The sequence below is a fragment of the Pongo abelii genome, chromosome 11 (genome assembly GCF_028885655.2).
Source record: "Pongo abelii isolate AG06213 chromosome 11, NHGRI_mPonAbe1-v2.0_pri, whole genome shotgun sequence".
Classification (NCBI taxonomy): Eukaryota; Metazoa; Chordata; class Mammalia; order Primates; family Hominidae; genus Pongo; species Pongo abelii.
Genome location: NC_071996.2, coordinates 15,337,633 through 15,625,990, shown reverse-complemented (window position 1 = coordinate 15,625,990; position 288,358 = coordinate 15,337,633).

The window sequence follows — 288,358 nt, the reverse complement described above, 5'->3', positions numbered from 1 at the left end:
TTTTTAGGTGAAGATATTCCATATCCCAGCACAGGCCTCGAAGTGCTCCAAATAACCACTTGCAGATTTTACCAAAAGAGTGTTTCAAAACTGCTCTTTCTACAGGTAAGTTCAAGTCTGTGAGTTGAATGCACTCAACACAAAGAAGTTTCTGAGAATGCTTCTGTTCAGTTTTTATGTGAAGATATTTCCTTTTCCAGCATAGGCCTCAAACGGCTCCAAATATCCACTTGCAGATTCTACAAAAAGAGTGTTTCCAAACTTCTCTATCAATTGGTAGGTTCAACTCTGTGAGTTGAATGAACTCATCCCAAAGAAGTTTCTGAGAATCCTTCTCTCTAGTTTTTATGTGAAGATATTTCCTTTTCCAACATAGGCCTCAAGGTGCTCCGAATAAACACTTGCAGATTCTACAAACGTAGTGTTTCAAAACTGTTCTATCAAAAGAAACGTTCAAGTCTGTGAGTTGAATGCACTCATCACACAGAAGTTTCTGAGAATGCTTCTGTCTAGTTTTTAGGTGAAGATATTTCCTTTTCCAGCATAGGACTCAAAACGCTCCAAATATCCTCTTGCAGATTCTACAAAAAGAGTGTTTCAAAACTGTTCTATCAAAAGGAAGGTTCAACTCTGTGAGTTGAATGAATGCGTCGTGAAGAACTTTCTGAGAATGCTTCTCTATAGTTTTTAGGTGAAGATATTCCATATCCCAGCACAGGCCTCGAAGTGCTCCAAATAACCACTTGCAGATTTTACCAAAAGAGTGTTTCAAAACTGCTCTTTCTACAGGTAACTTCAAGTCTGTGAGTTGAATGCACTCAACACAAAGAAGTTTCTGAGAATGCTTCTGTTCAGTTTTTATGTGAAGATATTTCCTTTTCCAGCATAGGCCTCAAACGGCTCCAAATATCCACTTGCAGATTCTACAAAAAGAGTGTTTACAAACTTCTCTAACAATTGGTAGGTTCAACTCTGTGAGTTGAATGAACTCATCACAAAGAAGTTTCTGAGAATCCTTCTCTCTAGTTTTTATGTGAATATATTTCCTTTTCCAACATAGGCCTCAAGGTGCTCCGAATAAACACTTGCAGATTCTACAAACGTAATGTTTCAAAACTGTTCTATCAAAAGGAACGTTCAAGTCTGTGAGTTGAATGCACTCATCACACAGAAGTTTCTGAGAATGCTTCTGTCTAGTTTTTAGGTGAAGTTATTTCCTTTTCCAGCATAGGCCTCAAAACGCTCCAAATATCCTCTTGCAGATTCTACAAAAAGAGTGTTTCACAACTGTTCTATCAAAAGGAAGGTTCAACTCTGTGAGTTGAATGAATGCGTCGTGAAGAAATTTCTGAGAATGCTTCTCTGTAGTTTTTAGGTGAAGATATTCCATATCCCAGCACAGGCCTCGAAATGCTCCAAATAACCATTTGCAGATTTTACCAAAAGAGTGTTTCAAAACTGCTCTTTCTACAGGTAAGTTCAAGTCTGTGAGTTGAATGCACTCAACACAAAGAAGTTTCTGAGAATGCTTCTGTTCAGTTTTTATGTGAAGTTATTTCCTTTTCCAGCATAGGCCTCAAACGGCTCCAAATATACACTTGCAGATTGTACAAAAAGAGTGTTTCCAAACTTCTCTATCAATTGGTAGGTTCAACTCTGTGAGTTGAATGAACTCGTCACAAAGAAGTTTCTGAGAATCCTTCTCTCTAGTTTTTATGTGAAGATATTTCCTTTTCCAACATAGGCCTCAAGGTGCTCCGAATAAACACTTGCAGATTCTACAAACGTAATGTTTCAAAACTGTTCTATCAAAAGAAACGTTCAAGTCTGTGAGTTGAATGCACTCATCACACAGAAGTTTCTGAGAATGCTTCTGTCTAGTTTTTAGGTGAAGATATTTCCTTTTCCAGCATAGGCCTCAAAACGCTCCAAATATCCTCTTGCAGATTCTACAAAAAGAGTGTTTCAAAACTGTTCTATCAAAAGGAAGGTTCAACTCTGTGAGTTGAATGAATGCGTCGTGAAGAACTTTCTGAGAATGCTTCTCTGTAGTTTTTAGGTGAAGATATTCCATATCCCAGCACAGGCCTCGAAGTGCTCCAAATAACCACTTGCAGATTTTACCAAAAGAGTGTTTCAAAACTGCTCTTTCTACAGGTAAGTTCAAGTCTGTGAGTTGAATGCACTCAACACAAAGAAGTTTCTGAGAATGCTTCTGTTCAGTTTTTATGTGAAGATATTTCCTTTTCCAGCATAGGCCTCAAACGGCTCCAAATATCCACTTGCAGATTCTACAAAAAGAGTGTTTCCAAACTTCTCTATCAATTGGTAGGTTCCACTCTGTGAGTTGAATGAACTCGTCACAAAGAAGTTTCTGAGAATCCTTCTCTCTAGTTTTTATGTGAAGATATTTCCTTTTCCAACATAGGCCTCAAGGTGCTCCGAATAAACACTTGCAGATTCTACAAACGAAATGTTTCCAAACTGTTCTATCAAAAGAAACGTCCAAGTCTGTGAGTTGAATGCACTCATCACACAGAAGTTTCTGAGAATGCTTCTGTCTAGTTTTTAGGTGAAGATATTTCCTTTTCCAGCATAGGCCTCAAAACGCTCCAAATATCCTCTTGCAGATTCTACAAAAAGAGTGTTTCAAAACTGTTCTATCAAAAGGAAGGTTCAACTCTGTGAGTTGAATGAATGCGTCGTGAAGAACTTTCTGAGAATGCTTCTCTGTAGTTTTTAGGTGAAGATATTCCATATCCCAGCACAGGCCTCGAAGTGCTCCAAATAACCACTTGCAGATTTTACCAAAAGAGTGTTTCAAAACTGCTCTTTCTACAGGTAAGTTCAAGTCTGTGAGTTGAATGCACTCAACACAAAGAAGTTTCTGAGAATGCTTCTGTTCAGTTTTTATGTGAAGATATTTCCTTTTCCAGCATAGGCCTCAAACGGCTCCAAATATCCACTTGCAGATTCTACAAAAAGAGTGTTTCCAAACTTCTCTATCAATTGGTAGGTTCAACTCTGTGAGTTGAATGAACTTATCACAAAGAAGTTTCTGAGAATCCTTCTCTCTAGTTTTTATGTGAAGATATTTCCTTTTCCAACATAGGCCTCAAGGTGCTCCGAATAAACACTTGCAGATTCTACAAACGTAATGTTTCCAAACTGTTCTATCAAAAGAAACGTCCAAGTCTGTGAGTTGAATGCACTCATCACACAGAAGTTTCTGAGAATGCTTCTGTCTAGTTTTTAGGTGAAGATATTTCCTTTTCCAGCATAGGCCTCAAAACGCTCCAAATATCCTCTTGCAGATTCTACAAAAAGAGTGTTTCAAAACTGTTCTATCAAAAGGAAGGTTCAACTCTGTGAGTTGAATGAATGCATCGTGAAGAACTTTCTGAGAATGCTTCTCTATAGTTTTTAGGTGAAGATATTCCATATCCCAGCACAGGCCTCGAAGTGCTCCAAATAACCACTTGCAGATTTTACCAAAAGAGTGTTTCAAAACTGCTCTTTCTACAGGTAAGTTCAAGTCTGTTAGTTGAATGCACTCAACACAAAGACGTTTCTGAGAATGCTTCTGTTCAGTTTTTATGTGAAGATATTTCCTTTTCCAGCATAGGCCTCAAACGGCTCCAAATATCCACTTGCAGATTCTACAAAAAGAGTGTTTCCAAACTTCTCTATCAATTGGTAGGTTCAACTCTGTGAGTTGAATGAACTCATCACAAAGAAGTTTCTGAGAATCCTTCTCTCTAGTTTTTATGTGAAGATATTTCCTTTTCCAACATAGGCCTCAAGGTGCTCCGAATAAACACTTGCAGATTCTACAAACGTAATGTTTCCAAACTGTTCTATCAAAAGAAACGTCCAAGTCTGTGAGTTGAATGCACTCATCACACAGAAGTTTCTGAGAATGCTTCTGTCTAGTTTTTAGGTGAAGATATTTCCTTTTCCAGCATAGGCCTCAAAACGCTCCAAATATCCTCTTGCAGATTCTACAAAAAGAGTGTTTCAAAACTGTTCTATCAAAAGGAAGGTTCAACTCTGTGAGTTGAATGAATGCGTCGTGAAGAACTTTCTGAGAATGCTTCTCTATAGTTTTTAGGTGAAGATATTCCATATCCCAGCACAGGCCTCGAAGTGCTCCAAATAACCACTTGCAGATTTTACCAAAAGAGTGTTTCAAAACTGCTCTTTCTACAGGTAAGTTCAAGTCTGTGAGTTGAATGCACTCAACACAAAGAAGTTTCTGAGAATGCTTCTGTTCAGTTTTTATGTGAAGATATTTCCTTTTCCAGCATAGGCCTCAAACGGCTCCAAATATCCACTTGCAGATTCTACAAAAAGAGTGTTTCCAAACTTCTCTATCAATTGGTAGGTTCAACTCTGTGAGTTGAATGAACTCATCACAAAGAAGTTTCTGAGAATCCTTCTCTCTAGTTTTTATGTGAAGATATTTCCTTTTCCAACATAGGCCTCAAGGTGCTCCGAATAAACACTTGCAGATTCTACAAACGTAGTGTTTCAAAACCGTTCTATCAAAAGAAACATTCAAGTCTGTGAGTTGAATGCACTCATCACACAGAAGTTTCTGAGAATGCTTCTGTCTAGTTTTTAGGTGAAGATATTTCCTTTTCCAGCATAGGACTCAAAACGCTCCAAATATCCTCTTGCAGATTCTACAAAAAGAGTGTTTCAAAACTGTTCTATCAAAAGGAAGGTTCAACTCTGTGAGTTGAATGAATGCGTCGTGAAGAACTTTCTGAGAATGCTTCTCTATAGTTTTTAGGTGAAGATATTCCATATCCCAGCACAGGCCTCGAAGTGCTCCAAATAACCACTTGCAGATTTTACCAAAAGAGTGTTTCAAAACTGCTCTTTCTACAGGTAAGTTCAAGTCTGTGAGTTGAATGCACTCAACACAAAGAAGTTTCTGAGAATGCTTCTGTTCAGTTTTTATGTGAAGATATTCCCTTTTCCAGCATAGGCCTCAAACGGCTCCAAATATCCACTTGCAGATTCTACAAAAAGAGTGTTTCCAAACTTCTCTATCAATTGGTAGGTTCAACTCTGTGAGTTGAATGAACTCATCACAAAGAAGCTTCTGAGAATCCTTCTCTCTAGTTTTTACGTGAAGATATTTCCTTTTCCAACATAGGCCTCAAGGTGCTCCGAATAAACACTTGTAGATTCTACAAACGTAATGTTTCCAAACTGTTCTATCAAAAGAAACGTCCAAGTCTGTGAGTTGAATGCACTCATCACACAGAAGTTTCTGAGAATGCTTCTGTCTAGTTTTTAGGTGAAGATATTTCCTTTTCCAGCATAGGCCTCAAAACGCTCCAAATATCCTCTTGCAGATTCTACAAAAAGAGTGTTTCAAAACTGTTCTATCAAAAGGAAGGTTCAACTCTGTGAGTTGAATGAATGCGTCATGAAGAACTTTCTGAGAATGCTTCTCTATAGTTTTTAGGTGAAGATATTCCATATCCCAGCACAGGCCTCGAAGGGCTCCAAATAACCACTTGCAGATTTTACCAAAAGAGTGTTTCAAAACTGCTCTTTCTACAGGTAAGTTCAAGTCTGTGAGTTGAATGCACTCAACACAAAGAAGTTTCTGAGAATGCTTCTGTTCAGTTTTTATGTGAAGATATTTCCTTTTCCAGCATAGGCCTCAAACGGCTCCAAATATCCACTTGCAGATTCTACAAAAAGAGTGTTTCCAAACTTCTCTATCAATTGGTAGGTTCAACTCTGTGAGTTGAATGAACTCATCACAAAGAAGTTTCTGAGAATCCTTCTCTCTAGTTTTTATGTGAAGATATTTCCTTTTCCAACATAGGCCTCAAGGTGCTCCGAATAAACACTTGCAGATTCTACAAACGTAGTGTTTCAAAACCGTTCTATCAAAAGAAACATTCAAGTCTGTGAGTTGAATGCACTCATCACACAGAAGTTTCTGAGAATGCTTCTGTCTAGTTTTTAGGTGAAGATATTTCCTTTTCCAGCATAGGACTCAAAACGCTCCAAATATCCTCTTGCAGATTCTACAAAAAGAGTGTTTCAAAACTGTTCTATCAAAAGGAAGGTTCAACTCTGTGAGTTGAATGAATGCGTCGTGAAGAACTTTCTGAGAATGCTTCTCTATAGTTTTTAGGTGAAGATATTCCATATCCCAGCACAGGCCTCGAAGTGCTCCAAATAACCACTTGCAGATTTTACCAAAAGAGTGTTTCAAAACTGCTCTTTCTACAGGTAAGTTCAAGTCTGTGAGTTGAATGCACTCAACACAAAGAAGTTTCTGAGAATGCTTCTGTTCAGTTTTTATGTGAAGATATTTCCTTTTCCAGCATAGGCCTCAAACGGCTCCAAATATCCACTTGCAGATTCTACAAAAAGAGTGTTTCCAAACTTCTCTATCAATTGGTAGGTTCAACTCTGTGAGTTGAATGAACTCATCACAAAGAAGCTTCTGAGAATCCTTCTCTCTAGTTTTTACGTGAAGATATTTCCTTTTCCAACATAGGCCTCAAGGTGCTCCGAATAAACACTTGTAGATTCTACAAACGTAATGTTTCAAAACTGTTCTATCAAAAGAAACGTTCAAGTCTGTGAGTTGAATGCACTCATCACACAGAAGTTTCTGAGAAGGCTTCTGTCTAGTTTTTAGGTGAAGATATTTCCTTTTCCAGCATAGGCCTCAAAACGCTCCAAATATCCTCTTGCAGATTCTACAAAAAGAGTGTTTCAAAACTGTTCTATCAAAAGGAAGGTTCAACTCTGTGAGTTGAATGAATGCATCGTGAAGAACTTTCTGAGAATGCTTCTCTGTTGTTTTTAGGTGAAGATATTCCATATCCCAGCACAGGCCTCGAAGTGCTCCAAATAACCACTTGCAGATTTTACCAAAAGAGTGTTTCAAAACTGCTCTTTCTACAGGTAAGTTCAAGTCTGTGAGTTGAATGCACTCAACACAAAGAAGTTTCTGAGAATGCTTCTGTTCAGTTTTTATGTGAAGATATTTCCTTTTCCAGCATAGGCCTCAAACGGCTCCAAATATCCACTTGCAGATTCTACAAAAAGAGTGTTTCCAAACTTCTCTAACAATTGGTAGGTTCAACTCTGTGAGTTGAATGAACTCATCACAAAGAAGTTTCTGAGAATCCTTCTCTGTAGTTTTTATGTGAATATATTTCCTTTTCCAACATAGGCCTCAAGGTGCTCCGAATAAACACTTGCAGATTCTACAAACGTAATGTTTCCAAACTGTTCTATCAAAAGGAACGTTCAAGTCTGTGAGTTGAATGCACTCATCACACAGAAGTTTCTGAGAATGCTTCTGTCTAGTTTTTAGGTGAAGTTATTTCCTTTTCCAGCATAGGCCTCAAAACGCTCCAAATATCCTCTTGCAGATTCTACAAAAAGAGTGTTTCAAAACTGTTCTATCAAAAGGAAGGTTCAACTCTGAGAGTTGAATGAATGCGTCGTGAAGAAATTTCTGAGAATGCTTCTCTGTAGTTTTTAGGTGAAGATATTCCGTATCCCAGCACAGGCCTCGAAGTGCTCCAAATAACCATTTGCAGATTTTACCAAAAGAGTGTTTCAAAACTGCTCTTTCTACAGGTAAGTTCAAGTCTGTGAGTTGAATGCACTCAACACAAAGAAGTTTCTGAGAATGCTTCTGTTCAGTTTTTATGTGAAGTTATTTCCTTTTCCAGCATAGGCCTCAAACGGCTCCAAATATCCACTTGCAGATTGTACAAATAGAGTGTTTCCAAACTTCTCTATCAATTGGTAGGTTCAACTCTGTGAGTTGAATGAACTCGTCACAAAGAAGTTTCCGAGAATCCTTCTCTCTAGTTTTTATGTGAAGATATTTCCTTTTCCAACATAGGCCTCAAGGTGCTCCGAATAAACACTTGCAGATTCTACAAACGTAATGTTTCAAAACTGTTCTATCAAAAGAAACGTTCAAGTCTGTGAGTTGAATGCACTCATCACACAGAAGTTTCTGAGAATGCTTCTGTCTAGTTTTTAGGTGAAGATATTTCCTTTTCCAGCATAGGCCTCAAAACGCTCCAAATATCCTCTTGCAGATTCTACAAAAAGAGTGTTTCCAAACTTCTCTATCAATTGGTAGGTTCAACTCTGTGAGTTGTATGAACTCATCACAAAGAAGTTTCTGAGAATCCTTCTCTCTAGTTTTTATGTGAAGATATTTCCTTTTCCAACATAGGCCTCAAGGTGCTCCGAATAAACACTTGCAGATTCTACAAACGTAATGTTTCCAAACTGTTCTATCAAAAGAAACGTCCAAGTCTGTGAGTTGAATGCACTCATCACACAGAAGTTTCTGAGAATGCTTCTGTCTAGTTTTTAGGTGAAGATATTTCCTTTTCCAGCATAGGCCTCAAAACGCTCCAAATATCCTCTTGCAGATTCTACAAAAAGAGTGTTTCAAAACTGTTCTATCAAAAGGAAGGTTCAACTCTGTGAGTTGAATGAATGCGTCGTGAAGAACTTTCTGAGAATGCTTCTCTATAGTTTTTAGGTGAAGATATTCCATATCCCAGCACAGGCCTCGAAGTGCTCCAAATAACCACTTGCAGATTTTACCAAAAGAGTGTTTCAAAACTGCTCTTTCTACAGGTAAGTTCAAGTCTGTGAGTTGAATGCACTCAACACAAAGAAGTTTCTGAGAATGCTTCTGTTCAGTTTTTATGTGAAGATATTTCCTTTTCCAGCATAGGCCTCAAACGGCTCCAAATATCCACTTGCAGATTCTACAAAAAGAGTGTTTCCAAACTTCTCTATCAATTGGTAGGTTCAACTCTGTGAGTTGAATGAACTCATCACAAAGAAGTTTCTGAGAATCCTTCTCTCTAGTTTTTATGTGAAGATATTTCCTTTTCCAACATAGGCCTCAAGGTGCTCCGAATAAACACTTGCAGATTCTACAAACGTAATGTTTCCAAACTGTTCTATCAAAAGAAACGTCCAAGTCTGTGAGTTGAATGCACTCATCACACAGAAGTTTCTGAGAATGCTTCTGTCTAGTTTTTAGGTGAAGATATTTCCTTTTCCAGCATAGGCCTCAAAACGCTCCAAATATCCTCTTGCAGATTCTACAAAAAGAGTGTTTCAAAACTGTTCTATCAAAAGGAAGGTTCAACTCTGTGAGTTGAATGAATGCGTCATGAAGAACTTTCTGAGAATGCTTCTCTATAGTTTTTAGGTGAAGATATTCCATATCCCAGCACAGGCCTCGAAGTGCTCCAAATAACCACTTGCAGATTTTACCAAAAGAGTGTTTCAAAACTGCTCTTTCTACAGGTAAGTTCAAGTCTGTGAGTTGAATGCACTCAACACAAAGAAGTTTCTGAGAATGCTTCTGTTCAGTTTTTATGTGAAGATATTTCCTTTTCCAGCATAGGCCTCAAACGGCTCCAAATATCCACTTGCAGATTCTACAAAAAGAGTGTTTCCAAACTTCTCTATCAATTGGTAGGTTCAACTCTGTGAGTTGAATGAACTCATCCCAAAGAAGTTTCTGAGAATACTTCTCTCTAGTTTTTATGTGAAGATATTTCCTTTTCCAACATAGGCCTCAAGGTGCTCCGAATAAACACTTGCAGATTCTACAAACGTAGTGTTTCAAAACTGTTCTATCAAAAGAAACGTTCAAGTCTGTGAGTTGAATGCACTCATCACACAGATGTTTCTGAGAATGCTTCTGTCTAGTTTTTAGGTGAAGATATTTCCTTTTCCAGCATAGGACTCAAAACGCTCCAAATATCCTCTTGCAGATTCTACAAAAAGAGTGTTTCAAAACTGTTCTATCAAAAGGAAGGTTCAACTCTGTGAGTTGAATGAATGCGTCGTGAAGAACTTTCTGAGAATGCTTCTCTATAGTTTTTAGGTGAAGATATTCCATATCCCAGCACAGGCCTCGAAGTGCTCCAAATAACCACTTGCAGATTTTACCAAAAGAGTGTTTCAAAACTGCTCTTTCTACAGGTAAGTTCAAGTCTGTGAGTTGAATGCACTCAACACAAAGAAGTTTCTGAGAATGCTTCTGTTCAGTTTTTATGTGAAGATATTTCCTTTTCCAGCATAGGCCTCAAACGGCTCCAAATATCCACTTGCAGATTCTACAAAAAGAGTGTTTACAAACTTCTCTAACAATTGGTAGGTTCAACTCTGTGAGTTGAATGAACTCATCACAAAGAAGTTTCTGAGAATCCTTCTCTCTAGTTTTTATGTGAATATATTTCCTTTTCCAACATAGGCCTCAAGGTGCTCCGAATAAACACTTGCAGATTCTACAAACGTAATGTTTCAAAACTGTTCTATCAAAAGGAACGTTCAAGTCTGTGAGTTGAATGCACTCATCACACAGAAGTTTCTGAGAATGCTTCTGTCTAGTTTTTAGGTGAAGTTATTTCCTTTTCCAGCATAGGCCTCAAAACGCTCCAAATATCCTCTTGCAGATTCTACAAAAAGAGTGTTTCACAACTGTTCTATCAAAAGGAAGGTTCAACTCTGTGAGTTGAATGAATGCGTCGTGAAGAAATTTCTGAGAATGCTTCTCTGTAGTTTTTAGGTGAAGATATTCCATATCCCAGCACAGGCCTCGAAATGCTCCAAATAACCATTTGCAGATTTTACCAAAAGAGTGTTTCAAAACTGCTCTTTCTACAGGTAAGTTCAAGTCTGTGAGTTGAATGCACTCAACACAAAGAAGTTTCTGAGAATGCTTCTGTTCAGTTTTTATGTGAAGTTATTTCCTTTTCCAGCATAGGCCTCAAACGGCTCCAAATATCCACTTGCAGATTCTACAAAAAGAGTGTTTCCAAACTTCTCTATCAATTGGTAGGTTCAACTCTGTGAGTTGAATGAACTCGTCACAAAGAAGTTTCTGAGAATCCTTCTCTCTAGTTTTTATGTGAAGATATTTCCTTTTCCAACATAGGCCTCAAGGTGCTCCGAATAAACACTTGCAGATTCTACAAACGTAATGTTTCAAAACTGTTCTATCAAAAGAAACGTTCAAGTCTGTGAGTTGAATGCACTCATCACACAGAAGTTTCTGAGAATGCTTCTGTCTAGTTTTTAGGTGAAGATATTTCCTTTTCCAGCATAGGCCTCAAAACGCTCCAAATATCCTCTTGCAGATTCTACAAAAAGAGTGTTTCAAAACTGTTCTATCAAAAGGAAGGTTCAACTCTGTGAGTTGAATGAATGCGTCGTGAAGAACTTTCTGAGAATGCTTCTCTGTAGTTTTTAGGTGAAGATATTCCATATCCCAGCACAGGCCTCGAAGTGCTCCAAATAACCACTTGCAGATTTTACCAAAAGAGTGTTTCAAAACTGCTCTTTCTACAGGTAAGTTCAAGTCTGTGAGTTGAATGCACTCAACACAAAGAAGTTTCTGAGAATGCTTCTGTTCAGTTTTTATGTGAAGATATTTCCTTTTCCAGCATAGGCCTCAAACGGCTCCAAATATCCACTTGCAGATTCTACAAAAAGAGTGTTTCCAAACTTCTCTATCAATTGGTAGGTTCCACTCTGTGAGTTGAATGAACTCGTCACAAAGAAGTTTCTGAGAATCCTTCTCTCTAGTTTTTATGTGAAGATATTTCCTTTTCCAACATAGGCCTCAAGGTGCTCCGAATAAACACTTGCAGATTCTACAAACGAAATGTTTCCAAACTGTTCTATCAAAAGAAACGTCCAAGTCTGTGAGTTGAATGCACTCATCACACAGAAGTTTCTGAGAATGCTTCTGTCTAGTTTTTAGGTGAAGATATTTCCTTTTCCAGCATAGGCCTCAAAACGCTCCAAATATCCTCTTGCAGATTCTACAAAAAGAGTGTTTCAAAACTGTTCTATCAAAAGGAAGGTTCAACTCTGTGAGTTGAATGAATGCGTCGTGAAGAACTTTCTGAGAATGCTTCTCTGTAGTTTTTAGGTGAAGATATTCCATATCCCAGCACAGGCCTCGAAGTGCTCCAAATAACCACTTGCAGATTTTACCAAAAGAGTGTTTCAAAACTGCTCTTTCTACAGGTAAGTTCAAGTCTGTGAGTTGAATGCACTCAACACAAAGAAGTTTCTGAGAATGCTTCTGTTCAGTTTTTATGTGAAGATATTTCCTTTTCCAGCATAGGCCTCAAACGGCTCCAAATATCCACTTGCAGATTCTACAAAAAGAGTGTTTCCAAACTTCTCTATCAATTGGTAGGTTCAACTCTGTGAGTTGAATGAACTTATCACAAAGAAGTTTCTGAGAATCCTTCTCTCTAGTTTTTATGTGAAGATATTTCCTTTTCCAACATAGGCCTCAAGGTGCTCCGAATAAACACTTGCAGATTCTACAAACGTAATGTTTCCAAACTGTTCTATCAAAAGAAACGTCCAAGTCTGTGAGTTGAATGCACTCATCACACAGAAGTTTCTGAGAATGCTTCTGTCTAGTTTTTAGGTGAAGATATTTCCTTTTCCAGCATAGGCCTCAAAACGCTCCAAATATCCTCTTGCAGATTCTACAAAAAGAGTGTTTCAAAACTGTTCTATCAAAAGGAAGGTTCAACTCTGTGAGTTGAATGAATGCATCGTGAAGAACTTTCTGAGAATGCTTCTCTATAGTTTTTAGGTGAAGATATTCCATATCCCAGCACAGGCCTCGAAGTGCTCCAAATAACCACTTGCAGATTTTACCAAAAGAGTGTTTCAAAACTGCTCTTTCTACAGGTAAGTTCAAGTCTGTGAGTTGAATGCACTCAACACAAAGACGTTTCTGAGAATGCTTCTGTTCAGTTTTTATGTGAAGATATTTCCTTTTCCAGCATAGGCCTCAAACGGCTCCAAATATCCACTTGCAGATTCTACAAAAAGAGTGTTTCCAAACTTCTCTATCAATTGGTAGGTTCAACTCTGTGAGTTGAATGAACTCATCACAAAGAAGTTTCTGAGAATCCTTCTCTCTAGTTTTTATGTGAAGATATTTCCTTTTCCAACATAGGCCTCAAGGTGCTCCGAATAAACACTTGCAGATTCTACAAACGTAATGTTTCCAAACTGTTCTATCAAAAGAAACGTCCAAGTCTGTGAGTTGAATGCACTCATCACACAGAAGTTTCTGAGAATGCTTCTGTCTAGTTTTTAGGTGAAGATATTTCCTTTTCCAGCATAGGCCTCAAAACGCTCCAAATATCCTCTTGCAGATTCTACAAAAAGAGTGTTTCAAAACTGTTCTATCAAAAGGAAGGTTCAACTCTGTGAGTTGAATGAATGCGTCGTGAAGAACTTTCTGAGAATGCTTCTCTATAGTTTTTAGGTGAAGATATTCCATATCCCAGCACAGGCCTCGAAGTGCTCCAAATAACCACTTGCAGATTTTACCAAAAGAGTGTTTCAAAACTGCTCTTTCTACAGGTAAGTTCAAGTCTGTGAGTTGAATGCACTCAACACAAAGAAGTTTCTGAGAATGCTTCTGTTCAGTTTTTATGTGAAGATATTTCCTTTTCCAGCATAGGCCTCAAACGGCTCCAAATATCCACTTGCAGATTCTACAAAAAGAGTGTTTCCAAACTTCTCTATCAATTGGTAGGTTCAACTCTGTGAGTTGAATGAACTCATCACAAAGAAGTTTCTGAGAATCCTTCTCTCTAGTTTTTATGTGAAGATATTTCCTTTTCCAACATAGGCCTCAAGGTGCTCCGAATAAACACTTGCAGATTCTACAAACGTAGTGTTTCAAAACCGTTCTATCAAAAGAAACATTCAAGTCTGTGAGTTGAATGCACTCATCACACAGAAGTTTCTGAGAATGCTTCTGTCTAGTTTTTAGGTGAAGATATTTCCTTTTCCAGCATAGGACTCAAAACGCTCCAAATATCCTCTTGCAGATTCTACAAAAAGAGTGTTTCAAAACTGTTCTATCAAAAGGAAGGTTCAACTCTGTGAGTTGAATGAATGCGTCGTGAAGAACTTTCTGAGAATGCTTCTCTATAGTTTTTAGGTGAAGATATTCCATATCCCAGCACAGGCCTCGAAGTGCTCCAAATAACCACTTGCAGATTTTACCAAAAGAGTGTTTCAAAACTGCTCTTTCTACAGGTAAGTTCAAGTCTGTGAGTTGAATGCACTCAACACAAAGAAGTTTCTGAGAATGCTTCTGTTCAGTTTTTATGTGAAGATATTTCCTTTTCCAGCATAGGCCTCAAACGGCTCCAAATATCCACTTGCAGATTCTACAAAAAGAGTGTTTCCAAACTTCTCTATCAATTGGTAGGTTCAACTCTGTGAGTTGAATGAACTCATCACAAAGAAGCTTCTGAGAATCCTTCTCTCTAGTTTTTACGTGAAGATATTTCCTTTTCCAACATAGGCCTCAAGGTGCTCCGAATAAACACTTGTAGATTCTACAAACGTAATGTTTCCAAACTGTTCTATCAAAAGAAACGTCCAAGTCTGTGAGTTGAATGCACTCATCACACAGAAGTTTCTGAGAATGCTTCTGTCTAGTTTTTAGGTGAAGATATTTCCTTTTCCAGCATAGGCCTCAAAACGCTCCAAATATCCTCTTGCAGATTCTACAAAAAGAGTGTTTCAAAACTGTTCTATCAAAAGGAAGGTTCAACTCTGTGAGTTGAATGAATGCGTCATGAAGAACTTTCTGAGAATGCTTCTCTATAGTTTTTAGGTGAAGATATTCCATATCCCAGCACAGGCCTCGAAGGGCTCCAAATAACCACTTGCAGATTTTACCAAAAGAGTGTTTCAAAACTGCTCTTTCTACAGGTAAGTTCAAGTCTGTGAGTTGAATGCACTCAACACAAAGAAGTTTCTGAGAATGCTTCTGTTCAGTTTTTATGTGAAGATATTTCCTTTTCCAGCATAGGCCTCAAACGGCTCCAAATATCCACTTGCAGATTCTACAAAAAGAGTGTTTCCAAACTTCTCTATCAATTGGTAGGTTCAACTCTGTGAGTTGAATGAACTCATCACAAAGAAGTTTCTGAGAATCCTTCTCTCTAGTTTTTATGTGAAGATATTTCCTTTTCCAACATAGGCCTCAAGGTGCTCCGAATAAACACTTGCAGATTCTACAAACGTAATGTTTCAAAACTGTTCTATCAAAACAAACGTCCAAGTCTGTGAGTTGAATGCACTCATCACACAGAAGTTTCTGAGAATGCTTCTGTCTAGTTTTTAGGTGAAGATATTTCCTTTTCCAGCATAGGACTCAAAACGCTCCAAATATCCTCTTGCAGATTCTACAAAAAGAGTGTTTCAAAACTGTTCTATCAAAAGGAAGGTTCAACTCTGTGAGTTGAATGAATGCGTCGTGAAGAACTTTCTGAGAATGCTTCTCTATAGTTTTTAGGTGAAGATATTCCATATCCCAGCACAGGCCTCGAAGTGCTCCAAATAACCACTTGCAGATTTTACCGAAAGAGTGTTTCAAAACTGCTCTTTCTACAGGTAAGTTCAACTCTGTGAGTTGAATGCACTCAACACAAAGAAGTTTCTGAGAATGCTTCTGTTCAGTTTTTATGTGAAGATATTTCCTTTTCCAGCATAGGCCTCAAACGGCTCCAAATATCCAGTTGCAGATTCTACAAAAAGAGTGTTTCCAAAGTTCTCTATCAATTGGTAGGTTCAACTCTGTGAGTTGAATGAACTCATCACAAAGAAGCTTCTGAGAATCCTTCTCTCTAGTTTTTACGTGAAGATATTTCCTTTTCCAACATAGGCCTCAAGGTGCTCCGAATAAACACTTTCAGATTCTACAAACGTAATGTTTCAAAACTGTTCTATCAAAAGAAACGTTCAAGTCTGTGAGTTGAATGCACTCATCACACAGAAGTTTCTGAGAATGCTTCTGTCTAGTTTTTAGGTGAAGATATTTCCTTTTCCAGCATAGGCCTCAAAACGCTCCAAATATCCTCTTGCAGATTCTACAAAAAGAGTGTTTCAAAACTGTTCTATCAAAAGGAAGGTTCAACTCTGTGAGTTGAATGAATGCATCGTGAAGAACTTTCTGAGAATGCTTCTCTGTTGTTTTTAGGTGAAGATATTCCATATCCCAGCACAGGCCTCGAAGTGCTCCAAATAACCACTTGCAGATTTTACCAAAAGAGTGTTTCAAAACTGCTCTTTCTACAGGTAAGTTCAAGTCTGTGAGTTGAATGCACTCAACACAAAGAAGTTTCTGAGAATGCTTCTGTTCAGTTTTTATGTGAAGATATTTCCTTTTCCAGCATAGGCCTCAAACGGCTCCAAATATCCACTTGCAGATTCTACAAAAAGAGTGTTTCCAAACTTCTCTAACAATTGGTAGGTTCAACTCTGTGAGTTGAATGAACTCATCACAAAGAAGTTTCTGAGAATCCTTCTCTCTAGTTTTTATGTGAAGATATTTCCTTTTCCAACATAGGCCTCAAGGTGCTCCGAATAAACACTTGCAGATTCTACAAACGTAATGTTTCCAAACTGTTCTATCAAAAGAAACGTCCAAGTCTGTGAGTTGAATGCACTCATCACACAGAAGTTTCTGAGAATGCTTCTGTCTAGTTTTTAGGTGAAGATATTTCCTTTTCCAGCATAGGCCTCAAAACGCTCCAAATATCCTCTTGCAGATTCTACAAAAAGAGTGTTTCAAAACTGTTCTATCAAAAGGAAGGTTCAACTCTGTGAGTTGAATGAATGCGTCGTGAAGAACTTTCTGAGAATGCTTCTCTATAGTTTTTAGGTGAAGATATTCCATATCCCAGCACAGGCCTCGAAGTGCTCCAAATAACCACTTGCAGATTTTACCAAAAGAGTGTTTCAAAACTGCTCTTTCTACAGGTAAGTTCAAGTCTGTGAGTTGAATGCACTCAACACAAAGAAGTTTCTGAGAATGCTTCTGTTCAGTTTTTATGTGAAGATATTTCCTTTTCCAGCATAGGCCTCAAACGGCTCCAAATATCCACTTGCAGATTCTACAAAAAGAGTGTTTCCAAACTTCTCTATCAATTGGTAGGTTCAACTCTGTGAGTTGAATGAACTCATCACAAAGAAGTTTCTGAGAATCCTTCTCTCTAGTTTTTATGTGAAGATATTTCCTTTTCCAACATAGGCCTCAAGGTGCTCCGAATAAACACTTGCAGATTCTACAAACGTAGTGTTTCAAAACCGTTCTATCAAAAGAAACATTCAAGTCTGTGAGTTGAATGCACTCATCACACAGAAGTTTCTGAGAATGCTTCTGTCTAGTTTTTAGGTGAAGATATTTCCTTTTCCAGCATAGGACTCAAAACGCTCCAAATATCCTCTTGCAGATTCTACAAAAAGAGTGTTTCAAAACTGTTCTATCAAAAGGAAGGTTCAACTCTGTGAGTTGAATGAATGCGTCGTGAAGAACTTTCTGAGAATGCTTCTCTATAGTTTTTAGGTGAAGATATTCCATATCCCAGCACAGGCCTCGAAGTGCTCCAAATAACCACTTGCAGATTTTACCAAAAGAGTGTTTCAAAACTGCTCTTTCTACAGGTAAGTTCAAGTCTGTGAGTTGAATGCACTCAACACAAAGAAGTTTCTGAGAATGCTTCTGTTCAGTTTTTATGTGAAGATATTTCCTTTTCCAGCATAGGCCTCAAACGGCTCCAAATATCCACTTGCAGATTCTACAAAAAGAGTGTTTCCAAACTTCTCTATCAATTGGTAGGTTCAACTCTGTGAGTTGAATGAACTCATCACAAAGAAGCTTCTGAGAATCCTTCTCTCTAGTTTTTACGTGAAGATATTTCCTTTTCCAACATAGGCCTCAAGGTGCTCCGAATAAACACTTGTAGATTCTACAAACGTAATGTTTCAAAACTGTTCTATCAAAAGAAACGTTCAAGTCTGTGAGTTGAATGCACTCATCACACAGAAGTTTCTGAGAAGGCTTCTGTCTAGTTTTTAGGTGAAGATATTTCCTTTTCCAGCATAGGCCTCAAAACGCTCCAAATATCCTCTTGCAGATTCTACAAAAAGAGTGTTTCAAAACTGTTCTATCAAAAGGAAGGTTCAACTCTGTGAGTTGAATGAATGCATCGTGAAGAACTTTCTGAGAATGCTTCTCTGTTGTTTTTAGGTGAAGATATTCCATATCCCAGCACAGGCCTCGAAGTGCTCCAAATAACCACTTGCAGATTTTACCAAAAGAGTGTTTCAAAACTGCTCTTTCTACAGGTAAGTTCAAGTCTGTGAGTTGAATGCACTCAACACAAAGAAGTTTCTGAGAATGCTTCTGTTCAGTTTTTATGTGAAGATATTTCCTTTTCCAGCATAGGCCTCAAACGGCTCCAAATATCCACTTGCAGATTCTACAAAAAGAGTGTTTCCAAACTTCTCTAACAATTGGTAGGTTCAACTCTGTGAGTTGAATGAACTCATCACAAAGAAGTTTCTGAGAATCCTTCTCTCTAGTTTTTATGTGAATATATTTCCTTTTCCAACATAGGCCTCAAGGTGCTCCGAATAAACACTTGCAGATTCTACAAACGTAATGTTTCCAAACTGTTCTATCAAAAGGAACGTTCAAGTCTGTGAGTTGAATGCACTCATCACACAGAAGTTTCTGAGAATGCTTCTGTCTAGTTTTTAGGTGAAGTTATTTCCTTTTCCAGCATAGGCCTCAAAACGCTCCAAATATCCTCTTGCAGATTCTACAAAAAGAGTGTTTCAAAACTGTTCTATCAAAAGGAAGGTTCAACTCTGAGAGTTGAATGAATGCGTCGTGAAGAAATTTCTGAGAATGCTTCTCTGTAGTTTTTAGGTGAAGATATTCCGTATCCCAGCACAGGCCTCGAAGTGCTCCAAATAACCATTTGCAGATTTTACCAAAAGAGTGTTTCAAAACTGCTCTTTCTACAGGTAAGTTCAAGTCTGTGAGTTGAATGCACTCAACACAAAGAAGTTTCTGAGAATGCTTCTGTTCAGTTTTTATGTGAAGTTATTTCCTTTTCCAGCATAGGCCTCAAACGGCTCCAAATATCCACTTGCAGATTGTACAAAAAGAGTGTTTCCAAACTTCTCTATAAATTGGTAGGTTCAACTCTGTGAGTTGAATGAACTCGTCACAAAGAAGTTTCCGAGAATCCTTCTCTCTAGTTTTTATGTGAAGATATTTCCTTTTCCAACATAGGCCTCAAGGTGCTCCGAATAAACACTTGCAGATTCTACAAACGTAATGTTTCAAAACTGTTCTATCAAAAGAAACGTTCAAGTCTGTGAGTTGAATGCACTCATCACACAGAAGTTTCTGAGAATGCTTCTGTCTAGTTTTTAGGTGAAGATATTTCCTTTTCCAGCATAGGCCTCAAAACGCTCCAAATATCCTCTTGCAGATTCTACAAAAAGAGTGTTTCCAAACTTCTCTATCAATTGGTAGGTTCAACTCTGTGAGTTGTATGAACTCATCACAAAGAAGTTTCTGAGAATCCTTCTCTCTAGTTTTTATGTGAAGATATTTCCTTTTCCAACATAGGCCTCAAGGTGCTCCGAATAAACACTTGCAGATTCTACAAACGTAATGCTTCCAAACTGTTCTATCAAAAGAAACGTCCAAGTCTGTGAGTTGAATGCACTCATCACACAGAAGTTTCTGAGAATGCTTCTGTCTAGTTTTTAGGTGAAGATATTTCCTTTTCCAGCATAGGCCTCAAAACGCCCCAAATATCCTCTTGCAGATTCTACAAAAAGAGTGTTTCAAAACTGTTCTATCAAAAGGAAGGTTCAACTCTGTGAGTTGAATGAATGCGTCGTGAAGAACTTTCTGAGAATGCTTCTCTATAGTTTTTAGGTGAAGATATTCCATATCCCAGCACAGGCCTCGAAGTGCTCCAAATAACCACTTGCAGATTTTACCAAAAGAGTGTTTCAAAACTGCTCTTTCTACAGGTAAGTTCAAGTCTGTGAGTTGAATGCACTCAACACAAAGAAGTTTCTGAGAATGCTTCTGTTCAGTTTTTATGTGAAGATATTTCCTTTTCCAGCATAGGCCTCAAACGGCTCCAAATATCCACTTGCAGATTCTACAAAAAGAGTGTTTCCAAACTTCTCTATCAATTGGTAGGTTCAACTCTGTGAGTTGAATGAACTCATCACAAAGAAGTTTCTGAGAATCCTTCTCTCTAGTTTTTATGTGAAGATATTTCCTTTTCCAACATAGGCCTCAAGGTGCTCCGAATAAACACTTGCAGATTCTACAAACGTAATGTTTCCAAACTGTTCTATCAAAAGAAACGTCCAAGTCTGTGAGTTGAATGCACTCATCACACAGAAGTTTCTGAGAATGCTTCTGTCTAGTTTTTAGGTGAAGATATTTCCTTTTCCAGCATAGGCCTCAAAACGCTCCAAATATCCTCTTGCAGATTCTACAAAAAGAGTGTTTCAAAACTGTTCTATCAAAAGGAAGGTTCAACTCTGTGAGTTGAATGAATGCGTCATGAAGAACTTTCTGAGAATGCTTCTCTATAGTTTTTAGGTGAAGATATTCCATATCCCAGCACAGGCCTCGAAGTGCTCCAAATAACCACTTGCAGATTTTACCAAAAGAGTGTTTCAAAACTGCTCTTTCTACAGGTAAGTTCAAGTCTGTGAGTTGAATGCACTCAACACAAAGAAGTTTCTGAGAATGCTTCTGTTCAGTTTTTATGTGAAGATATTTCCTTTTCCAGCATAGGCCTCAAACGGCTCCAAATATCCACTTGCAGATTCTACAAAAAGAGTGTTTCCAAACTTCTCTATCAATTGGTAGGTTCAACTCTGTGAGTTGAATGAACTCATCCCAAAGAAGTTTCTGAGAATCCTTCTCTCTACTTTTTATGTGAAGATATTTCCTTTTCCAACATAGGCCTCAAGGTGCTCCGAATAAACACTTGCAGATTCTACAAACGTAGTGTTTCAAAACTGTTCTATCAAAAGAAACGTTCAAGTCTGTGAGTTGAATGCACTCATCACACAGAAGTTTCTGAGAATGCTTCTGTCTAGTTTTTAGGTGAAGATATTTCCTTTTCCAGCATAGGACTCAAAACGCTCCAAATATCCTCTTGCAGATTCTACAAAAAGAGTGTTTCAAAACTGTTCTATCAAAAGGAAGGTTCAACTCTGTGAGTTGAATGAATGCGTCGTGAAGAACTTTCTGAGAATGCTTCTCTATAGTTTTTAGGTGAAGATATTCCATATCCCAGCACAGGCCTCGAAGTGCTCCAAATAACCACTTGCAGATTTTACCAAAAGAGTGTTTCAAAACTGCTCTTTCTACAGGTAACTTCAAGTCTGTGAGTTGAATGCACTCAACACAAAGAAGTTTCTGAGAATGCTTCTGTTCAGTTTTTATGTGAAGATATTTCCTTTTCCAGCATAGGCCTCAAACGGCTCCAAATATCCACTTGCAGATTCTACAAAAAGAGTGTTTACAAACTTCTCTAACAATTGGTAGGTTCAACTCTGTGAGTTGAATGAACTCATCACAAAGAAGTTTCTGAGAATCCTTCTCTCTAGTTTTTATGTGAATATATTTCCTTTTCCAACATAGGCCTCAAGGTGCTCCGAATAAACACTTGCAGATTCTACAAACGTAATGTTTCAAAACTGTTCTATCAAAAGGAACGTTCAAGTCTGTGAGTTGAATGCACTCATCACACAGAAGTTTCTGAGAATGCTTCTGTCTAGTTTTTAGGTGAAGTTATTTCCTTTTCCAGCATAGGCCTCAAAACGCTCCAAATATCCTCTTGCAGATTCTACAAAAAGAGTGTTTCACAACTGTTCTATCAAAAGGAAGGTTCAACTCTGTGAGTTGAATGAATGCGTCGTGAAGAAATTTCTGAGAATGCTTCTCTGTAGTTTTTAGGTGAAGATATTCCATATCCCAGCACAGGCCTCGAAATGCTCCAAATAACCATTTGCAGATTTTACCAAAAGAGTGTTTCAAAACTGCTCTTTCTACAGGTAAGTTCAAGTCTGTGAGTTGAATGCACTCAACACAAAGAAGTTTCTGAGAATGCTTCTGTTCAGTTTTTATGTGAAGTTATTTCCTTTTCCAGCATAGGCCTCAAACGGCTCCAAATATCCACTTGCAGATTGTACAAAAAGAGTGTTTCCAAACTTCTCTATCAATTGGTAGGTTCAACTCTGTGAGTTGAATGAACTCGTCACAAAGAAGTTTCTGAGAATCCTTCTCTCTAGTTTTTATGTGAAGATATTTCCTTTTCCAACATAGGCCTCAAGGTGCTCCGAATAAACACTTGCAGATTCTACAAACGTAATGTTTCAAAACTGTTCTATCAAAAGAAACGTTCAAGTCTGTGAGTTGAATGCACTCATCACACAGAAGTTTCTGAGAATGCTTCTGTCTAGTTTTTAGGTGAAGATATTTCCTTTTCCAGCATAGGCCTCAAAACGCTCCAAATATCCTCTTGCAGATTCTACAAAAAGAGTGTTTCAAAACTGTTCTATCAAAAGGAAGGTTCAACTCTGTGAGTTGAATGAATGCGTCGTGAAGAACTTTCTGAGAATGCTTCTCTGTAGTTTTTAGGTGAAGATATTCCATATCCCAGCACAGGCCTCGAAGTGCTCCAAATAACCACTTGCAGATTTTACCAAAAGAGTGTTTCAAAACTGCTCTTTCTACAGGTAAGTTCAAGTCTGTGAGTTGAATGCACTCAACACAAAGAAGTTTCTGAGAATGTTTCTGTTCAGTTTTTATGTGAAGATATTTCCTTTTCCAGCATAGGCCTCAAACGGCTCCAAATATCCACTTGCAGATTCTACAAAAAGAGTGTTTCCAAACTTCTCTATCAATTGGTAGGTTCCACTCTGTGAGTTGAATGAACTCGTCACAAAGAAGTTTCTGAGAATCCTTCTCTCTAGTTTTTATGTGAAGATATTTCCTTTTCCAACATAGGCCTCAAGGTGCTCCGAATAAACACTTGCAGATTCTACAAACGAAATGTTTCCAAACTGTTCTATCAAAAGAAACGTCCAAGTCTGTGAGTTGAATGCACTCATCACACAGAAGTTTCTGAGAATGCTTCTGTCTAGTTTTTAGGTGAAGATATTTCCTTTTCCAGCATAGGCCTCAAAACGCTCCAAATATCCTCTTGCAGATTCTACAAAAAGAGTGTTTCAAAACTGTTCTATCAAAAGGAAGGTTCAATTCTGTGAGTTGAATGAATGCGTCGTGAAGAACTTTCTGAGAATGCTTCTCTGTAGTTTTTAGGTGAAGATATTCCATATCCCAGCACAGGCCTCGAAGTGCTCCAAATAACCACTTGCAGATTTTACCAAAAGAGTGTTTCAAAACTGCTCTTTCTACAGGTAAGTTCAAGTCTGTGAGTTGAATGCACTCAACACAAAGAAGTTTCTGAGAATGCTTCTGTTCAGTTTTTATGTGAAGATATTTCCTTTTCCAGCATAGGCCTCAAACGGCTCCAAATATCCACTTGCAGATTCTACAAAAAGAGTGTTTCCAAACTTCTCTATCAATTGGTAGGTTCAACTCTGTGAGTTGAATGAACTTATCACAAAGAAGTTTCTGAGAATCCTTCTCTCTAGTTTTTATGTGAAGATATTTCCTTTTCCAACATAGGCCTCAAGGTGCTCCGAATAAACACTTGCAGATTCTACAAACGTAATGTTTCCAAACTGTTCTATCAAAAGAAACGTCCAAGTCTGTGAGTTGAATGCACTCATCACACAGAAGTTTCTGAGAATGCTTCTGTCTAGTTTTTAGGTGAAGATATTTCCTTTTCCAGCATAGGCCTCAAAACGCTCCAAATATCCTCTTGCAGATTCTACAAAAAGAGTGTTTCAAAACTGTTCTATCAAAAGGAAGGTTCAACTCTGTGAGTTGAATGAATGCATCGTGAAGAACTTTCTGAGAATGCTTCTCTATAGTTTTTAGGTGAAGATATTCCATATCCCAGCACAGGCCTCGAAGTGCTCCAAATAACCACTTGCAGATTTTACCAAAAGAGTGTTTCAAAACTGCTCTTTCTACAGGTAAGTTCAAGTCTGTGAGTTGAATGCACTCAACACAAAGACGTTTCTGAGAATGCTTCTGTTCAGTTTTTATGTGAAGATATTTCCTTTTCCAGCATAGGCCTCAAACGGCTCCAAATATCCACTTGCAGATTCTACAAAAAGAGTGTTTCCAAACTTCTCTATCAATTGGTAGGTTCAACTCTGTGAGTTGAATGAACTCATCACAAAGAAGTTTCTGAGAATCCTTCTCTCTAGTTTTTATGTGAAGATATTTCCTTTTCCAACATAGGCCTCAAGGTGCTCCGAATAAACACTTGCAGATTCTACAAACGTAATGTTTCCAAACTGTTCTATCAAAAGAAACGTCCAAGTCTGTGAGGTGAATGCACTCATCACACAGAAGTTTCTGAGAATGCTTCTGTCTAGTTTTTAGGTGAAGATATTTCCTTTTCCAGCATAGGCCTCAAAACGCTCCAAATATCCTCTTGCAGATTCTACAAAAAGAGTGTTTCAAAACTGTTCTATCAAAAGGAAGGTTCAACTCTGTGAGTTGAATGAATGCGTCGTGAAGAACTTTCTGAGAATGCTTCTCTATAGTTTTTAGGTGAAGATATTCCATATCCCAGCACAGGCCTCGAAGTGCTCCAAATAACCACTTGCAGATTTTACCAAAAGAGTGTTTCAAAACTGCTCTTTCTACAGGTAAGTTCAAGTCTGTGAGTTGAATGCACTCAACACAAAGAAGTTTCTGAGAATGCTTCTGTTCAGTTTTTATGTGAAGATATTTCCTTTTCCAACATAGGCCTCAAACGGCTCCAAATATCCACTTGCAGATTCTACAAAAAGAGTGTTTCCAAACTTCTCTATCAATTGGTAGGTTCAACTCTGTGAGTTGAATGAACTCATCACAAAGAAGTTTCTGAGAATCCTTCTCTCTAGTTTTTATGTGAAGATATTTCCTTTTCCAACATAGGCCTCAAGGTGCTCCGAATAAACACTTGCAGATTCTACAAACGTAGTGTTTCAAAACTGTTCTATCAAAAGAAACGTTCAAGTCTGTGAGTTGAATGCACTCATCACACAGAAGTTTCTGAGAATGCTTCTGTCTAGTTTTTAGGTGAAGATATTTCCTTTTCCAGCATAGGACTCAAAACGCTCCAAATATCCTCTTGCAGATTCTACAAAAAGAGTGTTTCAAAACTGTTCTATCAAAAGGAAGGTTCAACTCTGTGAGTTGAATGAATGCGTCGTGAAGAACTTTCTGAGAATGCTTCTCTATAGTTTTTAGGTGAAGATATTCCATATCCCAGCACAGGCCTCGAAGTGCTCCAAATAACCACTTGCAGATTTTACCAAAAGAGTGTTTCAAAACTGCTCTTTCTACAGGTAAGTTCAAGTCTGTGAGTTGAATGCACTCAACACAAAGACGTTTCTGAGAATGCTTCTGTTCAGTTTTTATGTGAAGATATTTCCTTTTCCAGCATAGGCCTCAAACGGCTCCAAATATCCACTTGCAGATTCTACAAAAAGAGTGTTTCCAAACTTCTCTATCAATTGGTAGGTTCAACTCTGTGAGTTGAATGAACTCATCACAAAGAAGTTTCTGAGAATCCTTCTCTCTAGTTTTTATGTGAAGATATTTCCTTTTCCAACATAGGCCTCAAGGTGCTCCGAATAAACACTTGCAGATTCTACAAACGTAATGTTTCCAAACTGTTCTATCAAAAGAAACGTCCAAGTCTGTGAGTTGAATGCACTCATCACACAGAAGTTTCTGAGAATGCTTCTGTCTAGTTTTTAGGTGAAGATATTTCCTTTTCCAGCATAGGCCTCAAAACGCTCCAAATATCCTCTTGCAGATTCTACAAAAAGAGTGTTTCAAAACTGTTCTATCAAAAGGAAGGTTCAACTCTGTGAGTTGAATGAATGCGTCGTGAAGAACTTTCTGAGAATGCTTCTCTATAGTTTTTAGGTGAAGATATTCCATATCCCAGCACAGGCCTCGAAGTGCTCCAAATAACCACTTGCAGATTTTACCAAAAGAGTGTTTCAAAACTGCTCTTTCTACAGGTAAGTTCAAGTCTGTGAGTTGAATGCACTCAACACAAAGAAGTTTCTGAGAATGCTTCTGTTCAGTTTTTATGTGAAGATATTTCCTTTTCCAGCATAGGCCTCAAACGGCTGCAAATATCCACTTGCAGATTCTACAAAAAGAGTGTTTCCAAACTTCTCTATCAATTGGTAGGTTCAACTCTGTGAGTTGAATGAACTCATCACAAAGAAGTTTCTGAGAATCCTTCTCTCTAGTTTTTATGTGAAGATATTTCCTTTTCCAACGTAGGCCTCAAGGTGCTCCGAATAAACACCTGCAGATTCTACAAACGTAGTGTTTCAAAACTGTTCTATCAAAAGAAACGTTCAAGTCTGTGAGTTGAATGCACTCATCACACAGAAGTTTCTGAGAATGCTTCTGTCTAGTTTTTAGGTGAAGATATTTCCTTTTCTAGCATAGGATTCAAAACGCTCCAAATATCCTCTTGCAGATTCTACAAAAAGAGTGTTTCCAAACTGTTCTATCAAAAGGAAGGTTCAACTCTGTGAGTTGAATGAATGCGTCATGAAGAACTTTCTGAGAATGCTTCTCTATAGTTTTTAGGTGAAGATATTCCATATCCCAGCACAGGCCTCGAAGTGCTCCAAATAACCACTTGCAGATTTTACCAAAAGAGTGTTTCAAAACTGCTCTTTCTACAGGTAAGTTCAAGTCTGTGAGTTGAATGCACTCAACACAAAGAAGTTTCTGAGAATGCTTCTGTTCAGTTTTTATGTGAAGATATTTCCTTTTCCAGCATAGGCCTCAAACGGCTCCAAATATCCACTTGCAGATTCTACAAAAAGAGTGTTTACAAACTTCTCTAACAATTGGTAGGTTCAACTCTGTGAGTTGAATGAACTCATCACAAAGAAGTTTCTGAGAATCCTTCTCTCTAGTTTTTATGTGAATATATTTCCTTTTCCAACATAGGCCTCAAGGTGCTCCGAATAAACACTTGCAGATTCTACAAACGTAATGTTTCCAAACTGTTCTATCAAAAGGAACGTTCAAGTCTGTGAGTTGAATGCACTCATCACACAGAAGTTTCTGAGAATGCTTCTCTCTAGTTTTTAGGTGAAGTTATTTCCTTTTCCAGCATAGGCCTCAAAACGCTCCAAATATCCTCTTGCAGATTCTACAAAAAGAGTGTTTCAAAACTGTTCTATCAAAAGGAAGGTTCAACTCTGTGAGTTGAATGAATGCGTCGTGAAGAAATTTCTGAGAATGCTTCTCTGTAGTTTTTAGTTGAAGATATTCCATATCCCAGCACAGGCCTCGAAATGCTCCAAATAACCATTTGCAGATTTTACCAAAAGAGTGTTTCAAAACTGCTCTTTCTACAGGTAAGTTCAAGTCTGTGAGTTGAATGCACTCAACACAAAGAAGTTTCTGAGAATGCTTCTGTTCACTTTTTATGTGAAGTTATTTCCTTTTCCAGCATAGGCCTCAAACGGCTCCAAATATCCACTTGCAGATTGTACAAAAAGAGTGTTTCCAAACTTCTCTATCAATTGGTAGGTTCAACTCTGTGAGTTGAATGAACTCGTCACAAAGAAGTTTCTGAGAATCCTTCTCTCTAGTTTTTATGTGAAGATATTTCCTTTTCCAACATAGGCCTCAAGGTGCTCCGAATAAACACTTGCAGATTCTACAAACGTAATGTTTCAAAACTGTTCTATCAAAAGAAACGTTCAAGTCTGTGAGTTGAATGCACTCATCACACAGAAGTTTCTGAGAATGCTTCTGTCTAGTTTTTAGGTGAAGATATTTCCTTTTCCAGCATAGGCCTCAAAACGCTCCAAATATCCTCTTGCAGATTCTACAAAAAGAGTGTTTCAAAACTGTTCTATCAAAAGGAAGGTTCAACTCTGTGAGTTGAATGAATGCGTCGTGAAGAACTTTCTGAGAATGCTTCTCTGTAGTTTTTAGGTGAAGATATTCCATATCCCAGCACAGGCCTCGAAGTGCTCCAAATAACCACTTGCAGATTTTACCAAAAGAGTGTTTCAAAACTGCTCTTTCTACAGGTAAGTTCAAGTCTGTGAGTTGAATGCACTCAACACAAAGAAGTTTCTGAGAATGCTTCTGTTCAGTTTTTATGTGAAGATATTTCCTTTTCCAGCATAGGCCTCAAACGGCTCCAAATATCCACTTGCAGATTCTACAAAAAGAGTGTTTCCAAACTTCTCTATCAATTGGTAGGTTCAACTCTGTGAGTTGAATGAACTCGTCACAAAGAAGTTTCTGAGAATCCTTCTCTCTAATTTTTATGTGAAGATATTTCCTTTTCCAACATAGGCCTCAAGGTGCTCCGAATAAACACTTGCAGATTCTACAAACGAAATGTTTCCAAACTGTTCTATCAAAAGAAACGTCCAAGTCTGTGAGTTGAATGCACTCATCACACAGAAGTTTCTGAGAATGCTTCTGTCTAGTTTTTAGGTGAAGATATTTCCTTTTCCAGCATAGGCCTCAAAACGCTCCAAATATCCTCTTGCAGATTCTACAAAAAGAGTGTTTCAAAACTGTTCTATCAAAAGGAAGGTTCAACTCTGTGAGTTGAATGAATGCGTCGTGAAGAACTTTCTGAGAATGCTTCTCTATAGTTTTTAGGTGAAGATATTCCATATCCCAGCACAGGCCTCGAAGTGCTCCAAATAACCACTTGCAGATTTTACCAAAAGAGTGTTTCAAAACTGCTCTTTCTACAGGTAAGTTCAAGTCTGTGAGTTGAATGCACTCAACACAAAGAAGTTTCTGAGAATGCTTCTGTTCAGTTTTTATGTGAAGATATTTCCTTTTCCAGCATAGGCCTCAAACGGCTCCAAATATCCACTTGCAGATTCTACAAAAAGAGTGTTTCCAATCTTCTCTATCAATTGGTAGGTTCAACTCTGTGAGTTGAATGAACTCATCACAAAGAAGTTTCTGAGAATCCTTCTCTCTAGTTTTTATGTGAAGATATTTCCTTTTCCAACATAGGCCTCAAGGTGCTCCGAATAAACACTTTCAGATTCTACAAACGTAATGTTTCCAAACTGTTCTATCAAAAGAAACGTCCAAGTCTGTGAGTTGAATGCACTCATCACACAGAAGTTTCTGAGAATGCTTCTGTCTAGTTTTTAGGTGAAGATATTTCCTTTTCCAGCATAGGCCTCAAAACGCTCCAAATATCCTCTTGCAGATTCTACAAAAAGAGTGTTTCAAAACTGTTCTATCAAAAGGAAGGTTCAACTCTGTGAGTTGAATGAATGCGTCGTGAAGAACTTTCTGAGAATGCTTCTCTATAGTTTTTAGGTGAAGATATTCCATATCCCAGCACAGGCCTCGAAGTGCTCCAAATAACCACTTGCAGATTTTACCAAAAGAGTGTTTCAAAACTGCTCTTTCTACAGGTAAGTTCAAGTCTGTGAGTTGAATGCACTCAACACAAAGAAGTTTCTGAGAATGCTTCTGTTCAGTTTTTATGTGAAGATATTTCCTTTTCCAGCATAGGCCTCAAACGGCTCCAAATATCCACTTGCAGATTGTACAAAAAGAGTGTTTCCAAACTTCTCTATCAATTGGTAGGTTCAACTCTGTGAGTTGAATGAACTCATCACAAAGAAGTTTCTGAGAATCCTTCTCTCTAGTTTTTATGTGAAGATATTTCCTTTTCCAACATAGGCCTCAATGTGCTCCGAATAAACACTTGCAGAATCTACAAACGTAGGGTTTCAAAACTGTTCTATCAAAAGAAACGTTCAAGTCTGTGAGTTGAATGCACTCATCACACAGAAGTTTCTGAGAATGCTTCTGTCTAGTTTTTAGGTGAAGATATTTCCTTTTCCAGCATAGGACTCAAAACGCTCCAAATATCCTCTTGCAGATTCTACAAAAAGAGTGTTTCAAAACTGTTCTATCAAAAGGAAGGTTCAACTCTGTGAGTTGAATGAATGCATCGTGAAGAACTTTCTGAGAATGCTTCTCTGTAGTTTTTAGGTGAAGATATTCCATATCCCAGCACAGGCCTCGAAGTGCTCCAAATAACCACTTGCAGATTTTACCAAAAGAGTGTTTCAAAACTGCTCTTTCTACAGGTAAGTTCAAGTCTGTGAGTTGAATGCACTCAACACAAAGAAGTTTCTGAGAATGCTTCCGTTCAGTTTTTATGTGAAGATATTTCTTTTTCCAGGGTAGGCCTCAAACGGCTCCAAATATCCACTTGCAGATTCTACAAAAAGAGTGTTTCCAAACTTCTCTATCAATTGGTAGGTTCAACTCTGTGAGTTGAATGAACTCGTCACAAAGAAGTTTCTGGGAATCCTTCTCTCTAGTTTTTATGTGAAGATATTTCCTTTTCCAACATAGGCCTCAGGGTGCTCCGAATAAACACTTGCAGATTCTACAAACGTAATGTTTCCAAACTGTTCTATCAAAAGAAACGTTCAAGTCTGTGAGTTGAATGCACTCATCACACAGAAGTTTCTGAGAATGCTTCTGTCTAGTTTTTAGGTGAAGATATTTCCTTTTCCAGCATAGGCCTCAAAACGCTCCAAATATCCTCTTGCAGATTCTACAAAAAGAGTGTTTCAAAACTGTTCTATCAAAAGGAAGGTTCAACTCTGTGAGTTGAATGAATGCATCGTGAAGAACTTTCTGAGAATGCTTCTCTGTAGTTTTTAGGTGAAGATATTCCATATCCCAGCACAGGCCTCAAAGTGCTCCAAATAACCACTTGCAGATTTTACCAAAAGTGTGTTTCAAAACTGCTCTTTCTACAGGTAAGTTCAAGTCTGGGAGTTGAATGCACTCAACACAAAGAAGTTTCTGAGAATGCTTCTGTTCAGTTTTTATGTGAAGATATTTCCTTTTCCAGCATAGGCCTCAAACGGCTCCAAATATCCACTTGCAGATTCTACAAAAAGAGTGTTTCCAAACTTCTCTATCAATTGGTAGGTTCCACTCTGTGAGTTGAATGAACTCATCACAAAGAAGTTTCTGAGAATCCTTCTCTCTAGTTTTTATGTGAAGATATTTCCTTTTCCAACATAGGCCTCAAGGTGCTCCGAATAAACACTTGCAGATTCTAAAACCGTAATGTTTCAAAACTGTTCTATCAAAAGAAACGTTCAAGTCTGTGAGTTGAATGCACTCATCACACAGAAGTTTCTGAGAATGCTTCTGTCTAGTTTTTAGGTGAAGATATTTCCTTTTCCAGCATAGGCCTCAAAACGCTCCAAATATCCTCTTGCAGATTCTACAAAAAGAGTGTTTCAAAACTGTTCTATCAAAAGGAAGGTTCAACTCTGTGAGTTGAATGAATGCTACGTGAAGGACTTTCTGAGAATGCTTCTCTATAGTTTTTAGGTGAAGATATTCCATATCCCAGCACAGGCCTCGAAGTGCTCCAAATAACCACTTGCAGATTTTACCAAAAGAGTGTTTCAAAACTGCTCTTTCTACAGGTAAGTTCAAGTCTGTGAGTTGAATGCACTCAACACAAAGAAGTTTCTGAGAATGCTTCTGTTCAGTTTTTATGTGAAGATATTTCCTTTTCCAGCATAGGCCTCAAACAGCTCCAAATATCCACTTGCAGATTCTACAAAAAGAGTGTTTCCAAACTTCTCTATCAATTGGTAGGTTCAACTCTGTGAGTTGAATGAACTCATCACAAAGAAGTTTCTGAGAATCCTTCTCTCTAGTTTTTACGTGAAGATATTTCCTTTTCCAACATAGGCCTCAAGGTGCTCCGAATAAACACTTGCAGATTCTACAAACGTAATGTTTCCAAACTGTTCTATCAAAAGAAACGTTCAAGTCTGTGAGTTGAATGCACTCATCACACAGAAGTTTCTGAGGATGCTTCTGTCTAGTTTTTAGGTGAAGGGATATCCATTTCCAGCATAGGCCTCAAAACGCTCCAAATATCCTCTTGCAGATTCTACAAAAAGAGTGTTTCAAAACTGATCTATCAAAAGGAAGGTTCAACTCTGTGAGTTGAATGAATGCATGGTGAAGAACTTTCTGAGAATGCTTCTCTGTAGTTTTTAGGTGAAGATATTCCATATCCCAGCACAGGCCTCGAAGTGCTCCAAATAACCACTTGCAGATTTTACCAAAAGAGTGTTTCAAAACTGCTCTTTCTACAGGTAAGTTCAAGTCTGTGAGTTGAATGCACTCAACACAAAGAAGTTTCTGAGAATGCTTCTGTTCAGTTTTTATGTGAAGTTATTTCCTTTTCCAGCATAGGCCTCAAACGGCTCCAAATATCCACTTGCAGATTCTACAAAAAGAGTGTTTCCAAACTTCTCTATCAATTGGTAGGTTCAACTCTGTGAGTTGAATGAACTCATCACATAGAAGTTTCTGAGAATCCTTCTCTCTAGTTTTTATGTGAAGATATTTCCTTTTCCAACATAGGCCTCAAGGTGCTCCGAATAAACACTTGCAGATTCTACAAACGCAATGTTTCAAAACTGTTCTATCAAAAGAAACGTTCAAGTCTGTGAGTTGAATGCACTCATCACACAGAAGTTTCTGAGGATGCTTCTGTCTAGTTTTTAGGTGAAGATATTTCCTTTTCCAGCATAGGCCTCAAAACGCTCCAAATATCCTCTTGCAGATTCTACAAAAAGAGTGTTTCAAAACTGTTCTATCAAAAGGAAGGTTCAACTCTGTGAGTTGAATGAATGCATCGTGAAGAACTTTCTCAGAATGCGTCTCTGTAGTTTTTAGGTGAAGATATTCCATATCCCAGCACAGGCCTCGAAGTGCTCCAAATAACCACTTGCAGATTTTACCAAAAGAGTGTTTCAAAACTGCTCTTTCTACAGGTAAGTTCAAGTCTGAGAGTTGAATGCACTCAACACAAAAAGTTTCTGAGAATGCTTCTGTTCCGTTTTTATGTGAAGATATTTCCTTTTCCAGCTTAGGCCTCAAACGGCTCCAAATATCCACTTGCAGATTCTACAAAAAGAGTGTTTCCAAACTTCTCTATCAATTGGTAGGTTCAAATCTGTGAGTTGAATGAACTCATCACAAAGAAGTTTCTGAGAATCCTTCTCTCTAGTTTTTATGTGAAGATATTTCCTTTTCCAACATAGGCCTCAAGGTGCTCCGAATAAACACTTGCAGATTCTACAAACGTAATGTTTCAAAACTGTTCTATCAAAAGAAACGTTCAAGTCTGTGAGTTGAATGCACTCATCACACAGAAGTTTCTGAGGATGCTTCTGTGTAGTTTTTAGGTGAAGATGTTTCCTTTTCCAGCATAGGTCTCAAAACGCTCCAAATATCCTCTTGCAGATACTACAAAAAGAGTGTTTCAAAACTGTTCTATAAAAAGGAAGGTTCAACTCTGTGAGTTGAATGAATGCTACGTGAAGAACTTTCTGAGAATGCTTCTCTGTAGTTTTTAGGTGAAGATATTCCATATCCCAGCACAGGCCTCGAAGTGCTCCAAATAACCACTTGCAGATTTTACCAAAAGAGTGTTTCAAAACTGCTCTTTCTACAGGTAAGTTCAAGTCTGTGAGTTGAATGCACTCAACACAAAGAAGTTTCTGAGAATGCTTCTGTTCAGTTTTTATGTGAAGATATTTCCTTTTCCAGCATAGGCCTCAAACGGCTCCAAATATCCACTTGCAGATTCTACAAAAAGAGTGTTTCCAAACTTCTCTATCAATTGGTAGGTTCAACTCTGTGAGTTGAATGAACTCATCACAAAGAAGTTTCTGAGAATCCTTCTCTCTAGTTTTTATGTGAAGATATTTCCTTTTCCAACATAGGCCTCAAGGTGCTCCGAATAAACACTTGCAGATTCTACAAACGTAATGTTTCCAAACTGTTCTATCAAAAGAAACGTTCAAGTCTGTGAGTTGAATGCACTCATCACACAGAAGTTTCTGAGAATGCTTCTGTCTAGTTTTTAGGTGAAGATATTTCCTTTTCCAGCATAGGCCTCAAAACGCTCCAAATATCCTCTTGCAGATTCTACAAAAAGAGTGTTTCCAAACTGTTCTATCAAAAGGAAGGTTCAACTCTGTGAGTTGAATGAATGCATCGTGAAGAACTTTCTGAGAATGCTTCTCTGTAGTTTTTAGGTGAAGATATTCCATATCCCAGCACAGGCCTCGAAGTGCTCCAAATAACCACTTGCAGATTTTACCAAAAGAGTGTTTCAAAACTGCTCTTTCTACAGGTAAGTTCAAGTCTGTGAGTTGAATGCACTCAACACAAAGAAGTTTCTGAGAATGCTTCTGTTCAGTTTTTATGTGAAGATATTTCCTTTTCCAGCATAGGCCTCAAACGGCTCCAAATATCCACTTGCAGATTCTACAAAAAGAGTGTTTCCAAACTTCTCTATCAATTGTTAGGTTCCACTCTGTGAGTTGAATGAACTCGTCACAAAGAAGTTTCTGAGAATCCTTCTCTCTAGTTTTTATGTGAAGATATTTCCTTTTCCAACATAGGCCTCAAGGTGCTCCGAATAAACACTTGCAGATTCTACAAACGTAATGTTTCCAAACTGTTCTATCAAAAGAAACGTTCAAGTCTGTGAGTTGAATGCACTCATCACACAGAAGTTTCTGAGAATGCTTCTGTCTAGTTTTTAGGTGAAGATATTTCCTTTTCCAGCATAGGCCTCAAAACGCTCCAAATATCCTCTTGCAGATTCTACAAAAAGAGTGTTTCCAAACTGTTCTATCAAAAGGAAGGTTCAACTCTGTGAGTTGAATGAATGCATCGTGAAGAACTTTCTGAGAATGCTTCTCTGTAGTTTTTAGGTGAAGATATTCCATATCCCAGCACAGGCCTCGAAGTGCTCCAAATAACCACTTGCAGATTTTACCAAAAGAGTGTTTCAAAACTGCTCTTTCTACAGGTAAGTTCAAGTCTGTGAGTTGAATGCACTCAACACAAAGAAGTTTCTGAGAATGCTTCTGTTCAGTTTTTATGTGAAGATATTTCCTTTTCCAGCATAGGCCTCAAACGGCTCCAAATATCCACTTGCAGATTCTACAAAAAGAGTGTTTCCAAACTTCTCTATCAATTGGTAGGTTCCACTCTGTGAGTTGAATGAACTCGTCACAAAGAAGTTTCTGAGAATCCTTCTCTCTAGTTTTTATGTGAAGATATTTCCTTTTCCAACATAGGCCTCAAGGTGCTCCGAATAAACACTTGCAGATTCTACAAACGTAATGTTTCCAAACTGTTCTATCAAAAGAAACGTTCAAGTCTGTGAGTTGAATGCACTGATCACACAGAAGTTTCTGAGAATGCTTCTGTCTAGTTTTTAGGTGAAGATATTTCCTTTTCCAGCATAGGCCTCAAAACGCTCCAAATATCCTCTTGCAGATTCTACAAAAAGAGGGTTTCAAAACTGTTCTATCAAAAGGAAGGTTCAACTCTGTGAGTTGAATGAATGCATCGTGAAGAACTTTCTGAGAATGCTTCTCTGTAGTTTTTAGGTGAAGATATTCCATATCCCAGCACAGGCCTCAAAGTGCTCCAAATAACCACTTGCAGATTTTACCAAAAGAGTGTTTCAAAACTGCTCTTTCTACAGGTAAGTTCAAGTCTGTGAGTTGAATGCACTCAACACAAAGAAGTTTCTGAGAATGCTTCTGTTCAGTTTTTATGTGAAGATATTTCCTTTTCCAGCATAGGCCTCAAACGGCTCCAAATATCCACTTGCAGATTCTACAAAAAGAGTGTTTCCAAACTTCTCTATCAATTGGTAGGTTCAACTCTGTGAGTTGAATGAACTCATCACAAAGAAGTTTCTGAGAATCCTTCTCTATAGTTTTTATGTGAAGATATTTCCTTTTCCAACATAGGCCTCAAGGTGCTCCGAAGAAACACTTGCAGATTCTAAAAACGTAATGTTTCAAAACTGTTCTATCAAAAGAAACGTTCAAGTCTGTGAGTTGAATGCACTCATCACACAGAAGTTTCTGAGAATGCTTCTGTCTAGTTTTTAGGTGAAGATATTTCCTTTTCCAGCATAGGCCTCAAAACGCTCCAAATATCCTCTTGCAGATTCTACAAAAAGAGTGTTTCAAAACTGTTCTATCAAAAGGAAGGTTCAACTCTGTGAGTTGAATGAATGCGTCGTGAAGGACTTTCTGAGAATGCTTCTCTATAGTTTTTAGGTGAAGATATTCCATATCCCAGCACAGGCCTCGAAGTGCTCCAAATAACCACTTGCAGATTTTACCAAAAGAGTGTTTCAAAACTGCTCTTTCTACAGGTAAGTTCAAGTCTGTGAGTTGAATGCACTCAACACAAAGAAGTTTCTGAGAATGCTTCTGTTCCGTTTTTATGTGAAGATATTTCCTTTTCCAGCATAGGCCTCAAACGGCTCCAAATATCCACTTGCAGATTCTACAAAAAGAGTGTTTCCGAACTTCTCTATCAATTGGTAGGTTCAACTCTGTGAGTTGAATGAACTCATCACAAAGAAGTTTCTGAGAATCCTTCTCTCTAGTTTTTACGTGAAGATATTTCCTTTTCCAACATAGGCCTCAAGGTGCTCCGAATAAACACTTGCAGATTCTACAAACGCAATGTTTCAAAACTGTTCTATCAAAAGAAACGTTCAAGTCTGTGAGTTGAATGCACTCATCACACAGAAGTTTCTGAGGATGCTTCTGTCTAGTTTTTAGGTGAGGATATTTCCTTTTCCAGCATAGGCCTCAAAACGCTCCAAATATCCTCTTGCAGATTCTACAAAAAGAGTGTTTCAAAACTCTTCTATCAAAAGGAAGGTTCAACTCTGTGAGTTGAATGAATGCATCGTGAAGAACTTTCTCAGAATGCTTCTCTGTAGTTTTTAGGTGAAGATATTCCATATCCCAGCACAGGCCTCGAAGTGCTCCAAATAACCACTTGCAGATTTTACCAAAAGAGTGTTTCAAAACTGCTCTTTCTACAGGTAAGTTCAAGTCTGAGAGTTGAATGCACTCAACACAAAAAGTTTCTGAGAATGCTTCTGTTCAGTTTTTATGTGAAGATATTTCCTTTTCCAGCATAGGCCTCAAACGGCTCCAAATATCCACTTGCAGATTCTACAAAAAGAGTGTTTCCAAACTTCTCTATCAATTGGTAGGTTCAACTCTGTGAGTTGAATGAACTCATCACAAAGAAGTTTCTGAGAATCCTTCTCTCTAGTTTTTACGTGAAGATATTTCCTTTTCCAACATAGGCCTCAAGGTGCTCCGAATAAACACTTGCAGATTCTACAAACGTAATGTTTCCAAACTGTTCTATCAAAAGAAACGTTCAAGTCTGTGAGTTGAATGCACTGATCACACAGAAGTTTCTGAGAATGCTTCTGTCTAGTTTTTAGGTGAAGATATTTCCTTTTCCAGCATAGGCCTCAAAACGCTCCAAATATCCTCTTGCAGATTCTACAAAAAGAGTGTTTCAAAACTGTTCTATCAAAAGGAAGGTTCAACTCTGTGAGTTGAATGAATGCATCGTGAAGAACTTTCTGAGAATGCTTCTCTGTAGTTTTTAGGTGAAGATATTCCATATCCCAGCACAGGCCTCAAATTGCTCCAAATAACCACTTGCAGATTTTACCAAAAGAGTGTTTCAAAACTGCTCTTTCTACAGGTAAGTTCAAGTCTGTGAGTTGAATGCACTCAACACAAAGAAGTTTCTGAGAATGCTTCTGTTCAGTTTTTATGTGAAGATATTTCCTTTTCCAGCATAGACCTCAAACGGCTCCAAATATCCACTTGCAGATTCTACAAAAAGAGTGTTTCCAAACTTCTCTATCAATTGGTAGTTTCAACTCTGTGAGTTGAATGAACTCATCACAAAGAAGTTTCTGAGAATCCTTCTCTCTAGTTTTTATGTGAAGATATTTCCTTTTCCAACATAGGCCTCAAGGTGCTCCGAATAAACACTTGCAGATTCTACAAACGTAATGTTTCCAAACTGTTCTATCAAAAGAAACGTTCAAGTCTGTGAGTTGAATGCACTCATCACACAGAAGTTTCTGAGAATGCTTCTGTCTAGTTTTTAGGTGAAGATATTTCCTTTTCCAGCATAGGCCTCAAAACGCTCCAAATATCCTCTTGCAGATTCTACAAAAAGAGTGTTTCAAAACTGTTCTATCAAAAGGAAGGTTCAACTCTGTGAGTTGAATGAATGCGTCGTGAAGAACTTTCTGAGAATGCTTCTCTATAGTTTTTAGGTGAAGATATTCCATATCCCAGCACAGGCCTCGAAGTGCTCCAAATAACCACTTGCAGATTTTACCAAAAGAGTGTTTCAAAACTGCTCTTTCTACAGGTAAGTTCAAGTCTGTGAGTTGAATGCACTCAACACAAAGAAGTTTCTGAGAATGCTTCTGTTCAGTTTTTATGTGAAGATATTTCCTTTTCCAGCATAGGCCTCAAACGGCTCCAAATATCCACTTGCAGATTCTACAAAAAGAGTGTTTCCAAACTTCTCTATCAATTGGTAGGTTCAACTCTGTGAGTTGAATGAACTCATCACAAAGAAGTTTCTGAGAATCCTTCTCTCTAGTTTTTACGTGAAGATATTTCCTTTTCCAACATAGGCCTCAAGGTGCTCCGAATAAACACTTGCAGATTCTACAAACGTAATGTTTCAAAACTGTTCTATCAAAAGAAACGTTAAAGTCTGTGAGTTGAATGCACTCATCACACAGAAGTTTCTGAGGATGCTTCTGTCTAGTTTTTAGGTGAAGATATTTCCTTTTCCAGCATAGGTCTCAAAACGCTCCAAATATCCTCTTGCAGATTCTACAAAAAGAGTGTTTCAAAACTGTTCTATCAAAAGGAAGGTTCAACTCTGTGAGTTGAATGAATGCGTCGTGAAGGACTTTCTGAGAATGCTTCTCTATAGTTTTTAGGTGAAGATATTCCATATCCCAGCACAGGCCTCGAAGTGCTCCAAATAACCACTTGCAGATTTTACCAAAAGAGTGTTTCAAAACTGCTCTTTCTACAGGTAAGTTCAAGTCTGTGAGTTGAATGCACTCAACACAAAGAAGTTTCTGAGAATGCTTCTGTTCCGTTTTTATGTGAAGATATTTCCTTTTCCAGCATAGGCCTCAAACGGCTCCAAATATCCACTTGCAGATTCTACAAAAAGAGTGTTTCCGAACTTCTCTATCAATTGGTAGGTTCAACTCTGTGAGTTGAATGAACTCATCACAAAGAAGTTTCTGAGAATCCTTCTCTCTAGTTTTTACGTGAAGATATTTCCTTTTCCAACATAGGCCTCAAGGTGCTCCGAATAAACACTTGCAGATTCTACAAACGCAATGTTTCAAAACTGTTCTATCAAAAGAAACGTTCAAGTCTGTGAGTTGAATGCACTCATCACACAGAAGTTTCTGAGGATGCTTCTGTCTAGTTTTTAGGTGAGGATATTTCCTTTTCCAGCATAGGCCTCAAAACGCTCCAAATATCCTCTTGCAGATTCTACAAAAAGAGTGTTTCAAAACTCTTCTATCAAAAGGAAGGTTCAACTCTGTGAGTTGAATGAATGCATCGTGAAGAACTTTCTCAGAATGCTTCTCTGTAGTTTTTAGGTGAAGATATTCCATATCCCAGCACAGGCCTCGAAGTGCTCCAAATAACCACTTGCAGATTTTACCAAAAGAGTGTTTCAAAACTGCTCTTTCTACAGGTAAGTTCAAGTCTGAGAGTTGAATGCACTCAACACAAAAAGTTTCTGAGAATGCTTCTGTTCAGTTTTTATGTGAAGATATTTCCTTTTCCAGCATAGGCCTCAAACGGCTCCAAATATCCACTTGCAGATTCTACAAAAAGAGTGTTTCCAAACTTCTCTATCAATTGGTAGGTTCAACTCTGTGAGTTGAATGAACTCATCACAAAGAAGTTTCTGAGAATCCTTCTCTCTAGTTTTTACGTGAAGATATTTCCTTTTCCAACATAGGCCTCAAGGTGCTCCGAATAAACACTTGCAGATTCTACAAACGTAATGTTTCCAAACTGTTCTATCAAAAGAAACGTTCAAGTCTGTGAGTTGAATGCACTGATCACACAGAAGTTTCTGAGAATGCTTCTGTCTAGTTTTTAGGTGAAGATATTTCCTTTTCCAGCATAGGCCTCAAAACGCTCCAAATATCCTCTTGCAGATTCTACAAAAAGAGTGTTTCAAAACTGTTCTATCAAAAGGAAGGTTCAACTCTGTGAGTTGAATGAATGCATCGTGAAGAACTTTCTGAGAATGCTTCTCTGTAGTTTTTAGGTGAAGATATTCCATATCCCAGCACAGGCCTCAAATTGCTCCAAATAACCACTTGCAGATTTTACCAAAAGAGTGTTTCAAAACTGCTCTTTCTACAGGTAAGTTCAAGTCTGTGAGTTGAATGCACTCAACACAAAGAAGTTTCTGAGAATGCTTCTGTTCAGTTTTTATGTGAAGATATTTCCTTTTCCAGCATAGACCTCAAACGGCTCCAAATATCCACTTGCAGATTCTACAAAAAGAGTGTTTCCAAACTTCTCTATCAATTGGTAGTTTCAACTCTGTGAGTTGAATGAACTCATCACAAAGAAGTTTCTGAGAATCCTTCTCTCTAGTTTTTATGTGAAGATATTTCCTTTTCCAACATAGGCCTCAAGGTGCTCCGAATAAACACTTGCAGATTCTACAAACGTAATGTTTCCAAACTGTTCTATCAAAAGAAACGTTCAAGTCTGTGAGTTGAATGCACTCATCACACAGAAGTTTCTGAGAATGCTTCTGTCTAGTTTTTAGGTGAAGATATTTCCTTTTCCAGCATAGGCCTCAAAACGCTCCAAATATCCTCTTGCAGATTCTACAAAAAGAGTGTTTCAAAACTGTTCTATCAAAAGGAAGGTTCAACTCTGTGAGTTGAATGAATGCGTCGTGAAGAACTTTCTGAGAATGCTTCTCTATAGTTTTTAGGTGAAGATATTCCATATCCCAGCACAGGCCTCGAAGTGCTCCAAATAACCACTTGCAGATTTTACCAAAAGAGTGTTTCAAAACTGCTCTTTCTACAGGTAAGTTCAAGTCTGTGAGTTGAATGCACTCAACACAAAGAAGTTTCTGAGAATGCTTCTGTTCAGTTTTTATGTGAAGATATTTCCTTTTCCAGCATAGGCCTCAAACGGCTCCAAATATCCACTTGCAGATTCTACAAAAAGAGTGTTTCCAAACTTCTCTATCAATTGGTAGGTTCAACTCTGTGAGTTGAATGAACTCATCACAAAGAAGTTTCTGAGAATCCTTCTCTCTAGTTTTTACGTGAAGATATTTCCTTTTCCAACATAGGCCTCAAGGTGCTCCGAATAAACACTTGCAGATTCTACAAACGTAATGTTTCAAAACTGTTCTATCAAAAGAAACGTTAAAGTCTGTGAGTTGAATGCACTCATCACACAGAAGTTTCTGAGGATGCTTCTGTCTAGTTTTTAGGTGAAGATATTTCCTTTTCCAGCATAGGTCTCAAAACGCTCCAAATATCCTCTTGCAGATACTACAAAAAGAGTGTTTCAAAACTGTTCTATCAAAAGGAAGGTTCAACTCTGTGAGTTGAATGAATGCTACGTGAAGAACTTTCTGAGAATGCTTCTCTGTAGTTTTTAGGTGAAGATATTCCATATCCCAGCACAGGCCTCGAAGTGCTCCAAATAACCACTTGCAGATTTTACCAAAAGAGTGTTTCAAAACTGCTCTTTCTACAGGTAAGTTCAAGTCTGTGAGTTGAATGCACTCAACACAAAGAAGTTTCTGAGAATGCTTCTGTTCAGTTTTTATGTGAAGATATTTCCTTTTCCAGCATAGGCCTCAAACGGCTCCAAATATCCACTTGCAGATTCTACAAAAAGAGTGTTTCCAAACTTCTCTATCAATTGGTAGGTTCCACTCTGTGAGTTGAATGAACTCGTCACAAAGAAGTTTCTGAGAATCCTTCTCTCTAGTTTTTATGTGAAGATATTTCCTTTTCCAACATAGGCCTCAAGGTGCTCCGAATAAACACTTGCAGATTCTACAAACGTAATGTTTCCAAACTGTTCTATCAAAAGAAACGTTCAAGTCTGTGAGTTGAATGCACTGATCACACAGAAGTTTCTGAGAATGCTTCTGTCTAGTTTTTAGGTGAAGATATTTCCTTTTCCAGCATAGGCCTCAAAACGCTCCAAATATCCTCTTGCAGATTCTACAAAAAGAGTGTTTCAAAACTGTTCTATCAAAAGGAAGGTTCAACTCTGTGAGTTGAATGAATGCGTCGTGAAGAACTTTCTGAGAATGCTTCTCTGTAGTTTTTAGGTGAAGATATTCCATATCCCAGCACAGGCCTCGAAGTGCTCCAAATAACCACTTGCAGATTTTACCAAAAGAGTGTTTCAAAACTGCTCTTTCTACAGGTAAGTTCAAGTCTGTGAGTTGAATGCACTCAACACAAAGAAGTTTCTGAGAATGCTTCTGTTCAGTTTTTATGTGAAGATATTTCCTTTTCCAGCATAGGCCTCAAACGGCTCCAAATATCCACTTGCAGATTCTACAAAAAGAGTGTTTCCAAACTTCTCTATCAATTGGTAGGTTCAACTCTGTGAGTTGAATGAACTCATCACAAAGAAGTTTCTGAGAATCCTTCTCTCTAGTTTTTACGTGAAGATATTTCCTTTTCCAACATAGGCCTCAAGGTGCTCCGAATAAACACTTGCAGATTCTACAAACGTAATGTTTCAAAACTGTTCTATCAAAAGAAACGTTGAAGTCTGTGAGTTGAATGCACTCATCACACAGAAGTTTCTGAGTTTGCTTCTGTCTAGTTTTTAGGTGAAGATATTTCCTTTTCCAGCATAGGTCTCAAAACGCTCCAAATATCCTCTTGCAGATACTACAAAAAGAGTGTTTCAAAACTGTTCTATCAAAAGGAAGGTTCAACTCTGTGAGTTGAATGAATGCTACGTGAAGAACTTTCTGAGAATGCTTCTCTGTAGTTTTTAGGTGAAGATATTCCATATCCCAGCACAGGCCTCGAAGTGCTCCAAATAACCACTTGCAGATTTTACCAAAAGAGTGTTTCAAAACTGCTCTTTCTACAGGTAAGTTCAAGTCTGTGAGTTGAATGCACTCAACACAAAGAAGTTTCTGAGAATGCTTCTGTTCAGTTTTTATGTGAAGATATTTCCTTTTCCAGCATAGGCCTCAAACGGCTCCAAATATCCACTTGCAGATTCTACAAAAAGAGTGTTTCCAAACTTCTCTATCAATTGGTAGGTTCCACTCTGTGAGTTGAATGAACTCGTCACAAAGAAGTTTCTGAGAATCCTTCTCTCTAGTTTTTATGTGAAGATATTTCCTTTTCCAACATAGGCCTCAAGGTGCTCCGAATAAACACTTGCAGATTCTACAAACGTAATGTTTCCAAACTGTTCTATCAAAAGAAACGTTCAAGTCTGTGAGTTGAATGCACTGATCACACAGAAGTTTCTGAGAATGCTTCTGTCTAGTTTTTAGGTGAAGATATTTCCTTTTCCAGCATAGGCCTCAAAACGCTCCAAATATCCTCTTGCAGATTCTACAAAAAGAGTGTTTCAAAACTGTTCTATCAAAAGGAAGGTTCAACTCTGTGAGTTGAATGAATGCATCGTGAAGAACTTTCTGAGAATGCTTCTCTGTAGTTTTTAGGTGAAGATATTCCATATCCCAGCACAGGCCTCAAAGTGCTCCAAATAACCACTTGCAGATTTTACCAAAAGAGTGTTTCAAAACTGCTCTTTCTACAGGTAAGTTCAAGTCTGTGAGTTGAATGCACTCAACACAAAGAAGTTTCTGAGAATGCTTCTGTTCAGTTTTTATGTGAAGATATTTCCTTTTCCAGCATAGGCCTCAAACGGCTCCAAATATCCACTTGCAGATTCTACAAAAAGAGTGTTTCCAAACTTCTCTATCAATTGGTACTTTCAACTCTGTGAGTTGAATGAACTCATCACAAAGAAGTTTCTGAGAATCCTTCTCTCTAGTTTTTATGTGAAGATATTTCCTTTTCCAACATAGGCCTCAAGGTGCTCCGAATAAACACTTGCAGATTCTACAAACGTAATGTTTCCAAACTGTTCTATCAAAAGAAACGTTCAAGTCTGTGAGTTGAATGCACTCATCACACAGAAGTTTCTGAGAATGCTTCTGTCTAGTTTTTAGGTGAAGATATTTCCTTTTCCAGCATAGGCCTCAAAACGCTCCAAATATCCTCTTGCAGATTCTACAAAAAGAGTGTTTCCAAACTGTTCTATCAAAAGGAAGGTTCAACTCTGTGAGTTGAATGAATGCGTCGTGAAGAACTTTCTGAGAATGCTTCTCTGTAGTTTTTAGGTGAAGATATTCCATATCCCAGCACAGGCCTCGAAGTGCTCCAAATAACCACTTGCAGATTTTACCAAAAGAGTGTTTCAAAACTGCTCTTTCTACAGGTAAGTTCAAGTCTGTGAGTTGAATGCACTCAACACAAAGAAGTTTCTGAGAATGCTTCTGTTCAGTTTTTATGTGAAGATATTTCCTTTTCCAGCATAGGCCTCAAACGGCTCCAAATATCCACTTGCAGATTCTACAAAAAGAGTGTTTCCAAACTTCTCTATCAATTGGTAGGTTCAACTCTGTGAGTTGAATGAACTCATCACAAAGAAGTTTCTGAGAATCCTTCTCTATAGTTTTTATGTGAAGATATTTCCTTTTCCAACATAGGCCTCAAGGTGCTCCGAATAAACACTTGCAGATTCTAAAAACGTAATGTTTCAAAACTGTTCTATCAAAAGAAACGTTCAAGTCTGTGAGTTGAATGCACTCATCACACAGAAGTTTCTGAGAATGCCTCTGTCTAGTTTTTAGGTGAAGATATTTCCTTTTCCAGCATAGGCCTCAAAACGCTCCAAATATCCTCTTGCAGATTCTACAAAAAGAGTGTTTCAAAACTGTTCTATCAAAAGGAAGGTTCAACTCTGTGAGTTGAATGAATGCGTCGTGAAGGACTTTCTGAGAATGCTTCTCTATAGTTTTTAGGTGAAGATATTCCATATCCCAGCACAGGCCTCGAAGTGCTCCAAATAACCACTTGCAGATTTTACCAAAAGAGTGTTTCAAAACTGCTCTTTCTACAGGTAAGTTCAAGTCTGTGAGTTGAATGCACTCAACACAAAGAAGTTTCTGAGAATGCTTCTGTTCCGTTTTTATGTGAAGATATTTCCTTTTCCAGCATAGGCCTCAAACAGCTCCAAATATCCACTTGCAGATTCTACAAAAAGAGTGTTTCCAAACTTCTCTATCAATTGGTAGGTTCAACTCTGTGAGTTGAATGAACTCATCACAAAGAAGTTTCTGAGAATCCTTCTCTCTAGTTTTTACGTGAAGATATTTCCTTTTCCAACATAGGCCTCAAGGTGCTCCGAATAAACACTTGCAGATTCTACAAACGCAATGTTTCAAAACTGTTCTATCAAAAGAAACGTTCAAGTCTGTGAGTTGAATGCACTCATCACACAGAAGTTTCTGAGGATGCTTCTGTCTAGTTTTTAGGTGAGGATATTTCCTTTTCCAGCATAGGCCTCAAAACGCTCCAAATATCCTCTTGCAGATTCTACAAAAAGAGTGTTTCAAAACTGTTCTATCAAAAGGAAGGTTCAACTCTGTGAGTTGAATGAATGCGTCGTGAAGAACTTTCTCAGAATGCTTCTCTGTAGTTTTTAGGTGAAGATATTCCATATCCCAGCACAGGCCTCGAAGTGCTCCAAATAACCACTTGCAGATTTTACCAAAAGAGTGTTTCAAAACTGCTCTTTCTACAGGTAAGTTCAAGTCTGAGAGTTGAATGCACTCAACACAAAAAGTTTCTGAGAATGCTTCTGTTCAGTTTTTATGTGAAGATATTTCCTTTTCCAGCATAGGCCTCAAACGGCTCCAAATATCCACTTGCAGATTCTACAAAAAGAGTGTTTCCAAACTTCTCTATCAATTGGTAGGTTCAACTCTGTGAGTTGAATGAACTCATCACAAAGAAGTTTCTGAGAATCCTTCTCTCTAGTTTTTACGTGAAGATATTTCCTTTTCCAACATAGGCCTCAAGGTGCTCCGAATAAACACTTGCAGATTCTACAAACGTAATGTTTCCAAACTGTTCTATCAAAAGAAACGTTGAAGTCTGTGAGTTGAATGCACTCATCACACAGAAGTTTCTGAGGATGCTTCTGTCTAGTTTTTAGGTGAAGATATTTCCTTTTCCAGCATAGGTCTCAAAACGCTCCAAATATCCTCTTGCAGATACTACAAAAAGAGTGTTTCAAAACTGTTCTATCAAAAGGAAGGTTCAACTCTGTGAGTTGAATGAATGCTACGTGAAGAACTTTCTGAGAATGCTTCTCTGTAGTTTTTAGGTGAAGATATTCCATATCCCAGCACAGGCCTCGAAGTGCTCCAAATAACCACTTGCAGATTTTACCAAAAGAGTGTTTCAAAACTGCTCTTTCTACAGGTAAGTTCAAGTCTGTGAGTTGAATGCACTCAACACAAAGAAGTTTCTGAGAATGCTTCTGTTCAGTTTTTATGTGAAGATATTTCCTTTTCCAGCATAGGCCTCAAACGGCTCCAAATATCCACTTGCAGATTCTACAAAAAGAGTGTTTCCAAACTTCTCTATCAATTGGTAGGTTCCACTCTGTGAGTTGAATGAACTCGTCACAAAGAAGTTTCTGAGAATCCTTCTCTCTAGTTTTTATGTGAAGATATTTTCTTTTCCAACATAGGCCTCAAGGTGCTCCGAATAAACACTTGCAGATTCTACAAACGTAATGTTTCCAAACTGTTCTATCAAAAGAAACGTTCAAGTCTGTGAGTTGAATGCACTGATCACACAGAAGTTTCTGAGAATGCTTCTGTCTAGTTTTTAGGTGAAGATATTTCCTTTTCCAGCATAGGTCTCAAAACGCTCCAAATATCCTCTTGCAGATACTACAAAAAGAGTGTTTCAAAACTGTTCTATCAAAAGGAAGGTTCAACTCTGTGAGTTGAATGAATGCTACGTGAAGAACTTTCTGAGAATGCTTCTCTGTAGTTTTTAGGTGAAGATATTCCATATCCCAGCACAGGCCTCGAAGTGCTCCAAATAACCACTTGCAGATTTTACCAAAAGAGTGTTTCAAAACTGCTCTTTCTACAGGTAAGTTCAAGTCTGTGAGTTGAATGCACTCAACACAAAGAAGTTTCTGAGAATGCTTCTGTTCAGTTTTTATGTGAAGATATTTCCTTTTCCAGCATAGGCCTCAAACGGCTCCAAATATCCACTTGCAGATTCTACAAAAAGAGTGTTTCCAAACTTCTCTATCAATTGGTAGGTTCCACTCTGTGAGTTGAATGAACTCGTCACAAAGAAGTTTCTGAGAATCCTTCTCTCTAGTTTTTATGTGAAGATATTTTCTTTTCCAACATAGGCCTCAAGGTGCTCCGAATAAACACTTGCAGATTCTACAAACGTAATGTTTCCAAACTGTTCTATCAAAAGAAACGTTCAAGTCTGTGAGTTGAATGCACTGATCACACAGAAGTTTCTGAGAATGCTTCTGTCTAGTTTTTAGGTGAAGATATTTCCTTTTCCAGCATAGGCCTCAAAACGCTCCAAATATCCTCTTGCAGATTCTACAAAAAGAGTGTTTCAAAACTGTTCTATCAAAAGGAAGGTTCAACTCTGTGAGTTGAATGAATGCATCGTGAAGAACTTTCTGAGAATGCTTCTCTGTAGTTTTTAGGTGAAGATATTCCATATCCCAGCACAGGCCTCAAAGTGCTCCAAATAACCACTTGCAGATTTTACCAAAAGAGTGTTTCAAAACTGCTCTTTCTACAGGTAAGTTCAAGTCTGTGAGTTGAATGCACTCAACACAAAGAAGTTTCTGAGAATGCTTCTGTTCAGTTTTTATGTGAAGATATTTCCTTTTCCAGCATAGGCCTCAAACGGCTCCAAATATCCACTTGCAGATTCTACAAAAAGAGTGTTTCCAAACTTCTCAATCAATTGGTAGTTTCAACTCTGTGAGTTGAATGAACTCATCACAAAGAAGTTTCTGAGAATCCTTCTCTCTAGTTTTTATGTGAAGATATTTCCTTTTCCAACATAGGCCTCAAGGTGCTCCGAATAAACACTTGCAGATTCTACAAACGTAATGTTTCCAAACTGTTCTATCAGAAGAAACGTTCAAGTCTGTGAGTTGAATGCACTCATCACACAGAAGTTTCTGAGAATGCTTCTGTCTAGTTTTTAGGTGAAGATATTTCCTTTTCCAGCATAGGCCTCAAAACGCTCCAAATATCCTCTTGCAGATTCTACAAAAAGAGTGTTTCCAAACTGTTCCATCAAAAGGAAGGTTCAACTCTGTGAGTTGAATGAATGCGTCGTGAAGAACTTTCTGAGAATGCTTCTCTGTAGTTTTTAGGTGAAGATATTCCATATCCCAGCACAGGCCTCGAAGTGCTCCAAATAACCACTTGCAGATTTTACCAAAAGAGTGTTTCAAAACTGCTCTTTCTACAGGTAAGTTCAAGTCTGTGAGTTGAATGCACTCAACACAAAGAAGTTTCTGAGAATGCTTCTGTTCAGTTTTTATGTGAAGATATTTCCTTTTCCAGCATAGGCCTCAAACGGCTCCAAATATCCACTTGCAGATTCTACAAAAAGAGTGTTTCCAAACTTCTCTATCAATTGGTAGGTTCAACTCTGTGAGTTGAATGAACTCATCACAAAGAAGTTTCTGAGAATCCTTCTCTATAGTTTTTATGTGAAGATATTTCCTTTTCCAACATAGGCCTCAAGGTGCTCCGAATAAACACTTGCAGATTCTAAAAACGTAATGTTTCAAAACTGTTCTATCAAAAGAAACGTTCAAGTCTGTGAGTTGAATGCACTCATCACACAGAAGTTTCTGAGAATGCCTCTGTCTAGTTTTTAGGTGAAGATATTTCCTTTTCCAGCATAGGCCTCAAAACGCTCCAAATATCCTCTTGCAGATTCTACAAAAAGAGTGTTTCAAAACTGTTCTATCAAAAGGAAGGTTCAACTCTGTGAGTTGAATGAATGCGTCGTGAAGGACTTTCTGAGAATGCTTCTCTATAGTTTTTAGGTGAAGATATTCCATATCCCAGCACAGGCCTCGAAGTGCTCCAAATAACCACTTGCAGATTTTACCAAAAGAGTGTTTCAAAACTGCTCTTTCTACAGGTAAGTTCAAGTCTGTGAGTTGAATGCACTCAACACAAAGAAGTTTCTGAGAATGCTTCTGTTCCGTTTTTATGTGAAGATATTTCCTTTTCCAGCATAGGCCTCAAACAGCTCCAAATATCCACTTGCAGATTCTACAAAAAGAGTGTTTCCAAACTTCTCTATCAATTGGTAGGTTCAACTCTGTGAGTTGAATGAACTCATCACAAAGAAGTTTCTGAGAATCCTTCTCTCTAGTTTTTACGTGAAGATATTTCCTTTTCCAACATAGGCCTCAAGGTGCTCCGAATAAACACTTGCAGATTCTACAAACGCAATGTTTCAAAACTGTTCTATCAAAAGAAACGTTCAAGTCTGTGAGTTGAATGCACTCATCACACAGAAGTTTCTGAGGATGCTTCTGTCTAGTTTTTAGGTGAGGATATTTCCTTTTCCAGCATAGGCCTCAAAACGCTCCAAATATCCTCTTGCAGATTCTACAAAAAGAGTGTTTCAAAACTGTTCTATCAAAAGGAAGGTTCAACTCTGTGAGTTGAATGAATGCATCATGAAGAACTTTCTGAGAATGCTTCTCTGTAGTTTTTAGGTGAAGATATTCCATATCGCAGCACAGGCCTCGAAGTGCTCCAAATAACCACTTGCAGATTTTACCAAAAGAGTGTTTCAAAACTGCTCTTTCTACAGGTAAGTTCAAGTCTGTGAGTTGAATGCACTCATCACACAGAAGTTTCTGAGGATGCTTCTGTCTAGTTTTTAGGTGAAGATATTTCCTTTTCCAGCATAGGCCTCAAAACGCTCCAAATATCCTCTTGCAGATTCTACAAAAAGAGTGTTTCAAAAGTGTTCTATCAAAAGGAAGGTTCAACTCTGTGAGTTGAATGAATGCATCGTGAAGAACTTTCTCAGAATGCTTCTCTGTAGTTTTTAGGTGAAGATATTCCATATCCCAGCACAGGCCTCGAAGTGCTCCAAATAACCACTTGCAGATTTTACCAAAAGAGTGTTTCAAAACTGCTCTCTCTACAGGTAAGTTCCAGTCTGCGAGTTGAATGCACTCAACACAAAGAAGTTTCTGAGAATGCTTCTGTTCAGTTTTTATGTGAAGATATTTCCTTTTCCAGCATAGGCCTCAAACGGCTCCAAATATCCACTTGCAGATTCTACAAAAAGAGTGTTTCCAAACTTCTCTATCAATTGGTAGGTTCAACTCTGTGAGTTGAATGAACTCATCACAAAGAAGTTTCTGAGAATCCTTCTCTCTAGTTTTTATGTGAAGATATTTCCTTTTCCAACATAGGCCTCAAGGTGCTCCGAATAAACACTTGCAGATTCTACAAACGTAATGTTTCCAAACTGTTCTATCAAAAGAAACGTTCAAGTCTGTGAGTTGAATGCACTCATCACACAGAAGTTTCTGAGAATGCTTCTGTCTAGTTTTTAGGTGAAGATATTTCCTTTTCCAGCATAGGCCTCAAAACGCTCCAAATATCCTCTCGCAGATTCTACAAAAAGAGTGTTTCAAAACTGTTCTATCAAAAGGAAGGTTCAACTCTGTGAATTGAATGAATGCGTCGTGAAGAACTTTCTGAGAATGCTTCTCTGTAGTTTTTAGGTGAAGATATTCCATATCCCAGCACAGGCCTCGAGGTGCTCCAAATAACCACTTGCAGATTTTACCAAAAGAGTGTTTCAAAACTGCTCTTTCTACAGGTAAGTTCAAGTCTGTGAGTTGAATGCACTCAACACAAAGAAGTTTCTGAGAATGCTTCTGTTCAGTTTTTATGTGAAGATATTTCCTTTTCCAGCATAGGCCTCAAACGGCTCCAAATATCCACTTGCAGATTCTACAAAAAGAGTGTTTCCAAACTTCTCTATCAATTGTTAGGTTCCACTCTGTGAGTTGAATGAACTCGTCACAAAGAAGTTTCTGAGAATCCTTCTCTCTAGTTTTTATGTGAAGATATTTCCTTTTCCAACATAGGCCTCAAGGTGCTCCGAATAAACACTTGCAGATTCTACAAACGTAATGTTTCCAAACTGTTCTATCAAAAGAAACGTTCAAGTCTGTGAGTTGAATGCACTCATCACACAGAAGTTTCTGAGAATGCTTCTGTCTAGTTTTTAGGTGAAGATATTTCCTTTTCCAGCATAGGCCTCAAAACGCTCCAAATATCCTCTTGCAGATTCTACAAAAAGAGTGTTTCAAAACTGTTCTATCAAAAGGAAGGTTCAACTCTGTGAGTTGAATGAATGCATCGTGAAGAACTTTCTGAGAATGCTTCTCTGTAGTTTTTAGGTGAAGATATTCCATATCCCAGCACAGGCCTCGAAATGCTCCAAATAACCACTTGCAGATTTTACCAAAAGAGTGTTTCAAAACTGCTCTTTCTACAGGTAAGTTCAAGTCTGTGAGTTGAATGCACTCAACACAAAGAAGTTTCTGAGAATGCTTCTATTCAGTTTTTATGTGAAGATATTTCCTTTTCCAGCATAGGCCTCAAACGGCTCCAAATATCCACTTGCAGATTCTACAAAAAGAGTGTTTCCAAACTTCTCTATCAATTGGTAGTTTCAACTCTGTGAGTTGAATGAACTCATCACAAAGAAGTTTCTGAGAATCCTTCTCTCTAGTTTTTATGTGAAGATATTTCCTTTTCCAACATAGGCCTCAAGGTGCTCCGAATAAACACTTGCAGATTCTACAAACGTAATGTTTCCAAACTGTTCTATCAAAAGAAACGTTCAAGTCTGTGAGTTGAATGCACTCATCACACAGAAGTTTCTGAGAATGCTTCTGTCTAGTTTTTAGGTGAAGATATTTCCTTTTCCAGCATAGGCCTCAAAACGCTCCAAATATCCTCTTGCAGATTCTACAAAAAGAGTGTTTCAAAACTGTTCTATCAAAAGGAAGGTTCAACTCTGTGAGTTGAATGAATGCGTCGTGAAGAACTTTCTGAGAATGCTTCTCTATAGTTTTTAGGTGAAGATATTCCATATCCCAGCACAGGCCTCGAAGTGCTCCAAATAACCACTTGCAGATTTTACCAAAAGAGTGTTTCAAAACTGCTCTTTCTACAGGTAAGTTCAAGTCTGTGAGTTGAATGCACTCAACACAAAGAAGTTTCTGAGAATGCTTCTGTTCAGTTTTTATGTGAAGATATTTCCTTTTCCAGCATAGGCCTCAAACGGCTCCAAATATCCACTTGCAGATTCTACAAAAAGAGTGTTTCCAAACTTCTCTATCAATTGTTAGGTTCCAATCTGTGAGTTGAATGAACTCGTCACAAAGAAGTTTCTGAGAATCCTTCTCTCTAGTTTTTATGTGAAGATATTTCCTTTTCCAACATAGGCCTCAAGGTGCTCCGAATAAACACTTGCAGATTCTACAAACGTAATGTTTCCAAACTGTTCTATCAAAAGAAACGTTCAAGTCTGTGAGTTGAATGCACTCATCACACAGAAGTTTCTGAGAATGCTTCTGTCTAGTTTTTAGGTGAAGATATTTCCTTTTCCAGCATAGGCCTCAAAACGCTCCAAATATCCTCTTGCAGATTCTACAAAAAGAGTGTTTCAAAACTGTTCTATCAAAAGGAAGGTTCAACTCTGTGAGTTGAATGAATGCATCGTGAAGAACTTTCTGAGAATGCTTCTCTGTAGTTTTTAGGTGAAGATATTCCATATCCCAGCACAGGCCTCGAAGTGCTCCAAATAACCACTTGCAGATTTTACCAAAAGAGTGTTTCAAAACTGCTCTTTCTACAGGTAAGTTCAAGTCTGTGAGTTGAATGCACTCAACACAAAGAAGTTTCTGAGAATGTTTCTGTTCAGTTTTTATGTGAAGATATTTCCTTTTCCAGCATAGGCCTCAAACGGCTCCAAATATCCACTTGCAAATTCTACAAAAAGAGTGTTTCCAAACTTCTCTATCAATTGGTAGTTTCAACTCTGTGAGTTGAATGAACTCATCACAAAGAAGTTTCTGAGAATCCTTCTCTCTAGTTTTTATGTGAAGATATTTCCTTTTCCAACATAGGCCTCAAGGTGCTCCGAATAAACACTTGCAGATTCTACAAACGTAATGTTTCCAAACTGTTCTATCAAAAGAAACGTTCAAGTCTGTGAGTTGAATGCACTCATCACAGAAGTTTCTGAGAATGCTTCTGTCTAGTTTTTAGGTGAAGATATTTCCTTTTCCAGCATAGGCCTCAAAACGCTCCAAATATCCTCTTGCAGATTCTACAAAAAGAGTGTTTCAAAACTGTTCTATCAAAAGGAAGGTTCAACTCTGTGAGTTGAATGAATGCGTCGTGAAGAACTTTCTGAGAATGCTTCTCTATAGTTTTTAGGTGAAGATATTCCATATCCCAGCACAGGCCTCGAAGTGCTCCAAATAACCACTTGCAGATTTTACCAAAAGAGTGTTTCAAAACTGCTCTTTCTACAGGTAAGTTCAAGTCTGTGAGTTGAATGCACTCAACACAAAGAAGTTTCTGAGAATGCTTCTGTTCAGTTTTTATGTGAAGATATTTCCTTTTCCAGCATAGGCCTCAAACGGCTCCAAATATCCACTTGCAGATTCTACAAAAAGAGTGTTTCCAAACTTCTCTATCAATTGTTAGGTTCCACTCTGTGAGTTGAATGAACTCGTCACAAAGAAGTTTCTGAGAATCCTTCTCTCTAGTTTTTATGTGAAGATATTTCCATTTCCAACATAGGCCTCAAGGTGCTCCGAATAAACACTTGCAGATTCTACAAACGTAATGTTTCCAAACTGTTCTATCAAAAGAAACGTTCAAGTCTGTGAGTTGAATGCACTCATCACACAGAAGTTTCTGAGAATGCTTCTGTCTAGTTTTTAGGTGAAGATATTTCCTTTTCCAGCATAGGCCTCAAAACGCTCCAAATATCCTCTTGCAGATTCTACAAAAAGAGTGTTTCAAAACTGTTCTATCAAAAGGAAGGTTCAACTCTGTGAGTTGAATGAATGCATCGTGAAGAACTTTCTGAGAATGCTTCTCTGTAGTTTTTAGGTGAAGATATTCCATATCCCAGCACAGGCCTCGAAGTGCTCCAAATAACCACTTGCAGATTTTACCAAAAGAGTGTTTCAAAACTGCTCTTTCTACAGGTAAGTTCAAGTCTGTGAGTTGAATGCACTCAACACAAAGAAGTTTCTGAGAATGCTTCTGTTCAGTTTTTATGTGAAGATATTTCCTTTTCCAGCATAGGCCTCAAACGGCTCCAAATATCCACTTGCAGATTCTACAAAAAGAGTGTTTCCAAACTTCTCTATCAATTGGTAGTTTCAACTCTGTGAGTTGAATGAACTCATCACAAAGAAGTTTCTGAGAATCCTTCTCTCTAGTTTTTATGTGAAGATATTTCCTTTTCCAACATAGGCCTCAAGGTGCTCCGAATAAACACTTGCAGATTCTAGAAACGTAATGTTTCCAACCTGTTCTATCAAAAGAAACGTTCAAGTCTGTGAGTTGAATGCACTCATCACACAGAAGTTTCTGAGAATGCTTCTGTCTAGTTTTTAGGTGAAGATATTTCCTTTTCCAGCATAGGCCTCAAAACGCTCCAAATATCCTCTTGCAGATTCTACAAAAAGAGTGTTTCAAAACTGTTCTATCAAAAGGAAGGTTCAACTCTGTGAGTTGAATGAATGCGTCGTGAAGAACTTTCTGAGAATGCTTCTCTATAGTTTTTAGGTGAAGATATTCCATATCCCAGCACAGGCCTCGAAGTGCTCCAAATAACCACTTGCAGATTTTACCAAAAGAGTGTTTCAAAACTGCTCTTTCTACAGGTAAGTTCAAGTCTGTGAGTTGAATGCACTCAACACAAAGAAGTTTCTGAGAATGCTTCTGTTCAGTTTTTATGTGAAGATATTTCCTTTTCCAGCATAGGCCTCAAACGGCTCCAAATATCCACTTGCAGATTCTACAAAAAGAGTGTTTCCAAACTTCTCTATCAATTGGTAGGTTCCACTCTGTGAGCTGAATGAACTCGTCACAAAGAAGTTTCTGAGAATCCTTCTCTCTAGTTTTTATGTGAAGATATTTCCTTTTCCAACATAGGCCTCAAGGTGCTCCGAATAAACACTTGCAGATTCTACAAACGTAATGTTTCCAAACTGTTCTATCAAAAGAAACGTTCAAGTCTGTGAGTTGAATGCACTCATCACACAGAAGTTTCTGAGAATGCTTCTGTCTAGTTTTTAGGTGAAGATATTTCCTTTTCCAGCATAGGCCTCAAAACGCTCCAAATATCCTCTTGCAGATTCTACAAAAAGAGTGTTTCAAAACTGTTCTATCAAAAGGAAGGTTCAACTCTGTGAGTTGAATGAATGCATCGTGAAGAACTTTCTGAGAATGCTTCTCTGTAGTTTTTAGGTGAAGATATTCCATATCCCAGCACAGGCCTCGAAGTGCTCCAAATAACCACTTGCAGATTTTACCAAAAGAGTGTTTCAAAACTGCTCTTTCTACAGGTAAGTTCAAGTCTGTGAGTTGAATGCACTCAACACAAAGAAGTTTCTGAGAATGCTTCTGTTCAGTTTTTATGTGAAGATATTTCCTTTTCCAGCATAGGCCTCAAACGGCTCAAAATATCCACTTGCAGATTCTACAAAAAGAGTGTTTCCAAACTTCTCTATCAATTGGTAGTTTCAACTCTGTGAGTTGAATGAACTCATCACAAAGAAGTTTCTGAGAATCCTTCTCTCTAGTTTTTATGTGAAGATATTTCCTTTTCCAACATAGGCCTCAAGGTGCTCCGAATAAACACTTGCAGATTCTACAAACGTAATGTTTCAAAACTGTTCTATCAAAAGAAACGTTCAAGTCTGTGAGTTGAATGCACTCATCACACAGAAGTTTCTGAGAATGCTTCTGTCTAGTTTTTAGGTGAAGATATTTCCTTTTCCAGCATAGGCCTCAAAACGCTCCAAATATCCTCTTGCAGATTCTACAAAAAGAGTGTTTCAAAACTGTTCTATTAAAAGGAAGGTTCAACTCTGTGAGTTGAATGAATGCGTCGTGAAGAACTTTCTGAGAATGCTTCTCTATAGTTTTTAGGTGAAGATATTCCATATCCCAGCACAGGCCTCGAAGTGCTCCAAATAACCACTTGCAGATTTTACCAAAAGAGTGTTTCAAAACTGCTCTTTCTACAGGTAAGTTCAAGTCTGTGAGTTGAATGCACTCAACACAAAGAAGTTTCTGAGAATGCTTCTGTTCAGTTTTTATGTGAAGATATTTCCTTTTCCAGCATAGGCCTCAAACGGCTCCAAATATCCACTTGCAGATTCTACAAAAAGAGTGTTTCCAAACTTCTCTATCAATTGGTAGGTTCCACTCTGTGAGTTGAATGAACTCGTCACAAAGAAGTTTCTGAGAATCCTTCTCTCTAGTTTTTATGTGAAGATATTTCCTTTTCCAACATAGGCCTCAAGGTGCTCCGAATAAACACTTGCAGATTCTACAAACGTAATGTTTCCAAACTGTTCTATCAAAAGAAACGTTCAAGTCTGTGAGTTGAATGCACTCATCACACAGAAGTTTCTGAGGATGCTTCTGTCTAGTTTTTAGGTGAAGATATTTCCTTTTCCAGCATAGGCCTCAAAACGCTCCAAATATCCTCTTGCAGATTCTACAAAAAGAGTGTTTCAAAACTGTTCTATCAAAAGGAAGGTTCAACTCTGTGAGTTGAATGAATGCATCGTGAAGAACTTTCTGAGAATGCTTCTCTGTAGTTTTTAGGTGAAGATATTCCATATCCCAGCACAGGCCTCGAAGTGCTCCAAATAACCACTTGCAGATTTTACCAAAAGAGTGTTTCAAAACTGCTCTTTCTACAGGTAAGTTCAAGTCTGAGAGTTGAATGCACTCAACACAAAAAGTTTCTGAGAATGCTTCTGTTCAGTTTTTATGTGAAGATATTTCCTTTTCCAGCGTAGGCCTCAAACGGCTCCAAATATCCACTTGCAGATTCTACAAAAAGAGTGTTTCCAAACTTCTCTATCAATTGGTAGGTTCAAATCTGTGAGTTGAATGAACTCATCACAAAGAAGTTTCTGAGAATCCTTCTCTCTAGTTTTTATGTGAAGATATTTCCTTTTCCAACATAGGCCTCAAGGTGCTCCGAATAAACACTTGCAGATTCTACAAACGTAATGTTTCCAAACTGTTCTATCAAAAGAAACGTTCAAGTCTGTGAGTTGAATGCACTCATCACACAGAAGTTTCTGAGGATGCTTCTGTCTAGTTTTTAGGTGAAGATATTTCCTTTTCCAGCATAGGTCTCAAAACGCTCCAAATATCCTCTTGCAGATACTACAAAAAGAGTGTTTCAAAACTGTTCTATCAAAAGGAAGGTTCAACTCTGTGAGTTGAATGAATGCTACGTGAAGAACTTTCTGAGAATGCTTCTCTGTAGTTTTTAGGTGAAGATATTCCATATCCCAGCACAGGCCTCGAAGTGCTCCAAATAACCACTTGCAGATTTTACCAAAAGAGTGTTTCAAAACTGCTCTTTCTACAGGTAAGTTCAAGTCTGTGAGTTGAATGCACTCAACACAAAGAAGTTTCTGAGAATGCTTCTGTTCAGTTTTTATGTGAAGATATTTCCTTTTCCAGCATAGGCCTCAAACGGCTCCAAATATCCACTTGCAGATTCTACAAAAAGAGTGTTTCCAAACTTCTCTATCAATTGGTAGGTTCCACTCTGTGAGTTGAATGAACTCGTCACAAAGAAGTTTCTGAGAATCCTTCTCTCTAGTTTTTATGTGAAGATATTTCCTTTTCCAACATAGGCCTCAAGGTGCTCCGAATAAACACTTGCAGATTCTACAAACGTAATGTTTCCAAACTGTTCTATCAAAAGAAACGTTCAAGTCTGTGAGTTGAATGCACTCATCACACAGAAGTTTCTGAGAATGCTTCTGTCTAGTTTTTAGGTGAAGATATTTCCTTTTTCAGCATAGGCCTCAAACCGCTCCAAATATCCTCTTGCAGATTCTACAAAAAGAGTGTTTCAAAACTGTTCTATCAAAAGGAAGGTTCAACAATGTGAGTTGAATGAATGCATCGTGAAGAACTTTCTGAGAATGCTTCTCTGTAGTTTTTAGGTGAAGATATTCCATATCCCAGCACAGGCCTCGAAGTGCTCCAAATAACTACTTGCAGATTTTACCAAAAGAGTGTTTCAAAACTGCTCTTTCTACAGGTAAGTTCAAGTCTGTGAGTTGAATGCACTCATCACACAGAAGTTTCTGAGGATGCTTCTGTCTAGTTTTTAGGTGAAGATATTTCCTTTTCCAGCATAGGCCTCAAAACGCTCCAAATATCCTCTTGCAGATTCTACAAAAAGAGTGTTTCAAAACTGTTCTATCAAAAGGAAGGTTCAACTCTGTGAGTTGAATGAATGCATCGTGAAGAACTTTCTCAGAATGCTTCTCTGTAGTTTTTAGGTGAAGATATTCCATATCCCAGCACAGGCCTCGAAGTGCTCCAAATAACCACTTGCAGATTTTATCAAAAGAGTGTTTCAAAACTGCTCTTTCTACAGGTAAGTTCAAGTCTGAGAGTTGAATGCACTTAACACAAAAAGTTTCTGAGAATGCTTCTGTTCAGTTTTTATGTGGAGATATTTCCTTTTCCAGCGTAGGCCTCAAACGGCTCCAAATATCCACTTGCAGATTCTACAAAAAGAGTGTTTCCAAACTTCTCTATCAATTGGTAGGTTCAAATCTGTGAGTTGAATGAACTCATCACAAAGAAGTTTCTGAGAATCCTTCTCTCTAGTTTTTATTTGAAGATATTTCCTTTTCCAACATAGGCCTCAAGGTGCTCCGAATAAACACTTGCAGATTCTACAAACGTAATGTTTCCAAACTGTTCTATCAAAAGAAACGTTCAAGTCTGTGAGTTGAATGCACTCATCACACAGAAGTTTCTGAGGATGCTTCTGTCTAGTTTTTAGGTGAAGATGTTTCCTTTTCCAGCATAGGTCTCAAAACGCTCCAAATATCCTCTTGCAGATACTACAAAAAGAGTGTTTCAAAACTGTTCTATCAAAAGGAAGGTTCAACTCTGTGAGTTGAATGAATGCTACGTGAAGAACTTTCTGAGAATGCTTCTCTGTAGTTTTTAGGTGAAGATATTCCATATCCCAGCACAGGCCTCGAAGTGCTCCAAATAACCACTTGCAGATTTTACCAAAAGAGTGTTTCAAAACTGCTCTTTCTACAGGTAAGTTCAAGTCTGTGAGTTGAATGCACTCAACACAAAGAAGTTTCTGAGAATGCTTCTGTTCAGTTTTTATGTGAAGATATTTCCTTTTCCAGCATAGGCCTCAAACGGCTCCAAATATCCACTTGCAGATTCTACAAAAAGAGTGTTTCCAAACTTCTCTATCAATTGGTAGGTTCCACTCTGTGAGTTGAATGAACTCGTCACAAAGAAGTTTCTGAGAATCCTTCTCTCTAGTTTTTATGTGAAGATATTTCCTTTTCCAACATAGGCCTCAAGGTGCTCCGAATAAACACTTGCAGATTCTACAAACGTAATGTTTCCAAACTGTTCTATCAAAAGAAACGTTCAAGTCTGTGAGTTGAATGCACTCATCACACAGAAGTTTCTGAGAATGCTTCTGTCTAGTTTTTAGGTGAAGATATTTCCTTTTTCAGCATAGGCCTCAAACCGCTCCAAATATCCTCTTGCAGATTCTACAAAAAGAGTGTTTCAAAACTGTTCTATCAAAAGGAAGGTTCAACTCTGTGAGTTGAATGAATGCATCGTGAAGAACTTTCTGAGAATGCTTCTCTGTAGTTTTTAGGTGAAGATATTCCATATCCCAGCACAGGCCTCGAAGTGCTCCAAATAACTACTTGCAGATTTTACCAAAAGAGTGTTTCAAAACTGCTCTTTCTACAGGTAAGTTCAAGTCTGTGAGTTGAATGCACTCATCACACAGAAGTTTCTGAGGATGCTTCTGTCTAGTTTTTAGGTGAAGATATTTCCTTTTCCAGCATAGGCCTCAAACCGCTCCAAATATCCTCTTGCAGATTCTACAAAAAGAGTGTTTCAAAACTGTTCTATCAAAAGGAAGGTTCAACTCTGTGAGTTGAATGAATGCATCGTGAAGAACTTTCTGAGAATGCTTCTCTGTAGTTTTTAGGTGAAGATATTCCATATCCCAGCACAGGCCTCGAAGTGCTCCAAATAACCACTTGCAGATTTTACCAAAAGAGTGTTTCAAAACTGCTCTTTCTACAGGTAAGTTCAAGTCTGTGAGTTGAATGCACTCAACACAAAGAAGTTTCTGAGAATGCTTCTGTTCAGTTTTTATGTGAAGATATTTCCTTTTCCAGCGTAGGCCTCAAACGGCTCCAAATATCCACTTGCAGATTCTACAAAAAGAGTGTTTCCAAACTTCTCTATCAATTGGTAGGTTCCACTCTGTGAGTTGAATGAACTCGTCACAAAGAAGTTTCTGAGAATCCTTCTCTCTAGTTTTTATGTGAAGATATTTCCTTTTCCAACATAGGCCTCAAGGTGCTCCGAATAAACACTTGCAGATTCTACAAACGTAATGTTTCCAAACTGTTCTATCAAAAGAAACGTTCAAGTCTGTGAGTTGAATGCACTCATCACAGAGAAGTTTCTGAGAATGCTTCTGTGTAGTTTTTAGGTGAAGATATTTCCTTTTCCAGCATAGGCCTCAAAACGCTCCAAATATCCTCTTGCAGATTCTACAAAAAGAGTGTTTCACAACTGTTCTATCAAAAGGAAGGTTCAACTCTGTGAGTTGAATGAATGCATCGTGAAGAACTTACTGAGAATGCTTCTCTGTAGTTTTTAGGTGAAGATATTCCATATCCCAGCACAGGCCTCGAAGTGCTCCAAATAACCACTTGCAGATTTTACCAAAAGAGTGTTTCAAAACTGCTCTTTCTACAGGTAAGTTCAAGTCTGTGAGTTGAATGCACTCAACACAAAGAAGTTTCTGAGAATGCTTCTGTTCAGTTTTTATGTGAAGATATTTCCTTTTCCAGCATAGGCCTCAAACGGCTCCAAATATCCACTTGCAGATTCTACAAAAAGAGTGTTTCCAAACTTCTCTATCAATTGGTAGTTTCAACTCTGTGAGTTGAATGAACTCATCACAAAGAAGTTTCTGAGAATCCTTCTCTCTAGTTTTTATGTGAAGATATTTCCTTTTCCAACATAGGCCTCAAGGTGCTCCGAATAAACACTTGCAGATTCTACAAACGTAATGTTTCAAAACTGTTCTATCAAAAGAAACGTTCAAGTCTGTGAGTTGAATGCACTCATCACACAGAAGTTTCTGAGAATGCTTCTGTCTAGTTTTTAGGTGAAGATATTTCCTTTTCCAGCATAGGCCTCAAAACACTCCAAATATCCTCTTGCAGATTCTACAAAAAGAGTGTTTCAAAACTGTTCTATCAAAAGGAAGGTTCAACTCTGTGAGTTGAATGAATGCGTCGTGAAGAACTTTCTGAGAATGCTTCTCTATAGTTTTTAGGTGAAGATATTCCATATCCCAGCACAGGCCTCGAAGTGCTCCAAATAACCACTTGCAGATTTTACCAAAAGAGTGTTTCAAAACTGCTCTTTCTACAGGTAAGTTCAAGTCTGTGAGTTGAATGCACTCAACACAAAGAAGTTTCTGAGAATGCTTCTGTTCAGTTTTTATGTGAAGATATTTCCTTTTCCAGCGTAGGCCTCAAACGGCTCCAAATATCCACTTGCAGATTCTACAAAAAGAGTGTTTCCAAACTTCTCTATCAATTGGTAGGTTCCACTCTGTGAGTTGAATGAACTCGTCACAAAGAAGTTTCTGAGAATCCTTCTCTCTAGTTTTTATGTGAAGATATTTCCTTTTCCAACATAGGCCTCAAGGTGCTCCGAATAAACACTTGCAGATTCTACAAACGTAATGTTTCCAAACTGTTCTATCAAAAGAAACGTTCAAGTCTGTGAGTTGAATGCACTCATCACACAGAAGTTTCTGAGAATGCTTGTCTAGTTTTTAGGTGAAGATATTTCCTTTTCCAGCATAGGCCTCAAAACGCTCCAAATATCCTCTTGCAGATTCTACAAAAAGAGTGTTTCAAAACTGTTCTATCAAAAGGAAGGTTCAACTCTGTGAGTTGAATGAATGCATCGTGAAGAACTTTCTCAGAATGCTTCTCTGTAGTTTTTAGGTGAATATATTCCATATCCCAGCACAGGCCTCGAAGTGCTCCAAATAACCACTTGCAGATTTTACCAAAAGAGTGTTTCAAAACTGCTCTTTCTACAGGTAAGTTCAAGTCTGTGAGTTGAATGCACTCAACACAAAGAAGTTTCTGAGAATGCTTCCGTTCAGTTTTTATGTGAAGATATTTCCTTTTCCAGCATAGGCCTCAAACGGCTCCAAATATCCACTTGCAGATTCTACAAAAAGAGTGTTTCCAAACTTCTCTATCAATTGGTAGGTTCCACTCTGTGAGTTGAATGAACTCGTCACAAAGAAGTTTCTGAGAATCCTTCTCTCTAGTTTTTATGTGAAGATATTTCCTTTTCCAACATAGGCCTCAAGGTGCTCCGAATAAACACTTGCAGATTCTACAAACGTAATGTTTCCAAACTGTTCTATCAAAAGAAACGTTCAAGTCTGTGAGTTGAATGCACTCATCACACAGAAGTTTCTGAGAATGCTTCTGTCTAGTTTTTAGGTGAAGATATTTCCTTTTCCAGCATAGGCCTCAAAACGCTCCAAATATCCTCTTGCAGATTCTACAAAAAGAGTGTTTCAAAACTGTTCTATCAAAAGGAAGGTTCAACTCTGTGAGTTGAATGAATGCATCGTGAAGAACTTTCTGAGAATACTTCTCTGTAGTTTTTAGTTGAAGATATTCCATATCCCAGCACAGGCCTCGAAGTGCTCCAAATAACCACTTGCAGATTTTACCAAAAGAGTGTTTCAAAACTGCTCTTTCTACAGGTAAGTTCAAGTCTGTGAGTTGAATGCACTCAACACAAAGAAGTTTCTGAGAATGCTTCTGTTCAGTTTTTATGTGAAGATATTTCCTTTTCCAGCATAGGCCTCAAACGGCTCCAAATATCCACTTGCAGATTCTACAAAAAGAGTGTTTCCAAACTTCTCTATCAATTGGTAGTTTCAACTCTGTGAGTTGAATGAACTCATCACAAAGAAGTTTCTGAGAATCCTTCTCTCTAGTTTTTATGTGAAGATATTTCCTTTTCCAACATAGGCCTCAAGGTGCTCCGAATAAACACTTGCAGATTCTACAAACGTAATGTTTCCAAACTGTTCTATCAAAAGAAACGTTCAAGTCTGTGAGTTGAATGCACTCATCACACAGAAGTTTCTGAGAATGCTTCTGTCTAGTTTTTAGGTGAAGATATTTCCTTTTCCAGCATAGGCCTCAAAACACTCCAAATATCCTCTTGCAGATTCTACAAAAAGAGTGTTTCAAAACTGTTCTATCAAAAGGAAGGTTCAACTCTGTGAGTTGAATGAATGCGTCGTGAAGAACTTTCTGAGAATGCTTCTCTATAGTTTTTAGGTGAAGATATTCCATATCCCAGCACAGGCCTCGAAGTGCTCCAAATAACCAATTGCAGATTTTACCAAAAGAGTGTTTCAAAACTGCTCTTTCTACAGGTAAGTTCAAGTCTGTGAGTTGAATGCACTCAACACAAAGAAGTTTCTGAGAATGCTTCTGTTCAGTTTTTATGTGAAGATATTTCCTTTTCCAACATAGGCCTCAAGGTGCTCCGAATAAACACTTGCAGATTCTACAAACGTAATGTTTCAAAACTGTTCTATCAAAAGAAACGTTCAAGTCTGTGAGTTGAATGCACTCATCACACAGAAATTTCTGAGAATGCTTCTGTCTAGTTTTTAGGTGAAGATATTTCCTTTTCCAGCATAGGCCTCAAAACGCTCCAAATATCCTCTTGCAGATTCTACAAAAAGAGTGTTTCAAAACTGTTCTATCAAAAGGAAGGTTCAACTCTGTGAGTTGAATGAATGCATCGTGAAGAACTTTCTGAGAATGCTTCTCTGTAGTTTTTAGGTGAAGATATTCCATATCCCAGCACAGGCCTCGAAGTGCTCCAAATAACCACTTGCAGATTTTACCAAAAGAGTGTTTCAAAACTGCTCTTTCTACAGGTAAGTTCAAGTCTGTGAGTTGAATGCACTCAACACAAAGAAGTTTCTGAGAATGCTTCTGTTCAGTTTTTATGTGAAGATATTTCCTTTTCCAGCGTAGGCCTCAAACGGCTCCAAATATCCACTTGCAGATTCTACAAAAAGAGTGTTTCCAAACTTCTCTATCAATTGGTAGGTTCCACTCTGTGAGTTGAATGAACTCGTCACAAAGAAGTTTCTGAGAATCCTTCTCTCTAGTTTTTATGTGAAGATATTTCCTTTTCCAACATAGGCCTCAAGGTTCTCCGAATAAACACTTGCGGATTCTACAAAAGTAATGTTTCCAAACTGTTCTATCAAAAGAAACGTTCAAGTCTGTGAGTTGAATGCACTCATCACACAGAAGTTTCTGAGAATGCTTCTGTCTAGTTTTTAGGTGAAGATATTTCCTTTTCCAGCATAGGCCTCAAAACGCTCCAAATATCCTCTTGCAGATTCTACAAAAAGAGTGTTTCAAAACTGTTCTATCAAAAGGAAGGTTCAACTCTGTGAGTTGAATGAATGCATCGTGAAGAACTTTCTGAGAATGCTTCTCTGTAGTTTTTAGGTGAAGATATTCCATATCCCAGCACAGGCCTCGAAGTGCTCCAAATAACCACTTGCAGATTTTACCAAAAGAGTGTTTCAAAACTGCTCTTTCTACAGGTAAGTTCAAGTCTGTGAGTTGAATGCACTCAACACAAAGAAGTTTCTGAGAATGCTTCTGTTCAGTTTTTATGTGAAGATATTTCCTTTTCCAGCATAGGCCTCAAACGGCTCCAAATATCCACTTGCAGATTCTACAAAAAGAGTGCTTCCAAACTTCTCTATCAATTGGTAGTTTCAACTCTGTGAGTTGAATGAACTCATCACAAAGAAGTTTCTGAGAATCCTTCTCTCTAGTTTTTATGTGAAGATATTTCCTTTTCCAACATAGGCCTCAAGGTGCTCCGAATAAACACTTGCAGATTCTACAAACGTAATGTTTCAAAACTGTTCTATCAAAAGAAACGTTCAAGTCTGTGAGTTGAATGCACTCATCACACAGAAGTTTCTGAGAATGCTTCTGTCTAGTTTTTAGGTGAAGATATTTCCTTTTCCAGCATAGGCCTCAAAACGCTCCAAATATCCTCTTGCAGATTCTACAAAAAGAGTGTTTCCAAACTGTTCTATCAAAAGGAAGGTTCAACTCTGTGAGTTGAATGAATGCATCATGAAGAACTTTCTCAGAATGCTTCTCTGTAGTTTTTAGGTGAATATATTCCATATCCCAGCACAGGCCTCGAAGTGCTCCAAATAACCACTTGCAGATTTTACCAAAAGAGTGTTTCAAAACTGCTCTTTCTACAGGTAAGTTCAAGTCTGTGAGTTGAATGCACTCAACACAAAGAAGTTTCTGAGAATGCTTCTGTTAAGTTTTTATGTGAAGATATTTCCTTTTCCAGCATAGGCCTCAAACGGCTCCAAATATCCACTTGCAGATTCTACAAAAAGAGTGTTTCCAAACTTCTCTATCAATTGGTAGGTTCAACTCTGTGAGTTGAATGAACTCATCACAAAGAAGTTACTGAGAATCCTTCTCTCTAGTTTTTATGTGAAGATATTTCCTTTTCCAACATAGGCCTCAAGGTTCTCCGAATAAACACTTGCAGATTCTACAAACGTAATGTTTCAAAACTGTTCTATCAAAAGAAACGTTCAAGTCTGTGAGTTGAATGCACTCATTACACAGAAATTTCTGAGAATGCTTCTGTCTAGTTTTTAGGTGAAGATATTTCCTTTTCCAGCATAGGCCTCAAAACGCTCCAAATATCCTCTTGCAGATTCTACAAAAAGAGTGTTTCAAAACTGTTCTATCAAAAGGAAGGTTCAACTCTGTGAGTTGAATGAATGCATCGTGAAGAACTTTCTGAGAATGCTTCTCTGTAGTTTTTAGGTGAAGATATTCCATATCCCAGCACAGGCCTCGAAGTGTTCCAAATAACCACTTGCAGATTTTACCAAAAGAGTGTTTCAAAACTGCTCTTTCTACAGGTAAGTTCAAGTCTGTGAGTTGAATGCACTCAACACAAAGAAGTTTCTGAGAATGCTTCTGTTCAGTTTTTATGTGAAGATATTTCCTTTTCCAGCGTAGGCCTCAAACGGCTCCAAATATCCACTTGCAGATTCTACAAAAAGAGTGTTTCCAAACTTCTCTATCAATTGGTAGGTTCCACTCTGTGAGTTGAATGAACTCGTCACAAAGAAGTTTCTGAGAATCCTTCTCTCTAGTTTTTATGTGAAGATATTTCCTTTTCCAACATAGGCCTCAAGGTGCTCCGAATAAACACTTGCAGATTCTACAAACGTAATGTTTCCAAACTGTTCTATCAAAAGAAACGTTCAAGTCTGTGAGTTGAATGCACTCATCACACAGAAGTTTCTGAAAATGCTTCTGTCTAGTTTTTAGGTGAAGATATTTCCTTTTCCAGCATAGGCCTCAAAACGCTCCAAATATCCTCTTGCAGATTCTACAAAAAGAGTGTTTCAAAACTGTTCTATCAAAAGGAAGGTTCAACTCTGTGAGTTGAATGAATGCATCGTGAAGAACTTTCTGAGAATGCTTCTCTGTAGTTTTTAGGTGAAGATATTCCATATCCCAGCACAGGCCTCGAAGTGCTCCAAATAACCACTTGCAGATTTTACCAAAAGAGTGTTTCAAAACTGCTCTTTCTACAGGTAAGTTCAAGTCTGTGAGTTGAATGCACTCAACACAAAGAAGTTTCTGAGAATGCTTCTGTTCAGTTTTTATGTGAAGATATTTCCTTTTCCAGCATAGGCCTCAAACGGCTCCAAATATCCAATTGCAGATTCTACAAAAAGAGTGTTTCCAAACTTCTCTATCAATTGGTAGTTTCAACTCTGTGAGTTGAATGAACTCATCACAAAGAAGTTTCTGAGAATCCTTCTCTCTAGTTTTTATGTGAAGATATTTCCTTTTCCAACATAGGCCTCAAGGTGCTCCGAATAAACACTTGCAGATTCTACAAACGTAATGTTTCAAAACTGTTCTATCAAAAGAAACGTTCAAGTCTGTGAGTTGAATGCACTCATCACACAGAAGTTTCTGAGAATGCTTCTGTCTAGTTTTTAGGTGAAGATATTTCCTTTTCCAGCATAGGCCTCAAAACGCTCCAAATATCCTCTTGCAGATTCTACAAAAAGAGTGTTTCAAAACTGTTCTATCAAAAGGAAGGTTCAACTCTGTGAGTTGAATGAATGCGTCGTGAAGAACTTTCTGAGAATGCTTCTCTATAGTTTTTAGGTGAAGATATTCCATATCCCAGCACAGGCCTCGAAGTGCTCCAAATAACCAATTGCAGATTTACCAAAAGAGTGTTTCAAAACTGCTCTTTCTACAGGTAAGTTCAAGTCTGAGAGTTGAATGCACTCAACACAAAAAGTTTCTGAGAATGCTTCTGTTCCGTTTTTATGTGAAGATATTTCCTTTTCCAGCTTAGGCCTCAAACGGCTCCAAATATCCACTTGCAGATTCTACAAAAAGAGTGTTTCCAAACTTCTGTATCAATTGGTAGGTTCAAATCTGTGAATTGAATGAACTCATCACAAAGAAGTTTCTGAGAATCCTTCTCTCTAGTTTTTATGTGAAGATATTTCCTTTTCCAACATAGGCCTCAAGGTGCTCCGAATAAACACTTGCAGATTCTACAAACGTAATGTTTCAAAACTGTTCTATCAAAAGAAACGTTCAAGTCTGTGAGTTGAATGCACTCATCACACAGAAGTTTCTGAGAATGCTTCTGTCTAGTTTTTAGGTGAAGATATTTCCTTTTCCAGCATAGGCCTCAAAACGCTCCAAATATCCTCTTGCAGATTCTACAAAAAGAGTGTTTCAAAACTGTTCTATCAAAAGGAAGGTTCAACTCCGTGAGTTGAATGAATGCGTCGTGAAGGAACTTCTGAGAATGCTTCTCTATAGTTTTTAGGTGAAGATATTCCATATCCCAGCACAGGCCTCGCAGTGCTCCAAATAACCACTTGCAGATTTTACCAAAAGAGTGTTTCAAAACTGCTCTTTCTACAGCTAAGTTCAAGTCTGTGAGTTGAATGCACTCAACACAAAGAAGTTTCTGAGAATGCTTCTGTTCAGTTTTTATGTGAAGATATTTCCTTTTCCAGCATAGGCCTCAAACGGCTCCAAATATCCACTTGCAGATTCTACAAAAAGAGTGTTTCCAAACTTCTCTATCAATTGGTAGGTTCAACTCTGTGAGTTGAGTGAACTCATCACAAAGAAGTTTCTGAGAATCCTTCTCTCTAGTTTTTACGTGAAGATATTTCCTTTTCCAACATAGGCCTCAAGGTGCTCCGAATAAACACTTGCAGATTCTACAAACGTAATGTTTCAAAACTGTTGTATCAAAAGAAACGTTCAAGTCTGTGAGTTGAATGCACTCATCACACAGAAGTTTCTGAGGATGCTTCTGTCTAGTTTTTTGGTGAAGAGATTTCCTTTTCCAGCATAGGCCTCAAAACGCTCCAAATAACCTCTTGCAGATTCTACAAAAAGAGTGTTTCAAAACTGTTCTATCAAAAGGAAGGTTCAACTCTGTGAGTTGAATGAATGCATCGTGAAGAACTTTCTGAGAATGCTTCTCTGTAGTTTTTAGGTGAAGATATTCCATATCCCAGCACAGGCCTCGAAGTGCTCCAAATAACCACTTGCAGATTTTACCAAAAGAGTGTTTCAAAACTGCTCTTTCTACAGGTAAGTTCAAGTCTGTGAGTTGAATGCACTCAACACAAAGAAGTTTCTGAGAATGCTTCTGTTCAGTTTTTATGTGAAGTTATTTCCTTTTCCAGCATAGGCCTCAAACGGCTCCAAATATCCACTTGCAGATTCTACAAAAAGAGTGTTTCCAAACTTCTCTATCAATTGGTACTTTCAACTCTGTGAGTTGAATGAACTCATCACAAAGAAGTTTCTGAGAATCCTTCTCTCTAGTTTTTATGTGAAGATATTTCCTTTTCCAACATAGGCCTCAAGGTGCTCCGAATAAACACTTGCAGATTCTACAAACGTAATGTTTCAAAACTGTTCTATCAAAAGAAACGTTCAAGTCTGTGAGTTGAATGGACTCATCACACAGAAGTTTCTGAGAATGCTTCTGTCTAGTTTTTAGGTGAAGATATTTCCTTTTCCAGCATAGGCCTCAAAACGCTCCAAATATCCTCTCGCAGATTCTACAAAAAGAGTGTTTCAAAACTGTTCTATCAAAAGGAAGGTTCAACTCTGTGAGTTGAATGAATGCATCGTGAAGAACTTTCTCAGAATGCTTCTCTGTAGTTTTTAGGTGAATATATTCCATATCCCAGCACATGCCTCGAAGTGCTCCAAATAACCACTTGCAGATTTTACCAAAAGAGTGTTTCAAAACTGCTCTTTCTACAGGTAAGTTCAAGTCTGTGAGTTGAATGCACTCAACACAAAGAAGTTTCTGAGAATGCTTCTGTTCAGTTTTTATGTGAAGATATTTCCTTTTCCAGCATAGGCCTCAAACGGCTCCAAATATCCACTTGCAGATTCTACAAAAAGAGTGTTTCCAAACTTCTCTATCAATTGGTAGGTTCAACTCTGTGAGTTGAATGAACTCATCACAAAGAAGTTTCTGAGAATCCTTCTCTCTAGTTTTTATGTGAAGATATTTCCTTTTCCAACATAGGCCTCAAGGTGCTCCGAATAAACACTTGCAGATTCTACAAACGTAATGTTTCAAAACTGTTCTATCAAAAGAAACGTTCAAGTCTGTGAGTTGAATGCACTCATCACACAGAAATTTCTGAGAATGCTTCTATCTAGTTTTTAGGTGAAGATATTTCCTTTTCCAGCATAGGCCTCAAAACGCTCCAAATATCCTCTTGCAGATTCTACAAAAAGAGTGTTTCAAAACTGTTCTATCAAAAGGAAGGTTCAACTCTGTGAGTTGAATGAATGCATCGTGAAGAACTTTCTGAGAATGCTTCTCTGTAGTTTTTAGGTGAAGATATTCCATATCCCAGCACAGGCCTCGAAGTGCTCCAAATAACCACTTGCAGATTTTACCAAAAGAGTGTTTCAAAACTGCTCTTTCTACAGGTAAGTTCAAGTCTGTGAGTTGAATGCACTCAACACAAAGAAGTTTCTGAGAATGCTTCTGTTCAGTTTTTATGTGAAGATATTTCCTTTTCCAGCGTAGGCCTCAAACGGCTCCAAATATCCACTTGCAGATTCTACAAAAAGAGTGTTTCCAAACTTCTCTATCAATTGGTAGGTTCCACTCTGTGAGTTGAATGAACTCGTCACAAAGAAGTTTCTGAGAATCCTTCTCTCTAGTTTTTATGTGAAGATATTTCCTTTTCCAACATAGGCCTCAAGGTGCTCCGAATAAACACTTGCAGATTCTACAAACGTAATGTTTCCAAACTGTTCTATCAAAAGAAACGTTCAAGTCTGTGAGTTGAATGCACTCATCACACAGAAGTTTCTGAGAATGCTTCTGTCTAGTTTTTAGGTGAAGATATTTCCTTTTCCAGCATAGGCCTCAAAACGCTCCAAATATCCTCTTGCAGATTCTACAAAAAGAGGGTTTCAAAACTGTTCTATCAAAAGGAAGGTTCAACTCCGTGAGTTGAATGAATGCGTCGTGAAGGACCTTCTGAGAATGCTTCTCTATAGTTTTTAGGTGAAGATATTCCATATCCCAGCACAGGCCTCGCAGTGCTCCAAATAACCACTTGCAGATTTTGCCAAAAGAGTGTTTCAAAACTGCTCTTTCTACAGCTAAGTTCAAGTCTGTGAGTTGAATGCACTCAACACAAAGAAGTTTCTGAGAATGCTTCTGTTCAGTTTTTATGTGAAGATATTTCCTTTTCCAGCATAGGCCTCAAACGGCTCCAAATATCCACTTGCAGATTCTACAAAAAGAGTGTTTCCAAACTTCTCTATCAATTGGTAGGTTCAACTCTGTGAGTTGAATGAACTCATCACAAAGAAGTTTCTGAGAATCCTTCTCTCTAGTTTTTACGTGAAGATATTTCCTTTTCCAACATAGGCCTCAAGGTGCTCCGAATAAACACTTGCAGATTCTACAAACGTAATGTTTCAAAACTGTTGTATCAAAAGAAACGTTCAAGTCTGTGAGTTGAATGCACTCATCACACAGAAGTTTCTGAGGATGCTTCTGTCTAGTTTTTTGGTGAAGAGATTTCCATTTCCAGCATAGGCCTCAAAACGCTCCAAATAACCTCTTGCAGATTCTACAAAAAGAGTGTTTCAAAACTGTTCTATCAAAAGGAAGGTTCAACTCTGTGAGTTGAATGAATGCATCATGAAGAACTTTCTGAGAATGCTTCTCTGTAGTTTTTAGGTGAAGATATTCCATATCCCAGCACAGGCCTCGAAGTGCTCCAAATAACCACTTGCAGATTTTACCAAAAGAGTGTTTCAAAACTGCTCTTTCTACAGGTAAGTTCAAGTCTGTGAGTTGAATGCACTCAACACAAAGAAGTTTCTGAGAATGCTTCTGTTCAGTTTTTATGTGAAGTTATTTCCTTTTCCAGCATAGGCCTCAAACGGCTCCAAATATCCACTTGCAGATTCTACAAAAAGAGTGTTTCCAAACTTCTCTATCAATTGGTAGGTTCAACTCTGTGAGTTGAATGAACTCATCACAAAGAAGTTTCTGAGAATCCTTCTCTCTAGTTTTTATGTGAAGATATTTCCTTTTCCAACATAGGCCTCAAGGTGCTCCGAATAAACACTTGCAGATTCTACAAACGTAATGTTTCAAAACTGTTCTATCAAAAGAAACGTTCAAGTCTGTGAGTTGAATGCACTCATCACACAGAAGTTTCTGAGGATGCTTCTGTCTAGTTTTTAGGTGAAGATATTTCCTTTTCCAGCATAGGCCTCAAAACGCTCCAAATATCCTCTTGCAGATACTACAAAAAGAGTGTTTCAAAACTGTTCTATCAAAAGGAAGGTTCAACTCTGTGAGTTGAATGAATGCATCGTGAAGAACTTTCTGAGAATGCTTCTCTGTAGTTTTTAGGTGAAGATATTCCATATCCCAGCACTGGCCTCGAAGTGCTCCAAATAACCACTTGCAGATTTTACCAAAAGAGTGCTTCAAAACTGCTCTTTCTATAGGTAAGTTCAAGTCTGTGAGTTGAATGCATTCAACACAAAGAAGTTTCTGAGAATGTTTCTGTTCAGTTTTTATGTGAAGATATTTCCTTTTCCAGCGTACGCCTCAAACGGCTCCAAATATCCACTTGCAGATTCTACAAAAAGAGTGTTTCCAAACTTCTCTATCAATTGGTAGGTTCAACTCTGTGAGTTGAATGAACTCATCACAAAGAAGTTTCTGAGAATCCTTCTCTCTAGTTTTTATGTGAAGATATTTCCTTTTCCAACATAGTCCTTAAAGTGCTCCGAATAAACACTTGCAGATTCTACAAACGTAATGTTTCCAAACTGTTCTATCAAAAGAAACGTTCAAGTCTGTGAGTTGAATGCACTCATCACACAGAAGTTTCTGAGAATGCTTCTGTCTAGTTTTTAGGTGAAGATATTTCCTTTTCCAGCATAGGCCTCAAAACGCTCCAAATATCCTCTCGCAGATTCTACAAAAAGAGTGTTTCAAAACTGTTCTATCAAAAGGAAGGTTCAACTCTGTGAGTTGAATGAATGCGTCGTGAAGAACTTTCTGAGAATGCTTCTCTGTAGTTTTTAGGTGAAGATATTCCATATCCCAGCACAGGCCTCGAGGTGCTCCAAATAACCACTTGCAGATTTTACCAAAAGAGTGTTTCAAAACTGCTCTTTCTACAGGTAAGTTCAAGTCTGTGAGTTGAATGCACTCAACACAAAGAAGTTTCTGAGAATGCTTCTGTTCAGTTTTTATGTGAAGATATTTCCTTTTCCAGCATAGGCCTCAAACGGCTCCAAATATCCACTTGCAGATTCTACAAAAAGAGTGTTTCCAAACTTCTCTATCAATTGGTAGGTTCCACTCTGTGAGTTGAATGAACTCGTCACAAAGAAGTTTCTTAGAATCCTTCTCTCTAGTTTTAATGTGAAGATATTTCCTTTTCCAACATAGGCCTCAAGGTGCTCCGAATAAACACTTGCAGATTCTACAAACGTAATGTTTCCAAACTGTTCTATCAAAAGAAACGTTCAAGTCTGTGAGTTGAATGCACTCATCACACAGAAGTTTCTGAGAATGCTTCTGTCTAGTTTTTAGGTGAAGATATTTCCTTTTCCAGCATAGGCCTCAAAACGCTCCAAATATCCTCTTGCAGATTCTACAAAAAGAGTGTTTCAAAACTGTTCTATCAAAAGGAAGGTTCAACTCTGTGAGTTGAATGAATGCATCGTGAAGAACTTTCTGAGAATGCTTCTCTGTAGTTTTTAGGTGAAGATATTCCATATCCCAGCACAGGCCTCGAAGTGCTCCAAATAACCACTTGCAGATTTTACCAAAAGAGTGTTTCAAAACTGCTCTTTCTATAGGTAAGTTCAAGTCTGTGAGTTGAATGCATTCAACACAAAGAAGTTTCTGAGAATGCTTCTCTTCAATTTTTATGTGAAGATATTTCCTTTTCCAGCATAGGCCTCAAACGGCTCCAAATATCCACTTGCAGATTCTACAAAAAGAGTGTTTCCAAACTTCTCTATCAATTGGTAGGTTCCACTCTGTGAGTTGAATGAACTCGTCACAAAGAAGTTTCTGAGAATCCTTCTCTCTAGTTTTTATGTGAAGATATTTCCTTTTCCAACATAGGCCTCAAGGTGCTCCGAATAAACACTTGCAGATTCTACAAACGTAATGTTTCCAAACTGTTCTATCAAAACAAACGTTCAAGTCTGTGAGTGGAATGCACTCATCACACAGAAGTTTCTGAGAATGCTTCTGTCTAGTTTTTAGGTGAAGATATTTCCTTTTCCAGCATAGGCCTCAAAACGCTCCAAATATCCTCTTTCAGATTCTACAAAAAGAGTGTTTCAAAACTGTTCTATCAAAAGGAAGGTTCAACTCTGTGAGTTGAATGAATGCATCGTGAAGAACTTTCTGAGAATGCTTCTCTGTAGTTTTTAGGTGAAGATATTCCATATCCCAGCACAGGCCTTGAAGTGCTCCAAATAACCACTTGCAGATTTTACCAAAAGAGTGTTTCAAAACTGCTCTTTCTACAGGTAAGTTCAAGTCTGTGAGTTGAATGCACTCAACACAAAGAAGTTTCTGAGAATGCTTCTGTTCAGTTTTTATGTGAAGATATTTCCTTTTCCAGCGTAGGCCTCAAACGGCTCCAAATATCCACTTGCAGATTCTACAAAAAGAGTGTTTCCAAACTTCTCTATCAATTGGTAGGTTCAACTCTGTGAGTTGAATGAACTCATCACAAAGAAGTTTCTGAGAATCCTTCTCTCTAGTTTTTACGTGAAGATATTTCCTTTTCCAACATAGGCCTCAGGGTGCTCCGAATAAACACTTGCAGATTCTACAAACGTAATGTTTCCAAACTGTTCTATCAAAAGAAACGTTCAAGTCTGTGAGTTGAATGCACTCATCACACAGAAGTTTCTGAGAATGCTTCTGTCTAGTTTTTAGGTGAAGGTATTTCCTTTTCCAGCATAGGCCTCAAAACGCTCCAAATATCCTCTTCCAGATTCTACAAAAAGAGTGTTTCAAAACTGTTCTATCAAAAGGAAGGTTCAACTCTGTGAGTTGAATGAATGCGTCGTGAAGAACTTTCTGAGAATGCTTCTCTGTAGTTTTTAGGTGAAGATATTCCATATCCCAGCACAGGCCTCGAGGTGCTCCAAATAACAACTTGCAGATTTTACCAAAAGAGTGTTTCAAATCTCCTCTTTCTACAGGTAAGTTCAAGTCTGTGAGTTGAATGCACTCAACACAAAGAAGTTTCTGAGAATGCTTCTCTTCAGTTTTTATGTGAAGATATTTCCTTTTCCAGCATAGGCCTCAAACGGCTGCAAATATCCACTTGCAGATTCTACAAAAAGATTGTTTCCAAACTTCTCTATCAATTGGTAGGTTCCACTCTGCGAGTTGAATGAACTCGTCACAAAGAAGTTTCTGAGAATCCTTCTCTCTAGTTTTTATGTGAAGATATTTCCTTTTCCAACATAGGCCTCAAGGTGCTCCGAATAAACACTTGCAGATTCTACAAACGTAATGTTTCCAAACTGTTCTATCAAAACAAACGTTCAAGTCTGTGAGTTGAATGCACTCATCACACAGAAGTTTCTGAGAATGCTTCTGTCTAGTTTTTAGTTGAAGATATTTCCTTTTCCAGCATAGGCCTCAAAACGCTCCAAATATCCTCTTGCAGATTCTACAAAAAGAGTGTTTCAAAACTGTTCTATCAAAAGGAAGGTTCAACTCTGTGAGTTGAATGAATGCATCGTGAAGAACTTTCTGAGAATGCTTCTCTGTAGTTTTTAGGTGAAGATATTCCATATCCCAGCACAGGCCTTGAAGTGCTCCAAATAACCACTTGCAGATTTTACCAAAAGAGTGTTTCAAAACTGCTCTTTCTACAGGTAAGTTCAAGTCTGTGTGTTGAATGCACTCAACACAAAGAAGTTTCTGAGAATGCTTCTGTTCAGTTTTTGTGTGAAGATATTTCCTTTTCCAGCGTAGGCCTCAAACGGCTCCAAATATCCACTTGCAGATTCTACCAAAAGAGTGTTTCCAAACTTCTCTATCAATTGGTAGGTTCAACTCTGTGAGTTGAATGAACTCATCACAAAGAAGTTTCTGAGAATCCTTCTCTCTAGTTTTTACGTGAAGATATTTCCTTTTCCAACATAGGCCTCAGGGTGCTCCGAATAAACACTTGCAGATTCTACAAACGTAATGTTTCCAAACTGTTCTATCAAAAGAAACGTTCAAGCCTGTGAGTTGAATGCACTCATCACACAGAAGTTTCTGAGAATGCTTCTGTCTAGTTTTTAGGTGAAGATATTTCCTTTTCCAGCATAGGCCTCAAAACGCTCCAAATATCCTCTCGCAGATACTACAAAAAGAGTGTTTCAAAACGGTTCTATCAAAAGGAAGGTTCAACGCTGTGAGTTGAATAAATGCATCGTGAAGAACTTTCTGAGAATGCTTCTCTGTAGTTTTTAGGTGAAGATATTCCATATCCCAGCACAGGCCTCGAAGTGCTCCAAATAACCACTTGCAAATTTTACCAAAAGAGTGTTTCAAAACTGCTCTTTCTACAGGTAAGTTCAAGTCTGTGAGTTGAATGCACTCAACACAAAGAAGTTTCTGAGAATGCTTCTGTTCAGTTTTTATGTGAAGATATTTCCTTTTCCAGCATAGGCCTCAAACGGCTCCAAATATCCACTTGCAGATTCTACAAAAAGAGTGTTTCCAAACTTCTCTATCAATTGGTAGGTTCAACTCTGTGAGTTCAATGAACTCATCACAAAGAAGTTTCTGAGAATCCTTCTCTCTAGTTTTTATGTGAAGATATTTCCTTTTCCAACATAGGCCTCAAGGTGCTCCGAATAAACACTTGCAGATCCTACAAACGTAATGTTTCCAAACTGTTCTATCAAAAGAAACGTTCAAGTCTGTGAGTTGAATGCACTCATCACACAGAAGTTTCTGAGAATGCTTCTGTCTAGTTTTTAGGTGAAGATATTTCCTTTTCCAGCATAGGCGTCAAAACGCTCCAAATATCCTGTTGCAGATTCTACAAAAAGAGTGTTTCAAAACTGTTCTATCAAAAGGAAGGTTCAACTCTGTGAGTTGAATGAATGCATCGTGACGAACTTTCTGAGAATGCTTCTCTGTAGTTTTTAGGTGAAGATATTCCATATCCCAGCACAGGCCTCGAAGTGCTCCAAATAACCACTTGCAGATTTTACCAAAAGAGTGTTTCAAAACTGCTCTTTCTATAGGTAAGTTCAAGTCTGTGAGTTGAATGCATTCAACACAAAGAAGTTTCTGAGAACGCTTCTGTTCAGTTTTTATGTGAAGATGTTTCCTTTTCCAGCATAGGCCTCAAACGGCTCCAAATATCCACTTGCAGATTCTACAAAAAGAGTGTTTCCAAACTTCTCTATCAATTGGTAGGTTCAAATCTGTGAGTTGAATGAACTCATCACAAGGAAGTTTCTGAGAATCCTTCTCTCTAGTTTTTATGTGAAGATATTTCCTTTTCCAACATAGGCCTCAAGGTGCTCCGAATAAACACTTGCAGATTCTACAAACGTAATGTTTCCAAACTGTTCTATCAAAAGAAACGTTCAAGTCTGTGAGTTGAATGCACTCATCACACAGAAGTTTCTGAGAATGCTTCTGTCTAGTTTTTAGGTGAAGATATTTCCTTTTCCAGCATAGGCCTCAAAACGCTCCAAATATCCTCTTGCAGATTCTACAAAAAGAGTGTTTCAAAACTGTTCTATCAAAAGGAAGGTTCAACTCTGTGACTTGAATGAATGCGTCATGAAGAACTTTCTGAGAATGCTTCTCTGTAGTTTTTAGGTGAAGATATTCCATATCCCAGCACAGGCGTCGAGGTGCTCCAAATAACCACTTGCAGATTTTACCAAAAGAGTGTTTCAAAACTGCTCTTTCTACAGGTAAGTTCAAGTGTGTGAGTTGAATGCACTCAACACAAAGAAGTTTCTGAGAATGCTTCTCTTCAGTTTTTATGTGAAGATATTTCCTTTTCCAGCATAGGCCTCAAACGGCTCCAAATATCCACTTGCAGATTCTACAAAAAGAGTGTTTCCAAACTTCTCTATCAATTGGTAGGTTCCACTCTGTGAGTTGAATGAACTCGTCACAAAGAAGTTTCTGAGAATCCTTCTCTCTAGTTTTAATGTGAAGATATTTCCTTTTCCAACATAGGCCTCAAGGTGCTCCGAATAAACACTTGCAGATTCTACAAACGTAAGGTTTCAAAACTGTTCTATCAAAACAAACGTTCAAGTCTGTGAGTTGAATGCACTCATCACACAGAAGTTTCTGAGAATGCTTCTGTCTAGTTTTTAGGTGAAGATATTTCCTTTTCCAGCATAGGCCTCAAAACGCTCCAAATATCCTCTTGCAGATTCTACAAAAAGAGTGTTTCAAAACTGTTCTATCAAAAGGAAGGTTCAACTCTGTGAGTTGAATGAATGCATCGTGAAGAACTTTCTGAGAATGCTTCTCTGTAGTTTTTAGGTGAAGATATTCCATATCCCAGCACAGGCCTTGAAGTGCTCCAAATAACCACTTGCAGATTTTACCAAAAGAGTGTTTCAAAACTGCTCTTTCTACAGGTAAGTTCAAGTCTGTGAGTTGAATGCAATCAACAGAAAGAAGTTTCTGAGAATGCTTCTGTTCAGTTTTTATGTGAAGATATTTCCTTTTCCAGCGTAGGCCTCAAACGGCTCCAAATATCCACTTGCAGATTCTACAAAAAGAGTGTTTCCAAACTTCTCTATCAATTGGTAGGTTCAACTCTGTGAGTTGAATGAACTCATCACAAAGAAGTTTCTGAGAATCCTTCTCTCTAGTTTTTACGTGAAGATATTTCCTTTTCCAACATAGGCCTCAAGGTGCTCCGAATAAACACTTGCAGATTCTACAAACGTAATGTTTCCAAACTGTTCTATCAAAAGAAACGTTCAAGTCTGTGAGTTGAATGCACTCATCACACAGAAGTTTCTGAGAATGCTTCTGTCTAGTTTTTAGGTGAAGATATTTCCTTTTCCAGCATAGGCCTCAAAACGCTCCAAATATCCTCTAGCAGATTCTACAAAAAGAGTGTTTCAAAACTGTTCTATCAAAAGGAAGGTTCAACTCTGTGAGTTGAATGAATGCATCGTGAAGAACTTTCTGAGAATGCTTCTCTGTAGTTTTTAGGTGAAGATATTCCATATCCCAGCACAGGCCTCGAAGTGCTCCAAATAACCACTTGCAGATTTTACCAAAAGTGTGTTTCAAAACTGCTCTTTCTATAGGTAAGTTCAAGTCTGTGAGTTGAATGCATTCAACACAAAGAAGTTTCTGAGAATGCTTCTGTTCAGTTTTTATGTGAAGATGTTTCCTTTTCCAGCATAGGCATCAAACGGCTCCAAATATCCACTTGCAGATTCTACAAAAAGAGTGTTTCCAAACTTCTCTATCAATTGGTAGGTTCAAATCTGTGAGTTGAATGAACTCATCACAAGGAAGTTTCTGAGAATCCTTCTCTCTAGTTTTTATGTTAAGATATTTCCTTTTCCAACATAGGCCTCAAGGTTCTCCGAATAAACACTTGCAGATTCTACAAACGTAATGTTTCCAAACTGTTCTATCAAAAGAAACGTTCAAGTCTGTGAGTTGAATGCACTCATCACACAGAAGTTTCTGAGAATGCTTCTGTCTAGTTTTTAGGTGAAGATATTTCCTTTTCCAGCATAGGCCTCAAAACGCTCCAAATATCCTCTTGCAGATTCTACAAAAAGAGTGTTTCAAAACTGTTCTATCAAAAGGAAGGTTCAACTCTGTGAGTTGAATGAATGCATCGTGAAGAACTTTCTGAGAATGCTTCTCTGTAGTTTTTAGGTGAAGATATTCCATATCCCAGCACAGGCCTCGAAGTGCTCCAAATAACCACTTGCAGATTTTACCAAAAGAGTGTTTCAAAACTGCTCTTTCTACAGGTAAGTTCAAGTCTGTGAGTTGAATGCACTCAACACAAAGAAGTTTCTGATGATGCTTCTCTTCAGTTTTTATGTGAAGATATTTCCTTTTCCAGCATAGGCCTCAAACGGCTCCAAATATCCACTTGCAGATTCTACAAAAAGAGTGTTTCGAAACTTCTCTATCAATTGGTAGGTTCAACTCTGTGAGTTGAATGAACTCATCACAAAGAAGTTTCTGAGAATCCTTCTCTCTAGTTTTTATGTGAAGATATTTCCTTTTCCAACATAGGCCTCAAGGTGCTCCGAATAAACACTTGCAGATTCTACAAACGTAATGTTTCCAAACTGTTCTATCAAAAGAAACGTTCAAGTCTGTGAGTTGAATGCACTCATCACACAGAAGTTTCTGAGAATGCTTCTGTCTAGTTTTTAGGTGAAGATATTTCCTTTTCCAGCATAGGCCTCAAAACGCTCCAAATATCCTCTCGCAGATTCTACAAAAAGAGTGTTTCAAAACTGTTCTATCAAAAGGAAGGTTCAACTCTGTGAGTTGAATGAATGCATCGTGAAGAACTTTCTGAGAATGCTTCTCTGTAGTTTTTAGTTGAAGATATTCCATATCCCAGCACAGGCCTCGAAGTGCTCCAAATAACCACTTGCAGATTTTACCAAAAGAGTGTTTCAAAACTGCTCTTTCTACAGGTAAGTTCAAGTCTGTGAGTTGAATGCACTCAACACAAAGAAGTTTCTGAGAATGCTTCTGTTCAGTTTTTATGTGAAGATATTTCCTTTTCCAGCGTAGGCCTCAAACGGCTCCAAATATCCACTTGCAGATTCTACAAAAAGAGTGTTTCCAAAATTCTCTATCAATTGGTAGGTTCCACTCTGTGAGTTGAATGAACTCGTCACAAAGAAGTTTCTGAGAATCCTTCTCTCTAGTTTTTATGTGAAGATATTTCCTTTTCCAACATAGGCCTCAAGGTGCTCCGAATAAACACTTGCAGATTCTACAAACGTAATGTTTCCAAACTGTTCTATCAAAAGAAACGTTCAAGTCTGTGAGTTGAATGCACTCATCACACAGAAGTTTCTGAGAATGCTTCTGTCTAGTTTTTAGGTGAAGATATTTCCTTTTCCAGCATAGGCCTCAAAACGCTCCAAATATCCTCTTGCAGATTCTACAAAAAGAGTGTTTCAAAACTGTTCTATCAAAAGGAAGGTTCAACTCTGTGAGTTGAATGAATGCATCGTGAAGAACTTTCTGAGAATGCTTCTCTGTAGTTTTTAGGTGAAGATATTCCATATCCCAGCACAGGCCTCGAAGTGCTCCAAATAACCACTTGCAGATTTTACCAAAAGAGTGTTTCAAAACTGCTCTTTCTACAGGTAAGTTCAAGTCTGTGAGTTGAATGCACTCAACACAAAGAAGTTTCTGAGAATGCTTCTGTTCAGTTTTTATGTGAAGATATTTCCTTTTCCAGCATAGGCCTCATACGGCTCCAAATATCCACTTGCAGATTCTACAAAAAGAGTGTTTCCAAACTTCTCTATCAATTGGTAGTTTCAACTCTGTGAGTTGAATGAACTCATCACAAAGAAGTTTCTGAGAATCCTTCTCTCTAGTTTTTATGTGAAGATATTTCCTTTTCCAACATAGGCCTCAAGGTGCTCCGAATAAACACTTGCAGATTCTACAAACGTAATGTTTCCAAACTGTTCTATCAAAAGAAACGTTCAAGTCTGTGAGTTGAATGCACTCATCACACAGAAGTTTCTGAGAATGCTTCTGTCTAGTTTTTAGGTGAAGATATTTCCTTTTCCAGCATAGGCCTCAAAACGCTCCAAATATCCTCTTGCAGATTCTACAAAAAGAGTGTTTCAAAACTGTTCTATCAAAAGGAAGGTTCAACTCTGTGAGTTGAATGAATGCGTCGTGAAGAACTTTCTGAGAATGCTTCTCTATAGTTTTTAGGTGAAGATATTCCATATCCCAGCACAGGCCTCGAAGTGCTCCAAATAACCAATTGCAGATTTACCAAAAGAGTGTTTCAAAACTGCTCTTTCTACAGGTAAGTTCAAGTCTGAGAGTTGAATGCACTCAACACAAAAAGTTTCTGAGAATGCTTCTGTTCCGTTTTTATGTGAAGATATTTCCTTTTCCAGCTTAGGCCTCAAACGGCTCCAAATATCCACTTGCAGATTCTACAAAAAGAGTGTTTCCAAACTTCTCTATCAATTGGTAGGTTCAAATCTGTGAGTTGAATGAACTCATCACAAAGAAGTTTCTGAGAATCCTTCTCTCTAGTTTTTATGTGAAGATATTTCCTTTTCCAACCTAGGCCTCAAGGTGCTCCGAATAAACACTTGCAGATTCTACAAACGTAATGTTTCAAAACTGTTCTATCAAAAGAAACGTTCAAGTCTGTGAGTTGAATGCACTCATCACACAGAAGTTTCTGAGGATGCTTCTGTCTAGTTTTTAGGTGAAGATATTTCCTTTTCCAGCATAGGTCTCAAAACGCTCCAAATATCCTCTTGCAGATACTACAAAAAGAGTGTTTCAAAACTGTTCTATCAAAAGGAAGGTTCAACTCTGTGAGTTGAATGAATGCTACGTGAAGAACTTTCTGAGAATGCTTCTCTGTAGTTTTTAGGTGAAGATATTCCATATCCCAGCACAGGCCTCGAAGTGCTCCAAATAACCACTTGCAGATTTTACCAAAAGAGTGTTTCAAAACTGCTCTTTCTACAGGTAAGTTCAAGTCTGTGAGTTGAATGCACTCAACACAAAGAAGTTTCTGAGAATGCTTCTGTTCAGTTTTTATGTGAAGATATTTCCTTTTCCAGCATAGGCCTCAAACGGCTCCAAATATCCACTTGCAGATTCTACAAAAAGAGTGTTTCCAAACTTCTCTATCAATTGGTAGGTTCCACTCTGTGAGTTGAATGAACTCGTCACAAAGAAGTTTCTGAGAATCCTTCTCTCTAGTTTTTATGTGAAGATATTTCCTTTTCCAACATAGGCCTCAAGGTGCTCCGAATAAACACTTGCAGATTCTACAAACGTAATGTTTCCAAACTGTTCTATCAAAAGAAACGTTCAAGTCTGTGAGTTGAATGCACTCATCACACAGAAGTTTCTGAGAATGCTTCTGTCTAGTTTTTAGGTGAAGATATTTCCTTTTCCAGCATAGGCCTCAAAACGCTCCAAATATCCTCTTGCAGATTCTACAAAAAGAGTGTTTCAAAACTGTTCTATCAAAAGGAAGGTTCAACTCTGTGAGTTGAATGAATGCATCGTGAAGAACTTTCTGAGAATGCTTCTCTGTAGTTTTTAGGTGAAGATATTCCATATCCCAGCACAGGCCTCGAAGTGCTCCAAATAACCACTTGCAGATTTTACCAAAAGAGTGTTTCAAAACTGCTCTTTCTACAGGTAAGTTCAAGTCTGTGAGTTGAATGCACTCAACACAAAGAAGTTTCTGAGAATGCTTCGGTTCAGTTTTTATGTGAAGATATTTCCTTTTCCAGCATAGGCCTCAAACGGCTCCAAATATCCACTTGCAGATTCTACAAAAAGAGTGTTTCCAAACTTCTCTATCAATTGGTAGTTTCAACTCTGTGAGTTGAATGAACTCATCACAAAGAAGTTTCTGAGAATCCTTCTCTCTAGTTTTTATGTGAAGATATTTCCTTTTCCAACATAGGCCTCAAGGTGCTCCGAATAAACACTTGCAGATTCTACAAACGTAATGTTTCCAAACTGTTCTATCAAAAGAAACGTTCAAGTCTGTGAGTTGAATGCACTCATCACACAGAAGTTTCTGAGAATGCTTCTGTCTAGTTTTTACGTGAAGATATTTCCTTTTCCAGCATAGGCCTCAAAACGCTCCAAATATCCTCTTGCAGATTCTACAAAAAGAGTGTTTCAAAACTGTTCTATCAAAAGGAAGGTTCAACTCTGTGAGTTGAATGAATGCGTCGTGAAGAACTTTCTGAGAATGCTTCTCTATAGTTTTTAGGTGAAGATATTCCATATCCCAGCACAGGCCTCGAAGTGCTCCAAATAACCAATTGCAGATTTACCAAAAGAGTGTTTCAAAACTGCTCTTTCTACAGGTAAGTTCAAGTCTGAGAGTTGAATGCACTCAACACAAAAAGTTTCTGAGAATGCTTCTGTTCCGTTTTTATGTGAAGATATTTCCTTTTCCAGCTTAGGCCTCAAACGGCTCCAAATATCCACTTGCAGATTCTACAAAAAGAGTGTTTCCAAACTTCTCTATCAATTGGTAGGTTCAAATCTGTGAGTTGAATGAACTCATCACAAAGAAGTTTCTGAGAATCCTTCTCTCTAGTTTTTATGTGAAGATATTTCCTTTTCCAACCTAGGCCTCAAGGTGCTCCGAATAAACACTTGCAGATTCTACAAACGTAATGTTTCAAAACTGTTCTATCAAAAGAAACGTTCAAGTCTGTGAGTTGAATGCACTCATCACACAGAAGTTTCTGAGGATGCTTCTGTCTAGTTTTTAGGTGAAGATATTTCCTTTTCCAGCATAGGTCTCAAAACGCTCCAAATATCCTCTTGCAGATACTACAAAAAGAGTGTTTCAAAACTGTTCTATCAAAAGGAAGGTTCAACTCTGTGAGTTGAATGAATGCTACGTGAAGAACTTTCTGAGAATGCTTCTCTGTAGTTTTTAGGTGAAGATATTCCATATCCCAGCACAGGCCTCGAAGTGCTCCAAATAACCACTTGCAGATTTTACCAAAAGAGTGTTTCAAAACTGCTCTTTCTACAGGTAAGTTCAAGTCTGTGAGTTGAATGCACTCAACACAAAGAAGTTTCTGAGAATGCTTCTGTTCAGTTTTTATGTGAAGATATTTCCTTTTCCAGCATAGGCCTCAAACGGCTCCAAATATCCACTTGCAGATTCTACAAAAAGAGTGTTTCCAAACTTCTCTATCAATTGGTAGGTTCCACTCTGTGAGTTGAATGAACTCGTCACAAAGAAGTTTCTGAGAATCCTTCTCTCTAGTTTTTATGTGAAGATATTTCCTTTTCCAACATAGGCCTCAAGGTGCTCCGAATAAACACTTGCAGATTCTACAAACGTAATGTTTCAAAACTGTTCTATCAAAAGAAACGTTCAAGTCTGTGAGTTGAATGCACTCATCACACAGAAGTTTCTGAGAATGCTTCTGTCTAGTTTTTAGGTGAAGATATTTCCTTTTCCAGCATAGGCCTCAAAACGCTCCAAATATCCTCTTGCAGATTCTACAAAAAGAGTGTTTCAAAACTGTTCTATCAAAAGGAAGGTTCAACTCTGTGAGTTGAATGAATGCGTCGTGAAGAACTTTCTGAGAATGCTTCTCTGTAGTTTTTAGGTGAAGATATTCCATATCCCAGCACAGGCCTCGAAGTGCTCCAAATAACCACTTGCAGATTTTACCAAAAGAGTATTTCAAAACTGCTCTTTCTACAGGTAAGTTCAAGTCTGTGAGTTGAATGCACTCATCACACAGAAGTTTCTGAGGATGCTTCTGTCTAGTTTTTAGGTGAAGATATTTTCTTTTCCAGCATAGGCCTCAAAACGCTCCAAATATCCTCTTGCAGATTCTACAAAAAGAGTGTTTCAAAACTGTTCTATCAAAAGGAAGGTTCAACTCTGTGAGTTGAATGAATGCATCGTGAAGAACTTTCTCAGAATGCTTCTCTGTAGTTTTTAGGTGAATATATTCCATATCCCAGCACAGGCCTCGAAGTGCTCCAAATAACCACTTGCAGATTTTACCAAAAGAGTGTTTCAAAACTGCTCTTTCTACAGGTAAGTTCAAGTCTGTGAGTTGAATGCACTCAACACAAAGAAGTTTCTGAGAATGCTTCTGTTCAGTTTTTATGTGAAGATATTTCCTTTTCCAGCATAGGCCTCAAACGGCTCCAAATATCCACTTGCAGATTCTACAAAAAGAGTGTTTCCAAACTTCTCTATCAATTGGTAGGTTCCACTCTGTGAGTTGAATGAACTCGTCACAAAGAAGTTTCTGAGAATCCTTCTCTCTAGTTTTTATGTGAAGATATTTCCTTTTCCAACATAGGCCTCAAGGTGCTCCGAATAAACACTTGCAGATTCTACAAACGTAATGTTTCCAAACTGTTCTATCAAAAGAAACGTTCAAGTCTGTGAGTTGAATGCACTCATCACACAGAAGTTTCTGAGAATGCTTCTGTCTAGTTTTTAGGTGAAGATATTTCCTTTTCCAGCATAGGCCTCAAAACGCTCCAAATATCCTCTTGCAGATTCTACAAAAAGAGTGTTTCAAAACTGTTCTATCAAAAGGAAGGTTCAACTCTGTGAGTTGAATGAATGCATCGTGAAGAACTTTCTGAGAATGCTTCTCTGTAGTTTTTAGGTGAAGATATTCCATATCCCAGCACAGGCCTCGAAGTGCTCCAAATAACCACTTGCAGATTTTACCAAAAGAGTGTTTCAAAACTGCTCTTTCTACAGGTAAGTTCAAGTCTGTGAGTTGAATGCACTCAACACAAAGAAGTTTCTGAGAATGCTTCTGTTCAGTTTTTATGTGAAGATATTTCCTTTTCCAGCGTAGGCCTCAAACGGCTCCAAATATCCACTTGCAGATTCTACAAAAAGAGTGTTTCCAAACTTCTCTATCAATTGGTAGGTTCCACTCTGTGAGTTGAATGAACTCGTCACAAAGAAGTTTCTGAGAATCCTTCTCTCTAGTTTTTATGTGAAGATATTTCCTTTTCCAACATAGGCCTCAAGGTGCTCCGAATAAACACTTGCAGATTCTACAAACGTAATGTTTCCAAACTGTTCTATCAAAAGAAACGTTCAAGTCTGTGAGTTGAATGCACTCATCACACAGAAGTTTCTGAGAATGCTTCTGTCTAGTTTTTAGGTGAAGATATTTCCTTTTCCAGCATAGGCCTCAAAACGCTCCAAATATCCTCTTGCAGATTCTACAAAAAGAGTGTTTCCAAACTGTTCTATCAAAAGGAAGGTTCAACTCTGTGAGTTGAATGAATGCATCGTGAAGAACTTTCTGAGAATGCTTCTCTGTAGTTTTTAGGTGAAGATATTCCATATCCCAGCACAGGCCTCGAAGTGCTCCAAATAACCACTTGCAGATTTTACCAAAAGAGTGTTTCAAAACTGCTCTTTCTACAGGTAAGTTCAAGTCTGTGAGTTGAATGCACTCAACACAAAGAAGTTTCTGAGAATGCTTCTGTTCAGTTTTTATGTGAAGATATTTCCTTTTCCAGCATAGGCCTCAAACGGCTCCAAATATCCACTTGCAGATTCTACAAAAAGAGTGTTTCCAAACTTCTCTATCAATTGGTAGTTTCAACTCTGTGAGTTGAATGAACTCATCACAAAGAAGTTTCTGAGAATCCTTCTCTCTAGTTTTTATGTGAAGATATTTCCTTTTCCAACATAGGCCTCAAGGTGCTCCGAATAAACACTTGCAGATTCTACAAACGTAATGTTTCAAAACTGTTCTATCAAAAGAAACGTTCAAGTCTGTGAGTTGAATGCACTCATCACACAGAAGTTTCTGAGAATGCTTCTGTCTAGTTTTTAGGTGAAGATATTTCCTTTTCCAGCATACGCCTCAAAACGCTCCAAATATCCTCTTGCAGATTCTACAAAAAGAGTGTTTCAAAACTGTTCTATCAAAAGGAAGGTTCAACTCTGTGAGTTGAATGAATGCGTCGTGAAGAACTTTCTGAGAATGCTTCTCTATAGTTTTTAGGTGAAGATATTCCATATCCCAGCACAGGCCTCGAAGTGCTCCAAATAACCACTTGCAGATTTTACCAAAAGAGTGTTTCAAAACTGCTCTTTCTACAGGTAAGTTCAAGTCTGTGAGTTGAATGCACTCAACACAAAGAAGTTTCTGAGAATGCTTCTGTTCAGTTTTTATGTGAAGATATTTCCTTTTCCAGCATAGGCCTCAAACGGCTCCAAATATCCACTTGCAGATTCTACAAAAAGAGTGTTTCCAAACTTCTCTATCAATTGGTAGTTTCAACTCTGTGAGTTGAATGAACTCATCACAAAGAAGTTTCTGAGAATCCTTCTCTCTAGTTTTTATGTGAAGATATTTCCTTTTCCAACATAGGCCTCAAGGTGCTCCGAATAAACACTTGCAGATTCTACAAACGTAATGTTTCAAAACTGTTCTATCAAAAGAAACGTTCAAGTCTGTGAGTTGAATGCACTCATCACACAGAAGTTTCTGAGAATGCTTCTGTCTAGTTTTTAGGTGAAGATATTTCCTTTTCCAGCATAGGCCTCAAAACACTCCAAATATCCTCTTGCAGATTCTACAAAAAGAGTGTTTCAAAACTGTTCTATCAAAAGGAAGGTTCAACTGTGTGAGTTGAATGAATGCGTCGTGAAGAACTTTCTGAGAATGCTTCTCTATAGTTTTTAGGTGAAGATATTCCATATCCCAGCACAGGCCTCGAAGTGCTCCAAATAACCAATTGCAGATTTTACCAAAAGAGTGTTTCAAAACTGCTCTTTCTACAGGTAAGTTCAAGTCTGTGAGTTGAATGCACTCAACACAAAGAAGTTTCTGAGAATGCTTCTGTTCAGTTTTTATGTGAAGATATTTCCTTTTCCAGCATAGGCCTCAAACGGCTCCAAATATCCACTTGCAGATTCTACAAAAAGAGTGTTTCCAAACTTCTCTATCAATTGGTAGGTTCAACTCTGTGAGTTGAATGAACTCATCACAAAGAAGTTTCTGAGAATCCTTCTCTCTAGTTTTTATGTGAAGATATTTCCTTTTCCAACATAGGCCTCAAGGTGCTCCGAAGAAACACTTGCAGATTCTACAAACGTAATGTTTCAAAACTGTTCTATCAAAAGAAACGTTCAAGTCTGTGAGTTGAATGCACTCATCTCACAGAAATTTCTGAGAATGCTTCTGTCTAGTTTTTAGGTGAAGATATTTCCTTTTCCAGCATAGGCCTCAAAACGCTCCAAATATCCTCTTGCAGATTCTACAAAAAGAGTGTTTCAAAACTGTTCTATCAAAAGGAAGGTTCAACTCTGTGAGTTGAATGAATGCATCGTGAAGAACTTTCTGAGAATGCTTCTCTGTAGTTTTTAGGTGAAGATATTCCATATCCCAGCACAGGCCTCGAAGTGCTCCAAATAACCACTTGCAGATTTTACCAAAAGAGTGTTTCAAAACTGCTCTTTCTACAGGTAAGTTCAAGTCTGTGAGTTGAATGCACTCAACACAAAGAAGTTTCTGAGAATGCTTCTGTTCAGTTTTTATGTGAAGATATTTCCTTTTCCAGCGTAGGCCTCAAACGGCTCCAAATATCCACTTGCAGATTCTACAAAAAGAGTGTTTCCAAACTTCTCTATCAATTGGTAGGTTCCACTCTGTGAGTTGAATGAACTCGTCACAAAGAAGTTTCTGAGAATCCTTCTCTCTAGTTTTTATGTGAAGATATTTCCTTTTCCAACATAGGCCTCAAGGTGCTCCGAATAAACACTTGCAGATTCTACAAACGTAATGTTTCCAAACTGTTCTATCAAAAGAAACGTTCAAGTCTGTGAGTTGAATGCACTCATCACACAGAAGTTTCTGAGAATGCTTCTGTCTAGTTTTTAGGTGAAGATATTTCCTTTTCCAGCATAGGCCTCAAAACGCTCCAAATATCCTCTTGCAGATTCTACAAAAAGAGTGTTTCAAAACTGTTCTATCAAAAGGAAGGTTCAACTCTGTGAGTTGAATGAATGCATCGTGAAGAACTTTCTGAGAATGCTTCTCTGTAGTTTTTAGGTGAAGATATTCCATATCCCAGCACAGGCCTCGAAGTGCTCCAAATAACCACTTGCAGATTTTACCAAAAGAGTGTTTCAAAACTGCTCTTTCTACAGGTAAGTTCAAGTCTGTGAGTTGAATGCACTCAACACAAAGAAGTTTCTGAGAATGCTTCTGTTCAGTTTTTATGTGAAGATATTTCCTTTTCCAGCATAGGCCTCAAACGGCTCCAAATATCCACTTGCAGATTCTACAAAAAGAGTGTTTCCAAACTTCTCTATCAATTGGTAGTTTCAACTCTGTGAGTTGAATGAACTCATCACAAAGAAGTTTCTGAGAATCCTTCTCTCTAGTTTTTATGTGAAGATATTTCCTTTTCCAACATAGGCCTCAAGGTGCTCCGAATAAACACTTGCAGATTCTACAAACGTAATGTTTCAAAACTGTTCTATCAAAAGAAACGTTCAAGTCTGTGAGTTGAATGCACTCATCACACAGAAGTTTCTGAGAATGCTTCTGTCTAGTTTTTAGGTGAAGATATTTCCTTTTCCAGCATAGGCCTCAAAACGCTCCAAATATCCTCTTGCAGATTCTACAAAAAGAGTGTTTCAAAACTGTTCTATCAAAAGGAAGGTTCAACTCTGTGAGTTGAATGAATGCGTCATGAAGAACTTTCTGAGAATGCTTCTCTATAGTTTTTAGTTGAAGATATTCCATATCCCAGCACAGGCCTCGAAGTGCTCCAAATAACCAATTGCAGATTTACCAAAAGAGTGTTTCAAAACTGCTCTTTCTACAGGTAAGTTCAAGTCTGAGAGTTGAATGCACTCAACACAAAAAGTTTCTGAGAATGCTTCTGTTCCGTTTTTATGTGAAGATATTTCCTTTTCCAGCTTAGGCCTCAAACGGCTCCAAATATCCACTTGCAGATTCTACAAAAAGAGTGTTTCCAAACTTCTCTATCAATTGGTAGGTTCAAATCTGTGAATTGAATGAACTCATCACAAAGAAGTTTCTGAGAATCCTTCTCTCTAGTTTTTATGTGAAGATATTTCCTTTTCCAACATAGGCCTCAAGGTGCTCCGAATAAACACTTGCAGATTCTACAAACGTAATGTTTCAAAACTGTTCTATCAAAAGAAACGTTCAAGTCTGTGAGTTGAATGCACTCATCGCACAGAAGTTTCTGAGAATGCTTCTGTCTAGTTTTTAGGTGAAGATATTTCCTTTTCCAGCATAGGCCTCAAAACGCTCCAAATATCCTCTTGCAGATTCTACAAAAAGAGTGTTTCAAAACTGTTCTATCAAAAGGAAGGTTCAACTCCGTGAGTTGAATGAATGCGTCGTGAAGGACCTTCTGAGAATGCTTCTCTATAGTTTTTAGGTGAAGATATTCCATATCCCAGCACAGGCCTCGCAGTGCTCCAAATAACCACTTGCAGATTTTACCAAAAGAGTGTTTCAAAACTGCTCTTTCTACAGGTAAGTTCAAGTCTGTGAGTTGAATGCACTCAACACAAAGAAGTTTCTGAGAATGCTTCTGTTCAGTTTTTATGTGAAGTTATTTCCTTTTCCAGCATAGGCCTCAAACGGCTCCAAATATCCACTTGCAGATTCTACAAAAAGAGTGTTTCCAAACTTCTCTATCAATTGGTAGGTTCAACTCTGTGAGTTGAATGAACTCATCACAAAGAAGTTTCTGAGAATCCTTCTCTCTAGTTTTTATGTGAAGATATTTCCTTTTCCAACATAGGCCTCAAGGTGCTCCGAATAAACACTTGCAGATTCTACAAACGTAATGTTTCAAAACTGTTCTATCAAAAGAAACGTTCAAGTCTGTGAGTTGAATGCACTCATCACACAGAAGTTTCTGAGGATGCTTCTGTCTAGTTTTTAGGTGAAGATATTTCCTTTTCCAGCATAGGCCTCAAAACGCTCCAAATATCCTCTTGCAGATACTACAAAAAGAGTGTTTCAAAACTGTTCTATCAAAAGGAAGGTTCAACTCTGTGAGTTGAATGAATGCATCGTGAAGAACTTTCTGAGAATGCTTCTCTGTAGTTTTTAGGTGAAGATATTCCATATCCCAGCACTGGCCTCGAAGTGCTCCAAATAACCACTTGCAGATTTTACCAAAAGAGTGCTTCAAAACTGCTCTTTCTATAGGTAAGTTCAAGTCTGTGAGTTGAATGCATTCAACACAAAGAAGTTTCTGAGAATGTTTCTGTTCAGTTTTTATGTGAAGATATTTCCTTTTCCAGCGTAGGCCTCAAACGGCTCCAAATATCCACTTGCAGATTCTACAAAAAGAGTGTTTCCAAACTTCTCTATCAATTGGTAGGTTCAACTCTGTGAGTTGAATGAACTCATCACAAAGAAGTTTCTGAGAATCCTTCTCTCTAGTTTTTATGTGAAGATATTTCCTTTTCCAACATAGTCCTTAAGGTGCTCCGAATAAACACTTGCAGATTCTACAAACGTAATGTTTCCAAACTGTTCTATCAAAAGAAACGTTCAAGTCTGTGAGTTGAATGCACTCATCACACAGAAGTTTCTGAGAATGCTTCTGTCTAGTTTTTAGGTGAAGATATTTCCTTTTCCAGCATAGGCCTCAAAACGCTCCAAATATCCTCTCGCAGATTCTACAAAAAGAGTGTTTCAAAACTGTTCTATCAAAAGGAAGGTTCAACTCTGTGAGTTGAATGAATGCGTCGTGAAGAACTTTCTGAGAATGCTTCTCTGTAGTTTTTAGGTGAAGATATTCCATATCCCAGCACAGGCCTCGAGGTGCTCCAAATAACCACTTGCAGATTTTACCAAAAGAGTGTTTCAAAACTGCTCTTTCTACAAGTAAGTTCAAGTCTGTGAGTTGAATGCACTCAACACAAAGAAGTTTCTGAGAATGCTTCTGTTCAGTTTTTATGTGAAGATATTTCCTTTTCCAGCATAGGCCTCAAACGGCTCCAAATATCCACTTGCAGATTCTACAAAAAGAGTGTTTCCAAACTTCTCTATCAATTGGTAGGTTCCACTCTGTGAGTTGAATGAACTCGTCACAAAGAAGTTTCTTAGAATCCTTCTCTCTAGTTTTAATGTGAAGATATTTCCTTTTCCAACATAGGCCTCAAGGTGCTCCGAATAAACACTTGCAGATTCTACAAACGTAATGTTTCAAAACTGTTCTATCAAAAGAAACGTTCAAGTCTGTGAGTTGAATGCACTCATCACACAGAAGTTTCTGAGAATGCTTCTGTCTAGTTTTTAGGTGAAGATATTTCCTTTTCCAGCATAGGCCTCAAAACGCTCCAAATATCCTCTTGCAGATTCTACAAAAAGAGTGTTTCAAAACTGTTCTATCAAAAGGAAGGTTCAACTCTGTGAGTTGAATGAATGCATCGTGAAGAACTTTCTGAGAATGCTTCTCTGTAGTTTTTAGGTGAAGATATTCCATATCCCAGCACAGGCCTCGAAGTGCTCCAAATAACCACTTGCAGATTTTACCAAAAGAGTGTTTCAAAACTGCTCTTTCTATAGGTAAGTTCAAGTCTGTGAGTTGAATGCATTCAACACAAAGAAGTTTCTGAGAATGCTTCTCTTCAGTTTTTATGTGAAGATATTTCCTTTTCCAGCATAGGCCTCAAACGGCTCCAAATATCCACTTGCAGATTCTACAAAAAGATTGTTTCCAAACTTCTCTATCAATTGGTAGGTTCCACTCTGTGAGTTGAATGAACTCGTCACAAAGAAGTTTCTGAGAATCCTTCTCTCTAGTTTTTATGTGAAGATATTTCCTTTTCCAACATAGGCCTCAAGGTGCTCCGAATAAACACTTGCAGATTCTACAAACGTAATGTTTCAAAACTGTTCTATCAAAAGAAACGTTCAAGTCTGTGAGTTGAATGCACTCATCACACAGAAGTTTCTGAGAATGCTTCTGTCTAGTTTTTAGGTGAAGATATTTCCTTTTCCAGCATAGGCCCCAAAACGCTCCAAATATCCTCTTTCAGATTCTACAAAAAGAGTGTTTCAAAACTGTTCTATCAAAAGGAAGGTTCAACTCTGTGAGTTGAATGAATGCATCGTGAAGAACTTTCTGAGAATGCTTCTCTGTAGTTTTTAGGTGAAGATATTCCATATCCCAGCACAGGCCTTGAAGTGCTCCAAATAACCACTTGCAGATTTTACCAAAAGAGTGTTTCAAAACTGCTCTTTCTACAGGTAAGTTCAAGTCTGTGAGTTGAATGCACTCAACACAAAGAAGTTTCTGAGAATGCTTCTGTTCAGTTTTTATGTGAAGATATTTCCTTTTCCAGCGTAGGCCTCAAACGGCTCCAAATATCCACTTGCAGATTCTACAAAAAGAGTGTTTCCAAACTTCTCTATCAATTGGTAGGTTCAACTCTGTGAGTTGAATGAACTCATCACAAAGAAGTTTCTGAGAATCCTTCTCTCTAGTTTTTACGTGAAGATATTTCCTTTTCCAACAAAGGCCTCAGGGTGCTCCGAATAAACACTTGCAGATTCTACAAACGTAATGTTTCCAAACTGTTCTATCAAAAGAAACGTTCAAGTCTGTGAGTTGAATGCACTCATCACACAGAAGTTTCTGAGAATGCTTCTGTCTAGTTTTTAGGTGAAGATATTTCCTTTTCCAGCATAGGCCTCAAAACGCTCCAAATATCCTCTTGCAGATTCTACAAAAAGAGTGTTTCAAAACTGTTCTATCAAAAGGAAGGTTCAACTCTGTGAGTTGAATGAATGCGTCGTGAAGAACTTTCTGAGAATGCTTTTCTGTAGTTTTTAGGTGAAGATATTCCATATCCCAGCACAGGCCTCGAGGTGCTCCAAATAACCACTTGCAGATTTTACCAAAAGAGTGTTTCAAATCTGCTCTTTCTACAGGTAAGTTCAAGTCTGTGAGTTGAATGCACTCAACACAAAGAAGTTTCTGAGAATGCTTCTCTTCAGTTTTTATGTGAAGATATTTCCTTTTCCAGCATAGGCCTCAAACGGCTCCAAATATCCACTTGCAGATTCTACAAAAAGATTGTTTCCAAACTTCTCTATCAATTGGTAGGTTCCACTCTGTGAGTTGAATGAACTCGTCACAAAGAAGTTTCTGAGAATCCTTCTCTCTAGTTTTTATGTGAAGATATTTCCTTTTCCAACATAGGCCTCAAGGTGCTCCGAATAAACACTTGCAGATTCTACAAACGTAATGTTTCCAAACTGTTCTATCAAAACAAACGTTCAAGTCTGTGAGTTGAATGCACTCATCACACAGAAGTTTCTGAGAATGCTTCTGTCTAGTTTTTAGGTGAAGATATTTCCTTTTCCAGCATAGGCCTCAAAACGCTCCAAATATCCTCTTGCAGATTCTACAAAAAGAGTGTTTCAAAACTGTTCTATCAAAAGGAAGGTTCAACTCTGTGAGTTGAATGAATGCATCGTGAAGAACTTTCTGAGAATGCTTCTCTGTAGTTTTTAGGTGAAGATATTCCATATCCCAGCACAGGCCTTGAAGTGCTCCAAATAACCACTTGCAGATTTTACCAAAAGAGTGTTTCAAAACTGCTCTTTCTACAGGTAAGTTCAAGTCTGTGAGTTGAATGCACTCAACACAAAGAAGTTTCTGAGAATGCTTCTGTTCAGTTTTTGTGTGAAGATATTTCCTTTTCCAGCGTAGGCCTCAAACGGCTCCAAATATCCACTTGCAGATTCTACAAAAAGAGTGTTTCCAAACTTCTCTATCAATTGGTAGGTTCAACTCTGTGAGTTGAATGAACTCATCACAAAGAAGTTTCTGAGAATCCTTCTCTCTAGTTTTTACGTGAAGATATTTCCTTTTCCAACATAGGCCTCAGGGTGCTCCGAATAAACACTTGCAGATTCTACAAACGTAATGTTTCCAAACTGTTCTATCAAAAGAAACGTTCAAGTCTGTGAGTTGAATGCACTCATCACACAGAAGTTTCTGAGAATGCTTCTGTCTAGTTTTTAGGTGAAGATATTTCCTTTTCCAGCATAGGCCTCAAAACGCTCCAAATATCCTCTTGCAGATTCTACAAAAAGAGTGTTTCAAAACTGTTCTATCAAAAGGAAGGTTCAACTCTGTGAGTTGAATGAATGCGTCGTGAAGAACTTTCTGAGAATGCTTCTCTGTAGTTTTTAGGTGAAGATATTCCATATCCCAGCACAGGCCTCGAGGTGCTCCAAATAACCACTTGCAGATTTTACCAAAAGAGTGTTTCAAATCTGCTCTTTCTACAGGTAAGTTCAAGTCTGTGAGTTGAATGCACTCAACACAAAGAAGTTTCTGAGAATGCTTCTCTTAAGTTTTTATGTGAAGATATTTCCTTTTCCAGCATAGGCCTCAAACGGCTCCAAATATCCACTTGCAGATTCTACAAAAAGATTGTTTCCAAACTTCTCTATCAATTGGTAGGTTCCACTCTGTGAGTTGAATGAACTCGTCACAAAGAAGTTTCTGAGAATCCTTCTCTCTAGTTTTTATGTGAAGATATTTCCTTTTCCAACATAGGCTTCAAGGTGCTCCGAATAAACACTTGCAGATTCTACAAACGTAATGTTTCCAAACTGTTCTATCAAAACAAACGTTCAAGTCTGTGAGTTGAATGCACTCATCACACAGAAGTTTCTGAGAATGCTTCTGTCTAGTTTTTAGGTGAAGATATTTCCTTTTCCAGCATAGGCCTCAAAACGCTCCAAATATCCTCTCGCAGATACTACAAAAAGAGTGTTTCAAAACGGTTCTATCAAAAGGAAGGTTCAACTCTGTGAGTTGAATAAATGCATCGTGAAGAACTTTCTGAGAATGCTTCTCTGTAGTTTTTAGGTGAAGATATTCCATATCCCAGCACAGGCCTCGAAGTGCTCCAAATAACCACTTGCAGATTTTACCAAAAGAGTGTTTCAAAACTGCTCTTTCTACAGGTAAGTTCAAGTCTGTGAGTTGAATGCACTCAACACAAAGAAGTTTCTGAGAATGCTTCTGTTCAGTTTTTATGTGAAGATATTTCCTTTTCCAGCATAGGCCTCAAACGGCTCCAAATATCCACTTGCAGATTCTACAAAAAGAGTGTTTCCAAACTTCTCTATCAATTGGTAGGTTCAACTCTGTGAGTTCAATGAACTCATCACAAAGAAGTTTCTGAGAATCCTTCTCTCTAGTTTTTATGTGAAGATATTTCCTTTTCCAACATAGGCCTCAAGGTGCTCCGAATAAACACTTGCAGATCCTACAAACGTAGTGTTTCCAAACTGTTCTATCAAAAGAAACGTTCAAGTCTGTGAGTTGAATGCACTCATCACACAGAAGTTTCTGAGAATGCTTCTGTCTAGTTTTTAGGTGAAGATATTTCCTTTTCCAGCATAGGCGTCAAAACGCTCCAAATATCCTCTTGCAGATTCTACAAAAAGAGTGTTTCAAAACTGTTCTATCAAAAGGAAGGTTCAACTCTGTGAGTTGAATGAATGCATCGTGAAGAACTTTCTGAGAATGCTTCTCTGTAGTTTTTAGGTGAAGATATTCCATATCCCAGCACAGGCCTCGAAGTGCTCCAAATAACCACTTGCAGATTTTACCAAAAGAGTGTTTCAAAACTGCTCTTTCTATAGGTAAGTTCAAGTCTGTGAGTTGAATGCATTCAACACAAAGAAGTTTCTGAGAACGCTTCTGTTCAGTTTTTATGTGAAGATGTTTCCTTTTCCAGCATAGGCCTCAAACGGCTCCAAATATCCACTTGCAGATTCTACAAAAAGAGTGTTTCCAAACTTCTCTATCAATTGGTAGGTTCAAATCTGTGAGTTGAATGAACTCATCACAAGGAAGTTTCTGAGAATCCTTCTCTCTAGTTTTTATGTGAAGATATTTCCTTTTCCAACATAGGCCTCAAGGTGCTCCGAATAAACACTTGCAGATTCTACAAACGTAATGTTTCCAAACTGTTCTATCAAAAGAAACGTTCAAGTCTGTGAGTTGAATGCACTCATCACACAGAAGTTTCTGAGAATGCTTCTGTCTAGTTTTTAGGTGAAGATATTTCCTTTTCCAGCATAGGCCTCAAAACGCTCCAAATATCCTCTTGCAGATTCTACAAAAAGAGTGTTTCAAAACTGTTCTATCAAAAGGAAGGTTCAACTCTGTGACTTGAATGAATGCGTCGTGAAGAACTTTCTGAGAATGCTTCTCTGTAGTTTTTAGGTGAAGATATTCCATATCCCAGCACAGGCGTCGAGGTGCTCCAAATAACCACTTGCAGATTTTACCAAAAGAGTGTTTCAAAACTGCTCTTTCTACAGGTAAGTTCAAGTCTGTGAGTTGAATGCACTCAACACAAAGAAGTTTCTGAGAATGCTTCTCTTCAGTTTTTATGTGAAGATATTTCCTTTTCCAGCATAGGCCTCAAACGGCTCCAAATATCCACTTGCAGATTCTACAAAAAGAGTGTTTCCAAACTTCTCTATCAATTGGTAGGTTCCACTCTGTGAGTTGAATGAACTCGTCACAAAGAAGTTTCTGAGAATCCTTCTCTCTAGTTTTAATGTGAAGATATTTCCTTTTCCAACATAGGCCTCAAGGTGCTCCGAATAAACACTTGCAGATTCTACAAACGTAAGGTTTCAAAACTGTTCTATCAAAACAAACGTTCAAATCTGTGAGTTGAATGCACTCATCACACAGAAGTTTCTGAGAATGCTTCTGTCTAGTTTTTAGGTGAAGATATTTCCTTTTCCAGCATAGGCCTCAAAACGCTCCAAATATCCTCTTGCAGATTCTACAAAAAGAGTGTTTCAAAACTGTTCTATCAAAAGGAAGGTTCAACTCTGTGAGTTGAATGAATGCATCGTGAAGAACTTTCTGAGAATGCTTCTCTGTAGTTTTTAGGTGAAGATATTCCATATCCCAGCACAGGCCTTGAAGTGCTCCAAATAACCACTTGCAGATTTTACCAAAAGAGTGTTTCAAAACTGCTCTTTCTACAGGTAAGTTCAAGTCTGTGAGTTGAATGCACTCAACAGAAAGAAGTTTCTGAGAATGCTTCTGTTCAGTTTTTATGTGAAGATATTTCCTTTTCCAGCGTAGGCCTCAAACGGCTCCAAATATCCACTTGCAGATTCTACAAAAAGAGTGTTTCCAAACTTCTCTATCAATTGGTAGGTTCAACTCTGTGAGTTGAATGAACTCATCACAAAGAAGTTTCTGAGAATCCTTCTCTCTAGTTTTTACGTGAAGATATTTCCTTTTCCAACATAGGCCTCAAGGTGCTCCGAATAAACACTTGCAGATTCTACAAACGTAATGTTTCCAAACTGTTCTATCAAAAGAAACGTTCAAGTCTGTGAGTTGAATGCACTCATCACACAGAAGTTTCTGAGAATGCTTCTGTCTAGTTTTTAGGTGAAGATATTTCCTTTTCCAGCATAGGCCTCAAAACGCTCCAAATATCCTCTAGCAGATTCTACAAAAAGAGTGTTTCAAAACTGTTCTATCAAAAGGAAGGTTCAACTCTGTGAGTTGAATGAATGCATCGTGAAGAACTTTCTGAGAATGCTTCTCTGTAGTTTTTAGGTGAAGATATTCCATATCCCAGCACAGGCCTCGAAGTGCTCCAAATAACCACTTGCAGATTTTACCAAAAGTGTGTTTCAAAACTGCTCTTTCTATAGGTAAGTTCAAGTCTGTGAGTTGAATGCATTCAACACAAAGAAGTTTCTGAGAATGCTTCTGTTCAGTTTTTATGTGAAGATGTTTCCTTTTCCAGCATAGGCATCAAACGGCTCCAAATATCCACTTGCAGATTCTACAAAAAGAGTGTTTCCAAACTTCTCTATCAATTGGTAGGTTCAAATCTGTGAGTTGAATGAACTCATCACAAGGAAGTTTCTGAGAATCCTTCTCTCTAGTTTTTATGTTAAGATATTTCCTTTTCCAACATAGGCCTCAAGGTTCTCCGAATAAACACTTGCAGATTCTACAAACGTAATGTTTCCAAACTGTTCTATCAAAAGAAACGTTCAAGTCTGTGAGTTGAATGCACTCATCACACAGAAGTTTCTGAGAATGCTTCTGTCTAGTTTTTAGGTGAAGATATTTCCTTTTCCAGCATAGGCCTCAAAACGCTCCAAATATCCTCTTGCAGATTCTACAAAAAGAGTGTTTCAAAACTGTTCTATCAAAAGGAAGGTTCAACTCTGTGAGTTGAATGAATGCATCGTGAAGAACTTTCTGAGAATGCTTCTCTGTAGTTTTTAGGTGAAGATATTCCATATCCCAGCACAGGCCTCGAAGTGCTCCAAATAACCACTTGCAGATTTTACCAAAAGAGTGTTTCAAAACTGCTCTTTCTACAGGTAAGTTCAAGTCTGTGAGTTGAATGCACTCAACACAAAGAAGTTTCTGATGATGCTTCTCTTCAGTTTTTATGTGAAGATATTTCCTTTTCCAGCGTAGGCCTCAAACGGCTCCAAATATCCACTTGCAGATTCTACAAAAACAGTGTTTCCAAACTTCTCTATCAATTGGTAGGTTCAACTCTGTGAGTTGAATGAACTCATCACAAAGAAGTTTCTGAGAATCCTTCTCTCTAGTTTTTATGTGAAGATATTTCCTTTTCCAACATAGGCCTCAAGGTGCTCCGAATACACACTTGCAGATTCTACAAACGTAATGTTTCCAAACTGTTCTATCAAAAGAAACGTTCAAGTCTGTGAGTTGAATGCACTCATCACACAGAAGTTTCTGAGAATGCTTCTGTCTAGTTTTTAGGTGAAGATATTTCCTTTTCCAGCATAGGCCTCAAAACGCTCCAAATATCCTCTCGCATATCCTACAAAAAGAGTGTTTCAAAACTGTTCTATCAAAAGGAAGGTTCAACTCTGTGAGTTGAATGAATGCATCGTGAAGAACTTTCTGAGAATGCTTCTCTGTAGTTTTTAGGTGAAGATATTCCATATCCCAGCACAGGCCTCGAAGTGCTCCAAATAACCACTTGCAGATTTTACCAAAAGAGTGTTTCAAAACTGCTCTTTCTACAGGTAAGTTCAAGTCTGTGAGTTGAATGCACTCAACACAAAGAAGTTTCTGAGAATGCTTCTGTTCAGTTTTTATGTGAAGATATTTCCTTTTCCAGCGTAGGCCTCAAAAGGCTCCAAATATCCACTTGCAGATTCTACAAAAAGAGTGTTTCCAAACTTCTCTATCAATTGGTAGGTTCCACTCTGTGAGTTGAATGAACTCGTCACAAAGAAGTTTCTGAGAATCCTTCTCTCTAGTTTTTATGTGAAGATATTTCCTTTTCCAACATAGGCCTCAAGGTGCTCCGAATAAACACTTGCAGATTCTACAAACGTAATGTTTCCAAACTGTTCTATCAAAAGAAACGTTCAAGTCTGTGAGTTGAATGCACTCATCACACAGAAGTTTCTGAGAATGCTTCTGTCTAGTTTTTAGGTGAAGATATTTCCTTTTCCAGCATAGGCCTCAAAACGCTCCAAATATCCTCTTGCAGATTCTACAAAAAGAGTGTTTCAAAACTGTTCTATCAAAAGGAAGGTTCAACTCTGTGAGTTGAATGAATGCATCTTGAAGAACTTTCTGAGAATGCTTCTCTGTAGTTTTTAGGTGAAGATATTCCATATCCCAGCACAGGCCTCGAAGTGCTCCAAATAACCACTTGCAGATTTTACCAAAAGAGTGTTTCAAAACTGCTCTTTCTACAGGTAAGTTCAAGTCTGTGAGTTGAATGCACTCAACACAAAGAAGTTTCTGAGAATGCTTCTGTTCAGTTTTTATGTGAAGATATTTCCTTTTCCAGCATAGGCCTCAAACGGCTCCAAATATCCACTTGCAGATTCTACAAAAAGAGTGTTTCCAAACTTCTCTATCAATTGGTAGTTTCAGCTCTGTGAGTTGAATGAACTCATCACAAAGAAGTTTCTGAGAATCCTTCTCTCTAGTTTTTATGTGAAGATATTTCCTTTTCCAACATAGGCCTCAAGGTGCTCCGAATAAACACTTGCAGATTCTACAAACGTAATGTTTCAAAACTGTTCTATCAAAAGAAACGTTCAAGTCTGTGAGTTGAATGCACTCATCACACAGAAGTTTCTGAGAATGCTTCTGTCTAGTTTTTAGGTGAAGATATTTCCTTTTCCAGCATAGGCCTCAAAACGCTCCAAATATCCTCTTGCAGATTCTACAAAAAGAGTGTTTCAAAACTGTTCTATCAAAAGGAAGGTTCAACTCTGTGAGTTGAATGAATGCGTCGTGAAGAACTTTCTGAGAATGCTTCTCTATAGTTTTTAGGTGAAGATATTCCATATCCCAGCACAGGCCTCGAAGTGCTCCAAATAACCAATTGCAGATTTACCAAAAGAGTGTTTCAAAACTGCTCTTTCTACAGGTAAGTTCAAGTCTGAGAGTTGAATGCACTCAACACAAAAAGTTTCTGAGAATGCTTCTGTTCCGTTTTTATGTGAAGATATTTCCTTTTCCAGCATAGGCCTCAAACGGCTCCAAATATCCACTTGCAGATTCTACAAAAAGAGTGTTTCCAAACTTCTCTATCAATTGGTAGGTTCAAATCTGTGAGTTGAATGAACTCATCACAAAGAAGTTTCTGAGAATCCTTCTCTCTAGTTTTTATGTGAAGATATTTCCTTTTCCAACATAGGCCTCAAGGTGCTCCGAATAAACACTTGCAGATTCTACAAACGTAATGTTTCAAAACTGTTCTATCAAAAGAAACGTTCAAGTCTGTGAGTTGAATGCACTCATCACACAGAAGTTTCTGAGGATGCTTCTGTCTAGTTTTTAGGTGAAGATATTTCCTTTTCCAGCATAGGTCTCAAAACGCTCCAAATATCCTCTTGCAGATACTACAAAAAGAGTGTTTCAAAACTGTTCTATCAAAAGGAAGGTTCAACTCTGTGAGTTGAATGAATGCTACGTGAAGAACTTTCTGAGAATGCTTCTCTGTAGTTTTTAGGTGAAGATATTCCATATCCCAGCACAGGCCTCGAAGTGCTCCAAATAACCACTTGCAGATTTTACCAAAAGAGTGTTTCAAAACTGCTCTTTCTACAGGTAAGTTCAAGTCTGTGAATTGAATGCACTCATCACACAGAAGTTTCTGAGGATGCTTCTGTCTAGTTTTTAGGTGAAGATATTTTCTTTTCCAGCATAGGCCTCAAAATGCTCCAAATATCCTCTTGCAGATTCTACAAAAAGAGTGTTTCAAAACTGTTCTATCAAAAGGAAGGTTCAACTCTGTGAGTTGAATGAATGCATCGTGAAGAACTTTCTGAGAATGCTTCTCTGTAGTTTTTAGGTGAAGATATTCCATATCCCAGCACAGGCCTCGAAGTGCTCCAAATAACCACTTGCAGATTTTACCAAAAGAGTGTTTCAAAACTGCTCTTTCTACAGGTAAGTTCAAGTCTGTGAGTTGAATGCATTCAACACAAAGAAGTTTCTGAGAATGCTTCTGTTCAGTTTTTATGTGAAGATATTTCCTTTTCCAGCATAGGCCTCAAACGGCTCCAAATATCCACTTGCAGATTCTACAAAAAGAGTGTTTCCAAACTTCTCTATCAATTGGTAGTTTCAACTCTGTGAGTTGAATGAACTCATCACAAAGAAGTTTCTGAGAATCCTTCTCTCTAGTTTTTATGTGAAGATATTTCCTTTTCCAACATAGGCCTCAAGGTGCTCCGAATAAACACTTGCAGATTCTACAAACGTAATGTTTCAAAACTGTTCTATCAAAAGAAACGTTCAAGTCTGTGAGTTGAATGCACTCATCACACAGAAGTTTCTGAGAATGCTTCTGTCTAGTTTTTAGGTGAAGATATTTCCTTTTCCAGCATAGGCCTCAAAACACTCCAAATATCCTCTTGCAGATTCTACAAAAAGAGTGTTTCAAAACTGTTCTATCAAAAGGAAGGTTCAACTCTGTGAGTTGAATGAATGCGTCGTGAAGAACTTTCTGAGAATGCTTCTCTATAGTTTTTAGGTGAAGATATTCCATATCCCAGCACAGGCCTCGAAGTGCTCCAAATAACCAATTGCAGATTTTACCAAAAGAGTGTTTCAAAACTGCTCTTTCTACAGGTAAGTTCAAGTCTGTGAGTTGAATGCACTCAACACAAAGAAGTTTCTGAGAATGCTTCTGTTCAGTTTTTATGTGAAGATATTTCCTTTTCCAGCATAGGCCTCAAACGGCTCCAAATATCCACTTGCAGATTCTACAAAAAGAGTGTTTCCAAACTTCTCTATCAATTGGTAGGTTCCACTCTGTGAGTTGAATGAACTCATCACAAAGAAGTTTCTGAGAATCCTTCTCTCTAGTTTTTATGTGAAGATATTTCCTTTTCCAACATAGGCCTCAAGGTGCTCCGAATAAACACTTGCAGATTCTACAAACGTAATGTTTCCAAACTGTTCTCTCAAAAGAAACGTTCAAGTCTGTGAGTTGAATGCACTCATCACACAGAAATTTCTGAGAATGCTTCTGTCTAGTTTTTAGGTGAAGATATTTCCTTTTCCAGCATAGGCCTCAAAACGCTCCAAATATCCTCTTGCAGATTCTACAAAAAGAGTGTTTCAAAACTGTTCTATCAAAAGGAAGGTTCAACTCTGTGAGTTGAATGAATGCATCGTGAAGAACTTTCTGAGAATGCTTCTCTGTAGTTTTTAGGTGAAGATATTCCATATCCCAGCACAGGCCTCGAAGTGCTCCAAATAACCACTTGCAGATTTTACCAAAAGAGTGTTTCAAAACTGCTCTTTCTACAGGTAAGTTCAAGTCTGTGAGTTGAATGCACTCAACACAAAGAAGTTTCTGAGAATGCTTCTGTTCAGTTTTTATGTGAAGATATTTCCTTTTCCAGCGTAGGCCTCAAACGGCTCCAAATATCCACTTGCAGATTCTACAAAAAGAGTGTTTCCAAACTTCTCTATCAATTGGTAGGTTCCACTCTGTGAGTTGAATGAACTCGTCACAAAGAAGTTTCTGAGAATCCTTCTCTCTAGTTTTTATGTGAAGATATTTCCTTTTCCAACATAGGCCTCAAGGTGCTCCGGATAAACACTTGCAGATTCTACAAACGTAATGTTTCCAAACTGTTCTATCAAAAGAAACGTTCAAGTCTGTGAGTTGAATGCACTCATCACACAGAAGTTTCTGAGAATGCTTCTGTCTAGTTTTTAGGTGAAGATATTTCCTTTTCCAGCATAGGCCTCAAAACGCTCCAAATATCCTCTTGCAGATTCTACAAAAAGAGTGTTTCAAAACTGTTCTGTCAAAAGGAAGGTTCAACTCTGTGAGTTGAATGAATGCATCGTGAAGAACTTTCTGAGAATGCTTCTCTGTAGTTTTTAGGTGAAGATATTCCATATCCCAGCACAGGCCTCGAAGTGCTCCAAATAACCACTTGCAGATTTTACCAAAAGAGTGTTTCAAAACTGCTCTTTCTACAGGTAAGTTCAAGTCTGTGAGTTGAATGCACTCAACACAAAGAAGTTTCTGAGAATGCTTCTGTTCAGTTTTTATGTGAAGATATTTCCTCTTCCAGCATAGGCCTCAAACGGCTCCAAATATCCACTTGCAGATTCTACAAAAAGAGTGTTTCCAAACTTCTCTATCAATTGGTAGTTTCAACTCTGTGAGTTGAATGAACTCATCACAAAGAAGTTTCTGAGAATCCTTCTCTCTAGTTTTTATGTGAAGATATTTCCTTTTCCAACATAGGCCTCAAGGTGCTCCGAATAAACACTTGCAGATTCTACAAACGTAATGTTTCCAAACTGTTCTATCAAAAGAAACGTTCAAGTCTGTGAGTTGAATGCACTCATCACACAGAAGTTTCTGAGAATGCTTCTGTCTAGTTTTTAGGTGAAGATATTTCCTTTTCCAGCATAGGCCTCAAAACACTCCAAATATCCTCTTGCAGATTCTACAAAAAGAGTGTTTCAAAACTGTTCTATCAAAAGGAAGGTTCAACTCTGTGAGTTGAATGAATGCGTCGTGAAGAACTTTCTGAGAATGCTTCTCTATAGTTTTTAGGTGAAGATATTCCATATCCCAGCACAGGCCTCGAAGTGCTCCAAATAACCAATTGCAGATTTTACCAAAAGAGTGTTTCAAAACTGCTCTTTCTACAGGTAAGTTCAAGTCTGTGAGTTGAATGCACTCAACACAAAGAAGTTTCTGAGAATGCTTCTGTTCAGTTTTTATGTGAAGATATTTCCTTTTCCAGCATAGGCCTCAAACGGCTCCAAATATCCACTTGCAGATTCTACAAAAAGAGTGTTTCCAAACTTCTCTATCAATTGGTAGGTTCAACTCTGTGAGTTGAATGAACTCATCACAAAGAAGTTTCTGAGAATCCTTCTCTCTAGTTTTTATGTGAAGATATTTCCTTTTCCAACATAGGCCTCAAGGTGCTCCGAATAAACACTTGCAGATTCTACAAACGTAATGTTTCCAAACTGTTCTATCAAAAGAAACGTTCAAGTCTGTGAGTTGAATGCACTCATCACACAGAAATTTCTGAGAATGCTTCTGTCTAGTTTTTAGGTGAAGATATTTCCTTTTCCAGCATAGGCCTCAAAACGCTCCAAATATCCTCTTGCAGATTCTACAAAAAGAGTGTTTCAAAACTGTTCTATCAAAAGGAAGGTTCAACTCTGTGAGTTGAATGAATGCATCGTGAAGAACTTTCTGAGAATGCTTCTCTGTAGTTTTTAGGTGAAGATATTCCATATCCCAGCACAGGCCTCGAAGTGCTCCAAATAACCACTTGCAGATTTTACCAAAAGAGTGTTTCAAAACTGCTCTTTCTACAGGTAAGTTCAAGTCTGTGAGTTGAATGCACTCAACACAAAGAAGTTTCTGAGAATGCTTCTGTTCAGTTTTTATGTGAAGATATTTCCTTTTCCAGCGTAGGCCTCAAACGGCTCCAAATATCCACTTGCAGATTCTACAAAAAGAGTGTTTCCAAACTTCTCTATCAATTGGTAGGTTCCACTCTGTGAGTTGAATGAACTCGTCACAAAGAAGTTTCTGAGAATCCTTCTCTCTAGTTTTTATGTGAAGATATTTCCTTTTCCAACATAGGCCTCAAGGTGCTCCGGATAAACACTTGCAGATTCTACAAACGTAATGTTTCCAAACTGTTCTATCAAAAGAAACGTTCAAGTCTGTGAGTTGAATGCACTCATCACACAGAAGTTTCTGAGAATGCTTCTGTCTAGTTTTTAGGTGAAGATATTTCCTTTTCCAGCATAGGCCTCAAAACGCTCCAAATATCCTCTTGCAGATTCTACAAAAAGAGTGTTTCAAAACTGTTCTGTCAAAAGGAAGGTTCAACTCTGTGAGTTGAATGAATGCATCGTGGAGAACTTTCTGAGAATGCTTCTCTGTAGTTTTTAGGTGAAGATATTCCATATCCCAGCACAGGCCTCGAAGTGCTCCAAATAACCACTTGCAGATTTTACCAAAAGAGTGTTTCAAAACTGCTCTTTCTACAGGTAAGTTCAAGTCTGTGAGTTGAATGCACTCAACACAAAGAAGTTTCTGAGAATGCTTCTGTTCAGTTTTTATGTGAAGATATTTCCTTTTCCAGCATAGGCCTCAAACGGCTCCAAATATCCACTTGCAGATTCTACAAAAAGAGTGTTTCCAAACTTCTCTATCAATTGGTAGTTTCAAATCTGTGAGTTGAATGAACTCATCACAAAGAAGTTTCTGAGAATCCTTCTCTCTAGTTTTTATGTGAAGATATTTCCTTTTCCAACATAGGCCTCAAGGTGCTCCGAATAAACACTTGCAGATTCTACAAACGTAATGTTTCCAAACTGTTCTATCAAAAGAAACGTTCAAGTCTGTGAGTTGAATGCACTCATCACACAGAAGTTTCTGAGAATGCTTCTGTCTAGTTTTTAGGTGAAGATATTTCCTTTTCCAGCATAGGCCTCAAAACGCTCCAAATATCCTCTTGCAGATTCTACAAAAAGAGTGTTTCAAAACTGTTCTATCAAAAGGAAGGTTCAACTCTGTGAGTTGAATGAATGCATCATGAAGAACTTTCTCAGAATGCTTCTCTGTAGTTTTTAGGTGAATATATTCCATATCCCAGCACAGGCCTCGAAGTGCTCCAAATAACCACTTGCAGATTTTACCAAAAGAGTGTTTCAAAACTGCTCTTTCTACAGGTAAGTTCAAGTCTGTGAGTTGAATGCACTCAACACAAAGAAGTTTCTGAGAATGCTTCTGTTCAGTTTTTATGTGAAGATATTTCCTTTTCCAGCATAGGCCTCAAACGGCTCCAAATATCCACTTGCAGATTCTACAAAAAGAGTGTTTGCAAACTTCTCTATCAATTGGTAGGTTCAACTCTGTGAGTTGAATGAACTCATCACAAAGAAGTTTCTGAGAATCCTTCTCTCTAGTTTTTATGTGAAGATATTTCCTTTTCCAACATAGGCCTCAAGGTTCTCCGAATAAACACTTGCAGATTCTACAAACGTAATGTTTCAAAACTGTTCTATCAAAAGAAACGTTCAAGTCTGTGAGTTGAATGCACTCATCACACAGAAATTTCTGAGAATGCTTCTGTCTAGTTTTTAGGTGAAGATATTTCCTTTTCCAGCATAGGCCTCAAAACGCTCCAAATATCCTCTTGCAGATTCTACAAAAAGAGTGTTTCAAAACTGTTCTATCAAAAGGAAGGTTCAACTCTGTGAGTTGAATGAATGCATCGTGAAGAACTTTCTGAGAATGCTTCTCTGTAGTTTTTAGGTGAAGATATTCCATATCCCAGCACAGGCCTCGAAGTGCTCCAAATAACCACTTGCAGATTTTACCAAAAGAGTGTTTCAAAACTGCTCTTTCTACAGGTAAGTTCAAGTCTGTGAGTTGAATGCACTCAACACAAAGAAGTTTCTGAGAATGCTTCTGTTCAGTTTTTATGTGAAGATATTTCCTTTTCCAGCGTAGGCCTCAAACGGCTCCAAATATCCACTTGCAGATTCTACAAAAAGAGTGTTTCCAAACTTCTCTATCAATTGGTAGGTTCCACTCTGTGAGTTGAATGAACTCGTCACAAAGAAGTTTCTGAGAATCCTTCTCTCTAGTTTTTATGTGAAGATATTTCCTTTTCCAACATAGGCCTCAAGGTGCTCCGAATAAACACTTGCAGATTCTACAAACGTAATGTTTCCAAACTGTTCTATCAAAAGAAACGTTCAAGTCTGTGAGTTGAATGCACTCATCACACAGAAGTTTCTGGGAATGCTTCTGTCTAGTTTTTAGGTGAAGATATTTCCTTTTCCAGCATAGGCCTCAAAACGCTCCAAATATCCTCTTGGAGATTCTACAAAAAGAGTGTTTCAAAACTGTTCTATCAAAAGGAAGGTTCAACTCTGTGAGTTGAATGAATGCATCGTGAAGAACTTTCTGAGAATGCTTCTCTGTAGTTTTTAGGTGAAGATATTCCATATCCCAGCACAGGCCTCGAAGTGCTCCAAATAACCACTTGCAGATTTTACCAAAAGAGTGTTTCAAAACTGCTCTTTCTACAGGTAAGTTCAAGTCTGTGAGTTGAATGCACTCAACACAAAGAAGTTTCTGAGAATGCTTCTGTTCAGTTTTTATGTGAAGATATTTCCTTTTCCAGCATAGGCCTAAAACGGCTCCAAATATCCACTTGCAGATTCTACAAAAAGAGTGTTTCCAAACTTCTCTATCAATTGGTAGTTTCAACTCTGTGAGTTGAATGAACTCATCACAAAGAAGTTTCTGAGAATCCTTCTCTCTAGTTTTTATGTGAAGATATTTCCTTTTCCAACATAGGCCTCAAGGTGCTCCGAATAAACACTTGCAGATTCTACAAACGTAATGTTTCAAAACTGTTCTATCAAAAGAAACGTTCAAGTCTGTGAGTTGAATGCACTCATCACACAGAAGTTTCTGAGAATGCTTCTGTCTAGTTTTTAGGTGAAGATATTTCCTTTTCCAGCATAGGCCTCAAAACGCTCCAAATATCCTCTTGCAGATTCTACAAAAAGAGTGTTTCAAAACTGTTCTATCAAAAGGAAGGTTCAACTCTGTGAGTTGAATGAATGCATCGTGAAGAACTTTCTGAGAATGCTTCTCTATAGTTTTTAGGTGAAGATATTCCATATCCCAGCACAGGCCTCGAAGTGCTCCAAATAACCAATTGCAGATTTACCAAAAGAGTGTTTCAAAACTGCTCTTTCTACAGGTAAGTTCAAGTCTGAGAGTTGAATGCACTCAACACAAAAAGTTTCTGAGAATGCTTCTGTTCCGTTTTTATGTGAAGATATTTCCTTTTCCAGCTTAGGCCTCAAACGGCTCCAAATATCCACTTGCAGATTCTACAAAAAGAGTGTTTCCAAACTTCTCTATCAATTGGTAGGTTCAAATCTGTGAATTGAGTGAACTCATCACAAAGAAGTTTCTGAGAATCCTTCTCTCTAGTTTTTATGTGAAGATATTTACTTTTCCAACATAGGCCTCAAGGTGCTCCGAATAAACACTTGCAGATTCTACAAACGTAATGTTTCAAAACTGTTCTATCAAAAGAAACGTTCAAGTCTGTGAGTTGAATGCACTCATCACACAGAAGTTTCTGAGAATGCTTCTGTCTAGTTTTTAGGTGAAGATATTTCCTTTTCCAGCATAGGCCTCAAAACGCTCCAAATATCCTCTTGCAGATTCTACAAAAAGAGTGTTTCAAAACTGTTCTATCAAAAGGAAGGTTCAACTCCGTGAGTTGAATGAATGCGTCGTGAAGGACCTTCTGAGAATGCTTCTCTATAGTTTTTAGGTGAAGATATTCCATATCCCAGCACAGGCCTCGCAGTGCTCCAAATAACCACTTGCAGATTTTACCAAAAGAGTGTTTCAAAACTGCTCTTTCTACAGCTAAGTTCAAGTCTGTGAGTTGAATGCACTCAACACAAAGAAGTTTCTGAGAATGCTTCTGTTCAGTTTTTATGTGAAGATATTTCCTTTTCCAGCATAGGCCTAAAACGGCTCCAAATATCCACTTGCAGATTCTACAAAAAGAGTGTTTCCAAACTTCTCTATCAATTGGTAGGTTCAACTCTGTGAGTTGAATGAACTCATCACAAAGAAGTTTCTGAGAATCCTTCTCTCTAGTTTTTACGTGAAGATATTTCCTTTTCCAACATAGGCCTCAAGGTGCTCCGAATAAACACTTGCAGATTCTACAAACGTAATGTTTCAAAACTGTTGTATCAAAAGAAACGTTCAAGTCTGTGCGTTGAATGCACTCATCACACAGAAGTTTCTGAGGATGCTTCTGTCTAGTTTTTTGGTGAAGATATTTCCATTTCCAGCATAGGCCTCAAAACGCTCCAAATAACCTCTTGCAGATTCTACAAAAAGAGTGTTTCAAAACTGTTCTATCAAAAGGAAGGTTCAACTCTGTGAGTTGAATGAATGCATCGTGAAGAACTTTCTGAGAATGCTTCTCTGTAGTTTTTAGGTGAAGATATTCCATATCCCAGCACAGGCCTCGAAGTGCTCCAAATAACCACTTGCAGATTTTACCAAAAGAGTGTTTCAAAACTGCTCTTTCTACAGGTAAGTTCAAGTCTGTGAGTTGAATGCACTCAACACAAAGAAGTTTCTGAGAATGCTTCTGTTCAGTTTTTATGTGAAGATATTTCCTTTTCCAGCATAGGCCTCAAACGGCTCCAAATATCCACTTGCAGATTCTACAAAAAGAGTGTTTCCAAACTTCTCTATCAATTGGTAGTTTCAACTCTGTGAGTTGAATGAACTCATCACAAAGAAGTTTCTGAGAATCCTTCTCTCTAGTTTTTATGTGAAGATATTTCCTTTTCCAACATAGGCCTCAAGGTGCTCCGAATAAACACTTGCAGATTCTACAAACGTAATGTTTCAAAACTGTTCTATCAAAAGAAACGTTCAAGTCTGTGAGTTGAATGCACTCATCACACAGAAGTTTCTGAGAATGCTTCTGTCTAGTTTTTAGGTGAAGATATTTCCTTTTCCAGCATAGGCCTCAAAACACTCCAAATATCCTCTTGCAGATTCTACAAAAAGAGTGTTTCAAAACTGTTCTATCAAAAGGAAGGTTCAACTCTGTGAGTTGAATGAATGCGTCGTGAAGAACTTTCTGAGAATGCTTCTCTATAGTTTTTAGGTGAAGATATTCCATATCCCAGCACAGGCCTCGAAGTGCTCCAAATAACCACTTGCAGATTTTACCAAAAGAGTGTTTCAAAACTGCTCTTTCTACAGGTAAGTTCAAGTCTGTGAGTTGAATGCACTCAACACAAAGAAGTTTCTGAGAATGCTTCTGTTCAGTTTTTATGTGAAGATATTTCCTTTTCCAGCGTAGGCCTCAAACGGCTCCAAATATCCACTTGCAGATTCTACAAAAAGAGTGTTTCCAAACTTCTCTATCAATTGGTAGGTTCCACTCTGTGAGTTGAATGAACTCGTCACAAAGAAGTTTCTGAGAATCCTTCTCTCTAGTTTTTATGTGAAGATATTTCCTTTTCCAACATAGGCCTCAAGGTGCTCCGAATAAACACTTGCAGATTCTACAAACGTAATGTTTCCAAACTGTTCTATCAAAACAAACGTTCAAGTCTGTGAGTTGAATGCACTCATCACACAGAAGTTTCTGAGAATGCTTCTGTCTAGTTTTTAGGTGAAGATATTTCCTTTTCCAGCATAGGCCTCAAAACGCTCCAAATATCCTCTTGCAGATTCTACAAAAAGAGTGTTTCAAAACTGTTCTATCAAAAGGAAGGTTCAACTCTGTGAGTTGAATGAATGCATCGTGAAGAACTTTCTGAGAATGCTTCTCTGTAGTTTTTAGGTGAAGATATTCCATATCCCAGCACAGGACTCGAAGTGCTCCAAATAACCACTTGCAGATTTTACCAAAAGAGTGTTTCAAAACTGCTCTTTCTACAGGTAAGTTCAAGTCTGTGAGTTGAATGCACTCAACACAAAGAAGTTTCTGAGAATGCTTCTGTTCAGTTTTTATGTGAAGATATTTCCTTTTCCAGCGTAGGCCTCAAACGGCTCCAAATATCCACTTGCAGATTCTACAAAAAGAGTGTTTGCAAACTTCTCTATCAATTGGTAGGTTCCACTCTGTGAGTTGAATGAACTCGTCACAAAGAAGTTTCTGAGAATCCTTCTCTCTAGTTTTTATGTGAAGATATTTCCTTTTCCAACATAGGCCTCAAGGTGCTCCGAATAAACACTGGCAGATCCTACAAACGTAATGTTTCCAAACTGTTCTATCAAAAGAAACGTTCAAGTCTGTGAGTTGAATGCACTCATCACACAGAAGTTTCTGTGAATGCTTCTGTCTAGTTTTTAGGTGAAGATATTTCCTTTTCCAGCATAGGCCTCAAAACGCTCCAAATATCCTCTTGCAGATTCTACAAAAAGAGTGTTTCAAAACTGTTCTATCAAAAGGAAGGTTCAACTCTGTGAGTTGAATGAATGCATCGTGAAGAACTTTCTGAGAATGCTTCTCTGTAGTTTTTAGGTGAAGATATTCCATATCCCAGCACAGGCCTCGAAGTGCTCCAAATAACCACTTGCAGATTTTACCAAAAGAGTGTTTCAAAACTGCTCTTTCTACAGGTAAGTTCAAGTCTGTGAGTTGAATGCACTCAACACAAAGAAGTTTCTGAGAATGCTTCTGTTCAGTTTTTATGTGAAGATATTTCCTTTTCCAGCATAGGCCTCAAACGGCTCCAAATATCCACTTGCAGATTCTACAAAAAGAGTGTTTCCAAACTTCTCTATCAATTGGTAGTTTCAACTCTGTGAGTTGAATGAACTCATCACAAAGAAGTTTCTGAGAATCCTTCTCTCTAGTTTTTATGTGAAGATATTTCCTTTTCCAACATAGGCCTCAAGGTGCTCCGAATAAACACTTGCAGATTCTACAAACGTAATGTTTCAAAACTGTTCTATCAAAAGAAACGTTCAAGTCTGTGAGTTGAATGCACTCATCACACAGAAGTTTCTGAGAATGCTTCTGTCTAGTTTTTAGGTGAAGATATTTCCTTTTCCAGCATAGGCCTCAAAACGCTCCAAATATCCTCTTGCAGATTCTACAAAAAGAGTGTTTCAAAACTGTTCTATCAAAAGGAAGGTTCAACTCTGTGAGTTGAATGAATGCGTCGTGAAGAACTTTCTGAGAATGCTTCTCTATAGTTTTTAGGTGAAGATATTCCATATCCCAGCACAGGCCTCGAAGTGCTCCAAATAACCAATTGCAGATTTACCAAAAGAGTGTTTCAAAACTGCTCTTTCTACAGGTAAGTTCAAGTCTGAGAGTTGAATGCACTCAACACAAAAAGTTTCTGAGAATGCTTCTGTTCCGTTTTTATGTGAAGATATTTCCTTTTCCAGCTTAGGCCTCAAACGGCTCCAAATATCCACTTGCAGATTCTACAAAAAGAGTGTTTCCAAACTTCTCTATCAATTGGTAGGTTCAAATCTGTGAATTGAATGAACTCATCACAAAGAAGTTTCTGAGAATCCTTCTCTCTAGTTTTTATGTGAAGATATTTCCTTTTCCAACATAGGCCTCAAGGTGCTCCGAATAAACACTTGCAGATTCTACAAACGTAATGTTTCAAAACTGTTCTATCAAAAGAAACGTTCAAGTCTGTGAGTTGAATGCACTCATCACACAGAAGTTTCTGAGAATGCTTCTGTCTAGTTTTTAGGTGAAGATATTTCCTTTTCCAGCATAGGCCTCAAAACGCTCCAAATATCCTCTTGCAGATTCTACAAAAAGAGTGTTTCAAACTGTTCTATCAAAAGGAAGGTTCAACTCCGTGAGTTGAATGAATGCGTCGTGAAGGACCTTCTGAGAATGCTTCTCTATAGTTTTTAGGTGAAGATATTCCATATCCCAGCACAGGCCTCGCAGTGCTCCAAATAACCACTTGCAGATTTTACCAAAAGAGTGTTTCAAAACTGCTCTTTCTACAGCTAAGTTCAAGTCTGTGAGTTGAATGCACTCAACACAAAGAAGTTTCTGAGAATGCTTCTGTTCAGTTTTTATGTGAAGATATTTCCTTTTCCAGCATAGGCCTCAAACGGCTCCAAATATCCACTTGCAGATTCTACAAAAAGAGTGTTTCCAAACTTCTCTATCAATTGGTAGGTTCAACTCTGTGAGTTGAATGAACTCATCACAAAGAAGTTTCTGAGAATCCTTCTCTCTAGTTTTTACGTGAAGATATTTCCTTTTCCAACATAGGCCTCAAGGTGCTCCGAATAAACACTTGCAGATTCTACAAACGTAATGTTTCAAAACTGTTGTATCGAAAGAAACGTTCAAGTCTGTGAGTTGAATGCACTCATCACACAGAAGTTTCTGAGGATGCTTCTGTCTAGTTTTTTGGTGAAGAGATTTCCATTTCCAGCATAGGCCTCAAAACGCTCCAAATAACCTCTTGCAGATTCTACAAAAAGAGTGTTTCAAAACTGTTCTATCAAAAGGAAGGTTCAACTCTGTGAGTTGAATGAATGCATCGTGAAGAACTTTCTGAGAATGCTTCTCTGTAGTTTTTAGGTGAAGATATTCCATATCCCAGCACAGGCCTCGAAGTGCTCCAAATAACCACTTGTAGATTTTACCAAAAGAGTGTTTCAAAACTGCTCTTTCTACAGGTAAGTTCAAGTCTGTGAGTTGAATGCACTCAACACAAAGAAGTTTCTGAGAATGCTTCTGTTCAGTTTTTATGTGAAGTTATTTCCTTTTCCAGCATAGGCCTCAAACGGCTCCAAATATCCACTTGCAGATTCTACAAAAAGAGTGTTTCCAAACTTCTCTATCAATTGGTAGGTTCAACTCTGTGAGTTGAATGAACTCATCACAAAGAAGTTTCTGAGAATCCTTCTCTCTAGTTTTTATGTGAAGATATTTCCTTTTCCAACATAGGCCTCAAGGTGCTCCGAATAAACACTTGCAGATTCTACAAACGTAATGTTTCAAAACTGTTCTATCAAAAGAAACGTTCAAGTCTGTGAGTTGAATGCACTCATCACACAGAAGTTTCTCAGGATGCTTCTGTCTAGTTTTTAGGTGAAGATATTTCCTTTTCCAGCATAGGCCTCAAAACGCTCCAAATAACCTCTTGCAGATTCTACAAAAAGAGTGTTTCAAAACTGTTCTATCAAAAGGAAGGTTCAACTCTGTGAGTTGAATGAATGCATCGTGAAGAACTTTCTGAGAATGCTTCTCTGTAGTTTTTAGGTGAAGATATTCCATATCCCAGCACAGGCCTCGAAGTGCTCCAAATAACCACTTGCAGATTTTACCAAAAGAGTGTTTCAAAACTGCTCTTTCTACAGGTAAGTTCAAGTCTGTGAGTTGAATGCACTCAACACAAAGAAGTTTCTGAGAATGCTTCTGTTCAGTTTTTATGTGAAGTTATTTCCTTTTCCAGCATAGGCCTCAAACGGCTCCAAATATCCACTTGCAGATTCTACAAAAAGAGTGTTTCCAAACTTCTCTATCAATTGGTAGGTTCAACTCTGTGAGTTGAATGAACTCATCACAAAGAAGTTTCTGAGAATCCTTCTCTCTAGTTTTTATGTGAAGATATTTCCTTTTCCAACATAGGCCTCAAGGTGCTCCGAATAAACACTTGCAGATTCTACAAACGTAATGTTTCAAAACTGTTCTATCAAAAGAAACGTTCAAGTCTGTGAGTTGAATGCACTCATCACACAGAAGTTTCTGAGGATGCTTCTGTCTAGTTTTTAGGTGAAGATATTTCCTTTTCCAGCATAGGCCTCAAAACGCTCCAAATATCCTCTTGCAGATACTACAAAAAGAGTGTTTCAAAACTGTTCTATCAAAAGGAAGGTTCAACTCTGTGAGTTGAATGAATGCATCGTGAAGAACTTTCTGAGAATGCTTCTCTGTAGTTTTTAGGTGAAGATATTCCATATCCCAGCACTGGCCTCGAAGTGCTCCAAATAACCACTTGCAGATTTTACCAAAAGAGTGCTTCAAAACTGCTCTTTCTATAGGTAAGTTCAAGTCTGTGAGTTGAATGCATTCAACACAAAGAAGTTTCTGAGAATGTTTCTGTTCAGTTTTTATGTGAAGATATTTCCTTTTCCAGCGTAGGCCTCAAACGGCTCCAAATATCCACTTGCAGATTCTACAAAAAGAGTGTTTCCAAACTTCTCTATCAATTGGTAGGTTCAACTCTGTGAGTTGAATGAACTCATCACAAAGAAGTTTCTGAGAATCCTTCTCTCTAGTTTTTATGTGAAGATATTTCCTTTTCCAACATAGTCCTTAAGGTGCTCCGAATAAACACTTGCAGATTCTACAAACGTAATGTTTCCAAACTGTTCTATCAAAAGAAACGTTCAAGTCTGTGAGTTGAATGCACTCATCACACAGAAGTTTCTGAGAATGCTTCTGTCTAGTTTTTAGGTGAAGATATTTCCTTTTCCAGCATAGGCCTCAAAACGCTCCAAATATCCTCTCGCAGATTCTACAAAAAGAGTGTTTCAAAACTGTTCTATCAAAAGGAAGGTTCAACTCTGTGAGTTGAATGAATGCGTCGTGACGAACTTTCTGAGAATGCTTCTCTGTAGTTTTTAGGTGAAGATATTCCATATCCCAGCACAGGCCTCGAGGTGCTCCAAATAACCACTTGCAGATTTTACCAAAAGAGTGTTTCAAAACTGCTCTTTCTACAGGTAAGTTCAAGTCTGTGAGTTGAATGCACTCAACACAAAGAAGTTTCTGAGAATGCTTCTGTTCAGTTTTTATGTGAAGATATTTCCTTTTCCAGCATAGGCCTCAAACGGCTCCAAATATCCACTTGCAGATTCTACAAAAAGAGTGTTTCCAAACTTCTCTATCAATTGGTAGGTTCCACTCTGTGAGTTGAATGAACTCGTCACAAAGAAGTTTCTTAGAATCCTTCTCTCTAGTTTTAATGTGAAGATATTTCCTTTTCCAACATAGGCCTCAAGGTGCTCCGAATAAACACTTGCAGATTCTACAAACGTAATGTTTCCAAACTGTTCTATCAAAAGAAACGTTCAAGTCTGTGAGTTGAATGCACTCATCACACAGAAGTTTCTGAGAATGCTTCTGTCTAGTTTTTAGGTGAAGATATTTCCTTTTCCAGCATAGGCCTCAAAACGCTCCAAATATCCTCTTGCAGATTCTACAAAAAGAGTGTTTCAAAACTGTTCTATCAAAAGGAAGGTTCAACTCTGTGAGTTGAATGAATGCATCGTGAAGAACTTTCTGAGAATGCTCCTCTGTAGTTTTTAGGTGAAGATATTCCATATCCCAGCACAGGCCTCGAAGTGCTCCAAATAACCACTTGCAGATTTTACCAAAAGAGTGTTTCAAAACTGCTCTTTCTATAGGTAAGTTCAAGTCTGTGAGTTGAATGCATTCAACACAAAGAAGTTTCTGAGAATGCTTCTCTTCAGTTTTTATGTGAAGATATTTCCTTTTCCAGCATAGGCCTCAAACGGCTCCAAATATCCACTTGCAGATTCTACAAAAAGATTGTTTCCAAACTTCTCTATCAATTGGTAGGTTCCACTCTGTGAGTTGAATGAACTCGTCACAAAGAAGTTTCTGAGAATCCTTCTCTCTAGTTTTTATGTGAAGATATTTCCTTTTCCAACATAGGCCTCAAGGTGCTCCGAATAAACACTTGCAGATTCTACAAACGTAATGTTTCCAAACTGTTCTATCAAAACAAACGTTCAAGTCTGTGAGTTGAATGCACTCATCACACAGAAGTTTCTGAGAATGCTTCTGTCTAGTTTTTAGGTGAAGATATTTCCTTTTCCAGCATAGGCCTCAAAACGCTCCAAATATCCTCTTTCAGATTCTACAAAAAGAGTGTTTCAAAACTGTTCTATCAAAAGGAAGGTTCAACTCTGTGAGTTGAATGAATGCATCGTGAAGAACTTTCTGAGAATGCTTCTCTGTAGTTTTTAGGTGAAGATATTCCATATCCCAGCACAGGCCTTGAAGTGCTCCAAATAACCACTTGCAGATTTTACCAAAAGAGTGTTTCAAAACTGCTCTTTCTACAGGTAAGTTCAAGTCTGTGAGTTGAATGCACTCAACACAAAGAAGTTTCTGAGAATGCTTCCGTTCAGTTTTTATGTGAAGATATTTCCTTTTCCAGCGTAGGCCTCAAACGGCTCCAAATATCCACTTGCAGATTCTACAAAAAGAGTGTTTCCAAACTTCTCTATCAATTGGTAGGTTCAACTCTGTGAGTTGAATGAACTCATCACAAAGAAGTTTCTGAGAATCCTTCTCTCTAGTTTTTACGTGAAGATATTTCCTTTTCCAACATAGGCCTCAGGGTGCTCCGAATAAACACTTGCAGATTCTACAAACGTAATGTTTCCAAACTGTTCTATCAAAAGAAACGTTCAAGTCTGTGAGTTGAATGCACTCATCACACAGAAGTTTCTGAGAATGCTTCTGTCTAGTTTTTAGGTGAAGATATTTCCTTTTCCAGCATAGGCCTCAAAACGCTCCAAATATCCTCTCGCAGATACTACAAAAAGAGTGTTTCAAAACTGTTCTATCAAAAGGAAGGTTCAACTCTGTGAGTTGAATGAATGCATCGTGAAGAACTTTCTGAGAATGCTTCTCTGTAGTTTTTAGGTGAAGATATTCCATATCCCAGCACAGGCCTCGAAGTGCTCCAAATAACCACTTGCAGATTTTTCCAAAAGAGTGTTTCAAAACTGCTCTTTCTACAGGTAAGTTCAAGTCTGTGAGTTGAATGCACTCAACACAAAGAAGTTTCTGAGAATGCTTCTGTTCAGTTTTTATGTGAAGATATTTCCTTTTCCAGCATAGGCCTCAAACGGCTCCAAATATCCACTTGCAGATTCTACAAAAAGAGTGTTTCCAAACTTCTCTATCAATTGGTAGGTTCAACTCTGTGAGTTGAATGAACTCATCACAAAGAAGTTTCTGAGAATCCTTCTCTCTAGTTTTTATGTGAAGATATTTCCTTTTCCAACATAGGCCTCAAGGTGCTCCGAATAAACACTTGCAGATCCTACAAACGTAATGTTTCCAAACTGTTCTATCAAAAGAAACCTTCAAGTCTGTGAGTTGAATGCACTCATCACACAGAAGTTTCTGAGAATGCTTCTGTCTAGTTTTTAGGTGAAGATATTTCCTTTTCCAGCATAGGCCTCAAAACGCTCCAAATATCCTCTTGCAGATTCTACAAAAAGAGTGTTTCAAAACTGTTCTATCAAAAGGAAGGTTCAACTCTGTGAGTTGAATGAATGCGTCGTCAAGAACTTTCTGAGAATGCTTCTCTGTAGTTTTTAGGTGAAGATATTCCATATCCCAGCACAGGCCTTGAAGTGCTCCAAATAACCACTTGCAGATTTTACCAAAAGAGTGTTTCAAAACTGCTCTTTCTACAGGTAAGTTCAAGTCTGTGAGTTGAATGCACTCAACACAAAGAAGTTTCTGAGAATGCTTCTGTTCAGTTTTTATGTGAAGATATTTCCTTTTCCAGCATAGGCCTCAAACGGCTCCAAATATCCACTTGCAGATTCTACAAAAAGAGTGTTTCCAAACTTCTCTATCAATTGGTAGGTTCAACTCTGTGAGTTGAATGAACTCATCACAAAGAAGTTTCTGAGAATCCTTCTCTCTAGTTTTTATGTGAAGATATTTCCTTTTCCAACATAGGCCTCAAGGTGCTCCGAATAAACACTTGCAGATCCTACAAACGTAATGTTTCCAAACTGTTCTATCAAAAGAAACGTTCAAGTCTGTGAGTTGAATGCACTCATCACACAGAAGTTTCTGAGAATGCTTCTGTCTAGTTTTTAGGTGAAGATATTTCCTTTTCCAGCATAGGCCTCAAAACGCTCCAAATATCCTCTTGCAGATTCTACAAAAAGAGTGTTTCAAAACTGTTCTATCAAAAGGAAGGTTCAACTCTGTGAGTTGAATGAATGCATCGTGAAGAACTTTCTGAGAATGCTTCTCTGTAGTTTTTAGGTGAAGATATTCCATATCCCAGCACAGGCCTTGAAGTGCTCCAAATAACCACTTGCAGATTTTACCAAAAGAGTGTTTCAAAACTGCTCTTTCTACAGGTAAGTTCAAGTCTGTGAGTTGAATGCACTCAACACAAAGAAGTTTCTGAGAATGCTTCTGTTCAGTTTTTATGTGAAGATATTTCCTTTTCCAGCGTAGGCCTCAAACGGCTCCAAATATCCACTTGCAGATTCTACAAAAAGAGTGTTTCCAAACTTCTCTATCAATTGGTAGGTTCAACTCTGTGAGTTGAATGAACTCATCACAAAGAAGTTTCTGAGAATCCTTCTCTCTAGTTTTTACGTGAAGATATTTCATTTTCCAACATAGGCCTCAAGGTGCACCGAATAAACATTGCAGATTCTACAAACGTAATGTTTCCAAACTCTTCTATCAAAACAAACATTCAAGTCTGTGAGTTGAATGCACTCATCACACAGAAGTTTCTGAGGATGCTTCTGTCTAGTTTTTAGGTGAAGATATTTCCTTTTCCAGCATAGGCCTCAAAACGCTCCAAATATCCTCTTGCAGATAGTACAAAAAGAGTGTTTCAAAACTGTTCTATCAAAAGGAAGGTTCAACTCTGTGAGTTGAATGAATGCATCGTGAAGAACTTTCTGAGAATGCTTCTCTGTAGTTTTTAGGTGAAGATATTCCATATCCCAGCACAGGCCTCGAAGTGCTCCAAATAACCACTTGCAGATTTTACCAAAAGAGTGCTTCAAAACTGCTCTTTCTATAGGTAAGTTCAAGTCTGTGAGTTGAATGCATTCAACACAAAGAAGTTTCTGAGAATGCTTCTGTTCAGTTTTTATGTGAAGATATTTCCTTTTCCAGCGTAGGCCTCAAACGGCTCCAAATATCCACTTGCAGATTCTACAAAAAGAGTGTTTCCAAACTTCTCTATCAATTGGTAGGTTCAACTCTGTGAGTTGAATGAACTCATCACAAAGAAGTTTCTGAGAATCCTTCTCTCTAGTTTTTATGTGAAGATATTTCCTTTTCCAACATAGGCCTCAAGGTGCTCCGAATAAACACTTGCAGATTCTACAAACGTAATGTTTCCAAACTGTTCTATCAAAAGAAACATCGAAGTCTGTGAGTTGAATGCACTCATCACACAGAAGTTTCTGAGAATGCTTCTGTCTAGTTTTTAGGTGAAGATATTTCCTTTTCCAGCATAGGCCTCAAAACGCTCCAAATATCCTCTCGCAGATTCTACAAAAAGAGTGTTTCAAAACTGTTCTATCAAAAGGAAGGTTCAACTCTGTGAGTTGAATGAATGCGTCGTGACGAACTTTCTGAGAATGCTTCTCTGTAGTTTTTAGGTGAAGATATTCCATATCCCAGCACAGGCCTCGAGGTGCTCCAAATAACCACTTGCAGATTTTACCAAAAGAGTGTTTCAAAACTGCTCTTTCTACAGGTAAGTTCAAGTCTGTGAGTTGAATGCACTCAACACAAAGAAGTTTCTGAGAATGCTTCTGTTCAGTTTTTATGTGAAGATATTTCCTTTTCCAGCATAGGCCTCAAACGGCTCCAAATATCCACTTGCAGATTCTACAAAAAGAGTGTTTCCAAACTTCTCTATCAATTGGTAGGTTCCACTCTGTGAGTTGAATGAACTCGTCACAAAGAAGTTTCTTAGAATCCTTCTCTCTAGTTTTAATGTGAAGATATTTCCTTTTCCAACATAGGCCTCAAGGTGCTCCGAATAAACACTTGCAGATTCTACAAACGTAATGTTTCCAAACTGTTCTATCAAAAGAAACGTTCAAGTCTGTGAGTTGAATGCACTCATCACACAGAAGTTTCTGAGAATGCTTCTGTCTAGTTTTTAGGTGAAGATATTTCCTTTTCCAGCATAGGCCTCAAAACGCTCCAAATATCCTCTTGCAGATTCTACAAAAAGAGTGTTTCAAAACTGTTCTATCAAAAGGAAGGTTCAACTCTGTGAGTTGAATGAATGCATCGTGAAGAACTTTCTGAGAATGCTCCTCTGTAGTTTTTAGGTGAAGATATTCCATATCCCAGCACAGGCCTCGAAGTGCTCCAAATAACCACTTGCAGATTTTACCAAAAGAGTGTTTCAAAACTGCTCTTTCTATAGGTAAGTTCAAGTCTGTGAGTTGAATGCATTCAACACAAAGAAGTTTCTGAGAATGCTTCTCTTCAGTTTTTATGTGAAGATATTTCCTTTTCCAGCATAGGCCTCAAACGGCTCCAAATATCCACTTGCAGATTCTACAAAAAGATTGTTTCCAAACTTCTCTATCAATTGGTAGGTTCCACTCTGTGAGTTGAATGAACTCGTCACAAAGAAGTTTCTGAGAATCCTTCTCTCTAGTTTTTATGTGAAGATATTTCCTTTTCCAACATAGGCCTCAAGGTGCTCCGAATAAACACTTGCAGATTCTACAAACGTAATGTTTCCAAACTGTTCTATCAAAACAAACGTTCAAGTCTGTGAGTTGAATGCACTCATCACACAGAAGTTTCTGAGAATGCTTCTGTCTAGTTTTTAGGTGAAGATATTTCCTTTTCCAGCATAGGCCTCAAAACGCTCCAAATATCCTCTTGCAGATTCTACAAAAAGAGTGTTTCAAAACTGTTCTATCAAAAGGAAGGTTCAACTCTGTGAGTTGAATGAATGCATCGTGAAGAACTTTCTGAGAATGCTTCTCTGTAGTTTTTAGGTGAAGATATTCCATATCCCAGCACAGGCCTTGAAGTGCTCCAAATAACCACTTGCAGATTTTACCAAAAGAGTGTTTCAAAACTGCTCTTTCTACAGGTAAGTTCAAGTCTGTGAGTTGAATGCACTCAACACAAAGAAGTTTCTGAGAATGCTTCTGTTCAGTTTTTATGTGAAGATATTTCCTTTTCCAGCGTAGGCCTCAAACGGCTCCAAATATCCACTTGCAGATTCTACAAAAAGAGTGTTTCCAAACTTCTCTATCAATTGGTAGGTTCAACTCTGTGAGTTGAATGAACTCATCACAAAGAAGTTTCTGAGAATCCTTCTCTCTAGTTTTTACGTGAAGATATTTCCTTTTCCAACATAGGCCTCAGGGTGCTCCGAATAAACACTTGCAGATTCTACAAACGTAATGTTTCCAAACTGTTCTATCAAAAGAAACGTTCAAGTCTGTGAGTTGAATGCACTCATCACACAGAAGTTTCTGAGAATGCTTCTGTCTAGTTTTTAGGTGAAGATATTTCCTTTTCCAGCATAGGCCTCAAAACGCTCCAAATATCCTCTTGCAGATTCTACAAAAAGAGTGTTTCAAAACTGTTCTATCAAAAGGAAGGTTCAACTCTGTGAGTTGAATGAATGCGTCGTGAAGAACTTTCTGAGAATGCTTCTCTGTAGTTTTTAGGTGAAGATATTCCATATCCCAGCACAGGCCTCGAGGTGCTCCAAATAACCACTTGCAGATTTTACCAAAAGAGTGTTTCAAATCTCCTCTTTCTACAGGTAAGTTCAAGTCTGTGAGTTGAATGCACTCAACACAAAGAAGTTTCTGAGAATGCTTCTCTTCAGTTTTTATGTGAAGATATTTCCTTTTCCAGCATAGGCCTCAAACGGCTCCAAATATCCACTTGCAGATTCTACAAAAAGATTGTTTCCAAACTTCTCTATCAATTGGTAGGTTCCACTCTGTGAGTTGAATGAACTCGTCACAAAGAAGTTTCTGAGAATCCTTCTCTCTAGTTTTTATGTGAAGATATTTCCTTTTCCAACATAGGCCTCAAGGTGCTCCGAATAAACACTTGCAGATTCTACAAACGTAATGTTTCCAAACTGTTCTATCAAAAGAAACGTTCAAGTCTGTGAGTTGAATGCACTCATCACACAGAAGTTTCTGAGAATGCTTCTGTCTAGTTTTTAGGTGAAGATATTTCCTTTTCCAGCATAGGCCTCAAAACGCTCCAAATATCCTCTTGCAGATTCTACAAAAAGAGTGTTTCAAAACTGTTCTATCAAAAGGAAGGTTCAACTCTGTGAGTTGAATGAATGCATCGTGAAGAACTTTCTGAGAATGCTTCTCTGTAGTTTTTAGGTGAAGATATTCCATATCCCAGCACAGGCCTTGAAGTGCTCCAAATAACCACTTGCAGATTTTACCAAAAGAGTGTTTCAAAACTGCTCTTTCTACAGGTAAGTTCAAGTCTGTGAGTTGAATGCACTCAACACAAAGAAGTTTCTGAGAATGCTTCTGTTCAGTTTTTGTGTGAAGATATTTCCTTTTCCAGCGTAGGCCTCAAACGGCTCCAAATATCCACTTGCAGATTCTACAAAAAGAGTGTTTCCAAACTTCTCTATCAATTGGTAGGTTCAACTCTGTGAGTTGAATGAACTCATCACAAAGAAGTTTCTGAGAATCCTTCTCTCTAGTTTTTACGTGAAGATATTTCATTTTCCAACATAGGCCTCAAGGTGCTCCGAATAAACACTTGCAGATTCTACAAACGTAATGTTTCCAAACTGTTCTATCAAAACAAACGTTCAAGTCTGTGAGTTGAATGCACTCATCACACAGAAGTTTCTGAGAATGCTTCTGTCTAGTTTTTAGGTGAAGATATTTCCTTTTCCAGCATAGGCCTCAAAACGCTCCAAATATCCTCTCGCAGATACTACAAAAAGAGTGTTTCAAAACTGTTCTATCAAAAGGAAGGTTCAACTCTGTGAGTTGAATGAATGCATCGTGAAGAACTTTCTGAGAATGCTTCTCTGTAGTTTTTAGGTGAAGATATTCCATATCCCAGCACAGGCCTCGAAGTGCTCCAAATAACCACTTGCAGATTTTTCCAAAAGAGTGTTTCAAAACTGCTCTTTCTACAGGTAAGTTCAAGTCTGTGAGTTGAATGCACTCAACACAAAGAAGTTTCTGAGAATGCTTCTGTTCAGTTTTTATGTGAAGATATTTCCTTTTCCAGCATAGGCCTCAAACGGCTCCAAATATCCACTTGCAGATTCTACAAAAAGAGTGTTTCCAAACTTCTCTATCAATTGGTAGGTTCAACTCTGTGAGTTGAATGAACTCATCACAAAGGAGTTTCTGAGAATCCTTCTCTCTAGTTTTTATGTGAAGATATTTCCTTTTCCAACATAGGCCTCAAGGTGCTCCGAATAAACACTTGCAGATCCTACAAACGTAATGTTTCCAAACTGTTCTATCAAAAGAAACCTTCAAGTCTGTGAGTTGAATGCACTCATCACACAGAAGTTTCTGAGAATGCTTCTGTCTAGTTTTTAGGTGAAGATATTTCCTTTTCCAGCATAGGCCTCAAAACGCTCCAAATATCCTCTTGCAGATTCTACAAAAAGAGTGTTTCAAAACTGTTCTATCAAAAGGAAGGTTCAACTCTGTGAGTTGAATGAATGCATCGTGAAGAACTTTCTGAGAATGCTTCTCTGTAGTTTTTAGGTGAAGATATTCCATATCCCAGCACAGGCCTTGAAGTGCTCCAAATAACCACTTGCAGATTTTACCAAAAGAGTGTTTCAAAACTGCTCTTTCTACAGGTAAGTTCAAGTCTGTGAGTTGAATGCACTCAACACAAAGAAGTTTCTGAGAATGCTTCTGTTCAGTTTTTATGTGAAGATATTTCCTTTTCCAGCATAGGCCTCAAACGGCTCCAAATATCCACTTGCAGATTCTACAAAAAGAGTGTTTCCAAACTTCTCTATCAATTGGTAGGTTCAACTCTGTGAGTTGAATGAACTCATCACAAAGAAGTTTCTGAGAATCCTTCTCTCTAGTTTTTATGTGAAGATATTTCCTTTTCCAACATAGGCCTCAAGGTGCTCCGAATAAACACTTGCAGATCCTACAAACGTAATGTTTCCAAACTGTTCTATCAAAAGAAACGTTCAAGTCTGTGAGTTGAATGCACTCATCACACAGAAGTTTCTGAGAATGCTTCTGTCTAGTTTTTAGGTGAAGATATTTCCTTTTCCAGCATAGGCCTCAAAACGCTCCAAATATCCTCTTGCAGATTCTACAAAAAGAGTGTTTCAAAACTGTTCTATCAAAAGGAAGGTTCAACTCTGTGAGTTGAATGAATGCATCGTGAAGAACTTTCTGAGAATGCTTCTCTGTAGTTTTTAGGTGAAGATATTCCATATCCCAGCACAGGCCTTGAAGTGCTCCAAATAACCACTTGCAGATTTTACCAAAAGAGTGTTTCAAAACTGCTCTTTCTACAGGTAAGTTCAAGTCTGTGAGTTGAATGCACTCAACACAAAGAAGTTTCTGAGAATGCTTCTGTTCAGTTTTTATGTGAAGATATTTCCTTTTCCAGCGTAGGCCTCAAACGGCTCCAAATATCCACTTGCAGATTCTACAAAAAGAGTGTTTCCAAACTTCTCTATCAATTGGTAGGTTCAACTCTGTGAGTTGAATGAACTCATCACAAAGAAGTTTCTGAGAATCCTTCTCTCTAGTTTTTACGTGAAGATATTTCATTTTCCAACATAGGCCTCAAGGTGCACCGAATAAACATTGCAGATTCTACAAACGTAATGTTTCCAAACTGTTCTATCAAAAGAAACGTTCAAGTCTGTGAGTTGAATGCACTCATCACACAGAAGTTTCTGAGAATGCTTCTGTCTAGTTTTTAGGTGAAGATATTTCCTTTTCCAGCATAGGCCTCAAAACGCTCCAAATATCCTCTTGCAGATTCTACAAAAAGAGTGTTTCAAAACTGTTCTATCAAAAGGAAGGTTCAACTCTGTGAGTTGAATGAATGCATCGTGAAGAACTTTCTGAGAATGCTTCTCTGTAGTTTTTAGGTGAAGATATTCCATATCCCAGCACAGGCCTCGAAGTGCTCCAAATAACCACTTGCAGATTTTACCAAAAGAGTGTTTCAAAACTGCTCTTTCTATAGGTAAGTTCAAGTCTGTGAGTTGTATGCATTCAACACAAAGAAGTTTCTGAGAATGCTTCTGTTCAGTTTTTATGTGAAGATGTTTCCTTTTCCAGCATAGGCCTCAAACGGCTCCAAATATCCACTTGCAGATTCTACAAAAAGAGTGTTTCCAAACTTCTCTATCAATTGGTAGGTTCAACTCTGTGAGTTGAATGAACTCATCACAAAGAAGTTTCTGAGAATCCTTCTCTCTAGTTTTTATGTGAAGATATTTCCTTTTCCAACATAGGCCTCAAGGTGCTCCGAATAAACACTTGCAGATTCAACAAACGTAATGTTTCAAAACTGTTCTATCAAAAGAAACATTCAAGTCTGTGAGTTGAATGCACTCATCACACAGAAGTTTCTGAGGATGCTTCTGTCTAGTTTTTAGGTGAAGATATTTCCTTTTCCAGCATAGGCCTCAAAACGCTCCAAATATCCTCTTGCAGATAGTACAAAAAGAGTGTTTCAAAACTGTTCTATCAAAAGGAAGGTTCAACTCTGTGAGTTGAATGAATGCATCGTGAAGAACTTTCTGAGAATGCTTCTCTGTAGTTTTTAGGTGAAGATATTCCATATCCCAGCACAGGCCTCGAAGTGCTCCAAATAACCACTTGCAGATTTTACCAAAAGAGTGCTTCAAAACTGCTCTTTCTATAGGTAAGTTCAAGTCTGTGAGTTGAATGCATTCAACACAAAGAAGTTTCTGAGAATGCTTCTGTTCAGTTTTTATGTGAAGATATTTCCTTTTCCAGCGTAGGCCTCAAACGGCTCCAAATATCCACTTGCAGATTCTACAAAAAGAGTGTTTCCAAACTTCTCTATCAATTGGTAGGTTCAACTCTGTGAGTTGAATGAACTCATCACAAAGAAGTTTCTGAGAATCCTTCTCTCTAGTTTTTATGTGAAGATATTTCCTTTTCCAACATAGGCCTCAAGGTGCTCCGAATAAACACTTGCAGATTCTACAAACGTAATGTTTCCAAACTGTTCTATCAAAAGAAACATCGAAGTCTGTGAGTTGAATGCACTCATCACACAGAAGTTTCTGAGAATGCTTCTGTCTAGTTTTTAGGTGAAGATATTTCCTTTTCCAGCATAGGCCTCAAAACGCTCCAAATATCCTCTTGCAGATTCTACAAAAAGAGTGTTTCAAAACTGTTCTATCAAAAGGAAGGTTCAACTCTGTGAGTTGAATGAATGCATCGTGAAGAACTTTCTGAGAATGCTTCTCTGTAATTTTTAGGTGAAGATATTCCATATCCCAGCACAGGCCTCGAAGTGCTCCAAATAACCACTTGCAGATTTTACCAAAAGAGTGTTTCAAAACTGCTCTTTCTACAGGTAAGTTCAAGTCTGTGAGTTGAATGCACTCAACACAAAGAAGTTTCTGAGAATGCTTCTGTTCAGTTTTTATGTGAAGATATTTCCTTTTCCAGCATAGGCCTCAAACGGCTCCAAATATCCACTTGCAGATTCTACAAAAAGAGTGTTTCCAAACTTTTCTATCAATTGGTAGGTTCAACTCTGTGAGTTGAATGAACTCATCACAAAGAAGTTTCTGAGAATCCTTCTCTCTAGTTTTTATGTGAAGATATTTCCTTTTCCAACATAGGCCTCAAGGTGCTCCGAATAAACACTTGCAGATTCTACAAACGTAATGTTTCCAAACTGTTCTATCAAAAGAAACGTTCAAGTCTGTGAGTTGAATGCACTCATCACACAGAAGTTTCTGAGAAGGCTTCTGTCTAGTTTTTAGGTGAAGATATTTCCTTTTGCAGCATAGGCCTCAAAACGCTCCAAATATCCTTTCGCAGATTCTACAAAAAGAGTGTTTCAAAACTGTTCTATCAAAAAGAAGGTTCAACTCTGTGAGTTGAATGAATGCGTCGTGAAGAACTTTCTGAGAATGCTTCTCTGTAGTTTTTAGGTGAAGATATTCCATATCCCAGCACAGGCCTCGAGGTGCTCCAAATAACCACTTGCAGATTTTACCAAAAGAGTGTTTCAAAGCTGCTCTTTCTACAGGTAAGTTCAAGTCTGTGAGTTGAATGCACTCAACACAAAGAAGTTTCTGAGAATGCTTCTGTTCAGTTTTTATGTGAAGATATTTCCTTTTCCAGCATAGGCCTCAAACGGCTCCAAATATCCACTTGCAGATTCTACAAAAAGAGTGTTTCCAAACTTCTCTGTCAATTGATAGGTTCCACTCTGTGAGTTGAATGAACTCGTCACAAAGAAGTTTCTGAGAATCCTTCTCTCTAGTTTTAATGTGAAGATATTTCCTTTTCCAACATAGGCCTCAAGGTGCTCCGAATAAACACTTGCAGATTCTACAAACGTAAGGTTTCAAAACTGTTCTATCAAAAGAAACGTTCAAGTCTGTGAGTTGAATGCACTCATCACACAGAAGTTTCTGAGAATGCTTCTGTCTAGTTTTTAGGTGAAGATATTTCCTTTTCCAGCATAGGCCTCAAAACGCTCCAAATATCCTCTTGCAGATTCTACAAAAAGAGTGTTTCAAAACTGTTCTATCAAAAGGAAGGTTCAACTCTGTGAGTTGAATGAATGCGTCGTGAAGAACTTTCTGAGAATGCTTCTCTGTAGTTTTTAGGTGAAGATATTCCATATCCCAGCACAGGCCTCGAAGTGCTCCAAATAACGACTGGCAGATTTTACCAAAAGATTGTTTCAAAACTTCTTTTTCTACAGGTAAGTTCAAGTCTGTGAGTTGAATGCACTCAACACAAAGAAGTTTCTGAGAATGCTTCTGTTCGGTTTTTATGTGAAGATACTTCCTTTTCCAGCATAGGCCTCAAACGGCTCCAAATATCCACTTGCAGATTCTACAAAAAGAGTGTTTCCAAACTTCTCTATCAATTGGTAGGTTCAACTCTGTGAGTTGAATGAACTCATCACAAAGAAGTTTCTGAGAATCCTTCTCTCTAGTTTTTATGTGAAGAGATTTCCTTTTCCAACATAGGCCTCAAGGTGCTCCGAATAAACACTTGCAGATTCTACAAACGTAATGTTTCAAAACTGTTCTATCAAAAGAAACGTTCAAGTCTGTGAGTTGAATGCACTCATCACACAGAAGTTTCTGAGAATGCTTCTGTCTAGTTTTTAGGTGAAGATATTTCCTTTTCCAGCGTAGGCCTCAAAACGCTCAAAATATCCTCTTGCAGATTCTACAAAAAGAGTGTTTCAAAACTGTTCTATCAAAATGAAGGTTCAACTCTGTGAGTTGAATGAATGCGTCGTGAAGAATTTTCTGAGAATGCTTCTCTGTAGTTTTTAGGTGAAGATATTCCATATCCCAGCACAGGCCTCGAAGTGCTCCAAATAACCACTTGCAGATTTTATCAAAAGCGTGTTTCAAAACTGCTCTTTCTACAGGTAAGTTCAAGTCTGTGAGTTGAATGCACTCAACACAAAGAAGTTTCTGAGAATGCTTCTGTTCAGTTTTTATGTGAAGATATTTCCTTTTCTAGCATAGGCCTCAAACGGCTCCAAATATCCACTTGCAGATTCTACAAAAAGAGTGTTTCCAAACTTCTCTATCAATTGGTAGGTTCAACTCTGTGAGTTGAATGAACTCATCACAAAGAAGTTTCTGAGAATCCTTCTCTCTAGTTTTTACGTGAAGATATTTCCTTTTCCAACATAGGCCTCAAGGTGCTCCGAATAAACACTTGCAGATTCTACAAACGTAATGTTTCAGAACTGTTCTATCAAAAGAAACGTTCAAGTCAGTGAGTTGAATGCACTCATCACACAGAAGTTTCTGAGAATGCTTCTGTCTAGTTTTTAGGTGAAGATATTTCCTTTTCCAGCATAGGCCTCAAAACGCTCCAAATATCCTCTTGCAGATTCTACAAAAAGAGTGTTTCAAAACTGTTCTATCAAAAGGAAGGTTCAACTCTGTGAGTTGAATGAATGCATCGTGAAGAACTTTCTGAGAATGCTCCTCTGTAGTTTTTAGGTGAAGATATTCCATATCCCAGCACAGGCCTCGAAGTGCTCCAAATAACCACTTGCAGATTTTAACAAAAGAGTGTTTCAAAACTGCTCTTTCTACAGGTAAGTTCAAGTCTGTGAGTTGAATGCACTCAACACAAAGAAGTTTCTGAGAATGCTTCCGTTCAGTTTTTATGTGAAGATATTTCCTTTTCCAGCATATGCCTCAAACGGCTCCAAATATCCACTTGCAGATTCTACAAAAAGAGTGTTTCCAAACTTCTCTATCAATTGGTAGGTTCAACTCTGTGAGTTGAATGAACTCATCACAAAGAAGTTTCTGAGAATCCTTCTCTCTAGTTTTTATGTGAAGATATTTCCTTTTCCAACATAGGCCTCAAGGTGCTCCGAATAAACACTTGCAGATTCTACAAACGTAATGTTTCCAAACTGTTCTATCAAAAGAAACGTTCAAGTCTGTGAGTTGAATGCACTCATCACACAGAAGTTTCTGAGAATGCTTCTGTCTAGTTTTTAGGTGAAGATATTTCCTTTTCCAGCATAGGCCTCAAAACGCTCCAAATATCCTCTTGCAGATTCTACAAAAAGAGTGTTTCAAAACTGTTCTATCAAAAGGAAGGTTCAACTCTGTGAGTTGAATGAATGCATCATGAAGAACTTTCTGAGAATGCTTCTCTGTAGTGTTTAGGTGAAGATATTCCATATCCCAGCACAGGCCTCGAAGTGCTCCAAATAACCACTTGCAGATTTTACCAAAAGAGTGTTTCAAAACTGCTCTTTCTACAGGTAAGTTCAAGTCTGTGAGTTGAATGCACTCAACACAAAGAAGTTTCTGAGAATGCTTCTGTTCAGTTTTTATGTGAAGATATTTCCTTTTCCAGCATAGGCCTCAAACGGCTCCAAATATCCACTTGCAGATTCTACAAAAAGAGTGTTTCCAAACTTTTCTATCAATTGGTAGGTTCAACTCTGTGAGTTGAATGAACTCATCACAAAGTAGTTTCTGAGAATCCTTCTCTCTAGTTTTTATGTGAAGATATTTCCTTTTCCAACATAGGCCTCAAGGTGCTCCGAATAAACACTTGCAGATTCTACAAACGTAATGTTTCCAAACTGTTCTATCAAAAGAAACGTTCAAGTCTGTGAGTTGAATGCACTCATCACACAGAAGTTTCTGAGAAGGCTTCTGTCTAGTTTTTAGGTGAAGATATTTCCTTTTCCAGCATAGGCCTCAAAACGCTCCAAATATCCTTTCGCAGATTCTACAAAAAGAGTGTTTCAAAACTGTTCTATCAAAAGGAAGGTTCAACTCTGTGAGTTGAATGAATGCGTCGTGAAGAACTTTCTGAGAATGCTTCTCTGTAGTTTTTAGGTGAAGATATTCCATATCCCAGCACAGGCCTCGAGGTGCTCCAAATAACCACTTGCAGATTTTACCAAAAGAGTGTTTCAAAGCTGCTCTTTCTACAGGAAAGTTCAAGTCTGTGAGTTGAATGCACTCAACACAAAGAAGTTTCTGAGAATGCTTCTGTTCAGTTTTTATGTGAAGATATTTCCTTTTCCAGCATAGGCCTCAAACGGCTCCAAATATCCACTTGCAGATTCTACAAAAAGAGTGTTTCCAAACTTCTCTGTCAATTGGTAGGTTCCACTCTGTGAGTTGAATGAACTCGTCACAAAGAAGTTTCTGAGAATCCTTCTCTCTAGTTTTAATGTGAAGATCTTTCCTTTTCCAACATAGGCCTCAAGGTGCTCCGAATAAACACTTGCAGATTCTACAAACGTAAGGTTTCAAAACTGTTCTATCAAAAGAAACGTTCAAGTCTGTGAGTTGAATGCACTCATCACACAGAAGTTTCTGAGAATGCTTCTGTCTAGTTTTTAGGGGAAGATATTTCCTTTTCCAGCATAGGCCTCAAAACGCTCCAAATATCCTCTTGCAGATTCTACAAAAAGAGTGTTTCAAAACTGATCTATCAAAAGGAAGGTTCAACTCTGTGAGTTGAATGAATGCATCGTGAAGAACTTTCTGAGAATGCTTCTCTGTAGTTTTTAGGTGAAGATATTCCATATCCCAGCACAGGCCTCGAAGTGCTCCAAATAACTACTTGCAGATTTTTCCAAAAGAGTGTTTCAAAACTGCTCTTACTACAGGTAAGTTCAAGTCTGTGAGTTGAATGCACTCAACACAAAGAAGTTTCTGAGAATGCTTCTGTTCAGTTTTTATGTGAAGATATTTCCTTTTCCAGTATAGGCCTCAAACGGCTCCAAATATCCACTTGCAGATTCTACAAAAAGAGTGTTTCCAAACTTCTCTATCAATTGGTAGGTTCAACTCTGTGAGTTGAATGAACTCATCACAAAGAAGTTTCTGAGAATCCTTCTCTCTAGTTTTTATGTGAAGATATTTCCTTTTCCGACATAGGCCTCAAGGTGCTCCGAGTAAACACTTGCAGATTCTACAAAACTAATGTTTCCAAACTGTTCTATCAAAAGAAACGTTCAAGTCTGTGAGTTGAATGCACTCATCACACAGAAGTTTCTGAGAATGCTTCTGTCTAGTTTTTAGGTGAAGATATTTCCTTTTCCAGCATAGGCCTCAAAACGCTCCAAATATCCTCTTGCAGATTCTACAAAAAGAGTGTTTCAAAACTGTTCTATCAAAAGGAAGGTTCAACTCTGTGAGTTGAATGAATGCATCGTGAAGAACTTTCTGAGAATGCTTCTCTGTAGTTTTTAGGTGAAGATATTCCATATCCCAGCACAGGCCTCGAAGTGCTCCAAATAACCACTTGCAGATTTTACCAAAAGAGTGTTTCAAAACTGCTCTTTCTACAGGTAAGTTCAAGTCTGTGAGTTGAATGCACTCAACACAAAGAAGTTTCTGAGAATGCTTCTGTTCAGTTTTTATGTGAAGATATTTCCTTTTCCAGCATAGGCCTCAAACGGCTCCAAATATCCACTTGCAGATTCTACAAAAAGAGTGTTTCCAAACTTCTCTATCAATTGGTAGGTTCAACTCAGTGAGTTGAATGAACTCATCACAAAGAAGTTTCTGAGAATCCTTCTCTCTAGTTTTTATGTGAAGATATTTCCTTTTCCAACATAGGCCTCAAGGTGCTCCGAATAAACACTTGCAGATTCTACAAACGTAATGTTTCCAAACTGTTCTATCAAAAGAAACGTTCAAGTTGGTGAGTTGAATGCACTCATCACACAGAAGTTTCTGAGGATGCTTCTGTCTAGTTTTTAGGTGAAGATATTTCCTTTTCCAGCATAGGCCTCAAAACGCTCCAAATATCCTCTTGCAGATTCTACAAAAAGAGTGTTTCAAAACTGTTCTATCAAAAGGAAGGTTCAACTCTGTGAGTTGAATGAATGCATCATGAAGAAGTTTCTGAGAATGCTTCTCTGTAGTTTTTAGGTGAAGATATTCCATATCCCAGCACAGGCCTCGAAGTGCTCCAAATAACCACTTGCAGATTTTACCAAAAGAGTGTTTCAAAACTGCTCTTTCTATAGGTAAGTTCAAGTCTGTGAGTTGAATGCACTTAACACAAAGAAGTTTCTGAGAATGCTTCTGTTCAGTTTTTATGTGAAGATATTTCCTTTTCCAGCATAGGCCTCAAACGGCTCCAAATATCCACTTGCAGATTCTACAAAAAGAGTGTTTCCAAACTTCTCTATCAATTGGTAGGTTCAACTCTGTGAGTTGAATGAACTAATCACAAAGAAGTTTCTGAGAATCCTTCTCTCTAGTTTTTATGTGAAGATATTTCCTTTTCCAACATAGGCCTCAAGGTGCTCCGAATAAACACTTGCAGATTCTACAAACGTAATGTTTCCAAACTGTTCTATCAAAACAAACGTTCCAGTCTGTGAGTTGAATGCACTCATCACACAGAAGTTTCTGAGAATGCTTCTGTCTAGTTTTTAGGGGAAGATATTTCCTTTTCCAGCATAGGCCTCAAAACGCTCCAAATATCCTCTCGCAGATACTACTAAAAGAGTGTTTCAAAACTGTTCTATCAAAAGGAAGGTTCAACTCTGTGAGTTGAATGAATGCATCGTGAAGAACTTTCTGAGAATGCTTCTCTGTAGTTTTTAGGTGAAGATATTCCATATCCCAGCACAGGCCTCGAAGTGCTCCAAATAACCACTTGCAGATTTTACCAAAAGAGTGTTTCAAAACTGCTCTTTCTACAGGTAAGTTCAAGTCTGTGAGTTGAATGCACTCAACACAAAGAAGTTTCTGATGATGCTTCTGTTCAGTTTTTATGTGAAGATATTTCCTTTTCCAGCATAGGCCTCAAACGGCTCCAAATATCCACTTGCAGATTCTACAAAAAGAGTGTTTCCAAACTTCTCTATCAATTGGTAGGTTCAACTCTGTGAGTTGAATGAACTCATCACAAAGAAGTTTCTGAGAATCCTTCTCTCTAGTTTTTATGTGAAGATATTTCCTTTTCCAACATAGGCCTCAAGGTGCTCCAAATAAACACTTACAGATTCTACAAACGTAATGTTTCCAAACTGTTCTATCAAAAGAAACGTTCAAGACTGTGAGTTGAATGCACTCATCACACAGAAGTTTCTGAGAATGCTTCTGTCTAGTTTTTAGGTGAAGATATTTCCTTTTCCAGCATAGGCCTCAAAACGCTCCAAATAACCTCTCGCAGATTCTACAAAAAGAGTGTTTCAAAACTGTTCTATCAAAAGGAAGGTTCAACTCTGTGAGTTGAATGAATGCATCGTGAAGAACTTTCTGAGAATGCTTCTCTGTAGTTTTTAGGTGAAGATATTCCGTATCCCAGCACATGCCTCGAAGTGCTCCAAATAACCACTTGCAGATTTTACCAAAAGAGTGTTTCAAAACTGCTCTTTCTACAGGTAAGTTGAAGTCTGTGAGTTGAATGCACTCAACACAAAGAAGTTTCTGAGAATGCTTCCGTTCAGTTTTTATGTGAAGATATTTCCTTTTCCAGCATAGACCTCAAACGGCTCCAAATATCTACTTGCAGATTCTACAAAAAGAGTGTTTCCAAACTTCTCTATCAATTGGTAGGTTCAACTCTGTGAGTTGAATGAACTCATCACAAAGAAGATTCTGAGAATCCTTCTCTCTAGTTTTTATATGAAGATATTTCCTTTTCCGACATAGGCCTCAAGGTGCTCCGAGTAAACACTTGTAGATTCTACGAAAGTAATGTTTCCAAACTGTTCTATCAAAAGAAACGTTCAAGTCTGTGATTTGAATGCACTCATCACACAGAAGTTTCTGAGAATGCTTCTGTCTAGTTTTTAGGTGAAGATATTTCCTTTTCCAGCATAGGCCTCAAAACGCTCCAAATATCCTGTTGCAGATTCTACAAAAAGAGTGTTTCAAAACTGTTCTATCAAAAGGAAGGTTCAACTCTGTGAGTTGAATGAATGCATCGTGAAGAACTTTCTGAGAATGCTTCTCTGTAGTTTTTAGGTGAAGATATTCCATATCCCAGCACAGGCCTCGAAGTGCTCCAAATAACCACTTGCAGATTTTACCAAAAGATTGTTTCAAAACTTCTTTTTCTACAGGTAAGTTCAAGTCTGTGAGTTGAATGCACTCAACACAAAGAAGTTTCTGATGATGCTTCTGTTCAGTTTTTATGTGAAGATATTTCCTTTTCCAGCATAGGCCTCAAACGGCTCCAAATATCCACTTGCAGATTCTACAAAAAGAGTGTTTCCAAACTTCTCTATCAATTGGTAGGTTCAACTCTGTGAGTTGAATGAACTCATCACAAAGAAGTTTCTGAGAATCCTTCTCTCTAGTTTTTATGTGAAGATATTTCCTTTTCCAACATAGGCCTCAAGGTGCTCCGAATAAACACTTGCAGATTCTACAAACGTAATGTTTCCAAACTGTTCTATCAAAAGAAACGTTCAAGTCTGTGAGTTGAATGCACTCATCACACAGAAGTTTCTGAGAAGGCTTCTGTCTAGTTTTTAGGTGAAGATATTTCCTTTTCCAGCATAGGCCTCAAAACGCTCCAAATATCCTTTCGCAGATTCTACAAAAAGAGTGTTTCAAAACTGTTCTATCAAAAAGAAGGTTCAACTCTGTGAGTTGAATGAATGCGTCGTGAAGAACTTTCTGAGAATGCTTCTCTGTAGTTTTTAGGTGAAGATATTCCATATCCCAGCACAGGCCTCGAGGTGCTCCAAATAACCACTTGCAGATTTTACCAAAAGAGTGTTTCAAAGCTGCTCTTTCTACAGGTAAGTTCAAGTCTGTGAGTTGAATGCACTCAACACAAAGAAGTTTCTGAGAATGCTTCTGTTCAGTTTTTATGTGAAGATATTTCCTTTTCCAGCATAGGCCTCAAACGGCTCCAAATATCCACTTGCAGATTCTACAAAAAGAGTGTTTCCAAACTTCTCTGTCAATTGGTAGGTTCCACTATGTGAGTTGAATGAACTCGTCACAAAGAAGTTTCTGAGAATCCTTCTCTCTAGTTTTAATGTGAAGATATTTCCTTTTCCAACATAGGCCTCAAGGTGCTCCGAATAAACACTTGCAGATTCTACAAACGTAAGGTTTCAAAACTGTTCTATCAAAAGAAACGTTCAAGTCTGTGAGTTCAATGCACTCATCACACAGAAGTTTCTGAGAATGCTTCTGTCTAGTTTTTAGGTGAAGATATTTCCTTTTCCAGCATAGGCCTCAAAACGCTCCAAATATCCTCTTGCAGATTCTACAAAAAGAGTGTTTCAAAACTGTTCTATCAAAAGGAAGGTTCAACTCTGTGAGTTGAATGAATGCATCGTGAAGAACTTTCTGAGAATGCTTCTCTGTAGTTTTTAGGTGAAGATATTCCATATCCCAGCACAGGCCTCGAAGTGCTCCAAATAACCACTTGCAGATTTTACCAAAAGCGTGTTTCAAAACTGCTCTTTCTACAGGTAAGTTCAAGTCTGTGAGTTGAATGCACTCAACACAAAGAAGTTTCTGAGAATGCTTCTGTTCAGTTTTTATGTGAAGATATTTCCTTTTCTAGCATAGGCCTCAAACGGCTCCAAATATCCACTTGCAGATTCTACAAAAAGAGTGTTTCCAAACTTCTCTATCAATTGGTAGGTTCAACTCTGTGAGTTGAATGAACTCATCACAAAGAAGTTTCTGAGAATCCTTCTCTCTAGTTTTTACGTGAAGATATTTCCTTTTCCAACATAGGCCTCAAGGTGCTCCGAATAAACACTTGCAGATTCTACAAACGTAATGTTTCAGAACTGTTCTATCAAAAGAAACGTTCAAGTCTGTGAGTTGAATGCACTCATCACACAGAAGTTTCTGAGAATGCTTCTGTCTAGTTTTTAGGTGAAGATATTTCCTTTTCCAGCATAGGCCTCAAAACGCTCCAAATATCCTCTTGCAGATTCTACAAAAAGAGTGTTTCCAAACTGTTCTATCAAAAGGAAGGTTCAACTCTGTGAGTTGAATGAATGCGTCGGGAAGAACTTTCTGAGAATGCTTCTCTGTAGTTTTTAGGTGAAGATATTCCATATCCCAGCACAGGCCTCGAGGTGCTCCAAATAACCACTTGCAGATTTTACCAAAAGAGTGTTTCAAATCTCCTCTTTCTACAGGTAAGTTCAAGTCTGTGAGTTGAATGCACTCAACACAAAGAAGTTTCTGAGAATGCTTCTCTTCAGTTTTTATGTGAAGATATTTCCTTTTCCAGCATAGGCCTCAAACGGCTCCAAATATCCACTTGCAGATTCTACAAAAAGATTGTTTCCAAACTTCTCTATCAATTGGTAGGTTCCACTCTGTGAGTTGAATGAACTCGTCACAAAGAAGTTTCTGAGAATCCTTCTCTCTAGTTTTTATGTGAAGATATTTCCTTTTCCAACATAGGCCTCAAGGTGCTCCGAATAAACACTTGCAGATTCTACAAACGTAATGTTTCCAAACTGTTCTATCAAAACAAACGTTCAAGTCTGTGAGTTGAATGCACTCATCACACAGAAGTTTCTGAGAATGCTTCTGTCTAGTTTTTAGGTGAAGATATTTCCTTTTCCAGCATAGGCCTCAAAACGCTCCAAATATCCTCTTGCAGATTCTACAAAAAGAGTGTTTCAAAACTGTTCTATCAAAAGGAAGGTTCAACTCTGTGAGTTGAATGAATGCATCATGAAGAACTTTCTGAGAATGCTTCTCTGTAGTTTTTAGGTGAAGATATTCCATATCCCACCACAGGCCTTGAAGTGCTCCAAATAACCACTTGCAGATTTTACCAAAAGAGTGTTTCAAAACTGCTCTTTCTACAGGTAAGTTGAAGTCTGTGAGTTGAATGCACTCAACACAAAGAAGTTTCTGAGAATGCTTCTGTTCAGTTTTTGTGTGAAGATATTTCCTTTTCCAGCGTAGGCCTCAAACGGCTCCAAATATCCACTTGCAGATTCTACAAAAAGAGTGTTTCCAAACTTCTCTATCAATTGGTAGGTTCAACTCTGTGAGTTGAATGAACTCATCACAAAGAAGTTTCTGAGAATCCTTCTCTCTAGTTTTTATGTGAAGATATTTCCTTTTCCAACATAGGCCTCAAGGTGCTCCGAATAAACACTTGCAGATCCTACAAACGTAATGTTTCCAAACTGTTCTATCAAAAGAAACGTTCAAGTCTGTGAGTTGAATGCACTCATCACACAGAAGTTTCTGAGAATGCTTCTGTCTAGTTTTTAGGTGAAGATATTTCCTTTTCCAGCATAGGCCTCAAAACGCTCCAAATATCCTCTTGCAGATTCTACAAAAAGAGTGTTTCAAAACTGTTCTATCAAAAGGAAGGTTCAACTCTGTGAGTTGAATGAATGCATCGTGAAGAACTTTCTGAGAATGCTTCTCTGTAGTTTTTAGGTGAAGATATTCCATATCCCAGCACAGGCCTTGAAGTGCTCCAAATAACCACTTGCAGATTTTACCAAAAGAGTGTTTCAAAACTGCTCTTTCTACAGGTAAGTTCAAGTCTGTGAGTTGAATGCACTCAACACAAAGAAGTTTCTGAGAATGCTTCTGTTCAGTTTTTATGTGAAGATATTTCCTTTTCCAGCGTAGGCCTCAAACGGCTCCAAATATCCACTTGCAGATTCTACAAAAAGAGTGTTTCCAAACTTCTCTATCAATTGGTAGGTTCAACTCTGTGAGTTGAATGAACTCATCACAAAGAAGTTTCTGAGAATCCTTCTCTCTAGTTTTTACGTGAAGATATTTCATTTTCCAACATAGGCCTCAAGGTGCACCGAATAAACATTGCAGATTCTACAAACGTAATGTTTCCAAACTGTTCTATCAAAAGAAACGTTCAAGTCTGTGAGTTGAATGCACTCATCACACAGAAGTTTCTGAGAATGCTTCTGTCTAGTTTTTAGGTGAAGATATTTCCTTTTCCAGCATAGGCCTCAAAACGCTCCAAATATCCTCTTGCAGATTCTACAAAAAGAGTGTTTCAAAACTGTTCTATCAAAAGGAAGGTTCAACTCTGTGAGTTGAATGAATGCATCGTGAAGAACTTTCTGAGAATGCTTCTCTGTAGTTTTTAGGTGAAGATATTCCATATCCCAGCACAGGCCTCGAAGTGCTCCAAATAACCACTTGCAGATTTTACCAAAAGAGTGTTTCAAAACTGCTCTTTCTATAGGTAAGTTCAAGTCTGTGAGTTGTATGCATTCAACACAAAGAAGTTTCTGAGAATGCTTCTGTTCAGTTTTTATGTGAAGATGTTTCCTTTTCCAGCATAGGCCTCAAACGGCTCCAAATATCCACTTGCAGATTCTACAAAAAGAGTGTTTCCAAACTTCTCTATCAATTGGTAGGTTCAACTCTGTGAGTTGAATGAACTCATCACAAAGAAGTTTCTGAGAATCCTTCTCTCTAGTTTTTATGTGAAGATATTTCCTTTTCCAACATAGGCCTCAAGGTGCTCCGAATAAACACTTGCAGATTCAACAAACGTAATGTTTCAAAACTGTTCTATCAAAAGAAACATTCAAGTCTGTGAGTTGAATGCACTCATCACACAGAAGTTTCTGAGGATGCTTCTGTCTAGTTTTTAGGTGAAGATATTTCCTTTTCCAGCATAGGCCTCAAAACGCTCCAAATATCCTCTTGCAGATAGTACAAAAAGAGTGTTTCAAAACTGTTCTATCAAAAGGAAGGTTCAACTCTGTGAGTTGAATGAATGCATCGTGAAGAACTTTCTGAGAATGCTTCTCTGTAGTTTTTAGGTGAAGATATTCCATATCCCAGCACAGGCCTCGAAGTGCTCCAAATAACCACTTGCAGATTTTACCAAAAGAGTGCTTCAAAACTGCTCTTTCTATAGGTAAGTTCAAGTCTGTGAGTTGAATGCATTCAACACAAAGAAGTTTCTGAGAATGCTTCTGTTCAGTTTTTATGTGAAGATATTTCCTTTTCCAGCGTAGGCCTCAAACGGCTCCAAATATCCACTTGCAGATTCTACAAAAAGAGTGTTTCCAAACTTCTCTATCAATTGGTAGGTTCAACTCTGTGAGTTGAATGTACTCATCACAAAGAAGTTTCTGAGAATCCTTCTCTCTAGTTTTTATGTGAAGATATTTCCTTTTCCAACATAGGCCTCAAGGTGCTCCGAATAAACACTTGCAGATTCTACAAACGTAATGTTTCCAAACTGTTCTATCAAAAGAAACATCGAAGTCTGTGAGTTGAATGCACTCATCACACAGAAGTTTCTGAGAATGCTTCTGTCTAGTTTTTAGGTGAAGATATTTCCTTTTCCAGCATAGGCCTCAAAACGCTCCAAATATCCTCTTGCAGATTCTACAAAAAGAGTGTTTCAAAACTGTTCTATCAAAAGGAAGGTTCAACTCTGTGAGTTGAATGAATGCATCGTGAAGAACTTTCTGAGAATGCTTCTCTGTAGTTTTTAGGTGAAGATATTCCATATCCCAGCACAGGCCTCGAAGTGCTCCAAATAACCACTTGCAGATTTTACCAAAAGAGTGTTTCAAAACTGCTCTTTCTACAGGTAAGTTCAAGTCTGTGAGTTGAATGCACTCAACACAAAGAAGTTTCTGAGAATGCTTCTGTTCAGTTTTTATGTGAAGATATTTCCTTTTCCAGCATAGGCCTCAAACGGCTCCAAATATCCACTTGCAGATTCTACAAAAAGAGTGTTTCCAAACTTTTCTATCAATTGGTAGGTTCAACTCTGTGAGTTGAATGAACTCATCACAAAGAAGTTTCTGAGAATCCTTCTCTCTAGTTTTTATGTGAAGATATTTCCTTTTCCAACATAGGCCTCAAGGTGCTCCGAATAAACACTTGCAGATTCTACAAACGTAATGTTTCAAAACTGTTCTATCAAAAGAAACGTTCAAGTCTGTGAGTTGAATGCACTCATCACACAGAAGTTTCTGAGAAGGCTTCTGTCTAGTTTTTAGGTGAAGATATTTCCTTTTCCAGCATAGGCCTCAAAACGCTCCAAATATCCTTTCGCGGATTCTACAAAAAGAGTGTTTCAAAACTGTTCTATCAAAAAGAAGGTTCAACTCTGTGAGTTGAATGAATGCGTCGTGAAGAACTTTCTGAGAATGCTTCTCTGTAGTTTTTAGGTGAAGATATTCCATATCCCAGCACAGGCCTCGAGGTGCTCCAAATAACCACTTGCAGATTTTACCAAAAGAGTGTTTCAAAGCTGCTCTTTCTACAGGTAAGTTCAAGTCTGTGAGTTGAATGCACTCAACACGAAGAAGTTTCTGAGAATGCTTCTGTTCAGTTTTTATGTGAAGATATTTCCTTTTCCAGCATAGGCCTCAAACGGCTCCAAATATCCACTTGCAGATTCTACAAAAAGAGTGTTTCCAAACTTCTCTGTCAATTGGTAGGTTCCACTCTGTGAGTTGAATGAACTCGTCACAAAGAAGTTTCTGAGAATCCTTCTCTCTAGTTTTAATGTGAAGATATTTCCTTTTCCAACATAGGCCTCAAGGTGCTCCGAATAAACACTTGCAGATTCTACAAACGTAAGGTTTCAAAACTGTTCTATCAAAAGAAACGTTCAAGTCTGTGAGTTGAATGCACTCATCACACAGAAGTTTCTGAGAATGCTTCTGTCTAGTTTTTAGGTGAAGATATTTCCTTTTCCAGCATAGGCCTCAAAACGCTCCAAATATCCTCTTGCAGATTCTACAAAAAGAGTGTTTCAAAACTGTTCTATCAAAAGGAAGGTTCAACTCTGTGAGTTGAATGAATGCGTCGTGAAGAACTTTCTGAGAATGCTTCTCTGTAGTTTTTAGGTGAAGATATTCCATATCCCAGCACAGGCCTCGAAGTGCTCCAAATAACGACTTGCAGATTTTACCAAAAGATTGTTTCAAAACTTCTTTTTCTACAGGTAAGTTCAAGTCTGTGAGTTGAATGCACTCAACACAAAGAAGTTTCTGAGAATGCTTCTGTTCAGTTTTTATGTGAAGATATTTCCTTTTCCAGCATAGGCCTCAAACGGCTCCAAATATCCACTTGCAGATTCTACAAAAAGAGTGTTTCCAAACTTCTCTATCAATTGGTAGGTTCAACTCTGTGAGTTGAATGAACTCATCACAAAGAAGTTTCTGAGAATCCTTCTCTCTAGTTTTTATGTGAAGAGATTTCCTTTTCCAACATAGGCCTCAAGGTGCTCCGAATAAACACTTGCAGATTCTACAAACGTAATGTTTCAAAACTGTTCTATCAAAAGAAACGTTCAAGTCTGTGAGTTGAATGCACTCATCACACAGAAGTTTCTGAGAATGCTTCTGTCTAGTTTTTAGGTGAAGATATTTCCTTTTCCAGCGTAGGCCTCAAAACGCTCAAAATATCCTCTTGCAGATTCTACAAAAAGAGTGTTTCAAAACTGTTCTATCAAAATGAAGGTTCAACTCTGTGAGTTGAATGAATGCGTCGTGAAGAACTTTCTGAGAATGCTTCTCTGTAGTTTTTAGGTGAAGATATTCCATATCCCAGCACAGGCCTCGAAGTGCTCCAAATAACCACTTGCAGATTTTACCAAAAGCGTGTTTCAAAACTGCTCTTTCTACAGGTAAGTTCAAGTCTGTGAGTTGAATGCACTCAACACAAAGAAGTTTCTGAGAATGCTTCTGTTCAGTTTTTATGTGAAGATATTTCCTTTTCTAGCATAGGCCTCAAACGGCTCCAAATATCCACTTGCAGATTCTACAAAAAGAGTGTTTCCAAACTTCTCTATCAATTGGTAGGTTCAACTCTGTGAGTTGAATGAACTCATCACAAAGAAGTTTCTGAGAATCCTTCTCTCTAGTTTTTACGTGAAGATATTTCCTTTTCCAACATAGGCCTCAAGGTGCTCCGAATAAACACTTGCAGATTCTACAAACGTAATGTTTCAGAACTGTTCTATCAAAAGAAACGTTCAAGTCAGTGAGTTGAATGCACTCATCACACAGAAGTTTCTGAGAATGCTTCTGTCTAGTTTTTAGGTGAAGATATTTCCTTTTCCAGCATAGGCCTCAAAACGCTCCAAATATCCTCTTGCAGATTCTACAAAAAGAGTGTTTCAAAACTGTTCTATCAAAAGGAAGGTTCAACTCTGTGAGTTGAATGAATGCATCGTGAAGAACTTTCTGAGAATGCTCCTCTGTAGTTTTTAGGTGAAGATATTCCATATCCCAGCACAGGCCTCGAAGTGCTCCAAATAACCACTTGCAGATTTTAACAAAAGAGTGTTTCAAAACTGCTCTTTCTACAGGTAAGTTCAAGTCTGTGAGTTGAATGCACTCAACACAAAGAAGTTTCTGAGAATGCTTCCGTTCAGTTTTTATGTGAAGATATTTCCTTTTCCAGCATATGCCTCAAACGGCTCCAAATATCCACTTGCAGATTCTACAAAAAGAGTGTTTCCAAACTTCTCTATCAATTGGTAGGTTCAACTCTGTGAGTTGAATGAACTCATCACAAAGAAGTTTCTGAGAATCCTTCTCTCTAGTTTTTATGTGAAGATATTTCCTTTTCCAACATAGGCCTCAAGGTGCTCCGAATAAACACTTGCAGATTCTACAAACGTAATGTTTCCAAACTGTTCTATCAAAAGAAACGTTCAAGTCTGTGAGTTGAATGCACTCATCACACAGAAGTTTCTGAGAATGCTTCTGTCTAGTTTTTAGGTGAAGATATTTCCTTTTCCAGCATAGGCCTCAAAACGCTCCAAATATCCTCTTGCAGATTCTACAAAAAGAGTGTTTCAAAACTGTTCTATCAAAAGGAAGGTTCAACTCTGTGAGTTGAATGAATGCATCATGAAGAACTTTCTGAGAATGCTTCTCTGTAGTTTTTAGGTGAAGATATTCCATATCCCAGCACAGGCCTCGAAGTGCTCCAAATAACCACTTGCAGATTTTACCAAAAGAGTGTTTCAAAACTGCTCTTTCTACAGGTAAGTTCAAGTCTGTGAGTTGAATGCACTCAACACAAAGAAGTTTCTGAGAATGCTTCTGTTCAGTTTTTATGTGAAGATATTTCCTTTTCCAGCATAGGCCTCAAACGGCTCCAAATATCCACTTGCAGATTCTACAAAAAGAGTGTTTCCAAACTTTTCTATCAATTGGTAGGTTCAACTCTGTGAGTTGAATGAACTCATCACAAAGAAGTTTCTGAGAATCCTTCTCTCTAGTTTTTATGTGAAGATATTTCCTTTTCCAACATAGGCCTCAAGGTGCTCCGAATAAACACTTGCAGATTCTACAAACGTAATGTTTCCAAACTGTTCTATCAAAAGAAACGTTCAAGTCTGTGAGTTGAATGCACTCATCACACAGAAGTTTCTGAGAAGGCTTCTGTCTAGTTTTTAGGTGAAGATATTTCCTTTTCCAGCATAGGCCTCAAAACGCTCCAAATATCCTTTCGCAGATTCTACAAAAAGAGTGTTTCAAAACTGTTCTATCAAAAGGAAGGTTCAACTCTGTGAGTTGAATGAATGCGTCGTGAAGAACTTTCTGAGAATGCTTCTCTGTAGTTTTTAGGTGAAGATATTCCATATCCCAGCACAGGCCTCGAGGTGCTCCAAATAACCACTTGCAGATTTTACCAAAAGAGTGTTTCAAAGCTGCTCTTTCTACAGGTAAGTTCAAGTCTGTGAGTTGAATGCACTCAACACAAAGAAGTTTCTGAGAATGCTTCTGTTCAGTTTTTATGTGAAGATATTTCCTTTTCCAGCATAGGCCTCAAACGGCTCCAAATATCCACTTGCAGATTCTACAAAAAGAGTGTTTCCAAACTTCTCTGTCAATTGGTAGGTTCCACTCTGTGAGTTGAATGAACTCGTCACAAAGAAGTTTCTGAGAATCCTTCTCTCTAGTTTTAATGTGAAGATCTTTCCTTTTCCAACATAGGCCTCAAGGTGCTCCGAATAAACACTTGCAGATTCTACAAACGTAAGGTTTCAAAACTGTTCTATCAAAAGAAACGTTCAAGTCTGTGAGTTGAATGCACTCATCACACAGAAGTTTCTGAGAATGCTTCTGTCTAGTTTTTAGGTGAAGATATTTCCTTTTCCAGCATAGGCCTCAAAACGGTCCAAATATCCTCTTGCAGATTCTACAAAAACAGTGTTTCAAAACTGTTCTATCAAAAGGAAGGTTCAACTCTGTGAGTTGAATGAATGCGTCGTGAAGAACTTTCTGAGAATGCTTCTCTGTAGTTTTTAGGTGAAGATATTCCATATCCCAGCACAGGCCTCGAAGTGCTCCAAATAACCACTTGCAGATTTTACCAAAAGCGTGTTTCAAAACTGCTCTTTCTACAGGTATGTTCAAGTCTGTGAGTTGAATGCACTCAACACAAAGAAGTTTCTGAGAATGCTTCTGTTCAGTTTTTATGTGAAGATATTTCCTTTTCTAGCATAGGCCTCAAACGGCTCCAAATATCCACTTGCAGATTCTACAAAAAGAGTGTTTCCAAACTTCTCTATCAATTGGTAGGTTCAACTCTGTGAGTTGAATGAACTCATCACAAAGAAGTTTCTGAGAATCCTTCTCTCTAGTTTTTACGTGAAGATATTTCCTTTTCCAACCTAGGCCCCAAGGTGCTCCGAATAAACACTTGCAGATCCTACAAACGGAATGTTTCAAAACTGTTCTATCAAAAGAAACGTTCAAGTCTTTGAGTTGAATGCACTCATCACACAGAAGTTTCTGAGAATGCTTCTGTCTAGTTTTTAGGTGAAGATATTTCCTTTTCCAGCATAGGCCTCAAAACGCTCCAAATATCCTCTTGCAGATTCTACAAAAAGAGTGTTTCAAAACTGTTCTATCAAAAGGAAGGTTCAACTCTGTGAGTTGAATGAATGCATCGTGAAGAACTTTCTGAGAATGCTCCTCTGTAGTTTTTAGGTGAAGATATTCCATATCCCAGCACAGGCCTCGAAGTGCTCAAAATAACCACTTGCAGATTTTACCAAAAGAGTGTTTCAAAACTGCTCTTTCTACAGGTAAGTTCAAGTCTGTGAGTTGAATGCACTCAACACAAAGAAGTTTCTGAGAATGCTTCCGTTCAGTTTTTATGTGAAGATATTTCCTTTTCCAGCATAGGCCTCAAACGGCTCCAAATATCCACTTGCAGATTCTACAAAAAGAGTGTTTCCAAACTTTTCTATCAATTGGTAGGTTCAACTCTGTGAGTTGAATGAACTCATCACAAAGAAGTTTCTGAGAATCCTTCTCTCTAGTTTTTATGTGAAGATATTTCCTTTTCCAACATAGGCCTCAAGGTGCTCCGAATAAACACTTGCAGATTCTACAAACGTAATGTTTCAAAACTGTTCTATCAAAAGAAACGTTCAAGTCTGTGAGTTGAATGAACTCATCACACAGAAGTTTCTGAGAATGCTTCTGTCTAGTTTTTAGGGGAAGATATTTCCTTTTCCAGCATAGGCCTCAAAACGCTCCAAATATCCTCTTGCAGATTCTACAAAAAGAGTGTTTCAAAACTGATCTATCAAAAGGAAGGTTCAACTCTGTGAGTTGAATGAATGCATCGTGAAGAACTTTCTGAGAATGCTTCTCTGTAGTTTTTAGGTGAAGATATTCCATATCCCAGCACAGGCCTCGAAGTGCTCCAAATAACTACTTGCAGATTTTTCCAAAAGAGTGTTTCAAAACTGCTCTTACTACAGGTAAGTTCAAGTCTGTGAGTTGAATGCACTCAACACAAAGAAGTTTCTGAGAATGCTTCTGTTCAGTTTTTATGTGAAGATATTTCCTTTTCCAGTATAGGCCTCAAACGGCTCCAAATATCCACTTGCAGATTCTACAAAAAGAGTGTTTCCAAACTTCTCTATCAATTGGTAGGTTCAACTCTGTGAGTTGAATGAACTCATCACAAAGAAGTTTCTGAGAATCCTTCTCTCTAGTTTTTATGTGAAGATATTTCCTTTTCCGACATAGGCCTCAAGGTGCTCCGAGTAAACACTTGCAGATTCTACAAAACTAATGTTTCCAAACTGTTCTATCAAAAGAAACGTTCAAGTCTGTGAGTTGAATGCACTCATCACACAGAAGTTTCTGAGAATGCTTCTGTCTAGTTTTTAGGTGAAGATATTTCCTTTTCCAGCATAGGCCTCAAAACGCTCCAAATATCCTCTTGCAGATTCTACAAAAAGAGTGTTTCAAAACTGTTCTATCAAAAGGAAGGTTCAACTCTGTGAGTTGAATGAATGCATCGTGAAGAACTTTCTGAGAATGCTTCTCTGTAGTTTTTAGGTGAAGATATTCCATATCCCAGCACAGGCCTCGAAGTGCTCCAAATAACCACTTGCAGATTTTACCAAAAGAGTGTTTCAAAACTGCTCTTTCTACAGGTAAGTTCAAGTCTGTGAGTTGAATGCACTCAACACAAAGAAGTTTCTGAGAATGCTTCTGTTCAGTTTTTATGTGAAGATATTTCCTTTTCCAGCATAGGCCTCAAACGGCTCCAAATATCCACTTGCAGATTCTACAAAAAGAGTGTTTCCAAACTTCTCTATCAATTGGTAGGTTCAACTCAGTGAGTTGAATGAACTCATCACAAAGAAGTTTCTGAGAATCCTTCTCTCTAGTTTTTACATGAAGATATTTCCTTTTCCAACATAGGCCTCAAGGTGCTCCGAATAAACACTTGCAGATTCTACAAACGTAATGTTTCCAAACTGTTCTATCAAAAGAAACGTTCAAGTTGGTGAGTTGAATGCACTCATCACACAGAAGTTTCTGAGGATGCTTCTGTCTAGTTTTTAGGTGAAGATATTTCCTTTTCCAGCATAGGCCTCAAAACGCTCCAAATATCCTCTTGCAGATTCTACAAAAAGAGTGTTTCAAAACTGTTCTATCAAAAGGAAGGTTCAACTCTGTGAGTTGAATGAATGCATCATGAAGAAGTTTCTGAGAATGCTTCTCTGTAGTTTTTAGGTGAAGATATTCCATATCCCAGCACAGGCCTCGAAGTGCTCCAAATAACCACTTGCAGATTTTACCAAAAGAGTGTTTCAAAACTGCTCTTTCTATAGGTAAGTTCAAGTCTGTGAGTTGAATGCACTTAACACAAAGAAGTTTCTGAGAATGCTTCTGTTCAGTTTTTATGTGAAGATATTTCCTTTTCCAGCATAGGCCTCAAACGGCTCCAAATATCCACTTGCAGATTCTACAAAAAGAGTGTTTCCAAACTTCTCTATCAATTGGTAGGTTCAACTCTGTGAGTTGAATGAACTAATCACAAAGAAGTTTCTGAGAATCCTTCTCTCTAGTTTTTATGTGAAGATATTTCCTTTTCCAACATAGGCCTCAAGGTGCTCCGAATAAACACTTGCAGATTCTACAAACGTAATGTTTCCAAACTGTTCTATCAAAACAAACGTTCCAGTCTGTGAGTTGAATGCACTCATCACACAGAAGTTTCTGAGAATGCTTCTGTCTAGTTTTTAGGGGAAGATATTTCCTTTTCCAGCATAGGCCTCAAAACGCTCCAAATATCCTCTCGCAGATACTACTAAAAGAGTGTTTCAAAACTGTTCTATCAAAAGGAAGGTTCAACTCTGTGAGTTGAATGAATGCATCGTGAAGAACTTTCTGAGAATGCTTCTCTGTAGTTTTTAGGTGAAGATATTCCATATCCCAGCACAGGCCTCGAAGTGCTCCAAATAACCACTTGCAGATTTTACCAAAAGAGTGTTTCAAAACTGCTCTTTCTACAGGTAAGTTCAAGTCTGTGAGTTGAATGCACTCAACACAAAGAAGTTTCTGATGATGCTTCTGTTCAGTTTTTATGTGAAGATATTTCCTTTTCCAGCATAGGCCTCAAACGGCTCCAAATATCCACTTGCAGATTCTACAAAAAGAGTGTTTCCAAACTTCTCTATCAATTGGTAGGTTCAACTCTGTGAGTTGAATGAACTCATCACAAAGAAGTTTCTGAGAATCCTTCTCTCTAGTTTTTATGTGAAGATATTTCCTTTTCCAACATAGGCCTCAAGGTGCTCCAAATAAACACTTACAGATTCTACAAACGTAATGTTTCCAAACTGTTCTATCAAAAGAAACGTTCAAGACTGTGAGTTGAATGCACTCATCACACAGAAGTTTCTGAGAATGCTTCTGTCTAGTTTTTAGGTGAAGATATTTCCTTTTCCAGCATAGGCCTCAAAACGCTCCAAATAACCTCTCGCAGATTCTACAAAAAGAGTGTTTCAAAACTGTTCTATCAAAAGGAAGGTTCAACTCTGTGAGTTGAATGAATGCATCGTGAAGAACTTTCTGAGAATGCTTCTCTGTAGTTTTTAGGTGAAGATATTCCGTATCCCAGCACATGCCTCGAAGTGCTCCAAATAACCACTTGCAGATTTTACCAAAGGAGTGTTTCAAAACTGCTCTTTCTACAGGTAAGTTGAAGTCTGTGAGTTGAATGCACTCAACACAAAGAAGTTTCTGAGAATGCTTCCGTTCAGTTTTTATGTGAAGATATTTCCTTTTCCAGCATAGACCTCAAACGGCTCCAAATATCTACTTGCAGATTCTACAAAAAGAGTGTTTCCAAACTTCTCTATCAATTGGTAGGTTCAACTCTGTGAGTTGAATGAACTCATCACAAAGAAGATTCTGAGAATCCTTCTCTCTAGTTTTTATATGAAGATATTTCCTTTTCCGACATAGGCCTCAAGGTGCTCCGAGTAAACACTTGTAGATTCTACGAAAGTAATGTTTCCAAACTGTTCTATCAAAAGAAACGTTCAAGTCTGTGATTTGAATGCACTCATCACACAGAAGTTTCTGAGAATGCTTCTGTCTAGTTTTTAGGTGAAGATATTTCCTTTTCCAGCATAGGCCTCAAAACGCTCCAAATATCCTGTTGCAGATTCTACAAAAAGAGTGTTTCAAAACTGTTCTATCAAAAGGAAGGTTCAACTCTGTGAGTTGAATGAATGCATCGTGAAGAACTTTCTGAGAATGCTTCTCTGTAGTTTTTAGGTGAAGATATTCCATATCCCAGCACAGGCCTCGAAGTGCTCCAAATAACCACTTGCAGATTTTACCAAAAGATTGTTTCAAAACTTCTTTTTCTACAGGTAAGTTCAAGTCTGTGAGTTGAATGCACTCAACACAAAGAAGTTTCTGAGAATGCTTCTGTTCAGTTTTTATGTGAAGATATTTCCTTTTCCAGCATAGGCCTCAAACGGCTCCAAATATCCACTTGCAGATTCTACAAAAAGAGTGTTTCCAAACTTCTCTATCAATTGGTAGGTTCAACTCTGTGAGTTGAATGAACTCATCACAAAGAAGTTTCTGAGAATCCTTCTCTCTAGTTTTTATGTGAAGAGATTTCCTTTTCCAACATAGGCCTCAAGGTGCTCCAAATAAACACTTGCAGATTCTACAAACGTAATGTTTCAAAACTGTTCTATCAAAAGAAACGTTCAAGTCTGTGAGTTGAATGCACTCATCACACAGAAGTTTCTGAGAATGCTTCTGTCTAGTTTTTAGGTGAAGATATTTCCTTTTCCAGCGTAGGCCTCAAAACGCTCAAAATATCCTCTTGCAGATTCTACAAAAAGAGTGTTTCAAAACTGTTCTATCAAAATGAAGGTTCAACTCTGTGAGTTGAATGAATGCGTCGTGAAGAACTTTCTGAGACTGCTTCTCTGTAGTTTTTAGGTGAAGATATTCCATATCCCAGCACAGGCCTCGAAGTGCTCCAAATAACCACTTGCAGATTTTACCAAAAGCGTGTTTCAAAACTGCTCTTTCTACAGGTAAGTTCAAGTCTGTGAGTTGAATGCACTCAACACAAAGAAGTTTCTGAGAATGCTTCTGTTCAGTTTTTATGTGAAGATATTTCCTTTTCTAGCATAGGCCTCAAACGGCTCCAAATATCCACTTGCAGATTCTACAAAAAGAGTGTTTCCAAACTTCTCTATCAATTGGTAGGTTCAACTCTGTGAGTTGAATGAACTCATCACAAAGAAGTTTCTGAGAATCCTTCTCTCTAGTTTTTACGTGAGGATATTTCCTTTTCCAACATAGGCCTCAAGGTGCTCCGAATAAACACTTGCAGATTCTACAAACGTAATGTTTCAAAACTGTTCTATCAAAAGAAACGTTCAAGCCTGTGAGTTGAATGCACTCATCACACAGAAGTTTCTGAGAATGCTTCTGTCTAGTTTTTAGGTGAAGATATTTCCTTTTCCAGCATAGGCCTCAAAACGCTCCAAATATCCTCTTGCAGATTCTACAAAAAGAGTGTTTCAAAACTGTTCTATCAAAAGGAAGGTTCAACTCTGTGAGTTGAATGAATGCATCGTGAAGAACTTTCTGAGAATGCTCCTCTGTAGTTTTTAGGTGAAGATATTCCATATCCCAGCACAGGCCTCGAAGTGCTCCAAATAACCACTTGCAGATTTTAACAAAAGAGTGTTTCAAAGCTGCTCTTTCTACAGGTAAGTTCAAGTCTGTGAGTTGAATGCACTCAACACAAAGAAGTTTCTGAGAATGCTTCCGTTCAGTTTTTATGTGAAGATACTTCCTTTTCCAGCATAGGCCTCAAACGGCTCCAAATATCCACTTGCAGACTCTACAAAAAGAGTGTTTCCAAACTTCTCTATCAATTGGTAGGTTCAACTCTGTGAGTTGAATGAACTCATCACAAAGAAGTTTCTGAGAATCCTTCTCTCTAGTTTTTATGTGAAGATATTTCCTTTTCCAACATAGGCCTCAAGGTGCTCCGAATAAACACTTGCAGATTCTACAAACGTAATGTTTCCAAACTGTTCTATCAAAAGAAACGTTCAAGTCTGTGAGTTGAATGCACTCATCACACAGAAGTTTCTTAGAATGCTTCTGTCTAGTTTTTAGGTGAAGATATTTCCTTTTCCAGCATAGGCCTCAAAACGCTCCAAATATCCTCTTGCAGATTCTACAAAAAGAGTGTTTCAAAACTGTTCTATCAAAAGGAAGGTTCAACTCTGTGAGTTGAATGAATGCATCATGAAGAACTTTCTGAGAATGCTTCTCTGTAGTTTTTAGGTGAAGATATTCCATATCCCAGCACAGGCCTCGAAGTGCTCCAAATAACCACTTGCAGATTTTACCAAAAGAGTGTTTCAAAACTGCTCTTTCTACAGGTAAGTTGAAGTCTGTGAGTTGAATGCACTCAACACAAAGAAGTTTCTGAGAATGCTTCTGTTCAGTTTTTATGTGAAGATATTTCCTTTTCTAGCATAGGCCTCAAACGGCTCCAAATATCCACTTGCAGATTCTACAAAAAGAGTGTTTCCAAACTTCTCTATCAATTGGTAGGTTCAACTCTGTGAGTTGAATGAACTCATCACAAAGAAGTTTCTGAGAATCCTTCTCTCTAGTTTTTACGTGAAGATATTTCCTTTTCCAACATAGGCCTCAAGGTGCTCCGAATAAACACTTGCAGATTCTACAAACGTAATGTTTCAGAACTTTTCTATCAAAAGAAACGTTCAAGTCTGTGAGTTGAATGCACTCATCACACAGAAGTTTCTGAGAAGGCTTCTGTCTAGTTTTTAGGTGAAGATATTTCCTTTTCCAGCATAGGCCTCAAAACGCTCCAAATATCCTTTCGCAGATTCTACAAAAAGAGTGTTTCAAAACTGTTCTATCAAAAAGAAGGTTCAACTCTGTGAGTTGAATGAATGCGTCGTGAAGAACTTTCTGAGAATGCTTCTCTGTAGTTTTTAGGTGAAGATATTCCATATCCCAGCACAGGCCTCGAGGTGCTCCAAATAACCACTTGCAGATTTTACCAAAAGAGTGTTTCAAAGCTGCTCTTTCTACAGGTAAGTTCAAGTCTGTGAGTTGAATGCACTCAACACAAAGAAGTTTCTGAGAATGCTTCTGTTCAGTTTTTATGTGAAGATATTTCCTTTTCCAGCATAGGCCTCAAACGGCTCCAAATATCCACTTGCAGATTCTACAAAAAGAGTGTTTCCAAACTTCTCTGTCAATTGGTAGGTTCCACTCTGTGAGTTGAATGAACTCGTCACAAAGAAGTTTCTGAGAATCCTTCTCTCTAGTTTTAATGTGAAGATATTTCCTTTTCCAACATAGGCCTCAAGGTGCTCCGAATAAACACTTGCAGATTCTACAAACGTAAGGTTTCAAAACTGTTCTATCAAAAGAAACGTTCAAGTCTGTGAGTTGAATGCACTCATCACACAGAAGTTTCTGAGAATGCTTCTGTCTAGTTTTTAGGTGAAGATATTTCCTTTTCCAGCATAGGCCTCAAAACGCTCCAAATATCCTCTTGCAGATTCTACAAAAAGAGTGTTTCAAAACTGTTCTATCAAAAGGAAGGTTCAACTCTGTGAGTTGAATGAATGCGTCGTGAAGAACTTTCTGAGAATGCTTCTCTGTAGTTTTTAGGTGAAGATATTCCATATCCCAGCACAGGCCTCGAAGTGCTCCAAATAACGACTTGCAGATTTTACCAAAAGATTGTTTCAAAACTTCTTTTTCTACAGGTAAGTTCAAGTCTGTGAGTTGAATGCACTCAACACAAAGAAGTTTCTGAGAATGCTTCTGTTCAGTTTTTATGTGAAGATATTTCCTTTTCCAGCATAGGCCTCAAACGGCTCCAAATATCCACTTGCAGATTCTACAAAAAGAGTGTTTCCAAACTTCTCTATCAATTGGTAGGTTCAACTCTGTGAGTTGAATGAACTCATCACAAAGAAGTTTCTGAGAATCCTTCTCTCTAGTTTTTATGTGAAGAGATTTCCTTTTCCAACATAGGCCTCAAGGTGCTCCGAATAAACACTTGCAGATTCTACAAACGTAATGTTTCAAAACTGTTCTATCAAAAGAAACGTTCAAGTCTGTGAGTTGAATGCACTCATCACACAGAAGTTTCTGAGAATGCTTCTGTCTAGTTTTTAGGTGAAGATATTTCCTTTTCCAGCGTAGGCCTCAAAACGCTCAAAATATCCTCTTGCAGATTCTACAAAAAGAGTGTTTCAAAACTGTTCTATCAAAATGAAGGTTCAACTCTGTGAGTTGAATGAATGCGTCGTGAAGAACTTTCTGAGAATGCTTCTCTGTAGTTTTTAGGTGAAGATATTCCATATCCCAGCACAGGCCTCGAAGTGCTCCAAATAACCACTTGCAGATTTTACCAAAAGCGTGTTTCAAAACTGCTCTTTCTACAGGTAAGTTCAAGTCTGTGAGTTGAATGCACTCAACACAAAGAAGTTTCTGAGAATGCTTCTGTTCAGTTTTTATGTGAAGATATTTCCTTTTCTAGCATAGGCCTCAAACGGCTCCAAATATCCACTTGCAGATTCTACAAAAAGAGTGTTTCCAAACTTCTCTATCAATTGGTAGGTTCAACTCTGTGAGTTGAATGAACTCATCACAAAGAAGTTTCTGAGAATCCTTCTCTCTAGTTTTTACGTGAAGATATTTCCTTTTCCAACATAGGCCTCAAGGTGCTCCGAATAAACACTTGCAGATTCTACAAACGTAATGTTTCAGAACTGTTCTATCAAAAGAAACGTTCAAGTCAGTGAGTTGAATGCACTCATCACACAGAAGTTTCTGAGAATGCTTCTGTCTAGTTTTTAGGTGAAGATATTTCCTTTTCCAGCATAGGCCTCAAAACGCTCCAAATATCCTCTTGCAGATTCTACAAAAAGAGTGTTTCAAAACTGTTCTATCAAAAGGAAGGTTCAACTCTGTGAGTTGAATGAATGCATCGTGAAGAACTTTCTGAGAATGCTCCTCTGTAGTTTTTAGGTGAAGATATTCCATATCCCAGCACAGGCCTCGAAGTGCTCCAAATAACCACTTGCAGATTTTAACAAAAGAGTGTTTCAAAACTGCTCTTTCTACAGGTAAGTTCAAGTCTGTGAGTTGAATGCACTCAACACAAAGAAGTTTCTGAGAATGCTTCCGTTCAGTTTTTATGTGAAGATATTTCCTTTTCCAGCATATGCCTCAAACGGCTCCAAATATCCACTTGCAGATTCTACAAAAAGAGTGTTTCCAAACTTCTCTATCAATTGGTAGGTTCAACTCTGTGAGTTGAATGAACTCATCACAAAGAAGTTTCTGAGAATCCTTCTCTCTAGTTTTTATGTGAAGATATTTCCTTTTCCAACATAGGCCTCAAGGTGCTCCGAATAAACACTTGCAGATTCTACAAACGTAATGTTTCCAAACTGTTCTATCAAAAGAAACGTTCAAGTCTGTGAGTTGAATGCACTCATCACACAGAAGTTTCTGAGAATGCTTCTGTCTAGTTTTTAGGTGAAGATATTTCCTTTTCCAGCATAGGCCTCAAAACGCTCCAAATATCCTCTTGCAGATTCTACAAAAAGAGTGTTTCAAAACTGTTCTATCAAAAGGAAGGTTCAACTCTGTGAGTTGAATGAATGCATCATGAAGAACTTTCTGAGAATGCTTCTCTGTAGTTTTTAGGTGAAGATATTCCATATCCCAGCACAGGCCTCGAAGTGCTCCAAATAACCACTTGCAGATTTTACCAAAAGAGTGTTTCAAAACTGCTCTTTCTACAGGTAAGTTCAAGTCTGTGAGTTGAATGCACTCAACACAAAGAAGTTTCTGAGAATGCTTCTGTTCAGTTTTTATGTGAAGATATTTCCTTTTCCAGCATAGGCCTCAAACGGCTCCAAATATCCACTTGCAGATTCTACAAAAAGAGTGTTTCCAAACTTTTCTATCAATTGGTAGGTTCAACTCTGTGAGTTGAATGAACTCATCACAAAGAAGTTTCTGAGAATCCTTCTCTCTAGTTTTTATGTGAAGATATTTCCTTTTCCAACATAGGCCTCAAGGTGCTCCGAATAAACACTTGCAGATTCTACAAACGTAATGTTTCCAAACTGTTCTATCAAAAGAAACGTTCAAGTCTGTGAGTTGAATGCACTCATCACACAGAAGTTTCTGAGAAGGCTTCTGTCTAGTTTTTAGGTGAAGATATTTCCTTTTCCAGCATAGGCCTCAAAACGCTCCAAATATCCTTTCGCAGATTCTACAAAAAGAGTGTTTCAAAACTGTTCTATCAAAAGGAAGGTTCAACTCTGTGAGTTGAATGAATGCGTCGTGAAGAACTTTCTGAGAATGCTTCTCTGTAGTTTTTAGGTGAAGATATTCCATATCCCAGCACAGGCCTCGAGGTGCTCCAAATAACCACTTGCAGATTTTACCAAAAGAGTGTTTCAAAGCTGCTCTTTCTACAGGTAAGTTCAAGTCTGTGAGTTGAATGCACTCAACACAAAGAAGTTTCTGAGAATGCTTCTGTTCAGTTTTTATGTGAAGATATTTCCTTTTCCAGCATAGGCCTCAAACGGCTCCAAATATCCACTTGCAGATTCTACAAAAAGAGTGTTTCCAAACTTCTCTGTCAATTGGTAGGTTCCACTCTGTGAGTTGAATGAACTCGTCACAAAGAAGTTTCTGAGAATCCTTCTCTCTAGTTTTAATGTGAAGATCTTTCCTTTTCCAACATAGGCCTCAAGGTGCTCCGAATAAACACTTGCAGATTCTACAAACGTAAGGTTTCAAAACTGTTCTATCAAAAGAAACGTTCAAGTCTGTGAGTTGAATGCACTCATCACACAGAAGTTTCTGAGAATGCTTCTGTCTAGTTTTTAGGTGAAGATATTTCCTTTTCCAGCATAGGCCTCAAAACGCTCCAAATATCCTCTTGCAGATTCTACAAAAAGAGTGTTTCAAAACTGTTCTATCAAAAGGAAGGTTCAACTCTGTGAGTTGAATGAATGCGTCGTGAAGAACTTTCTGAGAATGCTTCTCTGTAGTTTTTAGGTGAAGATATTCCATATCCCAGCACAGGCCTCGAAGTGCTCCAAATAACCACTTGCAGATTTTACCAAAAGCGTGTTTCAAAACTGCTCTTTCTACAGGTATGTTCAAGTCTGTGAGTTGAATGCACTCAACACAAAGAAGTTTCTGAGAATGCTTCTGTTCAGTTTTTATGTGAAGATATTTCCTTTTCTAGCATAGGCCTCAAACGGCTCCAAATATCCACTTGCAGATTCTACAAAAAGAGTGTTTCCAAACTTCTCTATCAATTGGTAGGTTCAACTCTGTGAGTTGAATGAACTAATCACAAAGAAGTTTCTGAGAATCCTTCTCTCTAGTTTTTATGTGAAGATATTTCCTTTTCCAACCTAGGCCCCAAGGTGCTCCGAATAAACACTTGCAGATCCTACAAACGTAATGTTTCAAAACTGTTCTATCAAAAGAAACGTTCAAGTCTGTGAGTTGAATGAACTCATCACACAGAAGTTTCTGAGAATGCTTCTGTCTAGTTTTTAGGGGAAGATATTTCCTTTTCCAGCATAGGCCTCAAAACGCTCCAAATATCCTCTTGCAGATACTACTAAAAGAGTGTTTCAAAACTGATCTATCAAAAGGAAGGTTCAACTCTGTGAGTTGAATGAATGCATCGTGAAGAACTTTCTGAGAATGCTTCTCTGTAGTTTTTAGGTGAAGATATTCCATATCCCAGCACAGGCCTCGAAGTGCTCCAAATAACTACTTGCAGATTTTTCCAAAAGAGTGTTTCAAAACTGCTCTTACTACAGGTAAGTTCAAGTCTGTGAGTTGAATGCACTCAACACAAAGAAGTTTCTGAGAATGCTTCTGTTCAGTTTTTATGTGAAGATATTTCCTTTTCCAGTATAGGCCTCAAACGGCTCCAAATATCCACTTGCAGATTCTACAAAAAGAGTGTTTCCAAACTTCTCTATCAATTGGTAGGTTCAACTCTGTGAGTTGAATGAACTCATCACAAAGAAGTTTCTGAGAATCCTTCTCTCTAGTTTTTACGTGAAGATATTTCCTTTTCCAACATAGGCCTCAAGGTGCTCCGAATAAACACTTGCAGATTCTACAAAAAGAGTGTTTCAAAACTGTTCTATCAAAAGGAAGGTTCAACTCTGTGAGTTGAATGAATGCATCGTGAAGAACTTTCTGAGAATGCTTCTCTGTAGTTTTTAGGTGAAGATATTCCGTATCCCAGCACATGCCTCGAAGTGCTCCAAATAATCACAAAGAAGATTCTGAGAATCCTTCTCTCTAGTTTTTATATGAAGATATTTCCTTTTCCGACATAGGCCTCAAGGTGCTCCGAGTAAACACTTCTGGATTCTACGAAAGTAATGTTTCCAAACTGTTCTATCAAAAGAAACGTTCAAGTCTGTGATTTGAATGCACTCATCACACAGAAGTTTCTGAGAATGCTTCTGTCTAGTTTTTAGGTGAAGATATTTCCTTTTCCAGCATAGGCCTCAAAACGCTCCAAATATCCTGTTGCAGATTCTACAAAAAGAGTGTTTCAAAACTGTTCTATCAAAAGGAAGGTTCAACTCTGTGAGTTGAATGAATGCATCGTGAAGAACTTTCTGAGAATGCTTCTCTGTAGTTTTTAGGTGAAGATATTCCATATCCCAGCACAGGCCTCGAAGTGCTCCAAATAACCACTTGCAGATTTTACCAAAAGATTGTTTCAAAACTTCTTTTTCTACAGGTAAGTTCAAGTCTGTGAGTTGAATGCACTCAACACAAAGAAGTTTCTGAGAATGCTTCTGTTCAGTTTTTATGTGAAGATATTTCCTTTTCCAGCATAGGCCTCAAACGGCTCCAAATATCCACTTGCAGATTCTACAAAAAGAGTGTTTCCAAACTTCTCTATCAATTGGTAGGTTCAACTCTGTGAGTTGAATGAACTCATCACAAAGAAGTTTCTGAGAATCCTTCTCTCTAGTTTTTATGTGAAGATATTTCCTTTTCCAACATAGGCCTCAAGGTGCTCCAAATAAACACTTGCAGATTCTACAAACGTAATGTTTCAAAACTGTTCTATCAAAAGAAACGTTCAAGTCTGTGAGTTGAATGCACTCATCACACAGAAGTTTCTGAGAATGCTTCTGTCTAGTTTTTAGGTGAAGATATTTCCTTTTCCAGCGTAGGCCTCAAAACGCTCAAAATATCCTCTTGCAGATTCTACAAAAAGAGTGTTTCAAAACTGTTCTATCAAAATGAAGGTTCAACTCTGTGAGTTGAATGAATGCGTCGTGAAGAACTTTCTGAGAATGCTTCTCTGTAGTTTTTAGGTGAAGATATTCCATATCCCAGCACAGGCCTCGAAGTGCTCCAAATAACCACTTGCAGATTTTACCAAAAGCGTGTTTCAAAACTGCTCTTTCTACAGGTAAGTTCAAGTCTGTGAGTTGAATGCACTCAACACAAAGAAGTTTCTGAGAATGCTTCTGTTCAGTTTTTATGTGAAGATATTTCCTTTTCTAGCATAGGCCTCAAACGGCTCCAAATATCCACTTGCAGATTCTACAAAAAGAGTGTTTCCAAACTTCTCTATCAATTGGTAGGTTCAACTCTGTGAGTTGAATGAACTCATCACAAAGAAGTTTCTGAGAATCCTTCTCTCTAGTTTTTACGTGAGGATATTTCCTTTTCCAACATAGGCCTCAAGGTGCTCCGAATAAACACTTGCAGATTCTACAAACGTAATGTTTCAAAACTGTTCTATCAAAAGAAACGTTCAAGCCTGTGAGTTGAATGCACTCATCACACAGAAGTTTCTGAGAATGCTTCTGTCTAGTTTTTAGGTGAAGATATTTCCTTTTCCAGCATAGGCCTCAAAACGCTCCAAATATCCTCTTGCAGATTCTACAAAAAGAGTGTTTCAAAACTGTTCTATCAAAAGGAAGGTTCAACTCTGTGAGTTGAATGAATGCATCGTGAAGAACTTTCTGAGAATGCTCCTCTGTAGTTTTTAGGTGAAGATATTCCATATCCCAGCACAGGCCTCGAAGTGCTCCAAATAACCACTTGCAGATTTTAACAAAAGAGTGTTTCAAAGCTGCTCTTTCTACAGGTAAGTTCAAGTCTGTGAGTTGAATGCACTCAACACAAAGAAGTTTCTGAGAATGCTTCCGTTCAGTTTTTATGTGAAGATACTTCCTTTTCCAGCATAGGCCTCAAACGGCTCCAAATATCCACTTGCAGACTCTACAAAAAGAGTGTTTCCAAACTTCTCTATCAATTGGTAGGTTCAACTCTGTGAGTTGAATGAACTCATCACAAAGAAGTTTCTGAGAATCCTTCTCTCTAGTTTTTATGTGAAGATATTTCCTTTTCCAACATAGGCCTCAAGGTGCTCCGAATAAACACTTGCAGATTCTACAAACGTAATGTTTCCAAACTGTTCTATCAAAAGAAACGTTCAAGTCTGTGAGTTGAATGCACTCATCACACAGAAGTTTCTTAGAATGCTTCTGTCTAGTTTTTAGGTGAAGATATTTCCTTTTCCAGCATAGGCCTCAAAACGCTCCAAATATCCTCTTGCAGATTCTACAAAAAGAGTGTTTCAAAACTGTTCTATCAAAAGGAAGGTTCAACTCTGTGAGTTGAATGAATGCATCATGAAGAACTTTCTGAGAATGCTTCTCTGTAGTTTTTAGGTGAAGATATTCCATATCCCAGCACAGGCCTCGAAGTGCTCCAAATAACCACTTGCAGATTTTACCAAAAGAGTGTTTCAAAACTGCTCTTTCTACAGGTAAGTTGAAGTCTGTGAGTTGAATGCACTCAACACAAAGAAGTTTCTGAGAATGCTTCCGTTCAGTTTTTATGTGAAGATATTTCCTTTTCCAGCATAGACCTCAAACGGCTCCAAATATCCACTTGCAGATTCTACAAAAAGAGTGTTTCCAAACTTCTCTATCAATTGGTAGGTTCAACTCTGTGAGTTGAATGAACTAATCACAAAGAAGTTTCTGAGAATCCTTCTCTCTAGTTTTTATGTGAAGATATTTCCTTTTCCAACATAGGCCTCAAGGTGCTCTGAATAAACACTTGCAGATTCTACAAACGTAATGTTTCCAAACTGTTCTATCAAAACAAACGTTCCAGTCTGTGAGTTGAATGCACTCATCACACAGAAGTTTCTGAGAATGCTTCTGTCTAGTTTTTAGGGGAAGATATTTCCTTTTCCAGCATAGGCCTCAAAACGCTCCAAATATCCTCTCGCAGATACTACTAAAAGAGTGTTTCAAAACTGTTCTATCAAAAGGAAGGTTCAACTCTGTGAGTTGAATGAATGCATCGTGAAGAACTTTCTGAGAATGCTTCTCTGTAGTTTTTAGGTGAAGATATTCCATATCCCAGCACAGGCCTCGAAGTGCTCCAAATAACCACTTGCAGATTTTACCAAAAGAGTGTTTCAAAACTGCTCTTTCTACAGGTAAGTTCAAGTCTGTGAGTTGAATGCACTCAACACAAAGAAGTTTCTGATGATGCTTCTGTTCAGTTTTTATGTGAAGATATTTCCTTTTCCAGCATAGGCCTCAAAAGGCTCCAAATATCCACTTGCAGATTCTACAAAAAGAGTGTTTCCAAACTTCTCTATCAATTGGTAGGTTCAACTCTGTGAGTTGAATGAACTCATCACAAAGAAGTTTCTGAGAATCCTTCTCTCCAGTTTTTATGTGAAGATATTTCCTTTTCCAACATAGGCCTCAAGGTGCTCCGAATAAACACTTGCAGATTCTACAAACGTAATGTTTCCAAACTGTTCTATCAAAAGAAACGTTCAAGTCTGTGAGTTGAATGCACTCATCACACAGAAGTTTCTGAGAAGGCTTCTGTCTAGTTTTTAGGTGAAGATATTTCCTTTTCCAGCATAGGCCTCAAAACGCTCCAAATATCCTTTCGCAGATTCTACAAAAAGAGTGTTTCAAAACTGTTCTATCAAAAAGAAGGTTCAACTCTGTGAGTTGAATGAATGCGTCGTGAAGAACTTTCTGAGAATGCTTCTCTGTAGTTTTTAGGTGAAGATATTCCATATCCCAGCACAGGCCTCGAGGTGCTCCAAATAACCACTTGCAGATTTTACCAAAAGAGTGTTTCAAAGCTGCTCTTTCTACAGGTAAGTTCAAGTCTGTGAGTTGAATGCACTCAACACAAAGAAGTTTCTGAGAATGCTTCTGTTCAGTTTTTATGTGAAGATATTTCCTTTTCCAGCATAGGCCTCAAACGGCTCCAAATATCCACTTGCAGATTCTACAAAAAGAGTGTTTCCAAACTTCTCTGTCAATTGGTAGGTTCCACTCTGTGAGTTGAATGAACTCGTCACAAAGAAGTTTCTGAGAATCCTTCTCTCTAGTTTTAATGTGAAGATATTTCCTTTTCCAACATAGGCCTCAAGGTGCTCCGAATAAACACTTGCAGATTCTACAAACGTAAGGTTTCAAAACTGTTCTATCAAAAGAAACGTTCAAGTCTGTGAGTTCAATGCACTCATCACACAGAAGTTTCTGAGAATGCTTCTGTCTAGTTTTTAGGTGAAGATATTTCCTTTTCCAGCATAGGCCTCAAAACGCTCCAAATATCCTCTTGCAGATTCTACAAAAAGAGTGTTTCAAAACTGTTCTATCAAAAGGAAGGTTCAACTCTGTGAGTTGAATGAATGCGTCATGAAGAACTTTCTGAGAATGCTTCTCTGTAGTTTTTAGGTGAAGATATTCCATATCCCAGCACAGGCCTCGAAGTGCTCCAAATAACGACTTGCAGATTTTACCAAAAGATTGTTTCAAAACTTCTTTTTCTACAGGTAAGTTCAAGTCTGTGAGTTGAATGCACTCAACACAAAGAAGTTTCTGAGAATGCTTCTGTTCAGTTTTTATGTGAAGATATTTCCTTTTCCAGCATAGGCCTCAAACGGCTCCAAATATCCACTTGCAGATTCTACAAAAAGAGTGTTTCCAAACTTCTCTATCAATTGGTAGGTTCAACTCTGTGAGTTGAATGAACTCATCACAAAGAAGTTTCTGAGAATCCTTCTCTCTAGTTTTTATGTGAAGAGATTTCCTTTTCCAACATAGGCCTCAAGGTGCTCCGAATAAACACTTGCAGATTCTACAAACGTAATGTTTCAAAACTGTTCTATCAAAAGAAACGTTCAAGTCTGTGAGTTGAATGCACTCATCACACAGAAGTTTCTGAGAATGCTTCTGTCTAGTTTTTAGGTGAAGATATTTCCTTTTCCAGCGTAGGCCTCAAAACGCTCAAAATATCCTCTTGCAGATTCTACAAAAAGAGTGTTTCAAAACTGTTCTATCAAAATGAAGGTTCAACTCTGTGAGTTGAATGAATGCGTCGTGAAGAACTTTCTGAGAATGCTTCTCTGTAGTTTTTAGGTGAAGATATTCCATATCCCAGCACAGGCCTCGAAGTGCTCCAAATAACCACTTGCAGATTTTACCAAAAGCGTGTTTCAAAACTGCTCTTTCTACAGGTAAGTTCAAGTCTGTGAGTTGAATGCACTCAACACAAAGAAGTTTCTGAGAATGCTTCTGTTCAGTTTTTATGTGAAGATATTTCCTTTTCTAGCATAGGCCTCAAACGGCTCCAAATATCCACTTGCAGATTCTACAAAAAGAGTGTTTCCAAACTTCTCTATCAATTGGTAGGTTCAACTCTGTGAGTTGAATGAACTCATCACAAAGAAGTTTCTGAGAATCCTTCTCTCTAGTTTTTACGTGAAGATATTTCCTTTTCCAACATAGGCCTCAAGGTGCTCCGAATAAACACTTGCAGATTCTACAAACGTAATGTTTCAGAACTGTTCTATCAAAAGAAACGTTCAAGTCTGTGAGTTGAATGCACTCATCACACAGAAGTTTCTGAGAATGCTTCTGTCTAGTTTTTAGGTGAAGATATTTCCTTTTCCAGCATAGGCCTCAAAACGCTCCAAATATCCTCTTGCAGATTCTACAAAAAGAGTGTTTCAAAACTGTTCTATCAAAAGGAAGGTTCAACTCTGTGAGTTGAATGAATGCATCGTGAAGAACTTTCTGAGAATGCTCCTCTGTAGTTTTTAGGTGAAGATATTCCATATCCCAGCACAGGCCTCGAAGTGCTCCAAATAACCACTTGCAGATTTTAACAAAAGAGTGTTTCAAAACTGCTCTTTCTACAGGTAAGTTCAAGTCTGTGAGTTGAATGCACTCAACACAAAGAAGTTTCTGAGAATGCTTCCGTTCAGTTTTTATGTGAAGATATTTCCTTTTCCAGCATATGCCTCAAACGGCTCCAAATATCCACTTGCAGATTCTACAAAAAGAGTGTTTCCAAACTTCTCTATCAATTGGTAGGTTCAACTCTGTGAGTTGAATGAACTCATCACAAAGAAGTTTCTGAGAATCCTTCTCTCTAGTTTTTATGTGAAGATATTTCCTTTTCCAACATAGGCCTCAAGGTGCTCCGAATAAACACTTGCAGATTCTACAAACGTAATGTTTCCAAACTGTTCTATCAAAAGAAACGTTCAAGTCTGTGAGTTGAATGCACTCATCACACAGAAGTTTCTGAGAATGCTTCTGTCTAGTTTTTAGGTGAAGATATTTCCTTTTCCAGCATAGGCCTCAAAACGCTCCAAATATCCTCTTGCAGATTCTACAAAAAGAGTGTTTCAAAACTGTTCTATCAAAAGGAAGGTTCAACTCTGTGAGTTGAATGAATGCATCATGAAGAACTTTCTGAGAATGCTTCTCTGTAGTTTTTAGGTGAAGATATTCCATATCCCAGCACAGGCCTCGAAGTGCTCCAAATAACCACTTGCAGATTTTACCAAAAGAGTGTTTCAAAACTGCTCTTTCTACAGGTAAGTTCAAGTCTGTGAGTTGAATGCACTCAACACAAAGAAGTTTCTGAGAATGCTTCTGTTCAGTTTTTATGTGAAGATATTTCCTTTTCCAGCATAGGCCTCAAACGGCTCCAAATATCCACTTGCAGATTCTACAAAAAGAGTGTTTCCAAACTTTTCTATCAATTGGTAGGTTCAACTCTGTGAGTTGAATGAACTCATCACAAAGAAGTTTCTGAGAATCCTTCTCTCTAGTTTTTATGTGAAGATATTTCCTTTTCCAACGTAGGCCTCAAGGTGCTCCGAATAAACACTTGCAGATTCTACAAACGTAATGTTTCCAAACTGTTCTATCAAAAGAAACGTTCAAGTCTGTGAGTTGAATGCACTCATCACACAGAAGTTTCTGAGAAGGCTTCTGTCTAGTTTTTAGGTGAAGATATTTCCTTTTCCAGCATAGGCCTCAAAACGCTCCAAATATCCTTTCGCAGATTCTACAAAAAGAGTGTTTCAAAACTGTTCTATCAAAAGGAAGGTTCAACTCTGTGAGTTGAATGAATGCGTCGTGAAGAACTTTCTGAGAATGCTTCTCTGTAGTTTTTAGGTGAAGATATTCCATATCCCAGCACAGGCCTCGAGGTGCTCCAAATAACCACTTGCAGATTTTACCAAAAGAGTGTTTCAAAGCTGCTCTTTCTACAGGTAAGTTCAAGTCTGTGAGTTGAATGCACTCAACACAAAGAAGTTTCTGAGAATGCTTCTGTTCAGTTTTTATGTGAAGATATTTCCTTTTCCAGCATAGGCCTCAAACGGCTCCAAATATCCACTTGCAGATTCTACAAAAAGAGTGTTTCCAAACTTCTCTGTCAATTGGTAGGTTCCACTCTGTGAGTTGAATGAACTCGTCACAAAGAAGTTTCTGAGAATCCTTCTCTCTAGTTTTAATGTGAAGATCTTTCCTTTTCCAACATAGGCCTCAAGGTGCTCCGAATAAACACTTGCAGATTCTACAAACGTAAGGTTTCAAAACTGTTCTATCAAAAGAAACGTTCAAGTCTGTGAGTTGAATGCACTCATCACACAGAAGTTTCTGAGAATGCTTCTGTCTAGTTTTTAGGTGAAGATATTTCCTTTTCCAGCATAGGCCTCAAAACGGTCCAAATATCCTCTTGCAGATTCTACAAAAACAGTGTTTCAAAACTGTTCTATCAAAAGGAAGGTTCAACTCTGTGAGTTGAATGAATGCGTCGTGAAGAACTTTCTGAGAATGCTTCTCTGTAGTTTTTAGGTGAAGATATTCCATATCCCAGCACAGGCCTCGAAGTGCTCCAAATAACCACTTGCAGATATTACCAAAAGCGTGTTTCAAAACTGCTCTTTCTACAGGTATGTTCAAGTCTGTGAGTTGAATGCACTCAACACAAAGAAGTTTCTGAGAATGCTTCTGTTCAGTTTTTATGTGAAGATATTTCCTTTTCCAGCATAGGCCTCAAACGGCTCCAAATATCCACTTGCAGATTCTACAAAAAGAGTGTTTCCAAACTTCTCTATCAATTGGTAGGTTCAACTCTGTGAGTTGAATGAACTCATCACAAAGAAGTTTCTGAGAATCCTTCTCTCTAGTTTTTACGTGAAGATATTTCCTTTTCCAACCTAGGCCCCAATGTGCTCCGAATAAACACTTGCAGATTCTACAAACGTAATGTTTCAAAACTGTTCTATCAAAAGAAACGTTCAAGTCTTTGAGTTGAATGCACTCATCACACAGAAGTTTCTGAGAATGCTTCTGTCTAGTTTTTAGGTGAAGATATTTCCTTTTCCAGCATAGGCCTCAAAACGCTCCAAATATCCTCTTGCAGATTCTACAAAAAGAGTGTTTCAAAACTGTTCTATCAAAAGGAAGGTTCAACTCTGTGAGTTGAATGAATGCATCATGAAGAAGTTTCTGAGAATGCTTCTCTGTAGTTTTTAGGTGAAGATATTCCATATCCCAGCACAGGCCTCGAAGTGCTCCAAATAACCACTTGCAGATTTTACCAAAAGAGTGTTTCAAAACTGCTCTTTCTACAGGTAAGTTCAAGTCTGTGAGTTGAATGCACTTAACACAAAGAAGTTTCTGAGAATGCTTCTGTTCAGTTTTTATGTGAAGATATTTCCTTTTCCAGCATAGGCCTCAAACGGCTCCAAATATCCACTTGCAGATTCTACAAAAAGAGTGTTTCCAAACTTCTCTATCAATTGGTAGGTTCAACTCTGTGAGTTGAATGAACTAATCACAAAGAAGTTTCTGAGAATCCTTCTCTCTAGTTTTTATGTGAAGATATTTCCTTTTCCAACATAGGCCTCAAGGTGCTCCGAATAAACACTTGCAGATTCTACAAACGTAATGTTTCCAAACTGTTCTATCAAAACAAACGTTCCAGTCTGTGAGTTGAATGCACTCATCACACAGAAGTTTCTGAGAATGCTTCTGTCTAGTTTTTAGGGGAAGATATTTCCTTTTCCAGCATAGGCCTCAAAACGCTCCAAATATCCTCTCGCAGATACTACTAAAAGAGTGTTTCAAAACTGTTCTATCAAAAGGAAGGTTCAACTCTGTGAGTTGAATGAATGCATCGTGAAGAACTTTCTGAGAATGCTTCTCTGTAGTTTTTAGGTGAAGATATTCCATATCCCAGCACAGGCCTCGAAGTGCTCCAAATAACCACTTGCAGATTTTACCAAAAGAGTGTTTCAAAACTGCTCTTTCTACAGGTAAGTTCAAGTCTGTGAGTTGAATGCACTCAACACAAAGAAGTTTCTGATGATGCTTCTGTTCAGTTTTTATGTGAAGATATTTCCTTTTCCAGCATAGGCCTCAAACGGCTCCAAATATCCACTTGCAGATTCTACAAAAAGAGTGTTTCCAAACTTCTCTATCAATTGGTAGGTTCAACTCTGTGAGTTGAATGAACTCATCACAAAGAAGTTTCTGAGAATCCTTCTCTCTAGTTTTTATGTGAAGATATTTCCTTTTCCAACATAGGCCTCAAGGTGCTCCAAATAAACACTTGCAGATTCTACAAACGTAATGTTTCCAAACTGTTCTATCAAAAGAAACGTTCAAGACTGTGAGTTGAATGCACTCATCACACAGAAGTTTCTGAGAATGCTTCTGTCTAGTTTTTAGGTGAAGATATTTCCTTTTCCAGCATAGGCCTCAAAACGCTCCAAATAACCTCTCGCAGATTCTACAAAAAGAGTGTTTCAAAACTGTTCTATCAAAAGGAAGGTTCAACTCTGTGAGTTGAATGAATGCATCGTGAAGAACTTTCTGAGAATGCTTCTCTGTAGTTTTTAGGTGAAGATATTCCGTATCCCAGCACATGCCTCGAAGTGCTCCAAATAACCACTTGCAGATTTTACCAAAAGAGTGTTTCAAAACTGCTCTTTCTACAGGTAAGTTGAAGTCTGTGAGTTGAATGCACTCAACACAAAGAAGTTTCTGAGAATGCTTCCGTTCAGTTTTTATGTGAAGATATTTCCTTTTCCAGCATAGACCTCAAACGGCTCCAAATATCTACTTGCAGATTCTACAAAAAGAGTGTTTCCAAACTTCTCTATCAATTGGTAGGTTCAACTCTGTGAGTTGAATGAACTCATCACAAAGAAGATTCTGAGAATCCTTCTCTCTAGTTTTTATATGAAGATATTTCCTTTTCCGACATAGGCCTCAAGGTGCTCCGAGTAAACACTTGTAGATTCTACGAAAGTAATGTTTCCAAACTGTTCTATCAAAAGAAACGTTCAAGTCTGTGAGTTGAATGCACTCATCACACAGAAGTTTCTGAGAATGCTTCTGTCTAGTTTTTAGGTGAAGATATTTCCTTTTCCAGCATAGGCCTCAAAACGCTCCAAATATCCTGTTGCAGATTCTACAAAAAGAGTGTTTCAAAACTGTTCTATCAAAAGGAAGGTTCAACTCTGTGAGTTGAATGAATGCATCGTGAAGAACTTTCTGAGAATGCTTCTCTGTAGTTTTTAGGTGAAGATATTCCATATCCCAGCACAGGCCTCGAAGTGCTCCAAATAACCACTTGCAGATTTTACCAAAAGATTGTTTCAAAACTTCTTTTTCTACAGGTAAGTTCAAGTCTGTGAGTTGAATGCACTCAACACAAAGAAGTTTCTGAGAATGCTTCTGTTCAGTTTTTATGTGAAGATATTTCCTTTTCCAGCATAGGCCTCAAACGGCTCCAAATATCCACTTGCAGATTCTACAAAAAGAGTGTTTCCAAACTTCTCTATCAATTGGTAGGTTCAACTCTGTGAGTTGAATGAACTCATCACAAAGAAGTTTCTGAGAATCCTTCTCTCTAGTTTTTATGTGAAGATATTTCCTTTTCCAACATAGGCCTCAAGGTGCTCCGAATAAACACTTGCAGATTCTACAAACGTAATGTTTCAAAACTGTTCTATCAAAAGAAACGTTCAAGTCTGTGAGTTGAATGCACTCATCACACAGAAGTTTCTGAGAATGCTTCTGTCTAGTTTTTAGGTGAAGATATTTCCTTTTCCAGCGTAGGCCTCAAAACGCTCAAAATATCCTCTTGCAGATTCTACAAAAAGAGTGTTTCAAAACTGTTCTATCAAAATGAAGGTTCAACTCTGTGAGTTGAATGAATGCGTCGTGAAGAACTTTCTGAGAATGCTTCTCTGTAGTTTTTAGGTGAAGATATTCCATATCCCAGCACAGGCCTCGAAGTGCTCCAAATAACCACTTGCAGATTTTACCAAAAGCGTGTTTCAAAACTGCTCTTTCTACAGGTAAGTTCAAGTCTGTGAGTTGAATGCACTCAACACAAAGAAGTTTCTGAGAATGCTTCTGTTCAGTTTTTATGTGAAGATATTTCCTTTTCTAGCATAGGCCTCAAACGGCTCCAAATATCCACTTGCAGATTCTACAAAAAGAGTGTTTCCAAACTTCTCTATCAATTGGTAGGTTCAACTCTGTGAGTTGAATGAACTCATCACAAAGAAGTTTCTGAGAATCCTTCTCTCTAGTTTTTACGTGAGGATATTTCCTTTTCCAACATAGGCCTCAAGGTGCTCCGAATAAACACTTGCAGATTCTACAAACGTAATGTTTCAAAACTGTTCTATCAAAAGAAACGTTCAAGTCTGTGAGTTGAATGCACTCATCACACAGAAGTTTCTGAGAATGCTTCTGTCTAGTTTTTAGGTGAAGATATTTCCTTTTCCAGCATAGGCCTCAAAACGCTCCAAATATCCTCTTGCAGATTCTACAAAAAGAGTGTTTCAAAACTGTTCTATCAAAAGGAAGGTTCAACTCTGTGAGTTGAATGAATGCATCGTGAAGAACTTTCTGAGAATGCTCCTCTGTAGTTTTTAGGTGAAGATATTCCATATCCCAGCACAGGCCTCGAAGTGCTCCAAATAACCACTTGCAGATTTTAACAAAAGAGTGTTTCAAAACTGCTCTTTCTACAGGTAAGTTCAAGTCTGTGAGTTGAATGCACTCAACACAAAGAAGTTTCTGAGAATGCTTCCGTTCAGTTTTTATGTGAAGATATTTCCTTTTCCAGCATAGGCCTCAAACGGCTCCAAATATCCACTTGCAGACTCTACAAAAAGAGTGTTTCCAAACTTCTCTATCAATTGGTAGGTTCAACTCTGTGAGTTGAATGAACTCATCACAAAGAAGTTTCTGAGAATCCTTCTCTCTAGTTTTTATGTGAAGATATTTCCTTTTCCAACATAGGCCTCAAGGTGCTCCGAATAAACACTTGCAGATTCTACAAACGTAATGTTTCCAAACTGTTCTATCAAAAGAAACGTTCAAGTCTGTGAGTTGAATGCACTCATCACACAGAAGTTTCTTAGAATGCTTCTGTCTAGTTTTTAGGTGAAGATATTTCCTTTTCCAGCATAGGCCACAAAACGCTCCAAATATCCTCTTGCAGATTCTACAAAAAGAGTGTTTCAAAACTGTTCTATCAAAAGGAAGGTTCAACTCTGTGAGTTGAATGAATGCATCATGAAGAACTTTCTGAGAATGCTTCTCTGTAGTTTTTAGGTGAAGATATTCCATATCCCAGCACAGGCCTCGAAGTGCTCCAAATAACCACTTGCAGATTTTACCAAAAGAGTGTTTCAAAACTGCTCTTTCTACAGGTAAGTTGAAGTCTGTGAGTTGAATGCACTCAACACAAAGAAGTTTCTGAGAATGCTTCCGTTCAGTTTTTATGTGAAGATAATTCCTTTTCCAGCATAGACCTCAAACGGCTCCAAATATCCACTTGCAGATTCTACAAAAAGAGTGTTTCCAAACTTCTCTATCAATTGGTAGGTTCAACTCTGTGAGTTGAATGAACTAATCACAAAGAAGTTTCTGAGAATCCTTCTCTCTAGTTTTTATGTGAAGATATTTCCTTTTCCAACATAGGCCTCAAGGTGCTCCGAATAAACACTTGCAGATTCTACAAACGTAATGTTTCCAAACTGTTCTATCAAAACAAACGTTCCAGTCTGTGAGTTGAATGCACTCATCACACAGAAGTTTCTGAGAATGCTTCTGTCTAGTTTTTAGGGGAAGATATTTCCTTTTCAACCATAGGCCTCAAAACGCTCCAAATATCCTCTCGCACATACTACTAAAAGAGTGTTTCAAAACTGTTCTATCAAAAGGAAGGTTCAACTCTGTGAGTTGAATGAATGCATCGTGAAGAACTTTCTGAGAATGCTTCTCTGTAGTTTTTAGGTGAAGATATTCCATATCCCAGCACAGGCCTCGAAGTGCTCCAAATAACCACTTGCAGATTTTACCAAAAGAGTGTTTCAAAACTGCTCTTTCTACAGGTAAGTTCAAGTCTGTGAGTTGAATGCACTCAACACAAAGAAGTTTCTGATGATGCTTCTGTTCAGTTTTTATGTGAAGATATTTCCTTTTCCAGCATAGGCCTCAAACGGCTCCAAATATCCACTTGCAGATTCTAAAAAAAGAGTGTTTCCAAACTTCTCTATCAATTGGTAGGTTCAACTCTGTGAGTTGAATGAACTCATCACAAAGAAGTTTCTGAGAATCCTTCTCTCTAGTTTTTATGTGAAGATATTTCCTTTTCCAACATAGGCCTCAAGGTGCTCCAAATAAACACTTGCAGATTCTACAAACGTAATGTTTCCAAACTGTTCTATCAAAAGAAACGTTCAAGACTGTGAGTTGAATGCACTCATCACACAGAAGTTTCTGAGAATGCTTCTGTCTAGTTTTTAGGTGAAGATATTTCCTTTTCCAGCATAGGCCTCAAAACGCTCCAAATAACCTCTCGCAGATTCTACAAAAAGAGTGTTTCAAAACTGTTCTATCAAAAGGAAGGTTCAACTCTGTGAGTTGAATGAATGCATCGTGAAGAACTTTCTGAGAATGCTTCTCTGTAGTTTTTAGGTGAAGATATTCCGTATCCCAGCACATGCCTCGAAGTGCTCCAAATAACCACTTGCAGATTTTACCAAAAGAGTGTTTCAAAACTGCTCTTTCTACAGGTAAGTTGAAGTCTGTGAGTTGAATGCACTCAACACAAAGAAGTTTCTGAGAATGCTTCCGTTCAGTTTTTATGTGAAGATATTTCCTTTTCCAGCATAGACCTCAAACGGCTCCAAATATCTACTTGCAGATTCTACAAAAAGAGTGTTTCCAAACTTCTCTATCAATTGGTAGGTTCAACTCTGTGAGTTGAATGAACTCATCACAAAGAAGATTCTGAGAATCCTTCTCTCTAGTTTTTATATGAAGATATTTCCTTTTCCGACATAGGCCTCAAGGTGCTCCGAGTAAACACTTGTAGATTCTACGAAAGTAATGTTTCCAAACTGTTCTATCAAAAGAAACGTTCAAGTCTGTGAGTTGAATGCACTCATCACACAGAAGTTTCTGAGAATGCTTCTGTCTAGTTTTTAGGTGAAGATATTTCCTTTTCCAGCATAGGCCTCAAAACGCTCCAAATATCCTCTTGCAGATTCTACAAAAAGAGTGTTTCAAAACTGTTCTATCAAAAGGAAGGTTCAACTCTGTGAGTTGAATGAATGCATCGTGAAGAACTTTCTGAGAATGCTTCTCTGTAGTTTTTAGGTGAAGATATTCCATATCCCAGCACAGGCCTCGAAGTGCTCCAAATAACCACTTGCAGATTTTACCAAAAGATTGTTTCAAAACTTCTTTTTCTACAGGTAAGTTCAAGTCTGTGAGTTGAATGCACTCAACACAAAGAAGTTTCTGAGAATGCTTCTGTTCAGTTTTTATGTGAAGATATTTCCTTTTCCAGCATAGGCCTCAAACGGCTCCAAATATCCACTTGCAGATTCTACAAAAAGAGTGTTTCCAAACTTCTCTATCAATTGGTAGGTTCAACTCTGTGAGTTGAATGAACTCATCACAAAGAAGTTTCTGAGAATCCTTCTCTCTAGTTTTTATGTGAAGAGATTTCCTTTTCCAACATAGGCCTCAAGGTGCTCCGAATAAACACTTGCAGATTCTACAAACGTAATGTTTCAAAACTGTTCTATCAAAAGAAACGTTCAAGTCTGTGAGTTGAATGCACTCATCACACAGAAGTTTCTGAGAATGCTTCTGTCTAGTTTTTAGGTGAAGATATTTCCTTTTCCAGCGTAGGCCTCAAAACGCTCAAAATATCCTCTTGCAGATTCTACAAAAAGAGTGTTTCAAAACTGTTCTATCAAAATGAAGGTTCAACTCTGTGAGTTGAATGAATGCATCGTGAAGAACTTTCTGAGAATGCTTCTCTGTAGTTTTTAGGTGAAGATATACCATATCCCAGCACAGGCCTCGAAGTGCTCCAAATAACCACTTGCAGATTTTACCAAAAGCGTGTTTCAAAACTGCTCTTTCTACAGGTAAGTTCAAGTCTGTGAGTTGAATGCACTCAACACAAAGAAGTTTCTGAGAATGCTTCTGTTCAGTTTTTATGTGAAGATATTTCCTTTTCTAGCATAGGCCTCAAACGGCTCCAAATATCCACTTGCAGATTCTACAAAAAGAGTGTTTCCAAACTTCTCTATCAATTGGTAGGTTCAACTCTGTGAGTTGAATGAACTCATCACAAAGAAGTTTCTGAGAATCCTTCTCTCTAGTTTTTACGTGAGGATATTTCCTTTTCCAACATAGGCCTCAAGGTGCTCCGAATAAACACTTGCAGATTCTACAAACGTAATGTTTCCAAACTGTTCTATCAAAAGAAACGTTCAAGTCTGTGAGTTGAATGCACTCACCACACAGAAGTTTCTTAGAATGCTTCTGTCTAGTTTTTAGGTGAAGATATTTCCTTTTCCAGCATAGGCCTCAAAACGCTCCAAATATCCTCTTGCAGATTCTACAAAAAGAGTGTTTCAAAACTGTTCTATCAAAAGGAAGGTTCAACTCTGTGAGTTGAATGAATGCATCATGAAGAACTTTCTGAGAATGCTTCTCTGTAGTTTTTAGGTGAAGATATTCCATATCCCAGCACAGGCCTCGAAGTGCTCCAAATAACCACTTGCAGATTTTACCAAAAGAGTGTTTCAAAACTGCTCTTTCTACAGGTAAGTTGAAGTCTGTGAGTTGAATGCACTCAACACAAAGAAGTTTCTGAGAATGCTTCCGTTCAGTTTTTATGTGAAGATATTTCCTTTTCCAGCATAGACCTCAAACGGCTCCAAATATCCACTTGCAGATTCTACAAAAAGAGTGTTTCCAAACTTCTCTATCAATTGGTAGGTTCAACTCTGTGAGTTGAATGAACTCATCACAAAGAAGTTTCTGAGAATCCTTCTCTCTAGTTTTTATATGAAGATATTTCCTTTTCCGACATAGGCCTCAAGGTGCTCCGAGTAAACACTTGTAGATTCTACAAAAGTAATGTTTCCAAACTGTTCTATCAAAAGAAACGTTCAAGTCTGTGAGTTGAATGCACTCATCACACAGAAGTTTCTGAGAATGCTTCTGTCTAGTTTTTAGGTGAAGATATTTCCTTTTCCAGCATAGGCCTCAAAACGCTCCAAATATCCTGTTGCAGATTCTACAAAAAGAGTGTTTCAAAACTGTTCTATCAAAAGGAAGGTTCAACTCTGTGAGTTGAATGAATGCATCGTGAAGAACTTTCTGAGAATGCTTCTCTGTAGTTTTTAGGTGAAGATATTCCATATCCCAGCACAGGCCTCGAAGTGCTCCAAATAACCACTTGCAGATTTTACCAAAAGAGTGTTTCAAAACTGCTCTTTCTACAGGTAAGTTCAAGTCTGTGAGTTGAATGCACTCAACACAAAGAAGTTTCTGAGAATGCTTCTGTTCAGTTTTTATGTGAAGATATTTCCTTTTCCAGCATAGGCCTCAAACGGCTCCAAATATCCACTTGCAGATTCTACAAAAAGAGTGTTTCCAAACTTCTCTATCAATTGGTAGGTTCAACTCTGTTAGTTGAATGAACTCATCACAAAGAATTTTCTGAGAATCCTTCTCTCTAGTTTTTATGTGAAGATATTTCCTTTTCCAACATAGGCCTCAAGGTGCTCCGAATAAACACTTGCAGATTCTACAAACGTAATGTTTCAAAACTGTTCTATCAAAAGAAACGTTCAAGTCTGTGAGTTGAATGCACTCATCACACAGAAGTTTCTGAGAATGCTTCTGTCTAGTTTTTAGGTGAAGATATTTCCTTATCCAGCGTAGGCCTCAAAACGCTCCAAATATCCTCTTGCAGATTCTACAAAAAGAGTGTTTCAAAACTCTTCTATCAAAAGGAAGGTTCAACTCTGTGAGTTGAATGAATGCGTCGTGAAGAACTTTCTGAGAATGCTTCTCTGTAGTTTTTAGGTGAAGATATTCCATATCCCAGCACAGGCCTCGAAGTGCTCCAAATAACCACTTGCAGATTTTACCAAAAGAGTGTTTCAAAACTGCTCTTTCTACAGGTAAGTTCAAGTCTGTGAGTTGAATGCACTCAACACAAAGAAGTTTCTGAGAATGCTTCTGTTCAGTTTTTATGTGAAGATATTTCCTTTTCTAGCATAGGCCTCAAACGGCTCCAAATATCCACTTGCAGATTCTACAAAAAGAGTGTTTCCAAACTTCTCTATCAATTGGTAGGTTCAACTCTGTGAGTTGAATGAACTCATCACAAAGAAGTTTCTGAGAATCCTTCTCTCTAGTTTTTACGTGAAGATATTTCCTTTTCCAACATAGGCCTCAAGGTGCTCCGAATAAACCCTTGCAGATTCTACAAAAATAATGTTTCAAAACTGTTCTATCAAAAGAAACGTTCAAGTCTGTGAGTTGAATGCACTCATCACACAGAAGTTTCTGAGAATGCTTCTGTCTAGTTTTTAGGTGAAGATATTTCCTTTTCCAGCATAGGCCTCAAAACGCTCCAAATATCCTCTTGCAGATTCTACAAAAAGAGTGTTTCAAAACTGTTCTATCAAAAGGAAGGTTCAACTCTGTGAGTTGAATGAATGCATCGTGAAGAACTTTCTGAGAATGCTCCTCTGTAGTTTTTAGGTGAAGATATTCCATATCCCAGCACAGGCCTCGAAGTGCTCCAAATAACCACTTGCAGATTTTACCAAAAGAGTGTTTCAAAACTGCTCTTTCTACAGGTAAGTTCAAGTCTGTGAGTTGAATGCACTCAACACAAAGAAGTTTCTGAGAATGCTTCCGTTCAGTTTTTATGTGAAGATATTTCCTTTTCCAGCATAGGCCTCAAACGGCTCCAAATATCCACTTGCAGATTCTACAAAAAGAGTGTTTCCAAACTTCTCTATCAATTGGTAGGTTCAACTCTGTGAGTTGAATGAACTCATCACAAAGAAGTTTCTGAGAATCCTTCTCTCTAGTTTTTATGTGAAGATATTTCCTTTTCCAACATAGGCCTCAAGGTGCTCCGAATAAACACTTGCAGATTCTACAAACGTAATGTTTCAAAACTGTTCTAACAAATGAAACGTTCAAGTCTGTGAGTTGAATGAACTCATCACACAGAAGTTTCTGAGAATGCTTCTGTCTAGTTTTTAGGTGAAGATATTTCCTTTTCCAGCATAGGCCTCAAAACGCTCCAAATATCCTCTTGCAGATTCTACAAAAAGAGTGTTTCAAAACTGTTCTATCAAAAGGAAGGTTCAACTCTGTGAGTTGAATGAATGCATCGTGAAGAACTTTCTGAGAATGCTTCTCTGTAGTTTTTAGGTGAAGATATTCCATATCCCAGCACAGGCCTCGAAGTGCTCCAAATAACCACTTGCAGATTTTACCAAAAGAGTGTTTCAAAACTGCTCTTTCTACAGGTAAGTTCAAGTCTGTGAGTTGAATGCACTCAACACAAAGAAGTTTCTGAGAATGCTTCTGTTCAGTTTTTATGTGAAGATATTTCCTTTTCCAGCATAGTCCTCAAACGGCTCCAAATATCCACTTGCAGATTCTACAAAAAGAGTGTTTCCAAACTTCTCTATCAATTGGTAGGTTCAACTCTGTGAGTTGAATGAACTCATCACAAAGAAGTTTCTGAGAATCCCTCTCTCTAGTTTTTATGTGAAGATATTTCCTTTTCCAACATAGGCCTCAAGGTGCTCCGAATAAACACTTGCAGATTCTACAAACGTAATGTTTCAAAACTGTTCTATCAAAAGAAACGTTCAAGTCTGTGAGTTGAATGCACTCATCACACAGAAGTTTCTGAGAATGCTTCTGTCTAGTTTTGAGGTGAAGATATTTCCTTTTCCAGCATAGGCCTCAAAACGCTCCAAATATCCTCTTGCAGATTCTACAAAAAGAGTGTTTCAAAACTGTTCTATCAAAAGGAAGGTTCAACTCTGTGAGTTGAATGAATGCGTCGTGAAGAACTTTCTGAGAATGCTTCTCTCTAGTTTTTAGGTGAAGATATTCCATATCCCAGCACAGGCCTCGAAGTGCTCCAAATAACCACTTGCAGATTTTACCAAAAGATTGTTTCAAAACTTCTTTTTCTACAGGTAAGTTCAAGTCTGTGAGTTGAATGCACTCAACACAAAGAAGTTTCTGAGAATGCTTCTGTTCAGTTTTTATGTGAAGATATTTCCTTTTCCAGCATAGGCCTCAAACGGCTCCAAATATCCACTTGCAGATTCTACAAAAAGAGTGTTTCCAAACTTCTCTATCAATTGGTAGGTTCAACTCTGTGAGTTGAATGAACTCATCACAAAGAAGTTTCTGAGAATCCTTCTCTCTACTTTTTATGTGAAGATATTTCCTTTTCCAACATAGGCCTCAAGGTGCTCCGAATAAACACTTGCAGATTCTACAAACGTAATGTTTCAAAACTGTTCTATCAAAAGAAACGTTCAAGTCTGTGAGTTGAATGCACTCATCACACAGAAGTTTCTGAGAATGCTTCTGTCTAGTTTTTAGGTGAAGATATTTCCTTTTCCAGCATAGGCCTCAAAACGCTCCAAATATCCTCTTGCAGATTCTACAAAAAGAGTGTTTCAAAACTGTTCTATCAAAAGGAAGGTTCAACTCTGTGAGTTGAATGAATGCATCGTGAAGAACTTTCTGAGAATGCTTCTCTGTAGTTTTTAGGTGAAGATATTCCATATCCCAGCACAGGCCTCGAAGTGCTCCAAATAACTACTTGCAGATTTTTCCAAAAGAGTGTTTCAAAACTGCTCTTACTACACGTAAGTTCAAGTCTGTGAGTTGAATGCACTCAACACAAAGAAGTTTCTGAGAATGCTTCTGTTCAGTTTTTATGTGAAGATATTTCCTTTTCCAGCATAGGCCTCAAACGGCTCCAAATATCCACTTGCAGATTCTACAAAAAGAGTGTTTCCAAACTTCTCTATCAATTGGTAGGTTCAACTCTGTGAGTTGAATGAACTCATCACAAAGAAGTTTCTGAGAATCCTTCTCTCTAGTTTTTATGTGAAGATATTTCCTTTTCCGACATAGGCCTCAAGGTGCTCCGAGTAAACACTTGTAGATTCTACAAAACTAATGTTTCCAAACTGTTCTATCAAAAGAAACGTTCAAGTCTGTGAGTTGAATGCACTCATCAGACAGAAGTTTCTGAGAATGCTTCTGTCTAGTTTTTAGGTGAAGATATTTCCTTTTCCAGCATAGGCCTCAAAACGCTCCAAATATCCTCTTGCAGATTCTACAAAAAGAGTGTTTCAAAACTGTTCTATCAAAAGGAAGGTTCAACTCTGTGAGTTGAATGAATGCATCGTGAAGAACTTTCTGAGAATGCTTCTCTGTAGTTTTTAGGTGAAGATATTCCTTATCCCAGCACAGGCCTCGAATTGCTCCAAATAACCACTTGCAGATTTTACCAAAAGAGTGTTTCAAAACTGCTCTTTCTACAGGTAAGTTCAAGTCTGTGAGTTGAATGCACTCAACACAAAGAAGTTTCTGAGAATGCTTCCGTTCAGTTTTTATGTGAAGATATTTCCTTTTCCAGCATAGGCCTCAAACGGCTCCAAATATCCACTTGCAGATTCTACAAAAAGAGTGTTTCCAAACTTCTCTATCAATTGGTAGGTTCAACTCTGTGAGTTGAATGAACTCATCACAAAGAAGTTTCTGAGAATCCTTCTCTCTAGTTTTTATGTGAAGATATTTCCTTTTCCAACATAGGCCTCAAGGTGCTCCGAATAAACACTTGCAGATTCTACAAACGTAATGTTTCAAAACTGTTCTATCAAAAGAAACGTTCAAGTCTGTGAGTTGAATGCACTCATCACACAGAAGTTTCTGAGAATGCTTCTGTCTAGTTTTCAGGTGAAGATATTTCCTTTTCCAGCGTAGGCCTCAAAACGCTCCAAATATCCTCTTGCAGATTCTACAAAAAGAGTGTTTCAAAACTGTTCTATCAAAAGGAAGGTTCAACTCTGTGAGTTGAATTAATGCGTCGTGAAGAACTGTCTGAGAATGCTTCTCTGTAGTTTTTAGGTGAAGATATTCCATATCCCAGCACAGGCCTCGAAGTGCTCCAAATAACCACTTGCAGATTTTACCAAAAGCGTGTTTCAAAACTGCTCTTTCTACAGGTACGTTCAAGTCTGTGAGTTGAATGCACTCAACACAAAGAAGTTTCTGAGAATGCTTCTGTTCAGTTTTTATGTGAAGATATTTCCTTTTCTAGCATAGGCCTCAAACGGCTCCAAATATCCACTTGCAGATTCTACAAAAAGAGTGTTTCCAAACTTCTCTATCAATTGGTAGGTTCAACTCTGTGAGTTGAATGAACTCATCACAAAGAAGTTTCTGAGAATCCTTCTCTCTAGTTTTTACGTGAAGATATTTCCTTTTCCAACATAGGCCTCAAGGTGCTCCGAATAAACACTTGCAGATTCTACAAACGTAATGTTTCAAAACTGTTCTATCAAAAGAAACGTTCAAGTCTGTGAGTTGAATGCACTCATCACACAGAAGTTTCTGAGAATGCTTCTGTCTAGTTTTTAGGTGAAGATATTTCCTTTTCCAGCATAGGCCTCAAAACGCTCCAAATATCCTCTTGCAGATTCTACAAAAAGAGTGTTTCAAAACTGTTCTATCAAAAGGAAGGTTCAACTCTGTGAGTTGAATGAATGCATCGTGAAGAACTTTCTGAGAATGCTCCTCTGTAGTTTTTAGGTGAAGATATTCCATATCCCAGCACAGGCCTCGAAGTGCTCCAAATAACCACTTGCAGATTTTACCAAAAGAGTGTTTCAAAACTGCTCTTTCTACAGGTAAGTTCAAGTCTGTGAGTTTAATGCACTCAACACAAAGAAGTTTCTGAGAATGCTTCCGTTCAGTTTTTATGTGAAGATATTTCCTTTTCCAGCATAGGCCTCAAACGGCTCCAAATATCCACTTGCAGATTCTACAAAAAGAGTGTTTCCAAACTTCTCTATCAATTGGTAGGTTCAACTCTGTGAGTTGAATGAACTCATCACAACGAAGTTTCTGAGAATCCTTCTCTCTAGTTTTTATGTGAAGATATTTCCTTTTCCAACATAGGCCTCAAGGTGCTCCGAATAAACACTTGCAGATTCTACAAACGTAATGTTTCAAAACTGTTCTATCAAAAGAAACGTTCAAGTCTGTGAGTTGAATGAATTCATCACACAGAAGTTTCTGAGAATGCTTCTGTCTAGTTTTTAGGTGAAGATATTTCCTTTTCCAGCATAGGCCTCAAAACGCTCCAAATATCCTCTTGCAGATTCTACAAAAAGAGTGTTTCAAAACTGTTCTATCAAAAGGAAGGTTCAACTCTGTGAGTTGAATGAATGCATCTTGAAGAACTTTCTGAGAATGCTTCTCTGTAGTTTTTAGGTGAAGATATTCCACATCCCAGCACAGGCCTCGAAGTGCTCCAAATAACTACTTGCAGATTTTTCCAAAAGAGTGTTTCAAAACTGCTCTTACCACAGGTAAGTTCAAGTCTGTGAGTTGAATGCACTCAACACAAAGAAGTTTCTGAGAATGCTTCTGTTCAGTTTTTATGTGAAGATATTTCCTTTTCCAGCATAGGCCTCAAACGGCTCCAAATATCCACTTGCAGATTCTACAAAAAGAGTGTTTCCAAACTTCTCTATCAATTGGTAGGTTCAACTCCGTGAGTTGAATGAACTCATCACAAAGAAGTTTCTGAGAATCCTTCTCTCTAGTTTTTATGTGAAGATATTTCCTTTTCCGACATAGGCCTCAAGGTGCTCCGAGTAAACACTTGTAGATTCTACAAAACTAATGTTTCCAAACTGTTCTATCAAAAGAAACGTTCAAGTCTGTGAGTTGAATGCACTCATCACACAGAAGTTTCTGAGAATGCTTCTGTCTAGTTTTTAGGTGAAGATATTTCCTTTTCCAGCATAGGCCTCAAAACGCTCCAAATATCCTCTCGCAGATACTACAAAAAGAGTGTTTCAAAACTCTTCTATCAAAAGGAAGGTTCAACTCTGTGAGTTGAATGAATGCATCGTGAAGAACTTTCTGAGAATGCTTCTCTGTAGTTTTTAGGTGAAGATATTCCGTATCCCAGCACAGGCCTCGAAGTGCTCCAAATAACCACTTGCAGATTTTAACAAAGGAGTGTTTCAAAACTGCTCTTTCTACAGGTAAGTTCAAGTCTGTGAGTTGAATGCACTCAACACAAAGAAGTTTCTGAGAATGTTTCCGTTCAGTTTTTATGTGAAGATATTTCCTTTTCCAGCATAGGCCTCAAACGGCTCCAAATATCCACTTGCAGATTCTACAAAAAGAGTGTTTCCAAACTTCTCTATCAATTGGTAGGTTCAACTATGTGAGTTGAATGAACTCATCACAAAGAAGTTTCTGAGAATCCTTCTCTCTAGTTTTTATGTGAAGATATTTCCTTTTCCAACATAGGCCTCAAGGTGCTCCGAATAAACACTTGCAGATTCTACAAACGTAATGTTTCAAAACTGTTCTATCAAAAGAAACGTTCAAGTCTGTGAGTTGAATGAACTCATCACACAGAAGTTTCTGAGAATGCTTCTGTCTAGTTTTTAGGTGAAGATATTTCCTTTTCCAGCATAGGCCTCAAAACGCTCCAAATATCCTCTTGCAGATTGTACAAAAAGAGTGTTTCAAAACTGTTCTATCAAAAGGAAGGTTCAACTCTGTGAGTTGAATGAATGTATCGTGAAGAACTTTCTGAGAATGCTTCTCTGTAGTTTTTAGGTGAAGATATTCCATATCCCAGCACAGGCCTCGAAGTGCTCCAAATAACCACTTGCAGATTTTACCAAAAGAGTGTTTCAAAACTGCTCTTTCTACAGGTAAGTTCAAGTCTGTGAGTTGAATGCACTCAACACAAAGAAGTTTCTGAGAATGCTTCTGTTCAGTTTTTATGTGAAGATATTTCCTTTTCCAGCATAGGCCTCAAACGGCTCCAAATATCCACTTGCAGATTCTACAAAAAGAGTGTTTCCAAACTTCTCTATCAATTGGTAGGTTCAACGCTGTGAGTTGAATGAACTCATCACAAAGAAGTTTCTGAGAATCCTTCTCTCTAGTTTTTATGTGAAGATATTTCCTTTTCCAACATAGGCCTCAAGGTGCTCCGAATAAACACTTGCAGATTCTACAAACGTAATGTTTCCAAACTGTTCTATCAAAACAAACGTTCAAGTCTGTGAGTTGAATGCACTCATCACACAGAAGTTTCTGAGAATGCTTCTGTCTAGTTTTTAGGTGAAGATATTTCCTTTTCCAGCATAGGCCTCAAAACGCTCCAAATATCCTCTCGCAGATACTACTAAAAGAGTGTTTCAAAACTGTTCTATCAAAAGGAAGGTTCAACTCTGTGAGTTGAATGAATGCATCGTGAAGAACTTTCTGAGAATGCTCCTCTGTAGTTTTTAGGTGAAGATATTCCATATCCCAGCACAGGCCTCGAAGTGCTCCAAATAACCACTTGCAGATTTTAACAAAAGAGTGTTTCAAAACTGCTCTTTCTACAGGTAAGTTCAAGTCTGTGAGTTGAATGCACTCAACACAAAGAAGTTTCTGAGAATGCTTCCGTTCAGTTTTTATGTGAAGATATTTCCTTTTCCAGCATAGGCCTCAAACGGCTCCAAATATCCACTTGCAGATTCTACAAAAAGAGTGTTTCCAAACTTCTCTATCAATTGGTAGGTTCAACTCTGTGAGTTGAATGAACTCATCACAACGAAGTTTCTGAGAATCCTTCTCTCTAGTTTTTATGTGAAGATATTTCCTTTTCCAACATAGGCCTCAAGGTGCTCCGAATAAACACTTGCAGATTCTACAAACGTAATGTTTCAAAACTGTTCTATCAAAAGAAACGTTCAAGTCTGTGAGTTGAATGCACTGATCACACAGAAGTTTCTGAGAATGCTTCTGTCTAGTTTTTAGGTGAAGATATTTCCTTTTCCAGCATAGGCCTCAAAACGCTCCAAATATCCTCTTGCAGATTCTACAAAAAGAGTGTTTCAAAACTGTTCTATCAAAAGGAAGGTTCAACTCTGTGAGCTGAATGAATGCATCTTGAAGAACTTTCTGAGAATGCTTCTCTGTAGATTTTAGGTGAAGATATTCCATATCCCAGCACAGGCCTCGAAGTGCTCCAAATAACTACTTGCAGATTTTTCCAAAAGAGTGTTTCGAAACTGCTCTTACCACAGGTAAGTTCAAGTCTGTGAGTTGAATGCACTCAACACAAAGAAGTTTCTGAGAATGCTTCTGTTCAGTTTTTATGTGAAGATATTTCCTTTTCCAGCATAGGCCTCAAACGGCTCCAAATATCCACTTGCAGATTCTACAAAAAGAGTGTTTCCAAACTTCTCTATCAATTGGTAGGTTCAACTCTGTGAGTTGAATGAACTCATCACAAAGAAGTTTCTGAGAATCCTTCTCTCTAGTTTTTATGTGAAGATATTTCCTTTTCCGACATAGGCCTCAAGGTGCTCTGAGTAAACACTTGTAGATTCTACAAAACTAATGTTTCCAAACTGTTCTATCAAAAGAAACGTTCAAGTCTGTGAGTTGAATGCACTCATCACACAGAAGTTTCTGAGAATGCTTCTGTCTAGTTTTTAGGTGAAGATATTTCCTTTTCCAGCATAGGCCTCAAAACGCTCCAAATATCCTCTCGCAGATACTACAAAAAGAGTGTTTCAAAACTGTTCTATCAAAAGGAAGGTTCAACTCTGTGAGTTGAATGAATGCATCGTGAAGAACTTTCTGAGAATGCTTCTCTGTAGTTTTTAGGTGAAGATATTCCGTATCCCAGCACAGGCCTCGAAGTGCTCCAAATAACCACTTGCAGATTTTAACAAAAGAGTGTTTCAAAACTGCTCTTTCTACAGGTAAGTTCAAGTCTGTGAGTTGAATGCACTCAACACAAAGAAGTTTCTGAGAATGCTTCCGTTCAGTTTTTATGTGAAGATATTTCCTTTTCCAGCATAGGCCTCAAACGGCTCCAAATATCCACTTGCAGATTCTACAAAAAGAGTGTTTCCAAACTTCTCTATCAATTGGTAGGTTCAACTATGTGAGTTGAATGAACTCATCACAAAGAAGTTTCTGAGAATCCTTCTCTCTAGTTTTTATGTGAAGATATTTCCTTTTCCAACATAGGCCTCAAGGTGCTCCGAATAAACACTTGCAGATTCTACAAACGTAATGTTTCAAAACTGTTCTATCAAAAGAAACGTTCAAGTCTGTGAGTTGAATGAACTCATCACACAGAAGTTTCTGAGAATGCTTCTGTCTAGTTTTTAGGTGAAGATATTTCCTTTTCCAGCATAGGCCTCAAAACGCTCCAAATATCCTCTTGCAGATTCTACAAAAAGAGTGTTTCAAAACTGTTCTATCAAAAGGAAGGTTCAACTCTGTGAGTTGAATGAATGCATCGTGAAGAACTTTCTGAGAATGCTTCTCTGTAGTTTTTAGGTGAAGATATTCCATATCCCAGCACAGGCCTCGAAGTGCTCCAAATAACCACTTGCAGATTTTACCAAAAGAGTGTTTCAAAACTGCTCTTTCTACAGGTAAGTTCAAGTCTGTGAGTTGAATGCACTCAACACAAAGAAGTTTCTGAGAATGCTTCTGTTCAGTTTTTATGTGAAGATATTTCCTTTTACAGCATAGGCCTCAAACGGCTCCAAATATCCACTTGCAGATTCTACAAAAAGAGTGTTTCCAAACTTCTCTATCAATTGGTAGGTTCCACTCTGTGAGTTGAATGAACTCATCACAAAGAAGTTTCTGAGAATCCTTCTCTCTAGTTTTAATGTGAAGATCTTTCCTTTTCCAACATAGGCCTAAAGGTGCTCCGAATAAACACTTGCAGATTCTACCAACGTAATGTTTCAAAACTGTTCTATCAAAAGAAACGTTCAAGTCTGTGAGTTGAATGCACTCATCACACAGAAGTTTCTGAGAATGCTTCTGTCTAGTTTTTAGGTGAAGATATTTCCTTTTCCAGCATAGGCCTCAAAACGCTCCAAATATCCTCTTGCAGATTCTACAAAAAGAGTGTTTCAAAACTGTTCTATCAAAAGGAAGGTTCAACTCTGTGAGTTGAATGAATGCGTCGTGAAGAACTTTCTGAGAATGCTTCTCTGTAGTTTTTAGGTGAAGATATTCCATATCCCAGCACAGGCCTCGAAGTGCTCCAAATAACCACTTGCAGATTTTACCAAAAGATTGTTTCAAAACTGCTCTTTCTACAGGTAAGTTCAAGTCTGTGAGTTGAATGCACTCAACACAAAGAAGTTTCTGAGAATGCTTCCGTTCAGTTTTTATGTGAAGATATTTCCTTTTCCAGCATAGGCCTCAAACGGCTCCAAATATCCACTTGCAGATTCTACAAAAAGAGTGTTTCCAAACTTCTCTATCAATTGGTAGGTTCAACTCTGTGAGTTGAATGAACTCATCACAAAGAAGTTTCTGAGAATCCTTCTCTCTACTTTTTATGTGAAGATATTTCCTTTTCCAACATAGGCCTCAAGGTGCTCCGAATAAACACTTGCAGATTCTACAAACGTAATGTTTCAAAACTGTTCTATCAAAAGAAACGTTCAAGTCTGTGAGTTGAATGAACTCATCACACAGAAGTTTCTGAGAATGCTTCTGTCTAGTTTTTAGTTGAAGATATTTCCTTTTCCAGCATAGGCCTCAAAACGCTCCAAATATCCTCTTGCAGATTCTACAAAAAGAGTGTTTCAAAACTGTTCTATCAAAAGGAAGGTTCAACTCTGTGAGTTGAATGAATGCATCTTGAAGAACTTTCTGAGAATGCTTCTCTGTAGTTTTTAGGTGAAGATATTCCATATCCCAGCACAGGCCTCGAAGTGCTCCAAATAACCACTTGCAGATTTTACCAAAAGCGTGTTTCAAAACTGCTCTTTCTACAGGTAAGTTCAAGTCTGTGAGTTGAATGCACTCAACACAAAGAAGTTTCTGAGAATGCTTCTGTTCAGTTTTTTTGTGAAGATATTTCCTTTTCTAGCATAGGCCTCATACGGCTCCAAATATCCACTTGCAGATTCTACAAAAAGAGTGTTTCCAAACTTCTCTATCAATTGGTAGGTTCAACTCTGTGAGTTGAATGAACTCATCACAAAGAAGTTTCTGAGAATCCTTCTCTCTAGTTTTTACGTGAAGATATTTCCTTTTCCAACATAGGCCTCAAGGTGCTCCGAATAAACACTTGCAGATTCTACAAACGTAATGTTTCAAAACTGTTCTATCAAAAGAAACGTTCAAGTCTGTGAGTTGAATGCACTCATCACACAGAAGTTTCTGAGAATGCTTCTGTCTAGTTTTTAGGTGAAGATATTTCCTTTTCCAGCATAGGCCTCAAAACGCTCCAAATATCCTCTTGCAGATTCTACAAAAAGAGTGTTTCAAAACTGTTCTATCAAAAGGAAGGTTCAACTCTGTGAGTTGAATGAATGCATCGTGAAGAACTTTCTGAGAATGCTTCTCTGTAGTTTTTAGGTGAAGATATTCCATATCCCAGCACAGGCCTCGAAGTGCTCCAAATAACCACTTGCAGATTTTACCAAAAGAGTGTTTCAAAACTGCTCTTTCTACAGGTAAGTTCAAGTCTGTGAGTTGAATGCACTCAACACAAAGAAGTTTCTGAGAATGCTTCTGTTCAGTTTTTATGTGAAGATATTTCCTTTTCCAGCATAGGCCTCAAACGGCTCCAAATATCCACTTGCAGATTCTACAAAAAGAGTGTTTCCAAACTTCTCTATCAATTGGTAGGTTCAACTCTGTGAGTTGAATAAACTCATCACAAAGAAGTTTCTGAGAATCCTTCTCTCTAGTGTTTATGTGAAGATATTTCCTTTTCCAACATAGGCCTCAAGGTGCTCCGAATAAACACTTGCAGATTCTACAAACGTAATGTTTCCAAACTGTTCTATCAAAAGAAACGTTCAAGTCTGTGAGTTGACTGCACTCATCACACAGAAGTTTCTGAGAATGCTTCTGTCTAGTTTTTAGGTGAAGATATTTCCTTTTCCAGCATAGGCCTCAAAACGCTCCAAATATCCTCTTGCAGATTCTACAAAAAGAGTGATTCAAAACTGTTCTATCAAAAGGAAGGTTCATCTCTGTGAGTTGAATGAATGCGTCATCAAGAACTTTCTGAGAATGCTTCTCTGTAGTTTTTAGGTGAAGATATTCCATATCCCAGCACAGGCCTCGAAGTGCTCCAAATAACCACTTGCAGATTTTACCAAAAGAGTGTTTCAAAACTGCTCTTTCTACAGGTAAGTTCAAGTCTGTGAGTTGAATGCACTCAACACAAAGAAGTTTCTGAGAATGCTTCTGTTCAGTTTTTATGTGAAGATATTTCCTTTTCCAGCATAGGCCTCAAACGGCTCCAAATATCCACTTGCAGATTCTACAAAAAGAGTGTTTCCAAACTTCTCTATCAATTGGTAGGTTCCACTCTGTGAGTTGAATGAACTCATCACAAAGAAGTTTCTGAGAATCCTTCTCTCTAGTTTTTACGTGAAGATATTTCCTTTTCCAACATAGGCCTCAAGGTGCTCCGAATAAACACTTGCAGATTCTACAAACGTAATGTTTCAAAACTGTTCTATCAAAAGAAACGTTCAAGTCTGTGAGTTGAATGCACTCATCACACAGAAGTTTCTGAGGATGCTTCTGTCTAGTTTTTAGGTGAAGATATTTCCTTTTCCAGCATAGGCCTCAAAACGCTCCAAATATCCTCTTGCAGATTCTACAAAAAGAGTGTTTCAAAACTGTTCTATCAAAAGGAAGGTTCAACTCTGTGAGTTGAATGAATGCATCGTGAAGAACTTTCTGAGAATGCTTCTCTGTAGTTTTTAGGTGAAGATATTCCATATCCCAGCACAGGCCTCGAAGTGCTCCAAATAACCACTTGCAGATTTTACCAAAAGAGTGTTTCAAAACTGCTCTTTCTACAGGTAAGTTCAAGTCTGTGAGTTGAATGCACTCAACACAAAGAAGTTTCTGAGAATGCTTCTGTTCAGTTTTTATGTGAAGATATTTCCTTTTACAGCATAGGCCTCAAACGGCTCCAAATATCCAATTGCAGATTCTACAAAAAGAGTGTTTCCAAACTTCTCTATCAATTGGTAGGTTCCACTCTGTGAGTTGAATGAACTCATCACAAAGAAGTTTCTGAGAATCCTTCTCTCTAGTTTTAATGTGAAGATCTTTCCTTTTCCAACATAGGCCTAAAGGTGCTCCGAATAAACACTTGCAGATTCTACCAACGTAATGTTTCAAAACTGTTCTATCAAAAGAAACGTTCAAGTCTGTGAGTTGAATGCACTCATCACACAGAAGTTTCTGAGAAGGCTTCTGTCTAGTTTTTAGGTGAAGATATTTCCTTTTCCAGCATAGGCCTCAAAACGCTCCAAATATCCTCTTGCAGATTCTACAAAAAGAGTGTTTCAAAACTGTTCTATCAAAAGGAAGGTTCAACTCTGTGAGTTGAATGAATGCATCGTGAAGAACTTTCTGAGAATGCTTCTCTGTAGTTTTTAGGTGAAGATATTCCATATCCCAGCACAGGCCTCGAAGTGCTCCAAATAACCACTTGCAGATTTTACCAAAAGAGTGTTTCAAAACTGCTCTTTCTACAGGTAAGTTCAAGTCTGTGAGTTGAATGCACTCAACAGAAAGAAGTTTCTGAGAATTCTTCTGTTCAGTTTTTATGTGAAGTTATTTCCTTTTCCAGCATAGGCCTCAAACGGCTCCAAATATCCACTTGCAGATTCTACAAAAAGAGTGTTTCCAAACTTCTCTATCAATTGGTAGGTTCAACTCTGTGAGTTGAATGAACTCATCACAAAGAAGTTTCTGAGAATCCTTCTCTCTAGTTTTTACGTGAAGATATTTCCTTTTCCAACATAGGCCTCAAGGTGCTCCGAATAAACACTTGCAGATTCTACAAACGCAATGTTTCAAAACTGTTCTATCAAAAGAAACGTTCAAGTCTGTGAGTTGAATGCACTCATCACACAGAAGTTTCTGAGGATGCTTCTGTCTAGTTTTTAGGTGAAGATATTTCCTTTTCCAGCATAGGCCTCAAAACGCTCCAAATATCCTCTTGCAGATTCTACAAAAAGAGTGTTTCAAAACTGTTCTATCAAAAGGAAGGTTCAACTCTGTGAGTTGAATGAATGCATCATGAAGAACTTTCTGAGAATGCTTCTCTGTAGTTTTTAGGTGAAGATATTCCATATCGCAGCACAGGCCTCGAAGTGCTCCAAATAACCACTTGCAGATTTTACCAAAAGAGTGTTTCAAAACTGCTCTTTCTACAGGTAAGTTCAAGTCTGTGAGTTGAATGCACTCAACACAAAGAAGTTTCTGAGAATGCTTCTGTTCAGTTTTTATGTGAAGATATTTCCTTTTCCAGCATAGGCCTCAAACGGCTCCAAATATCTACTTGCAGATTCTACAAAAAGAGTGTTTCCAAACTTCTCTATCAATTGGTAGGTTCAACTCTGTGAGTTGAATGAACTCATCACAAAGAAGTTTCTGAGAATCCTTCTCTCTAGTTTTTACGTGAAGATATTTCCTTTTCCAACATAGGCCTCAAGGTGCTCCGAATAAACACTTGCAGATTCTACAAACGTAATGTTTCAAAACTGTTCTATCAAAAGAAACGTTCAAGTCTGTGAGTTGAATGCACTCATCACACAGAAGTTTCTGAGGATGCTTCTGTCTAGTTTTTAGGTGAAGATATTTCCTTTTCCAGCATAGGCCTCAAAACGCTCCAAATATCCTCTTGCAGATTCTACAAAAAGAGTGTTTCAAAACTGTTCTATCAAAAGGAAGGTTCAACTCTGTGAGTTGAATGAATGCGTCGTGAAGAACTTTCTGAGAATGCTTCTCTGTAGTTTTTAGGTGAAGATATTCCATATCCCAGCACAGGCCTCGAAGTGCTCCAAATAACCACTTGCAGATTTTACCAAAAGAGTGTTTCAAAACTGCTCTTTCTACAGGTAAGTTCAAATCTGTGAGTTGAATGCACTCAACACAAAGAAGTTTCTGAGAATGCTTCTGTTCAGTTTTTATGTGAAGATATTTCCTTTTCCAGCATAGGCCTCAAACGGCTCCAAATATCCACTTGCAGATTCTACAAAAAGAGTGTTTCCAAACTTCTCTATCAATTGGTAGGTTCAACTCTGTGAGTTGAATGAACTCATCACAAAGAAGTTTCTGAGAATCCTTCTCTCTAGTTTTTATGTGAAGATATTTCCTTTTCCAACATAGGCCTCAAGGTGCTCCGAATAAACACTTGCAGATTCTACAAACGTAATGTTTCCAAACTGTTCTATCAAAAGAAACGTTCAAGTCTGTGAGTTGAATGCACTCATCACACAGAAGTTTCTGAGGATGCTTCTGTCTAGTTTTTAGGTGAAGATATTTCCTTTTCCAGCATACGCCTCAAAACGCTCCAAATATCCTCTTGCAGATACTACAAAAAGAGTGTTTCAAAACTGTTCTATCAAAAGGAAGGTTCAACTCTGTGAGTTGAATGAATGCATCGTGAAGAACTTTCTGAGAATGCTTCTCTGTAGTTTTTAGGTGAAGATATTCCATATCCCAGCACAGGCCTCGAAGTGCTCCAAATAACCACTTGCAGATTTTACCAAAAGAGTGTTTCAAAACTGCTCTTTCTACAGGTAAGTTCAAGTCTGTGAGTTGAATGCACTCAACACAAGTAGTTTCTGAGAATGCTTCTGTTCAGTTTTTATGTGAAGATATTTCCTTTTCCAGCATAGGCCTCAAACGGCTCCAAATATCCACTTGCAGATTCTACAAAAAGAGTGTTTCCAAACTTCTCTATCAATTGGTAGGTTCAACTCTGTGAGTTGAATGAACTCATCACAAAGAAGTTTCTGAGAATCCTTCTCTCTAGTTTTTACGTGAAGATATTTCCTTTTCCAACATAGGCCTCAAGGTGCTCCGAATAAACACTTGCAGATTCTACAAACGTAATGTTTCAAAACTGTTCTATCAAAAGAAACGTTCAAGTCTGTGAGTTGAATGCACTCATCACACAGAAGTTTCTGAGAATGCTTCTGTCTAGTTTTTAGGTGAAGATATTTCCTTTTCCAGCATAGGCCTCAAAACGCTCCAAATATCCTCTTGCAGATTCTACAAAAAGAGTGTTTCAAAACTGTTCTATCAAAAGGAAGGTTCAACTCTGTGAGTTGAATGAATGCATCATCAAGAACTTTCTGAGAATGCTTCTCTGTAGTTTTCAGGTGAAGATATTCCATATCCCAGCACAGGCCTCGAAGTGCTCCAAATAACCACTTGCAGATTTTACCAAAAGAGTGTTTCAAAACTGCTCTTTCTACAGGTAAGTTCAAGTCTGTGAGTTGAGTGCACTCAACACAAAGAAGTTTCTGAGAATGCTTCTGTTCAGTTTTTATGTGAAGATATTTCCTTTTCCAGCATAGGCCTCAAACGGCTCCAAATATCCACTTGCAGATTCTACAAAAAGAGTGTTTCCAAACTTCTCTATCAATTGGTAGGTTCAACTCTGTGAGTTGAATGAACTCATCACAAAGAAGTTTCTGAGAATCCTTCTCTCTAGTTTTTACGTGAAGATATTTCCTTTTCCAACATAGGCCTCAAGGTGCTCCGAATAAACACTTGCAGATTCTACAAACGTAATGTTTCAAAACTGTTCTATCAAAAGAAACGTTCAAGTCTGTGAGTTGAATGCACTCATCACACAGAAGTTTCTGAGGATGCTTCTGTCTAGTTTTTAGATGAAGATATTTCCTTTTCCAGCATAGGCCTCAAAACGCTCCAAATATCCTCTTGCAGATTCTACACAAAGAGTGTTTCAAAACTGTTCTATCAAAAGGAAGGTTCAACTCTGTGAGTTGAATGAATGCATCTTGAAGAAATTTCTGAGAATGCTTCTCTGTAGTTTTTAGGTGAAGATATTCCATATCCCAGCACAGGCCTCGAAGTGCTCCAAATAACCACTTGCAGATTTTACCAAAAGAGTGTTTCAAAACTGCTCTTTCTACAGGTAAGTTCAAGTCTGTGAGTTGAATGCACTCAACACAAAGAAGTTTCTGAGAATGCTTCTGTTCAGTTTTTATGTGAAGATATTTCCTTTTCCAGCATAGGCCTCAAACGGCTCCAAATATCCACTTGCAGATTCTACAAAAAGAGTGTTTCCAAACTTCTCTATCAATTGGTAGGTTCAACTCTGTGAGTTGAATGAACTCATAACAAAGAAGTTTCTGAGAATCCTTCTCTCTAGTTTTTACGTGAAGATATTTCCTTTTCCAACATAGGCCTCAAGGTGCTCCGAATAAACACTTGCAGATTCTACAAACGTAATGTTTCAAAACTGTTCTATCAAAAGAAACGTTCAAGTCTGTGAGTTGAATGCACTCATCACACAGAAGTTTCTGAGGATGCTTCTGTCTAGTTTTTAGATGAAGATATTTCCTTTTCCAGCATAGGCCTCAAAACGCTCCAAATATCCTCTTGCAGATTCTACACAAAGAGTGTTTCAAAACTGTTCTATGAAAAGGAAGGTTCAACTCTGTGAGTTGAATGAATGCATCTTGAAGAAATTTCTGAGAATGCTTCTCTGTAGTTTTTAGGTGAAGTTATTCCATATCCCAGCACAGGCCTCGAAGTGCTCCAAATAACCACTTGCAGATTTTACCAAAAGAGTGTTTCAAAACTGCTCTTTCTACAGGTAAGTTCAAGTCTGTGAGTTGAATCCACTCAACACAAAGAAGTTTCTGAGAATGCTTCTGTTCAGTTTTTATGTGAAGTTATTTCCTTTTCCAGCATAGGCCTCAAACGGCTCCAAATATCCACTTGCAGATTCTACAAAAAGAGTGTTTCCAAACTTCTCTATCAATTGGTAGGTTCAACTCTGTGAGTTGAATGAACTCATCACAAAGAAGTTTCTGAGAATCCTTCTCTCTAGTTTTTATGTGAAGATATTTCCTTTTCCAACATAGGCCTCAAGGTGCTCCGAATAAACACTTGCAGATTCTACAAACGTAATGTTTCAAAACTGTTCTATCAAAAGAAACGTTCAAGTCTGTGAGTTGAATGCACTCATCACACAGAAGTTTCTGAGGATGCTTCTGTCTAGTTTTTAGGTGAAGATATTTCCTTTTCCAGCATAGGCCTCAAAACGCTCCAAATATCCTCTTGCAGATACTACAAAAAGAGTGTTTCAAAACTGTTCTATCAAAAGAAAGGTTCAACTCTGTGAGTTGAATGAATGCATCATGAAGAACTTTCTGAGAATGCTTCTCTGTAGTTTTTAGGTGAAGATATTCCATATCCCAGCACAGGCCTCGAAGTGCTCCAAATAACCACTTGCAGATTTTACCAAAAGAGTGTTTCAAAACTGCTCTTTCTACAGGTAAGTTCAATTCTGTGAGTTGAATGCACTCAACAATAAGAAGTTTCTGAGAATGCTTCTGTTCAGTTTTTATGTGAAGATATTTCCTTTTCCAGCATAGGCCTCAAACGGCTCCAAATATCCACTTGCAGATTCTACAAAAAGAGTGTTTCCAAACTTCTCTATCAATTGGTAGGTTCAACTCTGTGAGTTGAATGAACTCATCACAAAGAAGTTTCTGAGAATCCTTCTCTCTAGTTTTTACGTGAAGATATTTCCTTTTCCAACATAGGCCTCAAGGTGCTCCGAATAAACACTTGCAGATTCTACAAACGTAATGTTACCAAACTGTTCTATCAAAAGAAACGTTCAAGTCTGTGAGTTGAATGCACTCATCACACAGAAGTTTCTGAGAATGCTTCTGTCTAGTTTTTAGGTGAAGATATTTCCTTTTCCAGCATAGGCCTCAAAACGCTCCAAATATCCTCTTGCAGATTCTACAAAAAGAGTGTTTCAAAACTGTTCTATCAAAAGGAAGGTTCAACTCTGTGAGTTGAATGAATGCGTCGTGAAGAACTTTCTGAGAATGCTTCTCTGTAGTTTTTAGGTGAAGATATTCCATATCCCAGCACAGGCCTCGAAGTGCTCCAAATAACCACTTGCAGATTTTACCAAAAGAGTGTTTCAAAACTGCTCTTTCTACAGGTAAGTTCAAGTCTGTGAGTTGAATGCACTCAACACAAAGAAGTTTCTGAGAATGCTTCTGTTCAGTTTTTATGTGAAGATATTTCCTTTTCCAGCATAGGCCTCAAACGGCTCCAAATATCCACTTGCAGATTCTACAAAAAGAGTGTTTCCAAACTTCTCTATCAATTGGTAGGTTCAACTCTGTGAGTTGAATGAACTCATCACAAAGAAGTTTCTGAGAATCCTTCTCTCTAGTTTTTACGTGAAGATATTTCCTTTTCCAACATAGGCCTCAAGGTGCTCCGAATAAACACTTGCAGATTCTACAAACGTAATGTTTCCAAACTGTTCTATCAAAAGAAACGTTCAAGTCTGTGAGTTGAATGCACTCATCACAAAGAAGTTTCTGAGAATGCTTCTGTCTAGTTTTTAGGTGAAGATATTTCCTATTCCAGCATAGGCCTCAAAACGCTCCAAATATCCTCTTGCAGATTCTACAAAAAGAGTGTTTCAAAACTGTTCTATGAAAAGGAAGGTTCAACTCTGTGAGTTGAATGAATGCGTCGTGAAGAACTTTCTGAGAATGCTTCTCTGTAGTTTTTAGGTGAAGATATTCCATATCCCAGCACAGGCCTCGAAGTGCTCCAAATAACCACTTGCAGATTTTACCAAAAGAGTGTTTCAAAACTGCTCTTTCTACAGGTAAGTTCAAGTCTGTGAGTTGAATGCACTCAACACAAAGAAATTTTTGAGAATGCTTCTGTTCAGTTTTTATGTGAAGATATTTCCTTTTCCAGCATAGGCCTCAAACGGCTCCAAATATCCACTTGCAGATTCTACAAAAAGAGTGTTTCCAAACTTCTCTATCAATTGGTAGGTTCAACTCTGTGAGTTGAATGAACTCATCACAAAGAAGTTTCTGAGAATCCTTCTCTCTAGTTTTTACGTGAAGATATTTCCTTTTCCAACATAGGCCTCAAGGTGCTCCGAATAAACACTTGCAGATTCTACAAACGTAATGTTTCCAAACTGTTCTATCAAAAGAAACGTTCAAGTCTGTGAGTTGAATGCACTCATCACACAGAAGTTTCTGAGGATGCTTCTGTCTAGTTTTTAGGTGAAGATATTTCCTTTTCCAGCATAGGCCTCAAAACGCTCCAAATATCCTCTTGCAGATACTACAAAAAGAGTGTTTCAAAACTGTTCTATCAAAAGGAAGGTTCAACTCTGTGAGTTGAATGAATGCGTCGTGAAGAACTTTCTGAGAATGCTTCTCTGTAGTTTTTAGGTGAAGATATTCCATATCCCAGCACAGGCCTCGAAGTGCTCCAAATAACCACTTGCAGATTTTACCAAAAGAGTGTTTCAAAACTGCTCTTTCTACAGGTAAGTTCAAGTCCGTGAGTTGAATGCACTCAACACAAAGAAGTTTCTGAGAATGCTTCTGTTCAGTTTTTATGTGAAGATATTTCCTTTTCCAGCATAGGCCTCAAACAGCTCCAAATATCCACTTGCAGATTCTACAAAAAGAGTGTTTCCAAACTTCTCCATCAATTGCTAGGTTCAACTCTGTGAGTTGAATGAACTCATCACAAAGAAGTTTCTGAGAATCCTTCTCTCTAGTTTTTACGTGAAGATATTTCCTTTTCTAACATAGGCCTCAAGGTGCTCCGAATAAACACTTGCAGATTCTACAAACGTAATGTTTCCAAACTGTTCTATCAAAAGAAACGTTCAAGTCTGTGAGTTGAATGAACTCATCACACAGAAGTTTCTGAGAATGCTTCTGTCTAGTTTTTAGATGAAGATATTTCCTTTTCCAGCATAGGCCTCAAAACGCTCCAAATATCCTCTTGCAGATTCTACAAAAAGAGTGTTTCAAAACTGTTCTATCAAAAGGAAGGTTCAACTCTGTGAGTTGAATGAATGCGTCGTCAAGAACTTTCTGAGAATGCTTCTCTGTAGTTTTTAGGTGAAGATATTCCATATCCCAGCACAGGCCTCGAAGTGCTCCAAATAACCACTTGCAGATTTTACCAAAAGAGTGTTTCAAAACTGCTCTTTCTACAGGTAAGTTCAAGTCTGTGAGTTGAATGCACTCAACACAAAGAAGTTTCTGAGAATGCTTCTGTTCAGTTTTTATGTGAAGATATTTCCTTTTCCAGCATAGGCCTCAAACGGCTCCAAATATCCACTTGCAGATTCTACAAAAAGAGTGTTTCCAAACTTCTCTATCAATTGGTAAGTTCAACTCTGTGAGTTGAATGAACTCATCACAAAGAAGTTTCTGAGAATCCTTCTCTCTAGTTTTTACGTGAAGTTATTTCCTTTTCCAACATAGGCCTCAAGGTGCTCCGAATAAACACTTGCAGATTCTACAAACGTAATGTTTCAAAACTGTTCTATCAAAAGAAACGTTCAAGTCTGTGAGTTGAATGCACTCATCACACAGAAGTTTCTGAGGATGCTTCTGTCTAGTTTTTAGATGAAGATATTTCCTTTTCCAACATAGGCCTCAAAACGCTCCAAATATCCTCTTGCAGATTCTACAAAAAGAGTGTTTCAAAACTGTTCTATCAAAAGGAAGGTTCAACTCTGTGAGTTGAATGAATGCATCGTGAAGAAATTTCTGAGAATGCTTCTCTGTAGTTTTTAGGTGAAGATATTCCATATCCCAGCACAGGCCTCAAATTGCTCCAAATAACCACTTGCAGATTTTACCAAAAGAGTGTTTCAAAACTGCTCTTTCTACAGGTAAGTTCAAGTCTGTGAGTTGAATGCACTCAACACAAAGAAGTTTCTGAGAATGCTTCTGTTCAGTTTTTATGTGAAGATATTTCCTTTTCCAGCATAGGCCTCAAACGGCTCCAAATATCCACTTGCAGATTCTACAAAAAGAGTGTTTCCAAACTTCTCTATCAATTGGTAGGTTCAACTCTGTGAGTTGAATGAACTCATCACAAAGAAGTTTCTGAGAATCCTTCTCTCTAGTTTTTACGTGAAGATATTTCCTTTTCCAACATAGGCCTCAAGGTGCTCCGAATAAACACTTGCAGATTCTACAAACGTAATGTTTCAAAACTGTTCTATCAAAAGAAACGTTCAAGTCTGTGAGTTGAATGCACTCATCACACAGAAGTTTCTGAGGATGCTTCTGTCTAGTTTTTAGGTGAAGATATTTCCTTTTCCAGCATAGGCCTCAAAACGCTCCAAATATCCTCTTGCAGATTCTACAAAAAGAGTGTTTCAAAACTGTTCTATCAAAAGGAAGGTTCAACTCTGTGAGTTGAATGAATGCATCGTGAAGAACTTTCTGAGAATGCTTCTCTGTAGTTTTTAGGTGAAGATATTCCATATCCCAGCACAGGCCTCGAAGTGCTCCAAATAACCACTTGCAGATTTTACCAAAAGAGTGTTTCAAAACTGCTCTTTCTACAGGTAAGTTCAAGTCTGTGAGTTGAATGCACTCAACACAAAGAAGTTTCTGAGAATGCTTCTGTTCAGTTTTTATGTGAAGATATTTCCTTTTACAGCATAGGCCTCAAACGGCTCCAAATATCCAATTGCAGATTCTACAAAAAGAGTGTTTCCAAACTTCTCTATCAATTGGTAGGTTCCACTCTGTGAGTTGAATGAACTCATCACAAAGAAGTTTCTGAGAATCCTTCTCTCTAGTTTTAATGTGAAGATCTTTCCTTTTCCAACATAGGCCTAAAGGTGCTCCGAATAAACACTTGCAGATTCTACCAACGTAATGTTTCAAAACTGTTCTATCAAAAGAAACGTTCAAGTCTGTGAGTTGAATGCACTCATCACACAGAAGTTTCTGAGAAGGCTTCTGTCTAGTTTTTAGCTGAAGATATTTCCTTTTCCAGCATAGGCCTCAAAACGCTCCAAATATCCTCTTGCAGATTCTACAAAAAGAGTGTTTCAAAACTGTTCTATCAAAAGGAAGGTTCAACTCTGTGAGTTGAATGAATGCATCGTGAAGAACTTTCTGAGAATGCTTCTCTGTAGTTTTTAGGTGAAGATATTCCATATCCCAGCACAGGCCTCGAAGTGCTCCAAATAACCACTTGCAGATTTTACCAAAAGAGTGTTTCAAAACTGCTCTTTCTACAGGTAAGTTCAAGTCTGTGAGTTGAATGCACTCAACAGAAAGAAGTTTCTGAGAATGCTTCTGTTCAGTTTTTATGTGAAGTTATTTCCTTTTCCAGCATAGGCCTCAAACGGCTCCAAATATCCACTTGCAGATTCTACAAAAAGAGTGTTTCCAAACTTCTCTATCAATTGGTAGGTTCAACTCTGTGAGTTGAATGAACTCATCACAAAGAAGTTTCTGAGAATCCTTCTCTCTAGTTTTTATGTGAAGATATTTCCTTTTCCAACATAGGCCTCAAGGTGCTCCGAATAAACACTTGCAGATTCTACAAACGCAATGTTTCAAAACTGTTCTATCAAAAGAAACGTTCAAGTCTGTGAGTTGAATGCACTCATCACACAGAAGTTTCTGAGGATGCTTCTGTCTAGTTTTTAGGTGAAGATATTTCCTTTTCCAGCATAGGCCTCAAAACGCTCCAAATATCCTCTTGCAGATTCTACAAAAAGAGTGTTTCAAAACTGTTCTATCAAAAGGAAGGTTCAACTCTGTGAGTTGAATGAATGCATCGTGAAGAACTTTCTGAGAATGCTTCTCTGTAGTTTTTAGGTGAAGATATTCCATATCCCAGCACAGGCCTCGAAGTGCTCCAAATAACCACTTGCAGATTTTACCAAAAGAGTGTTTCAAAACTGCTCTTTCTACAGGTAAGTTCAAGTCTGTGAGTTGAATGCACTCAACACAAAGAAGTTTCTGAGAATGCTTCTGTTCAGTTTTTATGTGAAGATATTTCCTTTTCCAGCATAGGCCTCAAACGGCTCCAAATATCCACTTGCAGATTCTACAAAAAGAGTGTTTCCAAACTTCTCTATCAATTGGTAGGTTCAACTCTGTGAGTTGAATGAACTCATCACAAAGAAGTTTCTGAGAATCCTTCTCTCTAGTTTTTACGTGAAGATATTTCCTTTTCCAACATAGGCCTCAAGGTGCTCCGAATAAACACTTGCAGATTCTACAAACGTAATGTTTCAAAACTGTTCTATCAAAAGAAACGTTCAAGTCTGTGAGTTGAATGCACTCATCACACAGAAGTTTCTGAGGATGCTTCTGTCTAGTTTTTAGATGAAGATATTTCCTTTTCCAGCATAGGCCTCAAAACGCTCCAAATATCCTCTTGCAGATTCTACACAAAGAGTGTTTCAAAACTGTTCTATGAAAAGGAAGGTTCAACTCTGTGAGTTGAATGAATGCATCTTGAAGAAATTTCTGAGAATGCTTCTCTGTAGTTTTTAGGTGAAGTTATTCCATATCCCAGCACAGGCCTCGAAGTGCTCCAAATAACCACTTGCAGATTTTACCAAAAGAGTGTTTCAAAACTGCTCTTTCTACAGGTAAGTTCAAGTCTGTGAGTTGAATCCACTCAACACAAAGAAGTTTCTGAGAATGCTTCTGTTCAGTTTTTATGTGAAGTTATTTCCTTTTCCAGCATAGGCCTCAAACGGCTCCAAATATCCACTTGCAGATTCTACAAAAAGAGTGTTTCCAAACTTCTCTATCAATTGGTAGGTTCAACTCTGTGAGTTGAATGAACTCATCACAAAGAAGTTTCTGAGAATCCTTCTCTCTAGTTTTTACGTGAAGATATTTCCTTTTCCAACATAGGCCTCAAGGTGCTCCGAATAAACACTTGCAGATTCTACAAACGTAATGTTTCCAAACTGTTCTATCAAAAGAAACGTTCAAGTCTGTGAGTTGAATGCACTCATCACACAGAAGTTTCTGAGGATGCTTCTGTCTAGTTTTTAGGTGAAGATATTTCCTTTTCCAGCATAGGCCTCAAAACGCTCCAAATATCCTCTTGCAGATACTACAAAAAGAGTGTTTCAAAACTGTTCTATCAAAAGAAAGGTTCAACTCTGTGAGTTGAATGAATGCATCATGAAGAACATTCTGAGAATGCTTCTCTGTAGTTTTTAGGTGAAGATATTCCATATCCCAGCACAGGCCTCGAAGTGCTCCAAATAACCACTTGCAGATTTTACCAAAAGAGTGTTTCAAAACTGCTCTTTCTACAGGTAAGTTCAATTCTGTGAGTTGAATGCACTCAACAATAAGAAGTTTCTGAGAATGCTTCTGTTCAGTTTTTATGTGAAGATATTTCCTTTTCCAGCATAGGCCTCAAACGGCTCCAAATATCCACTTGCAGATTCTACAAAAAGAGTGTTTCCAAACTTCTCTATCAATTGGTAGGTTCAACTCTGTGAGTTGAATGAACTCATCACAAAGAAGTTTCTGAGAATCCTTCTCTCTAGTTTTTACGTGAAGATATTTCCTTTTCCAACATAGGCCTCAAGGTGCTCCGAATAAACACTTGCAGATTCTACAAACGTAATGTTACCAAACTGTTCTATCAAAAGAAACGTTCAAGTCTGTGAGTTGAATGCACTCATCACACAGAAGTTTCTGAGAATGCTTCTGTCTAGTTTTTAGGTGAAGATATTTCCTTTTCCAGCATAGGCCTCAAAACGCTCCAAATATCCTCTTGCAGATTCTACAAAAAGAGTGTTTCAAAACTGTTCTATCAAAAGGAAGGTTCAACTCTGTGAGTTGAATGAATGCGTCGTGAAGAACTTTCTGAGAATGCTTCTCTGTAGTTTTTAGGTGAAGATATTCCATATCCCAGCACAGGCCTCGAAGTGCTCCAAATAACCACTTGCAGATTTTACCAAAAGAGTGTTTCAAAACTGCTCTTTCTACAGGTAAGTTCAAGTCTGTGAGTTGAATGCACTCAACACAAAGAAGTTTCTGAGAATGCTTCTGTTCAGTTTTTATGTGAAGATATTTCCTTTTCCAGCATAGGCCTCAAACGGCTCCAAATATCCACTTGCAGATTCTACAAAAAGAGTGTTTCCAAACTTCTCTATCAATTGGTAGGTTCAACTCTGTGAGTTGAATGAACTCATCACAAAGAAGTTTCTGAGAATCCTTCTCTCTAGTTTTTACGTGAAGATATTTCCTTTTCCAACATAGGCCTCAAGGTGCTCCGAATAAACACTTGCAGATTCTACAAACGTAATGTTTCCAAACTGTTCTATCAAAAGAAACGTTCAAGTCTGTGAGTTGAATGCACTCATCACAAAGAAGTTTCTGAGAATGCTTCTGTCTAGTTTTTAGGTGAAGATATTTCCTATTCCAGCATAGGCCTCAAAACGCTCCAAATATCCTCTTGCAGATTCTACAAAAAGAGTGTTTCAAAACTGTTCTATCAAAAGGAAGGTTCAACTCTGTGAGTTGAATGAATGCGTCGTGAAGAACTTTCTGAGAATGCTTCTCTGTAGTTTTTAGGTGAAGATATTCCATATCCCAGCACAGGCCTCGAAGTGCTCCAAATAACCACTTGCAGATTTTACCAAAAGAGTGTTTCAAAACTGCTCTTTCTACAGGTAAGTTCAAGTCTGTGAGTTGAATGCACTCAACACAAAGAAATTTTTGAGAATGCTTCTGTTCAGTTTTTATGTGAAGATATTTCCTTTTCCAGCATAGGCCTCAAACGGCTCCAAATATCCACTTGCAGATTCTACAAAAAGAGTGTTTCCAAACTTCTCTATCAATTGGTAGGTTCAACTCTGTGAGTTGAATGAACTCATCACAAAGAAGTTTCTGAGAATCCTTCTCTCTAGTTTTTACGTGAAGATATTTCCTTTTCCAACATAGGCCTCAAGGTGCTCCGAATAAACACTTGCAGATTCTACAAACGTAATGTTTCCAAACTGTTCTATCAAAAGAAACGTTCAAGTCTGTGAGTTGAATGCACTCATCACACAGAAGTTTCTGAGGATGCTTCTGTCTAGTTTTTAGGTGAAGATATTTCCTTTTCCAGCATAGGCCTCAAAACGCTCCAAATATCCTCTTGCAGATACTACAAAAAGAGTGTTTCAAAACTGTTCTATCAAAAGGAAGGTTCAACTCTGTGAGTTGAATGAATGCGTCGTGAAGAACTTTCTGAGAATGCTTCTCTGTAGTTTTTAGGTGAAGATATTCCATATCCCAGCACAGGCCTCGAAGTGCTCCAAATAACCACTTGCAGATTTTACCAAAAGAGTGTTTCAAAACTGCTCTTTCTACAGGTAAGTTCAAGTCCGTGAGTTGAATGCACTCAACACAAAGAAGTTTCTGAGAATGCTTCTGTTCAGTTTTTATGTGAAGATATTTCCTTTTCCAGCATAGGCCTCAAACAGCTCCAAATATCCACTTGCAGATTCTACAAAAAGAGTGTTTCCAAACTTCTCCATCAATTGCTAGGTTCAACTCTGTGAGTTGAATGAACTCATCACAAAGAAGTTTCTGAGAATCCTTCTCTCTAGTTTTTACGTGAAGATATTTCCTTTTCTAACATAGGCCTCAAGGTGCTCCGAATAAACACTTGCAGATTCTACAAACGTAATGTTTCCAAACTGTTCTATCAAAAGAAACGTTCAAGTCTGTGAGTTGAATGAACTCATCACACAGAAGTTTCTGAGAATGCTTCTGTCTAGTTTTTAGATGAAGATATTTCCTTTTCCAGCATAGGCCTCAAAACGCTCCAAATATCCTCTTGCAGATTCTACAAAAAGAGTGTTTCAAAACTGTTCTATCAAAAGGAAGGTTCAACTCTGTGAGTTGAATGAATGCGTCGTCAAGAACTTTCTGAGAATGCTTCTCTGTAGTTTTTAGGTGAAGATATTCCATATCCCAGCACAGGCCTCGAAGTGCTCCAAATAACCACTTGCAGATTTTACCAAAAGAGTGTTTCAAAACTGCTCTTTCTACAGGTAAGTTCAAGTCTGTGAGTTGAATGCACTCAACACAAAGAAGTTTCTGAGAATGCTTCTGTTCAGTTTTTATGTGAAGATATATCCTTTTCCAGCATAGGCCTCAAACGGCTCCAAATATCCACTTGCAGATTCTACAAAAAGAGTGTTTCCAAACTTCTCTATCAATTGGTAAGTTCAACTCTGTGAGTTGAATGAACTCATCACAAAGAAGTTTCTGAGAATCCTTCTCTCTAGTTTTTACGTGAAGTTATTTCCTTTTCCAACATAGGCCTCAAGGTGCTCCGAATAAACACTTGCAGATTCTACAAACGTAATGTTTCAAAACTGTTCTATCAAAAGAAACGTTCAAGTCTGTGAGTTGAATGCACTCATCACACAGAAGTTTCTGAGGATGCTTCTGTCTAGTTTTTAGATGAAGATATTTCCTTTTCCAACATAGGCCTCAAAACGCTCCAAATATCCTCTTGCAGATTCTACAAAAAGAGTGTTTCAAAACTGTTCTATCAAAAGGAAGGTTCAACTCTGTGAGTTGAATGAATGCATCGTGAGGAAATTTCTGAGAATGCTTCTCTGTAGTTTTTAGGTGAAGATATTCCATATCCCAGCACAGGCCTCAAATTGCTCCAAATAACCACTTGCAGATTTTACCAAAAGAGTGTTTCAAAACTGCTCTTTCTACAGGTAAGTTCAAGTCTGTGAGTTGAATGCACTCAACACAAAGAAGTTTCTGAGAATGCTTCTGTTCAGTTTTTATGTGAAGATATTTCCTTTTCCAGCATAGGCCTCAAACGGCTCCAAATATCCACTTGCAGATTCTACAAAAAGAGTGTTTCCAAACTTCTCTATCAATTGGTAGGTTCAACTCTGTGAGTTGAATGAACTCATCACAAAGAAGTTTCTGAGAATCCTTCTCTCTAGTTTTTACGTGAAGATATTTCCTTTTCCAACATAGGCCTCAAGGTGCTCCGAATAAACACTTGCAGATTCTACAAACGTAATGTTTCAAAACTGTTCTATCAAAAGAAACGTTCAAGTCTGTGAGTTGAATGCACTCATCACACAGAAGTTTCTGAGGATGCTTCTGTCTAGTTTTTAGGTGAAGATATTTCCTTTTCCAGCATAGGCCTCAAAACGCTCCAAATATCCTCTTGCAGATTCTACAAAAAGAGTGTTTCAAAACTGTTCTATCAAAAGGAAGGTTCAACTCTGTGAGTTGAATGAATGCATCGTGAAGAACTTTCTGAGAATGCTTCTCTGTAGTTTTTAGGTGAAGATATTCCATATCCCAGCACAGGCCTCGAAGTGCTCCAAATAACCACTTGCAGATTTTACCAAAAGAGTGTTTCAAAACTGCTCTTTCTACAGGTAAGTTCAAGTCTGTGAGTTGAATGCACTCAACACAAAGAAGTTTCTGAGAATGCTTCTGTTCAGTTTTTATGTGAAGATATTTCCTTTTACAGCATAGGCCTCAAACGGCTCCAAATATCCAATTGCAGATTCTACAAAAAGAGTGTTTCCAAACTTCTCTATCAATTGGTAGGTTCCACTCTGTGAGTTGAATGAACTCATCACAAAGAAGTTTCTGAGAATCCTTCTCTCTAGTTTTAATGTGAAGATCTTTCCTTTTCAAAACATAGGCCTCAAGGTGCTCCGAATAAACACTTGCAGATTCTACCAACGTAATGTTTCAAAACTGTTCTATCAAAAGAAACGTTCAAGTCTGTGAGTTGAATGCACTCATCACACAGAAGTTTCTGAGAAGGCTTCTGTCTAGTTTTTAGCTGAAGATATTTCCTTTTCCAGCATAGGCCTCAAAACGCTCCAAATATCCTCTTGCAGATTCTACAAAAAGAGTGTTTCAAAACTGTTCTATCAAAAGGAAGGTTCAACTCTGTGAGTTGAATGAATGCATCGTGAAGAACTTTCTGAGAATGCTTCTCTGTAGTTTTTAGGTGAAGATATTCCATATCCCAGCACAGGCCTCGAAGTGCTCCAAATAACCACTTGCAGATTTTACCAAAAGAGTGTTTCAAAACTGCTCTTTCTACAGGTAAGTTCAAGTCTGTGAGTTGAATGCACTCAACAGAAAGAAGTTTCTGAGAATGCTTCTGTTCAGTTTTTATGTGAAGTTATTTCCTTTTCCAGCATAGGCCTCAAACGGCTCCAAATATCCACTTGCAGATTCTACAAAAAGAGTGTTTCCAAACTTCTCTATCAATTGGTAGGTTCAACTCTGTGAGTTGAATGAACTCATCACAAAGAAGTTTCTGAGAATCCTTCTCTCTAGTTTTTATGTGAAGATATTTCCTTTTCCAACATAGGCCTCAAGGTGCTCCGAATAAACACTTGCAGATTCTACAAACGCAATGTTTCAAAACTGTTCTATCAAAAGAAACGTTCAAGTCTGTGAGTTGAATGCACTCATCACACAGAAGTTTCTGAGGATGCTTCTGTCTAGTTTTTAGGTGAAGATATTTCCTTTTCCAGCATAGGCCTCAAAACGCTCCAAATATCCTCTTGCAGATTCTACAAAAAGAGTGTTTCAAAACTGTTCTATCAAAAGGAAGGTTCAACTCTGTGAGTTGAATGAATGCATGGTGAAGAACTTTCTGAGAATGCTTCTCTGTAGTTTTTAGGTGAAGTTATTCCATATCCCAGCACAGGCCTCGAAGTGCTCCTAATAACCACTTGCAGATTTTACCAAAAGAGTGTTTCAAAACTGCTCTTTCTACAGGTAAGTTCAAGTCTGTGAGTTGAATGCACTCAACACAAAGAAGTTTCTGAGAATGCTTCTGTTCAGTTTTTATGTGAAGATATTTCCTTTTCCAGCATAGGCCTCAAACGGCTCCAAATATCCACTTGCAGATTCTACAAAAAGAGTGTTTCCAAACTTCTCTATCAATTGGTAGGTTCAACTCTGTGAGTTGAATAAACTCATCACAAAGAAGTTTCTGAGAATCCTTCTCTCTAGGGTTTATGTGAAGATATTTCCTTTTCCAACATAGGCCTCAAGGTGCTCCGAATAAACACTTGCAGATTCTACAAACGTAATGTTTCCAAACTGTTCTATCAAAAGAAACGTTCAAGTCTGTGAGTTGAATGCACTCATCACACAGAAGTTTCTGAGAATGCTTCTGTCTAGTTTTTAGGTGAAGATATTTCCTTTTCCAGCATAGGCCTCAAAACGCTCCAAATATCCTCTTGCAGATTCTACAAAAAGAGTGTTTCAAAACTGTTCTATCAAAAGGAAGGTTCAACTCTGTGAGTTGAATGAATGCGTCGTCAAGAACTTTCTGAGAATGCTTCTCTGTAGTTTTTAGGTGAAGATATTCCATATCCCAGCACAGGCCTCGAAGTGCTCCAAATAACCACTTGCAGATTTTACCAAAAGAGTGTTTCAAAACTGCTCTTTCTACAGGTAAGTTCAAGTCTGTGAGTTGAATGCACTCAACACAAAGAAGTTTCTGAGAATGCTTCTGTTCAGTTTTTATGTGAAGATATTTCCTTTTCCAGCATAGGCCTCAAACGGCTCCAAATATCCACTTGCAGATTCTACAAAAAGAGTGTTTCCAAACTTCTCTATCAATTGGTAGGTTCAACTCTGTGAGTTGAATGAACTCATCACAAAGAAGTTTCTGAGAATCCTTCTCTCTAGTTTTTACGTGAAGATATTTCCTTTTCCAACATAGGCCTCAAGGTGCTCCGAATAAACACTTGCAGATTCTACAAACGTAATGTTTCCAAACTGTTCTATCAAAAGAAACGTTCAAGTCTGTGAGTTGAATGCACTCATCACAAAGAAGTTTCTGAGAATGCTTCTGTCTAGTTTTTAGGTGAAGATATTTCCTTTTCCAGCATAGGCCTCAAAACGCTCCAAATATCCTCTTGCAGATTCTACAAAAAGAGTGTTTCAAAACTGTTCTATCAAAAGGAAGGTTCAACTCTGTGAGTTGAATGAATGCGTCGTGAAGAACTTTCTGAGAATGCTTCTCTGTAGTTTTTAGGTGAAGATATTCCATATCCCAGCACAGGCCTCGAAGTGCTCCAAATAACCACTTGCAGATTTTACCAAAAGAGTGTTTCAAAACTGCTCTTTCTACAGGTAAGTTCAAGTCTGTGAGTTGAATGCACTCAACACAAAGAAATTTTTGAGAATGCTTCTGTTCAGTTTTTATGTGAAGATATTTCCTTTTCCAGCATAGGCCTCAAACGGCTCCAAATATCCACTTGCAGATTCTACAAAAAGAGTGTTTCCAAACTTCTCTATCAATTGGTAGGTTCAACTCTGTGAGTTGAATGAACTCATCACAAAGAAGTTTCTGAGAATCCTTCTCTCTAGTTTTTACGTGAAGATATTTCCTTTTCCAACATAGGCCTCAAGGTGCTCCGAATAAACACTTGCAGATTCTACAAACGTAATGTTTCCAAACTGTTCTATCAAAAGAAACGTTCAAGTCTGTGAGTTGAATGCACTCATCACACAGAAGTTTCTGAGGATGCTTCTGTCTAGTTTTTAGGTGAAGATATTTCCTTTTCCAGCATAGGCCTCAAAACGCTCCAAATATCCTCTTGCAGATACTACAAAAAGAGTGTTTCAAAACTGTTCTATCAAAAGGAAGGTTCAACTCTGTGAGTTGAATGAATGCGTCGTGAAGAACTTTCTGAGAATGCTTCTCTGTAGTTTTTAGGTGAAGATATTCCATATCCCAGCACAGGCCTCGAAGTGCTCCAAATAACCACTTGCAGATTTTACCAAAAGAGTGTTTCAAAACTGCTCTTTCTACAGGTAAGTTCAAGTCCGTGAGTTGAATGCACTCAACACAAAGAAGTTTCTGAGAATGCTTCTGTTCAGTTTTTATGTGAAAATATTTCCTTTTCCAGCATAGGCCTCAAACAGCTCCAAATATCCACTTGCAGATTCTACAAAAAGAGTGTTTCCAAACTTCTCCATCAATTGCTAGGTTCAACTCTGTGAGTTGAATGAACTCATCACAAAGAAGTTTCTGAGAATCCTTCTCTCTAGTTTTTACGTGAAGATATTTCCTTTTCTAACATAGGCCTCAAGGTGCTCCGAATAAACACTTGCAGATTCTACAAACGTAATGTTTCCAAACTGTTCTATCAAAAGAAACGTTCAAGTCTGTGAGTTGAATGAACTCATCACACAGAAGTTTCTGAGAATGCTTCTGTCTAGTTTTTAGATGAAGATATTTCCTTTTCCAGCATAGGCCTCAAAACGCTCCAAATATCCTCTTGCAGATTCTACAAAAAGAGTGTTTCAAAACTGTTCTATCAAAAGGAAGGTTCAACTCTGTGAGTTGAATGAATGCGTCGTGAAGAACTTTCTGAGAATGCTTCTCTGTAGTTTTTAGGTGAAGATATTCCATATCCCAGCACAGGCCACGAAGTGCTCCAAATAACCACTTGCAGATTTTACCAAAAGAGTGTTTCAAAACTGCTCTTTCTACAGGTAAGTTCAAGTCTGTGAGTTGAATGCACTCAACACAAAGAAGTTTCTGAGAATGCTTCTGTTCAGTTTTTATGTGAAGATATTTCCTTTTCCAGCATAGGCCTCAAACGGCTCCAAATATCCACTTGCAGATTCTACAAAAAGAGTGTTTCCAAACTTCTCTATCAATTGGTAGGTTCAACTCTGTGAGTTGAATGAACTCATCACAAAGAAGTTTCTGAGAATCCTTCTCTCTAGTTTTTACGTGAAGTTATTTCCTTTTCCAACATAGGCCTCAAGGTGCTCCGAATAAACACTTGCAGATTCTACAAACGTAATGTTTCAAAACTGTTCTATCAAAAGAAACGTTCAAGTCTGTGAGTTGAATGCACTCATCACACAGAAGTTTCTGAGGATGCTTCTGTCTAGTTTTTAGATGAAGATATTTCCTTTTCCAACATAGGCCTCAAAACGCTCCAAATATCCTCTTGCAGATTCTACAAAAAGAGTGTTTCAAAACTGTTCTATCAAAAGGAAGGTTCAACTCTGTGAGTTGAATGAATGCATCGTGAAGAAATTTCTGAGAATGCTTCTCTGTAGTTTTTAGGTGAAGATATTCCATATCCCAGCACAGGCCTCAAATTGCTCCAAATAACCACTTGCAGATTTTACCAAAAGAGTGTTTCAAAACTGCTCTTTCTACAGGTAAGTTCAAGTCTGTGAGTTGAATGCACTCAACACAAAGAAGTTTCTGAGAATGCTTCTGTTCAGTTTTTATGTGAAGATATTTCCTTTTCCAGCATAGGCCTCAAACGGCTCCAAATATCCACTTGCAGATTCTACAAAAAGAGTGTTTCCAAACTTCTCTATCAATTGGTAGGTTCAACTCTGTGAGTTGAATGAACTCATCACAAAGAAGTTTCTGAGAATCCTTCTCTCTAGTTTTTACGTGAAGATATTTCCTTTTCCAACATAGGCCTCAAGGTGCTCCGAATAAACACTTGCAGATTCTACAAACGTAATGTTTCAAAACTGTTCTATCAAAAGAAACGTTCAAGTCTGTGAGTTGAATGCACTCATCACACAGAAGTTTCTGAGGATGCTTCTGTCTAGTTTTTAGGTGAAGATATTTCCTTTTCCAGCATAGGCCTCAAAACGCTCCAAATATCCTCTTGCAGATTCTACAAAAAGAGTGTTTCAAAACTGTTCTATCAAAAGGAAGGTTCAACTCTGTGAGTTGAATGAATGCATCGTGAAGAACTTTCTGAGAATGCTTCTCTGTAGTTTTTAGGTGAAGATATTCCATATCCCAGCACAGGCCTCGAAGTGCTCCAAATAACCACTTGCAGATTTTACCAAAAGAGTGTTTCAAAACTGCTCTTTCTACAGGTAAGTTCAAGTCTGTGAGTTGAATGCACTCAACACAAAGAAGTTTCTGAGAATGCTTCTGTTCAGTTTTTATGTGAAGATATTTCCTTTTACAGCATAGGCCTCAAACGGCTCCAAATATCCAATTGCAGATTCTACAAAAAGAGTGTTTCCAAACTTCTCTATCAATTGGTAGGTTCCACTCTGTGAGTTGAATGAACTCATCACAAAGAAGTTTCTGAGAATCCTTCTCTCTAGTTTTAATGTGAAGATCTTTCCTTTTCCAACATAGGCCTAAAGGTGCTCCGAATAAACACTTGCAGATTCTACCAACGTAATGTTTCAAAACTGTTCTATCAAAAGAAACGTTCAAGTCTGTGAGTTGAATGCACTCATCACACAGAAGTTTCTGAGAAGGCTTCTGTCTAGTTTTTAGCTGAAGATATTTCCTTTTCCAGCATAGGCCTCAAAACGCTCCAAATATCCTCTTGCAGATTCTACAAAAAGAGTGTTTCAAAACTGTTCTATCAAAAGGAAGGTTCAACTCTGTGAGTTGAATGAATGCATCGTGAAGAACTTTCTGAGAATGCTTCTCTGTAGTTTTTAGGTGAAGATATTCCATATCCCAGCACAGGCCTCGAAGTGCTCCAAATAACCACTTGCAGGTTTTACCAAAAGAGTGTTTCAAAACTGCTCTTTCTACAGGTAAGTTCAAGTCTGTGAGTTGAATGCACTCAACAGAAAGAAGTTTCTGAGAATGCTTCTGTTCAGTTTTTATGTGAAGTTATTTCCTTTTCCAGCATAGGCCTCAAACGGCTCCAAATATCCACTTGCAGATTCTACAAAAAGAGTGTTTCCAAACTTCTCTATCAATTGGTAGGTTCAACTCTGTGAGTTGAATGAACTCATCACAAAGAAGTTTCTGAGAATCCTTCTCTCTAGTTTTTATGTGAAGATATTTCCTTTTCCAACATAGGCCTCAAGGTGCTCCGAATAAACACTTGCAGATTCTACAAACGCAATGTTTCAAAACTGTTCTATCAAAAGAAACGTTCAAGTCTGTGAGTTGAATGCACTCATCACACAGAAGTTTCTGAGGATGCTTCTGTCTAGTTTTTAGATGAAGATATTTCCTTTTCCAGCATAGGCCTCAAAACGCTCCAAATATCCTCTTGCAGATTCTACAAAAAGAGTGTTTCAAAACTGTTCTATCAAAAGGAAGGTTCAACTCTGTGAGTTGAATGAATGCATGGTGAAGAACTTTCTGAGAATGCTTCTCTGTAGTTTTTAGGTGAAGATATTCCATATCCCAGCACAGGCCTCGAAGTGCTCCAAATAACCACTTGCAGATTTTACCAAAAGAGTGTTTCAAAACTGCTCTTTCTACAGGTAAGTTCAAGTCTGTGAGTTGAATGCACTCAACACAAAGAAGTTTCTGAGAATGCTTCTGTTCAGTTTTTATGTGAAGATATTTCCTTTTCCAGCATAGGCCTCAAACGGCTCCAAATATCCACTTGCAGATTCTACAAAAAGAGTGTTTCCAAACTTCTCTATCAATTGGTAGGTTCAACTCTGTGAGTTGAATAAACTCATCACAAAGAAGTTTCTGAGAATCCTTCTCTCTAGTGTTTATGTGAAGATATTTCCTTTTCCAACATAGGCCTCAAGGTGCTCCGAATAAACACTTGCAGATTCTACAAACGTAATGTTTCCAAACTGTTCTATCAAAAGAAACGTTCAAGTCTGTGAGTTGAATGCACTCATCACACAGAAGTTTCTGAGAATGCTTCTGTCTAGTTTTTAGGTGAAGATATTTCCTTTTCCAGCATAGGCCTCAAAACGCTCCAAATATCCTCTTGCAGATTCTACAAAAAGAGTGTTTCAAAACTGTTCTATCAAAAGGAAGGTTCAACTCTGTGAGTTGAATGAATGCGTCGTCAAGAACTTTCTGAGAATGCTTCTCTGTAGTTTTTAGGTGAAGATATTCCATATCCCAGCACAGGCCTCGAAGTGCTCCAAATAACCACTTGCAGATTTTACCAAAAGAGTGTTTCAAAACTGCTCTTTCTACAGGTAAGTTCAAGTCTGTGAGTTGAATGCACTCAACACAAAGAAGTTTCTGAGAATGCTTCTGTTCAGTTTTTATGTGAAGATATTTCCTTTTCCAGCATAGGCCTCAAACGGCTCCAAATATCCACTTGCATATTCTACAAAAAGAGTGTTTCCAAACTTCTCTATCAATTGGTAGGTTCAACTCTGTGAGTTGAATGAACTCATCACAAAGAAGTTTCTGAGAATCCTTCTCTCTAGTTTTTACGTGAAGATATTTCCTTTTCCAACATAGGCCTCAAGGTGCTCCGAATAAACACTTGCAGATTCTACAAACGTAATGTTTCAAAACTGTTCTATCAAAAGAAACGTTCAAGTCTGTGAGTTGAATGCACTCATCACACAGAAGTTTCTGAGGATGCTTCTGTCTAGTTTTTAGGTGAAGATATTTCCTTTTCCAGCATAGGCCTCAAAACGCTCCAAATATCCTCTTGCAGATTCTACAAAAAGAGTGTTTCAAAACTGTTCTATCAAAAGGAAGGTTCAACTCTGTGAGTTGAATGAATGCGTCGTGAAGAACTTTCTGAGAATGCTTCTCTGTAGTTTTTAGGTGAAGATATTCCATATCGCAGCACAGGCCTCGAAGTGCTCCAAATAACCACTTGCAGATTTTACCAAAAGAGTGTTTCAAAACTGCTCTTTCTACAGGTAAGTTCAAGTCTGTGAGTTGAATGCACTCAACACAAAGAAGTTTCTGAGAATGCTTCTGTTCAGTTTTTATGTGAAGATATTTCCTTTTCCAGCATAGGCCTCAAACGGCTCCAAATATCCACTTGCAGATTCTACAAAAAGAGTGTTTCCAAACTTCTCTATCAATTGGTAGGTTCAACTCTGTGAGTTGAATGAACTCATCACAAAGAAGTTTCTGAGAATCCTTCTCTCTAGTTTTTACGTGAAGATCTTTCCTTTTCCAACATAGGCCTCAAGGTGCTCCGAATAAACACTTGCAGATTCTACAAACGTAATGTTTCAAAACTGTTCTATCAAAAGAAACGTTCAAGTCTGTGAGTTGAATGCACTCATCACACAGAAGTTTCTGAGGATGCTTCTGTCTAGTTTTTAGGTGAAGATATTTCCTTTTCCAGCATAGGCCTCAAAACGCTCCAAATATCCTCTTGCAGATTCTACAAAAAGAGTGTTTCAAAACTGTTCTATCAAAAGGAAGGTTCAACTCTGTGAGTTGAATGAATGCGTCGTGAAGAACTTTCTGAGAATGCTTCTCTGTAGTTTTTAGGTGAAGATATTCCATATCCCAGCACAGGCCTCGAAGTGCTCCAAATAACCACTTGCAGATTTTACCAAAAGAGTGTTTCAAAACTGCTCTTTCTACAGGTAAGTTCAAGTCTGTGAGTTGAATGCACTCAACACAAAGAAGTTTCTGAGAATGCTTCTGTTCAGTTTTTATGTGAAGATATTTCCTTTTCCAGCATAGGCCTCAAACGGCTCCAAATATCCACTTGCGGATTCTACAAAAAGAGTGTTTCCAAACTTCTCTATCAATTGGTAGGTTCAACTCTGTGAGTTGAATGAACTCATCACAAAGAAGTTTCTGAGAATCCTTCTCTCTAGTTTTTACGTGAAGATATTTCCTTTTCCAACATAGGCCTCAAGGTGCTCCGAATAAACACTTGCAGATTCTACAAACGTAATGTTTCAAAACTGTTCTATCAAAAGAAACGTTCAAGTCTGTGAGTTGAATGCACTCATCACACAGAAGTTTCTGAGGATGCTTCTGTCTAGTTTTTAGATGAAGATATTTCCTTTTCCAGCATAGGCCTCAAAACGCTCCAAATATCCTCTTGCAGATTCTACACAAAGAGTGTTTCAAAACTGTTCTATCAAAAGGAAGGTTCAACTCTGTGAGTTGAATGAATGCATCTTGAAGAAATTTCTGAGAATGCTTCTCTGTAGTTTTTAGGTGAAGTTATTCCATATCCCAGCACAGGCTCGAAGTGCTCCAAATAACCACTTGCAGATTTTACCAAAAGAGTGTTTCAAAACTGCTCTTTCTACAGGTAAGTTCAAGTCTGTGAGTTGAATGCACTCAACACAAAGAAGTTTCTGAGAATGCTTCTGTTCAGTTTTTATGTGAAGATATTTCCTTTTCCAGCATAGGCCTCAAACGGCTCCAAATATCCACTTGCAGATTCTACAAAAAAAGTGTTTCCAAACTTCTCTATCAATTGGTAGGTTCCACTCTGTGAGTTGAATGAACTCATCACAAAGAAGTTTCTGAGAATCCTTCTCTCTAGTTTTTATGTGAAGATATTTCCTTTTCCAACATAGGCCTCAAGGTGCTCCGAATAAACACTTGCAGATTCTACAAACGTAATGTTTCCAAACTGTTCTATCAAAAGAAACGTTCAAGTCTGTGAGTTGAATGCACTCATCACACAGAAGTTTCTGAGAATGCTTCTGTCTAGTTTTTAGGTGAAGATATTTCCTTTTCCGGCATAGGCCTCAAAACGCTCCAAATATCCTCTTGCAGATTCTACAAAAAGAGTGTTTCAAAACTGTTCTATCTAAAGGAAGGTTCAACTCTGTGAGTTGAATGAATGCATCGTGAAGAACTTTCTGAGAATGCTTCTCTGTAGTTTTTAGGTGAAGATATTCCATATCCCAGCACAGGCCTCGAAGTGCTCCAAATAACCACTTGCAGATTTTACCAAAAGAGTGTTTCAAAACTGCTCTTTCTACAGGTAAGTTCAAGTCTGTGAGTTGAATGCACTCAACACAAAGAAGTTTCTGAGAATGCTTCTGTTCGGTTTTTATGTGAAGTTATTTCCTTTTCCAGCATAGGCCTCAAACGGCTCCAAATATCCACTTGCAGATTCTACAAAAAGAGTGTTTCCAAACTTCTCTATCAATTGGTAGGTTCAACTCTGTGAGTTGAATGAACTCATCACAAAGAAGTTTCTGAGAATCCTTCTCTCTAGTTTTTATGTGAAGATATTTCCTTTTCCAACATAGGCCTCAAGGTGCTCCGAATAAACACTTGCAGATTCTACAAACGTAATGTTTCAAAACTGTTCTATCAAAAGAAACGTTCAAGCCTGTGAGTTGAATGCACTCATCACACAGAAGTTTCTGAGGATGCTTCTGTCTAGTTTTTAGGTGAAGATATTTCCTTTTCCAGCATAGGCCTCAAAACGCTCCAAATATCCTCTTGCAGATACTACAAAAAGAGTGTTTCAAAACTGTTCTATCAAAAGGAAGGTTCAACTCTGTGAGTTGAATGAATGCATCGTGAAGAACTTTCTGAGAATGCTTCTCTGTAGTTTTTAGGTGAAGATATTCCATATCCCAGCACAGGCCTCGAAGTGCTCCAAATAACCACTTGCAGATTTTACCAAAAGAGTGTTTCAAAACTGCTCTTTCTACAGGTAAGTTCAAGTCTGTGAGTTGAATGCACTCAACAATAAGAAGTTTCTGAGAATGCTTCTGTTCAGTTTTTATGTGAAGATATTTCCTTTTCCAGCATAGGCCTCAAACGGCTCCAAATATCCACTTGCAGATTCTACAAAAAGAGTGTTTCCAAACTTCTCTATCAATTGGTAGGTTCAACTCTGTGAGTTGAATGAACTCATCACAAAGAAGTTTCTGAGAATCCTTCTCTCTAGTTTTTACGTGAAGATATTTCCTTTTCCAACATAGGCCTCAAGGTGCTCCGAATAAACACTTGCAGATTCTACAAACGTAATGTTTCCAAACTGTTCTATCAAAAGAAACGTTCAAGTCTGTGAGTTGAATGCACTCATCACACAGAAGTTTCTGAGAATGCTTCTGTCTAGTTTTTAGGTGAAGATATTTCCTTTTCCAGCATAGGCCTCAAAACGCTCCAAATATCCTCTTGCAGATTCTACAAAAAGAGTGTTTCAAAACTGTTCTATCAAAAGGAAGGTTCAACTCTGTGAGTTGAATGAATGAGTCGTCAAGAACTTTCTGAGAATCCTTCTCTGTAGTTTTTAGGTGAAGATATTCCATATCCCAGCACAGGCCTCGAAGTGCTCCAAATAACCACTTGCATATTTTACCAAAAGAGTGTTTCAAAACTGCTCTTTCTACAGGTAAGTTCAAGTCTGTGAGTTGAATGCACTCAACACAAAGAAGTTTCTGAGAATGCTTCTGTTCAGTTTTTATGTGAAGATATTTCCTTTTCCAGCATAGGCCTCAAACGGCTCCAAATATCCACTTGCAGATTCTACAAAAAGAGTGTTTCCAAACTTCTCTATCAATTGGTAGGTTCAACTTTGTGAGTTGAATGAACTCATCACAAAGAAGTTTCTGAGAATCCTTCTCTCTAGTTTTTACGTGAAGATATTTCCTTTTCCAACATAGGCCTCAAGGTGGTCCGAATAAACACTTGCAGATTCTACAAACGTAATGTTTCAAAACTGTTCTATCAAAAGAAACGTTCAAGTCTGTGAGTTGAATGCACTCATCACAAAGAAGTTTCTGAGAATGCTTCTGTCTAGTTTTTAGGTGAAGATATTTCCTATTCCAGCATAGGCCTCAAAACGCTCCAAATATCCTCTTGCAGATTCTACAAAAAGAGTGTTTCAAAACTGTTCTATCAAAAGGAAGGTTCAACTCTGTGAGTTGAATGAATGCGTCGTCAAGAACTTTCTGAGAATGCTTCTCTGTAGTTTTTAGGTGAAGATATTCCATATCCCAGCACAGGCCTCGAAGTGCTCCAAATAACCACTTGCAGATATTACCAAAACAGTGTTTCAAAACTGCTCTTTCTACAGGTAAGTTCAAGTCTGTGAGTTGAATGCACTCAACACAAAGAAGTTTCTGAGAATGCTTCTGTTCAGTTTTTATGTGAAGATATTTCCTTTTCCAGCATAGGCCTCAAACGGCTCCAAATATCCACTTGCAGATTCTACAAAAAGAGTGTTTCCAAACTTCTCTATCAATTGGTAGGTTCAACTCTGTGAGTTGAATGAACTCATCACAAAGAAGTTTCTGAGAATCCTTCTCTCTAGTTTTTACGTGAAGATATTTCCTTTTCCAACATAGGCCTCAAGGTGCTCCGAATAAACACTTGCAGATTCTACAAACGTAATGTTTCAAAACTGTTCTATCAAAAGAAACGTTCAAGTCTGTGAGTTGAATGCACTCATCACACAGAAGTTTCTGAGGATGCTTCTGTCTAGTTTTTAGGTGAAGATATTTCCTTTTCCAGCATAGGCCTCAAAACGCTCCAAATATCCTCTTGCAGATTGTACAAAAAGAGTGTTTCAAAACTGTTCTATCAAAAGGAAGGTTCAACTCTGTGAGTTGAATGAATGCGTCGTGAAGAACTTTCTGAGAATGCTTCTCTGTAGTTTTTAGGTGAAGATATTCCATATCCCAGCACAGGCCTCGAAGTGCTCCAAATAACCACTTGCAGATTTTACCAAAAGAGTGTTTCAAAACTGCTCTTTCTACAGGTAAGTTCAAGTCTGTGAGTTGAATGCACTCAACACAAAGAAGTTTCTGAGAATGCTTCTGTTCAGTTTTTATGTGAAGATATTTCCTTTTCCAGCATAGGCCTCAAACGGCTCCAAATATCCACTTGCAGATTCTACAAAAAGAGTGTTTCCAAACTTCTCTATCAATTGGTAGGTTCAACTCTGTGAGTTGAATGAACTCATCACAAAGAAGTTTCTGAGAATCCTTCTCTCTAGTTTTTATGTGAAGATATTTCCTTTTCCAACATAGGCCTCAAGGTGCTCCGAATAAACACTTGCAGATTCTACAAACGTAATGTTTCCAAACTGTTCTATCAAAAGAAACGTTCAAGTCTGTGAGTTGAATGCACTCATCACACAGAAGTTTCTGAGGATGCTTCTGTCTAGTTTTTAGGTGAAGATATTTCCTTTTCCAGCATAGGCCTCAAAACGCTCCAAATATCCTCTTGCAGATACTACAAAAAGAGTGTTTCAAAACTGTTCTATCAAAAGGAAGGTTCAACTCTGTGAGTTGAATGAATGCATCGTGAAGAACTTTCTGAGAATGCTTCTCTGTAGTTTTTAGGTGAAGATATTCCATATCCCAGCACAGGCCTCGAAGTGCTCCAAATAACCACTTGCAGATTTTACCAAAAGAGTGTTTCAAAACTGCTCTTTCTACAGGTAAGTTCAAGTCTGTGAGTTGAATGCACTCAACACAAAGAAGTTTCTGAGAATGCTTCTGTTCAGTTTTTATGTGAAGATATTTCCTTTTCCAGCATAGGCCTCAAACGGCTCCAAATATCCACTTGCAGATTCTACAAAAAGAGTGTTTCCAAACTTCTCTATCAATTGGTAGGTTCCAGTCTGTGAGTTGAATGAACTCATCACAAAGAAGTTTCTGAGAATCCTTCTCTCTAGTTTTTATGTGAAGATATTTCCTTTTCCAACATAGGCCTCAAGGTGCTCCGAATAAACACTTGCAGATTCTACAAACGTAATGTTTCCAAACTGTTCTATCAAAAGAAACGTTCAAGTCTGTGAGTTGAATGCACTCATCACACAGAAGTTTCTGAGAATGCTTCTGTCTAGTTTTTAGGTGAAGATATTTCCTTTTCCAGCATAGGCCTCAAAACGCTCCAAATATCCTCTTGCAGATTCTACAAAAAGAGTGTTTCAAAACTGTTCTATCAAAAGGAAGGTTCAACTCTGTGAGTTGAATGAATGCATCGTGAAGAACTTTCTGAGAATGCTTCTCTGTAGTTTTTAGGTGAAGATATTCCATATCCCAGCACAGGCCTCGAAGTGCTCCAAATAACCACTTGCAGATTTTACCAAAAGAGTGTTTCAAAACTGCTCTTTCTACAGATAAGTTGAAGTCTGTGAGTTGAATGCACTCAACACAAAGAAGTTTCTGAGAATGCTTCTGTTCAGTTTTTATGTGAAGTTATTTCCTTTTCCAGCATAGGCCTCAAACGGCTCCAAATATCCACTTGCAGATTCTACAAAAAGAGTGTTTCCAAACTTCTCTATCAATTGGTAGGTTCAACTCTGTGAGTTGAATGAACTCATCACAAAGAAGTTTCTGAGAATCCTTCTCTCTAGTTTTTATGTGAAGATATTTCCTTTTCCAACATAGGCCTCAAGGTGCTCCGAATAAACACTTGCAGATTCTACAAACGTAATGTTTCAAAACTGTTCTATCAAAAGAAACGTTCAAGTCTGTGAGTTGAATGCACTCATCACACAGAAGTTTCTGAGGATGCTTCTGTCTAGTTTTTAGGTGAAGATATTTCCTTTTCCAGCATAGGCCTCAAAACGCTCCAAATATCCTCTTGCAGATACTACAAAAAGAGTGTTTCAAAACTGTTCTATCAAAAGGAAGGTTCAACTCTGTGAGTTGAATGAATGCATCGTGAAGAACTTTCTGAGAATGCTTCTCTGTAGTTTTTAGGTGAAGATATTCCATATCCCAGCACAGGCCTCGAAGTGCTCCAAATAACCACTTGCAGATTTTACCAAAAGAGTGTTTCAAAACTGCTCTTTCTACAGGTAAGTTCAAGTCTGTGAGTTGAATGCACTCAACAATAAGAAGTTTCTGAGAATGCTTCTGTTCAGTTTTTATGTGAAGATATTTCCTTTTCCAGCATAGGCCTCAAACGGCTCCAAATATCCACTTGCAGATTCTACAAAAAGAGTGTTTCCAAACTTCTCTATCAATTGGTAGGTTCAACTCTGTGAGTTGAATGAACTCATCACAAAGAAGTTTCTGAGAATCCTTCTCTCTAGTTTTTATGTGAAGATATTTCCTTTTCCAACATAGGCCTCAAGGTGCTCCGAATAAACACTTGCAGATTCTACAAACGTAATGTTTCCAAACTGTTCTATCAAAAGAAACGTTCAAGTCTGTGAGTTGAATGCACTCATCACACAGAAGTTTCTGAGGATGCTTCTGTCTAGTTTTTAGGTGAAGATATTTCCTTTTCCAGCATAGGCCTCAAAACGCTCCAAATATCCTCTTGCAGATACTACAAAAAGAGTGTTTCAAAACTGTTCTATCAAAAGGAAGGTTCAACTCTGTGAGTTGAATGAATGCATCGTGAAGAACTTTCTGAGAATGCTTCTCTGTAGTTTTTAGGTGAAGATATTCCATATCCCAGCACAGGCCTCGAAGTGCTCCAAATAACCACTTGCAGATTTTACCAAAAGAGTGTTTCAAAACTGCTCTTTCTACAGGTAAGTTCAAGTCTGTGAGTTGAATGCACTCAACACAAAGAAGTTTCTGAGAATGCTTCTGTTCAGTTTTTATGTGAAGATATTTCCTTTTCCAGCATAGGCCTCAAACGGCTCCAAATATCCACTTGCAGATTCTACAAAAAGAGTGTTTCCAAACTTCTCTATCAATTGGTAGGTTCCAGTCTGTGAGTTGAATGAACTCATCACAAAGAAGTTTCTGAGAATCCTTCTCTCTAGTTTTTATGTGAAGATATTTCCTTTTCCAACATAGGCCTCAAGGTGCTCCGAATAAACACTTGCAGATTCTACAAACGTAATGTTTCCAAACTGTTCTATCAAAAGAAACGTTCAAGTCTGTGAGTTGAATGCACTCATCACACAGAAGTTTCTGAGAATGCTTCTGTCTAGTTTTTAGGTGAAGATATTTCCTTTTCCAGCATAGGCCTCAAAACGCTCCAAATATCCTCTTGCAGATTCTACAAAAAGAGTGTTTCAAAACTGTTCTATCAAAAGGAAGGTTCAACTCTGTGAGTTGAATGAATGCATCGTGAAGAACTTTCTGAGAATGCTTCTCTGTAGTTTTTAGGTGAAGATATTCCATATCCCAGCACAGGCCTCGAAGTGCTCCAAATAACCACTTGCAGATTTTACCAAAAGAGTGTTTCAAAACTGCTCTTTCTACAGATAAGTTGAAGTCTGTGAGTTGAATGCACTCAACACAAAGAAGTTTCTGAGAATGCTTCTGTTCAGTTTTTATGTGAAGTTATTTCCTTTTCCAGCATAGGCCTCAAACGGCTCCAAATATCCACTTGCAGATTCTACAAAAAGAGTGTTTCCAAACTTCTCTATCAATTGGTAGGTTCAACTCTGTGAGTTGAATGAACTCATCACAAAGAAGTTTCTGAGAATCCTTCTCTCTAGTTTTTATGTGAAGATATTTCCTTTTCCAACATAGGCCTCAAGGTGCTCCGAATAAACACTTGCAGATTCTACAAACGTAATGTTTCAAAACTGTTCTATCAAAAGAAACGTTCAAGTCTGTGAGTTGAATGCACTCATCACACAGAAGTTTCTGAGGATGCTTCTGTCTAGTTTTTAGGTGAAGATATTTCCTTTTCCAGCATAGGCCTCAAAACGCTCCAAATATCCTCTTGCAGATACTACAAAAAGAGTGTTTCAAAACTGTTCTATCAAAAGGAAGGTTCAACTCTGTGAGTTGAATGAATGCATCGTGAAGAACTTTCTGAGAATGCTTCTCTGTAGTTTTTAGGTGAAGATATTCCATATCCCAGCACAGGCCTCGAAGTGCTCCAAATAACCACTTGCAGATTTTACCAAAAGAGTGTTTCAAAACTGCTCTTTCTACAGGTAAGTTCAAGTCTGTGAGTTGAATGCACTCAACACAAAGAAGTTTCTGAGAATGCTTCTGTTCAGTTTTTATGTGAAGATATTTCCTTTTCCAGCATAGGCCTCAAACGGCTCCAAATATCCACTTGCAGATTCTACAAAAAGAGTGTTTCCAAACTTCTCTATCAATTGGTAGGTTCAACTCTGTGAGTTGAATGAACTCATCACAAAGAAGTTTCTGAGAATCCTTCTCTCTAGTTTTTACGTGAAGATATTTCCTTTTCCAACATAGGCCTCAAGGTGCTCCGAATAAACACTTGCAGATTCTACAAACGTAATGTTTCCAAACTGTTCTATCAAAAGAAACGTTCAAGTCTGTGAGTTGAATGCACTCATCACACAGAAGTTTCTGAGAATGCTTCTTTCTAGTTTTTAGGTGAGGATATTTCCTTTTCCAGCATAGGCCTCAAAACGCTCCAAATATCCTCTTGCAGATTCTACAAAAAGAGTGTTTCAAAACTGTTCTATCAAAGGGAAGGTTCAACTCTGTGAGTTGAATGAATGTGTCGTCAAGAACTTTCTGAGAATGCTTCTCTGTAGTTTTTAGGTGAAGATATTCCATATCCCAGCACAGGCCTCGAAGTGCTCCAAATAACCACTTGCAGATTTTACCAAAAGAGTGTTTCAAAACTGCTCTTTCTACAGGTAAGTTCAAGTCTGTGAGTTGAATGCACTCAACACAAAGAAGTTTCTGAGAATGCTTCTGTTCAGTTTTTATGTGAAGATATTTCCTTTTCCAGCATAGGCCTCAAACGGCTCCAAATATCCACTTGCAGATTCTACAAAAAGAGTGTTTCCAAACTTCTCTATCAATTGGTAGGTTCAACTCTGTGAGTTGAATGAACTCATCACAAAGAAGTTTCTGAGAATCCTTCTCTCTAGTTTTTACGTGAAGATATTTCCTTTTCCAACATAGGCCTCAAGGTGCTCCGAATAAACACTTGCAGATTCTACAAACGTAATGTTTCCAAACTGTTCTATCAAAAGAAACGTTCAAGTCTGTGAGTTGAATGCACTCATCACACAGAAGTTTCTGAGGATGCTTCTGTCTAGTTTTTAGGTGAAGATATTTCCTTTTCCAGCATAGGCCTCAAAACGCTCCAAATATCCTCTTGCAGATACTACAAAAAGAGTGTTTCAAAACTGTTCTATCAAAAGGAAGGTTCAACTCTGTGAGTTGAATGAATGCATCGTGAAGAACTTTCTGAGAATGCTTCTCTGTAGTTTTTAGGTGAAGATATTCCATATCCCAGCACAGGCCTCGAAGTGCTCCAAATAACCACTTGCAGATTTTACCAAAAGAGTGTTTCAAAACTGCTCTTTCTACAGGTAAGTTCAAGTCTGTGAGTTGAATGCACTCAACAAAAAGAAGTTTCTGAGAATGCTTCTGTTCAGTTTTTATGTGAAGATATTTCCTTTTCCAGCATAGGCCTCAAACGGCTCCAAATATCCACTTGCAGATTCTACAAAAAGAGTGTTTCCAAACTTCTCTATCAATTGGTAGGTTCAACTCTGTGAGTTGAATGAACTCATCACAAAGAAGTTTCTGAGAATCCTTCTCTCTAGTTTTTACGTGAAGATATTTCCTTTTCCAACATAGGCCTCAAGGTGCTCCGAATAAACACTTGCAGATTCTACAAACGTAATGTTTCCAAACTGTTCTATCAAAAGAAACGTTCAAGTCTGTGAGTTGAATGCACTCATCACACAGAAGTTTCTGAGAATGCTTCTTTCTAGTTTTTAGGTGAAGATATTTCCTTTTCCAGCATAGGCCTCAAAACGCTCCAAATATCCTCTTGCAGATTCTACAAAAAGAGTGTTTCAAAACTGTTCTATCAAAAGGAAGGTTCAACTCTGTGAGTTGAATGAATGCGTCGTCAAGAACTTTCTGAGAATGCTTCTCTGTAGTTTTTAGGTGAAGATATTCCATATCCCAGCACAGGCCTCGAAGTGCTCCAAATAACCACTTGCAGATTTTACCAAAAGAGTGTTTCAAAACTGCTCTTTCTACAGGTAAGTTCAAGTCTGTGAGTTGAATGCACTCAACACAAAGAAGTTTCTGAGAATGCTTCTGTTCAGTTTTTATGTGAAGATATTTCCTTTTCCAGCATAGGCCTCAAACGGCTCCAAATATCCACTTGCAGATTCTACAAAAAGAGTGTTTCCAAACTTCTCTATCAATTGGTAGGTTCAACTCTGTGAGTTGAATGAACTCATCACAAAGAAGTTTCTGAGAATCCTTCTCTCTAGTTTTTACGTGAAGATATTTCCTTTTCCAACATAGGCCTCAAGGTGCTCCGAATAAACACTTGCAGATTCTACAAACGTAATGTTTCAAAACTGTTCTATCAAAAGAAACGTTCAAGTCTGTGAGTTGAATGCACTCATCACACAGAAGTTTCTGAGGATGCTTCTGTCTAGTTTTTAGATGAAGATATTTCCTTTTCCAGCATAGGCCTCAAAACGCTCCAAATATCCTCTTGCAGATTCTACACAAAGAGTGTTTCAAAACTGTTCTATGAAAAGGAAGGTTCAACTCTGTGAGTTGAATGATTGCATCTTGAAGAAATTTCTGAGAATGCTTCTCTGTAGTTTTTAGGTGAAGTTATTCCATATCCCAGCACAGGCCTCGAAGTGCTCCAAATAACCACTTGCAGATTTTACCAAAAGAGTGTTTCAAAACTGCTCTTTCTACAGGTAAGTTCAAGTCTGTGAGTTGAATGCACTCAACACAAAGAAGTTTCTGAGAATGCTTCTGTTCAGTTTTTATGTGAAGATATTTCCTTTTCCAGCATAGGCCTCAAACGGCTCCAAATTTCCACTTGCAGATTCTACAAAAAGAGTGTTTCCAAACTTCTCTATCAATTGGTAGGTTCCAGTCTGTGAGTTGAATGAACTCATCACAAAGAAGTTTCTGAGAATCCTTCTCTCTAGTTTTTACGTGAAGATATTTCCTTTTCCAACATAGGCCTCAAGGTGCTCCGAATAAACACTTGCAGATTCTACAAACGTAATGTTTCCAAACTGTTCTATCAAAAGAAACGTTCAAGTCTGTGAGTTGAATGCACTCATCACACAGAAGTTTCTGAGAATGCTTCTGTCTAGTTTTTAGGTGAAGATATTTCCTTTTCCAGCATAGGCCTCAAAACGCTCCAAATATCCTCTTGCAGATTCTACAAAAAGAGTGTTTCAAAACTGTTCTATCAAAGGGAAGGTTCAACTCTGTGAGTTGAATGAATGCGTCGTGAAGAACTTTCTGAGAATGCTTCTCTGTAGTTTTTAGGTGAAGATATTCCATATCCCAGCACAGGCCTCGAAGTGCTCCAAATAACCACTTGCAGATTTTACCAAAAGAGTGTTTCAAAACTGCTCTTTCTACAGGTAAGTTCAAGTCTGTGAGTTGAATGCACTCAACACAAAGAAGTTTCTGAGAATGCTTCTGTTCAGTTTTTATGTGAAGATATTTCCTTTTCCAGCATAGGCCTCAAACGGCTCCAAATATCCACTTGCAGATTCTACAAAAAGAGTGTTTCCAAACTTCTCTATCAATTGGTAGGTTCAACTCTGTGAGTTGAATGAACTCATCACAAAGAAGTTTCTGAGAATCCTTCTCTCTAGTTTTTACGTGAAGATATTTCCTTTTCCAACATAGGCCTCAAGGTGCTCCGAATAAACACTTGCAGATTCTACAAACGTAATGTTTCCAAACTGTTCTATCAAAAGAAACGTTCAAGTCTGTGAGTTGAATGCACTCATCACAAAGAAGTTTCTGAGAATGCTTCTGTCTAGTTTTTAGGTGAAGATATTTCCTATTCCAGCATAGGCCTCAAAACGCTCCAAATATCCTCTTGCAGATTCTACAAAAAGAGTGTTTCAAAACTGTTCTATCAAAAGGAAGGTTCAACTCTGTGAGTTGAATGAATGCGTCATGAAGAACTTTCTGAGAATGCTTCTCTGTAGTTTTTAGGTGAAGATATTCCATATCCCAGCACAGGCCTCGAAGTGCTCCAAATAACCACTTGCAGATTTTACCAAAAGAGTGTTTCAAAACTGCTCTTTCTACAGGTAAGTTCAAGTCTGTGAGTTGAATGCACTCAACACAAAGAAGTTTCTGAGAATGCTTCTGTTCAGTTTTTATGTGAAGATATTTCCTTTTCCAGCATAGGCCTCAAACGGCTCCAAATATCCACTTGCAGATTCTACAAAAAGAGTGTTTCCAAACTTCTCTATCAATTGGTAGGTTCAACTCTGTGAGTTGAATGAACTCATCACAAAGAAGTTTCTGAGAATCCTTCTCTCTAGTTTTTACGTGAAGATATTTCCTTTTCCAACATAGGCCTCAAGGTGCTCCGAATAAACACTTGCAGATTCTACAAACGTAATGTTTCAAAACTGTTCTATCAAAAGAAATGTTCAAGTCTGTGAGTTGAATGCACTCATCACAAAGAAGTTTCTGAGGATGCTTCTGTCTAGCTTTTAGGTGAAGATATTTCCTTTTCCAGCATAGGCCTCAAAACGCTCCAAATATCCTCTTGCAGATTCTACAAAAAGAGTGTTTCAAAACTGTTCTATCAAAAGGAAGGTTCAACTCTGTGAGTTGAATGAATGCGTCGTGAAGAACTTTCTGAGAATGCTTCTCTGTAGTTTTTAGGTGAAGATATTCCATATCCCAGCACAGGCCTCGAAGTGCTCCAAATAACCACTTGCAGATATTACCAAAAGAGAGTTTCAAAACTGCTCTTTCTACAGGTAAGTTCAAGTCTGTGAGTTGAATGCACTCAACACAAAGAAGTTTTTGAGAATGCTTCTGTTCAGTTTTTATGTGAAGATATTTCCTTTTCCAGCATAGGCCTCAAACGGCTCCAAATATCCACTTGCAGATTCTACAAAAAGAGTGTTTCCAAACTTCTCTATCAATTGGTAGGTTCAACTCTGTGAGTTGAATGAACTCATCACAAAGAAGTTTCTGAGAATCCTTCTCTCTAGTTTTTACGTGAAGATATTTCCTTTTCCAACATAGGCCTCAAGGTGCTCCGAATAAACACTTGCAGATTCTACAAACGTAATGTTTCCAAACTGTTCTATCAAAAGAAACGTTCAAGTCTGTGAGTTGAATGCACTCATCACACAGAAGTTTCTGAGGATGCTTCTGTCTAGTTTTTAGGTGAAGATATTTCCTTTTCCAGCATAGGCCTCAAAACGCTCCAAATATCCTCTTGCAGATACTACAAAAAGAGTGTTTCAAAACTGTTCTATCAAAAGGAAGGTTCAACTCTGTGAGTTGAATGAATGCGTCGTGAAGAACTTTCTGAGAATGCTTCTCTGTAGTTTTTAGGTGAAGATATTCCATATCCCAGCACAGGCCTCGAAGTGCTCCAAATAACCACTTGCAGATTTTACCAAAAGAGTGTTTCAAAACTGCTCTTTCTACAGGTAAGTTCAAGTCTGTGAGTTGAATGCACTCAACACAAAGAAGTTTCTGAGAATGCTTCTGTTCAGTTTTTATGTGAAGATATTTCCTTTTCCAGCATAGGCCTCAAACGGCTCCAAATATCCACTTGCAGATTCTACAAAAAGAGTGTTTCCAAACTTCTCTATCAATTGGTAGGTTCAACTCTGTGAGTTGAATGAACTCATCTCAAAGAAGTTTCTGAGAATCCTTCTCTCTAGTTTTTACGTGAAGATATTTCCTTTTCCAACATAGGCCTCAAGGTGCTCCGAATAAACACTTGCAGATTCTACAAACGTAATGTTTCCAAACTGTTCTATCAAAAGAAACGTTCAAGTCTGTGAGTTGAATGCACTCATCACACAGAAGTTTCTGAGAATGCTTCTGTCTAGTTTTTAGGTGAAGATATTTCCTTTTCCAGCATAGGCCTCAAAACGCTCCAAATATCCTCTTGCAGATTCTACAAAAAGAGTGTTTCAAAACTGTTCTATCAAAGGGAAGGTTCAACTCTGTGAGTTGAATGAATGCGTCGTGAAGAACTTTCTGAGAATGCTTCTCTGTAGTTTTTAGGTGAAGATATTCCATATCCCAGCACAGGCCTCGAAGTGCTCCAAATAACCACTTGCAGATTTTACCAAAAGAGTGTTTCAAAACTGCTCTTTCTACAGGTAAGTTCAAGTCTGTGAGTTGAATGCACTCAACACAAAGAAGTTTCTGAGAATGCTTCTGTTCAGTTTTTATGTGAAGATATTTCCTTTTCCAGCATAGGCCTCAAACGGCTCCAAATATCCACTTGCAGATTCTACAAAAAGAGTGTTTCCAAACTTCTCTATCAATTGGTAGGTTCAACTCTGTGAGTTGAATGAACTCATCACAAAGAAGTTTCTGAGAATCCTTCTCTCTAGTTTTTACGTGAAGATATTTCCTTTTCCAACATAGGCCTCAAGGTGCTCCGAATAAACACTTGCAGATTCTACAAACGTAATGTTTCCAAACTGTTCTATCAAAAGAAACGTTCAAGTCTGTGAGTTGAATGCACTCATCACAAAGAAGTTTCTGAGAATGCTTCTGTCTAGTTTTTAGGTGAAGATATTTCCTATTCCAGCATAGGCCTCAAAACGCTCCAAATATCCTCTTGCAGATTCTACAAAAAGAGTGTTTCAAAACTGTTCTATCAAAAGGAAGGTTCAACTCTGTGAGTTGAATGAATGCGTCGTGAAGAACTTTCTGAGAATGCTTCTCTGTAGTTTTTAGGTGAAGATATTCCATATCCCAGCACACGCCTCGAAGTGCTCCAAATAACCACTTGCAGATTTTACCAAAAGAGTGTTTCAAAACTGCTCTTTCTACAGGTAAGTTCAAGTCTGTGAGTTGAATGCACTCAACACAAAGAAGTTTCTGAGAATGCTTCTGTTCAGTTTTTATGTGAAGATATTTCCTTTTCCAGCATAGGCCTCAAACGGCTCCAAATATCCACTTGCAGATTCTACAAAAAGAGTGTTTCCAAACTTCTCTATCAATTGGTAGGTTCAACTCTGTGAGTTGAATGAACTCATCACAAAGAAGTTTCTGAGAATCCTTCTCTCTAGTTTTTACGTGAAGATATTTCCTTTTCCAACATAGGCCTCAAGGTGCTCCGAATAAACACTTGCAGATTCTACAAACGTAATGTTTCAAAACTGTTCTATCAAAAGAAATGTTCAAGTCTGTGAGTTGAATGCACTCATCACAAAGAAGTTTCTGAGGATGCTTCTGTCTAGCTTTTAGGTGAAGATATTTCCTTTTCCAGCATAGGCCTCAAAACGCTCCAAATATCCTCTTGCAGATTCTACAAAAAGAGTGTTTCAAAACTGTTCTATCAAAAGGAAGGTTCAACTCTGTGAGTTGAATGAATGCGTCGTGAAGAACTTTCTGAGAATGCTTCTCTGTAGTTTTTAGGTGAAGATATTCCATATCCCAGCACAGGCCTCGAAGTGCTCCAAATAACCACTTGCAGATATTACCAAAAGAGAGTTTCAAAACTGCTCTTTCTACAGGTAAGTTCAAGTCTGTGAGTTGAATGCACTCAACACAAAGAAGTTTTTGAGAATGCTTCTGTTCAGTTTTTATGTGAAGATATTTCCTTTTCCAGCATAGGCCTCAAACGGCTCCAAATATCCACTTGCAGATTCTACAAAAAGAGTGTTTCCAAACTTCTCTATCAATTGGTAGGTTCAACTCTGTGAGTTGAATGAACTCATCACAAAGAAGTTTCTGAGAATCCTTCTCTCTAGTTTTTACGTGAAGATATTTCCTTTTCCAACATAGGCCTCAAGGTGCTCCGAATAAACACTTGCAGATTCTACAAACGTAATGTTTCCAAACTGTTCTATCAAAAGAAACGTTCAAGTCTGTGAGTTGAATGCACTCATCACACAGAAGTTTCTGAGGATGCTTCTGTCTAGTTTTTAGGTGAAGATATTTCCTTTTCCAGCATAGGCCTCAAAACGCTCCAAATATCCTCTTGCAGATACTACAAAAAGAGTGTTTCAAAACTGTTCTATCAAAAGGAAGGTTCAACTCTGTGAGTTGAATGAATGCGTCGTGAAGAACTTTCTGAGAATGCTTCTCTGTAGTTTTTAGGTGAAGATATTCCATATCCCAGCACAGGCCTCGAAGTGCTCCAAATAACCACTTGCAGATTTTACCAAAAGAGTGTTTCAAAACTGCTCTTTCTACAGGTAAGTTCAAGTCTGTGAGTTGAATGCACTCAACACAAAGAAGTTTCTGAGAATGCTTCTGTTCAGTTTTTATGTGAAGATATTTCCTTTTCCAGCATAGGCCTCAAACGGCTCCAAATATCCACTTGCAGATTCTACAAAAAGAGTGTTTCCAAACTTCTCCATCAATTGGTAGGTTCAACTCTGTGAGTTGAATGAACTCATCACAAAGAAGTTTCTGAGAATCCTTCTCTCTAGTTTTTACGTGAAGATATTTCCTTTTCTAACATAGGCCTCAAGGTGCTCCGAATAAACACTTGCAGATTCTACAAACGTAATGTTTCCAAACTGTTCTATCAAAAGAAACGTTCAAGTCTGTGAGTTGAATGAACTCATCACACAGAAGTTTCTGAGAATGCTTCTGTCTAGTTTTTAGATGAAGATATTTCCTTTTCCAGCATAGGCCTCAAAACGCTCCAAATATCCTCTTGCAGATTCTACAAAAAGAGTGTTTCAAAACTGTTCTATCAAAAGGAAGGTTCAACTCTGTGAGTTGAATGAATGCGTCGTGAAGAACTTTCTGAGAATGCTTCTCTGTAGTTTTTAGGTGAAGATATTCCATATCCCAGCACAGGCCTCGAAGTGCTCCAAATAACCACTTGCAGATTTTACCAAAAGAGTGTTTCAAAACTGCTCTTTCTACAGGTAAGTTCAAGTCTGTGAGTTGAATGCACTCAACACAAAGAAGTTTCTGAGAATGCTTCTGTTCAGTTTTTATGTGAAGATATTTCCTTTTCCAGCATAGGCCTCAAACGGCTCCAAATATCCACTTGCAGATTCTACAAAAAGAGTGTTTCCAAACTTCTCTATCAATTGGTAGGTTCAACTCTGTGAGTTGAATGAACTCATCACAAAGAAGTTTCTGAGAATCCTTCTCTCTAGTTTTTACGTGAAGTTATTTCCTTTTCCAACATAGGCCTCAAGGTGCTCCGAATAAACACTTGCAGATTCTACAAACGTAATGTTTCAAAACTGTTCTATCAAAAGAAATGTACAAGTCTGTGAGTTGAATGCACTCATCACACAGAAGTTTCTGAGGATACTTCTGTCCTGTTTTTAGATGAAGATATTTCCTTTTCCAGCATAGGCCTCAAAACGCTCCAAATATCCTCTTGCAGATTCTACAAAAAGAGTGTTTCAAATCTGTTCTATCAAAAGGAAGGTTCAACTCTGTGAGTTGAATGAATGCGTCGTGAAGAACTTTCTGAGAATGCTTCTCTATAGTTTTTAGGTGAAGTTATTCCATATCCCAGCACAGGCCTCGAAGTGCTCCAAATAACCACTTGCAGATTTTACCAAAAGAGTGTTTCAAAACTGCTCTTTCTACAGGTAAGTTCAAGTCTGTGAGTTGAATGCACTCAACACAAAGAAGTTTCTGAGAATGCTTCTGTTCAGTTTTTATGTGAAGATATTTCCTTTTCCAGCATAGGCCTCAAACGGCTCCAAATATCCACTTGCAGATTCTACAAAAAGAGTGTTTCCAAACTTCTCTATCAATTGGTAGGTTCAACTCTGTGAGTTGAATGAACTCATCACAAAGAAGTTTCTGAGAATCCTTCTCTCTAGTTTTAATGTGAAGATCTTTCCTTTTCCAACATAGGCCTCAAGGTGCTCCGAATAAACACTTGCAGATTCTACAAACGTAATGTTTCAAAACTGTTCTATCAAAAGAAACGTTCAAGTCTGTGAGTTGAATGCACTCATCACACAGAAGTTTCTGAGGATGCTTCTGTCTAGTTTTTAGGTGAAGATATTTCCTTTTCCAGCATAGGCCTCAAAACGCTCCAAATATCCTCTTGCAGATTCTACAAAAAGAGTGTTTCAAAACTGTTCTATCAAAAGGAAGGTTCAACTCTGTGAGTTGAATGAATGCGTCGTGAAGAAATTTCTGAGAATGCTTCTCTGTAGTTTTTAGGTGAAGATATTCCATATCCCAGCACAGGCCTCGAAGTGCTCCAAATAACCACTTGCAGATTTTACCAAAAGAGTGTTTCAAAACTGCTCTTTCTACAGGTAAGTTCAAGTCTGTGAGTTGAATGCACTCAACACAAAGAAGTTTCTGAGAATGCTTCTGTTCAGTTTTTATGTGAAGATATTTCCTTTTCCAGCATAGGCCTCAAACGGCTCCAAATATCCACTTGCAGATTCTACAAAAAGAGTGTTTCCAAACTTCTCTATCAATTGGTAGGTTCAACTCTGTGAGTTGAATGAACTCATCACAAAGAAGTTTCTGAGAATCCTTCTCTCTAGTTTTTACGTGAAGATATTTCCTTTTCCAACATAGGCCTCAAGGTGCTCCGAATAAACACTTGCAGATTCTACAAACGTAATGTTTCCAAACTGTTCTATCAAAAGAAACGTTCAAGTCTGTGAGTTGAATGCACTCATCACAAAGAAGTTTCTGAGAATGCTTCTGTCTAGTTTTTAGGTGAAGATATTTCCTATTCCAGCATAGGCCTCAAAACGCTCCAAATATCCTCTTGCAGATTCTACAAAAAGAGTGTTTCAAAACTGTTCTATCAAAAGGAAGGTTCAACTCTGTGAGTTGAATGAATGCGTCGTGAAGAACTTTCTGAGAATGCTTCTCTGTAGTTTTTAGGTGAAGATATTCCATATCCCAGCACAGGCCTCGAAGTGCTCCAAATAACCACTTGCAGATTTTACCAAAAGAGTGTTTCAAAACTGCTCTTTCTACAGGTAAGTTCAAGTCTGTGAGTTGAATGCACTCAACACAAAGAAGTTTCTGAGAATGCTTCTGTTCAGTTTTTATGTGAAGATATTTCCTTTTCCAGCATAGGCCTCAAACGGCTCCAAATATCCACTTGCAGATTCTACAAAAAGAGTGTTTCCAAACTTCTCTATCAATTGGTAGGTTCAACTCTGTGAGTTGAATGAACTCATCACAAAGAAGTTTCTGAGAATCCTTCTCTCTAGTTTTTACGTGAAGATATTTCCTTTTCCAACATAGGCCTCAAGGTGCTCCGAATAAACACTTGCAGATTCTACAAACGTAATGTTTCAAAACTGTTCTATCAAAAGAAATGTTCAAGTCTGTGAGTTGAATGCACTCATCACAAAGAAGTTTCTGAGGATGCTTCTGTCTAGCTTTTAGGTGAAGATATTTCCTTTTCCAGCATAGGCCTCAAAACGCTCCAAATATCCTCTTGCAGATTCTACAAAAAGAGTGTTTCAAAACTGTTCTATCAAAAGGAAGGTTCAACTCTGTGAGTTGAATGAATGCGTCGTGAAGAACTTTCTGAGAATGCTTCTCTGTAGTTTTTAGGTGAAGATATTCCATATCCCAGCACAGGCCTCGAAGTGCTCCAAATAACCACTTGCAGATATTACCAAAAGAGTGTTTCAAAACTGCTCTTTCTACAGGTAAGTTCAAGTCTGTGAGTTGAATGCACTCAACACAAAGAAGTTTTTGAGAATGCTTCTGTTCAGTTTTTATGTGAAGATATTTCCTTTTCCAGCATAGGCCTCAAACGGCTCCAAATATCCACTTGCAGATTCTACAAAAAGAGTGTTTCCAAACTTCTCTATCAATTGGTAGGTTCAACTCTGTGAGTTGAATGAACTCATCACAAAGAAGTTTCTGAGAATCCTTCTCTCTAGTTTTTACGTGAAGATATTTCCTTTTCCAACATAGGCCTCAAGGTGCTCCGAATAAACACTTGCAGATTCTACAAACGTAATGTTTCCAAACTGTTCTATCAAAAGAAACGTTCAAGTCTGTGAGTTGAATGCACTCATCACACAGAAGTTTCTGAGGATGCTTCTGTCTAGTTTTTAGGTGAAGATATTTCCTTTTCCAGCATAGGCCTCAAAACGCTCCAAATATCCTCTTGCAGATACTACAAAAAGAGTGTTTCAAAACTGTTCTATCAAAAGGAAGGTTCAACTCTGTGAGTTGAATGAATGCGTCGTGAAGAACTTTCTGAGAATGCTTCTCTGTAGTTTTTAGGTGAAGATATTCCATATCCCAGCACAGGCCTCGAAGTGCTCCAAATAACCACTTGCAGATTTTACCAAAAGAGTGTTTCAAAACTGCTCTTTCTACAGGTAAGTTCAAGTCTGTGAGTTGAATGCACTCAACACAAAGAAGTTTCTGAGAATGCTTCTGTTCAGTTTTTATGTGAAGATATTTCCTTTTCCAGCATAGGCCTCAAACGGCTCCAAATATCCACTTGCAGATTCTACAAAAAGAGTGTTTCCAAACTTCTCCATCAATTGGTAGGTTCAACTCTGTGAGTTGAATGAACTCATCACAAAGAAGTTTCTGAGAATCCTTCTCTCTAGTTTTTACGTGAAGATATTTCCTTTTCTAACATAGGCCTCAAGGTGCTCCAAATAAACACTTGCAGATTCTACAAACGTAATGTTTCCAAACTGTTCTATCAAAAGAAACGTTCAAGTCTGTGAGTTGAATGAACTCATCACACAGAAGTTTCTGAGAATGCTTCTGTCTAGTTTTTAGATGAAGATATTTCCTTTTCCAGCATAGGCCTCAAAACGCTCCAAATATCCTCTTGCAGATTCTACAAAAAGAGTGTTTCAAAACTGTTCTATCAAAAGGAAGGTTCAACTCTGTGAGTTGAATGAATGCGTCGTGAAGAACTTTCTGAGAATGCTTCTCTGTAGTTTTTAGGTGAAGATATTCCATATCCCAGCACAGGCCTCGAAGTGCTCCAAATAACCACTTGCAGATTTTACCAAAAGAGTGTTTCAAAACTGCTCTTTCTACAGGTAAGTTCAAGTCTGTGAGTTGAATGCACTCAACACAAAGAAGTTTCTGAGAATGCTTCTGTTCAGTTTTTATGTGACGATATTTCCTTTTCCAGCATAGGCCTCAAACGGCTCCAAATATCCACTTGCAGATTCTACAAAAAGAGTGTTTCCAAACTTCTCTATCAATTGGTAGGTTCAACTCTGTGAGTTGAATGAACTCATCACAAAGAAGTTTCTGAGAATCCTTCTCTCTAGTTTTTACGTGAAGTTATTTCCTTTTCCAACATAGGCCTCAAGGTGCTCCGAATAAACACTTGCAGATTCTACAAACGTAATGTTTCCAAACTGTTCTATCAAAAGAAACGTTCAAGTCTGTGAGTTGAATGCACTCATCACACAGAAGTTTCTGAGGATGCTTCTGTCTAGTTTTTAGATGAAGATATTTCCTTTTCCAGCATAGGCCTCAAAACGCTCCAAATATCCTCTTGCAGATTCTACAAAAAGAGTGTTTCAAAACTGTTCTATCAAAAGGAAGGTTCAACTCTGTGAGTTGAATGAATGCATCGTGAAGAAATTTCTGAGAATGCTTCTCTGTAGTTTTTAGGTGAAGATATTCCATATCCCAGCACAGGCCTCAAATTGCTCCAAATAACCACTTGCAGATTTTACCAAAAGAGTGTTTCAAAACTGCTCTTTCTACAGGTAAGTTCAAGTCTGTGAGTTGAATGCACTCAACACAAAGAAGTTTCTGAGAATGCTTCTGTTCAGTTTTTATGTGAAGATATTTCCTTTTCCAGCATAGGCCTCAAACGGCTCCAAATATCCACTTGCAGATTCTACAAAAAGAGTGTTTCCAAACTTCTCTATCAATTGTTAGGTTCAACTCTGTGAGTTGAATGAACTCATCACAAAGAAGTTTCTGAGAATCCTTCTGTCTAGTTTTTACGTGAAGATATTTCCTTTTCCAACATAGGCCTCAAGGTGCTCCGAATAAACACTTGCAGATTCTACAAACGTAATGTTTCCAAACTGTTCTATCAAAAGAAACGTTCAAGTCTGTGAGTTGAATGCACTCATCACACAGAAGTTTCTGAGAATGCTTCTTTCTAGTTTTTAGGTGAAGATATTTCCTTTTCCAGCATAGGCCTCAAAACGCTCCAAATATCCTCTTGCAGATTCTACAAAAAGAGTGTTTCAAAACTGTTCTATCAAAAGGAAGGTTCAACTCTGTGAGTTGAATGAATGCATCGTGAAGAACTTTCTGAGAATGCTTCTCTGTAGTTTTTAGGAGAAGATATTCCATATCCCAGCACAGGCCTCGAAGTGCTCCAAATAACCACTTGCAGATTTTACCAAAAGAGTGTTTCAAAACTGCTCTTTCTACAGGTAAGTTCAAGTCTGTGAGTTGAATGCACTCAACACAAAGAAGTTTCTGAGAATGCTTCTGTTCAGTTTTTATGTGAAGATATTTCCTTTTCCAGCATAGGCCTCAAACGGCTCCAAATATCCACTTGCAGATTCTACAAAAAGAGTGTTTCCAAACTTCTCTATCAATTGGTAGGTTCAACTCTGTGAGTTGAATGAACTCATCACAAAGAAGTTTCTGAGAATCCTTCTCTCTAGTTTTTACGTGAAGATATTTCCTTTTCCAACATAGGCCTCAAGGTGCTCCGAATAAACACTTGCAGATTCTACAAACGTAATGTTTCAAAACTGTTCTATCAAAAGAAACGTTCAAGTCTGTGAGTTGAATGCACTCATCACACAGAAGTTTCTGAGAATGCTTCTGTCTAGTTTTAAGGTGAAGATATTTCCTTTTCCAGCATAGGCCTCAAAACGCTCCAAATATCCTCTTGCAGATTCTACAAAAAGAGTGTTTCAAAACTGTTCTATCAAAAGGAAGGTTCAACTCTGTGAGTTGAATGAATGCATCGTGAAGAACTTTCTGAGAATGCTTCTCTGTAGTTTTTAGGTGAAGATATTCCATATCCCAGCACAGGCCTCGAAGTGCTCCAAATAACCACTTGCAGATTTTACCAAAAGAGTGTTTCAAAACTGCTCTTTCTACAGGTAAGTTCAAGTCTGTGAGTTGAATGCACTCAACACAAAGAAGTTTCTGAGAATGCTTCTGTTCAGTTTTTATGTGAAGATATTTCCTTTTCCAGCATAGGCCTCAAACGGCTCCAAATATCCACTTGCAGATTCTACAAAAAGAGTGTTTCCAAACTTCTCTATCAATTGGTAGGTTCAACTCTGTGAGTTGAATGAACTCATCACAAAGAAGTTTCTGAGAATCCTTCTCTCTAGTTTTTACGTGAAGATATTTCCTTTTCCAACATAGGCCTCAAGGTGCTCCGAATAAACACTTGCAGATTCTACAAACGTAATGTTTCAAAACTGTTCTATCAAAAGAAACGTTCAAGTCTGTGAGTTGAATGCACTCATCACACAGAAGTTTCTGAGGATGCTTCTGTCTAGTTTTTAGATGAAGATATTTCCTTTTCCAGCATAGGCCTCAAAACGCTCCAAATATCCTCTTGCAGATTCTACAAAAAGAGTGTTTCAAATCTGTTCTATCAAAAGGAAGGTTCAACTCTGTGAGTTGAATGAATGCGTCGTGAAGAACTTTCTGAGAATGCTTCTCTGTAGTTTTTAGGTGAAGTTATTCCATATCCCAGCACAGGCCTCGAAGTGCTCCAAATAACCACTTGCAGATTTTACCAAAAGAGTGTTTCAAAACTGCTCTTTCTACAGGTAAGTTCAAGTCTGTGAGTTGAATCCACTCAACACAAAGAAGTTTCTGAGAATGCTTCTGTTCAGTTTTTATGTGAAGATATTTCCTTTTCCAGCATAGGCCTCAAACGGCTCCAAATATCCACTTGCAGATTCTACAAAAAGAGTGTTTCCAAACTTCTCTATCAATTGGTAGGTTCAACTCTGTGAGTTGAATGAACTCATCACAAAGAAGTTTCTGAGAATCCTTCTCTCTAGTTTTTACGTGAAGATATTTCCTTTTCCAACATAGGCCTCAAGGTGCTCCGAATAAACACTTGCAGATTCTACAAACGTAATGTTTCAAAACTGTTCTATCAAAAGAAACGTACAAGTCTGTGAGTTGAATGCACTCATCACACAGAAGTTTCTGAGGATACTTCTGTCTAGTTTTTAGATGAAGATATTTCCTTTTCCAGCATAGGCCTCAAAACGCTCCAAATATCCTCTTGCAGATTCTACAAAAAGAGTGTTTCAAATCTGTTCTATCAAAAGGAAGGTTCAACTCTGTGAGTTGAATGAATGCGTCGTGAAGAACTTTCTGAGAATGCTTCTCTGTAGTTTTTAGGTGAAGTTATTCCATATCCCAGCACAGGCCTCGAAGTGCTCCAAATAACCACTTGCAGATTTTACCAAAAGAGTGTTTCAAAACTGCTCTTTCTACAGGTAAGTTCAAGTCTGTGAGTTGAATCCACTCAACACAAAGAAGTTTCTGAGAATGCTTCTGTTCAGTTTTTATGTGAAGATATTTCCTTTTCCAGCATAGGCCTCAAACGGCTCCAAATATCCACTTGCAGATTCTACAAAAAGAGTGTTTCCAAACTTCTCTATCAATTGGTAGGTTCAACTCTGTGAGTTGAATGAACTCATCACAAAGAAGTTTCTGAGAATCCTTCTCTCTAGTTTTTACGTGAAGATATTTCCTTTTCCAACATAGGCCTCAAGGTGCTCCGAATAAACACTTGCAGATTCTACAAACGTAATGTTTCAAAACTGTTCTATCAAAAGAAACGTACAAGTCTGTGAGTTGAATGCACTCATCACACAGAAGTTTCTGAGGATACTTCTGTCTAGTTTTTAGATGAAGATATTTCCTTTTCCAGCATAGGCCTCAAAACGCTCCAAATATCCTCTTGCAGATTCTACAAAAAGAGTGTTTCAAATCTGTTCTATCAAAAGGAAGGTTCAACTCTGTGAGTTGAATGAATGCGTCGTGAAGAAATTTCTGAGAATGCTTCTCTGTAGTTTTTAGGTGAAGATATTCCATATCCCAGCACAGGCCTCGAAGTGCTCCAAATAACCATTTGCAGATTTTACCAAAAGAGTGTTTCAAAACTGCTCTTTCTACAGGTAAGTTCAAGTCTGTGAGTTGAATGCACTCAACACAAAGAAGTTTCTGAGAATGCTTCTGTTCAGTTTTTATGTGAAGTTATTTCCTTTTCCAGCATAGGCCTCAAACGGCTCCAAATATCCACTTGCAGATTGTACAAAAAGAGTGTTTCCAAACTTCTCTATCAATTGGTAGGTTCAACTCTGTGAGTTGAATGAACTCGTCACAAAGAAGTTTCTGAGAATCCTTCTCTCTAGTTTTTATGTGAAGATATTTCCTTTTCCAACATAGGCCTCAAGGTGCTCCGAATAAACACTTGCAGATTCTACAAACGTAATGTTTCAAAACTGTTCTATCAAAAGAAACGTTCAAGTCTGTGAGTTGAATGCACTCATCACACAGAAGTTTCTGAGAATGCTTCTGTCTAGTTTTTAGGTGAAGATATTTCCTTTTCCAGCATAGGCCTCAAAACGCTCCAAATATCCTCTTGCAGATTCTACAAAAAGAGTGTTTCAAAACTGTTCTATCAAAAGGAAGGTTCAACTCTGTGAGTTGAATGAATGCATCGTGAAGAACTTTCTGAGAATGCTTCTCTGTAGTTTTTAGGTGAAGATATTCCATATCCCAGCACAGGCCTCGAAGTGCTCCAAATAACCACTTGCAGATTTTACCAAAAGAGTGTTTCAAAACTGCTCTTTCTACAGGTAAGTTCAAGTCTGTGAGTTGAATGCACTCAACACAAAGAAGTTTCTGAGAATGCTTCTGTTCAGTTTTTATGTGAAGATATTTCCTTTTCCAGCATAGGCCTCAAACGGCTCCAAATATCCACTTGCAGATTCTACAAAAAGAGTGTTTCCAAACTTCTCTATCAATTCGTAGGTTCAACTCTGTGAGTTGAATGAACTCATCACAAAGAAGTTTCTGAGAATCCTTCTCTCTAGTTTTTATGTGAAGATATTTCCTTTTCCAACATAGGCCTCAAGGTGCTCCGATTAAACACTTGCAGATTCTACAAACGTAATGTTTCCAAACTGTTCTATCAAAAGAAACGTCCAAGTCTGTGAGTTGAATGCACTCATCACACAGAAGTTTCTGAGAATGCTTCTGTCTAGTTTTTAGGTGAAGATATTTCCTTTTCCAGCATAGGCCTCAAAACGCTCCAAATATCCTCTTGCAGATTCTACAAAAAGAGTGTTTCAAAACTGTTCTATCAAAAGGAAGGTTCAACTCTGTGAGTTGAATGAATGCGTCGTGAAGAACTTTCTGAGAATGCTTCTCTATAGTTTTTAGGTGAAGATATTCCATATCCCAGCACAGGCCTCGAAGTGCTCCAAATAACCACTTGCAGATTTTACCAAAAGAGTGTTTCAAAACTGCTCTTTCTACAGGTAAGTTCAAGTCTGTGAGTTGAATGCACTCAACACAAAGAAGTTTCTGAGAATGCTTCTGTTCAGTTTTTATGTGAAGATATTTCCTTTTCCAGCATAGGCCTCAAACGGCTCCAAATATCCACTTGCAGATTCTACAAAAAGAGTGTTTCCAAATTTCTCTATCAATTGGTAGGTTCCACTCTGTGAGTTGAATGAACTCATCACAAAGAAGTTTCTGAAAATCCTTCTCTCTAGTTTTTATGTGAAGATATTTCCTTTTCCAACATAGGCCTCAAGGTGCTCCGAATAAACACTTGCAGATTCTACAAACGTAATGTTTCCAAACTGTTCTATCAAAAGAAACGTCCAAGTCTGTGAGTTGAATGCACTCATCACACAGCAGTTTCTGAGAATGCTTCTGTCTAGTTTTTAGGTGAAGATATTTCCTTTTCCAGCATAGGCCTCAAAATGCTCCAAATATCCTCTTGCAGATTCTACAAAAAGAGTGTTTCAAAACTGTTCTATCAAAAGGAAGGTTCAACTCTGTGAGTTGAATGAATGCGTCGTGAAGAACTTTCTGAGAATGCTTCTCTATAGTTTTTAGGTGAAGATATTCCATATCCCAGCACAGGCCTCGAAGTGCTCCAAATACCCACTTGCAGATTTTACCAAAAGAGTGTTTCAAAACTGCTCTTTCTACAGGTAAGTTCAAGTCTGTGAGTTGAATGCACTCAACACAAAGAAGTTTCTGAGAATGCTTCTGTTCAGTTTTTATGTGAAGATATTTCCTTTTCCAGCATAGGCCTCAAACGGCTCCAAATATCCACTTGCAGATTCTACAAAAAGAGTGTTTCCAAACTTCTCTATCAATTGGTAGGTTCAACTCTGTGAGTTGAATGAACTCGTCACAAAGAAGTTTCTGAGAATCCTTCTCTCTAGTTTTTATGTGAAGATATTTCCTTTTCCAACATAGTCCTCAAGGTGCTCCGAATAAACACTTGCAGATTCTACAAACGTAGTGTTTCAAAACTGTTCTATCAAAAGAAACGTTCAAGTCTGTGAGTTGAATGCACTCATCACACAGAAGTTTCTGAGAATGCTTCTGTCTAGTTTTTAGGTGAAGATATTTCCTTTTCCAGCATAGGACTCAAAACGCTCCAAATATCCTCTTGCAGATTCTACAAAAAGAGTGTTTCAAAACTGTTCTATCAAAAGGAAGGTTCAACTCTGTGAGTTGAATGAATGCGTCGTGAAGAACTTTCTGAGAATGCTTCTCTATAGTTTTTAGGTGAAGATATTCCATATCCCAGCACAGGCCTCGAAGTGCTCCAAATAACCACTTGCAGATTTTACCAAAAGAGTGTTTCAAAACTGCTCTTTCTACAGGTAAGTTCAAGTCTGTGAGTTGAATGCACTCAACACAAAGAAGTTTCTGAGAATGCTTCTGTTCAGTTTTTATGTGAAGATATTTCCTTTTCCAGCATAGGCCTCAAACGGCTCCAAATATCCAGTTGCAGATTCTACAAAAAGAGTGTTTCCAAACTTCTCTATCAATTGGTAGGTTCAACTCTGTGAGTTGAATGAACTCATCACAAAGAAGCTTCTGAGAATCCTTCTCTCTAGTTTTTACGTGAAGATATTTCCTTTTCCAACATAGGCCTCAAGGTGCTCCGAATAAACACTTGTAGATTCTACAAACGTAATGTTTCAAAACTGTTCTATCAAAAGAAACGTTCAAGTCTGTGAGTTGAATGCACTCATCACACAGAAGTTTCTGAGAATGCTTCTGTCTAGTTTTTAGGTGAAGATATTTCCTTTTCCAGCATAGGCCTCAAAACGCTCCAAATATCCTCTTGCAGATTCTACAAAAAGAGTGTTTCAAAACTGTTCTATCAAAAGGAAGGTTCAACTCTGTGAGTTGAATGAATGCATCGTGAAGAACTTTCTGAGAATGCTTCTCTGTTGTTTTTAGGTGAAGATATTCCATATCCCAGCACAGGCCTCGAAGTGCTCCAAATAACCACTTGCAGATTTTACCAAAAGAGTGTTTCAAAACTGCTCTTTCTACAGGTAAGTTCAAGTCTGTGAGTTGAATGCACTCAACACAAAGAAGTTTCTGAGAATGCTTCTGTTCAGTTTTTATGTGAAGATATTTCCTTTTCCAGCATAGGCCTCAAACGGCTCCAAATATCCACTTGCAGATTCTACAAAAAGAGTGTTTCCAAACTTCTCTATCAATTGGTAGGTTCAACTCTGTGAGTTGAATGAACTCATCACAAAGAAGTTTCTGAGAATCCTTCTCTCTAGTTTTTATGTGAAGATATTTCCTTTTCCAACATAGGCCTCAAGGTGCTCCGAATAAACACTTGTAGATTCTACAAACGTAATGTTTCAAAACTGTTCTATCAAAAGAAACGTTCAAATCTGTGAGTTGAATGCACTCATCACACAGAAGTTTCTGAGAATGCTTCTGTCGAGTTTTTAGGGGAAGATATTTCCTTTTCCAGCATAGGCCTCAAAACGCTCCAAATATCCTCTTGCAGATTCTACAAAAAGAGTGTTTCAAAACTGTTCTATCAAAAGGAAGGTTCAACTCTGTGAGTTGAATGAATGCGTCGTGAAGAACTTTCTGAGAATGCTTCTCTGTAGTTTTTAGGTGAAGATATTCCATATCCCAGCACAGGCCTCGAAGTGCTCCAAATAACCACTTGCAGATTTTACCAAAAGAGTGTTTCAAAACTGCTCTTTCTACAGGTAAGTTCAAGTCTGTGAGTTGAATGCACTCAACACAAAGAAGTTTCTGAGAATGCTTCTGTTCAGTTTTTATGTGAAGATATTTCCTTTTCCAGCATAGGCCTCAAACGGCTCCAAATATCCACTTGCAGATTCTACAAAAAGAGTGTTTCCAAACTTCTCTATCAATTGGTAGGTTCAACTCTGTGAGTTGAATGAACTCATCACAAAGAAGTTTCTGAGAATCCTTCTCTCTAGTTTTTATGTGAAGATATTTCCTTTTCCAACATAGGCCTCAAGGTGCTCCGAATAAACACTTGCAGATTCTACAAACGTAATGTTTCCAAACTGTTCTATCAAAAGAAACGTTCAAGTCTGTGAGTTGAATGCACTCATCACACAGAAGTTTCTGAGAATGCTTCTGTCTAGTTTTTAGGTGAAGATAATTCCTTTTCCAGCATAGGCCTCAAAACGCTCCAAATATCCTCTTGCAGATTCTACAAAAAGAGTGTTTCAAAACTGTTCTATCAAAAGGAAGGTTCAACTCTGTGAGTTGAATGAATGCGTTGTGAAGAACTTTCTGAGAATGCTTCTCTGTAGTTTTTAGGTGAAGATATTCCATATCCCAGCACAGGCCTCGAAGTGCTCCAAATAACCACTTGCAGATTTTACCAAAAGAGTGTTTCAAAACTGCTCTTTCTACAGGTAAGTTCAAGTCTGTGAGTTGAATGCACTCAACACAAAGAAGTTTCTGAGAATGCTTCTGTTCAGTTTTTATGTGAAGATATTTCCTTTTCCAGCATAGGCCTCAAAGGGCTCCAAATATCCACTTGCAGATTCTACAAAAAGAGTGTTTCCAAACTTCTCTATCAATTGGTAGGTTCAACTCTGTGAGTTGAATGAACTCATCACAAAGAAGTTTCTGAGAATCCTTCTCTCTAGTTTTTACGTGAAGAAATTTCCTTTTCCAACATAGGCCTCAAGGTGTTCCGAATAAACACTTGCAGATTCTACAAACGTAATGTTTCAAAACTGTTCTATCAAAAGAAACGTACAAGTCTGTGAGTTGAATGCACTCATCACACAGAAGTTTCTGAGGATGCTTCTGTCTAGTTTTTAGATGAAGATATTTCCTTTTCCAGCATAGGCCTCAAAACGCTCCAAATATCCTCTTGCAGATTCTACAAAAAGAGTGTTTCAAATCTGTTCTATCAAAAGGAAGGTTCAACTCTGTGAGTTGAATGAATGCGTCGTGAAGAACTTTCTGAGAATGCTTCTCTGTAGTTTTTAGGTGAAGTTATTCCATATCCCAGCACAGGCCTCGAAGTGCTCCAAATAACCACTTGCAGATTTTACCAAAAGAGTGTTTCAAAACTGCTCTTTCTACAGGTAAGTTCAAGTCTGTGAGTTGAATGCACTCAACACAAAGAAGTTTCTGAGAATGCTTCTGTTCAGTTTTTAAGTGAAGATATTTCCTTTTCCAGCATAGGCCTCAAACGGCTCCAAATATCCACTTGCAGATTCTACAAAAAGAGTGTTTCCAAACTTCTCTATCAATTGGTAGGTTCAACTCTGTGAGTTGAATGAACTCATCACAAAGAAGTTTCTGAGAATCCTTCTCTCTAGTTTTTACGTGAAGATATTTCCTTTTCCAACATAGGCCTCAAGGTGCTCCGAATAAACACTTGCAGATTCTACAAACGTAATGTTTCAAAACTGTTCTATCAAAAGAAACGTACAAGTCTGTGAGTTGAATGCACTCATCACACAGAAGTTTCTGTGGATGCTTCTGTCTAGTTTTTAGGTGAAGATATTTCCTTTTCCAGCATAGGCCTCAAAACGCTCCAAATATCCTCTTGCAGATTCTACAAAAAGAGTGTTTCAAAACTGTTCTATCAAAAGGAAGGTTCAACTCTGTGAGTTGAATGAATGCGTCGTGAAGAAATTTCTGAGAATGCTTCTCTGTAGTTTTTAGGTGAAGATATTCCATATCCCAGCACAGGCCTCGAAGTGCTCCAAATAACCATTTGCAGATTTTACCAAAAGAGTGTTTCAAAACTGCTCTTTCTACAGGTAAGTTCAAGTCTGTGAGTTGAATGCACTCAACACAAAGAAGTTTCTGAGAATGCTTCTGTTCAGTTTTTATGTGAAGTTATTTCCTTTTCCAGCATAGGCCTCAAACGGCTCCAAATATCCACTTGCAGATTGTACAAAAAGAGTGTTTTGAAACTTCGCTATCAATTGGTAGGTTCAACTCTGTGAGTTGAATGAACTCGTCACTAAGAAGTTTCTGAGAATCCTTCTCTCTAGTTTTTATGTGAAGATATTTCCTTTTCCAACATAGGCCTCAAGGTGCTCCGAATAAACACTTGCAGATTCTACAAACGTAATGTTTCAAAACTGTTCTATCAAAAGAAACGTACAAGTCTGTGAGTTGAATGCACTCATCACACAGAAGTTTCTGAGGATGCTTCTGTCTAGTTTTTAGATGAAGATATTTCCTTTTCCAGCATAGGCCTCAAAACGCTCCAAATATCCTCTTGCAGATTCTACAAAAAGAGTGTTTCAAATCTGTTCTATCAAAAGGAAGGTTCAACTCTGTGAGTTGAATGAATGCGTCGTGAAGAACTTTCTGAGAATGCTTCTCTGTAGTTTTTAGGTGAAGTTATTCCATATCCCAGCACAGGCCTCGAAGTGCTCCAAATAACCACTTGCAGATTTTACCAAAAGAGTGTTTCAAAACTGCTCTTTCTACAGGTAAGTTCAAGTCTGTGAGTTGAATGCACTCAACACAAAGAAGTTTCTGAGAATGCTTCTGTTCAGTTTTTAAGTGAAGATATTTCCTTTTCCAGCATAGGCCTCAAACGGCTCCAAATATCCACTTGCAGATTCTACAAAAAGAGTGTTTCCAAACTTCTCTATCAATTGGTAGGTTCAACTCTGTGAGTTGAATGAACTCATCACAAAGAAGTTTCTGAGAATCCTTCTCTCTAGTTTTTACGTGAAGATATTTCCTTTTCCAACATAGGCCTCAAGGTGCTCCGAATAAACACTTGCAGATTCTACAAACGTAATGTTTCAAAACTGTTCTATCAAAAGAAACGTACAAGTCTGTGAGTTGAATGCACTCATCACACAGAAGTTTCTGTGGATGCTTCTGTCTAGTTTTTAGGTGAAGATATTTCCTTTTCCAGCATAGGCCTCAAAACGCTCCAAATATCCTCTTGCAGATTCTACAAAAAGAGTGTTTCAAAACTGTTCTATCAAAAGGAAGGTTCAACTCTGTGAGTTGAATGAATGCGTCGTGAAGAAATTTCTGAGAATGCTTCTCTGTAGTTTTTAGGTGAAGATATTCCATATCCCAGCACAGGCCTCGAAGTGCTCCAAATAACCATTTGCAGATTTTACCAAAAGAGTGTTTCAAAACTGCTCTTTCTACAGGTAAGTTCAAGTCTGTGAGTTGAATGCACTCAACACAAAGAAGTTTCTGAGAATGCTTCTGTTCAGTTTTTATGTGAAGTTATTTCCTTTTCCAGCATAGGCCTCAAACGGCTCCAAATATCCACTTGCAGATTGTACAAAAAGAGTGTTTTGAAACTTCGCTATCAATTGGTAGGTTCAACTCTGTGAGTTGAATGAACTCGTCACTAAGAAGTTTCTGAGAATCCTTCTCTCTAGTTTTTATGTGAAGATATTTCCTTTTCCAACATAGGCCTCAAGGTGCTCCGAATAAACACTTGCAGATTCTACAAACGTAATGTTTCAAAACTGTTCTATCAAAAGAAACGTCCAAGTCTGTGAGTTGAATGCACTCATCACACAGAAGTTTCTGAGAATGCTTCTGTCTAGTTTTTAGGTGAAGATATTTCCTTTTCCAGCATAGGCCTCAAAACGCTCCAAATATCCTCTTGCAGATTCTACAAAAAGAGTGTTTCAAAACTGTTCTATCAAAAGGAAGGTTCAACTCTGTGAGTTGAATGAATGCGTCGTGAAGAACTTTCTGAGAATGCTTCTCTATAGTTTTTAGGTGAAGATATTCCATATCCCAGCACAGGCCTCGAAGTGCTCCAAATAACCACTTGCAGATTTTACCAAAAGAGTGTTTCAAAACTGCTCTTTCTACAGGTAAGTTCAAGTCTGTGAGTTGAATGCACTCAACACAAAGAAGTTTCTGAGAATGCTTCTGTTCAGTTTTTATGTGAAGATATTTCCTTTTCCAGCATAGGCCTCAAAGGGCTCCAAATATCCACTTGCAGATTCTACAAAAAGAGTGTTTCCAAACTTCTCTATCAATTGGTAGGTTCAACTCTGTGAGTTGAATGAACTCATCACAAAGAAGCTTCTGAGAATCCTTCTCTCTAGTTTTTACGTGAAGATATTTCCTTTTCCAACATAGGCCTCAAGGTGCTCCGAATAAACACTTGTAGATTCTACAAACGTAATGTTTCAAAACTGTTCTATCAAAAGAAACGTTCAAGTCTGTGAGTTGAATGCACTCATCACACAGAAGTTTCTGAGAATGCTTCTGTCTAGTTTTTAGGTGAAGATATTTCCTTTTCCAGCATAGGCCTCAAAACGCTCCAAATATCCTCTTGCAGATTCTACAAAAAGAGTGTTTCCAAACTGTTCTATCAAAAGGAAGGTTCAACTCTGTGAGTTGAATGAATGCATCGTGAAGAACTTTCTGAGAATGCTTCTCTGTTGTTTTTAGGTGAAGATATTCCATATCCCAGCACAGGCCTCGAAGTGCTCCAAATAACCACTTGCAGATTTTACCAAAAGAGTGTTTCAAAACTGCTCTTTCTACAGGTAAGTTCAAGTCTGTGAGTTGAATGCACTCAACACAAAGAAGTTTCTGAGAATGCTTCTGTTCAGTTTTTATGTGAAGATATTTCCTTTTCCAGCATAGGCCTCAAACGGCTCCAAATATCCACTTGCAGATTCTACAAAAAGAGTGTTTCCAAACTTCTCTAACAATTGGTAGGTTCAACTCTGTGAGTTGAATGAACTCATCACAAAGAAGTTTCTGAGAATCCTTCTCTCTAGTTTTTATGTGAATATATTTCCTTTTCCAACATAGGCCTCAAGGTGCTCCGAATAAACACTTGCAGATTCTACAAACGTAATGTTTCCAAACTGTTCTATCAAAAGGAACGTTCAAGTCTGTGAGTTGAATGCACTCATCACACAGAAGTTTCTGAGAATGCTTCTGTCTAGTTTTTAGGTGAAGTTATTTCCTTTTCCAGCATAGGCCTCAAAATGCTCCAAATATACTCTTGCAGATTCTACAAAAAGAGTGTTTCAAAACTGTTCTATCAAAAGGAAGGTTCAACTCTGTGAGTTGAATGAATGCGTCGTGAAGAAATTTCTGAGAATGCTTCTCTGTAGTTTTTAGGTGAAGATATTCCATATCCCAGCACAGGCCTCGAAGTGCTCCAAATAACCATTTGCAGATTTTACCAAAAGAGTGTTTCAAAACTGCTCTTTCTACAGGCAAGTTCAAGTCTGTGAGTTGAATGCACTCAACACAAAGAAGTTTCTGAGAATGCTTCTGTTCAGTTTTTATGTGAAGATATTTCCTTTTCCAGCATAGGCCTCAAACGGCTCCAAATATCCACTTGCAGATTCTACAAAAAGAGTGTTTCCAAACTTCTCTATCAATTGGTAGGTTCAACTCTGTGAGTTGAATGAACTCATCACAAAGAAGTTTCTGAGAATCCTTCTCTCTAGTTTTTACGTGAAGATATTTCCTTTTCCAACATAGGCCTCAAGGTGCTCCGAATAAACACTTGCAGATTCTACAAACGTAATGTTTCCAAACTGTTCTATCAAAAGAAACGTTCAAGTCTGTGAGTTGAATGCACTCATCACACAGAAGTTTCTGAGAATGCTTCTTTCTAGTTTTTAGGTGAAGATATTTCCTTTTCCAGCATAGGCCTCAAAACGCTCCAAATATCCTCTTGCAGATTCTACAAAAAGAGTGTTTCAAAACTGTTCTATCAAAAGGAAGGTTCAACTCTGTGAGTTGAATGAATGCGTCATCAAGAACTTTCTGAGAATGCTTCTCTGTAGTTTTTAGGTGAAGTTATTCCATATCCCAGCACAGGCCTCGAAGTGCTCCAAATAACCACTTGCAGATTTTACCAAAAGAGTGTTTCAAAACTGCTCTTTCTACAGGTAAGTTCAAGTCTGTGAGTTGAATGCACTCAACACAAAGAAGTTTCTGAGAATGCTTCTGTTCAGTTTTTATGTGAAGATATTTCCTTTTCCAGCATAGGCCTCAAATGGCTCCAAATATCCACTTGCAGATTCTACAAAAAGAGTGTTTCCAAACTTCTCTATCAATTGGTAGGTTCCAGTCTGTGAGTTGAATGAACTCATCACAAAGAAGTTTCTGAGAATCCTTCTCTCTAGTTTTTATGTGAAGATATTTCCTTTTCCAACGTAGGCCTCAAGGTGCTCCGAATAAACACTTGCAGATTCTACAAACGTAATGTTTCCAAACTGTTCTATCAAAAGAAACGTTCAAGTCTGTGAGGTGAATGCACTCATCACACAGAAGTTTCTGAGAATGCTTCTGTCTGGTTTTTAGGTGAAGATATTTCCTTTTCCAGCATAGGCCTCAAAACGCTCCAAATATCCTCTTGCAGATTCTACAAAAAGAGTGTTTCAAAACTGTTCTATCAAAAGGAAGGTTCAACTCTGTGAGTTGAATGAATGCATCGTGAAGAACTTTCTGAGAATGCTTCTCTGTAGTTTTTAGGTGAAGATATTCCATATCCCAGCACAGGCCTCGAAGTGCTCCAAATAACCACTTGCAGATTTTACCAAAAGAGTGTTTCAAAACTGCTCTTTCTACAGGTAAGTTCAAGTCTGTGAGTTGAATGCACTCAACACAAAGAAGTTTCTGAGAATGCTTCTGTTCAGTTTTTATGTGAAGTTATTTCCTTTTCCAGCATAGGCCTCAAACGGCTCCAAATATCCACTTGCAGATTCTACAAAAAGAGTGTTTCCAAACTTCTCTATCAATTGGTAGGTTCAACTCTGTGAGTTGAATGAACTCATCACAAAGAAGTTTCTGAGAATCCTTCTCTCTAGTTTTTATGTGAAGATATTTCCTTTTCCAACATAGGCCTCAAGGTGCTCCGAATAAACACTTGCAGATTCTACAAACGTAATGTTTCAAAACTGTTCTATCAAAAGAAACGTTCAAGTCTGTGAGTTGAATGCACTCATCACACAGAAGTTTCTGAGGATGCTTCTGTCTAGTTTTTAGGTGAAGATATTTCCTTTTCCAGCATAGGCCTCAAAACGCTCCAAATATCCTCTTGCAGATACTACAAAAAGAGTGTTTCAAAACTGTTCTATCAAAAGGAAGGTTCAACTCTGTGAGTTGAATGAATGCATCATGAAGAACTTTCTGAGAATGCTTCTCTGTAGTTTTTAGGTGAAGATATTCCATATCCCAGCACAGGCCTCGAAGTGCTCCAAATAACCACTTGCAGATTTTACCAAAAGAGTGTTTCAAAACTGCTCTTTCTACAGGTAAGTTCAATTCTGTGAGTTGAATGCACTCAACAATAAGAAGTTTCTGAGAATGCTTCTGTTCAGTTTTTATGTGAAGATATTTCCTTTTCCAGCATAGGCCTCAAACGGCTCCAAATATCCACTTGCAGATTCTACAAAAAGAGTGTTTCCAAACTTCTCTATCAATTGGTAGGTTCAACTCTGTGAGTTGAATGAACTCATCACAAAGAAGTTTCTGAGAATCCTTCTCTCTAGTTTTTACGTGAAGATATTTCCTTTTCCAACATAGGCCTCAAGGTGCTCCGAATAAACACTTGCAGATTCTACAAACGTAATGTTTCCAAACTGTTCTATCAAAAGAAACGTTCAAGTCTGTGAGTTGAATGCACTCATCACACAGAAGTTTCTGAGAATGCTTCTGTCTAGTTTTTAGGTGAAGATATTTCCTTTTCCAGCATAGGCCTCAAAACGCTCCAAATATCCTCTTGCAGATTCTACAAAAAGAGTGTTTCAAAACTGTTCTATCAAAAGGAAGGTTCAACTCTGTGAGTTGAATGAATGCGTCGTGAAGAACTTTCTGAGAATGCTTCTCTGTAGTTTTTAGGTGAAGATATTCCATATCCCAGCACAGGCCTCGAAGTGCTCCAAATAACCACTTGCAGATTTTACCAAAAGAGTGTTTCAAAACTGCTCTTTCTACAGGTAAGTTCAAGTCTGTGAGTTGAATGCACTCAACACAAAGAAGTTTCTGAGAATGCTTCTGTTCAGTTTTTATGTGAAGATATTTCCTTTTCCAGCATAGGCCTCAAACGGCTCCAAATATCCACTTGCAGATTCTACAAAAAGAGTGTTTCCAAACTTCTCTATCAATTGGTAGGTTCAACTCTGTGAGTTGAATGAACTCATCACAAAGAAGTTTCTGAGAATCCTTCTCTCTAGTTTTTATGTGAAGATATTTCCTTTTCCAACATAGGCCTCAAGGTGCTCCGAATAAACACTTGCAGATTCTACAAACGTAATGTTTCCAAACTGTTCTATCAAAAGAAACGTTCAAGTCTGTGAGTTGAATGCACTCATCACAAAGAAGTTTCTGAGAATGCTTCTGTCTAGTTTTTAGGTGAAGATATTTCCTATTCCAGCATAGGCCTCAAAACGCTCCAAATATCCTCTTGCAGATTCTACAAAAAGAGTGTTTCAAAACTGTTCTATCAAAAGGAAGGTTCAACTCTGTGAGTTGAATGAATGCGTCGTGAAGAACTTTCTGAGAATGCTTCTCTGTAGTTTTTAGGTGAAGATAATCCATATCCCAGCACAGGCCTCGAAGTGCTCCAAATAACCACTTGCAGATTTTACCAAAAGAGTGTTTCAAAACTGCTCTTTCTACAGGTAAGTTTAAGTCTGTGAGTTGAATGCACTCAACACAAAGAAGTTTCTGAGAATGCTTCTGTTCAGTTTTTATGTGAAGATATTTCTTTTTCCAGCATAGGCCTCAAACGGCTCCAAATATCCACTTGCAGATTCTACAAAAAGAGTGTTTCCAAACTTCTCTATCAATTGGTAGGTTCAACTCTGTGAGTTGAATGAACTCATCACAAAGAAGTTTCTGAGAATCCTTCTCTCTAGTTTTTACGTGAAGATATTTCCTTTTCCAACATAGGCCTCAAGGTGCTCCGAATAAACACTTGCAGATTCTACAAACGTAATGTTTCCAAACTGTTCTATCAAAAGAAACGTTCAAGTCTGTGAGTTGAATGCACTCATCACACAGAAGTTTCTGAGGATGCTTCTGTCTAGTTTTTAGGTGAAGATATTTCCTTTTCCAGCATAGGCCTCAAAACGCTCCAAATATCCTCTTGCAGATACTACAAAAAGAGTGTTTCAAAACTGTTCTATCAAAAGGAAGGTTCAACTCTGTGAGTTGAATGAATGCGTCGTGAAGAACTTTCTGAGAATGCTTCTCTGTAGTTTTTAGGTGAAGATATTCCATATCCCAGCACAGGCCTCGAAGTGCTCCAAATAACCACTTGCAGATTTTACCAAAAGAGTGTTTCAAAACTGCTCTTTCTACAGGTAAGTTCAAGTCTGTGAGTTGAATGCACTCAACACAAAGAAGTTTCTGAGAATGCTTCTGTTCAGTTTTTATGTGAAGATATTTCCTTTTCCAGCATAGGCCTCAAACGGCTCCAAATATCCACTTGCAGATTCTACAAAAAGAGTGTTTCCAAACTTCTCTATCAATTGGTAGGTTCCACTCTGTGAGTTGAATGAACTCATCACAAAGAAGTTTCTGAGAATCCTTCTGTCTAGTTTTTACGTGAAGATATTTCCTTTTCCAACATAGGCCTCAAGGTGCTCCGAATAAACACTTGCAGATTCTACAAACGTAATGTTTCCAAACTGTTCTATCAAAAGAAACGTTCAAGTCTGTGAGTTGAATGCACTCATCACACAGAAGTTTCTGAGAATGCTTCTTTCTAGTTTTTAGGTGAAGATATTTCCTTTTCCAGCATAGGCCTCAAAACGCTCCAAATATCCTCTTGCAGATTCTACAAAAAGAGTGTTTCAAAACTGTTCTATCAAAAGGAAGGTTCAACTCTGTGAGTTGAATGAATGCGTCGTGAAGAACTTTCTGAGAATGCTTCTCTGTAGTTTTTAGGTGAAGATATTCCATATCCCAGCACAGGCCTCGAAGTGCTCCAAATAACCACTTGCAGATTTTACCAAAAGAGTGTTTCAAAACTGCTCTTTCTACAGGTAAGTTCAAGTCTGTGAGTTGAATGCACTCAACACAAAGAAGTTTCTGAGAATGCTTCTGTTCAGTTTTTATGTGAAGATATTTCCTTTTCCAGCATAGGCCTCAAACGGCTCCAAATATCCACTTGCAGATTCTACAAAAAGAGTGTTTCCAAACTTCTCTATCAATTGGTAGGTTCAACTCTGTGAGTTGAATGAACTCATCACAAAGAAGTTTCTGAGAATCCTTCTCTCTAGTTTTTACGTGAAGATATTTCCTTTTCCAACATAGGCCTCAAGGTGCTCCGAATAAACACTTGCAGATTCTACAAACGTAATGTTTCCAAACTGTTCTATCAAAAGAAACGTTCAAGTCTGTGAGTTGAATGCACTCATCACAAAGAAGTTTCTGAGAATGCTTCTGTCTAGTTTTTAGGTGAAGATATTTCCTATTCCAGCATAGGCCTCAAAACGCTCCAAATATCCTCTTGCAGATTCTACAAAAAGAGTGTTTCAAAACTGTTCTATCAAAAGGAAGGTTCAACTCTGTGAGTTGAATGAATGCGTCGTGAAGAACTTTCTGAGAATGCTTCTCTGTAGTTTTTAGGTGAAGATATTCCATATCCCAGCACAGGCCTCGAAGTGCTCCAAATAACCACTTGCAGATTTTACCAAAAGAGTGTTTCAAAACTGCTCTTTCTACAGGTAAGTTTAAGTCTGTGAGTTGAATGCACTCAACACAAAGAAGTTTCTGAGAATGCTTCTGTTCAGTTTTTATGTGAAGATATTTCTTTTTCCAGCATAGGCCTCAAACGGCTCCAAATATCCACTTGCAGATTCTACAAAAAGAGTGTTTCCAAACTTCTCTATCAATTGGTAGGTTCAACTCTGTGAGTTGAATGAACTCATCACAAAGAAGTTTCTGAGAATCCTTCTCTCTAGTTTTTACGTGAAGATATTTCCTTTTCCAACATAGGCCTCAAGGTGCTCCGAATAAACACTTGCAGATTCTACAAACGTAATGTTTCCAAACTGTTCTATCAAAAGAAACGTTCAAGTCTGTGAGTTGAATGCACTCATCACACAGAAGTTTCTGAGGATGCTTCTGTCTAGTTTTTAGGTGAAGATATTTCCTTTTCCAGCATAGGCCTCAAAACGCTCCAAATATCCTCTTGCAGATACTACAAAAAGAGTGTTTCAAAACTGTTCTATCAAAAGGAAGGTTCAACTCTGTGAGTTGAATGAATGCGTCGTGAAGAACTTTCTGAGAATGCTTCTCTGTAGTTTTTAGGTGAAGATATTCCATATCCCAGCACAGGCCTCGAAGTGCTCCAAATAACCACTTGCAGATTTTACCAAAAGAGTGTTTCAAAACTGCTCTTTCTACAGGTAAGTTCAAGTCTGTGAGTTGAATGCACTCAACACAAAGAAGTTTCTGAGAATGCTTCTGTTCAGTTTTTATGTGAAGATATTTCCTTTTCCAGCATAGGCCTCAAACGGCTCCAAATATCCACTTGCAGATTCTACAAAAAGAGTGTTTCCAAACTTCTCTATCAATTGGTAGGTTCCACTCTGTGAGTTGAATGAACTCATCACAAAGAAGTTTCTGAGAATCCTTCTGTCTAGTTTTTACGTGAAGATATTTCCTTTTCCAACATAGGCCTCAAGGTGCTCCGAATAAACACTTGCAGATTCTACAAACGTAATGTTTCCAAACTGTTCTATCAAAAGAAACGTTCAAGTCTGTGAGTTGAATGCACTCATCACACAGAAGTTTCTGAGAATGCTTCTTTCTAGTTTTTAGGTGAAGATATTTCCTTTTCCAGCATAGGCCTCAAAACGCTCCAAATATCCTCTTGCAGATTCTACAAAAAGAGTGTTTCAAAACTGTTCTATCAAAAGGAAGGTTCAACTCTGTGAGTTGAATGAATGCATCGTGAAGAACTTTCTGAGAATGCTTCTCTGTAGTTTTTAGGTGAAGATATTCCATATCCCAGCACAGGCCTCGAAGTGCTCCAAATAACCACTTGCAGATTTTACCAAAAGAGTGTTTCAAAACTGCTCTTTCTACAGGTAAGTTCAAGTCTGTGAGTTGAATGCACTCAACACAAAGAAGTTTCTGAGAATGCTTCTGTTCAGTTTTTATGTGAAGATATTTCCTTTTCCAGCATAGGCCTCAAACGGCTCCAAATATCCACTTGCAGATTCTACAAAAAGAGTGTTTCCAAACTTCTCTATCAATTGGTAGGTTCAACTCTGTGAGTTGAATGAACTCATCACAAAGAAGTTTCTGAGAATCCTTCTCTCTAGTTTTTATGTGAAGATATTTCCTTTTCCAACATAGGCCTCAAGGTGCTCCGAATAAACACTTGCAGATTCTACAAACGTAATGTTTCAAAACTGTTCTATCAAAAGAAACGTTCAAGTCTGTGAGTTGAATGCACTCATCACACAGAAGTTTCTGAGAATGCTTCTGTCTAGTTTTAAGGTGAAGATATTTCCTTTTCCAGCATAGGCCTCAAAACGCTCCAAATATCCTCTTGCAGATTCTACAAAAAGAGTGTTTCAAAACTGTTCTATCAAAAGGAAGGTTCAACTCTGTGAGTTGAATGAATGCATCGTTAAGAACTTTCTGAGAATGCTTCTCTGTAGTTTTTAGGTGAAGATATTCCATATCCCAGCACAGGCCTCGAAGTGCTCCAAATAACCACTTGCAGATTTTACCAAAAGAGTGTTTCAAAACTGCTCTTTCTACAGGTAAGTTCAAGTCTGTGAGTTGAATGCACTCAACACAAAGAAGTTTCTGAGAATGCTTCTGTTCAGTTTTTATGTGAAGATATTTCCTTTTCCAGCATAGGCCTCAAACGGCTCCAAATATCCACTTGCAGATTCTACAAAAAGAGTGTTTCCAAACTTCTCTATCAATTGGTAGGTTCAACTCTGTGAGTTGAATGAACTCATCACAAAGAAGTTTCTGAGAATCCTTCTCTCTAGTTTTTATGTGAAGATATTTCCTTTTCCAACATAGGCCTCAAGGTGCTCCGAATAAACACTTGCAGATTCTACAAACGTAATGTTTCAAAACTGTTCTATCAAAAGAAACGTTCAAGTCTGTGAGTTGAATGCACTCATCACACAGAAGTTTCTGAGGATGCTTCTGTCTAGTTTTTAGATGAAGATATTTCCTTTTCCAGCATAGGCCTCAAAACGCTCCAAATATCCTCTTGCAGATTCTACAAAAAGAGTGTTTCAAATCTGTTCTATCAAAAGGAAGGTTCAACTCTGTGAGTTGAATGAATGCGTCGTGAAGAACTTTCTGAGAATGCTTCTCTGTAGTTTTTAGGTGAAGTTATTCCATATCCCAGCACAGGCCTCGAAGTGCTCCAAATAACCACTTGCAGATTTTACCAAAAGAGTGTTTCAAAACTGCTCTTTCTACAGGTAAGTTCAAGTCTGTGAGTTGAATGCACTCAACACAAAGAAGTTTCTGAGAATGCTTCTGTTCAGTTTTTATGTGAAGATATTTCCTTTTCCAGCATAGGCCTCAAACGGCTCCAAATATCCACTTGCAGATTCTACAAAAAGAGTGTTTCCAAACTTCTCTATCAATTGGTAGGTTCAACTCTGTGAGTTGAATGAACTCATCACAAAGAAGTTTCTGAGAATCCTTCTCTCTAGTTTTTACGTGAAGATATTTCCTTTTCCAACATAGGCCTCAAGGTGCTCCGAATAAACACTTGCAGATTCTACAAACGTAATGTTTCAAAACTGTTCTATCAAAAGAAACGTACAAGTCTGTGAGTTGAATGGACTCATCACACAGAAGTTTCTGAGGATACTTCTGTCTAGTTTTTAGATGAAGATATTTCCTTTTCCAGCATAGGCCTCAAAACGCTCCAAATATCCTCTTGCAGATTCTACAAAAAGAGTGTTTCAAATCTGTTCTATCAAAAGGAAGGTTCAACTCTGTGAGTTGAATGAATGCGTCGTGAAGAACTTTCTGAGAATGCTTCTCTATAGTTTTTAGGTGAAGTTATTCCATATCCCAGCACAGGCCTCGAAGTGCTCCAAATAACCACTTGCAGATTTTACCAAAAGAGTGTTTCAAAACTGCTCTTTCTACAGGTAAGTTCAAGTCTGTGAGTTGAATGCACTCAACACAAAGAAGTTTCTGAGAATGCTTCTGTTCAGTTTTTATGTGAAGATATTTCCTTTTCCAGCATAGGCCTCAAACGGCTCCAAATATCCACTTGCAGATTCTACAAAAAGAGTGTTTCCAAACTTCTCTATCAATTGGTAGGTTCAACTCTGTGAGTTGAATGAACTCATCACAAAGAAGTTTCTGAGAATCCTTCTCTCTAGTTTTAATGTGAAGATCTTTCCTTTTCCAACATAGGCCTCAAGGTGCTCCGAATAAACACTTGCAGATTCTACAAACGTAATGTTTCAAAACTGTTCTATCAAAAGAAACGTTCAAGTCTGTGAGTTGAATGCACTCATCACAAAGAAGTTTCTGAGGATGCTTCTGTCTAGCTTTTAGGTGAAGATATTTCCTTTTCCAGCATAGGCCTCAAAACGCTCCAAATATCCTCTTGCAGATTCTACAAAAAGAGTGTTTCAAAACTGTTCTATCAAAAGGAAGGTTCAACTCTGTGAGTTGAATGAATGCGTTGTGAAGAACTTTCTGAGAATGCTTCTCTGTAGTTTTTAGGTGAAGATATTCCATATCCCAGCACAGGCCTCGAAGTGCTCCAAATAACCACTTGCAGATATTACCAAAAGAGTGTTTCAAAACTGCTCTTTCTACAGGTAAGTTCAAGTCTGTGAGTTGAATGCACTCAACACAAAGAAGTTTCTGAGAATGCTTCTGTTCAGTTTTTATGTGAAGATATTTCCTTTTCCAGCATAGGCCTCAAACGGCTCCAAATATCCACTTGCAGATTCTACAAAAAGAGTGTTTCCAAACTTCTCTATCAATTGGTAGGTTCAACTCTGTGAGTTGAATGAACTCATCACAAAGAAGTTTCTGAGAATCCTTCTCTCTAGTTTTTACGTGAAGATATTTCCTTTTCCAACATAGGCCTCAAGGTGCTCCGAATAAACACTTGCAGATTCTACAAACGTAATGTTTCCAAACTGTTCTATCAAAAGAAACGTTCAAGTCTGTGAGTTGAATGCACTCATCACACAGAAGTTTCTGAGGATGCTTCTGTCTAGTTTTTAGGTGAAGATATTTCCTTTTCCAGCATAGGCCTCAAAACGCTCCAAATATCCTCTTGCAGATACTACAAAAAGAGTGTTTCAAAACTGTTCTATCAAAAGGAAGGTTCAACTCTGTGAGTTGAATGAATGCGTCGTGAAGAACTTTCTGAGAATGCTTCTCTGTAGTTTTTAGGTGAAGATATTCCATATCCCAGCACAGGCCTCGAAGTGCTCCAAATAACCACTTGCAGATTTTACCAAAAGAGTGTTTCAAAACTGCTCTTTCTACAGGTAAGTTCAAGTCTGTGAGTTGAATGCACTCAACACAAAGAAGTTTCTGAGAATGCTTCTGTTCAGTTTTTATGTGAAGATATTTCCTTTTCCAGCATAGGCCTCAAACGGCTCCAAATATCCACTTGCAGATTCTACAAAAAGAGTGTTTCCAAACTTCTCCATCAATTGGTAGGTTCAACTCTGTGAGTTGAATGAACTCATCACAAAGAAGTTTCTGAGAATCCTTCTCTCTAGTTTTTACGTGAAGATATTTCCTTTTCTAACATAGGCCTCAAGGTGCTCCGAATAAACACTTGCAGATTCTACAAACGTAATGTTTCCAAACTGTTCTATCAAAAGAAACGTTCAAGTCTGTGAGTTGAATGAACTCATCACACAGAAGTTTCTGAGAATGCTTCTGTCTAGTTTTTAGATGAAGATATTTCCTTTTCCAGCATAGGCCTCAAAACGCTCCAAATATCCTCTTGCAGATTCTACAAAAAGAGTGTTTCAAAACTGTTCTATCAAAAGGAAGGTTCAACTCTGTGAGTTGAATGAATGCGTCGTGAAGAACTTTCTGAGAATGCTTCTCTGTAGTTTTTAGGTGAAGATATTCCATATCCCAGCACAGGCCTCGAAGTGCTCCAAATAACCACTTGCAGATTTTACCAAAAGAGTGTTTCAAAACTGCTCTTTCTACAGGTAAGTTCAAGTCTGTGAGTTGAATGCACTCAACACAAAGAAGTTTCTGAGAATGCTTCTGTTCAGTTTTTATGTGACGATATTTCCTTTTCCAGCATATGCCTCAAACGGCTCCAAATATCCACTTGCAGATTCTACAAAAAGAGTGTTTCCAAACTTCTCTATCAATTGGTAGGTTCAACTCTGTGAGTTGAATGAACTCATCACAAAGAAGTTTCTGAGAATCCTTCTCTCTAGTTTTTACGTGAAGTTATTTCCTTTTCCAACATAGGCCTCAAGGTGCTCCGAATAAACACTTGCAGATTCTACAAACGTAATGTTTCCAAACTGTTCTATCAAAAGAAACGTTCAAGTCTGTGAGTTGAATGCACTCATCACACAGAAGTTTCGAAGGATGCTTCTGTCTAGTTTTTAGGTGAAGATATTTCCTTTTCCAGCATAGGCCTCAAAACGCTCCAAATATCCTCTTGCAGATTCTACAAAAAGAGTGTTTCAAAACTGTTCTATCAAAAGGAAGGTTCAACTCTGTGAGTTGAATGAATGCATCGTGAAGAACTTTCTCAGAATGCTTCTCTGTAGTTTTTAGGTGAAGATATTCCATATCCCAGCACAGGCCTCAAATTGCTCCAAATAACCACTTGCAGATTTTACCAAAAGAGTGTTTCAAAACTGCTCTTTCTACAGGTAAGTTCAAGTCTGTGAGTTGAATGCACTCAACACAAAGAAGTTTCTGAGAATGCTTCTGTTCAGTTTTTATGTGAAGATATTTCCTTTTCCAGCATAGGCCTCAAACGGCTCCAAATATCCACTTGCAGATTCTACAAAAAGAGTGTTTCCAAACTTCTCTATCAATTGGTAGGTTCAACTCTGTGAGTTGAATGAACTCATCACAAAGAAGTTTCTGAGAATCCTTCTGTCTAGTTTTTACGTGAAGATATTTCCTTTTCCAACATAGGCCTCAAGGTGCTCCGAATAAACACTTGCAGATTCTACAAACGTAATGTTTCCAAACTGTTCTATCAAAAGAAACGTTCAAGTCTGTGAGTTGAATGCACTCATCACACAGAAGTTTCTGAGAATGCTTCTGTCTAGTTTTTAGGTGAAGATATTTCCTTTTCCAGCATAGGCCTCAAAACGCTCCAAATATCCTCTTGCAGATTCTACAAAAAGAGTGTTTCAAAACTGTTCTATCAAAAGGAAGGTTCAACTCTGTGAGTTGAATGAATGCGTCGTGAAGAACTTTCTGAGAATGCTTCTCTGTAGTTTTTAGGTGAAGATATTCCATATCCCAGCACAGGCCTCGAAGTGCTCCAAATAACCACTTGCAGATATTACCAAAAGAGTGTTTCAAAACTGCTCTTTCTACAGGTAAGTTCAAGTCTGTGAGTTGAATGCACTCAACACAAAGAAGTTTCTGAGAATGCTTCTGTTCAGTTTTTATGTGAAGATATTTCCTTTTCCAGCATAGGCCTCAAACGGCTCCAAATATCCACTTGCAGATTCTACAAAAAGAGTGTTTCCAAACTTCTCTATCAATTGGTAGGTTCAACTCTGTGAGTTGAATGAACTCATCACAAAGAAGTTTCTGAGAATCCTTCTCTCTAGTTTTTACGTGAAGATATTTCCTTTTCCAACATAGGCCTCAAGGTGCTCCGAATAAACACTTGCAGATTCTACAAACGTAATGTTTCCAAACTGTTCTATCAAAAGAAACGTTCAAGTCTGTGAGTTGAATGCACTCATCACACAGAAGTTTCTGAGGATGCTTCTGTCTAGTTTTTAGGTGAAGATATTTCCTTTTCCAGCATAGGCCTCAAAACGCTCCAAATATCCTCTTGCAGATACTACAAAAAGAGTGTTTCAAAACTGTTCTATCAAAAGGAAGGTTCAACTCTGTGAGTTGAATGAATGCGTCGTGAAGAACTTTCTGAGAATGCTTCTCTGTAGTTTTTAGGTGAAGATATTCCATATCCCAGCACAGGCCTCGAAGTGCTCCAAATAACCACTTGCAGATTTTACCAAAAGAGTGTTTCAAAACTGCTCTTTCTACAGGTAAGTTCAAGTCTGTGAGTTGAATGCACTCAACACAAAGAAGTTTCTGAGAATGCTTCTGTTCAGTTTTTATGTGAAGATATTTCCTTTTCCAGCATAGGCCTCAAACGGCTCCAAATATCCACTTGCAGATTCTACAAAAAGAGTGTTTCCAAACTTCTCCATCAATTGGTAGGTTCAACTCTGTGAGTTGAATGAACTCATCACAAAGAAGTTTCTGAGAATCCTTCTCTCTAGTTTTTACGTGAAGATATTTCCTTTTCTAACATAGGCCTCAAGGTGCTCCGAATAAACACTTGCAGATTCTACAAACGTAATGTTTCCAAACTGTTCTATCAAAAGAAACGTTCAAGTCTGTGAGTTGAATGAACTCATCACACAGAAGTTTCTGAGAATGCTTCTGTCTAGTTTTTAGATGAAGATATTTCCTTTTCCAGCATAGGCCTCAAAACGCTCCAAATATCCTCTTGCAGATTCTACAAAAAGAGTGTTTCAAAACTGTTCTATCAAAAGGAAGGTTCAACTCTGTGAGTTGAATGAATGCGTCGTGAAGAACTTTCTGAGAATGCTTCTCTGTAGTTTTTAGGTGAAGATATTCCATATCCCAGCACAGGCCTCGAAGTGCTCCAAATAACCACTTGCAGATTTTACCAAAAGAGTGTTTCAAAACTGCTCTTTCTACAGGTAAGTTCAAGTCTGTGAGTTGAATGCACTCAACACAAAGAAGTTTCTGAGAATGCTTCTGTTCAGTTTTTATGTGACGATATTTCCTTTTCCAGCATAGGCCTCAAACGGCTCCAAATATCCACTTGCAGATTCTACAAAAAGAGTGTTTCCAAACTTCTCTATCAATTGGTAGGTTCAACTCTGTGAGTTGAATGAACTCATCACAAAGAAGTTTCTGAGAATCCTTCTCTCTAGTTTTTACGTGAAGTTATTTCCTTTTCCAACATAGGCCTCAAGGTGCTCCGAATAAACACTTGCAGATTCTACAAACGTAATGTTTCCAAACTGTTCTATCAAAAGAAACGTTCAAGTCTGTGAGTTGAATGCACTCATCACACAGAAGTTTCGAAGGATGCTTCTGTCTAGTTTTTAGGTGAAGATATTTCCTTTTCCAGCATAGGCCTCAAAACGCTCCAAATATCCTCTTGCAGATTCTACAAAAAGAGTGTTTCAAAACTGTTCTATCAAAAGGAAGGTTCAACTCTGTGAGTTGAATGAATGCATCGTGAAGAACTTTCTCAGAATGCTTCTCTGTAGTTTTTAGGTGAAGATATTCCATATCCCAGCACAGGCCTCAAATTGCTCCAAATAACCACTTGCAGATTTTACCAAAAGAGTGTTTCAAAACTGCTCTTTCTACAGGTAAGTTCAAGTCTGTGAGTTGAATGCACTCAACACAAAGAAGTTTCTGAGAATGCTTCTGTTCAGTTTTTATGTGAAGATATTTCCTTTTCCAGCATAGGCCTCAAACGGCTCCAAATATCCACTTGCAGATTCTACAAAAAGAGTGTTTCCAAACTTCTCTATCAATTGGTAGGTTCAACTCTGTGAGTTGAATGAACTCATCACAAAGAAGTTTCTGAGAATCCTTCTGTCTAGTTTTTACGTGAAGATATTTCCTTTTCCAACATAGGCCTCAAGGTGCTCCGAATAAACACTTGCAGATTCTACAAACGTAATGTTTCCAAACTGTTCTATCAAAAGAAACGTTCAAGTCTGTGAGTTGAATGCACTCATCACACAGAAGTTTCTGAGAATGCTTCTGTCTAGTTTTTAGGTGAAGATATTTCCTTTTCCAGCATAGGCCTCAAAACGCTCCAAATATCCTCTTGCAGATTCTACAAAAAGAGTGTTTCAAAACTGTTCTATCAAAAGGAAGGTTCAACTCTGTGAGTTGAATGAATGCATCGTGAAGAACTTTCTGAGAATGCTTCTCTGTAGTTTTTAGGTGAAGATATTCCATATCCCAGCACAGGCCTCGAAGTGCTCCAAATAACCACTTGCAGATTTTACCAAAAGAGTGTTTCAAAACTGCTCTTTCTACAGGTAAGTTCAAGTCTGTGAGTTGAATGCACTCAACACAAAGAAGTTTCTGAGAATGCTTCTGTTCAGTTTTTATGTGAAGATATTTCCTTTTCCAGCATAGGCCTCAAACGGCTCCAAATATCCACTTGCAGATTCTACAAAAAGAGTGTTTCCAAACTTCTCTATCAATTGGTAGGTTCAACTCTGTGAGTTGAATGAACTCATCACAAAGAAGTTTCTGAGAATCCTTCTCTCTAGTTTTTACGTGAAGATCTTTCCTTTTCCAACATAGGCCTCAAGGTGCTCCGAATAAACACTTGCAGATTCTACAAACGTAATGTTTCAAAACTGTTCTATCAAAAGAAACGTTCAAGTCTGTGAGTTGAATGCACTCATCACACAGAAGTTTCTGAGAATGCTTCTGTCTAGTTTTAAGGTGAAGATATTTCCTTTTCCAGCATAGGCCTCAAAACGCTCCAAATATCCTCTTGCAGATTCTACAAAAAGAGTGTTTCAAAACTGTTCTATCAAAAGGAAGGTTCAACTCTGTGAGTTGAATGAATGCATCGTGAAGAACTTTCTGAGAATGCTTCTCTGTAGTTTTTAGGTGAAGATATTCCATATCCCAGCACAGGCCTCGAAGTGCTCCAAATAACCACTTGCAGATTTTACCAAAAGAGTGTTTCAAAACTGCTCTTTCTACAGGTAAGTTCAAGTCTGTGAGTTGAATGCACTCAACACAAAGAAGTTTCTGAGAATGCTTCTGTTCAGTTTTTATGTGAAGATATTTCCTTTTCCAGCATAGGCCTCAAACGGCTCCAAATATCCACTTGCAGATTCTACAAAAAGAGTGTTTCCAAACTTCTCTATCAATTGGTAGGTTCAACTCTGTGAGTTGAATGAACTCATCACAAAGAAGTTTCTGAGAATCCTTCTCTCTAGTTTTAATGTGAAGATCTTTCCTTTTCCAACATAGGCCTCAAGGTGCTCCGAATAAACACTTGCAGATTCTACAAACGTAATGTTTCAAAACTGTTCTATCAAAAGAAACGTTCAAGTCTGTGAGTTGAATGCACTCATCACACAGAAGTTTCTGAGGATGCTTCTGTCTAGTTTTTAGGTGAAGATATTTCCTTTTCCAGCATAGGCCTCAAAACGCTCCAAATATCCTCTTGCAGATTCTACAAAAAGAGTGTTTCAAAACTGTTCTATCAAAAGGAAGGTTCAACTCTGTGAGTTGAATGAATGCGTCGTGAAGAAATTTCTGAGAATGCTTCTCTGTAGTTTTTAGGTGAAGATATTCCATATCCCAGCACAGGCCTCGAAGTGCTCCAAATAACCACTTGCAGATTTTACCAAAAGAGTGTTTCAAAACTGCTCTTTCTACAGGTAAGTTCAAGTCTGTGAGTTGAATGCACTCAACACAAAGAAGTTTCTGAGAATGCTTCTGTTCAGTTTTTATGTGAAGATATTTCCTTTTCCAGCATAGGCCTCAAACGGCTCCAAATATCCACTTGCAGATTCTACAAAAAGAGTGTTTCCAAACTTCTCTATCAATTGGTAGGTTCAACTCTGTGAGTTGAATGAACTCATCACAAAGAAGTTTCTGAGAATCCTTCTCTCTAGTTTTTACGTGAAGATATTTCCTTTTCCAACATAGGCCTCAAGGTGCTCCGAATAAACACTTGCAGATTCTACAAACGTAATGTTTCCAAACTGTTCTATCAAAAGAAACGTTCAAGTCTGTGAGTTGAATGCACTCATCACAAAGAAGTTTCTGAGAATGCTTCTGTCTAGTTTTTAGGTGAAGATATTTCCTATTCCAGCATAGGCCTCAAAACGCTCCAAATATCCTCTTGCAGATTCTACAAAAAGAGTGTTTCAAAACTGTTCTATCAAAAGGAAGGTTCAACTCTGTGAGTTGAATGAATGCGTCGTGAAGAACTTTCTGAGAATGCTTCTCTGTAGTTTTTAGGTGAAGATATTCCATATCCCAGCACAGGCCTCGAAGTGCTCCAAATAACCACTTGCAGATTTTACCAAAAGAGTGTTTCAAAACTGCTCTTTCTACAGGTAAGTTCAAGTCTGTGAGTTGAATGCACTCAACACAAAGAAGTTTCTGAGAATGCTTCTGTTCAGTTTTTATGTGAAGATATTTCCTTTTCCAGCATAGGCCTCAAACGGCTCCAAATATCCACTTGCAGATTCTACAAAAAGAGTGTTTCCAAACTTCTCTATCAATTGGTAGGTTCAACTCTGTGAGTTGAATGAACTCATCACAAAGAAGTTTCTGAGAATCCTTCTCTCTAGTTTTTACGTGAAGATCTTTCCTTTTCCAACATAGGCCTCAAGGTGCTCCGAATAAACACTTGCAGATTCTACAAACGTAATGTTTCAAAACTGTTCTATCAAAAGAAACGTTCAAGTCTGTGAGTTGAATGCACTCATCACAAAGAAGTTTCTGAGGATGCTTCTGTCTAGCTTTTAGGTGAAGATATTTCCTTTTCCAGCATAGGCCTCAAAACGCTCCAAATATCCTCTTGCAGATTCTACAAAAAGAGTGTTTCAAAACTGTTCTATCAAAAGGAAGGTTCAACTCTGTGAGTTGAATGAATGCGTCGTGAAGAACTTTCTGAGAATGCTTCTCTGTAGTTTTTAGGTGAAGATATTCCATATCCCAGCACAGGCCTCGAAGTGCTCCAAATAACCACTTGCAGATATTACCAAAAGAGTGTTTCAAAACTGCTCTTTCTACAGGTAAGTTCAAGTCTGTGAGTTGAATGCACTCAACACAAAGAAGTTTCTGAGAATGCTTCTGTTCAGTTTTTATGTGAAGATATTTCCTTTTCCAGCATAGGCCTCAAACGGCTCCAAATATCCACTTGCAGATTCTACAAAAAGAGTGTTTCCAAACTTCTCTATCAATTGGTAGGTTCAACTCTGTGAGTTGAATGAACTCATCACAAAGAAGTTTCTGAGAATCCTTCTCTCTAGTTTTTACGTGAAGATATTTCCTTTTCCAACATAGGCCTCAAGGTGCTCCGAATAAACACTTGCAGATTCTACAAACGTAATGTTTCCAAACTGTTCTATCAAAAGAAACGTTCAAGTCTGTGAGTTGAATGCACTCATCACACAGAAGTTTCTGAGGATGCTTCTGTCTAGTTTTTAGGTGAAGATATTTCCTTTTCCAGCATAGGCCTCAAAACGCTCCAAATATCCTCTTGCACATACTACAAAAAGAGTGTTTCAAAACTGTTCTATCAAAAGGAAGGTTCAACTCTGTGAGTTGAATGAATGCCTCGTGAAGAACTTTCTGAGAATGCTTCTCTGTAGTTTTTAGGTGAAGATATTCCATATCCCAGCACAGGCCTCGAAGTGCTCCAAATAACCACTTGCAGATTTTACCAAAAGAGGGTTTCAAAACTGCTCTTTCTACAGGTAAGTTCAAGTCTGTGAGTTGAATGCACTCAACACAAAGAAGTTTCTGAGAATGCTTCTGTTCAGTTTTTATGTGAAGATATTTCCTTTTCCAGCATAGGCCTCAAACGGCTCCAAATATCCACTTGCAGATTCTACAAAAAGAGTGTTTCCAAACTTCTCCATCAATTGGTAGGTTCAACTCTGTGAGTTGAATGAACTCATCACAAAGAAGTTTCTGAGAATCCTTCTCTCTAGTTTTTACGTGAAGATATTTCCTTTTCTAACATAGGCCTCAAGGTGCTCCGAATAAACACTTGCAGATTCTACAAACGTAATGTTTCCAAACTGTTCTATCAAAAGAAACGTTCAAGTCTGTGAGTTGAATGAACTCATCACACAGAAGTTTCTGAGAATGCTTCTGTCTAGTTTTTAGATGAAGATATTTCCTTTTCCAGCATAGGCCTCAAAACGCTCCAAATATCCTCTTGCAGATTCTACAAAAAGAGTGTTTCAAAACTGTTCTATCAAAAGGAAGGTTCAACTCTGTGAGTTGAATGAATGCGTCGTGAAGAACTTTCTGAGAATGCTTCTCTGTAGTTTTTAGGTGAAGATATTCCATATCCCAGCACAGGCCTCGAAGTGCTCCAAATAACCACTTGCAGATTTTACCAAAAGAGTGTTTCAAAACTGCTCTTTCTACAGGTAAGTTCAAGTCTGTGAGTTGAATGCACTCAACACAAAGAAGTTTCTGAGAATGCTTCTGTTCAGTTTTTATGTGACGATATTTCCTTTTCCAGCATAGGCCTCAAACGGCTCCAAATATCCACTTGCAGATTCTACAAAAAGAGTGTTTCCAAACTTCTCTATCAATTGGTAGGTTCAACTCTGTGAGTTGAATGAACTCATCACAAAGAAGTTTCTGAGAATCCTTCTCTCTAGTTTTTACGTGAAGTTATTTCCTTTTCCAACATAGGCCTCAAGGTGCTCCGAATAAACACTTGCAGATTCTACAAACGTAATGTTTCCAAACTGTTCTATCAAAAGAAACGTTCAAGTCTGTGAGTTGAATGCACTCATCACACAGAAGTTTCTGAGGATGCTTCTGTCTAGTTTTTAGGTGAAGATATTTCCTTTTCCAGCATAGGCCTCAAAACGCTCCAAATATCCTCTTGCAGATTCTACAAAAAGAGTGTTTCAAAACTGTTCTATCAAAAGGAAGGTTCAACTCTGTGAGTTGAATGAATGCATCGTGAAGAACTTTCTCAGAATGCTTCTCTGTAGTTTTTAGGTGAAGATATTCCATATCCCAGCACAGGCCTCAAATTGCTCCAAATAACCACTTGCAGATTTTACCAAAAGAGTGTTTCAAAACTGCTCTTTCTACAGGTAAGTTCAAGTCTGTGAGTTGAATGCACTCAACACATAGAAGTTTCTGAGAATGCTTCTGTTCAGTTTTTATGTGAAGATATTTCCTTTTCCAGCATAGGCCTCAAACGGCTCCAAATATCCACTTGCAGATTCTACAAAAAGAGTGTTTCCAAACTTCTCTATCAATTGGTAGGTTCAACTCTGTGAGTTGAATGAACTCATCACAAAGAAGTTTCTGAGAATCCTTCTGTCTAGTTTTTACGTGAAGATATTTCCTTTTCCAACATAGGCCTCAAGGTGCTCCGAATAAACACTTGCAGATTCTACAAACGTAATGTTTCCAAACTGTTCTATCAAAAGAAACGTTCAAGTCTGTGAGTTGAATGCACTCATCACACAGAAGTTTCTGAGAATGCTTCTGTCTAGTTTTTAGGTGAAGATATTTCCTTTTCCAGCATAGGCCTCAAAACGCTCCAAATATCCTCTTGCAGATTCTACAAAAAGAGTGTTTCAAAACTGTTCTATCAAAAGGAAGGTTCAACTCTGTGAGTTGAATGAATGCATCGTGAAGAACTTTCTGAGAATGCTTCTCTGTAGTTTTTAGGTGAAGATATTCCATATCCCAGCACAGGCCTCGAAGTGCTCCAAATAACCACTTGCAGATTTTACCAAAAGAGTGTTTCAAAACTGCTCTTTCTACAGGTAAGTTCAAGTCTGTGAGTTGAATGCACTCAACACAAAGAAGTTTCTGAGAATGCTTCTGTTCAGTTTTTATGTGAAGATATTTCCTTTTCCAGCATAGGCCTCAAACGGCTCCAAATATCCACTTGCAGATTCTACAAAAAGAGTGTTTCCAAACTTCTCTATCAATTGGTAGGTTCAACTCTGTGAGTTGAATGAACTCATCACAAAGAAGTTTCTGAGAATCCTTCTCTCTAGTTTTTACGTGAAGATCTTTCCTTTTCCAACATAGGCCTCAAGGTGCTCCGAATAAACACTTGCAGATTCTACAAACGTAATGTTTCAAAACTGTTCTATCAAAAGAAACGTTCAAGTCTGTGAGTTGAATGCACTCATCACACAGAAGTTTCTGAGAATGCTTCTGTCTAGTTTTAAGGTGAAGATATTTCCTTTTCCAGCATAGGCCTCAAAACGCTCCAAATATCCTCTTGCAGATTCTACAAAAAGAGTGTTTCAAAACTGTTCTATCAAAAGGAAGGTTCAACTCTGTGAGTTGAATGAATGCATCGTGAAGAACTTTCTGAGAATGCTTCTCTGTAGTTTTTAGGTGAAGATATTCCATATCCCAGCACAGGCCTCGAAGTGCTCCAAATAACCACTTGCAGATTTTACCAAAAGAGTGTTTCAAAACTGCTCTTTCTACAGGTAAGTTCAAGTCTGTGAGTTGAATGCACTCAACACAAAGAAGTTTCTGAGAATGCTTCTGTTCAGTTTTTATGTGAAGATATTTCCTTTTCCAGCATAGGCCTCAAACGGCTCCAAATATCCACTTGCAGATTCTACAAAAAGAGTGTTTCCAAACTTCTCTATCAATTGGTAGGTTCAACTCTGTGAGTTGAATGAACTCATCACAAAGAAGTTTCTGAGAATCCTTCTCTCTAGTTTTAATGTGAAGATCTTTCCTTTTCCAACATAGGCCTCAAGGTGCTCCGAATAAACACTTGCAGATTCTACAAACGTAATGTTTCAAAACTGTTCTATCAAAAGAAACGTTCAAGTCTGTGAGTTGAATGCACTCATCACACAGAAGTTTCTGAGGATGCTTCTGTCTAGTTTTTAGGTGAAGATATTTCCTTTTCCAGCATAGGCCTCAAAACGCTCCAAATATCCTCTTGCAGATTCTACAAAAAGAGTGTTTCAAAACTGTTCTATCAAAAGGAAGGTTCAACTCTGTGAGTTGAATGAATGCGTCGTGAAGAAATTTCTGAGAATGCTTCTCTGTAGTTTTTAGGTGAAGATATTCCATATCCCAGCACAGGCCTCGAAGTGCTCCAAATAACCACTTGCAGATTTTACCAAAAGAGTGTTTCAAAACTGCTCTTTCTACAGGTAAGTTCAAGTCTGTGAGTTGAATGCACTCAACACAAAGAAGTTTCTGAGAATGCTTCTGTTCAGTTTTTATGTGAAGATATTTCCTTTTCCAGCATAGGCCTCAAACGGCTCCAAATATCCACTTGCAGATTCTACAAAAAGAGTGTTTCCAAACTTCTCTATCAATTGGTAGGTTCAACTCTGTGAGTTGAATGAACTCATCACAAAGAAGTTTCTGAGAATCCTTCTCTCTAGTTTTTACGTGAAGATATTTCCTTTTCCAACATAGGCCTCAAGGTGCTCCGAATAAACACTTGCAGATTCTACAAACGTAATGTTTCCAAACTGTTCTATCAAAAGAAACGTTCAAGTCTGTGAGTTGAATGCACTCATCACAAAGAAGTTTCTGAGAATGCTTCTGTCTAGTTTTTAGGTGAAGATATTTCCTATTCCAGCATAGGCCTCAAAACGCTCCAAATATCCTCTTGCAGATTCTACAAAAAGAGTGTTTCAAAACTGTTCTATCAAAAGGAAGGTTCAACTCTGTGAGTTGAATGAATGCGTCGTGAAGAACTTTCTGAGAATGCTTCTCTGTAGTTTTTAGGTGAAGATATTCCATATCCCAGCACAGGCCTCGAAGTGCTCCAAATAACCACTTGCAGATTTTACCAAAAGAGTGTTTCAAAACTGCTCTTTCTACAGGTAAGTTCAAGTCTGTGAGTTGAATGCACTCAACACAAAGAAGTTTCTGAGAATGCTTCTGTTCAGTTTTTATGTGAAGATATTTCCTTTTCCAGCATAGGCCTCAAACGGCTCCAAATATCCACTTGCAGATTCTACAAAAAGAGTGTTTCCAAACTTCTCTATCAATTGGTAGGTTCAACTCTGTGAGTTGAATGAACTCATCACAAAGAAGTTTCTGAGAATCCTTCTCTCTAGTTTTTACGTGAAGATCTTTCCTTTTCCAACATAGGCCTCAAGGTGCTCCGAATAAACACTTGCAGATTCTACAAACGTAATGTTTCAAAACTGTTCTATCAAAAGAAACGTTCAAGTCTGTGAGTTGAATGCACTCATCACAAAGAAGTTTCTGAGGATGCTTCTGTCTAGCTTTTAGGTGAAGATATTTCCTTTTCCAGCATAGGCCTCAAAACGCTCCAAATATCCTCTTGCAGATTCTACAAAAAGAGTGTTTCAAAACTGTTCTATCAAAAGGAAGGTTCAACTCTGTGAGTTGAATGAATGCGTCGTGAAGAACTTTCTGAGAATGCTTCTCTGTAGTTTTTAGGTGAAGATATTCCATATCCCAGCACAGGCCTCGAAGTGCTCCAAATAACCACTTGCAGATATTACCAAAAGAGTGTTTCAAAACTGCTCTTTCTACAGGTAAGTTCAAGACTGTGAGTTGAATGCACTCAACACAAAGAAGTTTCTGAGAATGCTTCTGTTCAGTTTTTATGTGAAGATATTTCCTTTTCCAGCATAGGCCTCAAACGGCTCCAAATATCCACTTGCAGATTCTACAAAAAGAGTGTTTCCAAACTTCTCTATCAATTGGTAGGTTCAACTCTGTGAGTTGAATGAACTCATCACAAAGAAGTTTCTGAGAATCCTTCTCTCTAGTTTTTACGTGAAGATATTTCCTTTTCCAACATAGGCCTCAAGGTGCTCCGAATAAACACTTGCAGATTCTACAAACGTAATGTTTCCAAACTGTTCTATCAAAAGAAACGTTCAAGTCTGTGAGTTGAATGCACTCATCACACAGAAGTTTCTGAGGATGCTTCTGTCTAGTTTTTAGGTGAAGATATTTCCTTTTCCAGCATAGGCCTCAAAACGCTCCAAATATCCTCTTGCAGATACTACAAAAAGAGTGTTTCGAAACTGTTCTATCAAAAGGAAGGTTCAACTCTGTGAGTTGAATGAATGCGTCGTGAAGAACTTTCTGAGAATGCTTCTCTGTAGTTTTTAGGTGAAGATATTCCATATCCCAGCACAGGCCTCGAAGTGCTCCAAATAACCACTTGCAGATTTTACCAAAAGAGGGTTTCAAAACTGCTCTTTCTACAGGTAAGTTCAAGTCTGTGAGTTGAATGCACTCAACACAAAGAAGTTTCTGAGAATGCTTCTGTTCAGTTTTTATGTGAAGATATTTCCTTTTCCAGCATAGGCCTCAAACGGCTCCAAATATCCACTTGCAGATTCTACAAAAAGAGTGTTTCCAAACTTCTCCATCAATTGGTAGGTTCAACTCTGTGAGTTGAATGAACTCATCACAAAGAAGTTTCTGAGAATCCTTCTCTCTAGTTTTTACGTGAAGATATTTCCTTTTCTAACATAGGCCTCAAGGTGCTCCGAATAAACACTTGCAGATTCTACAAACGTAATGTTTCCAAACTGTTCTATCAAAAGAAACGTTCAAGTCTGTGAGTTGAATGAACTCATCACACAGAAGTTTCTGAGAATGCTTCTGTCTAGTTTTTAGATGAAGATATTTCCTTTTCCAGCATAGGCCTCAAAACGCTCCAAATATCCTCTTGCAGATTCTACAAAAAGAGTGTTTCAAAACTGTTCTATCAAAAGGAAGGTTCAACTCTGTGAGTTGAATGAATGCGTCGTGAAGAACTTTCTGAGAATGCTTCTCTGTAGTTTTTAGGTGAAGATATTCCATATCCCAGCACAGGCCTCGAAGTGCTCCAAATAACCACTTGCAGATTTTACCAAAAGAGTGTTTCAAAACTGCTCTTTCTACAGGTAAGTTCAAGTCTGTGAGTTGAATGCACTCAACACAAAGAAGTTTCTGAGAATGCTTCTGTTCAGTTTTTATGTGACGATATTTCCTTTTCCAGCATAGGCCTCAAACGGCTCCAAATATCCACTTGCAGATTCTACAAAAAGAGTGTTTCCAAACTTCTCTATCAATTGGTAGGTTCAACTCTGTGAGTTGAATGAACTCATCACAAAGAAGTTTCTGAGAATCCTTCTCTCTAGTTTTTACGTGAAGTTATTTCCTTTTCCAACATAGGCCTCAAGGTGCTCCGAATAAACACTTGCAGATTCTACAAACGTAATGTTTCCAAACTGTTCTATCAAAAGAAACGTTCAAGTCTGTGAGTTGAATGCACTCATCACACAGAAGTTTCTGAGGATGCTTCTGTCTAGTTTTTAGGTGAAGATATTTCCTTTTCCAGCATAGGCCTCAAAACGCTCCAAATATCCTCTTGCAGATTCTACAAAAAGAGTGTTTCAAAACTGTTCTATCAAAAGGAAGGTTCAACTCTGTGAGTTGAATGAATGCATCGTGAAGAACTTTCTCAGAATGCTTCTCTGTAGTTTTTAGGTGAAGATATTCCATATCCCAGCACAGGCCTCAAATTGCTCCAAATAACCACTTGCAGATTTTACCAAAAGAGTGTTTCAAAACTGCTCTTTCTACAGGTAAGTTCAAGTCTGTGAGTTGAATGCACTCAACACATAGAAGTTTCTGAGAATGCTTCTGTTCAGTTTTTATGTGAAGATATTTCCTTTTCCAGCATAGGCCTCAAACGGCTCCAAATATCCACTTGCAGATTCTACAAAAAGAGTGTTTCCAAACTTCTCTATCAATTGGTAGGTTCAACTCTGTGAGTTGAATGAACTCATCACAAAGAAGTTTCTGAGAATCCTTCTGTCTAGTTTTTACGTGAAGATATTTCCTTTTCCAACATAGGCCTCAAGGTGCTCCGAATAAACACTTGCAGATTCTACAAACGTAATGTTTCCAAACTGTTCTATCAAAAGAAACGTTCAAGTCTGTGAGTTGAATGCACTCATCACACAGAAGTTTCTGAGAATGCTTCTGTCTAGTTTTTAGGTGAAGATATTTCCTTTTCCAGCATAGGCCTCAAAACGCTCCAAATATCCTCTTGCAGATTCTACAAAAAGAGTGTTTCAAAACTGTTCTATCAAAAGGAAGGTTCAACTCTGTGAGTTGAATGAATGCATCGTGAAGAACTTTCTGAGAATGCTTCTCTGTAGTTTTTAGGTGAAGATATTCCATATCCCAGCACAGGCCTCGAAGTGCTCCAAATAACCACTTGCAGATTTTACCAAAAGAGTGTTTCAAAACTGCTCTTTCTACAGGTAAGTTCAAGTCTGTGAGTTGAATGCACTCAACACAAAGAAGTTTCTGAGAATGCTTCTGTTCAGTTTTTATGTGAAGATATTTCCTTTTCCAGCATAGGCCTCAAACGGCTCCAAATATCCACTTGCAGATTCTACAAAAAGAGTGTTTCCAAACTTCTCTATCAATTGGTAGGTTCAACTCTGTGAGTTGAATGAACTCATCACAAAGAAGTTTCTGAGAATCCTTCTCTCTAGTTTTTACGTGAAGTTATTTCCTTTTCCAACATAGGCCTCAAGGTGCTCCGAATAAACACTTGCAGATTCTACAAACGTAATGTTTCAAAACTGTTCTATCAAAAGAAACGTTCAAGTCTGTGAGTTGAATGCACTCATCACACAGAAGTTTCTGAGAATGCTTCTGTCTAGTTTTAAGGTGAAGATATTTCCTTTTCCAGCATAGGCCTCAAAACGCTCCAAATATCCTCTTGCAGATTCTACAAAAAGAGTGTTTCAAAACTGTTCTATCAAAAGAAAGGTTCAACTCTGTGAGTTGAATGAATGCATCGTGAAGAACTTTCTGAGAATGCTTCTCTGTAGTTTTTAGGTGAAGATATTCCATATCCCAGCACAGGCCTCGAAGTGCTCCAAATAACCACTTGCAGATTTTACCAAAAGAGTGTTTCAAAACTGCTCTTTCTACAGGTAAGTTCAAGTCTGTGAGTTGAATGCACTCAACACAAAGAAGTTTCTGAGAATGCTTCTGTTCAGTTTTTATGTGAAGATATTTCCTTTTCCAGCATAGGCCTCAAACGGCTCCAAATATCCACTTGCAGATTCTACAAAAAGAGTGTTTCCAAACTTCTCTATCAATTGGTAGGTTCAACTCTGTGAGTTGAATGAACTCATCACAAAGAAGTTTCTGAGAATCCTTCTGTCTAGTTTTTACGTGAAGATATTTCCTTTTCCAACATAGGCCTCAAGGTGCTCCGAATAAACACTTGCAGATTCTACAAACGTAATGTTTCCAAACTGTTCTATCAAAAGAAACGTTCAAGTCTGTGAGTTGAATGCACTCATCACACAGAAGTTTCTGAGAATGCTTCTTTCTAGTTTTTAGGTGAAGATATTTCCTTTTCCAGCATAGGCCTCAAAACGCTCCAAATATCCTCTTGCAGATTCTACAAAAAGAGTGTTTCAAAACTGTTCTATCAAAAGGAAGGTTCAACTCTGTGAGTTGAATGAATGCATCGTGAAGAACTTTCTGAGAATGCTTCTCTGTAGTTTTTAGGTGAAGATATTCCATATCCCAGCACAGGCCTCGAAGTGCTCCAAATAACCACTTGCAGATTTTACCAAAAGAGTGTTTCAAAACTGCTCTTTCTACAGGTAAGTTCAAGTCTGTGAGTTGAATGCACTCAACACAAAGAAGTTTCTGAGAATGCTTCTGTTCAGTTTTTATGTGAAGATATTTCCTTTTCCAGCATAGGCCTCAAACGGCTCCAAATATCCACTTGCAGATTCTACAAAAAGAGTGTTTCCAAACTTCTCTATCAATTGGTAGGTTCAACTCTGTGAGTTGAATGAACTCATCACAAAGAAGTTTCTGAGAATCCTTCTCTCTAGTTTTTATGTGAAGATCTTTCCTTTTCCAACATAGGCCTCAAGGTGCTCCGAATAAACACTTGCAGATTCTACAAACGTAATGTTTCAAAACTGTTCTATCAAAAGAAACGTTCAAGTCCGTGAGTTGAATGCACTCATCACACAGAAGTTTCTGAGAATGCTTCTGTCTAGTTTTAAGGTGAAGATATTTCCTTTTCCAGCATAGGCCTCAAAACGCTCCAAATATCCTCTTGCAGATTCTACAAAAAGAGTGTTTCAAAACTGTTCTATCAAAAGGAAGGTTCAACTCTGTGAGTTGAATGAATGCGTCGTGAAGAACTTTCTGAGAATGCTTCTCTGTAGTTTTTAGGTGAAGATATTCCATATCCCAGCACAGGCCTCGAAGTGCTCCAAATAACCACTTGCAGATTTTACCAAAAGAGTGTTTCAAAACTGCTCTTTCTACAGGTAAGTTCAAGTCTGTGAGTTGAATGCACTCAACACAAAGAAGTTTCTGAGAATGCTTCTGTTCAGTTTTTATGTGACGATATTTCCTTTTCCAGCATAGGCCTCAAACGGCTCCAAATATCCACTTGCAGATTCTACAAAAAGAGTGTTTCCAAACTTCTCTATCAATTGGTAGGTTCAACTCTGTGAGTTGAATGAACTCATCACAAAGAAGTTTCTGAGAATCCTTCTCTCTAGTTTTTACGTGAAGTTATTTCCTTTTCCAACATAGGCCTCAAGGTGCTCCGAATAAACACTTGCAGATTCTACAAACGTAATGTTTCCAAACTGTTCTATCAAAAGAAACGTTCAAGTCTGTGAGTTGAATGCACTCATCACACAGAAGTTTCTGAGGATGCTTCTGTCTAGTTTTTAGGTGAAGATATTTCCTTTTCCAGCATAGGCCTCAAAACGCTCCAAATATCCTCTTGCAGATACTACAAAAAGAGTGTTTCAAAACTGTTCTATCAAAAGGAAGGTTCAACTCTGTGAGTTGAATGAATGCATCGTGAAGAACTTTCTCAGAATGCTTCTCTGTAGTTTTTAGGTGAAGATATTCCATATCCCAGCACAGGCCTCAAATTGCTCCAAATAACCACTTGCAGATTTTACCAAAAGAGTGTTTCAAAACTGCTCTTTCTACAGGTAAGTTCAAGTCTGTGAGTTGAATGCACTCAACACATAGAAGTTTCTGAGAATGCTTCTGTTCAGTTTTTATGTGAAGATATTTCCTTTTCCAGCATAGGCCTCAAACGGCTCCAAATATCCACTTGCAGATTCTACAAAAAGAGTGTTTCCAAACTTCTCTATCAATTGGTAGGTTCAACTCTGTGAGTTGAATGAACTCATCACAAAGAAGTTTCTGAGAATCCTTCTGTCTAGTTTTTACGTGAAGATATTTCCTTTTCCAACATAGGCCTCAAGGTGCTCCGAATAAACACTTGCAGATTCTACAAACGTAATGTTTCCAAACTGTTCTATCAAAAGAAACGTTCAAGTCTGTGAGTTGAATGCACTCATCACACAGAAGTTTCTGAGAATGCTTCTGTCTAGTTTTTAGGTGAAGATATTTCCTTTTCCAGCATAGGCCTCAAAACGCTCCAAATATCCTCTTGCAGATTCTACAAAAAGAGTGTTTCAAAACTGTTCTATCAAAAGGAAGGTTCAACTCTGTGAGTTGAATGAATGCATCGTGAAGAACTTTCTGAGAATGCTTCTCTGTAGTTTTTAGGTGAAGATATTCCATATCCCAGCACAGGCCTCGAAGTGCTCCAAATAACCACTTGCAGATTTTACCAAAAGAGTGTTTCAAAACTGCTCTTTCTACAGGTAAGTTCAAGTCTGTGAGTTGAATGCACTCAACACAAAGAAGTTTCTGAGAATGCTTCTGTTCAGTTTTTATGTGAAGATATTTCCTTTTCCAGCATAGGCCTCAAACGGCTCCAAATATCCACTTGCAGATTCTACAAAAAGAGTGTTTCCAAACTTCTCTATCAATTGGTAGGTTCAACTCTGTGAGTTGAATGAACTCATCACAAAGAAGTTTCTGAGAATCCTTCTGTCTAGTTTTTACGTGAAGATATTTCCTTTTCCAACATAGGCCTCAAGGTGCTCCGAATAAACACTTGCAGATTCTACAAACGTAATGTTTCCAAACTGTTCTATCAAAAGAAACGTTCAAGTCTGTGAGTTGAATGCACTCATCACACAGAAGTTTCTGAGAATGCTTCTTTCTAGTTTTTAGGTGAAGATATTTCCTTTTCCAGCATAGGCCTCAAAACGCTCCAAATATCCTCTTGCAGATTCTACAAAAAGAGTGTTTCAAAACTGTTCTATCAAAAGGAAGGTTCAACTCTGTGAGTTGAATGAATGCATCATGAAGAACTTTCTGAGAATGCTTCTCTGTAGTTTTTAGGTGAAGATATTCCATATCCCAGCACAGGCCTCGAAGTGCTCCAAATAACCACTTGCAGATTTTACCAAAAGAGTGTTTCAAAACTGCTCTTTCTACAGGTAAGTTCAAGTCTGTGAGTTGAATGCACTCAACACAAAGAAGTTTCTGAGAATGCTTCTGTTCAGTTTTTATGTGAAGATATTTCCTTTTCCAGCATAGGCCTCAAACGGCTCCAAATATCCACTTGCAGATTCTACAAAAAGAGTGTTTCCAAACTTCTCTATCAATTGGTAGGTTCAACTCTGTGAGTTGAATGAACTCATCACAAAGAAGTTTCTGAGAATCCTTCTCTCTAGTTTTTATGTGAAGATCTTTCCTTTTCCAACATAGGCCTCAAGGTGCTCCGAATAAACACTTGCAGATTCTACAAACGTAATGTTTCAAAACTGTTCTATCAAAAGAAACGTTCAAGTCTGTGAGTTGAATGCACTCATCACACAGAAGTTTCTGAGAATGCTTCTGTCTAGTTTTAAGGTGAAGATATTTCCTTTTCCAGCATAGGCCTCAAAACGCTCCAAATATCCTCTTGCAGATTCTACAAAAAGAGTGTTTCAAAACTGTTCTATCAAAAGGAAGGTTCAACTCTGTGAGTTGAATGAATGCATCGTGAAGAACTTTCTGAGAATGCTTCTCTGTAGTTTTTAGGTGAAGATATTCCATATCCCAGCACAGGCCTCGAAGTGCTCCAAATAACCACTTGCAGATTTTACCAAAAGAGTGTTTCAAAACTGCTCTTTCTACAGGTAAGTTCAAGTCTGTGAGTTGAATGCACTCAACACAAAGAAGTTTCTGAGAATGCTTCTGTTCAGTTTTTATGTGAAGATATTTCCTTTTCCAGCATAGGCCTCAAACGGCTCCAAATATCCACTTGCAGATTCTACAAAAAGAGTGTTTCCAAACTTCTCTATCAATTGGTAGGTTCAACTCTGTGAGTTGAATGAACTCATCACAAAGAAGTTTCTGAGAATCCTTCTCTCTAGTTTTTACGTGAAGATATTTCCTTTTCCAACATAGGCCTCAAGGTGCTCCGAATAAACACTTGCAGATTCTACAAACGTAATGTTTCCAAACTGTTCTATCAAAAGAAACGTTCAAGTCTGTGAGTTGAATGCACTCATCACAAAGAAGTTTCTGAGAATGCTTCTGTCTAGTTTTTAGGTGAAGATATTTCCTATTCCAGCATAGGCCTCAAAACGCTCCAAATATCCTCTTGCAGATTCTACAAAAAGAGTGTTTCAAAACTGTTCTATCAAAAGGAAGGTTCAACTCTGTGAGTTGAATGAATGCGTCGTGAAGAACTTTCTGAGAATGCTTCTCTGTAGTTTTTAGGTGAAGATATTCCATATCCCAGCACAGGCCTCGAAGTGCTCCAAATAACCACTTGCAGATTTTACCAAAAGAGTGTTTCAAAACTGCTCTTTCTACAGGTAAGTTCAAGTCTGTGAGTTGAATGCACTCAACACAAAGAAGTTTCTGAGAATGCTTCTGTTCAGTTTTTATGTGAAGATATTTCCTTTTCCAGCATAGGCCTCAAACGGCTCCAAATATCCACTTGCAGATTCTACAAAAAGAGTGTTTCCAAACTTCTCTATCAATTGGTAGGTTCAACTCTGTGAGTTGAATGAACTCATCACAAAGAAGTTTCTGAGAATCCTTCTCTCTAGTTTTTACGTGAAGATCTTTCCTTTTCCAACATAGGCCTCAAGGTGCTCCGAATAAACACTTGCAGATTCTACAAACGTAATGTTTCAAAACTGTTCTATCAAAAGAAACGTTCAAGTCTGTGAGTTGAATGCACTCATCACAAAGAAGTTTCTGAGGATGCTTCTGTCTAGCTTTTAGGTGAAGATATTTCCTTTTCCAGCATAGGCCTCAAAACGCTCCAAATATCCTCTTGCAGATTCTACAAAAAGAGTGTTTCAAAACTGTTCTATCAAAAGGAAGGTTCAACTCTGTGAGTTGAATGAATGCGTCGTGAAGAACTTTCTGAGAATGCTTCTCTGTAGTTTTTAGGTGAAGATATTCCATATCCCAGCACAGGCCTCGAAGTGCTCCAAATAACCACTTGCAGATATTACCAAAAGAGTGTTTCAAAACTGCTCTTTCTACAGGTAAGTTCAAGTCTGTGAGTTGAATGCACTCAACACAAAGAAGTTTCTGAGAATGCTTCTGTTCAGTTTTTATGTGAAGATATTTCCTTTTCCAGCATAGGCCTCAAACGGCTCCAAATATCCACTTGCAGATTCTACAAAAAGAGTGTTTCCAAACTTCTCTATCAATTGGTAGGTTCAACTCTGTGAGTTGAATGAACTCATCACAAAGAAGTTTCTGAGAATCCTTCTCTCTAGTTTTTACGTGAAGATATTTCCTTTTCCAACATAGGCCTCAAGGTGCTCCGAATAAACACTTGCAGATTCTACAAACGTAATGTTTCCAAACTGTTCTATCAAAAGAAACGTTCAAGTCTGTGAGTTGAATGCACTCATCACACAGAAGTTTCTGAGGATGCTTCTGTCTAGTTTTTAGGTGAAGATATTTCCTTTTCCAGCATAGGCCTCAAAACGCTCCAAATATCCTCTTGCAGATACTACAAAAAGAGTGTTTCAAAACTGTTCTATCAAAAGGAAGGTTCAACTCTGTGAGTTGAATGAATGCGTCGTGAAGAACTTTCTGAGAATGCTTCTCTGTAGTTTTTAGGTGAAGATATTCCATATCCCAGCACAGGCCTCGAAGTGCTCCAAATAACCACTTGCAGATTTTACCAAAAGAGTGTTTCAAAACTGCTCTTTCTACAGGTAAGTTCAAGTCTGTGAGTTGAATGCACTCAACACAAAGAAGTTTCTGAGAATGCTTCTGTTCAGTTTTTATGTGAAGATATTTCCTTTTCCAGCATAGGCCTCAAACGGCTCCAAATATCCACTTGCAGATTCTACAAAAAGAGTGTTTCCAAACTTCTCCATCAATTGGTAGGTTCAACTCTGTGAGTTGAATGAACTCATCACAAAGAAGTTTCTGAGAATCCTTCTCTCTAGTTTTTACGTGAAGATATTTCCTTTTCCAACATAGGCCTCAAGGTGCTCCGAATAAACACTTGCAGATTCTACAAACGTAATGTTTCCAAACTGTTCTATCAAAAGAAACGTTCAAGTCTGTGAGTTGAATGAACTCATCACACAGAAGTTTCTGAGAATGCTTCTGTCTAGTTTTTAGATGAAGATATTTCCTTTTCCAGCATAGGCCTCAAAACGCTCCAAATATCCTCTTGCAGATTCTACAAAAAGAGTGTTTCAAAACTGTTCTATCAAAAGGAAGGTTCAACTCTGTGAGTTGAATGAATGCGTCGTGAAGAACTTTCTGAGAATGCTTCTCTGTAGTTTTTAGGTGAAGATATTCCATATCCCAGCACAGGCCTCGAAGTGCTCCAAATAACCACTTGCAGATTTTACCAAAAGAGTGTTTCAAAACTGCTCTTTCTACAGGTAAGTTCAAGTCTGTGAGTTGAATGCACTCAACACAAAGAAGTTTCTGAGAATGCTTCTGTTCAGTTTTTATGTGACGATATTTCCTTTTCCAGCATAGGCCTCAAACGGCTCCAAATATCCACTTGCAGATTCTACAAAAAGAGTGTTTCCAAACTTCTCTATCAATTGGTAGGTTCAACTCTGTGAGTTGAATGAACTCATCACAAAGAAGTTTCTGAGAATCCTTCTCTCTAGTTTTTACGTGAAGTTATTTCCTTTTCCAACATAGGCCTCAAGGTGCTCCGAATAAACACTTGCAGATTCTACAAACGTAATGTTTCCAAACTGTTCTATCAAAAGAAACGTTCAAGTCTGTGAGTTGAATGCACTCATCACACAGAAGTTTCTGAGGATGCTTCTGTCTAGTTTTTAGGTGAAGATATTTCCTTTTCCAGCATAGGCCTCAAAACGCTCCAAATATCCTCTTGCAGATTCTACAAAAAGAGTGTTTCAAAACTGTTCTATCAAAAGGAAGGTTCAACTCTGTGAGTTGAATGAATGCATCGTGAAGAACTTTCTCAGAATGCTTCTCTGTAGTTTTTAGGTGAAGATATTCCATATCCCAGCACAGGCCTCAAATTGCTCCAAATAACCACTTGCAGATTTTACCAAAAGAGTGTTTCAAAACTGCTCTTTCTACAGGTAAGTTCAAGTCTGTGAGTTGAATGCACTCAACACAAAGAAGTTTCTGAGAATGCTTCTGTTCAGTTTTTATGTGAAGATATTTCCTTTTCCAGCATAGGCCTCAAACGGCTCCAAATATCCACTTGCAGATTCTACAAAAAGAGTGTTTCCAAACTTCTCTATCAATTGGTAGGTTCAACTCTGTGAGTTGAATGAACTCATCACAAAGAAGTTTCTGAGAATCCTTCTGTCTAGTTTTTACGTGAAGATATTTCCTTTTCCAACATAGGCCTCAAGGTGCTCCGAATAAACACTTGCAGATTCTACAAACGTAATGTTTCCAAACTGTTCTATCAAAAGAAACGTTCAAGTCTGTGAGTTGAATGCACTCATCACACAGAAGTTTCTGAGAATGCTTCTGTCTAGTTTTTAGGTGAAGATATTTCCTTTTCCAGCATAGGCCTCAAAACGCTCCAAATATCCTCTTGCAGATTCTACAAAAAGAGTGTTTCAAAACTGTTCTATCAAAAGGAAGGTTCAACTCTGTGAGTTGAATGAATGCATCGTGAAGAACTTTCTGAGAATGCTTCTCTGTAGTTTTTAGGTGAAGATATTCCATATCCCAGCACAGGCCTCGAAGTGCTCCAAATAACCACTTGCAGATTTTACCAAAAGAGTGTTTCAAAACTGCTCTTTCTACAGGTAAGTTCAAGTCTGTGAGTTGAATGCACTCAACACAAAGAAGTTTCTGAGAATGCTTCTGTTCAGTTTTTATGTGAAGATATTTCCTTTTCCAGCATAGGCCTCAAACGGCTCCAAATATCCACTTGCAGATTCTACAAAAAGAGTGTTTCCAAACTTCTCTATCAATTGGTAGGTTCAACTCTGTGAGTTGAATGAACTCATCACAAAGAAGTTTCTGAGAATCCTTCTCTCTAGTTTTTACGTGAAGTTATTTCCTTTTCCAACATAGGCCTCAAGGTGCTCCGAATAAACACTTGCAGATTCTACAAACGTAATGTTTCAAAACTGTTCTATCAAAAGAAACGTTCAAGTCTGTGAGTTGAATGCACTCATCACACAGAAGTTTCTGAGAATGCTTCTGTCTAGTTTTAAGGTGAAGATATTTCCTTTTCCAGCATAGGCCTCAAAACGCTCCAAATATCCTCTTGCAGATTCTACAAAAAGAGTGTTTCAAAACTGTTCTATCAAAAGGAAGGTTCAACTCTGTGAGTTGAATGAATGCATCGTGAAGAACTTTCTGAGAATGCTTCTCTGTAGTTTTTAGGTGAAGATATTCCATATCCCAGCACAGGCCTCGAAGTGCTCCAAATAACCACTTGCAGATTTTACCAAAAGAGTGTTTCAAAACTGCTCTTTCTACAGGTAAGTTCAAGTCTGTGAGTTGAATGCACTCAACACAAAGAAGTTTCTGAGAATGCTTCTGTTCAGTTTTTATGTGAAGATATTTCCTTTTCCAGCATAGGCCTCAAACGGCTCCAAATATCCACTTGCAGATTCTACAAAAAGAGTGTTTCCAAACTTCTCTATCAATTGGTAGGTTCAACTCTGTGAGTTGAATGAACTCATCACAAAGAAGTTTCTGAGAATCCTTCTCTCTAGTTTTAATGTGAAGATCTTTCCTTTTCCAACATAGGCCTCAAGGTGCTCCGAATAAACACTTGCAGATTCTACAAACGTAATGTCTCAAAACTGTTCTATCAAAAGAAACGTTCAAGTCTGTGAGTTGAATGCACTCATCACACAGAAGTTTCTGAGGATGCTTCTGTCTAGTTTTTAGGTGAAGATATTTCCTTTTCCAGCATAGGCCTCAAAACGCTCCAAATATCCTCTTGCAGATTCTACAAAAAGAGTGTTTCAAAACTGTTCTATCAAAAGGAAGGTTCAACTCTGTGAGTTGAATGAATGCGTCGTGAAGAAATTTCTGAGAATGCTTCTCTGTAGTTTTTAGGTGAAGATATTCCATATCCCAGCACAGGCCTCGAAGTGCTCCAAATAACCACTTGCAGATTTTACCAAAAGAGTGTTTCAAAACTGCTCTTTCTACAGGTAAGTTCAAGTCTGTGAGTTGAATGCACTCAACACAAAGAAGTTTCTGAGAATGCTTCTGTTCAGTTTTTATGTGAAGATATTTCCTTTTCCAGCATAGGCCTCAAACGGCTCCAAATATCCACTTGCAGATTCTACAAAAAGAGTGTTTCCAAACTTCTCTATCAATTGGTAGGTTCAACTCTGTGAGTTGAATGAACTCATCACAAAGAAGTTTCTGAGAATCCTTCTCTCTAGTTTTTACGTGAAGATATTTCCTTTTCCAACATAGGCCTCAAGGTGCTCCGAATAAACACTTGCAGATTCTACAAACGTAATGTTTCCAAACTGTTCTATCAAAAGAAACGTTCAAGTCTGTGAGTTGAATGCACTCATCACACAGAAGTTTCTGAGGATGCTTCTGTCTAGTTTTTAGGTGAAGATATTTCCTTTTCCAGCATAGGCCTCAAAACGCTCCAAATATCCTCTTGCAGATACTACAAAAAGAGTGTTTCAAAACTGTTCTATCAAAAGGAAGGTTCAACTCTGTGAGTTGAATGAATGCGTCGTGAAGAACTTTCTGAGAATGCTT